This window comes from Acomys russatus, chromosome 32 (genome assembly GCF_903995435.1).
Source record: "Acomys russatus chromosome 32, mAcoRus1.1, whole genome shotgun sequence".
Taxonomy (NCBI): domain Eukaryota; kingdom Metazoa; phylum Chordata; class Mammalia; order Rodentia; family Muridae; genus Acomys; species Acomys russatus.
In genome coordinates, this window is record NC_067168.1 from 12,413,717 (window position 1) to 12,702,074 (window position 288,358).

The window sequence follows — 288,358 nt, forward strand, 5'->3', positions numbered from 1 at the left end:
CCAATGACATCACTCATAAGAAAAGTGTTAAAAGGTGCTTTGAGGGTCAAATGAAGAAACACTTGGCATCTTATGTGTTCGATGAAGGAATCCCAACTTTTTTTTTTTTTTCCAGATGAACAAGAGATGCTTCATTAACTTGTCAAAATGTCAGCAAGGTATTTCTGTGCATGAGGGGAAAGGTGTTCTCACACATCCCTCAGCATTTCTACAGCGGGCAATTTACTGAAATAGCCTACCGGCTAACGCAGTCTCTTAAAAGTGGCATAATGGGGAAATTGATAGATTGAATTGAAACTTGTTAAATTGCAAGAAACAGGGATTGAATCACCACTCATTCAGGAGAAGCGCGACCTCTGGGGACCTTAATGTGGGCAGTTACAGGGATGGCTTTTCATCTTAGACACATCTACGTGAAAGCTCTCCTTTGGCACTGTGCCTTACAACCTCCCATAGATATGATGCTTGTGGAACCTATTTTGAATAAAATGTACGCCAGGCTAGAATGTCAAAACTTATACACTAAGAGGAAGTTAGTCCCATGGGAGACACCGCTCTAACACCACCTTGGCAGACTTTGTACTCCATTCATAGGTGCAACCTTGGGGCAGTCATTCTTGGAATTTCTCTTGAGAATTCTCCCATGGCAGAATATAAAATTGTATTCAACAATAAAAATTTTTCAAACTCAGAGCAAAACTATTTTATTTGGTAAAGACCCAAAGAAATCAAAGCCTTCCCTGGTAAAGACATGGACTGATTAAACTGCTATGAATTAAAAAAAAAAAGAAGTGTTACTATTGAGCAAAGTGATACCCATCTGAGGCTTGCGACCTGGTTTCCACAGTAAGTCCCAAAACAGTTGAGGCGTGCTCTGATCAGTGAGCTGTGTGTGTAATGGGGCAACACTTTCAAGGTGACTAATGAGAAAGACAATTTTAACTGGGTAGCTGGTGTGCTGGCTACTAATTGCACTGTCTTGTGGTACTTATAGTTTTGAGTTATTAAACAGGGCTAGTGAAAGGCTCTTTGGGAGTTTTAGGAAATTGGAGCACTATTTTATAATCTTTATAGAAAAGAAGAGCCTGAAAGTCTTGCTGTAGCCTGATGGTGGGTGGGAAGGTAGCGTGGTCCCTACTAGTCCCAGAGCTGAAGTTCAATAAACATGAGTATTAGTTTAGTCTTGTTTAAAGGCTTCTTTTCAATCTTAAAAACAGAGTGATATTGAATTTTGGAGAATGTGCTAACTTATGATTACCTTTCTGGAAAACCATGCATCTCTGAGAGAAAGGGAGGTTCAAAGTAGATTCAGTGCAAAAGGACTCTGGGACAATGAATGCTTAGCAGGACAGTGGCAAACAGTTTCAGAGAAAATATTATTTTGAGGAAAAATTAGGAACATATGATAATATTGGATTTGGTTCTGCCTCTTGACTTTCTTTCACCATTAGGCTGTTCTTTTATTTTTGCGCAAAGTGGCCAGAACTTTGGTCATCTTTCTATGTGCAAAAAAGAAATATTTACCTTTAGGTTATCACATGAAAATGTAAGGGGAGCATTAGAAGAAACATCTAGAAAGAAAGGACTATTTGAAGCAGGCATGGTGTGCGGTACCTGCCACACAGTCAGTTTACAGTTCATGTTTCTGATTACTTGTGTTCTTAGAGCGCGTGGACAGTGGTTTGCCATTCACCATTGCAGTTCCACATATACACACGCAGAACCCTGGTGTAAGCAGATTTTCTAGTTAAAGCTTGTAGATCTCATTTCCTTAGCATATTAACTGAGGTCCAGGAGAACTTAGAGAGAGGGAAAATAAACTCCCTACTCAGCAGTAGAAAGTCCACCAAGTGAAGGTAATTATAACTTGAATAGTGAATCACCTTGGATACAAAGGGTCCAACAGGAAACCATTGCTTTGTTTTTGGGTTACTGAATCACACATTGAAATTGGGCATGTAGAAACAGAGACTCACAAGAAATGGCATGAACTGACACACACTCTGCATTTGGCATAGAAAAAGTCCTGAGCCCTTTGAAAGAACAGAAGTTTGTGCCTGTTCTTCCTTCTCTGTTACTGAACAGGCTTGGCTTCTGGTACCAGTTGTCCTGGGTGGAAAGCCAGGATAGGACAGTGAGTAGTCTCTATGCAGTTAGCAAACCATCACAGCGCATCCTTTGAGACCAGAAGGTAACTACTCTTTCTGTCTCTCCTGGATTCTCCATGCTCAGCCTGTGACCTGTCTGTTGTATTTGTCCCATGACTATCCAGACTCAAGGTAGTGGCAAAAAGAGAATGACAGGATGTTAGAATTATATAAGGTTGATGCCACAGAATGGCAGTTACTTGAAAGTCCAAATTTTATCTTTATGTAGGATTTAATTCACAAAGGCTGGGTCACTTACTAGTGGCTTACCCTTTATGTATAGAACATTGCCACCGTGTGTCCTGTCTGTTTTCTAAATCGAATGACAGAAGACTGGAACTCTCATTGGTGAGCTGAGGTGGGATCTCATAGATCATCTCATACCTTGCACCCCATTCTTGGTTCAGATAGAGGTGTTTTGAGTTGAAATGTTTAAGAGAAATAATTGCCTAGGTACAGAATTTGGTACAAGGGACTGGGGCAATGGTTTGATGTTTGTCTCTTGTTGGCCAGGCCTAATGACTTGAGTTCAAGGCCCAGATCCCATAGGTAGGGGCAATAATAAATCCCAACAATAATCTTCTGACTTCACTCTCACTCTGGAGCATAAGTGGGCCCACACCTATGCATACATGTGTGCACACACACCACATAGGCACACATACAATAGTAACAACGATACATACAATTAAAATAGAAAAAAAGAATTTTGTCACAAGAACGACAACTGCTATATTCCTCCAAATCTGTTCATTTCTGTTAATATGAATTCTAATCCAGTTACCAGTATGGAAGAATAACAACCAAACCTTGAATTTTTATTAGTTAAGCTTTTTACTCAATATATCAAAATCAAAAGTGAATTCTGACTGTATTAGTTTTATTATAAACTGATTAAAAGCCACAAATATATAGTCTCCATGGACAAATGTTATTACTTAAGATGAGAAATAATGTAGCTGGGGCGGGGAGTTGGGGGGCTGAAGAGACCATTGGCTTAGTTGGAGTTTGTGTTGTCTTTGTGTCCAGTCTTTCCCTGGGGGCCCATGAAAGCTTGCTCTTTTTGGTTCCATGCCTTTGTTGTTATTACAGTCTCTATCCACTGAGTCACATGAACATGTGCTCCACTCCTGTGTGCTCTGCTGAGACCCTGGCTGCTTGATGAGTCCTGTGTGTGTGTGTGTGTGTGTGTGTGTGTGTGTGTGTGTGCGTGTGCGTGTGCGTGCGCACGCGCATGAGCGCGTGTGTATTTAGTTGACCTGCCTGCTATCTGAACGGGCTCTAATCTATAGGTCTATGTCAGTAATACCTTCTGCTGTCTGCTCGCTCTGGTTCACTACATGAAAGGAGTTTATAATACGTTGTCTTTGGTAGGAAAGTGGTTTTGGCTTGAGATCTTGCTGGCAAAGGGCCCAGTCAATCACAGTGACTGTTCTGACCACAGGGAACAGAAAACCAGAGATGTCTTAAACCATTAGGAGGTTTTATTTGACAAATAAAAAGCTCAAAGGTACGCAGCAGGGATTTCTTGACTGGCTGGGTGATACCAGCAAAGAAAGCATCCCTTTCAATCTTTCCTCAGAAAATTGGCTGTGTTCTTGGCTCATATGTCATTAAAGAAAGCTGCTGCGACTGCTCGAGCCAGTCCCAATGTGATCGCATCAAGAGCCCCTCCTCACGTCTCTGTTTAATCTCTGTCTCTATCTCTGAGCCTAAAATACTTTTCCAGAAGCAATTCATTTTTTCCATGTTTTTCAGAATTGTCTCATGTCCACTCAAAATTGCAAACAAGGCAGGAAGAAGGCATGCCTGTCAGTTTCAGACTATGTTACTTGCAAGCGTACATGGGGCACTGAAAGAGTGATCAGGAACCCATAGCAGTCACAATCACTGTGTTTAGTCTCCCAGGTCACATCCACCTTTGAGTCACAACAGAAGGACACTTTTATTGCCTTTTAAGATTACAAGAGTAACTTGCCCTCAAGCCTCTGTCCATTTGCTCCTAACGTGAGAACACTAATGTGTCAGAAAGGAAAATGATAGTCCTTAATTGCAGAGCTGCTCGAACACATACATTTGCTTGTTCCAAAGTGAGTACTTTACTCCATCTTCTATGCATGAAGAGCGCACATGATAAACTTGTATTAAAGAAAACTTAACAGAAACTGATATGGCTCTGGCATTTCTCTCACTATCATGGGATATGTCTCTAATGCAAAAACTTCAGTTGATTAAAATGTTGTTTTAGTAGAAGCTGCCCTTCAAGCCATTTATCTCATGGCTGTGTAGAGCACAGAAGGTGATGTTCAGGGCTGGAAAATGAGTGGGTGTATGAATGTGAAGAAGGTTGAACGCCCTTAAAAACCTATTTGTTTCTTTTCCCAGCCTTATATGGCATGGCCTTTAAGAATTAACAAAGTACTTACATTGCAGAAAATTTAAATTACAGTAGGTCTCATGTGCCAAGGTGAGTACAGACAAATGAACAGGGTGATGTAAGCTGTCCTTGTATTTCCCAGACACCATTAAAGTACAGCTTGCTTACAGGTTCAGTGCCAACCACCCTATGGCCCCCAGCGGTGAGTGGAAGACCTGGTGCCGAACATGGTGATGCCAGAGAACATTACTTACATAGCATGTTTCATTCTTGTGGAGACAAAGAGCAGACAATGCTCCTGGTGAGAAGTTGTAATTTTTACATAAAAGGGTGATGGAAGACACTGTGGATGAATAGCCTTATAGGGAAACTTCAGCAGTAGGTGAAGAAACAAGCAAGGGCACCGCAGAGAAGACACCATAGATGATAAGGATGAGCATGGAATCTTAAATCACCAGACAACTCAGCCTGTGGTAGAACAGAGAACTGTGTGGCAGTTTGCTGAGAACATTGTATACAGAAATGACTGACCACACAAAGCAGGCTGTAGACATTAGGCTTTTACCTGTCAGCTTGATGCAATGCAGACATTGAGGCATTGTCCAGATTAATTGGCCTGGGGGGCTTGCCTGTGAAAGATTATTTTATTAATTGGGTTAATGGGGGATGGGAGGACCCACTCTGAAGGTTGGCGGTACCATCTCATCGGGTGATCCTTGGACTGACCAAGTGGAGAGAGCCACCTGAGCACCGGCAAGGATGCATTTGTTGTTTTCTGCTTCTGGTTATGGTTGTGATGTGACTGGCTCCCATGAGCATGTGCCATGTAACTTCCCCATTGGGATGGACTGAAACATGGAACTGCATGGAGAATTGATCTTTCTTCTCTAAGTTGCTTTTGTTGGAATGTTTTTATTATAGCGACAGGAAGTGAAAATATGACAGAAATGCTTGTCTATTGGTTGGTTGTTAAACTCTAACAAGGAGAATTTCTTAGAGGAAGTTTGGTTTGCATTAGTTCTTTTTCAGCATTTGTAGATCCATTTATTTATATCCTGTATGCTTTCTAACTTAAGAGCTACTGTTTAGTTCCTACTGTACATTGTTTACAGCACTAACTCACTCACATAGAAATATTTTTATGTATGTGGAGGCCAGGGACAACTCAGTTATAAGTCCTCAGGAGGCATCTGCCCTGTTGTGTTGCAATAGGTCTTACATTGGACTGAATCTTATAGATTTGTCAATGAATCTTAAGGACCCACCTATGTCTAGTCCTCAGGGGTAGGATTACATGTGCATGCCACTGGAATGGCTTTTTTACATGGGTGCTAGGAGTGAAAGTCAGGTTTCCATGGTTTCATAGCAAACGTTGTGCTCAGTGTGCTATTTCCCAAGCTCCCCCACTATATCTTAGAAGACTAGGATTTCTTTCTTTCATTCATTCATTCATTCTTTCTTTCTTTTTTACATTTTTTGTTAAATATTTTTACATATACATTTATATTATTACACACATACACAATAAACTACCTACAGCAAGAAGAACCATGAAACAATCAGGAATTTTGCTGTTTGTATTTGACAGTCTTGAAGAAAACATCTTTCCTATCTTGGTGAGTCTAAAATTCTGAATGTAAATAAATATCTACCATATCTCATCATTATCAACTTAAAACATCTATCTAGGCCTAAAAACATCTTAACCCCTAAACAACTAAACTTAATTGTAAAACTAAACTATCTAGTTTTCAACCTCATCAGAGACTTGAGAAGAAATAAAATTAATTACCAGAGTATACAAGAGCAGATGACAGAGATGGTTTGCTGCTTGTTTGACCATTTTCACCAATTTTATTTGGGCCCTACAAAGATATTATTTATCCAAAATCAGCCAGAAGACACCTTAAGAGAATGACACCACATTTCCCTTAAAGGGGTTTGGGTAGGTTTTTAGTTGCTTTCTTGGATGATAGATGCTTATTTTCTTGGGAGTTGGTTATCAGTTATTAATTGTCTTAGAGAGAAAACAAGGTTGGACTCAGATATGTCTCTTCTTTCCCTTATCTTTCAATCTTAGGTTTGGAGATAGGGGTTGAGAAGAAAGAAAGGGGAATATAAAAATATATAGAGATAACAGGACAAAAAGTAGATTAGTGAATCTACTCCTCAGCTTAGTGCCTTAATTGCTACTCACAAGGTTATTTTTAATTCAGAATTTTGTATATAGATGCAAAATAAGTTTAATTTTAGGAACATTGGTATAGAATTTAAATTTAAGATTGTTCTTTATACACATTATATATATTTCTACTCTAATATGTGGTATCATACAATTCAATTATAATACAAAGTTTACTTCCAATAACTTGAAAGTGCTGTTTCAGGCTGTTTAGGATAAGTAGTTACACAAGTTAATTGTTAGTTGATCAAATCATGGGCATATAAATTACTAGTGTATTTTTATCACAAGAAAATACATCCAAGGTGTAACAGATATATACGATTCTATAGAAAGATAAGGTAAAATAGTTAGATAAGGTCTTCAAAAACCTCAGAGACATACAGAATATGGCATTTGAAGATATTTTTATTATTTCAAAGATATATTTACAATGAGAGGTTACCTCCTGGCAACACCCAGCCTACCTGAAAGAATATGATGAGCATCAAAGAACCTCCTTATGGAGATAGCTTCAAATGTGGCAAAGAAGTCACTGGGAAAAATGTCCTCATTTCTACCACAGACAGAATTCTGCCTAAAAAAAGGGCAAGCTTGGATGCAGGCAGAGTCGACGGCCAAACTCTGCCAGGACAGGGCAAACAATTCTTCAATAGTTTCTGCTTCACAAATATGTCTTTTGGATATGCTGGGTCAGAAGTCTGAAGATGATGCTCCAAGACTGGAATTTCTTAAGATTACCTAGCTCAATTTCAAAGTCACTACACAGTGTGCATTATTTCTTTGAAGAGCCAAAAGCATAGCGATGCTGAGATGCTGGTGTACTCTGTAATCGTAGCACCTGGGTTAGGAGCTTGAGGCTAGTCTACATTATACATTGATAGGGTGGCGGGAGTGGACTTCTGGGTTATACAGTACCCGCCTCTTTCCCTCAATTGTCTGCATTGTACAGACTCAGTAGACAAGCTGATAAGGCTGTAAGCATCCTCCTGTTACTCTCTGTCCTTAATCCACAGCAGTGCTAATCCTCACGAACACAACAAATGTAGACACTACCCAGAGGTTGAGGAGTTTATCACTCTCTACCAGATGACTAGGAGGCTGATGTGCTTAGGCAGCTGGTCCCTTTTTCCTTGCTTGGCCTGATGTTGAAGAAACTGGAGAAATGTTATAGAAGTGCAAATAAATTTCCAACACAGGATTAATTTAAGAAATGAAAAGCTGCTAATCTGTCTTTCCAAGGCACACACAAGGGTGTGTTTTGGTATTCCTTAATGTACTGTTAAGTGATCACAACTGGTTTTTGTTAAATTTAGATTGTTAGCAAAGAACTGTATCTATATACACTAAGCTAATTTTTAAATACCTTTAAAAAAAGTTTTATGAAATCTAACAAAAGAGTCCTCTTAAAAAGATCCAGGGCAAAGGGGACATTGCTATAGCAGGGTACTGGGGAATCTTTAGTAAAGTTCTGGCTACTCTGTGTTGCTCTCTTTCAGAATTATAAAACGATACACCGAGGAACTATAACAGATTTGTGTGAAATCAGTTTGTGATTTTTTTACCTTACGTCATTGTAGTAATATTCCAGACAATATATAATGTTAGAGGAGAGGTTTGCTCCCTGACAGAAGGAATCTCCAAGCCAGACTAGACTATTAGCATGTGGGTAGAAGGTCACAGTGGTCCTCTAGATGTTTTATAAGGTGGAATGTGGTCCATTATGTTCATCTGGCACTTATGTAATGAAGTATTCCAAAGGAATCCTGCTGGTCAGATTAGGGCCCATAGGCTCACTTCTTGAATACATTTAACGGTCTGTGGAGCCTTACCCAGCAGACTTAGAAAATAGGAGCATGGGAACTGTGCGTACACAGGCTCATTTCTTTCTCTTTCTCTCCCATTTTAATAAGATAAAATTCATGGGTAAGCATAACCACTCACTCTAGGACATTCAGCCACCTGTAAAAGAAACCCTCGACTCACTTCTCTCATTTCCTCATAACTACAAACAAGCTTTCTGTTTCTTACATGCCTAATTTGTACAGTTCATCTAAGTAGAAACACTTAATTTATGGTGTATGCTTTTGGTTTCTCTCAGTTAACTATTTTCAGAATTTGTTTATGTTGCAGCATGCAGTATAAAAATATTCTGTATCAACATCATACTTTGTTCGTCAGTTTGTCAGGTGATGGACATTTTTGGGTTGTTCCCATTTTTTACTATGATGCTTAATGTTGTCATGAATATTTGTGTGCAATTTTCACAGTTAAAATACATTTCAGTTCTCTTAGGAATATTCCTTGAAACTTAGTTGCTGTGCTGTATGGTGACTCTAATTTTAACTTAAAAGTATTTAATTATTTATTTATTAGTGTATGTGCATGTCAGGCAACAGCATTTTTTGTTTGTTTATTTTTGAGGGAATAATATGCTTACAGCATTTTTATCTTCCCTTTCCACCATTCAAGATTGGCCCTGTTGGTGTTATCATTGTTTGGCTCCTGTTTAGGTGGTCATATCGGGGAGACTATGGGTATACCTTCTGCTGTTACTAGGAGACACAATCTCACAGCAAATTTCTTGATTCTCTGGCTCTTACAATCTTTCCACCTGTCTTTCTACAATGTTCTCTGAGCCTCAGCTTCAGGAGTGTTTTGCAGATGTATTCATTGGAACTGGGCTCTACAACTTTGCATTTCAATTGGTTGTGGTTTTCTGTGGTGGTCTCTGTCTGTTGCAAAGAGAGGTTTCCATGATGATAGGTGAAGACTACACTTAATGTGGGTATAAGGACAGTGTTTACTGTTGCTAGGTATTATGATGGTTTAGTACATTAGGGATTATAGATTATCTTCCGGTAATGATTTCACTGGCACTGAGTAGTTAGGTTTCCCATACCACGCATGGTCTCCTTCTTTTTGAACATGTCTTAAGTCAGATTATAGAGTTGTTGGTTACCACCGAGGTATATGTGCCACTACTGCACTGCAGAGTTACTGTGCCATACTGGTTGTTAATATAACTTACAGGCATTGTGGCTGGTTAGGACTATTGGTTGCCTCTCTCCTTTGAAAACTTACATGGTGCATTCTGGTACTATGAAAACCAGGAGAAAAAATTTTGAGACTGGGTTCCTCCTTTCACAGTTTTATGGATTTTGGAGATTGATCCCTGGTCACCAGGGTGTGTAGTAAGTGCCATCATTGGCTGAGCCACCTGTCTTCTTTTTATCAGAATTTATATTAGTACTTCTTTTCATTGCCATAAAATAAATACCTGAAAAGAACAACTTCAGAGATTAGGGATTTATTATATCGTATAGTTGAAAGAAACATAGTCATTATGATGTTGAGAAGGCATGGTGATAGAGTACCTCAGTCCACAGTGCCAACCAGGATACAGTGAAATGATAATGATGACGTTCATCTGCCCTTATCTCTTTACAGTTTTATTATTTTTCTTCAGTCTAGCTTCCTAACCTATGAAATTATGGCATCCATTTAAAAGGTGGGGAACATGGGGAGAGTTAAAGGAGAGGACATGGGAGAAGCTGGAGGGAGGAAAGGGGAATGGGATTGTGATGCAACTATATTTTAATTAAAATGTATTAAAAATAAACAGAACTATTGTTCTAAATATACTTATATGCCTTTAAAATGAATGATAAAGAATATATGCATTTATAACTATTTTTAGATAGTCGAACAAAGAAGAGATAAAATAAATCTCATTTACAAATAAAGATGATAGAATAAAACTGTTGATTAAAAAACAAAACAAAACAAAGAAACAAGCCCATAAGCAGTGTTTGTCAATGGTGTCTGCTTAAGTTCCTGCCTTAAGTTCCTGTTTTGGCTTTGCCCTGTTGGGTGCTGTGATCTGAAAGTGGAAGCCTTATAAGCCCTGTTCTTCCCAACGGCATTTTTGCATTTTTCTTAAACTGAAAAAATGATACAATATATTCTGATCAGTCCTTTCGCTTCTGCCAAATACTTCCAGATTCTCTCATCTCCCTACTCATCAACTTCTACTGCCTTTCTTAAAAATAAAAAACAAAGAAAGAGTAAGAAATGCGGGCACGCCCACGCGCGCATGCACACACACACACACACACACACACACACACACACACACACACACACATATATATAAAGTGTGGGTGCAATCCCTATAACCACAGAGATTAAATAGCTAGTAAGGGACAAGAGGGAAGACAGGATCTCCCAAGGGATAGAAAATGGAATATATTGTTGTGGGGAGACAAGGGGTGGGGTGGGAGGACTGGAGTGTGAATATTAAATGGGGGAGGGCGTGGAAGAGAGGGGTGAGGCAAGGAAATGTGGAATAGGACAACTAACCCTAAACTTCCACATACATAGATTTCTTACATGTATATGGGGGAGACAATGCTTCAACAGCACATCTTATGCCACCAGTTGGCCAAGTGGCTTTTCAGTCATGGCATTTATCACAGCAATACAAAGCAATGTAGGACGTGTATGTATGTTTATAATAATAATAACAAAAATACTATTGGCTTAGTTTTTGGAGTTCTGAGAGTGGAAGCCAGGGCCCTGTGCAGACTGGCAAGTGCTATGACACTGCACCCGCAGCCCTGAAACAGTTTGATTATGAATCAAGAAGGCTTCTGTAGGGAAACTCAGAGAAGGCAACAGGCACCTGAGGTCTCGGTAGGCATCTGCTGTGCTGCAGAGTGGCTGGCTTCAGCACTGACTTCATGTTTTGTGGGTTTCATGGAGTTAGCTAACTATGAAGATGCTTGCTGATTGTCAGCTCACTCTTCTGCTACCTGTTCTTGCAGAAGCATTTGTAGGCCCTGCCTCACTCTCTTAAATAGAATGTGCACTTGCCAGATCTAATGGAATAGCTATTCTCACCCTTTAACCACCTGACCCCATCTGAGAGGCGATAAGTGCTACTCTGAGAATTTAGAGTGATGTGTTTTCCTAGTTTTGCCTTTACTCATAACTACCATATTAAGTGGAGTATAAACACCTTTGATCTTTTCTGTACTCTTCAATTATGTAAGTACTGCTGCTTTTCCTGGCTGTCTTGTTCAGTGACTTTTTTTTTGTAGGAATTATGGGGTCAATATAATCAGTTCTGAGAGGAGGCAGGCTTGTTCTGAAGAAGAAAGAAGACGCTAAAAAGTCGATTTAATGAAACTATACTTAAACACTTTTGTAGATAATAAAACTAATTGGTTTTATCTTACTGCTGTAAGACTTTTATTTCTCAATGTTCTGCTTTTGTCCCCTGGCCCCCTATCTTCCTCTACTTCATCCTTTCTTTTATTCCTGTTCTTTTATTCTTCTTTATTTATTTTCTTTATTTTTAAAAAATGTTTCTTGAAATAGGGCCTCGTAACCATTCCTTTTCATTAACTTTCTGAGAGCTGGGTTACAGATGTGAGCCACCATGCCTGAGTTGATTTATTAGTTTTTCATTTATTGGATTTAGATACAACTATGATTAACCCAAATAAATCTTATCTTCATAATTTGTAGAGTCACCTCCAAGGGAAATAATGTAAAATAATTTGAGCATATTTAATAGTTGTGGGAGGTGCTGCTATGAGGGAAAGATTGGCCCGTGAAAATTTCATGTTCCCAGGGGTTAGGAGTCCTGCCAGGTTTCAACACACATGTTTTCTCCCCTGTTTTAAATGACTTCATGTGCAGATTGCAAAGTGGATGGTTACTGAGCTATTCTTGATTTGAAAGTTGTTGTGAGACATCATCAACAAAAATGCTTCCAAATTCAACATCTAACAACAAAGAGGGGATGTGGGAGGAACCTGGGAATTAGACAGCCACACAAATATCATAAGTTTGTGACGAAGAAAGGTCTTAGGATAAAGAAGTATTACTACAACACAGCTATTTTTCTCTTCTTTAAATATTGTCTTCATACACATTTAAAAATCATGTCTAGAGCTGAGTATGATGGCACATGCCTTTAATTCCAGCACTTGGGGAGTGAGTCTCTGTGAATTTGAGGCCAGCCTGGTGAACAAAGTGAGTCTAGGACAGCTAATGCTACATAGACAAACGAACAAGATTATTTGTCTTGAAAAAAACAATCAATCAATCTCATGTCTCTTCATAAACTTATGAATAGTTATAAAATAGAACTTTAATAAAAATAAATAATGGAACAAACTTATGTTTATATGTATTATTATTAATAGACATGAATTTAATCTCTTAGTAAAGTCTAAAAATGTGCTCTAATATTAAGAGCTAACATAAACAGATTTACAAGATGGCAAGTGAGATCCTAGCCATTTTTGAAGGTACACCATATGTAGTACTGACTTCTAAGTCTTTTCAAGTTGATTCATGGAGACAGTTCACCAGAGGATTTACCAAAATTTCAGGAAAGCCATGCAGTGTTGTAGCAAATGTGTGTACTTTGGAGTCAGACAGGTGTTGGTATAAAGTCTGGCTGTATCACTTCCTGTCTGTGTAAATGTGGACACAGGATTTCCCCAAAGACCTATTCATTCCTTGTTCGTTAAGTCAATGAATGGAAAGCACACCTCGCTCCTTGGATTGGATATTCCAGTGACTTCGGTTGCCTTTTTCTTCTCCTTTGTTTAAATATAACTATTAGTTCTTCCTAAGCCCCACTTTCTCATTCTCCAACTCTTGACAAGCCTTTCCTCCTAGTCATTTAGATGAAAAATGATTCAGCTATTACAGAAGCATATGAATGAGAAGACCTAAAGCAACTGTCAAATCCACCTTTGTTCCAAAACAGTGAAATGCTGGACAATTCCAGACCAAAAGGCATTTTTCTTGAAGAACATGATAGATGAACTCTCTTGGTAACACTATTTAAAAGATTCCTCATGTATAGTCTTGGTTTCTCATTAATTTTAGTTAAACCACTTAAAAGAGAAAATTTTTACTCCTATAGCGATTCCTGCCAAGGGGGAAATTTTTTCTCAGTCATTTCAAATCTGGGTGGATGGTCCCTAATTCGCACTGTTGGTTCTGATTCTGGTGAGAATGTAGGGACTGACAGAAATTCATTCCTCTTAAAATAACAAGGAGAAAATCCCTGGAGGTTTTGAAAAGCATATGCTTTCTTCCCTGTGTTCAAAAAGCTACAGATCTGGTTGCTGGCTGTGTAGGGTGCCACCATGGATTGGAATCTGGTGGTCAGGCAAATAAGAGTCTCAGAGATATTGCTGGCCCATTTCTGTAGGGAACTTGAGGTAAGAAGGAACCAAGAAGAGACTTGATACCCTATGAGCATACACAGGGGGAGGAAGTCCCCCTCAGTCACAGTCATAGGGGAGTGGAGTAAGGGAAAAATGGGAGAGAGGGAGGAATGGGAGGATACAAGGGATGGGATAACAATTGATATGTAATATGAATAAATTAATAAAATATATGAAAAAAATCTCATCAGGGACTTCGTCGCAAACTTCTATGGAGCACAATTGACCCAGCCTCTTGAGCATGTGAAGGCAAAAGTGAGGTAAAGCTAGGTAAAGTGGAAAACCAGCCTGGAGTCTACTCCACTTTTATTCCACTGAAGTGGTCAGCACTTCCAAGATTTCCAATGGAGAAAACAGGAGCTGTTTTTTGTGGGAAAAAAAATACTCCTGATTGTAATCTTGCTGTTTTTTTTTTTTTTTTTTTTTTTCCAAACACCTTGCCGGTCAATCAACAAAACCAACTTTCATAGAATGCTGATTACACTGGAAAAAATGAGCATAGTCATAGGGACACTGGGATTAGTAAAGAAGGCTCTAGATTAGTGATTACATATTTAGTCTATAATTTAGGGGAAAGTTTTGTGAAATGGAGTGAAAAATAAAGAGTGTTGGCAGAAAAGAAGACTTCGGGAAACAATATAAACTTTACAACAGAAAGCTACAGTACCCCAAACAGGTAAGCATTCAATGGGTTTCACAGCAGACCGGAGACAGCCAAAAAAGAGACACTGAACTAAAAAGAGAGAATCATAGAAACTGAGGGGTAAACTGAGATTAGAAGTAAAGTGTAGCGACTGAACGTTGGACCGGTGAGACAGCGTTAAGCATTGTGTTGCCCATGAGCAAAATAATCTTAGGAAGAAGAGGTAATGATGGGGGGGAGAGGGCATAGAAACACCTCAGAAATAGTGCCATTAACAGTCCAAATTAGAAGTGCTGCTTTTCAAATTCAAGGTGTTATGGAAACCACAAATACAAACAAGGTATCCACAGAGACACAGCAGCACAGTGACCTTGGTGTAGATGAATGGTAAAGGGAAAATTTAGAAACAACCAGAAAAGAAAAAGACTTGAGTCTCCGAGATAAAGAGATACATAGCATCTGTACAGTAGTAAAAAAGCCACACCCTAAACTATTAACCTAGACTTTTATACTTAGGAAAAATAATGAACATTAGTTTAAAATTATTTCACATACACAAAACCTGAAGAATTTATACCCAGCATTCTTTTATTATAAGTAGCACTAAAATAAATTCTTCAGGCTAAAAATTGCAAAAACAATTTCTAAGAAAGAATAAGAGGGAGGGAAGAATGGGAGGATACAAGGGATGGGATAAACATTGAGATGTAACAAGAATAAATTAATAAAAAAAATTAAAAAACAAACAAACAAACAAACAAAACAAACGAACTTGGTCATGCCCGTAGACAAGACTTATTTGAAGAAGAATAAATGTAAAGGTACATTATTATAAGAATAGCTATATATAAAACATCTACATATAGAAGGATAAGGAAGGAGAGAATGTCTTCTGCAAAAATAAGCCTTCAAAAAATGTCTTTAGACTCAGCACCTTCACCTCATTCCCTGCCACCTGTCCTGCACCGCCATCGAGTGCACACAGGTGTCCATGGACACACAGCCCCGGGTATTCACGTTGAGATCCGTACCATCCCACACTACAGACACGGCTCTTGGGATTCAGCACCCCTCTGCTGTTGTGCGACTTAGTGTTGTGCTTAGTTTTAAGACAAAAGCTTAAGGAAACTTTATTACCCACACCAACAGCTAAGGGAGAAGGCATCTAAACTGTGCTTAGTCACATAACAATCTTGCCCATGTCTGTGGTGGAATCAATGGGGGTGGGGGTGTGGAAGGCAGTGTCAGAAGTGAGTGCTTCATCCTGGGAATCCAGTGAAATGGGAATCCAGGGCCTCAAGTCAGCACAGGGTAAAGTGGAAGGAAGACGGCAGGGAGAAAAAAGAAAACAGACATCAGAAGAAGCTGTTGTAGGAAGGGCCTTACTTTGTGGTAAAAAGCAAAATGTACTTTGAGGCATTGGGTACTGAATGAGCCATAAGCACTTATTATATGCTTACTGGATGCTGTAGCTCATATAAAAAGTTTGCATAGAAAATCAGGCTGAAAACTTTACAGGCCAGCAACCATGTGATTTGAATAAACAGAATAAGAATTCTTCTTCTTCTTCTTCTTCTTCTTCTTCTTCTTCTTCTTCTTCTTCTTCTTCTTCTTCTTTTTTTTTTTCAATACAGGTCTCTCTTGTAGTTCTGGCTGTGCTGGACTTGTTTTTGTAGCCCAGGCTGGCCTCGAACTCACAGAGATCTGTCTGCCTCTGCTGGGATTAGAGGGGTGAGCCACCACAATGATCCAGAATAAGAGTTAGTAATAGCTTACAAGCATTTGCATTCAGGGTGTTTTGTAAAGAAGTTGACACATATGTCACCCTCTCTGATGCACTTCTATCCATCTCTTTACTTTTTGATGTCACTGCTTTGGGACCCAGATAAATGTGGACCAGAACTGTGGGCCAACACACAGATGTAAACCAGGACACAGCTGACAAGCGTGCTGGATTGGTCTCTCTCTTCTTCCTGAGGTTTTCCTCAGGAAATGCACACCCAAAATGCACACTGATTTCTTTCAGGATGCTAGGTGAAATTTAAGGCATTAATGCAAGTGATACGCAGATTGTAAGACACCAAATCTCACAAGGCAAGATTTGTTCTTCATTGTTGATGATTGAACAGCCCCAAAGAGTAAGTAGGCTCCCTAAATAAAAAGCTCTGGGAACAACTAAAAAAAAGAAAGAAAGAAAGAAAGAATAAGGCATTCTGGAAAAGATAAATATCTGGCAAAATTACTTAGAATATATGACTATCTCTATATTTTAAAAATAAGCTTTATTATAAAAACTTGCAAATAAAAAAAAAAAAGAAATCACACACTAAAATTAACTGACTCCAAATATATACATCTCAATGAACTTGTGTACAGTTAGAATAGCCATTAGGAACAGAAGCTATGGAGCTATATAAAAGACTACTGATTAATTAAAGCAGTAATAATAGAATAGCATTATAAAGCCTGTACCACATAACACCACAATGCAGGCTCACAGAATCATGAGAAATGGAGTGAGCAAACGGAATACCCTTGTAATACTGTCACACTATTAAGAAATTCATTCAAGCCAAACTGTGGCCACTGTAGAAAGTCACCCGAAGAAGAAAATGTGACTGCAATGGAAAACAAAAAAAATAATTAAAAGGAATTCAAAAAGAGATGACCAAGAAACATTTAATGGGACAAACAGAAAACGGAGAGAAAGTTGTCAAACTCAAGCATTAATTATTAGTGGCGATTACTAAAACTGATGATCAAGAGACTAAATGTTCTACTTAAATGATAGGTCATCAGACTAGATAGGCAGTGCATCAAAATAAGATTCAAATGTACGAGAGGCATTCTATGTACAAGAGATACACATCAAATATGCTACAAGTAAAAGCAAAAAGCACCGATGAATGAACATGGCCTCATAAATCATAAGCAATCTGGCTGGCAGAGTTATCCCCCAGACAATGGATACTTCAAATCAAACAGGTGAAAAGCAAGAGGAACCTAGGTGGAGTGCAGAACACTTTATAACGAAAGGATCAACCTCTCAGGAAAAGCCAACAGCCGTGTCTGAAGTATGTGGCACCAACAGAAGCCGCAGAGTACATGGATTCTGCTCTCCTGCGTTTCACAAGCTGCTTCTTCTAGAAACTTTATTAAGTTGGCCCTTATTGTCCTACAAACACATGCTTCTGTGGGGTACAGTATCATTCCCCAAAGCAGAGGGGCTGAGGTGAAGTGATTAATTCTCTCACTGAAGGCATCTGGTGAAGACAAGCCATGTGCATCTAGAGTCACACTGTGGCACCAAGCAAGTCAGTAGAACCCCTTTTGTACTTGTCTCCCAACAGGGAAGGCAGACAGAATCTTCCTATGCTTAACTTTGGAGCTTCTAAGGAAGTTAGGTGAGGCCACTGGCAGAGCAGGAGAGTTGGGGCACGGCTCCTGGCCTCCTGGAGCCATGCTTTTCAGATGCCTCTGGCTGATTCTTCCCACTGTCTGTTTTCAACCTGAGCCTCCTTTATAGACAGTGCTGAAGGAGCCAGATTAAGCCATTTCTGTGATCAAGACCCAGAGCTCTGCCCTCTCTTGTTGGTGCCTTGTATCCTCCCAGAGGAAAATTGGCAGATTTCAAATATAAGTACTGACTCAGGAGGCAAATCTTACTCTGAGACATAGCTGATTATAAAGAAGTATTAAAGATGAGATGGAAAATTGTTAATGCAAAACTGAAAGTTTTGTACCCAATTGGATTTTAGATGTTATTTTTTTTTCACCCAAGAAGTGGTTTTCTGCCTGGTCTTGTATTTGAAAAGAAACTGCTGTCCATATATAATGGGAATGGAACACAGTGGGTTGTGATAGATTTTCCTGGAATGAAATGTTGCTACCAGAACAGGCTATTTTGTTATATATAAGAATATTGTATAACTATGAGAAGTTATCGAGAAGTTTGAAGTAAGATGAGGGACCTATATTGTTTGTATGTTAGGTACCTGCTTTAAAAATAGTAGAAAATTTAAAAGTTATCCCATATTTTAATTAAAAGTAGATTGTTCTCTTGTTCTGACCACAGTTTAGTCCTGACCTTCTTGTACTCCACCCAGCTCTCCCCAGGTCCACTCCCTCCCTGACTCTTTTCTGGAACAGCCCTCCAGGAGATAACAACCAAACACGACAAAACAAGAAGCAATAACGCTAGGCAAAAGTCTTAATATGGAGACTGGGCACCACAGTCCAATAGGAGGAAAAGAGTCCCAAAAGCAGGCAAAAGAGTTAGAGACACATTGTTGCCACTGTTAGGAGTCCCATAAAAACACCAAGCTAACAACCATAACATATATGAAGAGACCCTGGCATAGACCTATGCAGGCGCCAGTTTTGCTGCTTCAGTCTCTGTGAGTCCATGAGAGCCCTGCTTAGTTGATTTGGTGGGCTATGTTCTCAAGTTGTCCTCCATCTCCTCTGGCTCAGATAATCTTTCCTCTTTCTCTGCAGGGTTCCCTGATATCTGAGCAGAGGTACTCGATGGAGCTGTTCAATTTAGACTCTCTCTTTCTGCATAGTGTCTGGCTGTGGGTCCCTGTATCCATTTCCATCTTCTGTAGGAGGAAACATCCCTCAGGTTCTGCCTGAGGTCTCTGGGCTATCCAGTCCCTGGTTCCTGGTGGTCTAAGTAGTATATAGAGGGAACTCATGCTCTACACTGCCTGGAAAAGTTATTCCTAATCTAACACTTGAACAACAATATATCTAATCCATATCCCCAAGTATTAATGATCTTTATGGTAATATGAAAAAACCTGAAAGTATTTCCAGGAATAGCTGAAAATGGAAATATGGTAATTTATGAACACAATAAAATATAGAATTTTTAGGTATTTGCTATGACCAAAATATTATCTTGTTTCATAAGATTTGTGTATGAGTATATATGTGCACTTCATTTAGAATTTTAAGGGAAAACGTCAGCTTTCCATGTATCTTCTGTATCTCTGTTTGTTTCATGTTCTGTTAGAAACAAGCGTATCAGATGCAAACATTATAGAGGAATTTTTTTTGTTGTTCTCCCTTACAGGTTATAGCCACATTTGGTGCTTGTATTGAGACATACTAGTTTATTATTAATCATGGATGAGCTGAAAATAATGCAGGAAGTGATTATAAGGAAAAGGTAAAAGTACTAGTAGAGATTTGTAGTTGCCAGGCCACGGGCGCAGAGGGGTGGTGTTGGACTGTTCCAGCTCTGGTCTGATTCTGCCATGTATTTCCTTTGTATTTGATTTCAGGAAGTTCCACCTACCTTAGAGCTTCAGGTTCCCAATCTGTGTGATGGGAATTATTATAGGACATGCTTGTTCTGGCTTGTCTTATGTAAACTTGACACAAGTTAGAGTCATCAGAAAGGAGAGACCCTCAATTAAGAAACCACCGCCCATAAGATGGGACTGTAAGCAAGCCCGTAGGACAGCTTCTTAATTAGGGATTAATGTGGGAGAGCCTGGTCCTTTGTGAGTGGTGATACCCCAAGGCTGGTGGTTCTGGGTTCTATAGGAAAGTAGTCTGAGAATGCCTTGAGGGCAAGCCAGTAAGCAACACCCCTCTACAGCAGCTCCTGCCTCCGGGTTCCTGCCTGTTTGAGTCTCTGTCTTGATTTCCTTGTTGATGAACAGTGACCAGTGACCTGGAATTTTGAAGCAAATAAACTCTTTCCTCCCCAGCTTGCTTTTGGTCATAGAGTTTCAGCACAACACTAACCTTATTGGAACAATACTTAGTAGGATTGCTGTGATGGAGGCTTTTATAAGGTGTAGCACTGTGTTTTTGAGTAAAGTGTGAAAATTTGACACTGCTCCATCTTTATTCGCTCAATCTCTATACTGAGCAAATGTCAACAGGGTTTCATGGGGAAAATATCATTAATCCTGCAGCTGAAGCTCTGTGGTTCCCGCCCCCCCCCCAGAAAGGCTTTTGTCAAAGGGGTTGCTGCAATGCTACCCGCTAATGTGTGCTACCCACATTATTTCTACTTATAGTTTCAACAAAATATACTCTGTTTAGAGAATGGAGCTGAGTCATAAGTTTTTTTTTTTTCTTTTAAACAAGAATGAGTTTCTACCTATTGTTTCTCAAACTCAGCCCTCTTACAGCATAATTGCATTATTTGCCTAGAGGAAAATCAATAATTAATTTACCCATTCAAAAGCTGTAGCTAGGATACTTCCCTTGAAGAAGCATGCCAATTGAAAATAAAGAAGACACACACACACACACACACACACACACACACACACACACACACACACACATGCACACGCACATGCACACACACACGCACACACACACAAACAGGAAGATATTGTTAGGCTATCCCAGAAACTCCAACAGTACCATATTTGAAAAGAAACAGTAATTATTATTGTTGATCAGAATGTATAAGTCTTAGCTTTCATTGCTACTTTATAATACATACTCAGGCCATGATACTGAGTCTGTCATAATGTGTAGTGATTAGGAGAAACCAGGCTAGATAATTGATGTATTTGCTGCAGTTGAGTAAGTGGGAAAGAACCTGCCTGAATCTGGTTTGTCCCCTTCAATCCATACACATTTGAGAACCAGTAATGAACTGGTTGCTGTCTAATAGTTGCTAATACAAAATGTTGGCAAGTTGAGTGCACATTTTATTAACAAATCTAATGAGCTCACTGGGTTCCAGTCTCCTTGGACTCCTGTGTGTTGTGCCTCGGCTCTCACAGCAGCTTCTGCCTGGGATGCTCTTCCCTGAGACACTCTCACTGAACACTTCTTCACCTCCTTCTAGCCTTCATTGAATATCCTTTTTTTGGTGGTGCTAATTTGTACCCTGCTTAAATGTACATGCCCCCATGCTACCAATGTGCTTTACATGCTGTGATTTTACGTAGAATACTAATTGCCTTAAAAAAAAAAACACTGTCTATTGTAAAAGATATTGCTTCTCCTTTCTCATCAAACGCAGGTTTCAAGAAAGCTAACCTTTGAGCTATCCAGCAGTATATTTTATGATTTAGAATTTTTGATACCGACAAAAAGTGAATGAATACTAAATGAACACGTAAATGCATCATTAAATACAAAAAGATGATTTAACTTACTAGTTCATTGGAGTTCATTGGAGGTGGTTGTAATGTGTTTAAGTGGTTGTTGAAAGCCTGGAATATACTAAAGGAAATTGACACATTAGAAAGAAAATTGACACTATATTGAAAACTAAACCCCCAAATTATAGAGACACGAGGTCTCCAAAACAATGTTCCTCAAGAGAATGAATATTGGAAATATTGCCTTCATCAGACACCAGAAACCATCACCCAGAGTGGTACAGTGTTTGTCTATAGACTGTAGTTCTTAGGAGTGGTCACTGCCCCAGACTGGCTCAGTTCTACCACACACTGTGGTGTCTTTGTGGACAAGGTCAAACATTCACACTTAATGTACCAGACAACGTGGTGTGGCTCCTAGAACAATCAGCTTTGTCAAGACTAGTAATAATAAATCCCAACATGGAAGCAGGTAGCTGGTCATGGGGGTTCTAGAGCTGAATCCAAAACTGATGAAAACCATTAAGTAGTTCAATGTAGTCATGGGCTCGCAGCATTAATGTGAACATTGAACATTCTGGGCCCTCCCCATCTTGCCTGAGCTGAGTCAGATGGAAGACACAGATCTCCTAACACAAAGGAAAAGGCTTGGATGGGGGAATGGCCATGTTGTAATCACAAAGTGTATTTCTGGAGGTGAGATTTATGGTTTGATGTATAGGAAGCAGGACACCAAAATCAGCTTATGATTAAAACAGGGAGTGCCTGAAATTCTTCAGGGACAGTGGTCATGCCTGAATTACTGCTTCACTTCTGGGGAGGATCACATGTTTTTGTTCTTGTTTTGGAACGTGGATAGTTTCATGATGTCAGGAGTGGGAATGCTTTTGTTGTGTTGCTTCTTTGCAGTCATGCTTGTGGGGAGAGAACTGGATTTAGATGGAGACACTCCGGGAGAAGATAACCAGTGACTCCTGTTGGATCTTGCAATAGCCTCTCTTATTCTTCTCTGTTCTCCACAGTCATTTCTGAGTTTTAGCACTGTTGGTTGTTGATTCCCCACTCTCTGATCTCTAAACATATAGCCAGTCAGTGACATGTAAATTAGTACTAATCACATGTAACCTTGTTCTAAAATTATGATATACACACACATACATATTACATATTATGCTTTTATGTAATGATGCATTCATACATGTATTACTTTTCTTCTTGACTTTATATTGTTTTAGAACCAAGAGGCCACACAGTCCCTCTTATGCCATGTTCAGCAACTCCAAGGACAGGTTATCTAGTGGAGTTTACATATCCATGCTAGCTCTCTATCTGCCATGTCACTCATTTACAGTTAGGACAAGAAAATACTCAACAACACACTATAATAGTAAACCAAAGACACAAATCCTGACTCTCAAGTTCTGAAAGTCTGGGAAAATGCCTGTCTGAGGCTGCTAACATGGAGAGATCAAAGCACCCAATCCATAAAACCAACCAGGAGGGGGCGCAAAAGAGACACAAACCTGCCAGGCTTTTGCTTACTCACAGCCCATAATGGTTGCTATGGATATTAGGCTATATACTTAGTGTATACCCCTTCCCCCACCACTCTCAAGGCAGACATTCTGCTGTGCAGTTGCTATGTGCTTGTGAAGTCAATTCTAGGAGATTCTTCCCACAGCCTTTCTTTTCACAATGATGAGTTCTAGGAAAGCTTTAAAAGCGATGGTAACAGAAGTCCTGCGCTAAAACTCTAGAACTCTCGTTCGCTTAGGAATCAGACAGAGTTGTTTTGAATGAATATAGTGTTTCACAGCTTTTGATTATTATAAGAAATAATAATAATAATATTTATATGTGCTACTAAAATATTTGAAGTTTTTTTTCAGGCCTACCTTAAAAAGGGATTTCTACTAATCTTAGAAATGAAGTTATATTTTCTATGGATCAGGGAGACAGCAGAATCTCTCTGATATAGTCTTTTAAATACCCAGGTATTTAATAGCCAACACATATTCATATAGTTTGTGCAGCATATATAATGTGTGTTTTTATTCCCATACAAGATGTCCTTTAAAATGTTCCAAGTCAAAAAGCATATTATTGCTTTCAGCATTTTGATTTTGACAAACCATTTTATTGAGTGATTATGCAGACAAGGCCTTAAAGTCAGAGATCCATAACATTCATTGCAAAGCTTTAAGATTGGCATTTTTTGCATTTTTTTGGCATGAGTTCAATATGGGATTGCCTTGGGTATATAAAATCTTGTTTTTAAAACTGTCATCTCAATTTGATAAACTTATATTAAGCCACAGCAACAAGGATGTAGGAAAACAAACAAAAAAGGATGAAAGATAGTGTGGATTTGGTATGAATTATTTCACTCCTCTGAGGAGAAGCATATAGAAAAAGAAATGTTACAATCCTGAAAGAAGATGATTATAAATACTAATCATCAAAAACCAAGTAGGTGTGTGTGTGTGTGTGTGTGTGTGTGTGTGTGTGTGTGTGTGTGTGTGTACGTGTGTGTGTGTGTGAGTGTGTGTGTGTGTCTGTTGGGGATATACGAACTCTCATTTCAAGGGAATGTAACAAAATTGTTGGGAATTTCCAGATGTAAGTGTGTTGTGTACCCTTATCCCAGTGATAATTTCTCTCCTGAGGTAGAACTAGATTAATTTATTTGAATTATTCTTTAAAAATCAAGTTATGAGGACTGGAGAGATGATTTTGATGATTAAGAGGGCCTACTGCTTTTGCAAAGGACCAGAGTTCTGCTCCTAGTACCATGTGGGGTGGCTCCCAGACACCTGTAACTGTAGCTCCAGGAGACTTGACCTCCTCTTCTGGTCTCAGTAGACACCTGTTCTTGTAATTCCACATTCCTGCGGAGATACACACATTTGCCCACAAATAAAACTTTAAGAAGCTTTAAAGAAAAACCCTTCAGCTGAGACAGAGGAAATGATTGTGGGGAGATTGGTAGGATATACTTCGTGTGCACACATAGACTGAGTCTGTAGCAGAAATCACTTCAGTATTTGCCTTTTCAAGGAAGAACAGACTTGGTAGCTGCTGTGTTTCCCCATTGTCTGTTCCTCTCCTGCACTGAATTGCTTCTGATTAGAATGTGGTCATTCCTTGAGAACAGACACCCTAACTGCAGGAGGAAGGGGGGGGGTACCTTTTCCTTTCCTCTGGCTGGGTGGCTGGGTTGCGCAATCATGGAAAGAACAGCATTACGGCTTGGAGAGGAACACGCCAATGAATGTTTTGTAGGAACATCCAGATGAGAAACAAATAAACCAATGTTGGCATCCATTTTATTTAAGAAACTAATAAAACAACGTTTGAAAACTCAATCAAAAGCACCCTTTTCTTGAAACTATTTTAAACTTCTAGGGTGATTCAGTTGCCCGGCTCTTCTGGGTAGTGCAGTCCATAAAAGCTCATTAGTGTTGTAGATAATTTGCAGATGGGTACAGATAGCATTTGTTCTTGTTTAAATGGCTTGACGGTTAGGGGGTAGTGTTACCTCTGTATGGTTCAACAAGCTCACTTGAGTCAGAAATTCAGACATGTCTGGTCTAGACCAACTTTATTATGTAATGGCTTGCTTGTTCTTGGCCAGTTTAACAAGATCAGTTTTTCATCCACCAAAGATCTTACATCTTAAAGGATGATGTGATCAAATGGAAGAACTTAGCGGGAAAATCCACCATGCTGTAAAAATACCTTTCATCTTTATTAAATTAAAATCATTTGTTGATATGAGAATAGTCAAGTACACCGTCATTGTATCTATTTTGAATTTTTAGACTATGTACTAGAATGCATGAGTTGGGAATTATAAACCTTAACTCAAAAGGCACTAGAGTGCTCTGATCTTTAGGAACCGGGGGAAAATGCAATATTCATTAGGGTGTTTGTGGTGATTACATAGATAACCTAAACAGGCTATCAAATCCACAGTCCTTCAAAGTTGACCACATGCAAGCCAACTGGACTGAATGAAATTTTCCATTGTTTGTAAGGACTCCCATATCCAGCTAGGACTCTCATCCAACACAAGCAATTCCAATATCATGCAACCTGCTTAAGCAATTCTTGATTCTAAGGCAATACCAGCCCAGGAGAAGAATAGAATATTGGTTGTTTCAATTTGCTTGTTTCTCCTGGCCCACTCTCACTCACGGATAGCTGTCTATCACTCAACATGTCTAAGTAGCTAGAGGATACAGTCAGGAACTTTATCTTTTACAGAACACTATGGCTTTGTGTGCTCTACTTCCCTTTCCTCTTAGCCACTATGTAGTATGTCTCTTGCCTCCCAAGATAAATGTCAGTGCTACCATGTGGGGATGATTCTGAGGTACCCGTGCCCATGCGCAGTCTAACAGTGCCTGTGGCTCTGTTTTGATAATTATTTAGATACCTCCTGCTGTCTTATTTCCAGCATTTGTCTTATTACCTGTACTCCTTCTCTGTGACCAAGATGCTTCTTTTTGATCACCGATGAATGCATTCTCTTTCTAGTTCTCAGCAATGGGCCAGATATGCCAAGGAGGGGACCTAAGTGATTGATAATGTGCTACCATTTAGTTCTCTTTGTTTTGAGTCTGCCATATTATCCTTGGACCAACCACAGGTGCTTTGGTTCCTTTCCTCGGTAGTTTTACCAAGGGGCAGGGGCTTAGTCTCTGTTATATTTCCCAGAAGGCACACTGTTGAGTTCTGTTCTTCAAGTGGATGTAGTTTAGGTTAAGGCTTTATCTTCAAATACCACACCCCAATAGAGAGCTCTTTATTGTAGCAGCTTGCCTTTTTTCTTTAGTTTGAGTCTTAGAGTTTTCACTTTTCTAATAGTGCTTCTTATACACACAGGCCACAGACAAACCTTTCCAAACGTCGCTGCTGCAATAAAACAGAGTCTCAATCTTAAAGTAAGGATGATGTTGTTTCACAGAGCCCTGTCTTGTCTAGTTTGTCAGCCCAGAACCTCTGCTTTACTCTCAAAATGGAGACTGTTATTCTAAAACACAACCTCTCTCTCCCAAAAGGTTTTTTTTTTTTTTTTTTGTTCACCAAGCCTATGCAATGAGACACAGCAGTATTAACAGCATCTAACATGAACCCATTCTCAGTATGGCCAGTGTTTCTGGAACCACACAAGGCACACATACCTTTCAAGTGATACACAGGAAGTGTTATAGCAACTCCTGGGTTACCCTGGCTCGGGGCTTTTGAGAGATGCCAGGATTGGCCAAGGAACTTCTTTTTTAAAAGATGGAAAAAATTCCATGGAAGACAAACATAGATCACTTAAAAAATCATTTTTATTTCATTCCTTTTCAGCTTGTCAGTCCATAAATATCAAAACCCACTTTAAAAAGGTATGTAAGACATATTTGTATTGGAAGATAATAGCAGGAGTTCAAGAACCATTTAGCCATTGGATAAATGTCATTTCAAAAAATGCTTTTTATTCTTAGTTGAATAAAAATTCTAATAATCAAACTTGATTTGTCATATAGATAATATGTAAATTCCTTACTTAATACACGAGAGCAAATGAACATTTTCCCCAATATATTTGTTCCCTGACTTACCTTGGGTAATATGACTCTGTATTGTGGGATATTCTGGGAAATATTCTGGGAAAGAAGGTTTAAGGCTTCTTAAAATATTCTTGGAGGTCCTGTAAGGAGGAAAAAAATCCTCTTCATTTATGTAAGTTGTGTTTTACTAAACTGATTGGCCCATAATAACCGTTCTCACATTTAAAAATTAGTTGGCATGCACTAATACATATATTCATAAGTAGCAGTGTGATATTTTGATACTCATTAAACCTTTTGTGTTTAAAAGAGACACATTTAACAGCTTGTTGAACAGACCTTGTTAGTTCTCATGGTTATCCTGTCTTAAATGCCTTAACTGATACTTTTGAGTAAATCAGTCATTTATCCCAACTTATTGAGTAAACCTTTCAAACATTCTACTGATCACAGTCAGCCAGGCATTTTACTGTGGAATACATGGATAGCCCATTCTCCCATTCTCATATCTATTTCTTATATAAACTTCTTTGGAAAATTAACTCTGAATTAAATTTTTAAGAAGGCTGATCCAGAAAGGATGTAAAAATATTTTCGAACTGCAGTCTAGTTAGTGTCCTGGGACAATAATTTTGAGTCTCTTGTTTAGAAAAACACCGAAGATGTAAGGTCTTCAGTGGATGAGTCAAGCATCTCAGTAGCAATGGCTTTGGTTTTTTCCAACGATGGGGGGTACCTTCTAGCATTAGCTCTTTATTTACTGGTTGCAGGTGTCTTGTGAGGCAGCACTTGATAGAGTTAAACTGGCCCAGAGCTCCCAGTCTCATAAATTTTCCATTTACTTGAGGCTACTCAGACTTTTAGTGGTCAGATCTAATCTGAAATTCATTTATACTATTTTCACCAAAAGCAAAATTCTGCAAGTATTGACTCTGGTTTTGTGAAGCACAGATGTAGAGCTGACAATGCTTACCATGTGGTTAAAGCTTCTTCCAAAATATTAAACTCTACCAAAAATACTTTAAAACAAAAAGTGTGTGTGGTGTCTGTGTGTTGTGTGTGGGATGGCAGTGGAATGGTGGAAATAGAGAATATACACTGTAACATACCCAATAGTCTAGAAAATACTCTTGTCTTGAGCCTCCAGGAAAAATAAAATAAGTAAAACTGTCATCTTCTTCAAGCAATTGTTGAGTATTTTTTTTCTTCTTTTTGGATAGCTGTAAAATAGGCTGTGAAATGGGTTGGTGCTGAAAGATGAGCTGGTAGCAATTATTTCCCCATACCCTTACTGACTTGGATAGTGGTAACTTTTCTTTCTGCGGACAATCTAACTCAAAATGCAGAACCAATGACTAATGCGCTGGGTGTGTCAAAATGGCAGGCAGGCAGTGTTTACAACTCATCTCTCTATTTAGCCTTTCCTGCCGTGTCTAGATTTATGTTGGTTTCCTCCCTACTCATCAAAGTAAATTCTTTCACAGGGAAAGGCAACTTCTCCTGCAATTACCTGCAAGGATCTCCACACTAGAGGATTTAAGAAAGAGATAAATGCTGCAGAATTCTGTCCAGCTGTGTAGTCATATTTATGGGAATAGTCACAATAACAAGATAATTGCTGCAAAGAAAAGAATACCAACCATGACACTGTTTAGAAGAAGCATAATATTCCATTATTCCTTTCTCAATTCCCTATTGTGCCTTTATGCATTAAATCTAAAATAATCAGAAAAAAATCCTGCAATTGGAAAAGGGTTGTGGGGAGCTTGATGAGTCATAATTGCCATTATTTTCAATAATGAGATCCTTTCTTAAAGAAAATATGTCATGGTGCCTGACATTTAATATATATGGAGGTTACTTTTTAAAAATGTCTGTGTAAGGATTTATAATTAATTAATCACCACAGCATCGATACAAGTTGCAAAGTGGTATGTTTATAGTTTTATAGATTTATAAGAGCAGTCTACATGACACATACATGGTATTTTTCTTTCATTTACAAGTATAGGCTGGTGTCCCTGGAGATTGACGTATCTCCATGAGAAATGGGCTTCAGCCTCGGAGCCCAGGGAACACTGGATTTTAGCAACAAAAGCAAAACCACACACACACACCCTGCCAGCTCTGTTAGTCTTACCTCTTCCATAACTCTGCATCTTCTAGAAAGCTGTTTTTCACTCTTGTTTTCCTCCATTTCCCCACATTCCCACCCCTGGCCCTCAGTGCCACCACGTCTTAGATGCACCTCAATTCAGTCTCCTCGGGGTCTGTCAGGTGAGTGGGGAGAAGTCTCATCTCCTAAGGAGATAATCTTTGCATCGACATTCTTGTCAGCTTCCTTTCCTCCATTTTGGGGCTATTCTAGCCCGTACTTGAGACAGCTTTCACAGTAAGATGTCTATAATAGGAAAGTGCACTAAGCACTGCAATAGTCACTTACTATTCACCAGGACACTTAATTCTCAAGACGATATCTTATTCCATTTGTTAGGTAAAGAAATGATGGCTGAGAAAAACTTAGTTGTCCATGGTTCACAATAGGAGTAGGCCAAGGCAAGACTTGAACCTGCAATGGTACAAAGCTCACCTTTTCTTTCTCAGCATTACACTTTGATGGTACATTAACCCAGCCCCATCTTGGTGCTCATTACGCAAATTCTGTTGCTTCTATCATTCTCAGAGTTGTCAGTTTGGGAAGACAACAATTTTGTTTGCATGTTCTAGTTCTGCTGAGGAAAGCACCAAGAAAAATCCATATGACCTAATTTTTATAACTAATTTGGGGCATTGGTTACTAATTAAAACCATCTATAAAGCAAAAGTGTTCAGCCATATAGGAGAGACAGTGAATGGATTGATTTGTAGGTCGGGTGAATGAAAGCATTAGGGCTTTAATTAACTGTGGTTGTTTAATTTGGTTAGTTAAAGCACCCTATGAATGAAGTCACATTTTGAACCCTGTTCCTGTGTGGGCCTGTCTGTTTAATCATGCTTGCACCCTTAACCCCCAGCAGCCCCTTGCTAACACACACTATTAACAGGGAGCCAAGGATTGTGCGAGTGGAAAAGTGCAACCCCCTCCACATAGTTGGAAAGAATTACCCAACATGCACATCCTATTGATGCTGGCAGGGAAATGAGGCACATTAATTAATCTATGTTTTCAGTTCTCCTGAAAAATCATTAGATGACAAAATGGCATGAAGTGTATACATCTGAATCCCTTTTGTAAAATTGCTTTAGCAATATTTTAACATCTTAAACATTGAGATACAACTAGGTTAAGTAAAAATAGAGAAAATCTATTTTGAGATCTTTAGTTTTGAAGAATATATGTTCACTCATCTAGCCAGGAATGATCCATAGTTATTACTTGAACATTTTTCTTTGGGGGTCTCAGCATTTCTTCTATTTAATAAGTGCTTTCCATTGGGGGTTAGTGACAGTCATCGATGATATTTGGCTCAAATGCTTGAAACAGGGCTGCTACAATTAGAGAAAAAGAATCTCACGTTAATTTTCATTAGATTTTTTTCTTCTTTCCTAAGTAAAGTAATGAACAGTACACATAAATGAATGACTACCAGTTTTTAGGTTCTATAATCAAAGAGTATTTAATTCCTGTTCATAATACTGTTCCTATAATATTAAATTCTGTTTAAAGTGTTTAGAAGAACTATTATCTGCATAATAAATTATAGGTTAATACATATATTAATTTATTTAATACATATTTGTTAAACTAGCACATAAACAGATGCTTATAACATATGTACTTATACTAGATATTTACATGATTTAATACAGTGCTTATGAATGCGTTTGTGAGCAAAACCAGGATTTAACCATTTTCTGATGGAGGTTTCAAGTATGGTAGACATGATAGGTATAGATAAAAATAACACTTTTAAAATGTATTTATTCATTAAACTTTATTTTTGTGTATGTATGCATGTATGTATGCTTGTATGTGTTTATATATACACCATGTGCTTGCAAGTGCTTAAGGAGGTCAGAGGGCAATAGATTCTTTGGAACTAGAATTTTCAGTGAGTATGATCCTAGGCCTAGGACTATTCCTGTCCTAGGACCCTAACCTGGGTCCCCTGTAGCAGGAGAAAGGACTGTTACCATCTCAGGCATTTTTTCTAGTCCCAAATAATACTTTTCACACAAATCCTCGTCTAAAACTCTATACTAGGCAGAGAGACAGATAACCAACAAAATTCCTACTTTCACTGAGTTTTAGTCCTAGCATCCACATGCACAATCATCTATGCCAACGATTCCAAGAAATATGATGCCTTCTCCTGGCTCCTGCAGCACGAGGCATGCAGTTGGTACTCAGATACACATGCAGGCAAAACATCTATATACATAAAATCTAAAAAAATAATAAAAATAGGCTGCAGGTGAAAAGGAGAGCAAAGAAACTCATCGCTGGTCCAGGTCAGATGTGATGGAGGGTCGGGCCAGGATGAAAGCGGGGGTTGGGTGGAGATGACTGGTTGGTTTCAATGTATATTCTAGTAAGTATTATCTATAAGTAGAACAAAATGATCTCACATTAAGTCAGAAACATGAAGGTTATTTTTTAACATTATTATTTTCTAACGTTTAAATGTCAAAAATTCTTTAAAATCATCAGTAGACAATTTACAGTTTAACAATACACTGAAAGTCATGCAATGTCTTCTGACTCTATGTGAATTATGAGCCTTACAATGAGTTAAAAGGCACACACAGTGTACTGAAGGCTGTCCAATAAGGCAGCTGCAAGCTATATGTGGCTATTAAGGATTTACTCTACACTAGGCCAATATGAAATGGCAAAAATAAATGAAATGAAAATGTATTATTGATATGGTTTGAATGAGAATGGCCTTCACAGACTCATATGTTTGAATATTTGGTCCCCAGTGGGTGGAAAGAACTGTTTGGGAGGGATTAAGAGGTATAGACTTGGAAGAAGTGTGGTGCAAGGGTGGGCTTTGAGGTTTTTAAAGACTAAAGCCATTCCTGGTTTGCCTCTCTAACTCCTGTTTACCAATCAAGATCTGAGCTCTTGGCTGGTTTTGCTACCATGTCTTTGCTCTGCTCTCATGGGCTATAATCCTCTGAAACAGCCTTCCAGAAAAGATGCTCTGTAGAAACTTGGGTATATTTTTAAATCAGTATATCTCCAACACAATGATCTCACATTAAGTCAGAAGTTTATTCTTAAATATATATATATATATATGTATATACATGTGTATATGTATATAAACATATAGGTAAACATCAGTTGGCTGAGGCTCAACCCAGGCAGTATTGTCATTAATCTTCAAGGAGTTTTGTTGCCTTGCATATTGATGATGAGGCCTCAATTCCTACTGGTTTTGGAACTAATACCACATTGAGTATTACTTGTTGGATTTCCAAGATGAAAAATGTTTAACAGCTCAATGATTTATTTGGCTGCTCCAGTCAATATGTAGACATCCTCCAGCCCGCACACACAATCCCTCTTGTCTATCCAAATGATTTTGCCTCATTTAACATGGTTTGGCTTCCATATGCATATATGATCAAGTGTTGGATTCCTACAAGGCCTATTAAAAACTGAACTGTTTCCCAAAAGAGACTCGTGTGAACTGAAGAGTTCCCTAGATTCATGGAAATTCTGAAGAAGTAAACTACAAAAGTGAACAGAAACAAAATGGACTCCAAGCCAGCCAAGGATGTGAGCATAGGAAGAATATCTCTTCTGCCAAATACTGGAGTTATTCCCAGTGGCCACTGAAAGCCATCCCTCTTCAGTGTTCCTTAGGGAAGCTCACTGTCAAGGCACAGAACATCTACTTATCAGCAGGCATTGTACTCCCACCATAAATCAAGGCTCTGAATCACCAGCAGCAGAACCAACAATTCTTTGGAGCTTAGCAGTCAAGAAAGGCAATGGCTACCTCCTTTGATTTTGTTAATCCTGCTGTAATGACCTCAGAAAGAACAGCTGTAAAACCCAAATGACAAGCATCTGTTGTCGATGTCTTTTCCTTGAGTCAATATTTAAAGAATGGCTACTTAAACCATTGCCCTTTCCTTATATTTTTGTACAACCACAGTGAAAATAAAGTGCCCAAATCTGTAAGTCTATGAATTGAAGATGCATTTTCCCATATTTATATAAGACTGTAAAGTTTGCCTACTCAAAATCAACATCTAAACCTGTATACGTGAAAGACTTGCTATTTTCAGATGAAACTCTCTTTGAGATCTTAATTCAGTATCTCAGAAAAGTTAGAAAAATTACATGTTTAGTTTTCAAAAATATACTAGCTACCTTTAACTAGCAGCTTCACAAAGCTTAAAGTCACCTAACAAAGGAGTATCAATTGAGGGATGGTCCAGATCAGATTGGTCTGTAGGTATGTCTGTTAGGGAGTGTCTTGACTGTTGGTTAAAGTAGGTAGGCTCAGCCCACTGTGGTCAGTATGTTCCCCTGGGCAGGGGGTACTGGACTAGACAAGGCAGCTGTGAATGAGTCAGTAAGCAGCATCATTCTGTTTTTCTGCTGTACTCCCTTGTCTCTGAGTTCTCTGACTAAAGGTAATGCCCTATGGAAGATAAGCTGGCCTTCCGTGGGTTCATGCCTTGACTTCTCACGATGGAGGATGGTAATTTGTAAGCTGACACAAACCTTCTCCTCCTCTAAATTGCTCTTGGTCTTTGTCATTGTCAAAGCCACAGAATAAAACTACAAAAACACTCTAATATTTACATTGATGAATTAAGTCAGCTTTAAAATGTAAGTAGTAATTTATCAATATTTTTCATGATGTTCATATGTCAAAATATAACACAAGGTTTTAATTGAGCTCGTAATTTAAACAATTAGACAAGATGGTGATAATCTAGATTCAGTAAAAAACTACCTTTCACCATGTCTGATAAAGTTTTCATTCCTTAAGCTTTCAAAACTGGTGCTGAGCAATATGAGTGATCTGATTTATTGGATTGTTTTATTGAACCCACTTATATACTGTTCATTATAAGAATTCAGTTAGTTGGACGTGGTGGCACTCACTTTTAATCTCAGCAGAGACAAATGGATCTCTGTGATTTTGAAGCTAGCCTGGTCTACAAATCGAGTTCCAGGACAGTCAGGGCTACACAGAGAATCCCTTTCTCAAAAAAAGCAAGACCAAACCCCAAAATCAAAAACAAAAAATAATTTAGTTGACATTTAATTTGAAGACATGTTTAAGCCCAATATTGTATTTATTTGTGCTTTAACTGTAGTCACATGTGTTTGAATATAAATATAAATATATATATACACATTTATTTTTCTATTATACATTTAGTACACATTCAATCCAGAAATTTAGAAAATAGTGAAAAGCAATGAAAGAGAATCAATCACTTGTCTCTTCAGAAATAGCCACTGCTGACATTTATTGTACTGATGCCCAGTGCAAGTGTCCCAGGAGTTACTGTGCACCTCTTTCTCCCTATCTTCCCCCCCCCCGCTTTCTGTCTTTTTTCTTTCAAATTTATTTAATGATATGGCTATAAGGCAAAAAAGTTGCCTTGGGTTTTGAACATTATATATATTGCACGTGACAATGTTTGAATTTTAGAAAGCAATTTTTGATTGTCCTTCTTTGGTCTAGGAGCGTAGGAGAGAAATGCATCCAGCTGCTTTCTGACAAGACCTACCCTGGTTCACTTAGAGGGTGTGCTCTCTTGGCCATTGGTGTTGGAGGCCAAAGATGTTTCTTTTAATTAGTATGATAATGATGCTTACATTGTTTATTTTTACAATTAAAATACATTCATTTAGTAGGATATGGTGAGTCACACCTGTGATCACAACACTTGGGAGGCTGAGTCATTGCCAATTAATTCTAGGCCAGCTTCAGGAACACAATGGAAATCTGTATCAGAGAGATATAAACAAACAAACAAACAAACCCTCACCTGTTTAAGAAACATATGAAGTGTTTTCTATCTGGTGTTTTATAAGTTCTGCTCTGCTGTCTAAAGGGGCTTGAGAGTCTGACTTCTCCCTCCCTCCCTCCCTCCTTCCCTCCCTCCCTCCCTTACCCCCGCCCTTTTTTTTCCCTCCTTCTACTCTCCACTTGCTAGAGACTTTGGAAGGAAGAAAGTGAGTAGAAATGTATGCATTTAACCTTTGTAACATTTAAAGTTCTGAGGAAACAGTAAAGGTCCAACAAACTTAGGAAAATACTTAATGCTTTAGGCAGTTTTTATATGGGAGAAAACTCCTTTTAAGGAAGGAAAGGGACAACTTATGTCACATTTAAGATGAAATTACAAGTGCCTCTTTCCTCACATGGTTCCCCATCATCCTTTTGTTAATTAATCTGCATCGTCTTCAGAGACCCACTGTTAGAATCATTAGGAGAATAGCACAAAGATCCTAACACGTGCTATCTGGAAGGAAAATATGACGGATATTTTGTTCTTAGTTAAAAAGTGCGTTTTATAAGCTGGGAGATGGTTCAGTAGGGAAAGCACCTGCCAAGCAAACAAGAGGGCTGGGGTTCAGATGCCCAGAACCCGTATAAACATAGGTGGCATGGAGGCACCCCTGTGAGTCCATCCTTGGAAGGGGGATTCTGGAGAGAACTGGCTAGTGAGGTCTATCTGTGCACTTAGATTTGACTGAGAGACCTGTCTCAAAAAGAATGAAGTGGAGAGTGGCTGAGAAAGATCCCCGACACCAAGTGTAGCCTCTTCATGCACATCCACACACGTACTTGTATACTCTTATGTGTATCCACATACATGGCAAAAGAAAAAAATTACTAATTATGGTGACATGAATATTATCAACAAGTTTCTGTCAATCAGGTGGAATAGGGTGTGTATTGCTATATGGAGGGTTTGCAGCTTAGGTAACCTGGGCAGTGTGAAGTAGTCTAGAAATCCTAGGAGGCCAATCAGCTTAGAGAGGAAAAAAGAGGTGGAGACCCCACAGTTGCCACTTCAACCTGACCCTGAACACATTATTGACATCACCTAGGGGGAATTTCCAGAAAAAAAAAATAGCCACTGAGGTAAAGCCAACTATAATGTCTGGTGGGACTCTTGTTTTTGGAAAGAGGTGTGGCTTTTCAGATATGATCAGTAAACCCGCAGAACTTGTCATGACTCATCCTCCTCACTGTTGTGGAACCCCAGAGATGGCGGCCTCATAGTCCTCATGAACATGATCATTGATTGTCGGAATGGGGAACTTCGAATCTTTGAGTGCTCACTTTAAGAATTCCCAGGTTCACTGGCAGAGAAAAGAACGGTTCTTTCACTCAGAGTCAATTGTTTTACTTGTTACTCAGCTGTGCTATTGTAGTCTGCATTGTCAAGGGCAAAGGAGCAATGATCAGTAGTCATGTGGTCAGATGAAAGGATTCTGACTCCTCTAGGTTCTTAAAAGGTTGAGATTTACTACCTTATTCATTTTCCTTTATGGACTTTGGAATTTTGGGGTAAGTTTAGGAAGCTAATACTTATTTTTATAAACACTTATGTGTTATTTATAGAACGTTTATGGAAGCACTTTATATGATGAAAGTTTGCCTAGATTAGGACCCATTATGTTTGCTATGATTCCTGCTTAATGATGGAAAACTATGGCACAGACGCAGGAAGGCAACCTACCTGAGTATGCAGCAGAACCCATGTTAGCCTCTAGAGGGTGCTGTTAATCCAGGGCTCAATGGCCAAATGGTTAGCCACCCAATATTTTGGTATTAAAAGTGCTAAAAGTTTGAAGTCAAATGCTTTCCAGATGAAACCTGTGCTGCTTAGAGTAGGAATGGCCTCATAGACTCATGTGTTTAAATGCTTGGTAATACAGAGAGTCACTATTAGAAGGTGTGGCCTTGCTGGGTGGAGTGGGTCACCCCAGTGGGCTTTGAATTCTTAGAAGTTCAAGTCTGGCTAGTGTGTCTCACTCTTCACTTCCTGCAACATGTCAGTTCAAGTTGACCCTGAACACCTTATTGGCGTCACCTAGGGAGGAATTTCCAGAAAAAAAAAGTGACAACTGAGGTAAAGCCAACTGTAATGTCTGGTGGGACTCTCAGCTGCCTTTCCAGCACTGTCTGCCTGCACACTACCATCCTTCCTGCCATGAGGAAAATGAATGAAACCTGTGAACTGTAAGCCAGCCCTGATTAAGTGTCTTACTTTATAAGAGTTATATGGGTCATGTTGTTGTCGTCACAGTAACAAAACTCTAACTAAGACAAAGCCCAAACAAAATAGATAGCTCAAAATGGAAAACATTTTAAATTACTGAAAAAGAACCTTAAAGTTTTATGTTTGTAAATCAACATAATCTATATTGAGTAGCACTAGGCCTTCAAGTGCAAGTAGAAGATAGCCTCAGTGGTGTTATTTTAAAATCCTATTCATGCCCTGTTGATGCTTGTTTTTACACTCTATTTTATTTGAGGCATTGAAGCCTCTACTTCCTTTCTCCATCCCCTTAACCCCAAGTAAGAGAGAGAAGGTTAGTGGGGAGAGAGGGCACAGACCCCTTTACTTCTCCTTGCTGTTTATGGTCAATGAGTTCTTTTGGAGCAATACCAATATCTGTCAACACTAAATGCAGCAGGCAATCTTCTTCAAGCTGTTGCACTGAAATGTTTCTCTTTGTCTATCTCCAAGCTGCCACACCATCTGTCTCTGGTCTCTCCAAACTGCTACATGCCACATGCCACATGTCACACTTTCTCTCTCCGGTCTCTAATATTTATCACCCTCAAAGAACTAGACCATGCCCTTTTCAGTGCCTCAGGAGGCAGGCTATTACCGTCTCTCAAAGACCATGCCCTGCATGAGGCAATTATCAGCTGTTGTACAAACTAAAGTCCAAACTAAAATCCCACCCTTGAGATTAAAACAAAGATATAACATAATCTATGTTTTTTAAGGAAACCAAAACTTCCATTAAAATGCCCAGCTTTTAATATAGAATGTCTTAGTAGTGCTTATGCTATACCCCTCTTGTTTTCTTTTTGTAGTTTTGCCTGTGAGCCTTAGGCTTTAAAGCCCAAGCTATCTCTCCACCACCAATCTTTTCTTTTTTAAGTTGTAAAGAAGGTAAAAACAAACAAACAGATGCCTAATATCAGAGAACAGCCCAGCTCACACTGAAAGTGAGTGAGTCATCCTATGACATTTCATGATTACTCAGGGCAGCTAGAGAGAGCAGAGACTGCCACAAGAGTCAGGAGTGGGAGTGGGAAACAGGAGTAAGAGTGGGGAAGAAGAAAAGAAAAGGCCCAGAGCCAGGAGGCAGTTGTCAAACACTAGCTGAGCCTTACTCATTTACGTGTCTGAAATACATGGTATTTAAAACATTTCTTCTGGTATTTTCAAAAGAAACAGAGAAAAGCCCTCTCTGTCTTAGCTTTTCTTATTTTATGTACAGACAGATTTGTACGTATTTTATATTTATTAACTTTTTGGTGTGTGTGTGTGTGTGTGTGTGTGTGTGTGTGTGTGTGTGTGTGTGTGTCTGTGTGCGCACATTTGTGTGACTAAAAACCTTTCTGAGAAGGAATGGAATCAGTCCTAAGAACACAGCATTTGCTCCTGAATTCTATAGCTGGCCCATGCAAAACCTACACTTCCTATCCTTGGAAAGCTTTTTTGGGGCAGAGTCCTCACTAAGTTGTTTTTTTTTTTTCCTCGCTGGACATTTACAATGAAAAATTACTTCCTACCAAGTATCCATTAGCTACCAGTATTTGTGCTAATGAGCAAGCTGTAACAAGGAGAGCAAATGGATGAGTCAGGGGACACTTAGTGGATGTTTCCTGCTTGGTCGCTGCAGTGCTGCTGGTTCCTTACTGGCTTGTGTGGAAGTCCCACTCGCTGTAGTACACACTGCTGAGAGAGCTGCTGATGGCATGGAGCACCCTGAAATTCACAGGGGTGAAATTTTCTTCATACATGCATTTAGGTATATGGCTCCATATCCACGTTGAAACACACTTAAATGAATAGTATTAAACTGAGAGTCCTGTTAAAGTGACTGACAACAAACAGAAAGTTAAGTCAGGTTGGGAAAGGTGCTTCATTTTCTGAACATAAACTATAAATAAACATTGCCATGGAGATATTGGTGAAAATAAGGACCAAAGTTGGGGGAAAAGCATCTGTTACCTGTAGGAGCAATGCTCTGTAGGGTTTTGGGTATTGGTTGATTTGTACTTTGTGCCTGTCTTATCACTGGTTTTGCAAATGGGAAACAAGGGAAGCTTATGGCTCCATGGCTTTGGGAGGAATGCTTCTTATTGAATATTGTGCTAGCAGCAGATGGAAGGAGATTTCTGATTAGCCTCTGGGGAGGAGGCGATATACTTTGTGTACATAGAGCACTGATGGGAACAAAGGGTAATTTCCAGTCCATGCAGCTGAATAGAGAGAGTGTGCTGGTGCCTCGGTGTAGGCGAACCTCTCCCTGAGTTGTGTCAGCCAGTCACAGTGAACACACTAAGACGAAACTTTGTTTTACTGGGAATTGAGGTTGTGTTAGAGTCAGCTTATTTTTTTTTCACATTTTACTTGACCCACAATATTACTTTTGCTATTCAAAGCATACACAATCCACAGCTAACTGAGCGAAAGAAAGCTGAGGAACAAAATACAGGATCAAGTTCTTGAAGATATACGGTTGACATGTCCTTTGCAGGAAGTGAGCTGAGCTGTAAACTGGGTTTCAACCTTCTGGATAATGAGAATAGAATATTGTTTTGTTTTATAGGATGGAAACAAACCAGTTCCCCAGGTTAAGCATGCCTACCTGACACCGAGTGTTGATAAAAAGGGTGAGTGAAAAGGTCAGCAATGGCTTACCAGTTGGAGGAGGCAATGGATAGTAAGTATTTGATCCTGATAACATCGCCTTTAATTAATTTTATAAAAGGACATCACATTAAATATGCAACTATGAATATTTTGGCATTAAAACTCCCTGTCAAAATTAAGACCAAGACAAGTAAGAATTAAAATCAAATTCAAACCAAATGAAACAAAACAACAGCAAGAAATTAAGTCAGTCAAAACAGGAAATATTTCAAGTGCGTAGCCAAATGAATAGGAGCCTTATACTAAGTTGGCAATAAAATGACATAATCTAAATGGAGCAGTAGTTAGTATTACTCAATAGATAAAGATGGGTAGGATTAGAACCAGATCTCAGGCACCTGTAACACGAATCAGTTTCCTCTCCATAGGGCACACTTCTTACTTAACCTCATATTTAAATGGAAAGGGGCTGTTTGTGTCATGGTCTTTATTTCCCTCTTTCACTATTGGGTTTGGAACAAGGAACAGAATAAAGGTTTTTTATAAGGTATAGTCCTTACAATGCAGACCACTTATACACTGAAATCAATTTTTGTTACAATTATTATAGACTGTAACTTACCAGACACACTATTAAATAGGTGAATGTTTGTCGTAGAGGCATTATAATTTAGAACACGGCTGCTCTGGCAAGACATGACATGCAAAGATCTTCTAGGTCTGTGTGGTTCTGCTAGAATACAAACACATCTTTTCAAGGCCAGCCTGGCATACAGCAAGTTTCAGGAAAAGAAAAGCTTAGGTCCAGGTGTGGTGGTACATGTCTTTAATCCCAGACAGTGAAGGTAAAGTTAGTTTGTAGAAGGAAGTACCCATGTTTGAAAGTGATGTTTGGGTGGCAGAAAAAGTGATGAAACAGAGAAGTGTTTGACAGAATAGGATATGCCCAACTCTCAGAGAACAGAGGGGGAAGGGGAGCTACTTAAGGAAGCAACACAGAGTATGAGAAGAAAAGGTGGCAGTTTTACAGGGAGAGTTTAACAGAGAGACGTTGAGTGAGAGAACAAGCTGGATATAGGTGAAGACCGAATAATCCAGAGAATGAAAAGGAGCTGGAAGTCTAGAAAAGATTGCTGGAGTTAGTTTGAGGTCATGCGTAGCAATTTAGAGGGTGAGAGAAAGGCCAGACTGAATAAGTCAGCTGGGAGAGGAGTTTGAGTCAGAACAGCTGAGTTGAACCAGCCAGCTGGGAGCTCAGTAAGAACAAGAAAGGGTGAGCTTATTATGCAGTAAGTCTCAGAGGCTGAAAACATCCTAAGCCTAGGTTAGATTGTATGAAGTCTAGAAGCTTCCAGGACTAGGCCTAGGTTAGCAGACAGCGGCAGTAAGCATCTGAGACAACAATTGAAAGAGGCCAATAAACTTCCTTTTATAGTTTGTATTTAAATAGTGATTATTTTCTCAGCTTATTCTCCATCCAATGTCTTGCTTATTACATAATTTACAACAATCTCAAAAAGGAAGTCAACCAAACATTCATGGAAACAAAGATAGGTTACAGTGGTTCCTTACAGGGACTTTGAAGGAAATAGACTGGAGGAGGCAAAAGCCAGGTGGGTATGAATATTGATTGTGAACAGACAGGGGTTAAGGGACACCTAGGCAAAGAGGAAAGATCTAGAGGTTTTGTGGCTGATGGTCTTCACAGGCATATTAAACATGAGTTACCTCACTGGCCTTCAGACCTTGTAAGGCCAAGAGTTTCAAAGGAAACTTGATTTGTGGTGGTTTGGATTGCATGTGATAGATCATCTTAAAGTGGACTTGGCCCTTTTCATAGAGCACATATGACTGTTATTACTAGAAATGTAGATCTGCAGGAGGCATGTCATACCATTGAATGCTTTCTACAGATTGATTATTTAGGTGGAATAAACCTTGTCATGCTGAAATTAAGATATGAAGTCACTGGAACGGAAATTGCTTTTACTCCTAAAAAGAATATATCTTTTTAAAACATGAAGACATAACTTACAGAGAGTGTGGGTTTCCTCTCTAACCACCGAGTCTAATTGGGCTCTCTTACTTTTTCTTTTTTACTTTTAATCCATTTTTGAAAACAAGGATCATATTGCATAAATGGTTTTTTGTCAATTTTTGTTCTTAAGAACGCATTGTCCCATTCAAAGTCTTTCCTCCCTTGTGCTATATGCCTGGTGTACACCATTGAGGCCTTGAAGAGAATAAATGGACCTTAACCTAAAATTTGGTTCAGATGTGCAGCTTGGGAATGAAACATGTGGATCAGAAAGTTAGAAGTGGGGTGGGAATTATTCACTTGTGGAGCTTTATAGGAAAAGCTGGGAGCTCCCAAGCATGTTCAAAATGGCTCTCGAGAGCAGAGAAAGTAAACTGGCCTGTGCTATATGGTGCTTAGGGTTCCTTTGAGGACAGAGCTTTAATTGGCTTGGAGTCCCTGCCAGCACCCAGAGAGCGAGCACCTGGGCTTTCCAACTACTTTGCCAGGTGTAGTAAAGGGAAGGGAGAGCAGGCAGTCTGTCAAGCATCAGAAATGGAGTGTGAGTCTTCATCACAGTCCAACAAACTTCCTTGCCCCCCCCCTTTTTTTTTATTTCTCTTCCTTCATTAAGAAGGTTAGGCAAAAAGAAGAAATGAAATAGAAGAGGAGATTCTAAAAACAAGTGCCCCTTGTGAATAACTGGAACAGAATTGATTATGTTAAAACGTTAAAACTCCTCCTAAGCACTTTCAGCTTTGGACAGTTTCGTCCACAGCTCTGTTTCACAAGGAATGTGACAGCAGGTGAGGAAGGAGACACTGAGTGCTTAAACACCACACTCCCTTTCTGTTCTTGATAGGCCAGGTGTGGTTACACAGCAGAGCATCCAGTTTTCTTGGGGTTTGTGATGAGCAACGCAGGCACCAAGGCTCTGCCTAGACTATAGTCTACATTTTACCAAGCTTCCCCACAATGAAGCTGTTCTTCAGTTCTGCAAAGTAGTTCCATATGGAAAGAGGTTTTCCCCACACATACCTGTTTGATCAAATTCAGCTTCAAAAATAAACCCACCCCTGACTTGGTCCCAAGTTCAAAAATACAACTGGATTTTAATTTTTCCCCTCGGGTGCCAAAACATATTTTTGACTGAAGTTTTCACTTTTCCACTCATTGTTTTAGTGTCATATAAATGTGGCTAGTACATAGCAAGTCATCGATATTCCTAAAGTGAAATATTATTTAAAGGTTCTTTTTCCTTGTCCAGACACTTTGGATATGGTCTTAACAAAACATGCAAAACAGAATCATATGTATGGTGTGTTGGTTTAAGAGGAAAAAAAAAAAAAAACACCCTGTTCTGGTATAGCACCAAAAAAGCAAATAGGATTAGGTGCACATCTGATTCTAAAGAGATGCATTAACTTCTGTGGGGTCGAGAGGAATATTTCAAAGTGGTTATTAATTTTCAAGCTGCCTATGGCTTGTCCAGGTATGCCGAGGGAGTTAGATAACTTTAACAAGGCATGGCCTCAAGAGTTTTAACTATGTCTCTCATCCTTAAATTTAGTATAGTGCTAGCAATTTAGTGTCCAGAAATATGTGACCATTGTTTGAGCTGATAAAGTGAAACTTCAACTTAAAAAGTCACATTTTTCCCCTAAGCATGGTAGCATTAAATCCACTCTTTTAATCTGATGATGATGTAGAGCTGCCGTCCCGCTGTGTTTTAGCATCTTGTGTAATAACATTTTCTTCTAGTCATCCCTCCTTCAAAACTCACTCCAGCTTTGAATTGCATACTCGCTCCTAGCTTCTTTTTCTTTTCTGTTTTTTTGAGACAGGGTTTCTCTGGGTAGCCTTGGCTGTCCTGGACTCACTTTGTAGACCAGGCTGGCCTCGAACTTACAGGGATCCGCCTGCCTCTGCCTCCCGAGTGCTGGGATTAAAGGCATGCACCACCACCTGCCCGGCTGCTTCTAGCTCCTTGAAGCCCTTTACACATTGTGTTCTGGAGTCCACCTCTGTGTCTTCCCCTTCTGCCAACTTAGGCTGTTAAGTTTCTGCTGGGTAGATACGGTGTGCTCACAGTACTATCTTCCCAGAGCTTCCTTGGGCTCAGAACATGCTGGGGGCTTGGGAATAAGTTGTTTAGGGTGATCGACTCCATCGCCTACAGAATGAAGGCCAGGAGAGTCAGGATTTTCCCTGGTACACAGAACCAGAAGGTTCATTAAGGAGCTACAGGGATGATGGAAAATAGAAGTAAAAGATGATGATGGAAAAGGGTTGAAAGCATTTGAAGCTACGAGCTTTGCTGGTTTGCCTAAAGCTACGTTTTAATGCCGACTCTGATCACCCATGCCAAGGTGAAGGTTTGTACGGGGTGGGTCAATGAGGTAACTGAAGCTTAAACCAGGCTTTGGCACTTTTCGTTTGGCTTAGCGACCTGGCAGGAGCTTGCTCTCTGCTGTGGAGGAGATCACAGCACAATCGTTCTGCAGTTTTAAGACTAAAGCTTTAATTGGTCTGCTTTTGACCTGGATCTCTTCAGAGCAGCTGTGGCTCGTTTCACCTAATCCACTCCTGAGTAATAAAGGAGAAAGTGGATGATGATGATTAGAAATATTATACTGCTGTCTCGAACACTTGTTCTACAATCTGAACCCCAGCTGTAATTGTGTCTTTTCATCGATAGGTGTGGTATATCTCAGAACCGTCGTCTGGAATCTTGAGAAATCCCTGACTCTGGGTTCAAACTCAGTTTCTATTCTTCCTGTCTTTTCTCAGCTATGACTACACTTGCAAAGGTCCTGGGAAACCTGTGACCATTGTCACCACAAACATTTGTCTGATACATATTATGCAAGAGAGAGAGATACTTTTGTCGGCTCCTTTGTACGTAAAACTCAGCCAGAAAAATATATACTTTAATTATATTTCATGTTTCCTTTATAAGATTAGGAAGCTGCTAACCATATGTTCTAGTGGATAATATTTATAGTTCCTTCCAAATAATGATTCATTTACTATTATCCATTCTGATGTGTGTGCTAATAATTGCATTAAGTGTTCTTGCTCTGTCTTGTATAAAGGGCACAGACGTCCTTTGTAGCATTTTTAGTTATAATTGAATGAAACATGGATTTTATCATTATAATTTATATATAAGATCTCACACTAAAATAACAGAGTTTGAATGATTACTCTGCTTTAAGGTCACCGAGCAATTACTTAATCGGTCTTGAAATCCATGGTGGCTTAATACAATCTGCAAACACATATGCACCTTGCAGTTACAGAATATTTATTCAAGCAGGGCACTCTTCCTTAATTGATTCTGGAACTGGGTAAATCATTTCAATTGCCAATACTACTAATTCCTCATGTTCTTGGTCTCACTCTTGCATTGCTCTCTTTTCTAGATCTCTCGCTTCCTGGGTTTCACTTCTGTAGCCTAGTTTAAATCACTTTGGACAGTAGAAAAAAATTTAAAGCATATCGATGTAGTGTCCTAAACCTTAATAATCGATGACTAACCGGTAATGTATTGGATAAGCATTGTGATAAATATTTATCAGTTTAGTTGAAGGATTTTTATCAGCCAGGTATTGTACTTGGAAATTATTATACATAATCTTGTTTAATCTCAAGATAGGTGGTATAACTATCTTACCCCTGTTCTCAGGACAAAAAAAAAAAAAAAAAAAAAAAAAAAAACACGTCAGAAGTTAGCGACCATCTCAAGCACCCCTCCGGTAACAATTGGTGTCCATAGTCAGATCTAAAAACACACACGTCCAGCTGTTGGTTCATTGTGAGATTGCATATCCATGATTGAGTATCTGCATAAGATGTATTCAGTGCACATTGCATTCAAAGAATCACATAGTGCCTCAATGTTTGTTTGATGTTCCAGAGTAAACTGATATTTTAAAAATGTTGCCTTTTAGTTCCTAAGGTTTTATGAAAGTATCCCACTTAAATTCTAAGTTTATCATCTCCCCATTGTTTATTGCGGGAAGTGTTTGGCATCTCAGTGGATAAGATCAAGTGCTATAGGTCCGACATCTTTGGCAAAAGTCGCATTACTCTGTCCTATCTACATTCTCCCCAGAAATTAAGAACATCTTAAGAACAAAGCAAGAAGACTAAGTCACAGTTAGTAAGTACAGGCTAAGAGAAGCTTAGCTCCCTTACCTATAGGCAGATTATTTAAATATATTGAGTAGAAATGAAATAAAACAACACCAGTTGGGGCAATTAGCATACGGTAGAGCATTGTCAATATTTGGGAGCTTGGCCTATTTAAGAGAAACATCACATTCTATGATGCACAGTCATTCTGTGGCCCATCAGAATGTCTTCAACTTCTCTCAAGAGGAGTCAGTCTGATATTGTAGAAGCAGGTTTATAATGATTTTTAAAATGGATCCATTAAAAATTTTTATAGTATGATGTACGATCATCGCTTACACTGGAGTTGACTGTACCCTTTACAGGTGAAGGCCTTTATCTTGGATGCTCTTCTATAAGCCATGGTTCATCATCTGCAAATGGCGATGACTAAAATACACACAGGATTGTTGGGAGGACCAAACAAAAAGCATTTAGAAGGGATGGTTAATTGTAACATTTGTTACCATTATATCCACATAAAAGTTCACATATCAGTAAATCCTGATAAAGGTCATAGTGGCTTCAAGATAGAATTTAGGGGAAAAGGAAGGGATATTTAAAATAGATTTAAAACAAAACAAAAAGTCAATTCCATGTGGTCCTGGACTAGTTAGCACCATTCTTAGTGTGAGGACTTGACGAGATGATGAAGCTGCATGATTTGGGAAGGAGGCAGCCTTGGGAGGGGCTGGTGCTGAGAGAGATAAGAAACCTCTTTTCAGTCTGGCTCACCTCCTGTATCCCTCAAGCAACAGCTTCTGCCCTGGTGGTGGGTCAGAAACCTTCCTGCTCCCTCACGGGTCCAGTCAATTCTAATAGCACCCATGTAGTTACTGAGCAAAGCTTAGAAGGTGTGTTCTCCAGTGTTCTCACTGTAGTTTACCTACTCTTCACATGCTGGTTACTATGCCTAATTAAAGGCTGGCTTTCTCTACCAAATATAAAGTCTTGATTGTGGGTTTTTTTTTAATTTTATGGATATCCCAGCTTGCATAAGGGCACACATCTCCCTTTCACATATGACTGATAAGTACCACTTGGAAACCTCAGCTTTGTTCTCCAGGTCGCAGTCTATGTGAGTTGGGAAGGGTGAGCACATAACTGTGAGGATACAGGAACTTGATGGAAAGGTTGGTCCTCAGAGGTTCAATAGCCTTCATTTCGTTGTCAGTGGAAATTGCTCTACAGGGACAGCTATGAATAAGAAATTTGTCAAAAGGTTTTGAAGGGGCAATCACAAATTGCTGATGAAAGTAGATGAAGCTATGAAAAAGATTTATGAAGACTGATTTAGAATTGAATAGCGTTATGAGACACTCTTGGAATTCCACAGCGTGGCTCAGGCCAGGAGGGAAGATATGAGGAGGAGGGAGAGCGGTGCATATTGTTTGCCAGCAGACACATTAGGCCTTACAGCTCGGATCTCAGCTGTAAAATTCCTTGCGCTCTGGGTGTATTGGCTGTGGGAAATGCCTGTGGTTTTCCCAGCTTGCCTCTCTCAGCAGGCTTGAAGGCAAGTAGTCTCAAAGGCTGTAAGAAACCAATAGAAAGGAAACAATGAAACCTAATAATTGAAAGAAAATAGAAACAGCAATGAAGTGTTAATTGAAACAGCTTTTCTTAGTAGACTGAAGCATCCTACAGTGATACTTGTTCATTTCATAAGGGAAGTTGCACAGTAGCTCAGACTTTCCAATACCTACAGCAGGAATAGAGCCCAACTGTCTCCATAGGGATGGGAAAGGTTTGCTGGTAGCTTCCTTATCATTGTAAAGGCCAGATGTTTCTTCCTTTTAAAGCCAAACACCCTTAACCACCTGACACCAAATTTCACTTATGTTTAGAATTTCACATACTCTAATTTGTATTCTAGACATAAATGGTTATTATAATAGATCAGAGTGTTTTTCTATTTCTTTTATTAATAAAGGCTTTAAATGATGATTAAGATCCTGAACATTCAGAGTCCAGAGTGTTAACTATTATACCATGGAACCAGCAAAAGTATTAAATACTGACCAAGAGATGGACTTTGGTCAGGAACACTTCCTGAAATGGATATAGCCAAAGGACAGCTCATTCTCCATGGATGGGGGTTGGGAGGACAGGGACTTGCTCTGACATGAACTCTTGGTGCTTGTGATTTGATCACTTCCCCTTGGATAGGAGGCCCTGTGGGCACACAGAGGAAGGGGATGCAGGCTATCCAGATGAGATCTGATAGGCTGTGGTGAGAAGGTGAGGGAGGAGGGCCCTCCATGCCGGAGGTCTAGGGGAGGGGAGTAGGGTGGAAGAGGGAGGGAAGGTGGGAATGGGAACATATGAGCAAGGGGATAACAATTGGGATGAAATGTGAATAAATTATAATAAATTCAAAAAGGAGAAAAAACGATTCTGAACATTCAATAGGCACAATGGTTTTGAAGACTGCCTGTATTGCTTTGTGTACTATAAAATCTCAGGAATTTAAAAAAATGCAAAAATAATTTTCTTCTCTCCATGTAGTGTAGATGTAAGTTATAGAATGAGCAATCCATGAACACATTTTATTCTTTTATATGGAAAGTACTTAAGTAAGATTTTAGAATAAAGTTAGCAGGAAGAAATACAACAGAAATGTCAGTCACATAGTGATTCATGACATTGTCCATTCATAAATCTGGTATCCAGGCTACCATCTTTTTCTGGCTCTTTCATTAATTTATCTGTAAGAATTAGGATCTGAACATCTTGTTTAGTGCTTCCTGAGGCAAGCTGTGCAGAATGTTAATGATCAAAGCCAAAAATAGAGCGACCTTTAAAACTGATGTTGCCATCACAACATTTAGAATCTAGGACATTGGTACAAAACAATGAAAAAGAGACTTGGCTGTTACAACTCCTCAAAGATAAGGCAAGGGAAATGGATTCCACAGGTTTTGGTTGTTTTCTGTGGTGTCCAGCCGAGCAAGCTTATGCACATACTGCACTTTCCTACTGTTGCCTGTCCACCCACTACTGATCATGTCCACATAGGTCATAGGTGGGCTTCAGATCCATCCAACCATACACAGTGTGCTGTGAGTGCTCCGATGCCTCCTTCCATGCTGTCTATTTTTACAGAAGTGTTTTTCTCTCAATCATAATATGAACATGTTTCTGCACTCCTATGATAGTCACCTGTTCATCTTCTAGGACTTAAGAGTAAAGCTGAGACCCAGAGCAGACTATGATAAACTGTTTTGTGTTATTAAACCCCTATTTTTATTTTTGCCTTTTCAAGAAACAATATACTGCACATGAGTTAAGCAAACACTGATAATCTACAAACAAATTCCACCTTGCCTGTTGATGACTAGTTTAAAGTTTACGGACATATTTACCAAAAGCAGAGTCCTGTTTACAGCTGACAGTAGTAAGATGAATGGAAACAAGACTACCAAAAATTCAGCACTAAAAGCATACTATAGCCTAATGTCTAACCACAGAAGGCTTTTCGTATTAAAGTCATGTTTCTTATTTACAATTAATTTTTATTATTTGCATTTTCCTTATTTATAATTAATTTTTAGGTAAGCCTACAAAATAACAGGTTGCGTCATAGAATCTTTATATGCTATTTGCTAACATTCCTTCCCCTCTCTTACTGCCCTCCTCCTGTCCTCTCACATGAGGCATTAGCACCTGCTTCTCTCCTGTTCGTACCTACTTGTCTTGTTGCTCTAAGACTCTGAGGACTACTAAAGGGTGGAGTCGGCACCTTTGTTTTATAGATGAAGCATTTGCAGTTTTTACTCATTTAATACAATGTCAACTACAGTTAGCTCATTTGTAGTCTTTATCATGTTGAGGCATTTTTCCTTCTATTCCTAGATTCATGAGAGCATTTATCTTCCAGAGGCATTAAATTTTGTCCCAGTTGTTTTCTGTGCTGAGATGGTCATGGGTTTTCATCTATAAGTCTATTTATACTGAATTTCACTTGTTGCTTTTTGTCTGTTGAACCAGTCTTATGTCTGTGAAAGAGAACGGAATTAGTCACGGCTTACGATTTTAATGGATCTTTGAACTTAGAAAAAAATCTCAGTAAAGCTTCACTGAGATTTTTTTTTCATCTGTGTTTTCCATTGAAGTTGAGCTTCGGGTTTCTTTTGTTGTATTCATATCTGCTTTTGTCATCAGGGTAGTGCTGGCTTGTTTTCCTCACCATGTCCTTTAATGGGATAGTTGGAGGAGCAGTGCCAGTTCTTTAAAGGTTTGCTGGAATCAGGAAGTGCTCTCTGCACTTCTTTGAGTTTTTTATTATTATTATTATTATTATTATTATTATTATCAAATTTATTATTGCTACTGCTTCAATCTTGTTAATTTTTAATGGAACATTTTAAGTTCTATTTATCCTTTTTACTTTAGGAGATCATGTGCCTAGCAGTTTTTTCCTTCCCCTAGATTTTCACATTATTTTTCTTTTTCATTGATAATACTTTCCCCATACAATATATTATGATCACAATTTCCACTCTCTTATGTTGCAGATCCTCCCTACCTCCCCATGCACTCATGTCTATGCCATTTTTCTCTCTTTCTTTAGGAAGCAAACATGCAAAGAAAGCAAACAAACCAGAATAAAACAAAACGAAACAAACATTAAAAAGTAGAAAGATCACGAGAAACACACATATGTGTGCATATGTGCATGTATGGACAGACACACACACAAATAACTATTATGTTGGAAAATCAGAAACTGTGATAGATAAGCAAAATACTAGCAAGTTTAAAAATATCCCAAAGTAAGAATTATGAGACAAAATTCTTAAATACTATTGAGCCAATTTTGTGTTGGCCATTTACTGCTGGGCATAAGACCTGCCCTAAATATGGTTCGTGTACCCAGTGAGACTCCATTGGAAAAAAACTCATTTTTCCTTTGTTGGCAGTTGGCACTTGGAGATAGCTTCTGGGTTAAATATTGGGGTCCATGAACACTTCCATCTCAGTACTGAGCCTGTATCTGAGTTGTACCTGTATAGGCCTATGCCATGCTGCCACAAGTCTCTGTGCATTCCTATGGGCATCAGTCCCATTGTGTCTGGAAGGGCTTGTTTCTTTGGTGTCTTCCATCCTCACTGGCTCATAAAGTCTTTCTGACTCCTAGCTGCATAGCTCCTTGAGCTATGAGGGGGTGAGGTTGGTGGTGACATCCCTTTTGAAAATGAGTGTTCTCCATATTGTCTGGCTGTGGGTTTCTGAATTAGTTCCTATCTTCTACAAGATGGAGCTTCTTGGATGATGGCCGAATGGATCACTGATCTGTGGATATAGCAGAATGTCATGAGGAGTCATTATAATGCAATGTTCATTTAGCAGAACAATAGTATTTAGTTTGCCCCTAGATACATGGTCTGTTTAATGCCAGATTTTTGGCCACCTGAGCAATGTCAGACATCGGTTATGTCTTCTGGGGTGGGCCTTCAATCAGATCAGATAGCGACAGGTTACCTCCAAAACGTTGTGCCACTATTACCTCTTATATCTCATGCAGGCAACTCACCACTGTGCATTGAAAGGATTTCTTTTAGTCAGTATTCTGTCTCTGTGAAGAGACACCATGACCGCGACCACTATGATAAAGAAAAGTGCTTAGTTGGGACTGGCGTACAGTTTCAGAGGTTTAGTCCACTGTCAGCATAGGCAGGAAACAATGATGGCATGCAACAGACATGGTGCTGACTCCAGATTGGCAGACAGCAGGAAGCGAGAGAGAAACTGCGTCTGCATTGAGCATTTGGAACCCCAAAGCCCATCCCCAGTGACACACTTCCTCCATCAAGGACTCACACTACTTCAACAAGGCTAATTCCATCAAGCGGCGTCATTCCTTAATGACTACGGGCCACTCTTATACCACAGTAGATTTGTAGCTGGTTAGTGTCTGTCTTTCTCCTCTGGCAGTTTGCAGAATAACTTCCAGTATCATGGACACCAGTATAGAAGGGGAAAAGTCTGTAGTTAGGCACCAGTGCATCTTCTCTGTTAATGAGATATGTAGGTGCTGTCATTAGCAATAGAGCCTTATTATCAGTTTGTGGAGACCAACCAATAACCGTAACAATTCCTTAAGTTGTTTGGAGTTTCCGTGGGGTCCTTTGACCAACAACTCAATTAGGTGCAACTCACTTCTGGCACTGGGGGTTTCACTTGGTGGTAAGAAGTGTCTTGTTGGGACTTATTTCGTGGTTCTATTTAGATTTCTTCCAATGTGTTTATTTAAGAAGCCTCAACTGTTGTAGGTTTCTGTATGAAGCATCAGATGGCCTTTAGTGTTAACTGTCCCTCCTCATATCTCCGTTACTCACCTCTCCACTATTTTTACTATGTATTCAGAGCACTATGTAATGCGTCTCCACCCCCAAGACCCCCACAACATTTGTTTTATTGATACTGTGTGCTGTTCTTTTAGTCTCCATTTCATTATTTCTGCCTAATATTTATTATTTCCTGTCAACTGCTGATTTTGAGTTCGAGTTGTTCTTATTTTCAGGAGCTAGAAGTGTAACATTAGGTTATTTGATTTTTTAAAAAAAATTTAAATTATAATTTTTATTGGATTTTTTCTTTGTCAGTTTCATATGTGTGTATAATGCATTCTGGGTGTGCTCACTCTCCCAAACCCCTTTTTCATTTTCCTCTCACCACTTTCTGACTTTTAAATGTAATCATTAATAGCTAACAAAATGTTCTCTTAGCTATAAACTTTAACATTTGCTGTATCCAAAAAGGTCTGATAAGTTGTTCTTTTACTTTCATTTGATGCCAGAAACTTTTAAACTCTCTCTGATTTGGTTTGTTACCCACTAGTCGGTCAAGAGTTTATTGTTCAATCTCTACGCGTTTGTACATTTTCTGTAGTTTTTCCTGTTCTTCATGTCTAGTTTTGCTGTTCTGTGATCTGACAATGTACAGGAGTATTATTTTGTATTTGTTAGACTTGTGATGTGTGCCTACATGTGGAGGCCAGCAATTAACGTTGACTGTTGTGCCCAGTTACTCTCCATAGTCGATTCTTTTTTAGGCACATCTCACCTTGACTTTGGAGCTTGCCAATTCAGCTAGAATGGTTGTCGCACAAGCATAAGAGATTCCCCTGTCTTTCCCGCAAGTGGTGGGATCATCTATGTAGCATAAAACCCACTGTTTTTTGTAGGCACATGAATGGACTCAAGTCCTCGTGTTTGCATGGTAGGCATTTTTTTTTTGACCAAGCCTGATCCTTATTCCCTCAAAGCATTTTTAAAAAATTTATTATAGTGTCAGGGAACATAAATTCATCAATACTGTTTTCAGACAGAGTAGTTCAGTAAGTTCTTGGGGAGAATTCAAGAAGAGGTGATGAATCGTATTGAGTATTCTATAGGGACACAGTTATTGGTCCTGTCTTTCTACTAACCCCACCCACACATGAATGTCTGTAAAACTTTCTCTGCAAAATTCACACATTACCAGAGAAATGGCTGAAGAATATTTAATGTATAAATAAATGCCTTTTTGACATGTCTTGTTTTTTTTAGAGGGACCAGGGACTCAAACCCAGCGACTTGGGCATATTATGTACGCACTTCATCACTGCAACGCAACCTCAATTCTTCCTAATATGCCTTAAATATTGCTTTTAGTTATCAATAGCTGCCAAGCCAAGAATTTGAAGTTTAACTTGTTCATGGAATCACTCATAGGCTCAATGGGTATTTTTTTTTTCTCATTTCTACATCTATGTGAATTTGAGAGGAGTTCGATGAGGAAAAGTTGTTTTCTCCCCCTGATTATGCAGCTTAGAGGAAGGATGTGCTGACTGATGTCAGGACCCAGGCCTTCTCGATCTTTTCTTTGACTGTCAGGAAGCCTAAAGCATCACAAATTAACCTTGTCCACAGCAGGGTTACCGGTGATCCATATCAGAGTTTAGTGACTCCCCCAGGCTGAGTACTCTTCATTAGATTATGTGGAAACAGTCCTGAAAGAATTTATTAAGCTTATTTTAATTGCCTGGATAGCTAAATTTCCTAGGGAGGGCCTAAGGTAGTTTTTCTCCATCCTGATTTTCTTTGACATGAAATTGTGAGGTGGTTCCATGAGTGTGAGTTATTTGTACTCTTCCAGAGGACTTGAGCTCAGTCCTCAGCACCCACAAAGGGCAGTTCAAGAGGACCTGACACCTCTTCTGGCCCCTTCAGGTCCTGTATGCTCACACCCATCCAAACACCCCACCACCACCCCTGCTTCCCACACACCCAGGCATGGAAAGTTGACTCAATGCTTAAGAGTGTGGGCAGATTTTTCAGAGGATATGGGTTGGATTTCTTAGCACCTACATGGTGCCTCACAACTATCATAAATCCAGTTATGGAGCATATGACACTGATATCCTTTTCTGGCTTTTATGGGTACCAGGTATATAGGTGCAGAGTAGGTGTATATGTGGACAAAACACCTTAACACATGAAGCCAAAAAAGCAACAACAACAACAACAACAACAACAACAACAATAATTTAAAATATTCAAATGAATCTTAAGACTTATGAGTTTTAAAAAAGTGGTCCAACTAAATTTGGGACTGCTGGAACCATTTAACACTCACACTATCCTTTACTGGGGTAAGTAGTGGATGTTGTTGAGGCAAAGAGAGCCAACCTGCTCATCTCAAAACTGAAATAGGAAAATCAAGTGCTCTTGGTGTTACGTGGCAACAAAACTTGAATATATTTTGGAAATAAAGGAGATTAAGTCCGTCTCTAACGTTAGTCATTTCCCGGGTAACGCGGAGTACCATTGCTAATATGTAAATTTCATTAGGCAGAATCACAAGAGTCCCTAAGAGACCTGAGTGTGTTATGATTCACATTCAGTCAAATCCTACATGTAAATCTATTTCTCAGAATGAGTAATTTATTTGTTGGTATTGAACTAATATTAAGGCCTGCTGGAGGCGGCAATGAAACCTGACATGTCATGTTGAATTAGTTACTTTTCTGTTGCTATGATAAGCACTGTGATTAAAAACAACAAAAGGAGAAAGTGGTTTATTTTGGCACATGGTTCCAGAAGAACAGAGCACATTTTTACATGGAAACCTCAATGTCCTCCCTAAGTCACAAACTTCTAGTAAGGCTTTATGTCCTACGGGTTCCATAGCTCCCCAAACAGTGCCATTAAACTGGGGACCAAGCATTCAAATACATAGGCTCATGGGGGCACATTTCTCACTTAAACCATGTGCTTTTACTTCCTAATAGACGCCCATTTTTTTTCCCACTTGAAGGACCAGGAATTGAAACTCAGATAAACACATTGAAGATGGTTTGATGGGAGATCTGGGCACAACTACAGAGGTACCCAGCTTTATCAACAATCTACTCCCAGAGGTTCCCAATGATGCTGGCAGAGTAAAGTGATTCACATGCTGGCCTTGCAAGCCAAGTGCTGTGCAAATATGGGAAATAATCATGTACAATGGTATGAAGACTGTCCCATAGATATTAGGCTGAAAATGACCTGGTCACTCACATTTTTTATTAAGGACTTTGTATTATGGTCACGAGGCCACAGGGAACCATTCACAGACTTTTAAAGAAGCATACAGCATGATTCAATGTTATTAAGAGAATAACTTTAGCATCTGTGAGAAACAAAGACTAGAAGTCCACTTATTTCCCAGTCATCTTGATTACTTGTGAAGTATCATATAAATTTGCTTATAAATTATATTGCTGGCACCACAGTACTGATGGTATACATTTATAATATAGTTACAAAAAAAAAAAAAAGAAATAGAACAACATTCAATGGTACTTCTTCTTAAATTCTATTGTTTATTAATAGCTTTTAATAACAAAGTTATTTAGTATAAAATAACTTTGTATACTAATGTACAGTGAAGATAATAATAACATTTTAGGACTATATGGTTGAACTATGTATGTTTATAGTAAAGACAATGGGATTGAGTATATTTCTTTAATGGAGATTTATTTTTCTATTGATTTTTACATTTCTACAGTAGTGCTGAGGGTGATTTGAACTTGCTCAAGAGGTTTCAGAGGAAAAGAATTTTAGTATATTGACTAGAGATTATTCTTGTGATACTTTGGGGAAGAATGTGGCTGCCTTTTGTTCTTGTCCAAAGAATTTGCCTGAGGCTTAAGGTGAAGAGATTTAGATTAATTGCATTGGCAAAGGAAATCTGAAAACAGCTTAGTATAGACTCTGTCCTATGGAGATCACTCTTATGAAGAGAGTTTTGATCAAACATAGCAAGCTGAGAAATTAAAAATACAAAATATATGGTTCAAGGATTAAGGAAGCATCAGGAAGTGAAATGGAGTTAAATCCTATGTTTGGGGAGATAAATAGATTACAGATATTAAATAGACCCCCTGTTCAGATGTAGCTGATGGACAGCTCATTCTCCACATTGGGTGGGGGGATTGTCTCTGACATGAACTCTGGTGCCCATGACTTGATCACTACCTCTTACTGGAGTGGCCTTTCAGGCACACAGAGCAAAGGAGTGCAGGCTATGCTGGTGAGACTTGATAGGCTATGGTCAGACAGTGGGGAGACGGTCTCCCCCTTCCCCTTCCCCTCCCATCTCCCCTTCTCACCAAAAAAGGGAGGAAGGGTGGAAACAGGAAGATAAGAGTTTGGGAATAACAATTGGGAAGGAATGTGAATAAATTATAATATATAAAATTTACAAAAAGAATTAAGGGAGTGGTGACCTCAAGGCAAGATCCCAACCCAGCTAAGCATCTATCTTTTGAAAAGGATGTTCCCCAAGCGTCAATGTCACCTAGTCTAATATATAATGCATTTGTGGTTGTATGAGTGATAGTTATGTCATTTTGGGCATTATTATGACCTGGTTATTGTTTTCATTTAGACATACGGAGATATGATTATGTGTCAGTTTGACAAGGGGTAGATTGTGATGGCTATTCTTGTTCGTCAACTTGACTATATCTGGAATGAACTACAATCCATATCTTGAGGCAGGAAGAAAATATGTCTTTAATCTGGATCAGGAGACTGGAAGACAAAGGCTTTTGATCTGGATTTTTTAAGGTGGGATGACACATTTTTTGGATCCTGATTGACAGATGCCGTTAATCCAGATCTTGAGGCATAGTGTCTATGCTTATAAAGATCTATAATAAAAAGGAATTAAAAAGAAAAACTTAGTACCAGGCATGGTGGTACATGCACTTAGGAGACAGAGGCATGCAGATTTCTGAGTTCAAGGCCAGGTTGGTCAACAGAGCAAGTTCCAGAACAGGCAAGTTTAGGCAGTGTAGGAACCATTGAAAACAGAAAGCTGGTGAAGATGGAATTGGACAAGGAGACCACATTCCATCCCCAGCAAGAAGCAGAACTTGGCAGCTTTGGCCACATGGTTCTGGCTTTAGAATCAAGGATGGAATTTCCTTCTTCAACTAATTAAAGCTGCTGAAGCCATGAATGGGTTAAGGGTGTCCATGCATAGAGGATTGAAAAGGTTATTGTGTGATGTAGCCAATGTTGTATCTTGTACTGGTAGCCAGAATGGTAATGTGTAAGATATTCCAAGGTGATATTGATTTCGAAGGCATGTAGAGGTCATGGAGAACAACTGAGACCCGCCATTGTGAGAGGCCAGGAGAGGCCATTGATGAAGGTAGAGGCTCAGTGGCACTTGAAGGCCCAGGACATAAAGAGTCATACAGAGAAGTTGAAGTTTGGCATCATGAAGAGAGCTTATGAGAGGCAACCGTTGAAAGTACAGCCTAGTTGTAGCAGAAGATACCATTGTTTTAGAGATGCCAGTATCATAGGATGACTACCAAGAATAGCAGCAGAAAAAGCTATATTCCAGAAGCTGTGATGGTAAAGCCTGGATTGCCTTAGAGACCCCAAGAGGTTAGAGATGCCAGAGCTGTCAGGTACTTGCTGAGGAATGCTGGGAACAGGGAGTGAAACCAGCCCAAGAGAAAGAATTGTCTCGCAGTCAACAACGATAAAAAGAATTGGAGAACTGAAGATCACTTTGACAACCAGGGATAGAGAAGCAAAATTTAGAGTTTGCCTAGCTGGTCTTGTTTGTTCCAGAATTTCCCCTACATTTTGGAAGGGTAATGTTTATCCCATGCCATGAATTTGGAAGTGTGTGATCTGCTTTTTGATTTTGATTTTTATAGGGGATTACAGTTAAGAGGATGCGTGAATCCCAGAAGAGACTTTAAATTTTGGATTCTAAACATTGTTGAGACTATCATAGACTATGGGGACTTTTGAAGTTGGACTAAATGAATTTTGAATTATGTTATGGCTAAAAGCCTGTGGGGCCAGGGAGTGAAGTGTGGTGGTTTAAATAGGTTTGATCCTCATTAGACTCCTGTCTGAATGCTTGGCCCTTAGGGAGTAGCACGATTAGGATGTTGTTGGAGTACATGTGGCCTTGTTGGAGGAAGTGTGTTTGTGGGGTGGGCTTTGAGGTCTCCTAAGCTCAAGCCATGCCCAGTGTGACTGTCTTTCCCTGCTGTCTGTGGATCAAGGTGTAGAACCCTGAGCTCCTCCAGAGCCATGTATGCCTGCATGCTGCCATGCTTCCTGCCATGATGATAAAGGACTGAACCTCTGAAATGGTAAGCCAGCCTCAACTAAATGTAAGAGTTGCCTTGGTCATGGTGTCTCTTCACAGCAATAAAACCCTAAGATAGTTATAAAAACAATATGACCCTGGCACAAAAACAGAATCCCAAACATCAGCACACAAAACTTCTTTAAAATTTGACAACAATACCAAAAACATGCTGGAGAAAAACACTTTCAGCAAATGGTACTTGGAAAACTGGATGTTCACATGTATAAGAATGACATGAGACTCCTTTCTGTTCCCTTCCCCCAAAACTGACTCCAAATCAACCAAATACCTTAATGTAAAACCTGAAACACTGAAACTGCTAGAAGAAAATATAGGAAGTGCCCTATATGATATAGGTGTAGGAAAGGACTTCTTGAACAAGACTGCATTTGCCCAAGAGTTAAGGCCAACAGTTAACAAGTGTGACTTCATAAAACTAAGTTGCTTTTGCACAGATAAAGAAATAATCAACCTACTGAAGAGTAAGCCCATATAACTGGAGAGAATCTTTGCCAGTTATGCATTTGACAGAGCATTAATATCCAGAATATACAAAGAAATCAACAAAGAGTTAAAAAAACCCATCCCATCCAGAGGACATAGAATTCTTGTTTTGTTTTGTTTTTGTTTTTTTCCTTTTTTAAAATTTTTTAATAATTTATTCATATTACATATCGATTGTTAGCCCTTCCCCTGTTTCCTCCCATTCTTCCCTCCCTCCCACTTCCCCCCTTCTCCCCTCCCCTATGTCTGTGATTGAGGGAGACCTCCTCCCCCTATATATGCTCTTAGAATATCGGGTCTCTTCTTGGTAACTTGCTATCCTTCCTCTGAGTGCCGCCAGGCCTTAGAATTCTTAAAAGAAGAAAGGAAATGGTTTAGAAATATCTCAAAAACCGTTTATTTTTTGAAATTTCATCTTAACCCAGTCAGAGTGGCAAAGATCAACAAAATAATCCACAATAAATGCGAGAGAGGACATGAGGAAAAGGGAACTCTCGTTAACTGTTGGTAGTTTTAAAAACTGGCCTAGTTCCTCTGGAACCAATTGTAAAGAATCTTTAAGAGTCTAAAAATCAATCTATTGTATGACCCAGCCATACCACTTCTTGACATATACCCAAAGAACTCACAATCCTATTCTATAGCTATGTTCTCAGCAATATACATTTCTTGACATATGCCCAAAGAACTTAATATCCTATATTATATATACTTGCTCAACAATATTCATTACTGTTCTAGTTACGATAGCTACAACATAAATGTCTTTCAGCTGAAGAATGGATATGAAAAGTGCATTATGGGATACTATTCAGCTACAAAGAAAAATGAAATAATGAAATAATTTGCAGATAAATGGGTAAAACTAGAAAAGGGCATATTGAGTGAGGTAAGCTGGACCCAGAAAGGCAAATGTTGCATGTTTTCTGTGTTCTAAGGTTCCTAGCTCCAAATATTCAGATGTGAGCACATAACCTAGTGTATCTGCAGAAGACGGAATGTAAAACAAACCAAAACCAAAACAACAACAACAACAGCAACAACAACAACAGAAACCATTGTAGGCATGGGGAACAGGAATGGGGTAGCAATTGAGAGTGTAATATTAGGTAAAAGTTATTTGAAGAAGTGGGAAAATGGTGGAGGAGTCTAATTAGGGAGGAAGTATAGAGATAAAATAGAAAAAGGAGGAGGGTAAAATAACAGAAAGAATGTTTAAAGTCATAAGGAATTCTACTATTATCATCTAGTTAAAAAAACAACCTTACAATGCTATAAATTGCTGCATATACTATATATATATAATTTAAATGAAAATTGCATATCTGGATTGACAATCTTTCTCAAAGATCCACAGAGCATCTAAAAACCCCAACATCAGGCATGAGAAGTTGTCTCTTGCATTGTTTGTCAGGGTTGTCCAAGAGACTCCTAAACCCTTATAGGCTATTGCCGTCATCCATTGTTGACTCCCAGAGGTAGAAGGTAAAGTCCCTACTGCTCAAAACATCAATAACTTCAGATACAGGGCCCACAAGCCCCTAAGCTGGAACTGACTCAAATGCCTTCTCTCTGAGGACTAGCTCCCATGGTACCAGACAAGCTTGCAAAGGTGGGAAAACAACAAGGCCTACACAGATATGACACCTTATAAACTATAACAACAACTATCATGGAACAATAACCCTAATGGTGACACACATACCTTGATGGTAACCACCACTTTTTAACTGAACTTAAGATCCATTCAAGAAGAAGGAAATCATACCTGGTACTGGAAACTGAGCTAATTACCCATAGTCAATGAAAAGGTGGGTCTCAGAGGAGAGCCTACAACTGCCACTTTCTAAAACCAGCATAAACTCTAACTACTTTTAAAATATTTGTCATTATACCTACAGATAAGTATAGTTTCTATACCTCATCAAGAAAACTTAGCCTCGACACAGATGGAATTCCTTACAGAAAACTGTGGAGCCTAGTCCTAACTGGTACTTCTGCAATGCAACTCCCACATCTAAGGCACAAGGAACATTATGGAAGAGGTATAGATATTGTAAGAGCCAGAGGGACAAGGAGCTTCATGTGAGATTGTGCCTTCTGGGAATGTCAGAGGCTGCAACTATAAAGTCTTACTATATGACTGCCAGAAGAGGATAGGAGCAAGGGTGGCACCAATAAATATTCTAACACAGAAAATAGAAAACTTGCAAGGCCTAAGCCCTGGAGATAGACTAATAGGCAATTAAGGAATGCTAAGATATGGAGAAACCATCTTCTCCAGGGAAGAGCACACCTTCAGATATCCAAACTCATATGCTCATCCCGAAGAACATATACATGTAAGTAATATACAAACTATGCATATTTATGTATTTAGGAGCATATATATGCTTATGTATGTATGTAACAACAATGAAATAAAATGAAGTCATGAATTTGAAAAAGAACAAAGGCATTATGTGGGAGTGTTTGGAGTGAGAAAAGTCTAATAATATTAGAATCTCAAAAAAGAATTAAAAATCAAACTGTTGTTTATATGCATATCTTCAAAAGCATGTTTTTCCTTACATTTTATACAAATATTTTGTACTTTGCTTGCATTTTAAATAGTTTTTAATTTATCTCTAAACTATAAGCAATGGCAGATCGGGGAAAATTCATTAGTTTTCTCAATTTTCTTCCTAAAACTCATTTAGTAAGCTTTTTCGTTAAGTCTAATAACTTTCAGTGCTGATTGCCTGCAAGTGATACTATTATCAGAACTATCGCAATTTTCCTTCTTGATTTCTAGTACTTCAAATTTAGTTCATCTCATCACAGACAGTAGTGGTAAAATGTTGATGACTTTTAGTTCTAGTATCAAATGCCCAAATCATGATGGAGCCAAGTTGGTTTTTAATTACCATAGATTGGTCTACATTTTATCATTCTCTCGCTGTTATACTGGGATACAGAACAAGGAAGCATGTAAAACATTATTGGTAGTCTAGGCTTGTTTATTTTGAGTGACTATCCTTGGATATTACCCTCCTCCCAAGTACCCTTTACTATATCTGTTCATTTCTTTCTTTTAAAAATATTTTATTATTATTATTATTTATTCACATTATGTTCAGATTGTAATTCTCTTGCTCCTATCTTCCTGCTCCTACCCTCCCTCCCCTGTGACCTGTTCCCCTCCCCTAGACATCTGACCACTCAGTTCCTCCTCCCCCACTTTCTGGCCACAACCTATCAGGTCTCATCTGGTAGTCTGCATCCCTTTCCTCTATGGTCCCACATGACCTCTTCCCTAAGGGGCGGTGATCGAAGAGCTTGTCAGAGGCAGTCTCCTGCTCTCCTCTGCCTTCCCCTTATGGAGAATGAGCTGTCTGTTGGCATATCTGAACAGGGGTTCTAGGTCCTCTGCTTGCATTGTCCTTAGTTGGTGCATCAGTTCATGCAGCCCCCCCCCGCAACCTATCCAGATTCCCCCAGCCTTGACAGTCTCCTTGTGGAGCTCCTGACAATTCCCAACTATCCATTCTTCCATCCCCCATCTCTTCCATATAACTTGCAGCTCTTCACCCAGAGTTTGGCTGCAAGTCCCAGTATATGTCCTGATCTCCCACTGGGTGGAGTCTCTCAGAGGACATCTATGTTGGTCTAATATCCACTTATAAGTGAATATATACCATGCATGTCTTTCTGGGTCTGAATTACTTCATTTCTAGTTTCATCTATTTGCCTGCAATTTTCAAGATTTCCTTGTTTTTGATAGTTGAATAGTATTCCATTGTGCAAATGTACCACAGTTTCTTTATCCATTCTTCAGTTGAGGGACATCTAGATTGTTTCTAGATTCTGTCTACTATGAATAAAGCTGCTATGAACATAATTGAGCAAATGTCCTTGTTGTATGGTGGAACATCTTTCGGGTATATGCCCAGGAATGGAATAGCTGGGTCTTAAGGTAGCTCTATTCCAAGTTTTCTGAGAAAGTGCCAGATTGATTTTCAAAGTGGTTGTACAAGTTTTCCCTCCCATCATCAATGAAGAGTGTTCCCCTTTCTCCATATCCTCACTAGCAAGTGCTGTCTCTTGAGTTTTTGATCTTAGCCATTTTGATAGTTATAAGATGGAATCACAGAGTCATTTTGATTTGCATTTCCTTGATGACTAATCATGTTGAACATTTCTTTAACTGCTTCTTAGCCAATAGATATTCCCTGTTTAGCTCCACACCCCACCTTTTTAATTGGGTTGTTTGGTTTGGTGGTGTTTAATTTCTTGAGCTCTGTATATATTTTAGATATAGGCCCTTTGTCGGATGTAGGGTTGGTGAATATCTTTTCCCAGTCTGTAGGGTGTCTGTTGACAGTGTCCTTTGCCTTACAGAAGCTTTTCAGTTTCATGAGGTCCCATTTATTAGTTGCTGACCTTAGGTTCTGAGTTATTGGTGTTCTGTTCAGGAAGTTATCTCCTCTGCCAATAAATTCAAGGTAGTCCCTCACTTTTTCCTCTAACAGATTTAGTGTGTCTGATTTTATATTGAGTTCTTTCATCCACCCACTTGAATTTTAGTTTTGTGCAGGGTGATAAATATGAGTCTATTTGCATTTTTCTACATATATACATCCAGTTAGATAAGCACCATTTGTTGAAGATGCTATCTTTTTTCCATTGTATGGGTTTGGCTTCTGTTCTCTCTGTTTTCCAACTCTAAGACTGCTTCAGACTGTTTTTTTTTTTTTTTTTTTTTCTTCTTCTTCTAATTCCTTCTTTAGGTCTTGAATCATTTTATTCATTTATTTCATTTCTTTCTCTCATTTGATTGAATTTTCTTGTAATTCTTTATAGGGTTTATTCAATTCCTTCATCTGCTTGAATGTATTTTCCTGTATTTCCTTGAGTGATTAATTTTTCTCCTTTAAAGCTTCTATTATTTTCATTGCCTCAGATTTTAAATTTTCTTCTTGCACTTTGTAGGTGTTCATATATATCTCCAGGGTTTGCTGTGGTAGGATCACTGATTTCCAGTGGTTTCATATCGCTCTGAGATTTGTTGTGCTGGTTTCCAGCCATCTGGTTGTCTCTGGTGTTAGAAAGCCTAGGTGTTCTTCCAATGGGGTCACTGTCTGTGCCTCATGTGGGCCAGGTAGTTTGGGAGCAAGCAAAGAGAGCTCCAAACCAGTGGTTGTTTTCTAGGTCTCCCCAGAGTTCTCCACAGGATGGTGGACAATGGGTGTTGAAGCCTGTACCCAGATCAGCTGTGCTGGATTCCCTGTCTGTATCCCAGCTGGGTCAGGTAGGATAGGATCAAGATGTGAGAGTTCCAAGCCCAAAGCTGCTCAGATGCCCCACCGTCCATCTGGAGATGGCTGGGCTCTGCCTATCTGCTCTGTGTCCCAGATGGCCCACGGTGCTAAGCAGCTGGTAGGTGGAGAGAGATCCCAGCCAAACACTGCTCCGGTACCGCACAGTCTTTCTCAAGATGGCAGCTAATGTGGATTATTGCTCATGCCAGACTCAGCTCTGCCTCTGCCTTTCTGCTCTATGGCCTAGATGGGCCATACCAGTAAGCTGTGTGTGGGCAGAGAGCAGCCCAAGCCCAAAGCTGTTCGGGCATCATGCAGGACTTCTTGAGATGGCAGGGCTCTGCCTTTTTGCTTTGTGTCCCAGATGGTCCAGGCCTTTTAAGCAGCAGGTGGGCAGAGAGAGATCCCAGGCCAAAGCATGGGTATCTCACAGTCCTCAGGATGGCAGCTAATGTGGGTTTCCCCAGGGACTTTTCTGTGGATTAGCTGGGTGGCCCAGGATTGGACCCACTCATGTTCCACACAGTCTGGACCCCTCTCATCTGGGAATCAGCAGCACTGGTGTATTATAGCTCTCAGTTTGGTCTCTAGGACACAGCACAGTGTTGGCTGTCCTGCTAATCAGATGCTGTGTGTGATCAGTGCCATCGTATTGGATCTCCCCCCTCTGTCTGTTCCTTGTGGGTTTTACTCTTTTCATGATTTGATCCGTTCAGAGAAGCACAGTAGGGATCATTCTAGACTGTTTATGATGCATTTTCTTCTTTTAATTAGTTACATTTACATCCTGACCTCAGTTTCCCCTCCCTCCTCTCCTCCCAGTTTCCCCCTACTACTCCTCTGCTCTTATCCACTCCTCTGCTTCCCTTCAGAAAAGAGGAGGACTTCCATGGAGTTCTGTATTAGTATGGTAATGAGCTCACCTCTTTGTTTATCATCTTAAGCAAATTGTGCATACTTCTATCTTAGCACCGGCCGTGTAGCAAGTGGATCAGTTGCTAGTGCAGCAGTTTTCTTATGGCACCATATGTCTTCAAGGATTATACAGAATGATCAAAGGATGAAGGCTCAACCAGGAAGACTGCATGAATGACTATTTTGGTCAATGGTATTTGTGTTGAAATACTATGTACATTTTCCTGATGCATCCTTCAGGAGAAAGCTTGTCTGTCTTTTGAGTCCTGTCTGCTTTTGTGTCGACTTTCAGTGAGGACATCATGAGTCTATCTATCACCACCCTCAATACAAGAAATTCAGACTGCCAGCCTAGGGAGCTACATGGTAGGAGTGCTGGACTTTTCCAGAGAGCAAAGCCCTTCTACCTGAGGGGGAAATGTATTTCTATCTATTTATTTTGTTGTGTATGATACAGTCTGATAAAAGAGTGAAACAGTAAAACAATGTAGCCTGTCCAAAAAAAAAAAAAACCCAACAAATTAGCATAGGGAGAAAAAGCCCACAGTTTTAAGCCATGACATTGTTTGTAGAGGTAATCTCTGAGGCATGCTTTTGCTTCCAAGTTCCTATGTAGTAAAAGAATTAAAATGAAAATCTTATTACATGTTGCTTTCTTCCCTGATATTATGTAAAGCCTTTTATCCTTTAACTCCAAGAAAGCTTTTCAAGTGTTGTCACATACAAGATGTTCATAACTAGTTGTAATAGCCGTGTTGAGAGTTGAATTGTATATTTTCTTGCTGTGCTCCCTAATAGCAATGATAAGGCTCAGTATTGTCCTGGAACCAATGTGCCCTGGCATAATCATGAAGATTTATGGTGCTCAGGATTTATTTAGGTGAAATTTAGCATTATTATAATACTAGTTTTCATAGGGTTTTTTTCCCCTTAGTGTCAGAATCTCTCTTCTTTTCAAATGAAACCTGTGGCAGAATCGCAAGACAAACATGAGTCTCTTGATTTAGGTGGGAAACATAGGCCTGAAATTTGCCAACTTGGCTTTTGCTGGTCTTGAAACCCAACCGCCAGGCTCTAGAACACAAAATGGAAGTCCCTGAATTAAAACAGTGGGAGTCCCACAGGGGCTGCAGAGCACATGCTCTGAGAATCGCTCTCCATTGCTTAGGCTTTGATAAGATTTGGACAGCCGACCATGGTTGTATTCCTTGGCAAAGCTCCATACACTTATATAGATTATGAAGACTGGCAACAGCACATTCCATAAAAGTTATGAAATGTTTAGACAGTCTCTGGTGTATTTTGCTGATCTTTATAGGCATATGAACTCTGCTTGCTTGGTGATTTAATTTAAAGTGATAATTTACTGGCCAGAATAGGTTGGTATAATCCTATCCTTATGAATTAACTCAAGAATTTGAATTTACTCATTAAAAATTTCAAATATCTGCCAAGCTGGGGAAAAAAAGCAAAACAGAGGCATATATGAAAAGAAGTGCTAGAGTGGCAGAAAAGGAAAATGGAAAATTAATTCAGAGGATTTGGAACTGTTCTAAAGTAGAACTCTTTCTTTAGATGGAAACACTTAATGGAGCTAACAAGGCTTTTAGGCAGCGATTTCCTGATTGATCCCAGATTTTGGAGATGGTCTTTCCAAATCTCTGTCTGAGGTATTTTTCAAAGTCATGGAAATAGAGCTGGTAACTTAGTAACTAATACTGCTTTGGAGATTAACATTTTCAAGCGGGCACCTTTGAGTTCACAAGGAGTATAGAATCTATAAAAAATAATGTAGCTTGAAATACAAAACAGGCTTTTTGGCTCACTCTGTTGAGTTAATGAAGAGCCATAGAAAATGAAGATACGCAGGGAATCTAGTGTTTAGGCAGGCATCTGTTTGTCCTGTAATGGGGGTAATAGTATATACAGGACAAGATAAAAGTTATATTAATAGAGCTTGTCTTCAAGGTTCCTAAGTGTTTCATACATAATTATGAAACAGCCTAATTTCTTGGTTTATGAGTCACAGAACCCTGCCCACAAGCTTGTTAATCACAGAAAAAAAAAAATCAATGAATCTAGGTTAATTTTTCTCTTCTCTCCCATTCCTTTCCTCTCTCCCCTTACTCACTTGTCCTACCACAGTGTCTATGGATGTGTTTAAAGCAATCCTGACTTTGAATGTCTTTCTGTATTCATCTATAAGAGCACCCTGGCTCATCACTAGCCTGGGTTTGTAGGTTGATACCCGTATCATTTGTATTTAATGTGAAATTATGCTGCTTCTATAAGTGGTTGTAATTGCGGTAATGAGTTCATGATTTATCACCTATAAGAAAAACACTGGTTTGAGTATGTGCCTGGGCAAGTCAGCTCTTTAAAAAGTAATAATTACTACATTGTTTTGGGAGTAAATAGGTTGTGTGTGTGTTTAACTGAAAGAAAATGTGAATTTCGGCTTTAAGGAATACAAGAATGGAAATGATGAAAGATGATAAATGCTAGAATTAGATTCTAGATTCTAGATTAAGGCTTCCAGGAGTTTACTCCCAGATCTGCTATTTTCTATCTGTCTTTGAGGGCACTGTTTAAATGCAGTAAACTTCATTTTCTCCCTATGTATTAGGAAAAATTAAATAGCTATGTCTCACAGGATTGCTTTAGCATATGTGTGTAAATAGTCAATAATGGTCACTTTTATTGTTTTATGCCATACTAAGTACTTACATTATTACATTATATTATATTATATTATATTATATATTATCTAATTAACTTAGGAAACTGACCATGATGTGGACAATAATGCCATATTACACTCTAGGAAACCAAGGCGCAGGAAGGCAAAACTGAATGCCTAATAATTGCATAAATGTTACATGGAAGATTTAGGCTTTTATAATTTTTAACACTGCACTGTTAGATGTCACCCTATTGGGGTGTCTGACTATCCCAGGAAGCCTGGCATGTCGTCTATTAGGAGAAGTGTCATTGTCAGCAAGCTATGCAAGTTAATGTTTTGTTACAAGTAACTGAAACAAAATAAGTGCATGTATTAATATGCTTTTGCTACATAACAAACCACTCTCCAAAATGAGTGGTATAGATCAGACAAGCACTTAATTTGCTAAATGGGGCAGTCTGAACTAAGACTGAACATCAGTGTGTGACTGGGCTGTTTTTTTGGTTTTTTTTGTTTGTTGTTGTTGTTGTTGTTCCAACTGTAGCTTGTTAAGTGAGTGAGCTTCAAAGCTCTTTCTTTATGGATGGATCTGTGTTATTCATGTTCTCCTTGTGGCTCTAGAGGGTAAAGTAATATGTTCATGTTATATTTCTTTTCTTTCTTTTTTTGTGTTTTTTGAGACAGGGTTTCTCTGTGTACCCTTGGATATCCTGGACTTTCTTTGTAGACCAGGCTGGCCTCAAACTCACAGTAATCAGCCTGCTTCTGCCTCCTGAGTGTTGGGATTAAAGGCATGTGCCACCATGACCAGCTCATGTCATATTTCAAGCACTGGGCTGCATATAGCCTGCTATCATCTATTAGTTTATGCCAATGGCGAGAGATGGGGAAATGTAGTCCTTTTGTGGGATGGACTTGAGAGACACATGGCAGGTAAGATGAAGAAAGGAGAAACTGAGGGTCTATGACATCACCAAATAGAGTCTGGTTTATTTTTACATGTTGGTCCCAAGGCATTCAATCAACTGTTGGTGAATCTGGGGTCCTTCTGTTTTCTATCTTGTTCCATTGCCTGATTTGGCCTCTATTACTAACATTAGGAATTCAACATTTTTGTCAAGGGCTAGATGACAAATATTTTATTTTTTGTGGGCCATATGGTCTCTGTCTCAAATGCTCAGCTTTGCCAGTAAAGCACAAAAGCTGCAGTAAGCAGTTAGTTCATGAATGAACGTGGCTTTCTTCCAATACATGTTTTATGAGCACTGACACTTGAATTCTTTGTGATTTTCATGTGTCATGAAATATTGTTCTTCTCTGGTTTTTTTTTCCAGCATCTAAAATAATATAAACCGATCATTGTCTGCCAGCTATATAAAAATAGTCAGGTGGCTGAACTTATCCTGTAGGCTACAGTTGACTTTTTCCAGAGAGCTTAAAGGAACAAATAATTGAGAAGTCATCACAGCTGTGTCAGTGAGCAAGAAGAAGGCATGTGTAAAGTAACAAGAGATGAAAGTGTATGCAGGCTGGAATGTAAAGAACTGACTTCCAAAGGCAACACTTGGCATGTCTACTTATATCTTACAAGTGGTGTAGTTGCATAGTCATACTTGGTTGCAATGCTGGGATAGGTAGTCTTTATTTTGCCCGGCCAAACATAGTAGATTCTTCTTCTGTGCATGAGAGGTGTGGCAGAACATGGATGGATCAGATAACAATACTTATTTCTAGAGGACAGATATGGGGGAAAAAGGTAGGAGAATTGAGCTTACTGAATGTATAACTGGATATGATTAAATCTGTTACTAAATGATTGTGTTATCATGAAGAAAACCCTAGTTTGAAAACAGTGTACTATATAAGCCTGTTTTTTGAGAAAGGAAAGCATAAACCAGAGATGAAAATCTTCCTTTATAAACTATGAAATTTTTATTAAATTTATTTACTCTTAATGTATTCACTTTACATTCAGATGGTAGGCCCCTCCCTCATCTCCTCCCAATCCTATTCCCTCCCTCTTGCCCACTCCCCATTCCCCTAATCCTAAGAAATGGGGAGCCTTCCTCCCTACCATCTGACCCCAGCTTATCAAGTCTCATCTGGATTGCCTGCACCCTCTTCCTCTGTGCCTTGGCAAGGCCATTCTAACCAGGGAAAGTGATCAATGAGCGGACAACAGAATTCATGTCATATTATGGAACGCACATGGAGACTGTGTTGCCTATTGACTACATAATTAAGTGGGAATGGAACAGATAATTTAGTATGTTTTTGTGCTTCCTTCTGATTCTATATAAAGCCCCTGTTCTGTGTTTTTAAATAAATTGAATTTTGATGGGTTGAAAATATCTCTTTGATTAGTAGATTTATTAATCAAATATTCTAACTATCTGCATTCATGAAACTATCTTTTCAAATCCTGACTTCCATCTAAGTGTGTGAATACCAAGGTTTACATAAAGTCTATAAGGTAAAACATGATTAATATAGAAATTTATTAAGTCTTGATAGAACACCCTTCTCAATCCCTTCATGTATAATTAAAATAAAAATAAAATTACTGTAAGGTTGAAGTACAAAGTGACAGACTCTTACCAATCTTTCCTAGCACTTAAACCTACTGTGTTAAATACTGAACATATTTAATTATACTTTTTGAAAAGACCATTTGTATTCGGTACCCTATGACCTAGCCCCCAGCCTAGTGTAATTTAAACTTAAGTTTGAGAGGCAGTTTCTCCTCCACAAGTGGCTGACCACTTCTCTTTCTCCAGGCTTTCTTCTAAGTCATAGACGTCAGTTCCTTACAGGTATAGACCATAGTGCAAAGACATTTGTAGTCTAGGGACAAACTCACAGACAAGAGAGGGGGAAAAAACCAGCAGATATATGTCCCATCTTCTCAGAGTTGGATGAAACATTATGTAATGTTTTCTGTATTTGCCTGAGAGACCCCGGCAAAGTGGAAGTGTTATGGACAACAACCCACTTTGCTCATCTCTTTCTATCTGCGTACTCTCTACTGCTTCCTGGTATTTCTTCAGAGAAAATGATTTGCATTTGAGTTCATGTCTTGAGCTCTTCTTTGAAGAAAACCAAGACAACACTTCCTTTCTTACCTTCCCTATGAATTGATTTAATACATGATAGTCTAATGGTTTTTAAGCCTGAAGGATAATGACACATTTTTTTTTATTAACTTGGCTTATGTAGTAATGCTTAAAACATAGAGTACTTTGGCCCTTATGAGAATTAAACACAGGACAGTTTAAAACACAGTCTGGGCCTTACCACTGGAATTATGATTCTACTGGGATGGAGCCTAGGCAACCTGCATGTTAACTGGCGTAGGGGCTGTGCTTGTTTCATTGGTCCTGAGACCCCACACTAAGCACCAATATAACAGTGGACTTAGTGAAGGCCCGAGTATCTAAGTGTGAATGACATAGAACACTTGGGGAATATTTTGGGACACAAGTCTCTAGAAACTCTCAGGTGTGAATAATCTATGGAGAAAGGTTAAAAATGGCAGGACAATAATCTCCTAAAGTCAGAATAGAGACCAAAGATACAGAAAATCCATATTCACTGAGTAGCCATGTCAACAACCATTTGTGGAATTTTCTATGGAGCCAAATGGCGTTGTGCAGATGTGAGGGGTCACATTTCCAGCCACAGACATCAAAAGCAAGCTCAGGGAATCAGATGTGCATAAGGCAAGTATGAAGTACAAAGCGTATGACAGATGGAAACTTCACAATCCATGAGAAATGATATTGGGAGCTGGGACCATTGGATGGAGGTTGAAATCAAGTCCTGGGTGACACGGTATCAAAATGTGGCTGCGTTAACAACACAGTGACATCTGTTACGTTTGTTCCCCCTCTACTCCTTTCCTTACATCATTTCTTCTTCCCTTTCTTCAACACATGCTTGGCCTATGGTTTGCTGCTTCTAACTTTTCCTGGACACAAAGAGAATTAATTTGATCAGGCCACATTGTGTACTTCCTCTCTTACCACAACACTTGGCAGCTTCACTTATCCACAAATGGGCATTCAGTGAATGCTTCCCAGGTACCTCCTCGTGTTGATTGCCAGAAACACCAAGCCTTAGAGCTGTGGTAGGAATGAGTCTCAGGAGATTATGTTATCTCTTCAGGTTGGGGTGTGTGTGTGTGTGTGTGTGTGTGTGTGTGTGTGTGTGTGTGTGTGTGAAGTCAGAAAACTCTTCAACTTGTTCATTCCTTATGTATCACATGTCCCCAACATCTTTACCCACTATTGCTTCCTTATGCTTGCTCTTAAGCATTCAGCATTGCCCTAGCTATTGTGAATGGTTTCTTTTCAAACCAAGGAGCCAGAAGAACTAATCTGATAAATCAACATTTGAGTATGAGGCACAGACTCTCCTGTTTGTACAGCTGTGGTTTTGAAAGTAGACTGCTACTGCAACCAAGTACTGGGATGGAACTGAGCCTCCAGAGTCTATTTTGTTAGTCACTGAAATGGGCTGCAGCTGTGTCCTCACAGACTCGCTTGTATTAAGTGATGTATATTCAGCACTCAAAAGAGCACTTACACTTTACATAACATCTAGACAGATACCACTTCAGTGATGGGGATTTTGATGCCTGACTCCAGCAATCTAAATTGGACTCCATGTTCACTCTCACAGTTTCTGGATGCTGTCTGTCATTCTCAGCGTGTTTGCTCCATGTTGTAAGATTACTGCAAGTGCTTGACAATGAGAAGAGAAGGGATGAGGATGCTGAGTGAGAAATATCCTCATCAGGCTTGTGTTTTAAACCAAGGAGAGAAAATTGTCACATAGAGGTTGCTTAGACTCTTCTCACGGCTCCTATACCAGCGTGAAGACAATAGTGCCTACAGCTAGCATCTTCAGAGTATCATGGGGGTGTGGTTGGTAGAGGAAGGAATACGGAAGGCATTACTCAGTGACCTATAGTATCAACCACATATATCGAAATAAAAAATAGATGTTTGAGGAGAAATTTTAAGTTAAGATGTTGAAGGAGCTTCTCTCTCATGCTTCCTTGCTCATGTGAGTTCTCCAACATATGCATCATCTAACCAGTGGAAAAGCCAAACTTGGGTACAACCAATGACAATATATGAAATTAAATATGAACACTTGATTTCTGATGGGGACTATGTTAGCTAGTTTTTATGTCAACTTGAATTAGTCTAGTGTCATCTGAGAGGAGGGAACCTCAGTTGAGAAGCCGCCTCTATGGGATGGTACTGTAGGGAACCCTGAAGAGCATTTTCTTATTTAGTTATTGATGTGGGAAGGCCCAGTCCATTGTGGGTGGTACACTCCTGGTGTGGCGGCCTGAGCAACAACCCAGAGGAACAAGCCAGTAAGCAACACCCCTCTTTGGCCTCTGCATCACCTCCTTTTTCCAAATTCCTGCTCTTTTTGAATTCCTGCTCTGATCTCCTTTAAAGATGAACTATGATATAGAAGGATATATGAAAATAAGCCCTAGTTTCCTGAAGTCCCTTTTGGTCATGGTTTTCCACTGCATCAATAGACTCTAAAACAGGGACATTTTTAAAAAATATTTTATTAATTTATTCATATTACATCTCAATTGTTATCCCATTCCTTTTATCCTCCTATTCCTCCCTCCCTCCTGTTTTCCCCCTACTCTCCTCCCCTATGTCTGTGACTGAGGGGGACCTCCTCCTTCTGTATGTGCTCATAGGGTATCAACTCTCTGCTTGGTAGCCTGCTATCCACCCTTTCTCTGAGTGCCACCAGGCCTCCCCATCAAGGGGACCTGGTCAAAATGGGGCACCAGAGTTCGAATGAAAGTCAGACCCCACTCTGACTCACAGGAATAAGATTTTTCTTATGATTAATCCTTGAAATTCATATGGGATCAATAAATAATGGGAAGTTCACATGAAGTATTGCCAAATTCCAAATATTGACAAAAAAGTGATTTTGCTTTTGACTAACGCAAACACTTAGGTCTGTCTGCATGTAATAAAGTAAACCATAGTACAAAAGTATAATGACTATACTTAGAGATTATATCAATGATTTGTATGTATCTCATAGCTCTTGTTTACATGTCACATGCTCCTCTGTGAAATACGAGTCATATATTTTAAATTTCTTTTTCTCTCATAAATAGTAGGAATGAAATATTTGTTTGTGACATGTCTTATTACCTTGTAATTTTAAAACTGTTTTCAGATGTCAATTTGTGTAATGTGATAGCTTCCCATAAGGACTTCATGAAGTGTTTTTAGTTCTTTCAGAAGGCTAATGAAAATTTGGAAAATCAACAGTTGTTGAGAAAACTACAATTAGAGAGGAAGACAGAGAAATAGACTCTTAGTCAAAACACTGCATATCCAGAAGGTTCTGGAATTCAGTAAATGAAAATAGCCCAGTTGAGAAAAAAAATTATTGTTGATCTATCTCAAATACTGTTCACTGCTAAAACCCATACAAGCATATCTCTAAGGAAATCTTCAAGACTTAAGTGGAGATTCACAGAAATAAACTAGTGCCTTTCCACTAGTGCCTTTACATTACTATAACTTAGTAAAGTTCATTCATATAGTTAGTTGGAACTACTTCTTTGCTTTCTGCCTCTTCTTATATTTGGCTACTGGTTTGTTCACTTAACCATGTACAATGAAGTTGTCATAACTACTTTTCTGTTGCTGTGATAAAATATTTTGACAAAAGCAACTTAAGATAGAGGGTTTACTTTAGTTCACAGTTCCAAGTATAGTCTATCATGATAAGAAGTCAAGGCAGAAAGAGCAACTGCTCAACTTGTAATCCACAATCGTGAAACAGAGGGAGAGGAAGGCAAGTATGTTAGTGTTAAGCTACATTTCTTAGCTCCTTCCTATCTAGGATCCCCTGTGACTTGGAATGGTACCATTCATAGTGCTCACTTCCCATGATAGCTAATGGAATTAAGATACTCTCTCACTGACAGACTCAGAAGCCCATCTCCCAGGTGATTACTTTTCTGTCGCTGACAATTAACACTATTACAAGGGCTTCTGTAATATCTTGATTAGTATGATTTTATGTCTCTACACTTCCCCCATTTTTTGTTTCTCTGCAGTCAGGCTCCCTAGTGCTGAGATTGTTGCCAAGCACTATCATGCTCTGAAATAACTTTCTGTTTTAAAAGCAGTCTCTTTAGAATTGATCATTTTGCCCCTTTCTTCCTTTATCTTCTTTTTCTTCTCTCCATTTCCCATCATTCTATTCCTATAGAATAAATGTGAGGGGTTCCTTTTCCATAAGAAGTGGTGGAAGTCTAGTATTCTAGGGTTCAACAAGTTAGAAAAAGATAGGGACTTCACCAGTGAGTTGTCATGAAGTGGTTGGATTGGGGGGGGGATAAAAGAACATAGCTGTGACAGGAGCTCCACAAGAAGACCAATAGAGTCAACAAATCTGGGCCCAGGGGGGCCTTGAGAAACTGATGCACCAACCAAGGAACATGCAATGACTGGTCCTAGGCCACCTACATCTATGTAGCCGATGGCCAGCTTGGGCTTCATGTGGGTCCTTTAGTAAGAGGAATAGGCACTGTCCCTGACATGGACTCTCTTGCCAGCTTTTTGATCATATGTCCCTGGTGGAACTGCCTTTTTAGGACACAAGGGAAGAGGACGTGCTCAGTCCTGATGCAATTTGATGAGTGGGGTGGATGGGAAGAGGGATTTCCCTTATCTGAGGAATAGGGGAATGGGATGAAGAGAGATGGAAGAGGATGGGAGTGGAAGGAGAGGAGGGAGGGGGCTATGACAGTGATGTAAAGTGAATAAGTAAATAAATAAAACAATTAATTAATAAAAATAGTAAAAACATTCTTCCTTGTTTCACCATCTTCAAGTAGGGAATCATAGCCGTGAGCGTAATCTTGACTGATAATTCACAAGAACCTGATATATGTTTTAGCTAGTTAATAATAATTTATTGAAAACCTGGCAGCTTCTGTTGCTCGCATATTTTTCCTACCTAATTTTCAACCTTTTACTGTACTTATTTAACTGAGGAGTCTATTCACACTTGCTTGATCGGATAGTTCAAATGCTTGGTTGAGTTACTTGCCATTGTTTTGATCTATCCTTTATCATCTTGTAGCATCTATATAAAGGATGAAAAAAATGACAGGTGGACTGACCAGCAGAACTCCTTTTGCTAGCTCTTTTTGAAAATTGGCTTATTTTCTCCACAACCCTTTGGGAATTTACCAAATGTCTCATTGACAAAGCTGTAGTGTCACAAGCACAAGAATGTGAGAGCAAATAGCTCAAGCCCAGCTCAGTGATTCCCCCCATGCTATCTCATCCCTCTGGGCACTGGTACCTTAATCATTTCTGCATCTAGTTTGGCAGTAGCATCATGGTGTGACTCCACTAGACTCCAAATCCCATGATATTCAAGAACCTCTTTTGAGCTCCCCAGTCTCGCCCGTCTAGTGTCTAGTCTTTAGGACCTATAAAACTCCACTGTGCAACTTCAGTGTGTTTCTTATTTTGCTGACCTTTATTTTCTTCCAGTTTAGTTAGGCTCTCTGTCATATTTGCATCTTTGTCTCTGTTTATATTAAATCTTGAGTGCATTAGAAAAAGATATTCTTACTTAAGAGACTAACAGCAAATAGACCAGTGGGTGGACCACCACACCAGTGGGTGGACAAATCAGTAAAACTTGTCATCTGGGAGAAGTCTCCATACATAGAGCTTGACTGGATTTCAGTCTTTACCTACGCTCAAGCTGTGGAACCGCATGTACAACTGCACACGTAGATACATCTCATAAGTGAAACACTTCCATACTAGTGATGGCCACTCACACAAGGCTTGCGTTTATTTCAGTGTTTCCTCAATTAACAAACTATCTTTTAGTAAAAAGATAAACTTCCCATCACATGCTTTTCCCATTAAAAACACAAAGCTATTTTGAGCACACAGCATCCAAGGATAAAAGGTAAGTGAAGCACAGTGCCTTTGAGAGGAGGCCATACTTGGCTAATGTATTACAGTACATCCATCCAGCCAACTTCTTACAGTTGGACTCTTACAGTTGGACTCTTACAGGGGACTCTTACTTGTCCAATTCTTTCCTATGTCCTTCAATAGCTTTTCTCATTCTCACACAGGCTCGTTTTCATACATCTCATTTAATCTCATGCTTTTGTTGGCTGCTGTGTCCAGGTTGTAACATTTCACACGGTAATTGTATACCAAGATGGGATACTCTACACAGGTCACATGGGAGTGTGCTGTGTTTGAACAACAGAATAATTCTTTACACACACACACACACACACACACACACACACACACACACACAGTATTATTTGGCTGTGTTTCCTGAGCTCCTGGAATCTAAAATCTTAGTTAGTAGCCAGGGACAAGTCATCCATATTTATTATGCTACTCTTTAATTTTGAGAATGTTCTGTACACTCTCTTTTGACGTAGCGTACCCCTTCTCATTATAGTGTGTGCAGGTCAGCATTTCTGAGAAGCACTGTGGAAAACCAGGTGCTCTTGCTCTGCTTTGTGCCATCTGTTGTGCAGTTATTTTTAGTTCCTTCCTTCATTAATCACCATGGCTGTGAGGACAAAGGGACTCCAGAAGTTGCCTGCTCTGTTTATCCTACCAAGCACAGCTGAGACAGTTTTTCCTTTCCTCGTTGGAGACATCACGCAGGTCATGGCTGACAACCCTATTTTAGAAGGAGTTATTCAGTATGTTGCCATCAGTTGAGCCAGTTTATCATAAGTGACAAACAGACCCAGACTGAGATGTATGGGCAAAGCACAGAGAGTGAGGATCCTGTACTTAGGTTTCTGCCTGACACTTTTAGGAACACAGAAATGTTCTGACAACTATTGTCTTTTATGAGGATATTAACTAGTAAACTAAGTTGTGGTTTAAAAAAAAACGAACAAATAGAAAGCATGAGATACGTTATAATTACATGTGTATTTTCTGAGTGGAGAGCAAATAACATTCTGAGTTTAAAAGACCATTTTGGTAATATTGAATGAGATACAAAACCAATGAATTTTTACCAATTAATCATTTTAAAGCACCACTCTATAAATTTTACACACACACACACACACACACACACACACACACACACACACACACACACACACACACTCACACTTATAATCAGAAAAAATGTGTTCCTTCACATTTAAATGAAATCAAGCTACTTTCTAGTCATATGATTCTTTCAACACTAAATCCTGGCACCCAATAATCATCTCTTCCTTTCTACCAACTTGAATTATAGCAAAAGAATTTCAGGGTGAGTGCATAAACCATTGAGAAAACCTACTTGAGATTGACCCAAGGAGAGCAATGTAGCCATACTGTCATATTTATGGAACTACAATTCATTAGCTATAAAGATACTTGTGAAGATTTGTCACATTTTGATGTTACCTATGTACCCTGGGAAGATCATGTGGGGTTTCTCCCTTGGTTTTGATTGATTAGGAATAGAATCAGTGTAAATATTCGGTCCCATTTTTCCTATGAACAACATATTTTTCCTCATGATAAATATGTTGAATTGCAATAACTCATCACTCCAGAAATATAATTAGTCTTTAGAGAGCTCTCCAGAGTTGTTTCAAGTTGGCTGTTAGATTTTATATCCTCTTGATTTAGGGCTTCCATAGCTTCCTGATGGGAAGGATGTAGAAGTTAAATCTCTGTTTTTACCCACCTGCACACACCACATATACATTCATATATATATGTATATATATATATATATATATATATATATATACATGTATAAGTTGAGAAGAGATCTATATAATAAACTGTATGTTATACATAGGATAAACCATATGCCATGGATAATAGTATATGCAGAACATTACTTATGTTGCAATACTCTTGTTTGATTCTGGTTATTTAAAAACCTTAAATATCTCAATCTGGAGAGAGTGTAAAGGAAAAAGAGATAATTATTACACTAAACATATCTGTGCTTGTTCTCATGAGCCAGTTATACTATTCTGCCGGGCACACACAGATTTTTTTTAATTTTCACAATACTTGAAACATATTAGCACAATCTTACAGCTGAGGTAAGTGGCTTTCAGAGTAGCTGAGGTTCATGGCAGATTTGTGCAGCTTGATGAAGGGCAGAGGTCACGTGTTTTCAGTTCTCTTGTAGTGTCCTATATAGTCTATGTTATTTTTTCAATCACTCTTCTATAACTATAGAGTAAGATGAATTCTAGTTAGTACCGATAAGCTTCACGAGAAAAAAATATCTAATAACCATGAGCCTTAGATTCTCAGTCCTCTACATTCATAATCAAGATTGAGGCCTGAGGAGCCAGAACATGTATTTAAGAAGTGGACAGGAAGCGAACAAAACTGTCCCAGCCAAGCTGTGATGAAATGGTGAAGTCCATTTCAAAGAAGGCACTATTTGGGCAGAGGAAAGAAAAATATCTCCTCAGGAAGCATTGTGCTGAGTGACAAGAGGAAGGAGATGAAAAGGTTGTTTAAGGGAAGAGGAGCAGAAGAGAGTGGACTTGAGAGTAAGAGCAAGAAGTAGTATAGGGTGGGACTGCATTGAGCATGGATGGAGCTTTGAGGAGGTGGAGGAGACAGCAGAAGAAGGGAGGTGTGAGCTAATCAGATGAAGAAATACTTGGAACTTGTGTTCTGAGTCACTGAGCATTTTGCATAGAAAAATTCATTATTTTGATTATACCTTGATGGGCTCTGTTTATTCTAACACAAAGTCTCGTGAGTACTGACTTTAGCTGTGTTATGTCAGTATCTGGTCTTCATTGATCACAATTGACCACAGTCTACAAAATTCAGAGGGACAGAGAAAGAAAATATTAAAGAGAAATGTCTTGGAATGTTTTGTCTTAAGGCCTAATGACATCTACAGGAATGTGCTAATTAAAATAGTTTGACCATCTCATTAAAGCTCTTTAGTTTGTAATTTCTATTCTTTCTAAAAACTAATAGGCACTTATGTATTATAATACATATAGTCAAGCATTCTGTGTGGCATGGATCACCAGTAGTTTAATTAGAAAATGTTGTCAGACTCTAATGTATAGGTACAATGTATAGCCTCTAATCTATAGAATGAGACTGTGTATTCAGGATATTCTGATAAGACTATCATCTCTGTTTCTCTTTCTGTCTCTGTCTCTCTCTCTTTCAGTAATAAATACAGTTATTAGTCAAGGATTTATTTACATTTGGAAGCAAAAATGTCAAATTTACAAAAAATAATTTATGAAAATAAAATAATCGATCAGCTGTACCAACTTCATCTAGACTAGAAAAAGATAGTATTTTGAAAAATATAATGCCTCTATGTCATTAAATTTTATTTGTAATTATAATAGTGGACATTTCAAGTGCATATTTCAAAATTATATTTGGTAAGATATAATGAAAGCATTGTCCTGTAGTGTAAAATAAATATAGCAATTATCTCAAAATCATTATATTCCACATATATAAATTGTCATTTATCTTTTAAAACATCTCCACAACGAAAAGCTAGGATGTGGAAGTTCTTCTCTGCCTAAGATGTGGAAAGCTACATGAATATACTGCTTCCACAAAGAGGAAGAACCATAGAGTCTGTACACTTTCCACTTCCCTCCAGCCGTTTAAAGAACTGAAATTTCAAGACAATTACACACACTAAGTTATCAAGATGATCTAATACCTTGAGAGAAATGAGAAATAAAACTTTTCCATACTTGGCATTACAAAAGTAGGTAAGAGAAATATAGCTAAAACTTCATTAAGCCCTTAAAAGTGGAGTGTGAACAAACTTCATAGTTTAAAGTAACTGAATGGACACCATTCTTACCTGCAAACAGTTTCCATTAGACTTTAAGAGGTTCTCCCAAGAAAGAGTTGTGGCAATCTGTGGCTCTGTGGGCAGGTCATTTACTGGAATAGTAAATATGCCAATTCATTGCTTCCTAGAGCTTAAAATTCCATAGGTTTTATGGATAAATAGGTGCAAAAACTGCCTGCAGAGGGAGGCAGAAAGACTCTTGCACAGAGGATTCTGAACTACATGGGACCCAAAGCAGAAATCCTCATCAAGAGGACACACTCATACCTCACCCAGCACAGCCACAACATATAGTACAGCCATCATGAGCCAAGGAGGGCAGGGGTAAGACAAACCCTGTAGTTCAATCTCAGGGCCATAAGTATGTCTTTAAAGAAATGAGGCATCAAGATGGCTGACCATACTATCATGAGGAAGCAGTTCTAGTACCAAGTACCAAACCCAGTAGTGTAGTTTTGGGGCGAGTTAGATAAGAGCACAGAAGAGGGATCCATATGAGATGCAGGTATCAAGGAGTCACTGAAAGCTAGGATGCACCTGAGTGCAGCTTATCCCAAGCATAAGATTCAGCAGTCAGTATCCAGCTAAATATGAAGTTTGCAATATGCTGGAGGAGCTCACAGAAACACATAACTATGTAGTAGCTCACCTCCTGGGTAGACTGACTGAACATTGCCACAAAAGAAAGAAATCAGAAAAACTAAACCCATGCGTAAACAGGATATGACTCAGTCTCTCCTGTCTCTAGAAATAATTACATGCATTAAGTAAAAATCTACAATCAATAGGATGCAAAAATTAACATGCTCAGGAGACAACTGGCCCAACTGCTCATAGAGATGACCCAGATGTATATATTTTCAGAGAAAATTAAAGCAATCATACCTTTTTTGTTGAATGATGTAGTAGAAACATCGTTCATGAAGACGTGGAAAATTTTAGTAGTGAAGTGAAAACTGTAAAAGATAAATCGAAAAATTTAAAAACCATAATATCCAAAAGGAAGCGTTCTGAAGACAGATTTACTAATAAAAACCACACATCACCAAAAAAAAGATAAATGAAGTTACATAAGTCAACAGATTTTACTGAAGTCGAAGTACAAAGAGAATACGTAAAACACAAGAGTGGGGAATCCACGGGACTGTGAAATAACAAGCTGTGCATCAGAGTGGAGCCCAAGAGTGGACCAGGAAGAGGACTACAGCACAGTAGAAGAGCTAAAGAGTGCTGCATAAAGATCATAGCTAAGGACTTTCTTATCAGCAGTTATGGGCAGTGGATAGCTGCTCTACACATGTCAGGAAACCTCAAGAGGAAGAATTTTTAAAATTCTGTATATATTCTATTCTAGCTGTTGGATATTAAAGATAATGAGGGACTACAAAAACACATGAAAATTTACTATGAACTGAAAGTTAGGGACTCGAGTTAACATTTTCACCTTGTAAAATGATCAAATAGTAGACTTAAGTGAATGAAAAAAGAGCTTTATTTGGTTATTTAGGTATTAGAAGGGTAAGCTAGTGAGAAATTAAGCATCACAGTCCGATGGAAAGCTATGGCCTGCAAAGATGGAGGCACTTAACGCTGAAGTCTCAGGCAACCTTCTAAACCTAAATCAAGACTCACTCTAGAAATACATTTGTGCTGTCCATGTATTGAGTTATAGCAGAGAAAAGGAGACAGAAGAATAGAGTAGAACATGCTGCTCAGGAGGGCTTTCTCAAGCCTTGCAAAGTTAGCGTATGGAAAGATAAAATAGGGAAAGAGGCCAGCTTAAGTCAGCCCATTGGTAGAGGTGCAATGGTGCTTGATTCTTTAACGATGACCAATATTACGTCACAATACACACACATCCTTAGGTGGAGACACGTGAAGTTAGGATAGGGCCGCACTTAACAGATGGAGGATGTGCAGAAGATCCTACACTGCAAACGAGCCCCAGAGTCTACAACCTAAACTGTACAGTGAGACAGGGATGACAATGGTTTTTTGCCTGTTTCATCTGGTTCTCTCCGTTTCAAAGTATATCCTTTCTGAATCAATTCTCTCACCTTGCTTGCTTCTGTCCCTAGGTCTCTGTTCAAGGTCACCAAGAATCCGACACCCCTCCAATGGGGCTCCTTGAACTCTAATACCAACAGTTGCCAGCTGATGAGACACCCCTAAGGAAAGATTCTTTTTCTTGTTTCTCATTTTACTCATTCTAGTCACTGAGAGGAGGCAGTCAACATTGCAGGGACGGTCTGGCAGGCAGTTCAATGTATTTAGGGTGCTTGCCTTTGAAAACTGTTATGGCAGGGTGGGCTAGTCATGAACTGAAGTTAGAAATTAGTCCTTGACAAACAAGAGGAAGTGCTCTTGCACAAAGGCATAGTGGGAAAGTATGTACTGCCCACACCTCCTGGCAGTTACTAGGTTAGGACTGATGGGTATTTCCCTTCCTCTGCTTCTGCAATGAATGCATCTTCCTCCTCAAATTTGTTTCCCTCCCTGTGCTACTTTCTTCCTCTCCTCCTTTGGCTTTCCTTGACACCAGTGTGGATGGCTAGCTCAGGGTTAAGGTTGTAATGTCCCATTTACTGATGATAGGTACTCTGGGTCACAGGCCCCACATAGCACCATATCAGGAGAGCTATGTGTGGGGACGTTCTGACAGCTGGGTCCTAGTAGTAGTGGTTGTACAACTGTCCTCAGTCTGGGGGCATGTCAGCCTAAAGGCTCTGTCACACATCTCACTTTAATTCTGCATCTTCCTACGCTTTACTTTCGATGTGTCATGCCTGCTGTGTTTCTTCCCAGTAGACAAGGTAGACTATGTTTCCCCCGAGTCTATGGATTTACCTAGTCTGTCTGATTGTATACTTGCTTTTAAGCAGGATGCCAGAAACTCTGTTTTAGAAGCATTATCCATTAAGATCATGCTTATTTTAGAGAACAACATTAAGGTAGAAATTAGATGATTAAATTATGATGATATGAATGTAAATATGAATATAAGTTATAGGTGTAATTGAGGTTTGAATAACTGTTGGGATATGTCATTTGGAGGAAGAGTAAAACTGACCTTCTCAAGTTTGTCAAATGGCAACTGTTCTATTCAGTAGTCCAATTAACTAAGGATCAAAACTGGCCATCTTTAAAATTATCTACTAAATTAGTTATCAGTTTCATCTTTCTTTGATGATTGTGTTTTCTGTCTGTGTATTGTAATAATATCTGGTTCAGTATGCACACTTCTTGATTAAAACAAAACATACAGCCATAGTTTTAGGTTTGTCTTCAACCTAGATTACACTGCCACTTTATATCATCATGAATTTGGAGACAGGTGGAATTCTATTGAGATTTGAAGTCATGGATTCTATTTTTTCTAACAATATTAATTTTATCTATGATTTAAGATCACTTTAAAATAACTGAATTCTGTTGATTCTTCTATTTTTACATATTATAAATCAAATAGATATAATCTACAATAATAATGTTTTGAATATGCTAAGAGATAACTATATGCTTTGATCTCCAGCTGTTATAAAGACGAAAAAATTAAAGGCTATTATTTTATACACAGTAGAAGGGAAAAATGCTTTTCTTCACAGATAAAACTTCTCCAAGTAGCATTAAACTCTGAAATGCATTGTTTAATATTTCAAGTAATATTTCCATTTCTTAATGCATTCAACAAATAAAGAACAATTAATGAATGGTTCCATTGTTTCATGCCTTGCAGAAGAAATCTTTCCAAACTTATAATCTGAATTCATCTAGTTTAACACTTAGACATTTCAGCTATCAATTAGAAGATGACTTTTGTATGCAGAAACATGTAATATTATGTCTCAATTTTAGTTATTTGGCCTTCAGGTATCTCCAATTACTTTGTCTTACTAATTCCACAGTCAAATTGCAATGGTGTAGACTCACATTTTCAGCATCACAATTTCTTGTAATTCCACTGAGAATCTAAACATCATCAAGGTCCATCTTTATAGCTGCATTCACATTCTCTGGGTGAAAAGTTCATGTATATTGAGAAATAGTTCAGACTTGTTCTTACAGATTACTGATATGCCTTTTATGATGGTGTAATCAATTGATTTTTTTTTTATTTTTCAAGAGAGTGAAAATTAGGAATAATATTACAGGCTAAGACCAGAGCTGGCAAAACCAGGCACATTGAACACATTGTTCAGTGTTCTCTGAAGAGGTGCAAATCAGCAACGTGAAGTAATACTTTCCCTAAACCAAAGAGTCACCACCAGGAAACAAACGATGCTAATAATCAGAACCAGAGAGCAGTCATTCAGGATCATTAGTTCAGGAACAAATTTTAATTTAGTATTTTAGTTAGCTTCTTTAATTATTTCTGCAGGATAGCTGATGCTTGTAAGAATTATACAAATTGAGAGAAGGGTATTAAGGTTAAGTTAATTAAATATATGTTAAATGCTTTATAAAATTGAGTAATAAATTGCACTAATGAGTCAAGAGCTACCAGGATCTCTAGCACTGTTCCATATTAAAATAATTAATGAAATAAAACTTGCAGAGGTGAAAATGTGCAATCAATAATGGACAAAAGCTGTCACTAGAACAAAATCTGTTAGACTGATTTAAAACAAAACAAAACAAAACAAAACCTTACCAGGATCAACCATGGAGGCAAAAAGGTGCCACAGGGTTATTTTTTTTAAATGGTGATAAGAAAAGATTAAAAGCAACATTGCGGTTTAACCAGCAAAATTGGACAAATTATATTTTCTGATAAACAATGGCCTTTCCCAGTCAACTGACACCTGGGCGTACTTCTTCTTCCTTTCTTCCCCTCTTCCCTCCCCTTCTCCTCATTCTGTCGTTTTCATCCAGTATCTTCCTGTAGTACCCAGGCTCGTCTCCAGCTCATGATCTTTCTGCTTTATCCTCAGGCATGTGCCTGGCTCTTAGAATTTTAGGAGTCATGTCATTAAAACTTACTTTAGCATGCATGTAAATTATGCAGTGATCTGGTGGAAATGTAGTTTGTCACCTAAGAACTCTGCATTGGGCATCCTTAGTTGTATTTCTTGAGTAAAATGGTGTTTCTAAGAATATGTATTTCTTGAAAGGGTTACCAAGAATTCTAAAACTCGAGAATGCTTCATTTAAAAAATTCTAAGATTTATTTTGTGTCAGGATGCAAAGTGCTTCTGAAATTATGAATTGACACATTTATTTGTTTATGTCATTCTAATAATCATGGACACAGTGCTTTACATACTGCAGTTTCAAATTTCATGTGGGCTAGTAGAAATGACAGAGTACGAGTGGAGATACTGAAAAATAGAGGGACAACATATTGAATGTGAATCAAGTCTGGGAAGATGTGGTACCTCCAATCATTTTTATTTTGTTTATAAAAGAAAACTCGTGGCATAGAAAGGAACTTTTAAAAATACATTATCCTTTTTTTCAGAGACTATCTAGAAAGATATCAAATAAGTATCATAAATTATGTGCTCGGAAAAGGATGAAATCTTTATTTGTACATTGAATTTCCATTAAGCCCCACCTTCTAAAAATCCCACCACACTGCAAGAATGCAAAGGGCTGGTGTCCAAACCTTCAATGCATGGGCATTTGAGGACTACTTAGGTTGCTCTATTTTTGTGACTTCACCATTGTAATTGTTGACCAGCTTGTAGCACAGCTGACACCAATCCCTTCCAATCTTGGGGAATAACTGTATGCTGCACAGCCCAGTTACTTAATATTTCTTTAACAAATGGAGCATGCAAATCCATACACTACAATAGCCTCTTTAAACTGCTTTAGGTCCAGCATTTCTATTGGATGCCATGTCAACTCATTATAAGCATGGCCATCATAGTTAGCAGGCATATGCTGCACAAAGACTGGGAAGGCTGATGGCGCCCGTTTAGCCCTAGCAACTCCTATGGTGGTGCACTTTGTTCAGCACTAATCCACTTTCCCTAAACAACCTCCTTTTCTCCCTGGCCCCTTGCCTCATGGAGGTGCTCTGGGCACCTGGCAGAAAAAGCATGTGGGGCAGGGCTGGGCGGCACTCTGCCTTCCAGCCTAGTTTGCTTCCCTGTCTTATCATGTGGGGACTTTCTAGTCTCAGACACCAAGCCTTAACTCTGTTCTTCTGTTCCCACTGGGTCTTTTTGCTTTCCAAGCACTTCAACCTCTCTAGGTGCATAGCCAACTCTGAAAACCTTTCTTAAACAAGAGAATTGAGTGAACCTTCTGAGTTTCCAGCTTTCCCCACAATCTTTTCCAAAATGGAACATATGAGGACTATGAAGCAAAACCTGAAAACCCCCTCTGGAAGCAAGGCGGGAGAGAAGCCAGCAGCAAAGGCACAATTTAGTTGACCTCTTTAAACAGTATTGCCATCCTATTAAAACCTCCACAGCATTAGACGCAAAGTTACCCATTATGTTCAAGTCATGGCAGGGTGCCACCCGTAGGCTTAGATTTTTTCAAAAAACCTACTTTATTTAGGGTTCTTAAATGCTTCTACCTACCCTCCAAACCACCAACCCAAGGTAGGGGAGAAATACAGTTAGCAGGAAGGGGGTTGTAGACCTCTTTAGATGTAGTTTCTTGGGGGTGATTCTAGTCTTTATCATTATGACATCAGAAGACCAGCAAACAGAAAACAATAGCAGTGGAAGCACAACGTAGGAGAAACAGCAAGACTCTGCCTAATGGGCACGAGTTAGGAGTGGCAAGATTCTGCCAAAGCTGAAGACCAGTGAAGGGATGTGAACCATTGTAAAGAGGAGAGATGTAAAAGTATTGTCTCACTGTGGGCTTCTCTTTATCCTTTCTCAGAGTCCACACAAGTATCTTTTGCAGCTGGCAAAAACCATGCCTCTCACATAAAACAGCTTCCAGCAAACCGTTATGTGGCCTCTCACGAGTCTGCTTTCGGCTAAAAAAGATTACCAGTCCATTTTCAGTGGTGGAATATCATTCCCACATCCCACATTTGGGAACAAAACAAAAAACATAGTCACACAACACAACGGAGTTTTTTTTCATTATTTAGAGAGTACTTTATTAGTTTTTGTAAGAAAACCCACATAGATAAGACCTTACATATTTAATATAGTTCATTACCACTGTACAAATGGAAAAAAATTAAGTCCAACATTTGTAGACCAATATAGAGGTTAATTTCTGTACAATGCCAACTCATCACAGTAAACTGCAAAACCAGTTGCTGCTATTGATGCATAACATACTGCTATTATTGGTCTGTGTGTGTGTGTGTGTGTGTGTGTGTGTGTGTACATATATATATATATATATATATGTATATATATATATACATTTAATTTGAATTTTTGGAAACTTTAGCTGTGATGTTAACTTTGGAAAAAAGTATCCCAGTTTACTGTGTTTATTTGGCATTTCACAACTGAATTTTTAAAGATACCAGAAACTTCCACTTCAATGGCTGGTATGTGATGCACATTAAATGCAGTTTTAACTTATAATTTTAAAAATAATATATTTAAGACATAATAACACATAGCTCTCTTAATAATCAAGGAACATCTGTGCAAAATGATTCTGCTTATTGTGTTGTATATGTTTAACTCTGAAGCAGAAGAAGTACTGATTTTTCTTGTAATGAAGAAAATATTTTAAAGTGACAGTAAAGCTGATAAAAATATATCTAAGGATACCAGTGTCAGTCATTTATAAGGCCGAGCATTTCAGTATTTTCAATTATTGACTAATAAAAACTAAAGCTGACAAGATTCCCAAACTAGACTGATCTTGGGATCAGATTCTGAGGAACTGCATAGTCATCACAGATTAGTATACACTAATTTTCAGAACAATTAAAGCTCATAAAGTGAATTTCATATGGCGAACTTTCAAAGACACACTGTATGGTAAAGCTCCAGATGCTCGTAGCAGAACCGAAGTTATAAATGAAGAGTTTTCTTGAGTGACTGTACATGCGTACACTCATGTGTATACCTGATTTTCCCCCCTCAAAACAATTGTTAATTATGTTTTCAGAACTTTTAATTTATATGTTGACAAATATAAAAGGAAGCCAAGACCAGACTTGAATCTGCCTTGTTAGATGAAAAAACAAGATGAAAGTTTATAGCTGAGGTATAAAGAAGGATTCCAGATACTTTGAATCACACAAAACTGCCCAACATGCAGCAATGCCTTAGGTGGCAGAGGACAGAGTACTTCAGTAGGGTTGTGTATGTTAACTGGAGGATGTGCTTGAGGATCTGTAGCCTCTTGAAACGTGAGAGCTAAGTAACTCAGGTAGAGTATATTGATTAAGAAAACGATTGTTATGTATAAGTTTAAACTAAGTAATGAGTCTGGGGCATGCTATCTAGTAGGTAAGGGGAAAGCACCAAACCACCTTCGAGACTCAGAACAAAACTGAAGAAAAAAGAAAGATGTCCTTCAACTCCCAACACACACTTTTCACATTTGCCCTGGAGCAGGTCTGGAGAGGATTCCCATTTGGTGCCACTTTTTAAGGAAAGCTTAGAAAGCACTTAGTGGAGGGTGGGTAGATGGAAGGGTTTCAGGAATGCTTGGATGAAGGCCTGGTTGGAGCCAGGACTGGGTCCCAGCCTTCCCAAGGAATGAGGAGGCACCTGGGCTTGGAATGGGAAACTAAAGTTTGAGGGTTTATGGGCCTTTTCTACTCTATTCTGTCACATCTGTGATTTTAGGCACTTTATTGTTAAACTGTCTGTGTTTGGGTCTAAGAGTCAGACCATCTGTTACTAGGAACAGTGGTATAGCCAAGAGTAAAGTCAGCATTTTTGTATGTTTGCATGAAAAGGGCTGCATTTGCTACTGTTTGGATATGCTGTATAGACAATCATTGTTATATTTTAATTAGCTCCTGGGCTTAAAAATACTTTGAAGATGAAATTTCAATTTCTTTCTTTCTTTTTCTTTCGAGACAGGGTTTCTCTGTGTAGCCTTGGCGGTCCTAGAGTCGCTTTGTAGACCAGGCTGGTCTTATACTCCCAGTGATCTGCCTGCCTCTGCTTCCCAAGTGCTGGGATTAAATGCGTGTGCCATAAAATTTCAATTTCTTGAAGTACCATTCATCTTACTAAATTTCTGTTCTTTTGTTTGAAATTTGAGTTTCTTAGCAAGTACTACTTAAGGCTGATCTTGATAAGATATTCAACTTGGTTCATTCAGTTAAATTTTGCAATATTTTTGTGTGTCCACTGTGTGCCACTTATGATGGTCCATGACAGTAAGATCATAAAGGCATGGGGCTTTTAGAGAAACTGGAAAAGGAGGAGACATCAAACCAAACAGTGAACCTGGAATGGTTTGCACGAGACAGCCTTCTCTGGAGAGTGTTGGAGGAGGAGGAACAGTAGTAGGAAGGCAGATAGCAGTGAAGAGAAAGGCACTACCCAAAGGGCAGCAGATACGAAGTAGCTGCAGTTCCTGGGAGAAACTTCACACTGTGGGTGTGGTTCACACAGAGTGGGAAGACAAGAATGTGAGCCAGGCAGAGCAACATAATAATGGAAGTGCCCCTTAAAGGAGTGCGATGACAACATTTGAGCTCCAGAGAAATTGCTGTACGAAGTATAAAAGATAAAGTGTAGAAGGGATGGAGTAATAGGCAAGTGGATTTCATTATGTTTAAAAAGCAGACTAACCCAGGAAGTAGCATGACAGATTCTTTTTTGTTATAAGTAGAGATGAAAACGCAGGGCCAGCTGAAAATCGCACTGCAGATTTGGTAACCTGGACAAGAAATCTGTAACTAATCATCCATAAGAAGATTATTTCAATATTATAATTTTATTAATAGCAGCCTTTTCAGTGCTCTTCTGTAAGAATGTGCAGTTATGTATTTTGTAAAATGAGGGAGTGCTCTGTTTGGGTAAGGAAATTGCTGGCAATAAATTTGACTTTCATACACACGTTATTTTAGCTCTTCTATTTGGCAGTACCACATAAATATTTTCCTTCCCTTTCGTATAACTCAAAGTTTTTCTAGACACATGTTCTATAGACCATTTGCAGAGATCAACGGAAGTAATGTAGGGACATATTTAATTCTTTTATTGTCACATATTGTACAGACAACTGTATCAGCTGATTCATGGTTGACTCAATCTTCTGTGCATTATAGTAAAGATAGGCAGGTTATAGAAAGTGGCTATTTGGCACTACAGAAATTTTGAATTTGTCTTCCTTACAAATGGGACTATAATAGCATCGTTTCCATTTTGACCAGATAGTGAGCATTATACTCATTTTGGGGTGCCAGCACCCTGGAGCAGTTGGCTCAAACGTGGAGGACACCTGCACGGTCACCTTGCTATGAGTCACTGCATTCTTCTGGGTCTTCCTCTTTACTATATCGGATGTGTCCAGACCATCTCCATATGCTCTGGAAACTAAACACATTTTTAAAACATTGTGGGTATTTATCTATTAGTCAGTATTAATATTATTTCCTTGCTCTGACCATATACTTCTGGAATAAAAGTAAAATAGAATTATGAAATATAGCATCTTATAAACCTGCTCCTAGCTTCCTTTTCTTGAAAATCATATGCTTACTGGTGTTAATGAAAGAATTTATTTCTATTCACTGTTTTACCATTATTTTAAGTTACTAGTAGTCTAACATTGCATGTATATGCTTCATATTTCAAACAATTCACTAGCTAGATGAGGAGGTAAAATAAGAAATTATTAATATGTGACTTTCCCCCAGTGATGCTTTATACAATTTCCTTAGTGAAAGTTAATCAAAATTATTACAACAATTTTTAAATATCATAGATAATGCCACCTAGCCTTCTGAGACTTCTTTATTATGTTTATTTTTTATTATATATAATGTTACGTGCTTTACTGGAAGAATTAAAAAAGAAGAAAATTTAAAGAGATGAAAATACAATATGGAATAAAAGAAACCCTTAGTAAGTTTGGACACAGATATATCTGAGAAACATATGTCCATCCAGACCTATCAGACTCTATGATTCTCTGTCAGCAGCTGTTTCCTCTAAGGGGAGAATGTCAGGGGAAAATAAGTATTTGTGTAATTATGGATGCTTTGTATATGAGCCTGAGAAATAGGCCTGCAAACTTCTGTGTCTGCGTTTATTATGTTTGAAAGTGTTGTCTGTGATTTAAGTTAACACGGCAATCCGCCATAGGAGAAACCACTCTCTGCAACATGGAAGTGTATAAAGCTGTGAGTAAAACATTGGGATTACAAAGTCTACCTGTCTGCAACATGCTTTCCTTCCGTTGTCCTTGAGACAGAAGTATGTGGCAGCCAAAAAGTTCCTCTAGTGTACACTGGATGTGAGCATTGTGGAGGAGGGATACAAGCCAGTGGTCACTTCTGTCAACTAGAGACAAAGTGTCTCCTGGAATGTGTTTTACTTTCTGTGCAGTAGGTCAGTCATCCCATAAGGCCCCACCCTGCTCTTCTTGTAGCCATAGAATACTGTTGACCCACTCAGTTTTCTATTCCCGCTGTGTCCCAAAGTACTCTTCTTCCATGAACACTGCTATAGTTTCCAGAAGCTTCAACCTCAACTTTCCCAGAGATACCCACACTTAGAAGTTTACCCCATTTGTCAGCGTGAAGTATATACAATAAAATGTTAGCAAACACAACATAAAGGTTAGAAGTGTTAAGGAAGAGAGCTGTAACATTGCATGTTTGGGCTTGGGCTTTGTTGTACAGTATTCCCCCTGTGGAGATCGTCACCATTTCTGTCCTGGCTGAGTGGGCTGTTTTAGATATGCTATGACTGCAGTCAGCACCCTGAAGATCTTCCGTAAGCCACACCTCTGGCTTCTCCACATATTTAACACCACTGCCAGGTTCTGTGACACAAACACAAATCAGACACAGCCTCTCTCATTTGGGTATCTAGCAGTGGATTAATGAAATGATGACATAAATTTATAAAAAGAACCTTAAGTCTGCTATATGACATGAGGGACGGGTTAAGTCTCCACTGACGTGACAGTAACTTCTTCAGGAGAAACATTTCCCATTAAAACAAGGATGTGAATCTGCAAAGGAGTCAGTTTGATACTTTGAAACCCAGGAGGGAAAACCTGTGGTAAATGCTGAGTGAAGATGACTTTGCCTAGGACCCAGCATCTTGTGCACCACACAATAACTTTGAGACTTTCCTTCAGTTTTTGTAAAATACGATTTCTGCCAGAGTGAGTCAAAATGGGCCTCGGGAACCACAGGGCATTTATAGGGTTCTCTCTGTGCTCTCTTCTTAGGTACACTGGGGGAACCTTACATGTCAGCTGAAAAATATCCTACAGCTCATAAAGGAAGGCATTCAGTTATGTTCCAAAGACGGCAACTGAACATTCAGTCATAACCTCATGACCATGGGAAGTCCACAATGGGTTTGCGCATAGTAGAAGCAGTCATTGAACATTTCACATTTGATAAATGTGTGTTCCTTAGGTTCACACTTGTGGTGAAACAACCCAGACATCTAGCCAAACCATACCCTCAAATTATACCCTGGAATTCCCTGAAATTCAATGGTAGCTATTTATGCTTTTTCTGATTCCTTTTAATATTATAAAATATTCTTTAATTCAATGGAGTTATTTCTAGAGATGGGTTGGTCTTCAAGCACTGTGCTAGTTTTGTAAAAAAAAAAAAAAAAGCAGTTATTCACGATAGCACTCTGGGAACCAATTGTTGTTGTTGTTTTCCTTACTCCCATTACTAGATGGTATGTATCAAGTATGCAAGTACATAATCGTTACATTCTAGGGACAGTCAAGAAAGCCATAAAGGACAATTTAAAGGTACAAGATTCATAGTTATATCAGAATTGGGCACAGTTGAATATTTTCATTGGTACCTTTCTGCTGTGCTTTAGTTTAGACTGCCACCTATATTTCCATGGGAGAGCTTTCATTCTCCCTTCCATGCCATAGGGAAATGTTCAGATTAGGCAGTTAGTAACAATTTTGTGTTATTGTCATTCAGTTTAAACCTTGGATTTCTATTACTTCACTCTTGTATAAACCTACTCACACTGAATTTGAAACACTTGCTCTAAAAATAAGGACAATTATATTTTTCACTGAGTGCTTTAAAGGAGTGTGTAGTGAAGATTAAATGAAATGATGCTATGTAGATACCTTTACAGTATTTGAAATACTGTGTAACAAATCTCTTTTCTTAAGCAGAAAGAATACATTGGTAAGAAAACACATGATACATACGGTTAAACTTGTAACCACTGCCTCACAACTTCGGGCTGCGCTTCAAATGAATGCGTGAGAGCCTGGACAGGAAGAGATGGAGCAGATGAAGTCATGAAGTCAGCACAAATCTGCTAGGGACGACAAGCTGCGAAGATGTGTAGGATCTTTTTGCAGGAGTGAAAGCTTTCCCACTTTACAATGTGTCGATTTTTTATTTCTGGGCACCACTATACTCCTTTTTTTTTTTCTCTTTTTAATGACAATGCTTTGTCATATTTCATCACACTAGATTCCTCATTGCTCTACTTTTTCAAAAAAACCTCTTTGCATTGTTAATCAGTTAATTAAGGAGAATATCCTTCTTGTTTCTACATCACTTTTGAGATTTATGAAAATGATATTCATATTTTTATTTCAGATTTTGCAAGTTAACATATGCTAAGCCTTATGCTAAGTCTTAAGGAGAATACAAAGAGTAAAATTTGTAGTATCCAAGTTCCACTGAGTGTTTACATAGTCTACCAATAGAGAGAAAAATATTGTAACAACTTAGGGAAACATGATTTTTGTTATGAAAACAGACTAAAGTTACCTAACAGTCATGTAAGCAAGCAAAGCTCAGGCTTCTGGAAAAAGCTATCTCAATGCAAATGAAATAAGGAAATTGTCCTAAACATTTTTGGAATTCTTTTTCATTTTCTTGTATTGATTCTCTACCATGGAGGTAATAAAGATTATGTCTGGAGTGCAGGAGATCCTTTAGGGCATCTCTTGGTTCTAACATGTCCTGTGATTAAAGTCAATGGGAAACCACAGCAGTCTTATCTAGGAGGGATGACAAAGGGCATAGACCCTTCAGGAATGAAGGTTTGGGTCATCCCTACAGGAAAAGAACCAAGACCTGCTGAAGTGATTGGTGAGGGCAGAAAATATACAGAATGAGTAGTAGAGGAAGATAGTTATAAATATCAGCTAAAGTCATGTGAGCAGTTACAGAAATGAACATTATAGTTGATATGTGTGTCTGTCATATTTTGTTCAGGATGTTTGTATAGATATTTGTGATTTTTCCCCCTCAATTTCTTTCAGTTTTCTTTCTTTTCTCTTCCTCCTCCTCCTCCTCTTCCTCTTCATTCTCCTCCTTTTCCTCCTTGAGACAGAGTTTCTTTGTGGAGCCTTAGCTGTCCTGAACTCACCTTGTAGACCATGCTGGCCTCAAACTCACAGCAATCCACCAGCGTAGGCTCCCTGAGTGCTGGGATTAAAGGCATGTGCCACCACACCCAGCTTCCTCAATTTGTTTATTGTGAAGTGTAACAACAATTAAGAGAATATCAGTTGAGAACCAAAAGTATGTTCCTCAAGTAGCATTGCTACCAATTCTAAACTTTACAATGCACTTGCAGTTTTATGTGGAATAGTTACATCATGTTAAGCATAATTATGATCTGGCAAATATATAATCTGTTTGTGTTTGCACATGGGATATTTATATCATATTTTGACCTAATTGATTTCATTAGTAAATTAAGCATGACATAAGAAGATATGATTTTATATCAGGCTGCCAAGGGATAGACTTGTGGTAACTTTGCGTTATTGTCAACTTGACTACATGCAAACTTAAGTAAAACCCAAGAGGCTAGATATACTTGTGAGAAATTTTTTTCTTAATTAAATAATTTGAAGTGGGAAGACCTACTTTTAATCTGTATATTTGAGGTGGGATGCTATACCTTAATCAGGGCCACATATTCTAGTGGCAGCTTATATAAAGAACATGGAATATGGAAGTTCTTTCTTTGTCTGCTTACTCTTACTGGCAAGTCCATTCCTTCACTGGCATTTGAGACTACTTGTTTGGGACTCCAATGTGTTCTGAAGGCCAGCTGATTCAACTAGCCTCACAGACTCTATTCTTGTACATTCCATTGGTAGACAGCAATTGTTGACCAGCTGGGCCACACCCATACATGCATACATACATACACCCAGAAATTCTGTTCCTCTAGAGAACCATGGCTAATAAACCAAATTCTCAGTGATCATATAGTCCACCAGAAAACAAAACAATACTGTGCCAACTTAGAAAGAATTTTTTTTTTTTTTGGTATGGAACAAGGCTAAAGTGACCCAATGATCATGCAAATCAGCAAAGCCCGCACTTTTAGAGAAGTTATATCAAAGGAAATGAAATTAAAAAATATAATATTTTTGCAATTATCTTCTTTTATCTTGTTAGTTACAATCTAGTTTTTTTTTAATGGGGAAAACATAAACAATTCACTGTAAGGATTACATTTGACATGTCTGAAAGTGCCTAAGAAGTCTCAAGGAATCTTGAATCATAATCTTGAAGAACAAAATTTGAAAAGAGAGAAGAATTAAAGATTAGGGATTTCTATGTGAAAATAAAAAAGAAGAAATTTGTAGAGTGAGGAGATTCAAGGCCCAAGTCCTTTGCATTCATTCTTTTGTGGGAGTAATTGTTGTGTTCAAAGTTTCTGTATATTTCAGTTTTCTTGACAAACCTGTGTGCTGGAAGAATTCTTACTGTTCTTACTAATGAATAAGAAATCTCAGGCACATGGAGGTTAAATATGCTACTCCAAATCTCACAGGTATTTAGGGAGAAAAATGGATGCCAACTGTGAATGTGATGCCAAGGAAAAATATTTTTAAACCAGAGCCTTTTGTGTTTCCTCTCTGTTCTGGTTCTGAAGAAGTTACCTTTCAACCAAGTTAGGAGTTGAAGAGGAAGATGGGTAAGATAAGGGACAACAGAAGGAGGAAGACAGAGGAAGGAAGCAGGAAACATCTGGGAAGAACCCAGCCTTTGCCAGATGGATCTACATCTGAAGAACGGCATCTCTAGCTGTTCAGTTTTACTATGCTTTGTGGATAAAATGACCTTAGAGTTTATACTGAATACTTCAGAGGCACACACAAGAGTGATTTTTTAAAAGCTACCTTTAAAAGTTCTAAACCTAGCAGGTGAAGGAATATAAAGAAGGTGAGGTTTCATCACAGTAAAAGAATAAGAAGGTCTCATGTATCAACTCAGCATTTTTGTAGAGGCCCTCTTATGTCTCAAGTCTCAGAAGGTAGAGTTCGCAGAATAGTCTGTGGGAATGATGCGCCCTGGATTATGAGCATGCATCATGGTACTCATCTTTAGACGTCCCACAGTTGACTTGCAAATGTCCCATAGAGCTGAGGCATCCCAGATGACATCAACATGCAAGATTGGTGTGTGTATTTTTGTGTGCAATATACACGTATATAGTGTGTATCTACAACCATCTATCTGTATGCTCTATTGTAAACTCAAAACATAGAATTTTACCTTTAAAATTTTATATACGGGCATAAGGTAGCACAGTAGAAATTATAGAACTTAATTAAAAATGTGAACTTTCAAAGTTATCAGAAAACACTGTGACATGAAAAATACTACCTATGCTTGCTATTTTGTGTCATCTTGAAACAACCTAGAGTCATCTCAAAATAGGAATCTTCAATTAAGAAAATGCCCCCTTAACATTGGCCTATAGGCAAGCCTGAGGAGTGTATTCTTGATTAATTATTGATGGTGGTGGAGCTAGCCCATTGTGAGTGCTGTCTCCCCTGGACAAGTGGTCCTGAGTGTATAAGAAAGCAGTCTGAGCAATATATGAGGAGCAAGCCAGTAAATAGTGTTCCTCCACTATTTCAGCTTTAGTTTCTGACTCCAGATTCTTGTCTGAGTTCCTATACCAACTTTTCTCAATGGTAGAGTATACCATGAGCATTGTAGGATGAAATAAATAAATTGTCTGCTCCCCTAGTTGCTTTCAGTCATGGTGTTTTACTGCAGAGATAGAAACACTAACAAGACTACTGCTTTAGGTGTCTACACTTTCAGATGTCACATCAAAAACTTCGGATCCCCAAGCAAATCCAATTTGGAAGCAAACACAGCTAGGAAGTCAGCTGCCTCTTTGACACCACGCACATTCTGCTCTAAGAAGAATAAAAATTTCCGTCCTGAGGATTAATTATAAAATAATGAAATAAGTAAAACAGTGCTACTAGGTTTGTGATGAAAATAATCTGTTCAGATTTCAGACATCTGAGCTTTTCAAGGAAGCTAAGGACAATTTTATCCCCCCAGAGTAATAAGAATAGTTGCAAGTTAAATAAATTGTTTAAAGTCATGAATTTTCATTCTAATTTTATAGAATTTTAAAATAATATTAGAACAAGTAGGAAACCCCAACCCTCATCTCACACTCATATCTAGAGCTTTATGACAATTACTGAAGTAATAGAGATTTCTTTAGTCATTTGAGTATATTTTAAAAGCAAATTAAATTTTCTCCATCTGAAACCATTGCTTAAACTACTTAAGGGAATAAATTTAAAGCTATAGAGCAAAGGAATACAAAGACTTATAAATTTAACTTCAAACTCAAGGAAGAAATATCTCTCTGTTAGTCTATCTCTCTATTTTACAACTGAATATTAATGTCCCCAAATTACCAATGGACAATTATTCTGGCTTGCAAATTCATTCTCTAGGGCATAATAAAAACTCAGAGTGACAATGCAGTTATATCTGTAGTCAGGTTCATTTTTGGGTTTTTCAGTTACTTAAACCAATATATTTTTATTTTCCTTTTTTTTTCCCAAATGCAATTATTTTGAGTTGGTTATCTAAGGCTTGGAACAGAAAGTGTTTTGACTAATAGAGGCAAGTTTGAGCGTATTTTGAGTATGGTTTGAAAAGAAACACATTGGGAAATATGTTGGATGGTTTTTAGAGTTTAGGAAAAACAGACTATTTCAAGTGTTATATTATCTGTTCAAATAAACTTCTTTATTGATAGTGGGCAATGCTAGGAATAGACTTTTGGAGGATTGTGCTGAAAAATTAGAAAATTTCAAATGTCTAAAAAATTCAACGATAATCTTACTACCCGGAAATATGCAGAATCAATCATTTTACTTTTTATTAGAGCAGTTATGTATCTGTGTGTAGTTGTGTTCATTTGTATAAAGTATGTATGACAATATTCACCAATATACGTATTGTTATTACAGGTATGGTCCATGTGTTATAAAGAAATAGTGTGTGTGTGTGTGTGTGTGTGTGTGTGTGTGTGTGTGTGTGTGTGTGTGTTTGTGTTCCTCATCCAATGGAAATACATCTGGTTTGTAAAATCTTTCTCTGGTGTCAGCCTGTGTTGTCCTTACAAAATAAAGCCTAATTCTGTTCCATTCCACATAACCAGATGGGATGATCTACATTCTTTCCAAATCCTTCCTAGAGCCTGGTTTCAATGTTTATCAGTATCTCGTGAAATACAACTGATAATACCTGAAAGCTTTCAGAGATCTTGGGCCTTACACTCTAGTCTAATGTTAAAAATTCTTCCCCTGGTATGTGAAACCAGACTCTGGGTCAGACAGCGTATGGGAAACACAAACAAGACAGGCTGAAGTCTTGACTCTGGCAACCAGTGCTACCTGCCTAGCGTCTTCCCAACCACTCAAGGCCACCCAGACTAAAACCTCAGTTTATATTGAATTCTAGTTAAGCAGTGGATAGACTTCTAATAATATAATGTTCCATAGGCTATTTGATATACACTTTTGCTAAAATAATCATTGATTAAGTGATACTAAAATTTGACTGGTATCTTGTATATTCCTTTGCTTAATGTGCTAACCCAATAACTCCACAGATTGCATCAGGCTGAAATGAGAAGAACCATACTGTGTACTATTTGCTCTCCTGTTGCTGCGTCAAGTCCAGTTTCTTTGTCTTTTCTGGGGCCTCATAGGCAGTTTAAAAGCCCATAGTAAAACTGAAGGCAAGAAAGCCACAAGAGCCACCAAGACAGGTATAGAAAGGAAGAAATGTATAAAAGGTACTTAGGGTATGGAACTGAGATAGATAGTAGTTACTAAAGGACAAACCAACAATTTCAGTTAATGCCATATAAGAAGATGGTTTTGCCAGGAGGAAAGAGAATTAGGATTCAGGAGAGCATAATATGGCAGAAGAGCAGTGGGTCTATGATGATCAGAAGGTCTCTTCCTCAATTCTACTCCCACTTCCAAAGTATCATCTTATAAAAATTATTAGTAGTTTTATTGGCACTTTAGAAAAGAATCATTCATTCCCTTTTAAGACTTATGGAACACAGACAAAACATACTGTTGGATATACTCTCCCCTGCTAATTGCAAACTCATGGAGTGCTCTGCATGTTTACCACATCAGAGGAAATAAGCAATGGTTGAAGGTAGGAAGCACCTGAATTCTGAGAATGAGGTGACTTCACTAAAAACATCAAAGACATTCTCTTTGATGCTTAGCAAAAATGATATGCAGCATTAAGAAAAGCAATAATACATTATTGTATTAAATTCCAGAGAGCCTAGGAGGATGGAATGAAAGTGTAACTTGGCAGACTCCTGTAATTAGAAGAGCAGCTATAGTCACTCACAGAAGAACAAAAGTCAGCTCTTACAACAATCTAGCCTTCAATCCTTTCCCCACCAACAATAGCTCACCATGGTGACAGTGTAATTTAATTGTCTGACATAGCTAAAGAAGATGGAGAAAGAACAACTTCATATATATGAATGTTTTCCTGTAGGACTTTTTGATAAATTAAGCAGACTAAATACTGTTTAGTAACCTAGAAATCTTCATTTAAACACATACTTGGGAGCATTACCTGATAAAATATAGAGAGATTTATGCAAAAGTGTTCCTGACAGCATCATTAAACATCAAATATGACCTTCTAATGCTAATTTACATTAGATTAGACATAGTGTATATTTCCATAAAATGGAATATTATTTACCATATAACATAATATTATTTTCCATGTAATGGATTATTATTTTATCATTGACATTGTGCTGTAGAATAGTTAATGACAGGATAATATTTACAATGAATTATTCGGTTCAAAAATAATTATAAAATATTATGCCTGAGGTATTTTTTTCCAATTTCTCAAAAAGAGTAGATGCACAAATATTCATCGAAAAATCAGAAGGATAGAAAATAAGATGTAAATGCTGGTTATCTATGCAGCATTATCACATGTGATTATGTTATCTGACTATACTTGGTGTTCTGACTTACTACAGATATCACATACTACATTTGAATTTCAAAAAATAGTATTGAGTAAAAAAGTATTGGTCTGAAAATATGGAATAATACCATATTAAATCTCAGTTTTGTTTTTTGGAAGAAACTCTCCATACAGTAAATTGTTTATTACCTGAAAACCTGAACATAAACTATAGGAAGTAATTCAGTACCGTAAATATGGAACTCACCTGAAATTTTTGGATTTAGAGGGTTGTATTTACATTCATTTAATCTTGTATCATGACAGTGTTTAGAGTTTAAGAATATATTTTAGAAGTTCTCTAAGGTGTCTCTAAGATTTTTGAGTATAAAAATTATCCCTTAAAAACATTAGATGATTATTATATAACAATCTTCAAGAACACATTTAAAAATCAGAGGCAAACATGCCTGGTAAGATTGCTTGCAGTTGTATCCTGACCACTTGACCATCTTAATGTAAAACTCAGGTGAAAATCACTCTAACTCATAGCTGGATGTAAAGTGTCTACAGCAAAATTGCGGTGTGTTTTATGATTGTCACAGACTATGTAGATTTCCCAGAAGTCTGCTCAGTCCCAGAGCAGATGAAAAATTTTTTCAGCCAAACTATAAGAATTTTTTAAAAATAGAAATGTTCTTGAGGTTATGTGAAACCACAATCTTACAGCCACCCAAAAAGCACTCTGTGAGGAGTATGAGGTGTCTATTTTGGGTGAAAAGCTTTGAGCCCCAGTCTCAGTAACAATGCTGAAGTTGTTTCTTTGGGCATTTGTGGGATGATATTACAAAGAAGGGGCTTTGTGTGTGGCCTGAGTTCCCACGATTGTGACAAGTGACTGGAAAGATGTGAGAAGGCTAGTAGATTAATGCACCCAAATCTCATTTGGATCAACCTTCCCTGGATGAGGAAATCTTCAAGCAGTGACACAATGGAACTTCTTGAGTTCATTTAGTGAGTTTAATGGGCACTGGTGTGGTGCCCTCCTCCTACAGTCTGCTAGGAATGCCCATTACTCATTTTTTCAACACCTGTTCGCAGGAAAGTTACTCTTAAGTTAGTGTGATGCTCACAGCTCCTCGTCTCTTGTTCTATGTTGTGCTTGATACTGCTGATCTGGGGTGTGTGAGACAGTTATTCAGATGTGCAGGCTTGGCTTCCAAAAGCTTCTGGAGGAGACGACTTTGACACATGGCTTCGATCTTCTTTCTTTGGCAGCATGTGAAGTTAGCTAGTTGGCAGATTTCAGGTCCATAGAAGAAGCAATCTGCTCTTCTTGCACTGAGCTTAGGTTCTGCTGTGGCAGCACAAATGAACATCTCGTGCATGTGAAATCAAATGCAGTCTTGTTAAGGCAGGAAAAGACGGGAGGCAAGAGTGGCAGAGATGATGCTCATATAATCATGAAATGTAAAAACGTGATAAACAATAACAACATACCCAGAAGCCTGGTAGATAAGTGCTATTTGGGCTGAGATTAAATGCTTTCCCATTCCAATAGTTCATGTAGGCTAGCTTCTCTCCCCAAACCTATTCTTGTTACTGTAATCAATCCTCTCAGGGTTTTATAAACACTTCCTAAGATCGAGATCACACAGTGCACTATTCTCTTATTTAGAAATTTGGATTTTTAAACCAATTTCATGGCTGCTCAACTATATTCTCATTGGATTTCATTTTAGTTTAATCTGTGTAGTGAAAGATCAGAAACAGATGATTGCTGGGACCTGCACCAATTCTCCATTTGGACTCTTCCTTCACAGTAGAGCCAGTCTCTCTGGGAAGTGGTCCGTGTCCATTGTATCAGTAACTGGGAGAGGAATTGGAAATGCCTGGACTCTAGGTCATTTCCCACAGTCTAATTTAGTCACCTCCAGTTCTAGGCTTGAACCTTGTGGTCTAAAGACATATGGCATGTATAAGTATATATTGGTAAGGAAAAATAATATGATTTCCATAGTTGAGGAAGCATTAGAAGAGGCAGTAAGACAATTATGTCATTGCCTAATTTTTTCACTTAATAACTAAGTAATTTAGAGCAAGACATTATTTTAGCTCTTTAGAAACACATTTAATTTATTAAAAATAGTGTATTTCATATTGTATAAGACATTTTTTTAGAATTGAAAGAGAATATTTGGGTTATAGAAATGTTGAAAATATTAATTTCTATGTGTGTGCATGGTTGCATGATACATTAAGTTTATTAAAATAAAAATATAGTGGGACAAACTCTTGAAAATTAAACTAACGTTTTCATTAAACGAAGTAGTAGAAGTTTTAAAAGGGAAGAATGTAGACTTTGAACTTTTTCAAATCTACATAATTTGAGGTTCATTAATGCTTATGTCTCCCTTCCAACCTACCTACCCTAGATAGAAGAGAAGAGAGGTTAATGGGAACAGAAGTAGACCTATTTAGACTCAGTTCCTTGGAGTGGTTGCACTGGGGCAGTCAGCAAGGTTCCAGCAGACCTGTCAAGCAGCAAACCAACAATTCAGCAAAAATGAATGCAACTGCAGTAGTCAGAATCTGGAGCAGCATCTGGAACCCAGAACCTTGAAGCGTTCTCTGGAGAGGTTCTTTCTTGGATCATCTAGAAGCAAAGCGATGAACAGCCACACTAAAAAGCCAAAAAGCCAAGTGTCTTGTCTCTTGTTTTGGGACAGTATATATATGTTTGGGACAGTACACACACACTCTCTCTCTCTCTCTTTCTCTCTCTCTCTCTCTCTCTCTCTCTCTCTCTCTCTCTCTCTCTCTTTCTCTCTCTCTCAGAGTCTATAGTAGGATATTTATAAGTTGGCAAAGACTATGCCTCCACAAGAGGCTGTTCCTCTTGTAGTGCGCAAACATCACCTGTTCGCTCACAAGTCTATTTCCAGCAGAAAAACACTGCACACCCTCACCCAAGTCTGTTTCACATCCCATACTTGGGATCCAAACAGAAAACATGTTTACATCACTACAAGAGAAGGGAGTTGGTTAGGTATGCTTTGTTCCTTACTTAAACAGAATGTTTATTGTGTCTTGGGAGACTTTGCTTTGAGTATATCACTAAAAATGCAGGCAATGATCTCCAAGCTTATGGTCCTATTAATTTGATTAGCTTTTATTTAACATTTTAACCAGATGTTAAATAGTCAATAGATTGTTGTGTTTGATCATGTAAATGACTGGAACTTTGCCTATTGGTTGTGTTAGGGAGTCATGATGTCATAGGAAGTTCATGGCTGGATGCATTGCAAATACTTTCTTAAAAACAGAATGCCACAGGACAACAGAAATAGAGAAGAAAATAAACACAATAATGAAAAGTAACTTTATTTTGGGAGACTTATGCTTTTGGTAATTGTTCTAACTTATCTAAGTAAAGCATTCAATTTGTCAAGCCTTTGGGTAGAATTTAACAATGAAAGCATTTTAAACTATTTTTTCATTTGATTGGTTATGATAATTATTTTGTATAAACAGAGGTGATTAGTACATAAAATAAAATTTGGTTTGAAGATATATTTTAAATTCACTATAAAACAATTTTAGCTAATATAAAGATAACGACTCATTTTGTTGACTTTGTGAGTTGATGTTTTTCCTTCTGAAATTCTAATATTCATTTATTATAATTCTCATTTATTAGTCTTTTTTAGTAGGAGACAAGTAGTTGTAGATATTTTAAAGTAAAAATGTGGGGTAACTTCTTTTTAAGCTTTTGTGAAAAGTTAGAATTCCCTTAGCAGGAGCTATGCCTCACATTAAAAATGAAATTTGCTGGGTTTTGCATTGGTGATGCTTCTGCTAAGCTGTTTTTATGCATTCCATCCCTGCTTTCTCTAGAGACTATATAAAAACTAGACTTCAATATTGTTCTTGGTACTAATTGCCCTAGACATTAATTTGATGGAGATTTGTTCATAGATTGATGATACAGAGTTAGCTTTGGCGTCTCCAATCTAGTGCTGTTATGAAGTATTGTGAAAATATTTGTAAAAATCCCAGGAGTGTCTTTTGGCCTCAAGAAGAGTTCCATCATACAAGATCAAAAAGGATGTAAAAATCAGGCTGTGGCGGGGCCACCATTGGCCCTACCCTCAAGTATGTGAAAGGAGAATCTGTTTCTCTTTGTCTTATTTCTATTTTTTGGTTCTTTTGCATATGGAAGGTATATATGTGTGCGTGCATGCCACCGTGACCATATGGTGATCAGGGATAAATTTTCCCGAGTCAGTTTTCTCCTTCCATGATGTGAGTTTCTGGGTTCTGAACTCAGGTCCTCATAGTTGACAACAGGCACATTGATCCCCGGAAACATCTCACCAGCCACAAATAGAAAATAATTAACTGCAGGATTTTGTTTTAGTTGTTCTATAACGATAGACTGATCTTTTAATCTTTTTAATGGTTCTAGTCTTATGAATGCTATGTAGGATTCCATTCCCAAACAGCTATTTACAAAGATGCCCTTTCTTGTCTTTACATCTCTCCAAGCCCTAAACTTTACTCTTATAATACAAGCTGGATATCAGAAACATGGTTCAAAGACATCCATTTCACTATTCTGGATGAGAGTAAAACAATTTAGAAGCTTCTATGATGAAAGAATATGAAATTTAAAATAAGTAATAGTGTCTGCTGCAGTTTAGTTTTTTTTAAGAGTATTTTTAGGGCCAGATTGTCTGGCTTAGTTATAGATTCAAAAGCCACTGAGTGTATTCATCATATCAAGTTTCCAATGGATGCTGACTTTGTTAAGAAAGAAAAATAAACAGGAACATCCCTCTCCAAAACACTGAGTGTTGAATTAGAGGTTGTAACTAGCATCCTAGAACAAAAACTTTGCCTTGAAATCTTCTTTGTTTTAGTACTGATGTTTGAATCTTTGTTTGGCCTAAGTGTTGAATATATATATATATGTGTGTGTGTGTGTGTGTGTGTGTGTGTGTGTGTAACATAAAAGATAAATATGTACACATTTTGCCTATTATTCCATGGTCTCTTAATGATTGATTTCTGTGACGTGAGTACTATTCTACAGTTAGATTTGCATGTGGTGTGTATAAACCACAATTAAGAACACACTCATAGTCTGGTGAGGTTGAACATGCCTGTAATCTCAGCATTCAAGGAAGCAGAAGCAGGCAGATCTCTGTGAATTCATAACCAGCTGGTCTAAAAAGAGAGTCCAGGACAGTCAAGGCTACACAGACGAACCCTGTCTCAAAAACAAAATAAACAAACACCAAAACCCAGAAAACCAACAAGAACAACAACAAAAACAAAACCCAAGATAATTAATTTTAGATTATTTGTCCAAAATCAGGGGTCCATACATGTATGGATTTAGATCTGGGTATTTCATTTGACTACATTGATAAATCTGTTTATTTTTATTCCAACACTGTGTGATTTTTTTTATTACTATAGCTATGAGGTAGAGCTTGAAATCAGAGATAGTGATACCTATGTAAGTTCTGTTATTGTACAGTATTGTTTTAGCTATCCTGGGCTTTTTTTTTCCATATGAAGTTAAGTATTGTTCTTTCAAAGTCTGTAAAAAATTGTGTGAGAATTTTGATGGGAATTGTACTGAATCTGTAGATTGCTTTTGGTAAGATGGTCATTTTTACTTTGTTAATCCTAGAGACCTATGAGCATGGGAGATCCTTCCATCTTCTAATATCTTCTCCAATTCTCTCTTCAAAGACTTGTCATACAGGTCTTTCACTTGCTTGGTTAGAGATATACCAAGATATTTTATATTATTCACGGCTGAGACCCGTGCCATGAGAGGGAACCCACCCCTGACACTGCCTGGAGGGCCAGGACTCAGAGTCTCGATAGCCCTGTGACCTAGGATAAAACCAAATATGACTCGCAAAAAAAAAAAAAAAGAGTCAAGAAATAACTTCTAATGATATTATATTATGCTCATAGATTGGAGCCTAACCCAATATCATTGCTAATGATAGTCTGCTATGCTTGCAGAATGGTGCCTAGCTCAATTGTCATTAGAAAGGAGTCATGCAGCATCTCATGGAAGGAGATGCAGAGCCCCCCCCCCCCAGCTAAAGATTAGGCATAGCTTGGGAAATCCTGCAGGAGAGGGGGAGGAAGGACTGGGGGAACCAGAGAGGTCAATGATACCACAAGAAAACCACAGAACCAACTGATATGGTCTCATAGGCGCTCATAGAGCCTGAATTAGGACTAGGAAGCATGTATGGGTCTGACCTAGGCTCTCTGCATACATGTTACAATTGTGTAGCTTGGTCACCTTGTGAGACTCCTTTCAGTGGACAGAGGAGCTGTTTCTGCCTCTTTTGCCTGTTTTTGGGACCCTGTTCTTCCTAGATGGTCGTCTCATCCACCCGTAATGGGAGAGAAGGTGCAAAATTTATATGTTTGGTTGGTATCCATGGGAGGCCTTCCCTTTTCTGAAGAGAAACAGAGGAATTGATCTAAGGGGACAGAGGAGGTGGGGGAGGGGAAACTGTGGTTGCTGTGTAATATATGAGAGATGAATAAATAAATATTTACATAGAAGAGGATACTCATTTATTTCATCCACAGTTAAGACAATTTGTACTACATTCTGTAGTAGAAATATAAATGAAAAATGGTCTTTAAATTTACAGAATTTATATTACAACCAGGAATTAGATTCCTCTAGTACTTAGTGAAGAAAACATATTCACCAAGTGACAGGCTGTAAGCCCTAATGGAAGGAGAGAGTGACATTCTGTCCCTCAGGAGACTCGTCCTCATGAGTCCTCACCGTCTACAGAAGACAGACTAAGCAAGTGAGCAAATCTGCATGCCGTGTTTGGTGTACACAGAGAAGCAGGACAGAATGAGCAATCTGGGGGAGCACTCGGGAAGAGGCGCCTCTGGCAGCAACGCAAGCTAGGCGAGCCCGGGAAAGGATCTAAAATAAATTCTTGATCTGTAAAGACTTCACTTTCAAAAGATTTCTCTAGAAGATGCAAGGAATGTGGTTTGGAAAGGAGTCAAAGTAGAGTGATAGCCAGTGAGGACCAGAATGATGTTGCCTGACTTGACATGAGTAGTGGTGAGGGACACACGTTTTATAAGTAGGACCAGGGGAATCTGCTGATTGAAAGGATACACGTTGCTGTATGCAGTCAAGTATTATATGTGTTAGTACGTTTATGAGCAAAATGAAAAAAAAAAAAAAAAAAAAAAAAAAAAAAGGAATCCACCATAGAGTGTGAACAGTGCTAGAGAAGCCTTGATAGAAGGAAGACGTTCTGAGCTGAGTTTGTGTTCTCAAGCAGTGAGGGGCTGTGCATTTGGGCAGTGCAAGAGGGAAAGAAGGCAAAGGGGGTGGGGTTGAAAGAGAAGGGGCAGGAACAAGTGTACTGAGAAGTCAAGGAGGAGAGGCGGTTTGGCTGGTGTATTAGTCAGGGATCTTGACAGGAAGAGAACTAGTGGGATGAATGTTACTAAAGAGGGTATTTATTAGACTTTCTTGTGCAATATCATTGGAGTAGTCCAACAATGGCTGTCTCGTGCTGGAGAGGCTGAGAACCTGGCAGCAGCTCAGTTCCGGGGGCTGGATGCCTCGGTAGTCCAAGTTTAGTCCTGAAGGCTTGGAGGATTCCTGGAGAGCTGCTGGTCTTCAGTCCACTTTGAATGGTCTAATAAACTGGGCTCAGACATCCATGAAGAATGGTAGCAGCTATGACAACAGGAGCAACAGGGTGAATGCACTCGGTAGCGAGACAGGAAATGAAACACAGAGGCAACCAAGCCAAAAGGAAAAGCATCTTTCCCTTGGACTTCCTTTTATGTGGATGTTAATAGAAAGTGTTGCTCAAGGTTAGAGTGTGTCTTCTCACTTCAAGTAAACAGAAAAAAAGGGCATTCTTGATAGGAGCACAGATTGTCTTTTAGTGGATTCCAGGTCCAGTAAGTCGACCACCAAGATTCTCCATTTTGATACTGAGTGTGAAACTAAGAAGTTCAGGTGTTATCCTGTAGCAGGAAGTTCCCCACTTGGAAGAAGACACCATTATTATAGAGTGGAGAAAGACCAGCAGATTTTTCTCATGGCAAAAATATTTACCAAACTCAACTAGTTGTAACACAATCAGTTTCGAATACTGCTGGCTTCAATAGGTTATTTTAAAAATTGATATAAATATACATTTTAAGTTTTCAAAATCATTGACTATCTCTAAACATATTGTTTGCTAATGAATAATATTAGCCTTAAAAAGAACATAAATTGCATTATTTGTGGCAACAGATATAGTCTAAAACCTCAGATCATGTATATGTAATTTATACAAAAATATCTTTCTTTTGTATTATTCTTAAATGTTCATTTACCAAAACAAAATGCTGATTGAGTTTTAAGAGCACTTGACTCATTATTTATTTCCTTTTAGCTTATTAACTATAAGTATAACAGACATGTCCAGAGTTTTCTGTACTCTTCATGTATTGAATCTCTGATTTTTCTACGGATTATCTTTATTTAGACTTTTTTTTAGATTCAGAAAGTAAGTTTTAAGTCTGCTTCTACAGGGTAAAGTTCTTTCAGTGGAGAATTTTGAAAGCCATTGTAAGTGAAAATGGGTTTATAACATAAGTTGTCTTGAGACCATAATAAGATAAAGGTGTTTTGTACCACATAAGCTATAATCACACTCATTTATGCGTGACCAGCCTGTCAGTGTCCTTCAAGGTAATGAAGGCATTCCGGAAGAACTTCTGTGCTTTTTCCACACTCCAAATGACAGGAAGATGATTGAAACAATTTGCTGTGGCATCAAAGACATCATGGTGGGCATTGCCCTCACAATTCCAAGGCAGAATTTAGCTTTGGCAAAGACTGGGTATTTTAATGAGCACTAGCTTACCGTTTTCTTGGCATTACATTTGTATAGGGTCGTATTTCCTTCTCTTTGGAAAAAAAAAGATATAAGGGTGCAAAGAATGGCTATCATTGTTACTCAAAATGAGATTTCCAGGCTAGTAGGTGTTTTTGCAAACTCCAGGTAGCATTATGAGAGGGCTTTACAGATTTGTTGTTGCACCATGAGTGTTGATTGAAAAAACAATTCTAAAAGTTTAAAAACATAGTTTTCCTGATTTTTCCATATACAATAAAGTAAGGTTCATGAGAATCTGACAAAATTAGTGGGAGTTGTCTGGCACATCTCACTACTGTTCTGATGTGCTATGCTTGAGAACATGAAAGGTTAATGTTGTGTCAACTAACTTACTTCCCCAAACACTGTCAAGGCAGCACTCAATGATTATTAAGGATACAAGGCCAGTATTCAATACCATAGAGATCTGATAAGTTTTAAAAGCACAGACTGTTTTCTTTTATTTTAGTGTCACAGAAAGTGCTTATTGTTACTTTTTTTTTGAGAAACAAATGTCTCTCAAGCCATATGGGATGAGGAAAAAATTCCCTTCGAGTTCATTGATTTAATTGTAGAAAAATCTCCTAACATCTTCAGGAATTTTTATGGCCTTTTGTGAAGTGCTTTGTATGTCAGTCCTACGGTATGCTGACATTTGGTATCAGTTTTAAAATTAGTTTAAGCTGAAATTTAAAAACATGGTTCTAATCATTTTTAATAACATATTTGAGGGACTTTTGTGAACACAAATAACACAAAACAAACTTGGGACAAAAATAAGAATATGATTGTTATATGTTTGTGTTCAAATTTTTTATCACATGGCTTAAGGATGTAAAATAAATAGATATGTGGAGGAGAAAAAACCATTAGCACTAAAATTTAAGATTGTAGGACTTACTGACTATATATAATTTAAAGGGAGAAATATAGTTTGAAATGTAAGCCTTATATTTCACAATGGGTGCAATATATAACTCAACTATATTGGATTACTGTAACATTTATTTTAGGTGCTTTCTCATATACAATGAACAAAGAAATAAGTATTTTCTTGATCACTTTCACATTTAGAGAAGTACCAAGCTATATAGGAAAAGAGAACTTTTGAGCTACTTAGGGTGTGTGAGGGTAATGTGGGCTGACTGTGTTAGAGGGCATCAGGTAAGAGAACTTTCATGACATGTTAGGGGTATAATGAATGACATCTAATTGAGCAAAGCATTTTAAATGGGCTTGAAAGATTGAAAACATTGTGAATTTAGAAGAAAAAATTCCAAGTGGATGAACAAAGATAGAAGATCGAGATGGGTGCGTTTCTTTCTTTCTTTCTTTCTTTTTTTTTTTTTTAACATTTGATGATGATGATAATGATGATGACGGTGATAATGATTTATTCATATTATATCCCAATTGTTATTCCCTCACATTTTTCTTCTAGTTCCTACCCTCCCTCTCTCTTCCACCTTATTCCCCTCCCCTAGACCTCTGATGGGGACCTCCTTCCCCACCATTTGGTCACAGGACTCATCAGGGTAGCTTGCATCCCCTTACTCTGTGTGTCCCCAAGGCTGCACCAGCAAGGGGCAGTGATCAAATTGCAGGCACCAGAGTTGATGTCAGAGGCAGTCCCTTCTCTTCCCCCTCCCCATACACATGGAACATGAGCTGTCAATTAGCTACATCTGAACAGGGGTCTAGGTACTCTGCATGCATTGTCCTTGGTTGGTGCCTCAGTTTGTGCAGGACTCTGGGTCCAGATCCAACGGCCTTGGTGGTCTCTCTGTGGAGTTCCTGACCCCTCTGGGTCCTTCTACGCCCCATACAATTCTCAACTCTCCTCTCCAAGACCTGGCTGCAAGTCTCAGTATTTGTTCCGAACCCGCTGGGTGGAGTTTCTCAGAGGACTACTATGTTGGGCTAATATCCACTTACAATTGAATATATACCATGCATGTCTTTCTGGGTCTAGGTTACCTCACTCACGACGATCTTTTCTAATTCCATCCATTTTCCTGGAAATGTCAAGTTTTCCTTGTCTTTGATAGCTGAGTAGTATTCCATTGTGTAAATGTACTACAGTTTCTTTATCCATTATTTGGCGAGGGACATCTAGGTTGTTTCCAGATTCTGGAACAAAGCTGCTTTGAGCATAGTTGAGCATAGGTCTTTGTTGTATGGTGGAGCATCTTTCAGGTATATGACCAGGAGTAGTATAGCTGGGTCCTGAAGTAGAGCTAGTCCAAATTTTCTGAAAAAAAAAAAAAAGTGCTAGATTGATTTTCAAAGTGGTTATTCAAGTTTGTACTCCCACCAGTAATGGAGGAGACTTCCCTTTTCTCCACATTTTTGCCAGCCTGTGGTGTCACTTGAGTTATTGATCTCAGCCATTCTGATAGGTGTAAGATAGAATCTCAGAGTTGTTTTGATTTGCATTTCCCTGATCACTAAGGATGCTGAGCATTTCTTTAAGTGTTTCTAAGCCATTCAATATTCCTGTTGTGAATTCTCTGTTTAGCTTTGTACCCCATTTTTTAATTAGAATATTTGGTTTGGTGGTGTTTAGTTTCTTGAGTTAAGTGGGAAAGAGCCTTGAACTTATTAGCACAGGAGACAAATTTCTTGAACAGAACCCCAGTAGGTCATGCTTTAAGGTCAACAATTAATAAATGGCACCTCGTGAAACTGAAAAGCTTCTGTAAGACAAAGGACACTGTCAACAAAACAAAATGACAGCCTACAAAGTGGGAAAGGGCCTTCACCAACCCTACATCTGATAAAGTGCTAAGATCCAAAATATATAAAGAGTGGGCTTCCAAGATACTAAACACATAAAGAGTTCTCAAGTGAATATAGAGGTGAGTCAAATTATCTTGTACTAAACACATAGAGATTCCCAAGAGCAGGTAAAACAGGTCCTGTAATTTGCCTTTACCAACAAAGAAATATCAATTCTGGACAAGGAAGTCCTGTTTCTTTAACCTTTGTGAATCAGTAAGATGGAAATGCCACCTGCACTACCCATAAGACACACATTGTTTTCCTTCTAATGTCTTCGTTGAGCTTTGTTTTTGTTTTTTGGCTCACACTCTAAAATGGCAAACTTTAATTTTTAGGAAAGAATATAACTCTCAAAAGCCACACCTTGACATATAGTCTGAAGTACTTACCCTGGGTCAATATAGTTTATGATAGAACCTGGCCAAAGGTTGCCCAAACCACTTGTGATGCTTCTGCAAAGTGCATTACAGTAAAACAAGAACTGTTGATCTAATGATTTTTCAGGTCTCACATGGGAAATAAACTGAATGTAGATTGTAACAGTCTTTATTGAATTTACTGAAAGTTAGCACAGCTTAGTCTTAAGTGAAGCTGTGTAAAGTGGTTCTCCAGGGCAGGTCTTTTGAGTGATGCTGGCTGTCCGGTACATTTTCACCAGCGTTAGTTTGTTCCCATTAGTTTTGAAGGCTATCCTCTACATGTCCTGTCATGTACAGTCTCTGTATTTTAACTCCCCGTGGACATAACTAAATGAGGATCAGAATTTACCTTTAGAATTTAGCAAGTTTCAAGGTGTATTTAGAGTGTATGAAACCAAGCCTTTTCTTCCTACATCTAAAGCACCTAGCTGCCTTAGCCCTTCACAGCTAAATTCTCTAAACTTGATGCCTTTGCTTTAGTGAAGGCTGGAAGGCCTTTCTTTTTCATGTGGACTCCCGTTCTTCCCTGTTGGACAAGCTCAGTCTGATTGTCTGCATGTCCTGGGTGTGACTGAAGAACTCTATGTGCCAACAATGGTGCCATTTCCACATTTTCTGTCTTCACAAAAATCAGTAAGAAAGGTAATGAATTTCCTTGACTCCAAGATGTTTATTTTAAGGTTTAGGAGTTTCTTGCACATAGGATATTTATGTTAAACTTATGTAACTATTTAGTACAGATTTGGCTACTTGATGTTTATCCATTCTAAAGAGGCCTCCCTGCTAGGGTCGCAGTCAGTGTTCAACTTATCTTCTTTTATAACCCATGCCAGTTGAGCCTCTCATTGCTGAGGATTAACAAATTATTTTGAATATTGTTAAAATATTGATTTACATGAATTAATATTTTGAGATGTCATATGATATGTAAGCTTCCTCAAGAACCTTGCTCCAATTCGGTGAGGATCTGAAGGGTCTGTTTGGTCAAGAGAGCTTAGTGGGACTGAAGTTAGCCTTGTTCTCTTTGTCTGGTGCTCATGGTGCTGTTCTACGGGTGATCCACAGGCCCCACCTGAAGGCACTATTGAAGTTGATAGACAGATTGATCTGACCCTTTGTCTAATGCGCTCCATCCGCCTTGCTTGCATCTCAGTGTTTCCAATGACCAGGACGTGGAATCTCTATAATTTGGAAAGTGCCTTTGATTTGAGGTTTTCTGTCTACCTTAACTTCCCTTCCTTCTCTGTGAGCTGTGGTTACTCAGTAAGGAAACATGAGACTTGATAACATTGTCCACTTTGCATTTTATTTTACAAGTATATAATATGAAAAAACACCTTATAGTGTTTTCTGACTTAAACTTTTATAAATTTGACAGTTTTCAGCTATTATCTCTAAACATAGGCCAGTAGTTTATCAAGAAACTTCAAAATCTAGTTCTAAAGCCACAACTTATCCACTGCTTTCCTGCTTTCTTTCTTTCTTTTCTTATTTTCTTCAGTACTATTTTCAGTTTGGATATTATATGTTGTCTGCTACCTCAAAACACCTCTGTCAAAGGCTGCAGAATGAAAAATCTGTTCAGAGAATGAGGAAGAGAAAAATCAGGGATATTTCTTAACTCCAGATGTACACTGCAAAGTTTTTTTTTTTTTTTTTTTTTTTTTTTTTTTGTAATTATACTGCTACATTAAGGGAGTCAGTATAAGTCAGGACTATGCTGTGTTCTCCAGGAAGCACCGGGCCAAACAACCTGATATAGTGAGAAAGAATAAAAAACATCATTGGTAAGATAAGCCAATTCTCCATCCAAGTCATCTGTGATGTGGCTGGCAGTGTACAAATGGTTCATATTATTATTATTATTATTGTTTGTTTGTTTTTAAATATTTACCTCTGACCTCTAGAGATTTGATGGACTCAGAAATAGAATCATAGATGTCTTAAATGAAACCTGATCTAGAAAGATATTCCACTTAGCTTTTCAAATCTAAGACATTAGGCTTTATACAAGCTAAAGAGAGATATTTTGTGAAATGAATTCAAGATTAAATACCATGTTTTATGCATGATTTATTTCTAAAATGGATATCTTTACAAGTACTATATAGAAAGCATAGAAACCATCAGAGTATAAATTGATTAATTGTCACAAAATAAACAATTGTGAATTGTTAGCTTGTAGATTAGAAACAGCATAATCTGTGTCTGGGACCCTTTCTAGTCACCAATACCACCTAAGATATTAAATATCGTCCTTTGTTCTAACACAAGTTAATTGTCCTTACTTTTGATTGCTTTATTAAAAGACTCAAACAAAAATTCATTCCTATGTGCTTGGATTTTGAAAAATCATCATAAAAAGTTTAACATTATCTTCTTTTGTTTTTATCTTTGTTGATACAAAGTATTACTGTGTAGCCCAAGCTTGCCTAATTCACAGTCTTTTCATCTCTGCCTCAGGAGTACCAGGATTACTCATGGCTACTACCATGCCTACTTCATGTGATTTCTTTATGTGTGTTGCATAGGGTAATGGAGCAAACATATGTACTGAAGTTGTGTTAACTATAACACAGATCTTGACTTTGTCATTTCTAATGTCATTGGTTTTTTATTTTTTATGTTTTATTTTTTAATTTTTTTGTCATGGGGTTTTTATAAATTATTTAACAACTCACAGCTTCACGTCTTCACCTGTTAAATGGAATTAGAATACTCAAGTGACTTCTAGGAAGTGCACATATAAAATATCTAGATGATGTTGAAATTCAGTAATTGTTAGTCTCTTGCCTTGAAATCTTTTAGCTTCTACCTTTTTGAGGTGAATAAGCTAGCTAGAAAAAGTTATTCCTGATGCAAGCTAAGTTATTTTATCAATGGAGATCTATGTATTGTTCTAAGGAACAAAATAACTTTGTTATAATATTTAAAGACACACAATTTAATTTTTCCTTACAATATGACAGACTCAACACATTGCAAATCAACTAATGTAATGTTAGGAAGACTGGATTTTATCAAATACGACAAGAATTGTCACGGGATCCCTGACACATATATTGCCAAGAGCTTACTAAGTCAGCAGGCTGGATGTGAAGTCTTGTCACGCCCTAGTGGCTTCTTCACCCCTTTTGTAATAGACTAAAGAGAGATTCTTAGACACTCTTTTAGACAGATTTAATTAAACAGTGGTTACCATTTGGTATATTAATGCTTAAAGAATATAATAATACTCAATGTTGATGTGCTTATTGTTATCTGCCTATGGTAATATTACTATGAAGAAAAAATTTTAATGAATTACTCATTCATTTGTTATAGTTACTTGGGAACCATTTTTTATAGAAAGACACTGAATTCAATTACAAATAGCAAATAAGAGAAATTATCTTTAGCAGAGTACAATGCTACTTTTTCTTACAAATGAAAATGACAAATGTAAGACAGAAAACACCACTGGTGATATAATGTAATTGCCAGTGGTATTTAATTATTTCCATTATTGGATGGAAATTATATTTGTTTTGGTTTATTTTAATGTTAAAATTACAATCTGAGGCAAGATTCTTACTCTGGAGATAAGAGATATCTTTGGTAGTCATTGTTGATATTTTGAGCCTCCACAGAGGATAGGAAGTTTACAAAAGAGGACATGCCAGCCTCCAAGAGGCATATAAAATCACCCTCAGCACACTCAATCATCAGGGAAACGATAACATAAATGACAGTATCAACTGGCACCTGTTAGGTGACAATTAGAAAGGAACACAAGCATTAACAAGTATAGGGAACAGAGGAAGCTCAGATTGTGTGAGGTCCCAGGTGAATGTGTACTGTTGATATGAACTCAGTCATGCCAAGGATGCCTTAGAACAGTGGGGAATGACAAAGCCATCCTAAGGAGACCAAGTGTGAACAGTGTGTATAGAAAATATACACCATAGCTTGCCTCCCAGACATTTGCAGCCTGAAAACAGATGTGTAGAGACTGGTCCTACAAACAACAACAACAACAACAACAACAACAACAAAAACAAAAAAACAAAAAACAAAAACAACAACAACAAAAAAAACTAGCTGAAACTGTCCCTTCAATTCAGCTGTATACCACAACCCTTGCTTCTTTTTGTAATGTACATAGTAACCCCCACCTCCCTGTTCATCTCTCTCTATAAACACAATGACCTTGGTGGGGGTGATGTGGTTTCTCCAATGAAGAGCACAGTCTAACCCATCCCAGCTATTCTGTGTCTGTTCGTAATTTCTTCATTCCTTCATTGTTACCAGTCAGGTCTAAGTCCCTGGGGCTATGCAAAGATATGGCAGTTAAAGATGTGTAAAACCTGGAGCCAGAACACAGAACAATAGACGCAGCCACAAACAGTGGGAGAACGGCCCAGAAACTAAATGTGGAACTTGACATGATCCAATCATCTCATTCATGTGTATTTTCCCAAAGAATTGGAACCAGGATTTGAAAGAGGTAAGGCAGAGAATTGGTATGATCCTCAGCTTCGGTCACAGCAGCCAGTGTGTGGAAATGACCTAACTGCAACACACACACACATACACACACACACACACACACACACACACACACACACAAGCAAAAAGGAATTCTGTAACATGTGTCAATTCGAATGGACTCCAAATACACTACGCTGAACGAAAGTAGCTAAGACACAACAAATGCTCTGAGATTCCACTGATGTGCGGCACCTTAAATATACAAATTTATAGAATCCAAAGGGGGAATAGTGGTTACCAGACGCAGGGTCCAGAGTGTAGGGGTGTAAAGTTTCAGTAAAAGCGGTGGTTAGGCTTCTTGTGCCACCCAGTATATGGTAAAATGTCAGTTAGGGTGTAGTAGGTCTTTCCAACAACTTCTCCCATTTTTCAGTTGGAGTCTCTCTACAAAGAAACCACTGGCTTTATAAACTGAAGGTAGAACCTGACCAGGGTCCCTGCCTGACCATAGTATTCCCACATAGAAACACCTGGAGATGTTAACAAGATGCACACATACTCCTGTCACACATAGATGGCGCTACTGACCTATCATCCTTGACACTTGTGAGTTTTCACTGGCTGTGGATAAAAACTAGTCTGTCCCTGTCTGGTCCCCAGATACTTTCTATTTCTGGATCACTAATTGGGGTTTTGGGTGGGGTGAAGTCTTTAACAAGGATCCGTTATTGTATGTAACTGACTCTGCTAATATTTAGAAACAGAACACATTAGTTGAATAGACCTTTTATATTTTAACTGATTAGTTGGTTGTTATTGTGAGGGAAGACAAAGAAGCTTGATTTGGATGCTTTTGCCTCATTGAATTGTTTGTGGGATGCTGAGTGCTTCTCTGAATCATCTTGGTCCCTGCCTTCCTAATTTGGATGGAAGGGAAGGAACCAACACTTACTGGTAAATGCTAGCATGTGCTAGAAACTGGGCTATTCATAAATGGCACACACCCTCAGTCTCTTCATATCCTATAAGAAAATGGCTGATTTTCTTTTATTTATACATCATAAGAGTGAAAGTTAAATATTTTACCATTAAGCCATGAATACATTGTGATTTTGATTTCAGACCAGATCTATATTATTTAAGATTTGAATCAAATGTCAACATGCGTCCTGCAAATATAATATTAAGCTTAAATACATTTAATACTAGCTTTGTATTAACATGGATGCCATGAGGATAGATGAGACATAGACTTTCAGGGGGATAAACGACAAGAGGAGCTCATTTAAATACCTTCGTTCAATCAAGCACCATCAAAATAACCAATGTTCTCTTAGCTTCTGTATCAAACATACTGTCTGTCTTGCATAAAGGCAAGATTTAGAAATCGACCCTCTCTGTTGCTTTATATTGTTCAGTCTGAAATATGAAATAGGATTATAATATTTAAATTTTATAAATAGATGTGTGTGGTTTTAGTAATGACTCTATGGAAGAGAAGACAGTTTATTAAAAATTATGTATTTTTACAGTTTGATTAAATCGACGTAACAAGAACACACACATTACTCTGTCATATATGGTGATTGCTTCTGAAAATCATCAGAACTGCTTCCTGCAGAGCCAGGAGTTGGGCAATTGGCTGAAAATTATTTTGAATTTTAAAAATATCTGTAAATGTTGGGTTACCTCTCACATGCCCAGCCTAGTGCACATGTACAGGATAAACTTATTTCTCTATTTCAAGACCACGTGGTGGGGTTTTATGACAAAAAAAATCGAATTTTTCTCTATAATTAGGTAACAGAATTACTTTCGTTGCATTCTTCAGTTTGATTATCCTCCTAAATCTGCCTCGTTCAGTGAGTTTGCAAAGTTTTATCAGATTTTTGTACTTATTTGGTTAAGAGAAAGTCCTGTAATATATTCATGGAGAGAGGGGTGTCCAGCAAAGGGTATCCACACAATAGTAGGGCAGTGTTTTCGGTACAGACACTAAGACCAAGGGCTAAGACAGATTCCAAAAACAAAAGACAAAAAATTCAAAGTAAATTAAAGAATTTTGACCTGAATTTTAGTAGAAAAGGCGCTTACAGTTTGTGGATGGCACAAGTCTAAGCATTTGGCATTGACTTTGACAGTGAGATATGGAAAGGTAGATTAAGAAATTGATGAGGCTATACCCACAGAGAGAGGGAGGCACAGGCATGGTGTTCCCCATTCATAGAGCACTGATTCTGGGGGGAGTGATAAATGGGTAGACTATGAAAGAGGATCCCAGACATCACAGAGCAGCAAGGAATTCTTTAACCAGGAGTGAAACGTTCTGCTTATGATCCATTTCTGTTCCTTTTGCTTTACTCATGTCATATATGGTCTTCACATGAAAAATAGATCCTACTAGCTAACTTGTGTAACTTTATCCTGATTCTCTTTTCTCCCTCAGTATGTTCCAGTAAAAGCCATAGGCCTCCTCTGTCAAATTGGCTACTATAGTCTATCATGTTTCAACCTTGTCCTTAGTAAAGCAAAACAAAGAGCAGAGATTCCATTTCCTCTGGATGTCCTTTCCTCCACAGTCTCTGCTTTCCAGCTTCCTCTTTACTTTCCAGAGGTCGGCTGTGCATCCCCGTCCACCTCTAGTAGAGTTCTTGTACAAACACCACTGAGTTTCATGTTGTCAAATCCAAAGCCGCCTCTTGGTCTGTTTCCTTGCACTTCCTGATAAAATCCTACGGAAGCCGTTCACCCTGTCTTGAAAGCATCTTCCCACTGGTCTCTGAAACACAGTTCTCCTTTAGTTACTCATAATAGATGTGATTTGGGTTAAGAATCAGCAAAGACCATGCTGGGCCTTGAGAAAGTTTATGTTTCTATGGGGCCTCTGAGCTTTGCCTTTGGTATTGTCTCATGAATTTTAATTGAGGAGTAGATCTGTGGGGAGAAGGGAAGTGGAGGGACGTAGGAGAAGTAGAGGGAGGGGAAACTGTGCTTGGGATGTTGTATAAGGGAACAATATATATTCAAAAACAATATGTATAAAGTGAAACACTAATAGGAAATGAAGTTTAATTTTATTTATATACTCATGAGAGAGTAGGCCTCGGTATATAGCTCAGGCTTCCTGGGAACTCAGGTTTCTCCTCCCCCATACTCCTTAACATTGGCATTTAGGCCTGTGTCAGTCTCCATAGCCACTTTAAAATGACCCAGTTCAGGAATACATTTGAATGTTTTCAGTGTTTCCTAACCACACTCAGTTAACCCATTGACATATGTTCTCTTATCAACCCCTTGAGCTATCCCTGCTCACAACAATACTACCCATAGCTTCATAGTAAGCATATTTGACAGTCACTCTCTTTGCATTGGTTGGGCCTACTGGATCACTGTGTAGTGGAAAAGCTCCTACCAGTAGGAGCCAATGGATTCACAGAATAAGGGGAGTTAAATTCAAGCAACTATAAAATAAAACTATTATTTTCCTGAAACAGTCCAGTTACAGCTGAGGTCTGACTTAATCGCAATGGAATGATTAGAAGACTAAGTGTGTACCTGCTGACATAGTGTATGCATTATGTTGACTTGAATTTTTGTTTTTAAGATTTACTCTCTTAAAGTTGGGTAATAACTACTCTCCTTTACTTTCACGATAAATTGTTCTGGTGATTAATTTTATCTTGACACACCCAGAAGTATACTTTAGGTGCTGAAATCTATTTTATTTCTGTACATGTGAACAGCTATCAGATTTGGTTAGCATTATATATAAGGCTATTCCACTGCCTTGAGATGTAAGTGAACTTCAAGCTTATCCTTGTAATGCTTATATGAGTTTATGGAAAATGAGTTGAAATGTAAAACTTCAACCATTGCCTGCATTTTATAGTCTTTGCCAGGCCTAAATGCCACTTTACTTAGAGAAATTTCCATGCCTTTAGGTTATTGAGGTTGAACATAAAGTAAACAGGCACATTGTTATTCGATTGCCTATTGGCGACATCATATTTCTATGGGCTTTGCCTGTGGCTTCTTGAACAACAACAGTGAAATATCAGCATCATGGAAACTAGCCACTCTAGATGGTTGGGGCTGGAAAAGAAAAGAAGGGGACGAAAAGGAAAAACAGCACTTATCATCACTGAGCAGCCTCAGATTGATCATGTTATCTGTAGGTGAAAGGCCCAATGTACATGCATGAATGGTTTACTTAGATACTTGTGAAAACCTAGTGGCATGTTCTTGGATCCTAACCCAAGTAGATTAAAAGCAATACCCATCTCAAGAGGAGAACAAAATGGCCCAATGAAGAAAGATGAAGAAGAAGAAGAAGAAGAAGAAGAAGAAGAAGAAGAAGAAGAAGAAGAAGAAGAAGAAGAAGAAGAACAAGAACAAGAAGAAGAACAAGAAGAAGAAGAAGAACAAGAACAAGAAGAAGAACAAGAAGAACAAGAACAAGAAGAACAAGAAGAACAAGAACAAGATGCAACAGCGTAGTTTTAGAGATGGAATTGATCTAGCCTCGGAGTCTATTTTTATCCAAGAGATAGTTTCTCATTCCTTAGGTGATTGGTCTTATGTCTGTGCTTGAAAGGTTGAAGTTTTAATGGTAAACAAGCCAAACTAGAATAAGACTGGAACTGTAGAGTAACTATTTAAAAACTCAGTCAACTGGCTTTACTATTTTTACTTGACTGTGCATATATAACATTGTTCGTTGCTTTCTGTATTCCTTTTACAATGCCCTCCATTAAAAAAAAAACAATTTCACGCATATGTACAAGGTATTAAATCTTATTTACTCCCCATAGACTTGTCCACCCTTACTTCTGACTCCTCCCACTTCTTGCTGTCTCAGGTAGCCCTTGTCCTACTTTCATTCCTCTTTTTGCATAGTCATGTGCAGAGCACCACAGTTACTGTGTTTTCCTGATTTCAATGTCTATGTCATATTCTGAAGATGACATTCCATGGCACTCTTCCTCATCCTCCAGTTACCGCATTTTTTTTTGTCTCTTCTTTCTAGATCTTTCGTTAGTCATGACTTAGGTGTTTCACGAAGGGCTGAACATACAATAGTCATTTATTTTCAGCACTTTGACCACTTGTGGAGTCTCTATATTAGCTGCCACACAATGAGAAAGAAGCTTCTCACCTGAGGGTTGAGAGCTGCACAACTATTTTGTGGTATAAACATAACTATCTAGACACCAGCTTGGTTACATATCCGCATATTATATAACATTTGCCTCAGATGAAATCAAGTATCACCTCAGCTACTATATGAGAGCACACTTGAGCTTCCCACTCCTGCCTAACTGCAACTTAGGACACTGATGGACTGTCCATCAGTCTCCCTCCATGGACACTGGTGACCACTCAGCTGCCATGGGTCAGACTTGTTAGATTCTGTAGATAAGTGAGATAACATGGTACTTGTTTTTCTTGTCTTGCTAATTTGGAACTAATGTATAGGTCATGAATATGCATTTATTTGGTGTGATACAAAATTGCAATGTTAAACACAATATAACAGACGAAAAAGTGGAAACCACCTGTGTCTATTAACTGATAAACACATAATGAAATTTGGTATGCATGTGCAATGGAATGTCTGCGCAATGAAAATGAGTTGCTGTCATTTGCAGCAGCATGAAGATCATTATGGTAAATAAACAAGTCAAAAATTTTAATAAGGCATCAAGTGAACTTAAGTCTTTAATTTTTATATAAGAGACAGCAGAGAATGTTTATTAAAAGCTTACTGTATTTTTTCACCATATGCACTGAATTTTTTCCAACAAGCACATTTTTTAAAAACTTTCATAAAACAGAGTGAGGCTGGACCTCCTTTTTTCATCTCACCTTTGTGAAGAAATCTGCATATTCTTATACAGAACAGGTGAGGTGCATAAATACCATCTTGCTTTGTGAAGGGTGTGAGTTAGGCTTCATTCAACTTATTTTATACTGACATATGGAAGACACAATTTCACATAGTAGTGGACTCCCATGTCATATTTGGATACATGTACACATCCTATATAACCTTTAACACAGTAAACATTTTACCCCTCCTCCCCCTCGTCAGCTTCTCATAGCCTCTGTTTATGCTTATTATACTGCGCAGTGGAATGAATGTTTACCTACAGAAAGTGCTTAACAGCTGACCATAGGGGATATACTAAAATCTTTTGAGGAAATATAAAAGCAAACATTGACTATTTAGCGATCAGATGATGTCCGTGTTTTATTATTTCACTGGCTCGTGCAGAGATGACATTTTCAGGAGTCTGCGTTTTGGAGCTGAGTACCCTTTGCCTTAGGGTCTGCTGCACTCTGGAGCATTTCACATTCCGTTCCTGTGACTGACTGACTGATGTGCATGACTATGACGAACACTTGGCAGCCTCGCTGGGCGGGGCCTGAGTGTGAGGACTCAGACTATCATTAAACTGGGGCCTCGAGCCAAGGACTGAGTGAACGCTCCAAGCTCCACCATCCCACTGGCCAAGGCACAAGTGCAAATTGTACTCGTGAATTTATCATAAATTATTATTTCTTTAATAGAACATTTTAAAGCTAGACAAAGAAAGTGCTTTCCCCCACGAAATGGAATTACGCTGTGTCTTAATCTTAATTTTGCTTGATACATCACTGGGCAGGCTACTGAGCAATTGCAAATTGTATCCCTTGTGGGGTTTTAGGAGAAGAGAGACATCTGTACAGGATGACTTTGAGGTAGGGCTGAGTCTGTGAATCTGAGAGGCAAGTGGTGTTGTGAAAGAAACATTTTAAAACAGAAAAAGAGAACAAATTTTAGCTTTCATCTTTTCAGTAACTATTCTTTGTGTGTGATTTCAGCAGCTTGATTAATGCTCATAGTCTGTTTGTCATGCTGTGATCGGCCAGAGCGGGCCTTCTTCATGGACTTTGAGCGCTTACATACTAAGAAACCAAGGCTACAGCAGGATGAGAGCTAGACTCAGGTTTCTTTTGTGAAAAATAGTTTAATAGGAGGCTCACAACTACTTCATTATTAACTTGGGGAAAGTGAATTAAATGAGTAAAGTTTGGTTTTAAATTTCAAGGAGATGTGAATATGTTTAATATATTAGCTATGAGTAGTTTGGGGGCATCAACAGCTACTCAAAATTTCTCAAGTACAGATGTAGGAGACACTTCATACAATGGATAGTAGATAGGATATAGAGGAAAACATACTCTGCTCACTAGGTTTTGATTATGATTTTCACTTTTAAATATTCAGCATTTCCATTTTATGACAACCATGGTTCCATTATGCTTATTATAGGAAATATGAAAACATAAACATTCATTAACACATCTGGGAAAGATCTATTTGTGCCAATTTGTGCAATATGTGCCAGGGTAGAGGTTAGTACTGAAAAAATGCCAGCAAATAAACAAAATAAAATCCCTGGTCACACAAAAGCTTATATTTTAGGGCAGTAATGCATACAATAAAAATTACATAATAGGAAAATATGTACTTTGGAGGAAAAATAGAAAAAAGTAAAGAATCTGGGTTTTCTTGAGTGACTCATTTACAGCAGTGGAGGTCAGAAGGGGACGGCCTGGTTTCTGCAGCTGGGCTGTCAAAGTAGATTTTTAAAAAAATACAAAACTATCATTTGAGATATTTTGAGGACATGTGCATCTCAAAATTTGGTAATCAATAAAAACACAAAAATATGGTTACTTTGTGTCCTTTCCCACAGGACAGAAGTTCTGATCTATCTACAGCTCTCTCTGCTTCCTAGGCAAAAGCCACTCTGAAAATTGACATGTCTGAATCAGTTGTCTGTACTGCCATCTCTATTGACAGGCTGAAGATATAATTCCATGGTAGAGTGTCTAACTAGCATTCACAAAATAGAGTTTTAATTCATAAAACTACAAATATAAATATAAGAAAGAAGTGAGGTTGGTCAGCATGAATTTGAGAGTTGGCCAATCAATTTAATTGGGTAACTAAGTTAAACTATGATTAGCTATCCATTCTAATAAGAGGCATTTATTCTTTCAGAGGACAGGGCGTTGAGTATAATTATTGATTGAAAAGTACACAGAACTAGGTGAGAGGCAAGAATGTTGTTTCTCTCTCTCTCTCTCTCTCTCTCTCTCTCTCTCTCTCTCTCTCTCTCTCTCTCTCACACACACACACACACACACACATTGTGTTTAAATTGATTTCCAAATTTTGAGATATATATTTCCTCAAAACATCTGAATGGGAACTTTTTCATTATGAAAGAAAACCACCCATATGTTTATGCTGATTTTTACCGAATTAATCTTATATAATTGATTCAATATTCAGATTCATAGTATTGGGGAATCACATTAACTCCCCCTCATTACTGCAAAGCGTGGACTGTCTTTACTTAGGATCTTAAAAGGCTGTAACTCCGCAATCACTGTGAAGTTAATGAACAGAGCATAATTCTAAATAAATATTTGAAAGGGGGCCATTTCCTTTTGTATTAATAATATTAACAGGCATGATGAAGCACAGGCAATTAACAGAACATGAATGTGGTTTATGATATTCTTATAGTTTCACTGCATTTCTATTTGCATAAACCCATTTAAAATTTCTGCTTAATGGCTTTGATGACAATTTATAAAATCCATACTGCCTCCTGATTGGTTCCTATAACTAGTCCAATTAACTTTAAAACACATTTTTAAAAACTTAAATTTTCTTTTAATGATGCTAACATGAAAACTGCCACCATTATATAATTAATTTATGTGTAAGGAGAATTCTTTAGCCCACTTATTCTGAATCTGCATAACTAATTATCATTAACAAGAAAGCATGTGGCCTAAGCAAGACTGAAAAGTCAATAAAGCTTCAATGTATCTATTCCCTACTGGATTCTTTGTATTGGTTATTTTAAATGAGCTATGGTCTGTTTTGGAAGACATCCTCCAGAAAAAAAAATGTTATGTGCAGGAGAGAAAATAGGCACATGGGTTGTGCAATCTTCTAGACGCTCAAAACCCATAGTGAGACTAAGAGACAGTTCTATCAATCACTCTTGTCATATAGGATAATTCTTTATTCAATATGCCTGGTTTTACACTAATTATCCCCTTCCAGTTTGGGGCAGGAGGAGACTCATGACATAGTACAAGAAACTTTTTGATTAGAAATAAATAGGTGTGTGTGTGTGTGTGTGTGTGTGTGTGTGTGTGTGTGTGTGTGTATCTTATTGTTCTTAATGTGTGGTACTTTGAACACAGTGAGATTTACAGAACCATACACAAGCCAGGTGGCTATCAGAAAATAGGTAAGAATAGATTTTGTGAATTCCATACCCATCAAGCTTGCTTTCTTGCTTTGGAATCCGGTGAAATTGAAGTGTTTATCTCAACCTACCTGCAGTCTCCCCGTTTCTTTCAGAAATATTTTATGATGAAGATTCATCAAAGAGACAGAGGACTGTCTCTTCCAGTTCTCTGCTAGCTTTTATCCTTTTTCCAAGAACAGTCAGGAGAGTGGGTTTTACACTGGGACTATTTAGTACCTTGGATAGTTCCCGAGCCCATCTCCCTGACTTAAACTCATGGCCTCTTTGGGTCTTTATTCCAAAGCTTTCCAGTGATCTGTAGGTTGTCTTTCCCCTCTATTCCTATAAAGGAATCTCTGATCTGAAAGTTATTCAGTTAACTTTATTTAGTAACTAATTTTCAATCTTTATTTGATATTGTCCGGACACGGATAGAATGGAATGATACAGAGGAATACGGCCCAGTACAATGATAGAATGTTCTCCTTTATTCTCCTTACTCACCCTCCGGGCTCTGCACAAACACGGTGTTTTGCCCATTAAGGTAATCCAAGGGGATTTAATGACCCCAGGAACTCTCTCTGCTTTGTAATAACATATTTTGAACAGTTAATCAGGAGTTTAGCCAACAAGGATTAAGAGTAGAAATTTAAAGCAATTTCACAGCATGAGGTATAATTGGTTTCTTTTGTACTTTGCTCTGCTGCTCAGCCAAGGATATTGTATAATCATGTATTCACTCTAATATGTATTCCTCTTTACTTTACCTAATCCAGCTAGATACAAACACCAGGTAGTAAATAAATTTAACTTCTTCCAATGTTCACCCATATTTTAGAACAACGAGAAAACATGTAACTCTGCCTTGTTTGTCATTCAGGGAAATATAATCTCCTTTAACTCATGAGTACAGAATAATTACTCTGCCTTATTGACTTTTGTTTCAGTTACTTTGATCTTTCTAGACACAGGAACAATGATGGGCTTGCAGTAATGTCTAGACTCCAGGCCTTCTTTTCATGAATGTCACTGCTGAGCCCGATGTGTGTTGTCCAGCACAGGACTCCTTTCCTTTTATATTTCTACTGACAGTTTTTTGTATTATTGTTTATCTTATTTTGGAAGGAAGTCAATGAAACATCTCCGAAATAGGGGAAAAACAAACAAAACAAAACAAACAAACAAACAAAAAAACAGAACAAGAATCCCATGAGACATTAGAAAAAATAAAGAAAGAAAAATCTCACATATTTTAAGTAATCTAATATATCGTCTTAGTTTGGGAGTAACTACAATTGAGCAAGAATACTAACAAAACAAATCTGCCTTGCTTTATTTCATTCTTGAAATAGAACGAAAACGCTGGTGTAACTGATGTGCTAACAGACACTCAGAGAATACAAATCCTTTCACTCAAATCATGTGACCTTGGGCTGTTACGCTTTCTAAGCTACTTCTCCTTTATAATCTGATTCATAAATGATAGATTTAAGCTGTTAAAACACAGAGTAGTGTATAATAATTTTAATTATGAGGAAAAACATCAACTAAGCAAATATTAAAATGAACTATCTAAGTGTCTGAAGTTAATTCAACTATGACTTTAATAATAATCAGTTTATGAACTTAAAATGTCTATGTAGACCTAAAAACATATTTTTTCTAAAGATTTTCTTTTATTTTTTGTCATATATTTACATTATTACACATAGATAAAAGCTATATACAGCAAGAAGAACCATGAAACAATCAGGAATTATATAAATGTTATTCATGGTGTTTTGACTATTTGTATTTGGCAACCCTGAAGCAGACATCTTTTCCTATCTTGGTGAGTTTATAATTCTGGGTGAAAATCAATATTTATCATATCTCATCTCTATCAACTTAAAATATCTATCTAGAGCTAAAAACATCTTTACCCTTAAACAATTAAGCTTAATTGTAAGACTAAACTATCTCGTCTTCAACCCCATCAGAGACTTAAGAAGAAATAAAACTTAAGTCAATTGAAATGCAGCTTAGCAGCTTCCACAATGGAAAAAAAATGACAGAGATAATTTGCTGCCTGAACAGTCATGCAAAACTCTCTATAACATTGGAGCATCTTCTTCAACTTTCTGGCCCAGTATATCTGACAGACATATTTGTGAGGCAGGAACTAATGAGGATTTGCTTACCCTGTCTTGACTGAGCTTGGCTGTCCTTTCTGCTTGCATCCAAGCTTGCCCTTTTTTAGGCAGCATTCTGTCTGTGGCAGAAATGAGGGCCTTTTGCCCAGTGGCCTATTTGCTGAATTTGAAGCCATCTTCAGAAGGAGGTTCTTTGATACTCATCATGTTCTTGATGTAGACTGGGTGTTGCCAGGAGTTAATCTGTCTTGTTGTCGTATAATCTTTAAACTATTAAAAGCATCTTCAAATGCCATATTCTGTAAGTCTCTGGGGCTTTTGGAGACCTTACTATTTTATCTTATCTATCTATAGGATCATATCTATCTCTTAAACCTAGGATGTATATTCTTGTGATAAAAATATACAGATAGATATTGGTTTACATTCAGAATTTTCGACTCACCAAGATAGGTTAGATGTTTTCTTCAAGGTTGCCAAATACAAATAGCTAAAATATTATGAATGTAGCATTTATATAATTTCTGATTGTTTTGTGGTACTTCTTACTGTAGGCAGTTTATAATATATATGTGTAATAATATAAATGTGTATGTAAACATAAATAAATAATATTTTAAAAAGGAAAACTACTAAGTTTAATGTATTGTGACACAGAGTTGAAAGCCCTTGCAACTTATTCTAATAATGAGTGACAACTATGAAATATATAAAAAAGTGAGATATTGACATAAAAAAGTTAGAACATATTGTAGATTAGAAAATGCATATCTAAGCTGGGCATGGTAATCTCAGCATTTAGAGAGGCAGAGATAGGCAGATTACTGTGATTTCAATGCCAGTCTGCTTTACATAGTGACTCTAGGACAGGCAAAGCTACACAGAGAAACCCTGTCTCATAAAAACTAAAAAGTAAAGTAAATAAATAAATAAGCATACCTATATAAGTGTGATAAAAAAGCATTATTATTCAAATAAGTACATCTTACACTGTTCTTACTTTTGAATAGGGCAAACATTTGTCTGGAGTATTATGGGATGAATATATTTTATTATATGAATCCATATAAAATATGTAAAGGTGTCCATATCTGTGATAAGTTATTAACTGTCTAACTTAAGGTATAAAAATGAACATAACACTATGATATGTTATCACAGTTTCAAATTATGATTGAAAATGATAAGTACTACTAGCCAATAATAGTGAAATGAAAGGAACATCAATGACCATTTAAAAAATAACACAGCATGTATTTCACTCAGTAAATTAGACTCAGCATGAGCAAATCTTTTCAGGTTAAAATTGTTTTGGAAGTTACACACAACAAAATAACTTTTGCAAGATTGCTTCCTAAGTCATCTCTCACCAAACATTTAGAAATAGATATTTGTGTTCTGAATTAATAACTCTATCAAATATCAAAACCACTCAAAAATTTTAGAAGAATCCTCTATCATCTGTTTCTTTGAAAACCTGATGTATTCTGGTTATGAAAAATTCAGGTATGTCACATGAATCCACCACACAGGGATAAGTGTACTAACGAGGAGGAGAACAGGACCAACCCTTCTTTTTGCATAATGAGAGTACAAAGAGAAGCTCATTTTCTGCATTTCAGAAGGACCTCACCAAAGTCTATCATGTTGCTACCCTTGGACTTATAATCTGAAATTGTGGATGGTAACTCTCCGTCTTTCTAAGTTATGAAGTGTTTGGCACTTTGTAATAGTAATCCAAAATAAGATGCCATCCAAATTCAATATACCATACAGAGTTCTTATTTTGTGAATAGATAACTACCATTGACCAATGACAAATATCCTCATAAAATCAACAGCAATAATTTTTCACAGTTAAAGGTAACCCTACATTGAATTGGATATTTTGAAGACTTAACATTATGTTGTTTTATTTTTAAAGTAGTTAGTGTATTATTTGCCTGTAACATTTACAATCAATCTCCCCAAATCTTGTGAGGTTCAGTGTTTTCATACTTTAATATGCTTTTCTTATTCTATAAGAATGTCACATGACTTTCAGAAAATTTGATGTAGAAGTATGGTTTTAATTATGACATGTAAAGTACTATCAATTAGTGTGCTTTCAATTACTGATAGAACTCCACTATGTTTAATGGCCAACATATATAACAATAAAAATCATTCATTTATTTAATCCCAAAAACAATACTAAAATATTTTAAAGTACAGCTGATGTGTCAACATTTAAATTGTTTTTGCTGATCATCTTTTTTTTTTTTTTTCTGGTGAGTAAGAACTGTTTAGCCTTAAGATTTTACTATGATTAACTTTCAGTCTGGTTTTTTTTTTTTTTTTCATTAAAAATAATTGTTGAAGAGTTCAGTTCCCAAATAAGAATGGTGTGACACACCTCTGATTACAACAAAAGTTGGAAGTTTTCTTAATGTGATTCATTTATTTTTTTATACTGTCATATCTAAATATTTCTTTTAGGTGACTGTTTCCTTTTTATTGCTGTGGTAATTTACCTACTTTATTATGTGTGTTAACCACTCTTTAAATACTTTAAATACATTTTAATTTCAATTTTTATAAGTACCACAGAAGTCTATATTCTTATTTGTTTCAATTCTAAAAATATAGAATGCAATAAATAACTTCCCAATATCCTATATTCAAGGCTCTCTTAGGATAAATGTATTTACTCTTTTTCTAGGAAAACATTAGATAGAAAACTTCTGCGATGTTGTAAAGACTACAGATCAATTTAATTCAGAAATAGTAGCTTAAATTTTGTTAATTATAATAAAATATTTGACATCATCATTTATATTTACTAGTTAAAGGAAATAAACTGGTAGAAATGATATAAAGTGCTGGTTCTGGGTTAACATGGAGAAAGGGAAAATGTAGAATGCAACATGTGCACGAATAAGATAATTTTGTCCATGTTTCTTTTAAAAGGCTTTTCAGTGTATTTAGACACTAAAATGAATTCTTATGCATATTATAGTGATTTTTTCTCATTCCTTGTGAGAAAATGAAATCCAGGATTTAACACAGAGTGAAAGATGTGTTTGAGATCAGGCATCAATCTGAAACAGCCCAGATGATTTTATTATGTGTACCCCTTAATGTAGGATCTCACTGTGTATCTCTAGCTTGCCTGGAACTTGTGGTTCTCTTACCTAAGTCCCCCAAATGCTGGGATTACTTTGTGTCTTACCATTGTCTGGTGAATATGACTTTGAATGGTAGCATTTTCATCAGCTGCACAGAGCAACAACAGATAAGCTAAAATGGATAAGGGAGACGCCCATGAGGTCTTAAACACACACAGAGATCTACAAGACACTAAGAACTGCTGAGAGCAGAATAACAGATTAATTGATTATCCAATATCAAATGGTCACTCCTGAAAACATACATACAAGTAACATTATATCGAATAGTTAAATTTTATTTAGATATATATGTAAATACATATGCACACACACACACACACACACACACACACACACACACATATATGTAACAGCAATTAATGAAAAAAAATGGAAGAGCTGGAAGAGAGCAAAAGGAAAAAAGGAGAATGATAATTTCAAAAACAAAAAGGAAATTTAAAAACCTACTCAGCACATCTTTATGTAAAGTACCTTTACCTCTGTATGTAAATAATACTTTTCATATTAACTTAATTGATGTATTTTGCAGGTTATTTTCTAAAGATTTTTGAAGATAGCAAAATGACATGGAAGAACTCAAAAACCTAGGTAAATTATCTTTCAGAAATGAATTTTAATTTCAATATATAGTATTTACTTGTTTTGATTGTGGAGGGATTTAAATTCAGACTTTAACTTTTATGGAATTTTAAAATTCTTCATATGGTAGAGTTTTAATCATTTCTAATTTTTCTAGAAACTCTGTTATTAGAGAAAAGAAAATAATTTGTGAAGTAATGCAATGTGTTATTTGCGCTTATTTTGAAATAGTCACGGAAATTCAAATTGTAAAGGGTGTAGACTTTGTGGCAGGCTAATACACCTTCTCAGCCTTAGCCCTAGTGTTTTTTTTTGTTGTTGTTGTTGTTGTTTGTTTGTTTGTTTGTTTGTTTTGGTTTTTCAAGAGACTGTTTCTCTGTGTAGCCTTGACTGCCCTGGACTTGCTTTGTAGACCAGGCTGGCCTCAAACTCACAGTGATCTGCCTGCCTCTGCCTCCCAAGTGCTGGCATTAAAGACGGTCAAGAAATGGGCTTAGGACTCAGCCTGGGGGCACAGGCCTGTAATCTCAGCTTCTGAAGCAGGTGGGTTGCAAGTTTAAGGCCCGCCTAGGGATTTAGTGAGACCATGTCTCAAAGTGAAAAATGGCTGGGATTATTATTCAGTGTTACATTGCTTTCTGATCATGTGCAACACAACAGGGTCTGCTTCCAGTGTTACAGCAGCAGCAGCAACAACAACAACAACAAAAATAGCACGTCTTCTAATTTATATTTAGATTCCAGTAGTGGATTAAACAGCATTGGGAAGATGAAGAATGCAGACTTAACTGCCCAGATCCTCATGGGCAGCTGGAGGCACCCAGGACACTGAGTAATATTGGTGTCTGCAGAAAGAGTACCCACTCAGACAATCAAGTAGTAAAAGGCTCAGTGACCAAGCAGAAACGAGGCAAGAGTCTCAGGGCTGTCTCCTGTCACCATCCCTCTCCTCCTATTAGTCTGTGTCAGCTGAAGCTCTTTTGTCTCATTTTGCATTATAATTGATTTTGTTCTGGGTGAAAGTAGATCTCATCATTGTAAGCCAAAGGATAATTTGACTTGAATGTGTCATTAGTACATGGCCATTGTAATAGTGGATGTCCACACCTTCCATGTCCATCTTTCACGGATGTGCTGTGGAAAGGATGAAAGACTGGCACATCCTTAGTAGGTCATAATTGGGTAGTATAATTCATTATATTAATTTGTCTCAACATAAGGATTATTCCACATGAACCATAATAGAAAATTCTTATTTCTAGTTATTTAGAGTAAAGCAATAGATTGTCTTCGTAATATTGATATAAAAAATCTTGGAAAACATAAGTAACAAATATGATAGACTATTGTGTACTCTTTGAATGATCATATAATATGCAATACTGACAATATATTACTGAACTATCTTACAATATAGATTTTAGGTTATAAAATCATAATTTAGGTATGTATATTCCCATACTAAGTGGATATTGAAAGGATTATGTGTCCTATTGTGACGGTTTTCTTGGTAACATTTCCTAGCTCTTCTTTAAAAATACTTCAATCTAGGTATCAGCAAAGAAAGAAAACGAGATAAGTGAGCATAGCAAAAAACACATACAACAGCATGTGGTTATTAAAGCCCACTGTAATTTCACTCATGGCTTAAATTGTGATAGCTTGGGAAACACTTATGGAGTAATGGCCCCCTTTACTCATAACAGTTCTACCATTATTTCAATAATTAATGCTAACATCTAGTGCCCTACTTGGCTAAATTACTAGTATGACACCCACTCATACTCTAATGTCTGTCATATTCCCCCTTGGAGTCTATTTGTTGATGCTTCTGATTTATTAGACCCAGTACATTTAGGTCATTGAGTAAGGAATTGATTGTTATGGCGTTACTTTAGTGAACCCTGCTTTCCAATTACTTATCATAGCCCAGCCAAAGAATCCAAAATTGGAGAACCACATCTGCGTCTTAACCCAGCTACATCAGTTCCTGTGCCAAATTCAATCGCACACACGGACAAGAAGGATCCCGCCTGAATTTCCAACGAGTGGCAAATGCTCTTGGTGGGAGCCAGAGCAGATGAGGATAGCAAATATGTTCTGAGTAAAGTTTCTTAATGTCCTACAGGTCTGGCAAGAGTTCACCTCTAGTCACCCCTGGAGAGTGCTTAGGAGCATAAAGTAGGATCTTACGCAATGGACTAAGCTGTATTAGTCATATTTACTTACCTTATAAAACCAAAATTATATCGCTCAATTGTTTTGAAGACAGCTGCAACTAGTGTATCTATCCCTTTGGGTACTCTCAGACTTGGGTTATATTTTCTCAACTGGTTGGAACTGTTCAGACCCTGGCTACCACATTGCTATACTGCAGCAAACAAATTATTCACAGCTTATTATTATTACTATGATTCACCACAGAGGAAACTTCAGGTTTAGAAAATTCCCCATGTTGTAGGGAATGGAAAACTTTGAAACTGTGTCATAACAATTTTCACCAGGAAGCCAAAAATTTAGGATAGAGAGTTGGGTTTGAGACATTGGTGGGAAAGTTGATTCTTAGTCTATTATGTACTGCATGACATGGAAGAATAGAGAAAAGTAGACACTGCAGAATTTAGATCAGAGGACACAAATATCGCTTCTACATTTAATTTATATGGTACAGATGTATTATATTTATAAGATTATATGTCATAGGATGTAATCCTTTCACAATTTCACTTTTGTCATCATTATGCATTCATTTATTTCTTAAGTTGGCTTTATTAGTTAGGCTAGTGGGGTTTTTGTCTGTGGAAGGCCAGGTAGTAAGTATTTTGGAACGTTTGGACCATAAGTCTGTTGCAACAACTTTGTGTGACTGTTTTATCCCAAAGGAACTGAAGACAATAAGGACAAATGGATCTTGCTCTAGATGTAATGGAGGGCATACCCGAAGCAATAGTGAGGCTGAGGCATGCCCAAATCTCAAAAGTCATGAGACTGGCAGGAGTAGGGCCAGTCCCTCCATGTCCTGGGCCTGCATGTCCCAGTGCATGTAGCTGTACAGGAACTTTTCATTCACACTGTATTAAGGTATATATCTCTCTGTATATTTTATTATTAATTGCTTAACCAGCAGTGAGATTAATACTAACAGATTCTGGTGTTGTCATTACTATGACCCATTACTGGCCTCCTCTTTTGCAAACAGGAAAGGGCACCCTCCTCTACCTCTAGGCTGTTTAGGAATTGTATCAGATGCACTACACTGTTGATTGGCTGTTGTAAAGGTCTAACGGCCAATAGGTAGGGCAGGAAGTGAAAGGTGAGACTTCCAGGCAGAGAAAGGGACTCTGGGAAGAAGAAAGAGGAAAAGTCTTTTCATCAGGAGACACAAAAGGAGAAAGATGTGACTCCATGCCTGGAAGGTAGGTATAACTAGTTATGTGGCAAGATGGAGCTAGGAGGTTGGTTTAACTTAGATAAGCTATTTGAGAGTCTGCCCAGCTAAGGCCTAAGCCTTAAGATATTAAAAGCTCTCAGTTTCTTTATTTTTGGCTGGAAGGTCACCAAGGCCTTACAACACATAGCCTTATGGCTTCAAAATGTATTTTCATTGTTACTATATTTTGAGGCAGGGCTCAGAGCATAATCACACCATGTCCTGAATTATTGGCAAAATCTAAGGCCCTGATTCATAATGATAAAAGTTCTTGGACAATATAAAATTGAGCATCTTTATAGGCCAAAAGGGATTCAAAGAGATGACAACAGCTTGGGCCACCCACCTCAAGTCTGTTCTTAAACGTTTTGTGGTTAGGATGCTATTTACAGAGTAAATAAGTCCATTTACTTTGAAGATCATGGACCTTCATGAACCTACTCTGACATTCATAATTATTATGTACTTTGTATTTATATTATGACAGACATCATACTGATTGTCTCCTTATCTTGCCAATTAATGTTACTATATGGAAATTTCATGGAATCTCTGAGCTAACAGGACTTAGAAACCATGTTTTTATCCACAAATTTCGGGAATTCCTTGTTTTTAATAGCTAAGTAGTATTCCATAGTGTATATGTACCGTAGTTTCTTTATTCATTCTTCTACTGATGGACACTTAGGCTATTTCCATGTTCTGGCTATTATGAATAAGGCTGCTATGAACATGGTTGAGCAAATTTTCTTGTCGTGTGCTGGAGCATCTTCTGGGTATATTCCAAGGAGTGAAATAGCTGGGTCTTGAGGAAGCCCTATTCCCATTTTTCTGAGATAGCACCAGATAGATTTCCAAAGTGGTTGTACTAGTTTGCATTCCCACCAGCAATGAAGGAGTGTTCCTCTCTCCCCACATCCTCGCCAGCATGTGGTGTCGCTTGAATTTTTGATCTTAGCTATTCTGTTGGGTGTAAGATGGAATCTCAGAGTTGTTTTGATTTGCATTTCCCTGATGACTGAGGAGGTTGAGCATTTCTTTAAGTGTTTCTCAGCCATTTGATATTCCTCTGTTAAGAATTCTCTGTTTAGTTCCAAGCCCCATTTCTCAATTGGGTTATTTGGTTTGGTGGTGTTTAATTTCTTGAGTTCTTTATATATTTTGGATATTAGACCTTTGTCAGATTTAGGGTTGGTGAAGATCTTTTCCCAGTCTGTAGGCTGTCGCTTTGTTCTCTTGACAGTGTCTCCTGCCTTACAGAAGCTTCTCAGCCTCATGAGGTCCCATTTATTAATGGTTGACATTAAGGCCTGGGCCGTTGGTATTCTGTTCAGGAAGTTGTCTCCTGTGCCAATATGTTCCAGGCCCCCAGGAACAGTCATAGGGGAGGGGAATAATGGGAAAATGGGAGGGAGGGAAGAATGGGAGGATACAAGGGATGGGATAACCATTGAGATGTAACAAGAATAAATTATTTTTTTTCTTTCTTTCTTTCTTTATTAATTTATTCTTGTTACATCTCAATGTTTATCCCATCCCTTGTATCCTCCCATTCTTCCCTCCCTCCCATTTTCCCATTATTCCCCTCCCCTATGACTGTTCCTGAGGGAGATTACCTCCCCCTGTATATTCTCATAGGGTATCAAGTCTCTTTTTGGCTACCTGCTGTCCTTCCTCTGAGTGCCACCAGGTCTCCCCCTCCAGGGGACATGGTCAAATGTGAGGCACCAGAGTACGTGAGAAAGTCATATCACACTCTCCACTCAACTGTGGAGAATATTCTGACCCTTGGCTAGATCTGGGAAGGGGTTTAAAGTTTACCTCCTGTATTGTCCTTGGCTAGTGCCTTCATTTGAGCGGGACCCCTGGGCCCAAATCTGCCTATCATATTGTTCTACTTGTAGATTTCTAGGACCCTCTGTATCCTTTAACCACCCCCCCAAAAAAGAAACCATGTTTTTTTTCACTTCATATCATGTTGTGGATATTTTCCTAATTTACACTAGTTTTTGTTTGCTCTGATGGACATCTCACAGTAAGTAGGCAACTGGCAAGTAAGAAATCTATCACTTTAATTTTGTGGTGAAATATTTTAAAGTAAAGTTTACGTTTTCTTCTGAAAAGACAGAAGGAAAGTTTTTTTCCTGACAAACATTTAGAATTTTGGCTGAGTGGAAAATAAAATTACAGACATAATTGCAAATCTGCCCTTTATAATATGTGGCTTATAATTTATTGTATAGTCATGTAATGAAAACAAAAAACAGTGGCCCACCAATATACAGAGGTGTTGGTGATGCTTGTGCTCTGTGCAGCATGCTTTATCACAGAATACCATATCACCTGATGTATATTCTGTTCATATTCAATGGCAGCCAAATGAGTGTTGAGGTGTTTCTTTTCAAACATAAGGGAGAATGTTTTATTTGTGAATTATATACAATACAAATTAAAGTATATCTATGTTAAAAGAAAATCCATCGTATTGATGATACTAAGCCATGCCAATGATTAAAATAATAATGCCTCTCAAATTCCTCTTTTTTTTTTTCATCTTAACTCCAAATCAGAAAATCTTGCAAAAAGTGGTTGTGGGTTAAACCCCAAATATAATAACATAATGAAAATAAATTTTAATATGGCATTTTATCGTATAAATAACGACTAATTCGATTTTCTGTTAGGGTCATAAAAGTCTAAAATATTTAGTCTCAGTTTCCTTAAAGAAGTAGCTTATTAACCCTGATTATAAACAATTGTTGTGGTTCATGTTTTTGTTTAAATTTATGACATTTATTATATTCTTTCACATCCCTACTTGTATGTATGGATATATATATATATGTGTGTATGTATGTATGCATATATATACATATGTATGTATATATACATACATATATAAAATGTTCATATACATAAATATGTAGACAAATAATATTTAAGTATGAAAGAAGTACATCACTATTATTGATATTGATAGCTTTGGCAGCATTATGACTTGCATAAAAATGGCATAACAGGCTTCCAATGGAAGAGGAATTCACTGCTTGTGGTGGTTGCACACTGAGGTCCAATGCTTTGCAAACTTCTATCTTCAGCTTCTGGCAGTATGCCCAATCTGACAGTGCTGCACATTCTCAGGGATAAATATTTGTAAAAATATGACATGCTGATAATAAACATGAAGAAGGGAAGCTTAATTACTCCTGTCTGACGCCTATTGGTGCTCAAGACAACAGAATTAACCTGGAAGAATGAAAAACAAACTCTAAAATTGCCTCTTGATGATTGGCAGCACACCAACACCATGAAAAATATTCTTCAAATGCAACAGTAAATGCAAAGAAATGGATATTTATGCAGAGTACAGTACATAGTTTGAAGATGCCAAGAAAAATCACAGAGGATGCTCTTGTGTTGCCAAAGAAACAATATTGAGTGCAGCCTTGTTTTCAGTAAAATCGAGTGTATACCTAGTGCAGTGGGTCCATGAAGCCCACATGTGCCACCACTTAGGCTTCTGCTCTGCCTTTTACAGAGGGAAGAAAATTTTGGAAGACTACATTGAAGAATTAGGGATTGTCTGACAAAGGTGTTATAGGAAGTTTTTTTTTTCCTAGTGTGAAGGCATTTTCCAGCTTCTACAATTATCTCAATTGAAAGAGAATGCCTCCAATAATAACACACACCCTAGAATATGGTGGGAAATGGGATTTTTGATGAATTTTCACATAAGTCCCTCATCTCTTTTCTGAAATATTTATGCACCTGTTGCTTCATTGAGACATCACAAGTTATTAGCAATAGAAAAAGGTTTTTCCTTAAGTGGCAAAGTATAAGAGTAGAGGTAGATTAATAGAAGTCTGAATATACAGTGTGTGCAGAAGATGACATAGTTTACACATCATCATACTTTATTCATGACATAGTTTACACAGCAAACAAAATGTTACTCTTAATTGCTGTGGCAGACAGTAGTTATTTGGCTGTGTCCTCTCAAAGTGCTAAGCCTTAATAGCACTGTCTTAGCACACACAGCCTTTATGAGAGGGTGAGCAATTAGAGTCACCCTGGCCAGTGGATAGAAGCCCTTCTAACGGATGCTTCATGGGGTTTGGGTTGCTGCCTTGTCCTTCTGAATTTTAGTTCCCCTCTCTTCCCTTCTGGTCTCTCCTGACTCTTTTCTTTTCCCTTCAGTGAATATGTCTGGTGCCTGTGACGGGCTTTAGATGTCTTGGAAATGGAGTTACAGATGGTTACAGCCACTAACAAATCCTTAGGCTCTGCAAGAGAACAAATGCTCTGAAACACGGAGCTGTCTCTATAGCCCTCGTCCTCAGATATTTTACTGTAGCTAAACACAAGACATGGATCAGTGTGTAGGTGGTAAAATACCTGAACTTAAAAAATTCAGTACGTTTTACTATAAAATTGTACTTCTTATCTAAAATTATCTTCTGTATATGTGCATATTATGGCACATATATTTATGATATAATTTTCTAAGTTAAATTTAACAAAAAAATAGAAAGCCTGTCATATTCTTTCCATTTTTAAATTTTAAGGTCAAGCTTTATTACTGAAAATGTCACTGTATAAAAAGATGCCCATTAAAATATGGATATTCAAGATGTCAATTTTACTCCTGCCAATGTATGTATAACCATTATTCAATGAAAGCTCAATTATCACTTTTCCATTTACATTGCCATTTTCTTGGTTAGACCACAATTAATAACATATCATAATTTCTTATTTTTTTCAGTGTTCAGTTTTTCTTATCTTTTCAGTGTAATTTCTTTATCATTTTCATCTTTATTTTGATGCAGTAAAACTATAAGTTCTGAGGAAAGCTAGAGGTTGAGTTGCTTGTTTTATTCATCTGAACTTCGAATTCCAAAAGTAGGATATATTACAGGGGACTGGAAGGTGTGCTGACCTACAGTGAGCAATTTGCACAGGATTCCACCTTTCTCATCTTCATGCACGCACAGATAGGAGTGAAGGCAGGTAATGGTTGTTGAGTTTCGAAGTCGAAACTTTTTCTCTGGACTTTGCCACAGAGAACATCTTGACTCCTTCATGACTATAACTCTACCTGTTTCTCATTAGTACTTCCAGGAATACAAGGCTGGACGGACTTGATTTTGACAGTCAGTATTAGGAACTACATTTGTCCTTGGGAACACCAGGCACATTTCACTGTGGAGATCTGTGCTTAAGCTACATGCTGTGATTTTTGAGTTGTTGACCTCTGCTGAACTAGGTCGCTGTGCTTAGGATCCACAATGTGAACCTTGAATTGCTGATCTTTGGACCTTCTACCACTTGAAGAAACAAGGGAGTTCTGGCAGAGTATATTCTTCTCATCCTACCTGAGTGGCCAGGGAGGAAGTGAGTCTGTACAGATGCTTGTGGTGTTTCTGCTGTATAAGCCTTGCCTGCTAAAGTAAAGTAGAGCCTTGATCAAGACTTCTTGTCTTGGCTCCATTTCTTCCTGTCTCTGTCCCCCTTTCATCCCCACTCCCTCTTCCAGAGAACCTGTTCGACTTGCCCTGTGGGACTGGACACTTCATGATGGTGATGCGTCAACTTGAGTGTGCTTTTCTAAGTTGTTTTAACTCCTAATCATTCCGAACTTGGATAGGAGTGCAATATACTGGGTCTCCTTGCTGCTCTACAAAATGATACTAATGATGTTCATTTTGTGGGCTCTCTCAGATGCCATGGCTTCTGCTTGTAATTTTATACCAAAGGAATAGTGCTAAAGCTAACAATGCCAGGAAGGTTGCCATGTGACTAGGAAGTTTGAGTTGCTAACGTAAATACATATGAAATAGAATTTTATGAACCTTGAAAAATAAATTCTTAGAGAAACTATTGATAAAGATTTAAATCTATCCACTGAAATATGAAGTATATATCAATTTAATTGAGAAAATATTAGGAATTATGTTATTTCAATAATGGCTTTAATTTAACTTAAAAGCAATGAGCATGGAGATCAAAATATATTATTAAGTTTTGATTTTTACATGCTGGCATATTTGTCTTATATTAGAACCACAGTTGGGAAAATTTAATAAAAATAAAACCCAGGAAATTATTTTTTAGTTTTGTATATATACTATATTAACTTGTCGTTAGTTTTTATTCATTTTTCTAGTTATATAATTTATATAATTTAACATTTATTTGTGATATTATGCAAGTGAAAATATAGAGTATGCACATGAATTATGCTTGCAGACAATATCTATGAAGCACATAGTATATATAATTCCTAAAGACAATTATAACTCCTTCAAAATAACAATAATGTATTATCAAATATATTCCCACAGTCTCCACCATATTGTATATTCACACAATTAAGCTCACACATTAAGCTCATACAACCTTGAAATATATTTGAAAGGCCCTTTCCTATTAATCAATATTTAGAGTACTATTATACTGTACTTCCTGGCCTGATAACGGTGACAATTTCTGAGCAGTGGTTAAACCAAACTATGATTCTTGCCCAAATGAAATGAAACTCTCAAATTGGAATTATAGTGATGGGTGAAATTCTATTCAACAGATATTTATTAAATGTTTCTTTTTTGGTGGTATCATGGTTTTAAAGACATAGCTTTTCATAGAAGCGGATGGGTTTACAGAATACAGGATAGGCTACTAAAATGGAATTTATTATAGAATAGATCCAATGTAAATCTCTAGTGAGAATTACAGAATTTTGGTTTCTTTAAAACACAGAAAATTATAGGAATATAATTTTATTTTAATCCCAGATGTTGGGACATGGGACTGCTTTGCAGAAGCTGACTATGATTTGCCTTGTGCTCTAGAAGAGGCATGATTTTGCAAGCTGCAGATAGTTCCTGCAATTGTGTGATATTTGGAAGTCTTGGAACTTTTCAAAGGGTATATACATGCTAGAGCTCTGATAGGTGGGGTGGGTAGATGTTGGTTCTTAGGGGGATTGGTTGCAATTTGTTCGTATTAATGCACAAAGAAGAAAGAAATTAGAGTCAAGGATCTCTGTCTCTTTCTCTCTCCTCTACCCTTTATCTCCTATCTAGTGATAGGAGGTAAAGTGGGAGAGGGGAGGTGCACCCAGGGTGGGAAAAAGAAGAACCCACAAAGTTATAAGTAAGCAGTTTCAATAGTATAAACTCTGTCTTTATGTGAAAGTGAACTTTCTAAACACTTTTACTACTGCTTAGAAAAGATAACTCAATAGGAAAACCACCATTGCTTTATGAGTACCACATTGTTAATTACGTAATTTATGACACATACTACATTAAAACATACTTAAGATTTTATGTTATATACAGTGACTAAAATAGATATGAGGCTTTTCCAGGCACAATCTAATAATGAGAAAAGCCCATGCTGTGTCCTGTTTCAGAGCAGGAAATGTCCTGCTGGTGCTATTGTCAGGGATGAATGGAGCATGTTGTGTCTCAGCAGGTCATTTCTTAGGGTTTAGTAAGCAAGCAAGGAATGGTGACCCATGCATGTTCGGTGTTTTTGTTGTTGTTGTTTTTTTTTTTTTTTTTTGATTTTTTGGGGGTGGGGGTCCTTCTCAAGCTCTCTCCACGCAAGGAGACAGCCTTTTATACTCACTGTATGATTTTAACAAACCTTTCCATTTCAGTACTCCCACATCTCCCTTTTTATTTTAATCACACCAAGGATTCCATAGTAATCTAGAATTGTAATTATCTTTGACTTTGATTGTGTCTCTCCTTTGCAAAGATTATGGAAGAGAGCAATTATACCATATTCATTTTTATACATTTCATATTTTTTAGCAGCTGTAATCAGCCTCAAATTATTGAGTTGAGTTCTCCATTAATGCCTGCCCACAGGATTTAAATATCCTGAAGTTGGTATTCCCCGATGACTCTTTGCTTTCTCACTGTTGGCTCTGTACTTGGAAGTGTTACCTGAATAATATGAATGTATAAAAATTATATGGGGAAATTTTTAAAAATTTTCTGATAAGTAGAAATTATATTCAGATGATGAGAAAGTCTCTCCTTGATTTTTATTTGATACGGTAATGAGTGGTGACTTAATCTTATATATGGTGGCTCTTCCAAGTTTAAATTATAATTTCAACCAAATGCAAGCAAGGTACTTGATGAAGTTAAAATGATACTAAATTTGTACAATCAAGAATATCAGCATGAGGGAGCCTATGCCTGCATATTGTAAACCAATCATAAAGTCTTCAAAAATAAACAACATGATTCTGGGGTATCAGAAACTGGAATAAAAATCCCATACAATGTAGATATGAAGACTGAAAATCTCTCACTGCGTGATGCTGGACAATTGAGAATCTATTCATAAGAAGAAAAAAATTTAGCCACTCTCATATCGACTCAAAAATATAAATCATGTACAAGAATAAGTCCTACAGTATAAGATGAAAACACTGGGGGAATTTCTCTATACACTATACAAATACTTTCTACATATATCAAGACTGGCATATTAAAAGACTGGCAAATTTGCCTGCATAAAAAACACTGATAAAAGATTCTAAAGATATGACAACCCAGGAGAAAATCTCATTGTAAAACCAAACCAAACCAAAACAATAAATAAATAAATACTGGAAGAGGGCTAGCAAGATACCTCAATGAGTAAGGGTACTTGCTGCCAAGGTCATTCCCTGGGCTCACTTAGGGAAAGAGATAGTTAACTCTGAAAGGCTGTCCTCTGAGCTCCGTAAATGTACCATAGCACATACAAGTGTTTGCACATCAGATTCCCAATAAATAAATGTTTACGAAGTTATTGGATGAATAAAAAATGGAAACACATTCTTCAAAATAATTGTCTACCACTCAAAGTGTTAAGGTCACAAAAAAGGAAAGAAGAAATTGGAGACACATATATTGGAAAAATAATTAAATAAAGATTTATGGTTCAGCATTTATTATTTTACCAATGCTAATGCTTCATATTCTGCTTTGAAATTTTTAGTATTGAGAATGTGGATAAAAGGTATACTTGGATTGTTTTCTTTTTTCCTTTTTAGCCTTTTATGCACACAAAATTTCTTAACATGTTTAGTAAAGGAATTATAAAGTCTTACATAAACAAAAAAGACATTAGTGTGAGAGTTGATGGGAGATAGGAAGGAGATATGATCACATTTCACTATATACATGTATAAAAATTTCAGGAATAAAATAAATATCTAGGATTACAGAAAGTATATGAAGGTTATATGTGTTATTGTAGTTGTATTATAAAATAAACTACTGTATGACCAAAGCAGCTTGTAGGATGGACTTAGAAAACTTTAAATTGATAAACAGTAATGTCTTACATGTATATACACATCTCTGTATTAAAAGGCAAATGCTACCTTTAGATAGTTATTCCTACTGGAAGCATGGAAAGAAAGTAGGAGACAAAGTGCATCCAGAAAACTCCGACTTGGTGCAATGTTTAATTTCCTGAGACACATTAGGGTGGATATGCCAATAATTAGAATTTTATGAATTTGAGCATTGGGTACACATGCTAGGTCCTTCATTCTTGTTGTGCTCTGTATAAAAATATTAAAATAAAAATGTCATAGATTGAATAGACTCCTTTCAATGAAGAATAAAATCCTTTCTAGGTTTTATATGCATGTAGAAAGCACTTGAAAGTAGTAATCCTATTCCTAATGGCTTTATAATAAAAAGTTTAGAGTAGTAATATTGATATAATTTTATATTTTTCCTTTGAATGTTATACCAAAATAATATTGTTTCAAATATTTCTATGTAAATACAGACATAAAATGCTCCACTATTATTCAATGATTTGGAGAAGTCATGCACTCTATGTGTTTTATAAAGCCCACCCAGTATGTTTTATAAAGTTGAGTTAACGCGTGAAGTTGAAGTTATTTGCACATTCAGATTTATTTTTTCTTTTCGTGAAAAGAAAACTAAGAGGCTAACAGTACTAGCACTATATTGTGTACAAGAGCTGAGCAGGCAGCATGCCTAGTCTCTGTGGCCCCTACCATTAGTTCCAAGTACAGTTTGTTCCATCTTGGTTATTTAATGTCTTGGTTTTTACCTATTGGACATTACAACATAGGAACTTAATGTGTCTGTCCTCAAGGGTGAAACATTTGCCCTTCTTTCAGAAAAATCTGAGAGAGAGAGAGAGAGAGAGAGAGAGAGAGAGAGAGGTGATTGCATGTGTGAACAGTTTGTTAAGAACAGTAGAATCTGAAGCTTCATTCAAGTTAACTTTCTTAAGTATTCGAAGTACACGTATTGCCATGAATAAGTTGAACATAGTCATTGTTGAGAAATCAATTTATTGTTATTTTTATTATGTGTATGTGTGTCTCTCTGTATGTACATTCCTATGTGTGCAAGTGCCCTAAGAGTCCAGAAGGCAGTAGAGTTACAGGCACCTAATGTGGGTACTGGGAACTAAATTCAGGTCCTCTGAAAGAGCAGTTAGTGCTTGTAGCCACTAAGCTGTCTCTCAAGCCCCTGTAAGACTAAGTAACCAACACCATTCAAAGCCATTTAAAAAATATGTACAGACAGCAAAGGAAATCTGAGATCGAGAGAAATAGTCTTCTCCAAAGAAGAGCACACGAATGGTAATCCAAATCCTAAAAACATAAACTCAAGTACACTTACAGACTGACCAGATTGTGTTTAAGAACATATATATGTATATGTGTATATATATATATATATATGTGTGTGTGTGTGTGTGTGTGTGTGTGTGTGTGTGTGTATGACCCTATATATGTATACACACACACACACACACACACACACACACACATAAGGAAAAATGGTCATGGATTTATAAGAGAGCCAAGAGGTCATATGAGAAGTTTTGAGAGAGAAAATAGAAGGGAAAAATAAGGCAATTGTACTATAATCTCAAAATAAGTGAAATAATAAAAGTCAGCTAAAATTCTCAAAGAATAAATTAAAACACTATAAACAGTCATCAAATGCCCCGTGCTGGTGTAAGATTATTTAATTACTCAGACAATAGAGCATGCTTTCTCCATTCATCCTCTTTCCTTCTTTTTTTTTTCCTTTTTTCTTCTATAAGCATATTTGACAGTCTAACATACAAATAACAACTCTAGTGGAAACTTGTCTGTAGCTTATTAATTCAACAGTATGCAATTTTAATAACTATGTTTTGGTGAAGGAGCATTTGAGTAGGTTAGGTTAAATTCTGATGTCATTAGTGAGCCACAGCATGAGGGACACATTGCATGTTTGACACATTGTTATTACTTTTAGTAATAATACATTTTAAAAATGCTTCATTATTTTGATATTTCTTTCTTTTTTCTGTAATTTTCTTTTTGCTTTCTTTCTTTTATTTTCATTAATTTTACTACTTAAGACACTCACATAGAGTGGCAGTTATAAGAACTCTGTTGTTTTTAAAACATATTTTAATTTTTTACACATACATTTGTGTTATTATGCATATATAAAATAAGCTATAGACAGCAAGAAGAACTACAAAACAATCAGGAATTATATTAATGTTACATTCGTAGTGTTTTGGCTGTTTGTATTTGGCAACCTTGATGAAAATATATTTTCTATCTTGGTGAGTCTAAAATTTTGAATGTAAATCAATATCCTTCAGATATCATCTCTATCAACTTAAAACATCTATCTAGACCTAAAAACATCTCAACCGAGACAAGGATGAAGATGATACTTCAACGTTATAGAGTTTTGGGAGATTGTTCAGGCAGCAAACCGTCTTTGTCATTTTTTTTTCACTTTGGAAGTTGCTAACCTGCACTTCCTGTATATTCAGGTAATTAATTTTATTCCTTCTCAAGTCTCTGATGGGGTTGAAGATCAGATAGTTTAGTTTTACAATTAAGAATTCAGGTATTAATGTGCCTGTGAACTCCTGAGGTCAGAGCTGCTTGGAGGGTTGAGGTTGTCATTCTGAATTTATTGTGAGACCAGCATCAGCAGATGAGGAGACACCACTGGGAACAGACAGATCCTGGTTCTCATGCTCCTTTTCTGATCTTTGCATCTCTGATAATCTCAAGAGTTTTGTTTTCTTTTTTCCATTCCTCCAAGTCTCATATCTGTCTTCCATGTAAATAAAAAGTATTTCCTGTTTTCTGGTCTTTTTCCTAAGGAGATGTGTGCTCACATACAATGATTGGCACTTAGAAGAACCGAAGTCTTGACATGCCAATAGCTTTTTGTGGACGTTGCCCTTGGGTTCCCACAAGACTGCTCCTAACCTGACCTGGACATTAGACTGAAGCTAATTAATTAATTCCTTCTTTTTTATTTGTACTCTGAGATGGTACTTTTTTTTGATTGTTTGTTTGGGTTGGCAGAAATCATATGTGTTTTCTGGTTTGTAATACTCCCTTCAGTGTAGTGGAACAAACACAGCTTGAGTGCAGTGCAGCTGCCTCAGAGCCTGCCAGCCATGTGACTTAATCAAGCACTACTGTTTTGTGAATATCTATTAAACTAAAATATAGAATATCTGCTATTTTAACTCTTAGGTATTATGAGCCGACTATAACCATGCAGTTTAGAAATACCCTAATAGAGTCCTGCCTTTGCTTTCATGATAAATAGAGTTAGGCAAAGTGTGCTTGGATAATTCCCTATAGGGTGAAACAAACGTTTGAAGAAAAAGCTAAAAAGAGATGAGCAATTTATTCTCACACCCATCTCAATGTCAATCAGAGGAGATAAAGTTGTTCCAAATAATGAAAGGTTTTAGATTAGAACTGTCTGACCTATTGACATTGTTAGCTTGCATTCAGATCTATCCTGTTACACAGGCAGCCCACAGGCCACAAGTTTGTACAATCATCTAATGAAAAAGGACACTAGAGTGGTTTGAATAACTTTTGGCCCCCATAGTATCATGTGTGTCAGTGTTTGGCCCATGGGGAATGTACTAGGAAGTATGGCCTTGTTGGAATAGCTGTGGCCTTGTTGGAAGATGTATAACACTGTAGGCATGAGTTTTGATGTCTCCTATGCTTAGGCTCTTGCCAGTGAAGAATCATAGCCTCCTTCTGGCTGCCTGCAGAAGCCAATCTCAAAATGTACAACTCTTGGCTCCTCCAGCACCCATGTCTGCCTGCGTAATGCCATGATTCCTGCCATGATGATAATGGACTGATCCTCTGAAACTGTAAGTCAGCTCCAACTAGATGTTGTCTTTTCTAAGAGTTGCCTTGGTCATGGGGTGTCTTCATAGCATTAAAACTCTAAGGCAGTGACTTTTCTGCCATTAGTCAGTTTTGAAGCACCAAGGAGATAAAACTTTAGCTTCAAAACCCACAAAGCATTTTGCACAATGACACTGAATTACTGTAGGGTTTTCTCTTTTTCTAGAGTAATGAGTTATATTTACAGCTATATACAATCATATTGGTCTGTCTATCTATCTATCTATCTATCTATCTATCTATCTATCTATCTATCTATCACCTATCTACCTGTCTATCACCTATGTGTGTATCTAAAGGGATTTATTGTTGGAGTTGAGTCATGTCATTATGAAATTTGAGAAAGGCAGTATACATTTTTGTAAGCTGAAAATTAAAGTAGTGGTGATAGATTCTATCTCTAACTTATATCTAAATTGAGTAGATGTAATGGTGTAGTCCTCATTGGGACTGTGCCTTCAGAAGAGATTAATGCAGCTCTCATAACACCTCAGTAGTTCTCAGAAATGTTTGTTTAAAAGGCTGAGGTTGATCCCACTCAGGGGTTTGAGAACTTGTGTCATGTCATTTGGACTTTCCATTTTCAAAATAGTTTGATAAATAGCCTCTTTATGACTTTGCATATCTTGTGAATTTTACATTCTATCACATGATGGATTTCGTTTTCTGTATTTTATCAATTTAAATAATAATCTCTCAGAAAATAGAGTGTTACAAGCTGTCTTTGCATCCTTTAGACTATTAGGTTGACTTATAATATTAAGCATTAAAATATTCCTTTGACAGCAGTGTACCACTTTAAACTCAGTCTCCAAATAAAAATATGAGTTATGATTCTGCTAAACCTGAAACTACTATTTTGTATAGAACTGAAAGCACACCAGTCTCTTTGGCTAAGGAGAAGGGAAAATCAGGCAACATTTACATTTCTGATATCCCATAAATTAAATGTTTTAATGTAAATTAATATTTAGATGCTTATGTAAGGTGAACCTGGTATTTATTTACTATAAACATGTTTATTCAAAAATATATTGAACTAATGAATAGATACATTTGACAGTGAGCTTTCTTACTTCTACAATTAGTTACGTGGTGCTAACTTGCATGGATAACTACTTTTATGCATTTTTGTATTCCTCCTGTCTTCAGTGAACTTCTCATGTGTCCATGGGCCACAATGCTTTGAAGTCCCATCATAGTCACAGGATATGGAGTTTTTAAAAGACACTGCCACAGACAGATATCCTGTATTCCATGCTTTCTCTTCCTTATTGCCATTGAGGTATACTCCGATCTCCCTTGAGTAGTCAGAATCAATCTGAACTTAACACAGTCATTTCCTTGGTGGCCTTTGGCCTCAAAGTAGGTGGCAGGTTGTGCAGATCTTTTGCTAATATTTCACATGAGACACCTATTCATATTTTAATTAATTCATTCATTTGTATAGAGAACTCTGTTCATGTTTCTTGTCTTAGGGTTTCATTGCTCTGAGGAGACACCATGGCCAAGGCAACTCTTAAAAAGGCTAACATTTATTTGGGACTGGCATACAGTTTCAGAAATTAGTCCATTATAATCACATTAGGAAGCATGGCAGTTTGCAGGCAGACTTGGTGCTGGAGGAGCTGGGAGTTCTACATCTTGATCCAAAGCTGGCAGGAAGAGACTAGATTTGTTCATTCCAGATACAGTAAGTTGACAACTGAGAATAGCCATCATATACATCTTCTTTCAATATACTTATTATCAATTCTTGAATCATATTTCTTTCAAAAGTCAAATGCACAACCAAGCACACTGACCAAATTTATGGCAGCTATGGAGATTTTCACTTACCACTGCTTCTCAGAGCTGAACCAGAGGGAGATTGGAGAACTTCAGCTGTCTGTTTCACCAGATATTGCCTTATAAAAGCCAGTTGGCACAAATGTCTTCAAACAGCAAAGTAAGTGGATAATATAGGGCACCCATAATGCCAGCACTAGGGAGACTAAGATAAGGTGGTCTCAAATTACTGTTTTGACTAGTCTATAAGATGGAAAGTTTCTTTTATGGTCCTATCTGTTTCATATTCTGTATGCCACGTGGGCCTTGATAAGTGTGATTTTCCTAGTTTGTGAACATTTTCTTCTTTGATTTTGTCGACCTGTGACCTGTGACCTGTTGCCTGTGACCTTGGCATCTCTCATAGGTTTAGTCTTTTTATAATGTCACAGAGTTCCTGCATGTCTCATCCTTGTGTTTAGAGTTTACATTTTCTTTGAGTCAAGTCCTACATCTTGTCTTTGAGACCTGATATTCTCTCTGTTGTGTAATCGAATCTGTTCATATGTGTCTTTCTTATGAGTCTTTTTAAAGACTAAATTTATGAAATTTTTATTTTGAGTTTTATTTTGGCTTTTGTTCCAAGATTCTATCACTATATTAAATTGTATTTTAATACCTTGAATTGTTTTTACTATTTCATTCAACTGCCCATGTTCTTGTGCTCGTCATTCTGACATTGATTCATGTCCCCTTTGTGCCTCTTGATGATGTTTATTATTGGCATTTCGAAACTATTGTTTTGTACATTTAAGTCTGTTTTTATCAGGGAATATTATCACAGAGTTACTATTTTTTGACATAGATCTATTGTCCTGGTTATTCCTATTTGCATTCTTGCAATGCAACCTAGAAATCTTGAGCTAGGTTATTGATAGTGTTTCTTGGTAAAGAGCCTCATTTATTTTTAGTTGGATGTCTTCTTAGAGTCTAGTTTTAAGATTTATTTGCACACTTGGCATAAATTTATTATCATTAATTATTATTTTGTATTACTACAAAAAGCAATAGATTTCACTATAATTATTTTCAAGTAGCCCTTGTGTTTGTTAATTACTTGCCCTCTGTTCTCCCTGTGGCCTTGCACTAGTTATAGTCACCTTTGAGCACCACTTCTTCCTCCACACTGCCTTCCCATTGTCACTGTCTCCTTATTATTTCATAAACTACACTCCCATTTGCACTCTATTAGAGACATTAAAAGTTAATATCTGCATATGAGAGAGAACATAACTGTTTTGTCTTTATCTTATAGGTCTGTATCACCTCAGTTAATACAAACCATTTACAACATTCATGTGGAGCATTTTCTTTTTTTTTTTTAATTTTTTTATTAATTTATTCTTGTTACATCTCAATGGTTATCCCATCCCTTGTATCCTCCCATTCTTCCCTGCCTCCCATTTTCCCCTTACTCCCTTCCCCTATGACTGTTCCTGAGGGAGATTACCTCCCCCTGTATATGCTCATAGGGTATCAAGTCTCTTCTTGGCAACCTGCTGTCCTTCCTCTGAGTGCCACCAGGTCTCCCCCTCCAGGGGACATGGTCAAATGTGAGGCACCAGAGTACGTGAGAAAGTCATATCCCACTCTCCACTCAACTGTGGAGAATGTTCTGACCATTGGCTAGATCTGGGTAGGGGTTTAAAGTTTACCGCCTGTATTGTCCTTGGCTGGTGCCTTAGTTTGAGCGGGACCCCTGGGCCCAAATGGATTGAGCTAGAAATGATCATAATGAGTGAGTTAACCCAGAAGCAGAAAGACTCAAATGGTATATACTCACTTATATCTGCATACTAGCCCAAGGGGCATGTCCCATGAAAGCCTTCACTTACCAGGAAACTGGGACAGAGGGGAGGACATCCCATTGGGATTCTAGATGAGAGACGCATGGGAGAATAGCAAAGTAGAAGGATCCAGAGGGTCCTAGAAACCTACAAGTAGAACATTATGTGGAGCATTTTCACTCATTCCCTTTTGCATAGAAAATTTTAGTTTTAATAAAGCCAAAAGATCACTTTCCCATGCACCATAAATTTGACATTCATCTACTTTATTCTAAAACTGTACCAGGTCTTCCAGGTAGTGCTGCTACATTCTTTTTGTTTCTTCTGATATATTCCCCTTCCCCCGGAATGTCACGGTTTTTTACTTATAAGAAGGAAGGGGGCAAGTTCTTCCATGTCTTTCATTACCTGTTAATCATTTTGTTGCTGTTGGAGAGAGGCTTCCTGATAGTTTTGATAACAGAATAAGTAATGTGGCTCATCTGACAATATGCATTGTCTATGGCCTGATAGAGTGTGTTTGGTCCTTGATTCCAAACATTTTTCTCTTTTATCCACATGGTTTCTTTCTGTGCGTCCTCAGAGTCTAATCTAGTCATGTCAAGTTCATGCCAGTGTATGACCAGGGACACTGTGTTGGTTCCAGCAGACCACTTTGGCACAGCTCCCGGAGATGCTGACAGCATCGAGTTTCCTTACCTCTCTCTCTCACTGCTTTATGATCCTTCCCTGTGGGAACTGTCCATTGTGCACATGAGTCATTGGGTAAAGTGTGATAAAGTTGTGAAAGAATGCTTAAAAGATGTACTTAGAGACTCTTAAAATAGACAATGGGTTGGCAAAGAGAATGCATTCAAAAAACATCCTTCGTCTTTGTGAATAGATGAAGTCTGGTGTGGAGCAGGATGCTTGCCACTTTGACTGCAGAATGGAAGAGAAAGGTTATTGATGAAGAACATTCATGGACCAGCCCATGATCACTCAGAAGACCTGAGACCATCCTACTGCGTCTCTTAAGGCATTACTTCATTGTTATTGTAGATAAGGGATTGGCTAACTGGAGGAATTCCTTTAATTCTTTTGTGAATAAATATTATTTTAAGGAAATTATACAATTATTCTAATAGTATGAAGTTAATGAAAAAAATATTGAGTTCTAGCTTCTGAATCAATCTTTAGAGATCCCATAACAATTGCCATCACTTGGAAGCTTGTCTCAATAATTTTATTTCTGGCTAAATTACAAAGATTTATATTATCCATGACAAGCAGAGATCTGTTTTTAATAAACTACATTTAAACACGTGCTTTAATAATAATGAAATAAATAACTATATGACAATGATGTGTATTCTCTCTGTCGTACTTACTAAATTTTCACACACACAATTATATGAATAGAAGCAACCTCACAAAGTACTGTTAATATTATGACAATATCTTAGTGATCTGAAGTCCTAGTTACAAATTATTTACTATATTATGAAAGTTTGAATGATAAGATGATGATGGCATTAGTAGACATTGTTTGACTAATTAAGCAAAAGCAAAAGATCTTGTTAAAAATGTAAAGTATCAATGCTTCCCTTACCATTATATTCATAAAATTACATATTTTAATAATGTCTTAGAGAGACAATATCGTACTTTTATCCATGGCAGCTCTAAAAATCATATTCTATGTAACTACGTGCATTGCCTTCATGTTCTTGTACATAGCTGTGAAGAAATTATTACTTAAGATACATTTTATAATTGGACTTAATAAAATAATTTTAATATAAGACATGATTTTTTGTATTCAAATACATAACTGTTTAGGTTATATACAAATATAGACAGAATTTTAGAGGTAACATCACAGTGTGATTTTCTCTTACAGATTCAGAGAAGGAGGTTGCCATAGGCCAAGGTGTCATTGCTGGGTCTCCCTGCTGAGACAGCAATCTGATCATTTTTTTTTTTTTTTTGATTTTTGGTTTTTTTGTTTGTTTGTTTTGTTCTTTTCGTATGTCCGTACGCTTTCAATAAGGCCATGTGTATCACACATGGCACCCAGATTCGGTTGTTTGGAATAAGACCAAGGGCGTTTTCTCTTCTCAGCTTGTATACATAGCGTGGAGTGCTGCCAGGAGAGAGCACAATAGCTAAACACTCCTGAAAGGTCTTGTAGTGATTAATTATGGTGTTTTGGGGTATGTTGTAATGCAAATGACTTAAACTGTATGAAGATCGTGTTTCTAATATTAGTCCAGTTTCATATTGACCCCTCCCCTAAGTTTCGATTTCTTCTTAGAGGAGTGAAGAAGCTCCATTACTCAAGCACATCTTCACATCTTGACTTTTTCATTACCTCTTTTACACAACTGCTATGGATTATAATAAGTAACTCCTCAGGGTGATTAGCATCATTTGATCAAGATGACTATACGTTATTAATGACAAAGATAAGGACACACCTCACTTTGCCATGTTCCACCATCCTATTGGTCTATTGCCCTTTTGCTGGTATTTTATCAGCTTGGCTTCTTCTCGTGGCTAGTCTCCAGGGGTTACTGTTTCAATTTGTATTTACCTTCCTGGTAAACTCATTTGATCCCAAGGATTTTTTTTTCTGAATATATTTATGTATTTCAATAAAGTTCAAAGGTAGAGTCTCAGATTTCTACAACTGTCCTTACATATCTTTTGGGTTAGCTCAGTGTGACCTGAAATGTTAAAGGAGGGTATGGAATCATTTATTATATAAAGAAACAGCTTTCACTGTTAAATTATGAAAATAATGGAAATAGATATTTCAGTTATTATTAATAATATATATTTTATAGGTGTTATTCTAGTTAATCTCCACACATGTACCTGTGTCCACAGGCTTCATAAGGTGAAAACCAGATCCAAGTACTAGGACTTTTTAACTATCTAGCTGCTTTATTCCAATGCATGTAGCTGTCTGTGAGTCTGGTTTGCTTTCTTATTCTCTTTATTGAATTTACCAGCACAACCTCCTAGTTTACATTAGAAAATGTATTCATAGTTTGTCAGTTCCTACCATTTCATTAGTACTGTCTTTGAACAGTATATAGCATATCTTATTTAATTATTATAACTCTATAACTCAGCTATATCCTTTTATAGGTTTCCATTCCAGGATTCACCTAGGGTTTTCCTATTCTCTCTCTCTCTCTCTCTCTCTCTCTCTCTCTCTCTCTCTCTCTCTCTCTCTCTCTCTGTCTCTGCCTCTCTCTCTGTCTCTGTCTCTGTCTCTCTCTCTCTCTCTCTCTCTCACTCTCTTTCATAATTTCTGTCTTTTGAATTCATCTAATTTTGAACCAATCCCTGTTTCTGGATGTAAGAACTCTGTGAGAAATATTAGTACACATTGATTGCCATTTGGAGAGAAGGAGAAAGCAAGGCGTCACCATAAGGCAAGATGGTGTTGAGCACATGGCTGTAGGAACAGACTGATGGAGCAGAAGCCTCCTCAGACGTCATCAGATTGCCAAGTGATTGGCTTTTATGTGGGTTTTAAAAGTACAATGATTAGAGAATCTCAGGCTCTTCCAAGTATAGTTCTTACAGTCTAAGAACTTTAGCTAAACAGCTTACGTCATTGCAGAAGTAGCTGATTAAAAAATACTGCTGTAACAATTTACTGCATTGATTAATAAAGAAAGAATAATTCACCTTTCTCCAAATGGTAACCAATGTGGGGCTTGCACCTAAGTTTACAGTCTGAGAAATCTTGGGTGAAAGATGGTTTCTTAGTCAAAGAGCAGGAAACCAAAGCGGAATGCCTTTCAAAGGCACTGCTCTCTTAAGAGAAGCTGCTGCCTTCCAATGAAGCAGCAGAGGGTAGGTAACTGAGGCTGCTATTGTCTCTCTTGAACCAAAGCCTGAAGGCATAGCTACAGGCTTGAATGCATGCTAGAAAGAGCTGGGCCTAGAACGAGAGCTAAACTGGAAAGTGCTGTGGCAGATAAAGCTTGAATTTTTTTTTTTTTTTTGACCTTGTTTTGGTTGTTGTTGTCATGGGCCTGGTTACAATATGTTCAGTGCTGATCATGGTTTTCTGTACCCTCTCAACAAAAGTTCAAGATGAAGTGAATTTATGTCAGGATGAAATTGAAGGATGTAATACTAAATTGCAAACAATGAAAATGGAGGAGAAAAAAAAGAACTCTTACTGATAGAAATAATAGTTTGATAGCAGCTGGAGCTTAGGGCTCTCTAGCTGAAAGATGTCTGTCAGTTATTCCTGGAAAGGGCCCACTGACACATTCTAGCAACAACTAAATTTCAGAGTAATATGGACATGACTTCAACGTTGCAGTATGAGATGGCACAACTGGCCCACAACTTAGAAATTTCTTGTTTCTTTGTTTGATTTTTGTTTCAAAGCTTTGAGTTACAATGGTATCTAATTGATCTGAAGTATTTGAGATGAGTGGTGGTGATGCATTGCCCTTACTCCCAACACAAAGGAAGCAGAGACAGGCAGATCTCTGTAAATTATAGTCCACCCTGGTTTACACAATAAGTCAGGGCGGGTCCCCATGATAATAAGATATTACTTACAATGACAGTCTTTTACCTAAAATGATATTTTTCTTATAGTTCTTATGTAAGTTTTCTGTTAATATTGAATAATAATGTCTTTACTGAGCTAGGGGAATGATGCACATCAATCTTAGGCTTATGTAAGATGAAGATGATATCACACTGCCCTAAAAGGTCAGCCAGTATCTGTACAAAGTGGTATTCGGCTTAATAGAGATTCTCTGTTAATCACACACACACACACACACACACACACACACACACACACACACACACATACTGGTGTGAGATATTATATCTATACAATTCATTTATAATACAAGGTTTTTAAAGCTGCTATCATAAACTGTTCAGTTTTTAATAATAATTAAATAATGCAAGATAATTGTTAGTTGGTCAACTCATGGTCATATCAGATACTAGTCTAATTTAGCAAAGAAATATACACCCTAGGTTTAACATAGATAGGATTCTATAGACAAATAGATTATATAAAATTGACTAAATAGGTGATCTTCAAAACCTCAGAGACCTACAGAAAATGACATTTAAAGATAATTTTACTAATTTAAGGATTCTTATACAATAAGAACTGGCAGCTCCTGGCAGTACCCCAGTCTACTTCAAAGAAGGTGATGAGCACTGAAGAACTTTCATATGGAGGGGTTTCAAATATGGTAAGCAAGCTACCTGATCAAAGAAATGTCCTTGTTGGTATCACAGACAGAATTGTGCCTGAAATGGGCAAGCTTGGATGGATGCTGAGTTGACTGCCATACTCTGGAAATACAGGGTAAGAGATTCCTTAATAGTTCCTGCTTCAAAAATATGTCTGTCAAATATACTGGGCCAGAAGGCTGAAGATACACAACATTATAGAGAGTTTTGAGTGGCTGTCCAGGCAGTGAACTGTCTCTGTCTTTCCTTTCTTCCTTCCTTCTTTCTTTCTTTCTTTCCTTCCTTCTTTTCTTTTGAGTTTTAGAAGCTGCTAACCTGTACTTCCTGCTTATTCAGGTAATTAATTTTATTTCTTCTCACTTCTCTGATGGAGTTGAAGACTAGACAGTTGTAGTTTTACTGTGCTTAGTTGCTTAGGAGTTAAGAGGATGTTTTAAGGTGTAGATAGCTGTCTTTGGATTGATAGGTATAAGATATGATAGAGGATAATTTATGTGCAAAACTTTAGACTCACCAATATAAGATAAATAATATTTTCTTTAAGGTTGCCAAATACCTTTCAACTAGACATTATGTGTGTAAGTCTTATCTATTTGTTTTTATGATTGTTTCATAATTATTCTTACTGTATGTAGTCTAAAAATGACCCTTTTAATTAGACAGAAAAAGAGAGATGCTGGAGGGAGGTCCAACTGTGTTTTCAAATGCTAATTTCTGTGTCTTGAGATCTGGTTATTGCCTTACCATGAGTATTGTTATGAATGCTGGACTGTCTCCTGTAACCGTGTGATGATAAGTAATGATCCTCAGTTATACCTGATTGGCTAAATAAAGATGCTGAAGCTTATGACTGGATTAAAGACAGGGAGATGGACTTTTACGTTCCTGGGCTTGGGTTTGAGGGAGAAACAAAAAACAGAAAAGGAAGAGGAGGAGAGAAGAACAAAAAAGGAGTCATGATAAGGCAGAGCATGTAGCCTATGAAGAGACTGATGGAGCAGAAGCTGCCTTGAGAGTCATCAGATTGACTAGTGATTGGTTTTTATGTGGGTTTTAAACGTACTAGGATTAGAGTATCTCAGAAGATGCCCAGCATAATGCCTACAGCTTAAAAAGAAATAATAGTCTCTCTGTGTCAATCTTTGGGGAACTAGCTGGTTAAAAACAAACCAAACCAACAACCAACCAAACAAAAGTATTGTTGTAATAATTTATTGCATTTTTAATATAGAAACAATAATTCACATTTCTACAGAAAGGTAAGCCATTTAAAAATAACAATGATTCAGAACCAGAAATAATTCAAATTACATACAAATAAATTTAGATTTTCTAATTGAATAACCCAGGGCGCAATTCCAAGGACTCTTTCCCTGGTATTAGGTCATGTGAGCAAGGCAGAAGCTCTCACCAATCCTTTGCTCTATTTTCTTCTTGTACCCTTTCTTCTCTTCCAACGAGATGGCCTCCAGCAGGCTTGGAAGCTACGCTTTACGTGAATCTGAGCAGAGACTGTCCTTTGTAAAGACTACACAGGAAAACCCTTTCTTCATGAGCTGTCTCTTTCACACTAGCTATGCTTTGGTTACGTGTATATTTTTGAAGCAGCTGCTTAAGCTAAGAACAAGGCAGAAGGATGGGCTATGAAAAGGATTGTCAACCTGTGCATTTGACCCTTTTTGGGGGTCATATCAGAAATCCTGCATACCAGATAGTTACGTTAAGATTCATAACAGCAGCAAAATTGCAGTTATGATGTAGCAATGAAATAATTTTATGGTTGAGGTCACCACAGCAGGAGGAATTGTGCTAAAGGGCCATAGCATTAAGATGGTTACTCTGCCTAAAAGATGTGTAGGGATAAAGAAATTGCAAAGATTGAAGGAATGTTCAATGAATGCTGGACCACACCATTCAAGAGAGCCAACCCTTGATGCCATTAACGACACGCTGCTATGCTTGCAGATGTGGGCCTAGCATAGCTCTCTTCTGATAGGCCCCAGTCAGCAATGGATTGTAACAGATGCTGGGTCTCACAGCCAAACGTTGGGCAGAACACAGCCTTGTGGAAGAGTGGGAGGAAGGATAGAAACACCCGGAGGGAACAGTAGCTCCACAAGAAGACCAACAAAGACAAATAACCTGGGCCCAGGGGTATGTGCAGAGACTGAAATACCAACCAAGGACCATGCATGGACCTGATCTATGCCCACTAAACATATCCATCCTCTGGGCAACTTGGTCTTCATGTGGATCCTCTGGTAAGAGGATTGGGGCTGTCTCTGACACAGAATTTCTTGCACGCTTTTTGATCATTTTCCCCTGGTGGGGCTCCCTTGCCAGGCCACAGTGTTAGAGGATGCTTTCAGTCCTGATGTGACTCAATGCTCTAGGATGGGTAGGTAATGGGGGCTTCCCTTTTCTGAGGGATAGAGGAGGGGAATATATGAAAGAGGAAGGGAGAATGGGACTGGGGGCAGAAGAGAGAGGGGGCTATGGATGGGATATTAACTGAATAAATAAATAAATTAATACAAAAAAGATGATTGAGAACCCCTGGGTTAGTTATAACTTTCCTTGAAGGAACAATAATAACATCTTCTCCAAACCTACAGGAAGAAGGGGAGTTTCTCCCTCTGCAAGTCCTGAGGGCATTCTAACTGTACCAAATTCACTGACGGGTATAGGGTTTGGCACTTGATTGATGTCTGAATGTATTATTTAAATAATTTGGGTGATGTTCATATTTGTGAGTTAATTGGAATAAAGTGATTTTGTTTAAATAATTAATAAAATGTTCTTACCTTGATTAGAATGAGAGAAATTTTATTCTGTAGCTAAATGAGTGGCACAGAAATAACAATTTAACTAGGTGGTCGAAATAACATGTTCCAATATGGAAGCAGTTTGAAAAAGATTTTATAGTTACAGAACAAAAGATTCACCCACACAAGTCACTTTTTAAAAAAATAATTTTATTAATTTACTCATGTGACATCTCAATTGTTATCCCATACTCTGTATCCTCCCATTTCTCCCTCCCTCCCATTTTCCCCTTACTCCCCTCCCCTATGACTGTGACTGAGGGGGACCTCCTCCCCCATATATGCTCATAGGGTATCAAGTCTCTTCTTGGTAGCCTGCTATCCTTCCTTTGAGTTCTGCGAGGCCTCCCATCCAGGTGATGTAGTCAAATATGGGGCACCAGAGTTTGTGTGAAAGTCAGACCCCACTCTCCACTCAACTGTGAAGAATGTCCTGTTCATTGCCTAGATCTGGGTAGAGGTTTGAATAGATGGTTGGGGATGTGAGAAAGAAAATGGGTTAGAGCAAAGTTGAGGAGTCTCTGCTATAGATTTCAGATGTCATCGGATGACATTTTTACATTTTGGGGTTGGTGAAAGCTAATTGCCTGCTAAGTTATTATACCACAAAAGTTTCCTCTTGATAGTGGCAAGGATGCCGATTAAACATGGAGATGGGCAGTGAATGGCTCTTAATGGGCTACAGATGTTTCAAGAAATATTGTCTCTGGATCAGCAACATTCCAAGGATCAACAGATATGAAGTTCTGGAAAATTAATGAGCTTTGTAGAATCTTTAATATTGATATCCCCTTATATTCATTCCCCTAGGCATTTTCCTTCACACTAGGGATGCAGGCCATGAGTGAGTATTGCAATGTGGACCGTGCCAGAAGTAACAACTTCCTCCATTAGTGTACTCCCACATCAATATTTTCTGTGCTAATGTACTCATGTCTCAACGGTTTATCAACACACAGTGTATTAGATGCTAGTTAGTGCTTCGATGAGCTCATGCCTTTGTGACAGGAACCAGAAATTAAAATGTCATGTTAGATGTTCTAATAGGTATTACTAGAGGGGCCATTTGGAGAAAAATTCAGAGTTAGGAATGAATGTGAGGAGTCAACAAGTAATGTTTTCTTGAAAAAGAGCACCAGAGTTGGGAGGTGGTGTCCCATGTCTTTATCCCAGCACTGAGGAGGCAGAGGCAAATGGTGTCTGAGTTTGAGGCCAGCCTGATCTACAATGTGAGTTCCATGGTAGCCAGGGCACACAGAGAAACCCTGACTTGAGAAAGAAAGAAAGAAGGAAAGAAAGAAAGAAAGAAAGAAAGAAAGAAAGAAAGACAAAGAAAGAGAGAAAGAGGAAGGAAAAAAGAAAGGAAGGAATTAAGAAAGAAAAAGAGCAAACACCAGATTTGAGTTGTTTTGAGTTTAAGGTCCCACAAGAATTTGCCAACTGAAAAAAGATATTTCAGATAGAGCTGTCTGCCTAAAGGCACATAGTAATAAATGGTGTCATTCACTTGACAACTAGAAGCAATATTATATAAGAATATTTATTCAAGGGGTTTCGGGATTTTGTAAACTATTATTACAAATATAAGTACAAAAATAGATGACTCTATAATTGGTCCAAGTGAAGTATGGATTACATTGTAAATATTGGTTGCCTTTACTTCTCATGGTTTCTGAGTTTTGAGCCCAGGCACTTAAAGAAAATTAATGGAGTATATGTGGGATGTGATATTTTGAAATGGGATGTGCTCACACAGACAAGAGACTCAGACCCCAATAAGTAGCTTTTATTTATTTTTATTTATTTTTTCTTTTTAAATTTTTATTTTATTTTTGTACATACACATTTATATTATTACACATATATACAATAGATTACCTATGGTAAGAAGACCAGTGACACAATCAGGAATTATATACATGTAACTTTCTTAGTGTTTTGGCTGTTTGTATTTGACAGCCTTGAAAAAGACATCTTTCTTATTTTGAAGGAGCCTACTGCTGGCTTCCTTCCTCTGTTCCCTGGTGAAGCCATTTACCATTCATACTCCAACAAGAAGAGAAGAAACACTGGGTGGGAGAACACAGATTAGTTTCATAGAGAAGCAAAGTGACTCTTCCACCCCAAAGAGTAGTTTGCCTTTGACTTAAAAGTAAACTAAAGTTAAAGAAAAGAAAGAAAACCTAAGAAGTCTTCAAAGAAAAAGTCACTTCTTAATATGCAAATGGGGAACACTTCAAGGTTGTGGAACATTTCCAGGTAAGGCTTAACCATAAATTGCTTTCCTTCCTTTGGTTGTCATTGGGACTGTTTGTTAACAAGTCTGGGATAACAGGCTTGTGCATACATAGCATGGACAAATGTTTTTGTGGTTAAGAAACTAAATATAAAGGCAAGATATATGTTATTCTCTAAGACATCCTGTGTTAGGGACTGCTGCTGCAAGAGTTCTCCCTCTAGGGCAAGTGGCATTCTTTCTTTGGACTGACTGAGAGGCACAGCTTTTGTGTAATACTTTTGTGTAATGTGTAATACTTTTGTGGAAAGCAAGCAAACCAACCAACCAACAAACAAAAACAAATCATGTTTAATCTTGCATTGCTTGGGAGGGGGAGGGAATCCACATGCAGGTTGCCAGTATATTTTATTGTTTCCAGAGTGTCCATTGTTCTCTTAAAATTCATGCTTAAATTGTATCTTAAAATTTATTTGGACAAAAAGGATATTTCCTCTCTGTTTAGGAGTGCTTGCTGTTCTTCCGGAGAGTGAGAGTTCAGTTCTAAGCACCCATGTTGGGCATCTCACAACCACTTGTAACTCTAGCTCCAGTGACTTTGAGGTTGACTTCTCGCTTTCACAGGTACTCACAAACATGTGCTGTATGCACACATATGTGCATGCACGTGTGCGTGCACACACACACACAATAATAAAAATGAAACTTAAAAAATATTGTTCTAGAAAAAACTCTGCTTCATAAAAAGACAATCAAGTTTTGATAGTAGTTTCAATTATATACTTTTATTGAAATCACAATGTTAATTCATCATAAAACAAGATGAAATTTCTAATGAACAAATCTATAATGATACACTCTAGTGAAAATTATGACCCATTTCTTTGTATAGATTATGTTTTTCTTTTAGTAGAATTGACTGAATGAAGAGCGTAAATAAGTGTTAAAATTCAAAGGAGAAAAAAAACGAGGTCATTAAAATACTTGGCAAAATCAGCAAGAATTGCCATAAACTTACTTGAATGACATTTTTTGTCTTTTTTTTTTTATTAATTTAGTCTGTTACAATTCAATGGTTATCCCATCCCTTGTATCCACCAATTCTTCCCTCCCTCCCATTTTCCCCTTATTTCCCTCCCCTATGACTGTGCCTGAGACATGAATGACATTAAAAAAATTTTTTTTATTAGTTTATTCTTGTTACATCTCAATGGTTATTCCATCCCTTGTATCCTCCCATTCTTCCCTCCCTCACATTTCCCCCTTATTCCCCTCCCCTATGACTGTTCCTGGGGGGGATTTCCTCCCCCTGTATATGCTCATAGGGTATCAAGTCTCTTCTTGTTAACCTGCTATCCTTCCTCTGAGTGCCACCAGGTCTCCCCCTCCAGGGGACATGGTCAAATATGAGGCATTTTTACTGATATCATAGGAAGCTTCCAATGTAGCCAAGGATGACTTTGAATGTTGATACAGACTCTGCCTGTATCTACAAAATGCTCAGATTCCAGGCACATGCCATCACACCTGACTTATACAGTGCTGACGCTTGAAGTCAAGGTTTATATATATATATATAAGAGCTGTCTTTTGGAAGTAGGAACTTAGTGAATTTAAATCACTAGAATAATGAGAAGACTGATTTAGCAGATAAGATAAGAATGATGGGATGATAAGATTTGGCATCAAACATATTTATTGGCATGTCTCCAGGAGCTTTTTATGAGACATAGCCTTCCTATGTAGACTAGGCTGGTCTCGGGCTTACAAAGATCCACCTACCTGTGTGTCTGCAGTACTGGGATTAAAGTACTGAACAGTTACTCCTGGCTCTCTATGATGCCATAATAATGTGATATTAAGCATGCTTCTTAAACACTGAATTATCTTTTTCCTAATCTATGAAATGTTATATATTAAAGTCTTGGAATATCAGAGATACAGATATGGGTACTGTGCAGAAAGGGACAGCTGGCATATCATAGTACCTCACTGCTCTTTTAGTTATCACAAAGTGACTCCCCATATAGGTAGAATAAAGTTTATGGATGATATTCTGTGTTTGGGTCCTTGTCCTTAATAGAACAAATCTAGGAGATACTGGCTTCTTGACTTGGACTCAAGATTTTCAGAGTTCATTTATGTGTCAGAGTAAAGTCATATACATGCTTGTACTCTGACTGTGAGAGATGCTGGAAAAATGAGTCTCTCGCATGATCTCAGATTATGGGAAATGCTCCAAACAGAAGAACTGGAAAAAAACACTTTTGAACTTAAAAGTGAGAAGAATGTTCACCAAAGTTTCCTCATGGTTGGCCAATATCAACATTCTCTTCTCTCTTCTAAAAATCAAAAATAAACCCCTACCCAGATCTAGCCAATGGACAGAACATTCTCCACAGTTGAGTGGAGAGTGGGATATGACTTTCACACGAACTATGGTGCCTCATATTTGACCATATCCTCTGGAGGGGGAGACCTGGTAGCACTCAGATGAAGGATAGCAGGTTACCGAGAAGAGACTTGATACCCTATGAGCATATACAGGGGGAGGAAGTCCTCCTCAGTCACAGTCATAGGGGAGGGGAGTAAGGGGAAAATGGGAGGGAGGGAAGAATGGGAGGATACAAGGGATGGCATAACCATTGAGATGTAACAAGAATAAATTTTTAAAAATTTAAAAAAGTGATCAGTTGCATATAAGACAATTATTTCTATACTAAACATTTCAAATATATGATTCATAAGTGTTAAGTATAGTTACATATTTTGTGCCATTTTTCAATGAGTCTAAGATGATCAGTTCCTTAAGTGTGCTTCACTCTTGATACCAATTTTCCTTTACCATGCTTACTTTATTCTTTTGGCTCCAATTGGCTTAAACAAACTCCCACAAACCTTAAAGGTTTAGGGTAAGTGTTGGTCTCGATGCTATCATGGAATTACCACCTTTCTCTGTTTTTCTGTCCTTTACCTCTCTTGTTTTCCTTTGCCAGATTCCCTCTGGCTTAGTTTACCACTCAGGCAAGCCTCTGCAATATCACATTTTCTGGGAGGTCAGCAGGCAATAAGCACATCTCTCTTTTTGTGTTTTTTCTTTTTTATTAACTCATTCATATTACATCTCAGTTGTTATCCCATACCTTGTATCCCCCCATAGCCCCTCCATCCCACTTTCATCCTATTCCCCTGCCTTATGACTGTGACTGAGGGGGACCTCCTCCTGTATATGATCATAGGGTATCAAGTCTTTTCTGGGTAGCCTGCTATCTTTCCCCTGAGTGCCAGCAGGCCTACCCATCAAGGGGAAGTTGTCAAATATAGGGCATTAGAGTTCATGTGAAAGTCAGTCCCCACTCTTCACTCAGCTGTGGAGAATATCTTGTCCATTGGCTAGATTTGGGTAGAGATTCAATGTTTACTGCATGTATTGTGCTTGGTTGGTGCTATAGTTTGAGCAGAACCCCTGGGCCCAGATCTGTCTATCATAATGTTCTTCTCATAGGTTTCTAGGACCCTTTGGATCCTTCTAGTTCCCCATTCTCCCACACTTCTCTCACCTAGAGTCCCAATAGTATGTCCTCACATCTATCCCACTTTCATGGTAAGTGAAGACTTTCATGGGACATGCCCCTTTGGGCTAGTGTCCAGTTATAAGTGAGTATATACCATTTGAGTCTTTCTGCTTCTGGGTTAACTCATTCATTACCATCATTTCTAGTTCAATCCATTTGTCCACAAATTTTGGGAATTCCTTGTTTTTAATAGGTGAGTAGTATTCCGTAGTGTAAATGTACCATAGTTTCTTTATCCATTCTTCTACTGAGGGATACTTAGGCTGTTTCCATATTCTGGCTATTACGAATAAGGCCGCTATGAACATGGTTGAGCATATGTCCTTGTTGTGTGCTGGAGCATCTTCTTGGTATATTCCAAGGAGTGGAATAGCTGGGTCTTGAGGAAGCCCTATTTTCAGTTTTCTGAGATAGTACCAGATAGATTTCCAAAGTGGTTGTACTAGTTTGCATTCACACCAGCAATGAAAGGTGTTCCTCTTTCTCCACATCCTTGCCAGCATGTGGTGTCACTTGAATTTTTGATCTTAGCCATTCTGATGGGTGTAAGATGGAATCTCAGAGTTGTTTTGATTTGCATTTCCCTGATGACTAAGGAGGTTGAGCATTTCTTTAAGTGTTTCTCAGCCATTTGATATTCCTCTGTTGGGAATTCTGTTTAGTTCCAAACCCCATTTCTCAATTGGGTTATTTGGTTTGGTGATGTTTAATTTCTTGAGTTCTTTATATACTTTGGATATTAGACCTTTGTCAGATGTAGAGTTGGTGAAGATCTTTTCCCAGTCTGTAGGCTGTCATTTTGTTCTGTTGACAGTGTTTCCTGCCTTAAAGAAGCTTCTCAGCCTCATGAGGTCCTTAAGGCCTGGGATGTCGATGCTCTTTTCTGTGTCAGTGTGTTACAGGCTCTTCTCCACTTTTTCCTCTAGCTGATTTAGTATCTCTGGTTTTATGTTGAGGTATTTAATCCACTTGGACTTGGGTTTTGTGCATGGTGACAAAAATGAGTCCAACTGCATTTTTCTACATGTAGACATCCAGTTATACCAGCACCATTTGTTGAAGATGCTATCCTTTTTCCATTGAATAGATTTGGCTTCTTTGTCAAAAATCAAGTGACCATATAAAGACCTGGACAGAAGAAAAATGAGAAAGAGAATGCTTAGAGAAGAAAGCAAACAACACAGAGGTGAGCACTTCTCTTTGTTTCAAAACTAAGAAAAGGCTTCTCTGGTTGCTTAGCATAGATTTAGTGCACTGAATGACCTGTGCCTAACTGCATCTGATTGGGCACCTGATTTCACCATATTTATTTCTGAGTGAGGCAGAGCCTTAGGCTTGACAGTTCTTGTATGGTATTTATGTTCTGTAGCTTAAAGGAAGTTTCTGAAATAGTTGCCCACAGCACACACTCACACACTCATACACTCAAGAAGGTCCTAATGCATTTGGTGCATATACTTCTGTCTTGCCTTCACGAAATGAGTCCTTTCTATTGCTTAAATATAAAATATTTTCATTTTGAGATTTGATTTTAAGGTTTTATAGAACTTCTATTGCTGATAACTCTTTGTGGAAATTTCTGATCTCCTCAAAAGGAAATCCTCATTCCATCTAAGAAGGACATGTTTATGGCCAGGAAGCAATAACCTTAAGTAACTGTAATGAAGTCTGACTAAATATACTTCTTAAAGTCAAGGGCAAACAATGTTAATCACTCCATGACTAGGAAACAGCTCCTCAGCCCATATCATCTGCTTTAACTTTCATCTAATTCTTGTTTATGAACCTCTATGAATGTTTTTTTATGATAGCAAAATTGAATGTGGTCTTGGTGCTGATACCTCTGACTAAATGATTACAAGACAATTCACTGAAACAGGAAAATAAAAAGAATACAGTAAGAATAAAAGGATATTATCTGACAAATAAAATTTAATGACATGGACTAATCAATCACTTAAAATGTGTATAAGAAGTAATATCAAACAGAATGCAATTATAAAGAACTAATCAGAAACTCAGAATATGAAAAATAAAAGGGTTGGCAGCTCAAGCAAAGAAATGAAAAGAGAAAATTGTAGGAATAAATTATCTAATGAATGTAAGTTCCCAGCAAAAAGCTGTGAGGATTCTGGAATGTGACTGATCGTTAGTTCATTTAATATCTATTCATTGCCCAGCTCATTGTCCGACATGGCATTCTTGTGACTTTCACGTGAAAACAGTTGGGCTATATTGTTGATCACTAGTTTCTACCAACACCTAAAGTAAGAATGTTATTAGGTAGTGTCTGAAGCTGATAACAAAGACATGCCTGATTTTCTGTCACTTATTTTCCTTATGTCTTCACCTACGATTTTGCAAAATAACTATTATGGCTTAATGTCACCCTGTAGCTATAAAGCTTCATAAAAGCTCTATCATGTTGGAAACTGTTATTTGGCACAACCAGTTTATTCTTGTACCATGGTCACTCATATGTAGCAATAGGATAAACTATACTTTATACCCTTTACAGTGATAGTAATGTTTTATTCTAACACCAAGTAGATATAAGATTGATAAGATTGATGGCTTTTCCTTCTTTCTTTCTTTCTTTTTTTCTTTCTGAAAAACAACAAAGGCTAAGAATAAAATAAAAGCTCAAGAAAGAAAATATGAAAGAAAGATAAGTTGAGATAAGTATATAAGTAGATCTAGCTATTTGGGGCATGGATGGAACTAGAAAAGATCATGACGAATGAGGTAACCCAGACCCAGAAAGACAAACAGGTATATACTCACTTATAAGTGGATAGTATCCATAAAGTATAGGATAACCATGCTATAATTCACAGACCCAAAGAAGCTAAGTAGCCAGGAATTCTCAAGAGGAGATGCTTGCATCTCACTGAGAAGGGGAAATAGAATAGACATCTGGAATTAATGGAGGTAAGGTACTACAGGGGAGGGGATGGGAAGGAGTACCAGCAGGATCAAGTTGGGAGGAAGACTGGAATCAGTGTGGGGAGCATTTCTAGGACAAGCTTGAAACCCAGGACAATGGAAACTTCCAAGATTCTGTGAGAGTGACCCTAGGTAAGACTCCTAGAAATGGGGGATATGGAACCTGAAATGACCATATTTTGTAAACAGAAAAGACTTGCAATGGAGTGACTAGGATCCCAACCCAGCCACAAACCTTTTGACCCACAATTTCTCCTGCCTACAAGATGTGCAGTGATAAAGACAGAGCAGAAATTGAGAGAATGGTTGGCCAACCAGTGACTGTCTGGCCCAGCTTGAGACCCATACTATGAAAAGAAGCCTACCCCTGACACTATGCTTGCAGACAGAGGCCTATTATAACTGTCACCTGAGAGGATTCTCACAACAACTGGCGGGGAAAAAAAAGAGACCCACATTCAAACATTAGGCGAAGCTTGGGGAATCTTGTGGAAGAAGAGGAGAAAGGATTGAAGGAGCCAACGAGACCAAATACACAAGACAACCTACAGAATCAACTAATCTGGGCCTATAAAAGCTCACAGAATCTGAACCACCAACCAGAGAGCATGCATGGGAAGGACCTAGTCCCTTTGCATGCATGTAACTATTATGCAGCTTGATCTTTATATAGGGTCCTCTAACAACAGGAGCCGGGGCTGTATCTTTGGATCTCTTTCCCCTAACTGGGCTGCTTTGTTTAGCCACAGTTGGCAAAGATGCACCTAGTCTTACTGCAACCTCATATGCCAAGGTGGTTGATATTCATGAAAGGCCTCCCCTTTTCTGAGGAGTAAAGAAGGAGTGGGTATGAGTGGGAGAGAAGGTGAAAGGAAGGGGCTGGGAGGAGAGGAGGGAGAGGAAGCTGTGATAGAGATGTAAAGTAAACAAGTTAATTTATGAATGAAAAAGGTATAAGTAATTTCAAATGAAGAGCTAAGAAACTGACAGGAATAGGTTAAATAATGTCAGCATCCCACAACCTAAACAGTTAGTGCTGTAGAAAAGTGTGGCCCATCCCTTTGCCTTTGCTGTGTAATTAACCACCCTAAATGAAATAGATTAAAAAAAATGATTCATTGGTTAAAAGGTCTACATGCTTATTCTGTTTTAGATTTAGATTATTTGATAATTTTACACCATCTCTCACTGCTCACTTCTTTTGTCAGTTGTCAAATATTTTGGACCTATTTGATTTACAATGTCATAACTCCATGGCATTATAGAGTCTAATCCATCCTCTTTGACTGTCTCCGACACATCCATATCTGTAGCCTGCTGTCTGAGAGTTCCAGAAGTAGCAAAAGAGCAGAAGTCCAACTGTCCATTGTAATTCTTACCTCCTCTTTGCTTCTTACCAGTGGCCTAATGACAAACTAAACCATATGCTGAGGCTAGATTAGAGAGTGGAGATGGAAATCCTACTTGCACAAAGCAAAAATGTGACAGTCATGTGTGAAGTGGTCATCAGAGGAGGAGAAATCATGTGTCTGTCTCTACAGTTTAGCACAATGATTAACTCAGATGATATGTAACTAGTGTAGGGAAACATATAAGAACAGTGAAAGACAAAGACAAATGTCTGAAATGCCTTTTTCCTTCTAGAGGGAAAAAGCAGATGGTTGGCAAAGAAGCAAGAATGGAATGGACACTGGATTCTCAGCAGTGAGCCAGGCTGTGACCCTTACATATGTAGAATGACAAAATCTTGGGACTGTACAAGGGATTTAACATAGAATGCAGTGCAAAAGTCCTTTTGAGCAATATCTCTCAAAAAAGGAAAACGGGTCAGCGGATATGTGGATTAGAATGAGATATACTTAAGAGGACAGGGAGAGTGTTCAGTGTTTAGGAACACTCACTGCTTTCCTAGAAGACTCAATTTTGGTTTCCCAGCACATACATAGTGGTTTACAACTGTTAGAACTTCAAGTCCAGAGATTCCTGTTCCCTCTTTTGGCCTAAATAGGCACCAGTAAGCATAACAGTGCTCTTACATACCTGCCGACAAAATATTGATACATATAAATGAAAGCAAATATTTTTAAGTGAAAAGATGAGTTATTCTTAAATATTATAATTAGAAATATAGTGATTTTTAAGGAATGCACATGATGAATTTCAGTATGTATCTATCATTTAAAAATTAATAGTAAAAGACTTCCCAACCAGTTATGAATAAGAGAACAACAGAACAAAAATGGAGAACAGAATGGATCAGAAAATGAAATAACTGTACAGTTAATCAATAAACCCAACATTCTGACTTTTAAAAGATTTTGAATGGCCTCAATGAGTGAAGAATTAAACAATGGAAGGGGCACTTCTGCTTCTAGGTGGGGCAAGTAGCCTTGTGAAATGAGAGCATTAACATGTATGCATCAGATAGATGGCAGACAGCCAGGTATCTTGGATAAGGCTGCCCACAGAAGTGGCTGGTAGTAGTCTAACAGAAGTGTGTGCTATGGGAGTAGAACTGAGGCCTGACCTACCCTTCTATTCTGCATGTAAGAAGATATTAGTCTGCTAGTGATATACCAAGGAAAGCACAGGTCAGATGCAGGGAGAAATAATCCTGGAGCTGTGATCGTGAACAGACACAATTTCATGTGTGATTTTTTTTTTTTTTTGCCAACTTTTAAACTCAGTAACTGGCAATGAGGAAGGGTTTCCATTCTGTATACTGTTTTATTTTACTTGAAGAGCCATTATACCCATCATGGTTGCTTCAGGTACCCAGACTAAAGTTTAGTCATGATAGGTTTTAATTTATTCCCCACAGTCACTATAGCATTGTTTCTGTTTGTTCAATTAAAGTAGACTCTGAAAAGGTTGTTCTTGTTTGTCTGAGTATAGAGCCGTGATTAACAGAGCACGGCATTGAGTAGGAAGCAGATAGAAAGGAGGAAACTTGATCAATATTGTTACGGTTTGAGTAATGTGTTTGGGTGCCAAGCTGACAAGGGGTGGACTTGTGATAGTTAATCTTCATTGTCAACCTGACTAAATTTAGAATGAGCTAGAACATGCGTTTGTAACAGTGCTTCCAGAGAATTGTAAATGAGTAGAAAAACTCCATTCTGATTGTGGTTCATACAATTCCATGCACTAGAGTCATGGGCTGAATAAAAAGGAAAGAAAGAGAAATCATGGACTCCATCACTCAGCTGTGCCTGCATCTTGACTGTGGTACAACATGACCAGCTGCTTCATGCTCTTGCTGCCATGTCTGCCAGTCATGATGGACTATGTCCACAGTCAGCTGCAGTAGATCCTTTCTTCATTCAGGTACTTTTTTTTTTTTGGCATAACTGCAAGAAAAAGTATCCAGTACAGATGAATTCTAAGCTATATTCAAAGGTGAGAAGTTATGAGTGGCCGGTGAACAGTAAAGAAGACTATGCCTAATGACATTACACAATACCTTTTACAAAGTTAGAGGAAAGATTTTAATGGTGAAGAAATGAAAACTGTTTGAAGATGTATCTTTTTAGTCTTATTCAAGCAGTAAACAATGTGTACATACAACATAATGAGACAACTTGTAAATATGTATAACTTTTATGTTTTTGTGTACAAATGAAAACACAGTCCAGTAAAAATAAGGAAGTGAGATGTTATACAATTCTAGTTACTCAAATGTTCATTTCCAATAACAAAGAGTTCTATTAAAAAATAGTCATTCGCTGAATCTTTTTTTTTCCTTTATTCTTTTTTTTTATTAATTTATTCTTGTTACATCTCAATGTTTATCCCATCCCTTGTATCCTCCCATTCCTCCTCCCCCCCATTTTCCCATTATTCCCCTCCCCTATGACTGTTCCTGAGGGGGATTACGTCCCCCTGTGTATTCTCATAGGGTATCAAGTCTCTTCTTGGCTACTTGCTGTCCTTCCTCTGAGTGCCACCAGGTCTCCCCCTCCAGGAGACATGGTTAAATGTGAGGCACCAGAGTACGTGAGAAAGTCGTATCACACTCTCCACTCAACTGTGGAGAATATTCTGACCATTGGCTAGATCTGGGAAGGGGTTTAAAGTTTACCTCCTGTATTGTCCTTGGCTGGTGCCTTAGTTTGAGCTGAATCTTTTTTTAAAAATTGTGTGTGTGTGTGTGTGTGTGTGTGTGTGTGTGCGTGTGTACTTTACATGTGGGTGGTGTATAGTTATGTGTGTGCAGAGCACCCATGTGGACGCCACAGCTTGATGCTGGATGTCCTGACTTTTCATTCTCTGCCTTACTCCCTTGAGCCAAGACCTTTTAGTTTGTTGGTCTAGCCAGAACAGCTGGCTAGCAAGGTCAAGCAATGCTTTTCCCCACCTCAATTTGATGAGTTGCAAGTGCAAATGGCCACTTCTAGCTTTTTCAGTGGGTGCTAAAGGTACAAACTCAATTCCTCATGTGTGAACCACTGTGTATTTTTGTTTAGTAAACTTTGTAAATCTAAGTAACTAGTAGTTTAGGTGCAGAAATTTCTTTCCTGGACTGAGATGTCCCAGCTAGAAGTTTAAGGCATTTCTGAAGGGGTCATTAACTGTATGGGCAATGAAAAAATATTAGGTACATATTGAGTTTCATTTCATTTTAAAATTAAAAAGTTAACTTAGATTTATTCATAAGTCAAACAATTGAAAAAATGTCATTATAAGGAACAGAACAGAGAGAATGTGGACTTGATCAATGTACAATAGATGTGTGTATCAAATGTTGAATTGAAATCTGTGACTTCATAGTTACAGTTTGTTAATTTTAATTTTAAAATTAAAGTGCTATTTAAAAAGAAAAAGGTCTCTAGCTTTATGTGTTAATTTAATTTTAAGTTATTCTATGTGCCTTATTAATGTAGTATTAATATATTGGATGTTAACTCATATTAAATATTAAGCTGTAAAATACATTTCACATTTTTATCAATTTAAGAATAATTAAATTTCTTGTTTCTAATATCTTTCCCATAGCCATTAATTGTTGTCATTGAATGTTAATTTGGAGAGAAAATATTGTAAATTGAAATTAGAGAATATAATTTTCTTTTTTTCTTTTTTTTTTATTAATTTATTCTTGTTACATCTCAATGTTTATCCCATCCCTTGTATCCTCCCATTCCTCCCTCCCCCCCTTTTTCCCATTATTCCCCTCCCCTATGACTGTTCCTGAGGGGGATTACCTCCCCCTGTATATTCTCATAGGGTATCAAGTCTCTTCTTGGCTACCTGCTGTCCTTCCTCTGAGTGCCACCAGGTCTCCCCCTCCAGGGGACATGGTCAAATGTGAGGCACCATAGTATGTGAGAAAGTCATATCACACTCTAGCTCATGATACTCTTTAAAACACTATCAAGAAAAGTTTTATTCTTTTTTTATGAGAGTGTGGAGTAAATAGAAGATACTTTTTGAATTGAGGTCAATGTATTTTTAATCATTAATAGTGCTGTGTGCTGCAGTATGACTATCACAGGAAAGGAAATGATAATTATGAGAAGGACTTAGATATGAGAAATTAAAGAAAAGGGAGTGCACCAGCAATGATTGGATGCATCAACTGTCATGTGCTGTAACATATGACACATATGTAAAATTGTATCTAAGAAGAATTTCCCATTTTTATTTCTTTAGTATTTCTCTTACTAAAAAAAATCTATGTTCAAGAATGATTTAGTAGTTTTAGCTGTCACAGTAGTGCAAATATGACATTCTCTTTTAGAATTTAAAAGACCTATAGAATTATTTTATATTTTAAACATCAGTAAAGTCACCCTTACAGAGTGTGATTACTATATTTGAGGTGTCTTGTTATATGTGTCTTATTCATAGTGAACAAGCAAAATATTGAACAACTGTAGGGCTTATTAAGAGATAAGTGGATAAAAAAAATCTCAAAAGAGCAATGAGTAAGGGGCTTGAACCAATAGTGAATAGTGTCCCACAGAAGAATACATCTGAACCTCTTCAGTTTACTAATGATGTTTACTCTTTCAAATAGTGCAAACAAAGGAAAGTGAAGGAAAGGATTTACTTCCCAATTCTTTTTTTTTTTTTTTTTATGTCATCATGGCATTGACACCAAAACCAGAAAAATACAAGAAAACAGACAGTATTCATGATAATCTTGGATGCAAAAATAATTAAATACCAAATAGATTACATATAATGTTGAAAAGATTGCTCCCAAGGAACAACTCTGACTTTCCTAAGATGCATGAACATATTCAACAAATATAATCTAGTAATGCAGCAATAGTTTAGGAGAAAGGTCAATCAAATAGAGAAACATCATCTTCATCATTACAGCCTCATAGCATCATCATTGTGCCATTGTCACATTGTTATTACATCATCACTACATCAACACATCATCACATCATCATCCCAACATAATCACGCCCTAATCATTACTGTTGTCATCATCATCATTATCATCATTATCAAATCATTTCATGATCTAATAATCACATCAATTTTAAATCATGACAGAATCATCATTATCAGCATCATTACATCATAACAATACCTTCATCATCAAGTCATTACCATATAACCACTATTATCACATCATCATCATCATCATCATCATCATCATCATCATCATTATCATCATTGATGAAGATAAAAGTGTTGGCAAATAATAATTTTTATGTTAACAAACCTCTACACAATGTAAGCACTGCAGTGACCTCAACAGAGTAAAAGCTGCGTGGGGCCAAACCAATTGTCAACAGCAGATTTCAAGAAGCAAAACAAAATCTCTCACATATCCTATTCAGCATGGTATTGAAGTCCCAACTGGAGCAGCAGGGCAAAATAAATAAATAAATAAATAAAGAAAGAAAGAAAGAAAGAAAGAAAGAAGAAAGGATGGAAGAGCTCCCAAATAGGAAAAGATTGAGGTAAATAATCTCTGTTGCTATATGATCTGATTTTATTCAAAGAAAACTATAGTGAGTGCATATAAAAGCTGTAAAAAAGAATAATCAAAGTTGGTAAAGCTTTGGCCTACAAAATCAACAGCCATACTGCCAGTAGTATTTCTCCATCATAGTAAGAGAGAGTTGTTCCAAAAAGAAATCAAGAAACAAACAATTTATTCTCACTACAAAAATACAACACCTAGTAATAACTTTCTGTAAAGAAGTCAAAGGGATGAGCACTTAAAACTATGGAACATGTGGATGAAGAAAACTGGAGGCAATAAAAGCAAACACATTGCCCAAATAACCATACCACCCTAAGTGACAATAGTTTCATGACAATTGTTGGGATAATTGTGTGAAGGTTGTCTTTTTATTGCTCAAATGCTAATATCTGTATGGACAAAGATTTGAGAACAAGTGATGTTTGTTTGTTTTTTTAAGACACATTAAATATCTCAGTGTTTTTTAAACATTCTTTTCCATTGTCTTTGGTTTAATAAAGAGATAAACAGCTATAGCAAAGAGGAAAGGATAGGCAGGGCATCAAGTAGAGATAGGAAATCTGGGAAAGAATCAGGCTTTGGAAATTTGCCATTCAGATACAAAGGAAGAAACAAGTGCTGATACCGAGAAAAGTTAATGAGCCATGTGGTAGAATGTACATAGTATAAATAGTTAATTTAAGGTATACTAGCTAGTTTGGATCAAGGCTAAACTAAGGCCAAGCTTTCACACACATAAATATAAGGTCCCATGTCTTTATTTGGGCAGCTGGCTGGCTGAGACAATCTAGGGATTAATTGGTGCCTAATGTGGAGCGATAATTGGTGCCCAATGTTCACAAAACACTGAGACAGGTAATGTGCCTTAAAAATAGCAAAACCACAGATCAGCCTGTTCTCAAATCTCTGTTGATACAGAAATCAACATTTGAGTAATACAAAGACAACATTTCTTTACACAGGGCACAAGATATTATCCAAATGGTATGCTTCAACAATCTGCCAAAGAGGCTGAAGTCATCCACTGGGGAAGAACAGTATTTCTAATGGTTGCTATTGGGTAATGTTGATTTATATACAAAGAGATTTTAAGGTCATATCTCCTACCATACCTAAAAACCATTCAACAGAACTTAAAAGTATAATAGAGAACATGGAAAATATTAGAAGTAAATTTTATTACATCAATAGAGATGGTAGTGGATTATTTCACTGCATGTAACACCAAAAGCAAAAACAACAAAATTTTGAAAATAAGAATTAGGATTAAATCAAATTGTAAATATTGTTTTACCATAAAGGGGAAAACCAGATGAAAATAGAATCCTCAAAATGCGTAAAAATATTTGTGGATCACATGTGATAAGAAAGTAGTAATGATATTTCTTAAATAAGACATACTAGTGGTACATAAAACAGTGATGCTTACCATGACTAACTATTATAATAATGGAAATTAAAACAACAATATGTCACTTCCTACAGATAAACTGGCTATTACCCATATGATGGAATAAATAAAAGGGTGTTGGGAAATATAGCCTATGCACAGCGTAAACAAGTATAGCCATTATGGCAAAAAATATTGAGGCTCATCAAAACTAAATACAGAACTAGTCACAAAATGATCCAGCAGTCCTGCTATGGGTGTATAGCCAAAAGAACAAAGTGAACTTATAAAGGCATTATGAACACATGCTTTACCTTACTGCAACACATCCAAGGGAAATTTAACTAATCCCAACTGGATGAATAGTGTCACCTGAGCCTCCAAACCTTCAAAGTTATAAGCAGCCACATATCTTTTGTTAACAAGGTATCCAGCATCAGATATTTTGTTATAAAAAACATACACTGGATCAATATATGTGGTAATGAGCTATGTTACAATCTATAAAGACATAGTACACTATGTATAAATAAGAGCATGAATCTATTTTGTTGTGTTGGAACAAGGAAATATAATATTATTTAAAACCTAAAAGCATCTAATTCAAAGGAGAAGAGAGTAATAAAGGGTTAAAGAAATAGATTGTCTTTTAAAACATATACTATGGAGTAAAAAAGTAAAGTTTCAGACAACTTCTTAAAACTTTAAATGGCTATAAAGTACTGTGAGTCAGGCACAGCCCCACAGACGAATCAAACTAAAGATAGAACAGTTATAGGGGATAAATGCTAAGGAGATAATGTTTAAGTCATTTAGGTTGTTTTGAAATTTGAGTAAAATAATTTACTTTTGAATGTCCAGTGCTTTACAAATATTTGATAAATGATATCTTCAATATGTTTAAAAGATTGTAGAAAATTTAAAAATGAACTCTGATCATTCCTGGTATAAAGAAAAATAATTTTTTGTTATAACTTAACCTATAAAGAACATATCAGAGAGGAGGAAGAGGGAGGGAGGGAGACACACACACACACACACACACACACACACACACACACACACACACACAGAGAGAGAGAGAGAGAGAGAACGAGAGAGAGAGAGAGAGAGAGAGAGAGGAGAGAGGAGGGAGAGAGGAGAGACGAGCGGAGAGAGGAGCGAGAGCGAGGAGAGAGAGAGAGAGAGAGAGAGAGAGAGAGAGAGAGAGAGAGAGAGAGATTAATGAGTATTAAAATAAAAATTGGGTATTGTTTATGTGCATAAAAGTCAGCAACAATATAGAAAATAATCTTAATCCTGGTAGAGGAAGTAATTTCCTGAGAACAGAAAATGTTGAGAACATATGCTCTTTGAAAGAATCCATCAAAGGACCCAGGGAGATGGCTCAGTTGGATGAGTGCTTGCTTCTGCTATCCTGAGGTTCTGCGTTTGAATCTCCAGTGCTCTCATAAAAAGTCACAGATGGCTGTGTTCTTCTGTAATCTAAGCATTGGAGGAGGCAGGGGCAAAAGAGTCCCCAGAGCTCAGAACTCACTGGCTACCCAACCAAGCAGAAAAGTAATGAGCTTCTTGTTCAGTGAGAGACCCTGCCTCAAAGCAGTAAGTCAGAGAGTGATAGAGGAAGTTACTTTAGAACCTGCTTTGCGCGCGCGCGCGCACACACACACACACACACACACAAACACACACATTAGCAAAACAATCCATGTTTAAAGCAAAAAAGCAAACAAAAACTTAAGTGAAACAAGTGCTTAAACAGACTTTTTTACTATCATGTATAAAAATTTCCTAAATGATTGAAGCATCTCAACAAAAGGGACATTTCATAAAATTGGACATGTGAGCAAATAATATATAATAAGTGTAAAAAGCCCATTACTATAATCCATGCAAATAAAATCCCAATGAGACTCCAAATTGGAATGGATAAAAACTAAGAAAAAACACACTTGTGACTGTTGGATGAGTAGAAGAACTAGTATTCTTCTGTGTTGTTGGAAGAAATGTGGGATGGTACAGCCCTCTGGGAAAACAATCTGCGAGTCACCTGTTCAGTTAAGTCAGTTATTATAAGACTCAGTAATTCTTACTCTTGTGCATTTATCACTAATTGAAAATATGTGGCTGGACAAATCACTGAATGAGTGGATTGGATAGAAGCTTTAGTTATTTTTGCCCCAAACTTGTCTTGGAAGTCCCTTGTCTTCATCAGAAGGTGAGCTGTTATAACTAATTTTGGGCTATATACACAGGGGGACACTTTTCAGGCAACAGTAGGAAGAAGTCCCAACACAGAGAGCAAGCCCGAACACATGCCAGTAACAGTAGCCAGGCACAAGAGCAGATATATCACTATGCTTTTCCTCAGCAGGCAGAACTAGTCTCCAGTGTTAGAAACTAAACAGTAGTAGGTAGATTGGGGCCAAAGAAAAGGGTGGGGAGACTACAAAGTTTTGGGAAAACATCCTGATGGTGATGGAGGATGTTTTTTAAAAATTGTCAAACTTCATTAGCTTAGAATAGGTTTATATTATTTTATGTAAATTCTACCCAACGAAAATTATTGAGAGTGTTTTTTTAAACATCATTTATGTCTGGCACAGGTATAAAGCTAACTATTTTGCAAGAAGTTCTCCTAATATGTCCATATTCAACAAAATATAGCCCAGGTTGTTTCCGTGAAATAAGTTATCTGATGCAAACCTCTCACTACTGAGAAAAACCTGAAGTTTTGAATTCTCCGAAATGTAAACTACAAGATACAGAGGAGAAATAGCTCAGAGGTTAAGTTCACTAACTGCTCTTCCAGAGGTCCTGAGTTCAATTCCTAGCAACCACATGGTGGCTCACAATCATCTATAATGTGATCTGATGCCCTCTTCTGGCCTGCAGGTGTACATAATAATAAATAAATCTTTAAAAAGTATGCATTTTGTGAGAAAGGATGTTGGATAGCATTAAGCTGTTTCTTTATAAAGTCCTCTCCTGCACATAGAGTTTAAGAGGTTTTACAAAACAAAAAGCAAGATGAATGCATGATCTATCTAGCTTTCATCCCCAATATCATCCATGTACAATCAAGTTTAGAGAATGAGAATAGTGTGTTATATCAAGGCAATGAATAACCCAATAGTTCAGAATTACAACACAGCATGTACATTAGAGGGAGTAAAGGTGAATAAATTGAATGGTATATAAGTGGACTGAACAAAAAGTGCACTGAATGTCAGATCATGTCTCTGAGGATTAAACAAAAATACATTTAAAACAGAAGTAGAAATGGGGTCTAGAGGTCATCCAAAACTGATGAAAAGAATCAAAATTGCAATAACTAGAATAGAAAAGAGACAGGAAACACAGAATCACACAGTAAAGAGAGATAAATTAAGAAGAGACATGAAAGATCAAGCACATGTCTGGCTGGGCACATGGTGCAGTAGTTAAGAACTGAGGAAGCAGCTTCGATTTCCAACACCTACATGCTGGCAGCAGATCCAGGGGATTCAATGCCCTCTTCTGACCTCTGTAGCACAGGGCACTCATATAATGTACATATATACAAGCAGGCAACCTTCTTACATATAAAACAAAACAAATAAATCTATAAAAAGAAAACAACAACAAAGAAACAACACACTAGACGAAACCATGACATCTATTTTTTATTTTTTATTTAAAATTTGTATTGATTCTGTGTGACTATCATATCATGCACCCAATCCCTCTCATCTCCCTGCCCCCTCATATCCACCCTCTGCCTTTATACCCTCCCCCACAAAAGAAAACAAAATATAAAACAAAACCAACCAGCCAAACAAACAAACAATCTCCCTGTGGAAGCTGTGGTGTGTCATACACAGAATATACCCTTTATTTTACTTGCCAATATTCATTGGAATGAGTTACTGATCTGGTTCAAGGACTCTGGCTTCTGGTACACTATCAATACTGGATCCTCCTCATGACCCCACGCAGACATCCATTGTTGTCCCATGTCATTAAGATCTCTCAGCTTTGGATCCGCAAGACTGTACACTTCATGTGCTCTGGCAGTTCTTATACAGTGTGGATGCTGGGGGGGCCAACTCAAGGCCTTGGATCTGGGACAGGGTGGAAGCCTCCCAGCTCTCCTGTGCCCGCACCAGCAGGATCAGCTCTCCAGCTTTGCCCAGGTGACTGGCAGGTTCAGTTCTCACGCTCACTCCCATGCCCATGCCCCCAGGGCCAGCTGTACTATGGTGCCCAGGCGAGGAGCAGCCTGCCCTCCTGAGTGCAGCTGGTGAGATGCTGCTTGGCCAGCTCACATGCCAAAATTCTACTTAGAAATTTTTTTTTTAATTCTTGTATTCTTTTTTTTTTTTTTTTTTACTTTTTTTAAATTAATTTATCCTTGTTACATCTCAATGATTATCCCATCCCTTGTATCCTCCCATTCTTCCCTCCCATTTTCCCCTTATTCCCCTCCCCTATGACTGAAAATTCTTAGTGAGAAAACAGATACTAATTTTTTTACACAGACCCCCAAAACAGTGATGGAGCAGAAGAGGTGGAAGCAAGAAAGAAAGCAATCACAGCCATATTCTTTAAAAAAAAAAAATCCTCCAGTACAGGAATCTTTTCTTATTGAGAGAGTCCAAGTAGAGAGCCATGCACTGTGGAAGACTTCCATTTCCTTCTTTTCATACACAAAATCTTATACTTAGTGTGTGTATAAGAAACAGCCTTTTTACTTGTCTGTGGAGGCAGAGGGTGGAACTTCTACCTACTTTCCTGATAACCATCCTGGATGGTGATAAAAGAATTCTACTTCTCACTACCTAGCCTGTTCTTTCTTCTTGTTCCTTTCATGTTTGTTTGTTTGTTTATTTATTTAGAAATGTAGCCTCTCTTTGTAGCCAAGTCCATTCTCTAGCGTTCAATCCTTGTGTTTTCACTTCATCATTGTCTCCTAATTACAGCAATCTCATGCCAGCTCTCTTCCTACCACTGTAGAGAGGATAGGAAGGAAATATCAGGTGCTTCCCTACCCTTTGGATAGCTCATAGTTATATTGTTGAGACTGGTGCACACTTATATAAAAGAAACAAGGACATGATAAACAAAAGGTAGTAATATAAGTTCCCAAAGGGATTTCTTGGGATGGGCTGGTGTCATTAGAATGTTTTCATGGAGATGGAATGCTTTGAATGTGGTCATGGGGGCCAAATGGTCACATTGTGAGGAAGAATGGTGAGAAATAATTGGAACTGCACTCAAGAAGGAACACACAGGGAAGGGGGATGGAGACCAAGGTGATGATGTCCACAAGGGAAGGCTGTGAACAAGACAAGTGAACGTTATTACATCATCACAAGACACTAGTGCATTTTTATTTATTTTGTGTGCATGTATGTGTGTGTATAAGCACATGCTGTGATGCAAGGAGAGAAGTCAGAGGACAATTTTGTTGGAGTTGGTTCTCTCCTTCCACTGTGCTGGTTCTGGGGACTGAACTCAAGTCATCAGGCTTGAAAGAAAGCACCTTACTGAGCTGTTTCACTGCATAAACCTTAACAAATCTTGGCTGCAGAGTTATATGTTTTTTCTTTCTCTTTCACACACACACACACACAGACACACACACACACATATATATATACATACACACATATATATGTGTGCATGTTTAAAGGATTGATCATGTACACACACACACACACAAATGTATTTTCTGTGAGTCAACTTATTACCCTAGCAATACCTAAGATGATCACCTTATGACGAGATAAGGTTTATTTTGACTCTTGGATTTGGAGGTTTTATTACTAATGGCTCTATTTTGGGACCTGAGATTAGATGGTTCACTTTTGTGAGGAAATGGTAATGGATCAAATCTGCTCACTTTATTTTCAGAAATTACAGAATAGAAGAAGTAGTTCACACACCTCTTTTAATGGCACATCCTTAATGACGAGAGATCTAGGTAGGTCCAACCTCTTAAAATTTATACATCCAAGGAAGTCCAAATGTTTACACTCCTGGCCCTGAGGGGGTGGGTATTTTCAATCTATTGTCTTCATTTTAGCATCACTTAATAGGTTCCTATAAATTCTACTGACAACAGAATCTCTAAAGGAAAGGCTTATGTACAAATGTTAGACTCCCCGGAGCTGAATGATCCTTTTCTTAACAGTAACCAATATGCATCATGTAGAAATTGCATCAAATTTATTTTCTCTTAGAAGTAGGAATTCTCTTTAAATAAAACACTGTGCATGTTGTTAGCTAGTGATTTATGAACAATGGAAGTTATTTTATGAGTGTAATGAACTGTAAGGAGAGAGTTATACACAGATTTGGCTTGGACCATCCAGAAGTAAATGGCTTTAGAATCTATCTCAGCTGCAGCAAATATTCCTTAAATGCCCATTCTTCTTGCATGAGTTTATTCTCTCAGAAGATTGTTACAACTAGGTATCCATAAAAACAAAGGACTACATGTTCCTTTACCATGAGAATTTTGCCTTTAAATGAAATTTAATTTTTCCAAAATACGTCCCCAGATCACTGGGGTTAGCCACATTTTAATACTTCAGTCATCTTAAATTAATTTTATACTATGCTAGGCTAAGAAAAGCCTAGTACATATTTTATACATCTTCATGTATTTTAAAAGATCTTTTATCCATATGGCTTTAATTAATTTGCATTTATATAATCAAATATTAATTTTAGAGCTTTCTGATGGAGAACTAACTTTTATTGCTTTCTCAAAAAAAGTATGTTTCAGTAAATTACCCCCATTAAGAACAGGATGACTTGTTTTGCCAAAAAAAAAAAAAAAAAAAAAAAAAGGATCTGAGGTATGTGAAGCTTCCTATTTGATCTTTGACTCAAAGCTTATGTGATTTGCATTTTTAGATACTTCCCTTTCTTCAGAGTACTGGGTAACTCCAAGCAACCAGACTCTCAAGGTACTTTTCCTACATAGTAAACAACCAGAGGGCTTTGGTAGTGAATAAAAACGTGTAAAGTGCTCTTTGAAGTTGCCTGCAATGCCTTAGCTGCAAGTCAAGTTCTAACATTTACTATGACTCTGTCTGATGATGCCTAGAGAGATTACATTCCCACATTCAAATTTATGTCTGAAATATTAAATGGTTGCCATTAAAAATAGACTTTAGATAATTTGCATTTTCCTGGTGTAGTAAAATGCACATATTGGCTATATAGCTTTACATATTATGTATTACTATCATGTTGTATTTCTCTGAAATATCATGAAGACAAATAGCATGTTTCTCCTATTGCCTGCTGAATCATATCCTACCAGTTTAAAAATGTTATTTTATGCAATGCTAATTCCTCAAATATGATGATGTCTTTTGGGATTAGATGGCCAATTGTAAAAGCATTTGAAGTAACAGAGCATGTAAGGCTATGGGATGGAGATATACCTAGATATTATTAGTTCAGTGATATTGGTAGCACCAGTTCAGGAAAGTGCCACATAAAAGAGCAAGTGATATGTGTGGCCTAAACCTGAGTAGTTAAAGTCCAGAATGAGTCTTTTAAGTCTTCATAGGTACTTTCTTTACATATAGCAATTAGCTATGAACGTGGGATCAGTGTGGAGAATTTGTTCTAAATGCCAGTGATGAAAAAACCAAGCAGCTGATGTCCTGGAGAAAAACATGTAAAGGCTATGAAATTTCAAAATAGAGCAAATTCAGTTGTCCAAGAATTTCAGAATGGAACAAGGTTTAAGTGAAATGGAGGAGGACATCAGAGTTTCCATCCACACACTTGGTATTTCCCCAAACAGCGCTTTCTGTACCGTGGTTCAAGAAAGAACTTTAGTTGTTCTGGGTAAACAGCATCTCATTTGTTCTGTTGGGCTGCTGTTGCTCTGTAGTAAATTAGGTAATTGTTAGAGATAGACAGGAAAAATTAGATTTCTACTTATTGTGCTATGAGTTGTGGGTAGTCAATAATCAACATATCATTTGGATGAGTGAAATTTTCATCCCAAATAGAAAATTATTCTGTTTTGATAAATATATTAAACTTTATGAAACTGAAAGAAGCCTCTATTTTGAATCATATCATATTCAATTTGACAGTCTGATATGTTTGTCTCACTGTTAATTTATCTCAGAGTATATAGAAAAGAGGCTCTGTTTCTTAGTATTTGTTGCGATGTTGCTTGTGGATGTTCCAAAGCTCTAGGTTTCCAGTAGTGGTATAATGATGTGATGAGCCTGAAAGACATTCCTATGCTTTCTTACTTTTCTTTCACTGGAGCAAAACACCATGACCAAGACAATTTATATAAGAAAATTTATTGGGGCTTGCAGTTGCAGAGGGTGATTCCATGACCATCATGGGGGGGGGGGGGGGAGAATGACAGCAGGCAGGCAGAAATGGCTTCAGAGCAGTAGCTGAGAGCTTGCATCTTGGTCCACAATTATGAAGGGGAGATGGAAAGAACTAACTGAGAAAGGAGTAGGCTTTTGGAATCTCAGAGCCCACCCCCAGTGGCACACTTTCTCTAACACAACAAAAAGCCTGTGGCAAAAGAGAATAAGGCTCAGAGGAAATCTTATAACTAAAATTTCAGGGGGAAGATGTGCCCCATGTTTCTGTAATATGGTATCTCTATATTTCAAGGTTGTTACTCAGAATTAATTTTCTCCACTTCCTTTTTCTTTAGGCACCCTTCATTACATTCCAATAGGTAAACCTATTTCAATATTCATTTGCTTTTCTATGCATAAACAGATAACATATGGAAAATATAAACACATAGAGCCTTTTTAATATATATATATACATATATATATATATATATATATATATATCTTACCTTACATAACTTTTTTCTTTTCTAAGTATCTATAGTTATGTAGGTAAATCAAATTGTTTTTGGATATTAGTATTGTAAGCAAATACACTGTTATAGTTTAATTTAGAAATTATAGGCAGTTAAGTGTCATTTCATTATTTAACCAGTATCATTTATAAAATATTTATTTTATGTATGTATTTTATGTGTATGTATGTCTGTGCTCATCCTGTGTGCTTGGTGTCTGTGGATGCTAGAAGGTAGTATTGGATCCTTAGAAACTGTAGTTATGGATGGCTCTCAACTACCATGTGAGTGCTGGGAACCAAATTTGGATTCTCTGCAATAGCAGCAGTGCTTATAAGTGTTTATCCAACTCTCCAGCCCTAAAAATTAATATCTTTACTGATTCAAGACAATGACCTTATATGTTGAATTATGTCTAAAACTAAAACCTTTAAACATTAACACAAGCTATTTCCTGTGCTTCACTGTGTCACTATTGCTTCCAGTGTTTTTATGGATACCAGGAGCCTGAAGAAGAATGGATTGCTTTGTATTCCATAAAGTTTCATGCCTTAATTCTCTTTTGGGGATATTGGGCATTTTCTTGATAAATCAGGTTGAAGATAAAATAATTTAGCATACTATTTTTAATAGTTTTTTTTTTTTTCTGAGTAGGACAATGTATTTGGAGGAAGGCTGGTTTGGTAGAAATGTCAAGATAAGGAGGACTTATGTGTGCATGTTAATTACTTACTTGTGATTTGCATAGTCATTGGTACAGATGGCTTAGAGATGGCTCAGTGGTTAAGAGGACTTGCTGCTCTTGAAGAGGGTCTGGGTTTAATTCTTTGCTCCCACATCACGCAGCTCACCTGCACCCATGTGGTACACACACACACACACACACACACACACACACACACACACACACACACACACACACTTTAAATTCCAGTGGTATGGCAGGTCATTTCCTGAACTAAGGTAATTGAAAAGAAATAAAGCTTTTTTTTCCCCTTATAAAAGAATTATATTGTCAGTAGCAGCCAAATTAAGCTTTCATTCTGAAAACAACACTGAGTTGTTACATCTATGTACAAAATTGAACTGATGTGATAGATAGAAGGTATTAATTGCATGTTTACTGTTTTCACTTTGGACACATGTTGGCAGACGGCATCCGGCACTCTCTCCTCAACCTCAGCCTAACTGGGACCTTTGGAGAAGGAGTCCTATGAGCCGAATCAGAGCTGGGTAGCCTCTTCTTTCTTGCCTTGTTCTTAATTCAGCTTATTTTAAGTTTCCAGTATTTTTTGTTTCATCCTCGCTGAAAATAAATACACCATTTGGCCTAGCCAAAGATATATGGTCCTGGAAAAAAATAGGCTGTGATTTAATCACAACATGTTATGAGCCAGTATTTCACTATTCATGTCCCTGGACAAGAAGCAAGCCCATTCTCAAGTCAGAGGAAGTAGTCCTTAATTTGCGCTCCTGTAGCCACCAAGGAATGGATGTTTATCCATCTACATTGAGTGTAGCCTTGCAAATCTTATACTACACTTTTACCAAGATAACCCTTCAAGTCAAGAGTTTGAGAACGTGAAGTACTCTGTAAAAATAGCAATGAAGAAATGGGTAAAATGGAAGTAGGGGCTTAGACACCACTGATAGAGACAGACACCAATGATTTACTTAGGTTGAAGAAATTATCATATTTCCCAGCCTAATTTTATATGTGGTAAAAGGGAGCTTAAAGAAGTTAAGTAGAGTTCATAAATATCCATATGGTGAAAGATACAGATTCACACTGACCTCAGGCCTGTTGACTTTGCAATAGTCTTCCCTCTTTTCTACTTATGATTTGTTAGTTATCACAACCAAGATAGTGTCTTCTTTACTGGCACCCATTTCTCAACTGTCCCCTGAAACATATCAATTGAATTATGTGATATGAGAACATTTTTTTTTCTTTTCTCTGAGAGAAAAGTCTAACAGGAAGCTAAAGGGGAAAAACATCCATGGAACTATTGACCTTCCAAAACTCTGGCTCACAATAAGGATAAAACAAAAATTTGAAGACAAATTTAACACCGCATGGTAAAAAGTGACTAGCAAAGGTGGGTGGAGCCTGCGAAGACAGCTCAGTGGGCAAAGTGCTTCCTGATCAAATAGGAGAAATTGATTTAGAATCGCCAGCATTATATATTGGATTCTGGGGTTTATCAGAAACAACAATAATGTTGATGGACATAAAGTCATGAAGAAGACCAGTTGGTGCAGGACCAGTTGGGTCTGCAGGTATCCGGAGGTGGATAAGGTCCAAGTACATCTTATATGTGAATATCATTTTCAAAGTCTAATTTAAAGTATTATTTCAAAAAGCAAGCTATAACAATGCAAGCTATATGACCAGTTCTAAGGGGCTGATCTTCATTAGCTAGACACTCTAGCCCTAACAGCAAGATCTAGGTTCAGTAAGAGACCTATCTTAAATAATAAGTGGAGAGTGTTAAGAGAGTTGTATCCTTCATTTTCCAGCACCAAGTGCTGTGACTGCTGTTCCTTATCAGAAAAAGACAGCTCCCAGAACACTTTCAAAGAAAGCGTCCAATCCCAATTGGTCCAGCATATCAGACTGTCCCATATAGGACTCTAATTAAGCCTGAAATTTCTCAACATTTATAAACTGGACCACAAAGCTATCCTATCTTGTTTAACCATTTCCCCAATTTTATCTGGGCTCCTAGAAAGGTATTATTCATCCCAAATCAGCTGGAAGAGATCTTAAGAGACTACCACCCCCATTTCCTTTAAGGGGGTTGGGTAGTTTTTGGTTACTTTCTTGGGCAATAGAGGTTTATTATCAATGGGAGTTGGTTACAAGTTATTATTGGTCTAATTTAGAGGAAAAACAAGGTTAGACTCAGCAATGCCTCTCTTTCCCCTTATCTTACATTCTTAGGTTTGGAGATAGGGCTTGAAAAGAAAGAAAGGGAAATATAAAAATATATAGGGAAGATAGAACAAAAAGTAGATTAGTGAATCTACCCCTCAATTTAATGCCTCAGTTGTCACTCACAAGGTTATTTTTAATTCACTGGTATAGAATTTCATATATAAATGCAAAATAAGTTTATTTCTAGATACAGTGGTATAGAATTCAAATGTAAAATTATTCTTCATACACATTATATATATTTCTACTCTAATATGAGGTATTGTACCCATATAACTCAATTATAATACAAGGTTTGCTTCCAATACTTTGAAAGTGCTATTGCAGGCTGTTTAGGATAAATAAGTTATACAAGTTAACTGTTAGTTGATCAAATCATGGTCATGCCAATTACTAGTCTATTTTCATGACAAGAATATACATCTTAGGTGCGGCAGATAGATGTGATTCTATAGAAAGATAAGGTAGGATAGTTAGATAAGGTCTTCAGAAACCTCAGAGACATACAGAATATGGCATTTAAAATGTTTTTATTATTTTAAAGATTTACTGACAATGAGACAGATTAACTCCTGGCAACATCTAGGCTACCTCAAAGAGGATGATGAGCATCAAAGAACCTCCTTATGGAGATAGCTTCAAGTGTGGCAAAGAAGCCACTGGACAAAATGTCCTCATTTCTACCACAGACACAATTCTGCCCAAAAAAGGGCAAGCTTGGATGCAGACAAAGTGGCTAGCCAAACTCTGCTAGTGAGCAGACAGGGTGAGCAAGTCCTCAATAGTTCCTGCCTCACAAATAGGTCTGTCAGATATATTGTGCCAAAGGGCTAAAGAAGATGATCTAACATTATAGAGAGTTTTGGGTGACTATTCAGGTAGCAAACTGTCTCTATAATCATTTCATTTGGGAAGCTACTAACATGTACTCCAGCAAACTCGGGTAATCAAGTTTATTCCTTCTCAAGTATCTGATGGAGTTGAAGACAAGGTAGCTTAGTTTTACAGTGAAGCTTAGTCGTTTAGGGGTTAACATGTTTTTAGGTCTAGATAGATGTTCTAAGTGGATAATGACAAGCTGTGATGGAGATTGATTTATGTTCAGAATTTTAGTTGCACCAAGATAGGAAAGATGTTTTCTTCAAGGCTGTCAAATACATATAGCCAAAACACTAAGATGTAACATTTATATAATTTCTGATTGTGTCATGGTTCTTCTTGCTATAGGTAGTTTATTGTAAATATGTGTAATAATATAAATGTATATTTAAAAATAAAAAGAGAATAAAATTGAAAATGAAAAAAAAAAGAGAGATTTGACTTTGAGTCTAGCCTGCATGTTAATATACATATATAAAGAACAAGTAGATCGAGGGCTGGAGACTTTCCTCAGCAGCACAGAGCATGTGAGGTCCTTGCAGAGATATCTGCGTTTGATTCCCAGAATCCAAGTTGGGTGGCTCACAATTGACTGGAACTCCCGCTCGTAGGGCATCAGATGGCCTTTTCTGGGTTCTTTGGTACTTGCCCTCACTCCCACATACCTCACCCCATATAAATAAACACGTAACTAAAAAAATATAAATAAATCTTGAAGAAAAACAAGATGGATCTTTTTGTTTATATTCTGGGCTGCATTCTGAGAGCGGGCTGTACATGGGAGGTGAGACTTTAAGAAAGTGGAGGAATTTGCTTTGCTTTCTCAAGTAAGAGTCCCATGATTGATATGCCTGCACTGAGGGCAGGATGTATTTGCGTCAGCAGCAATAAATATCCTGAAAATTAAGTTTTCTATTGCCATCTGTATTGTTCATGTCACACAGAGGATGGCATGGTGAGATAAGCCTCCATTCTCATAAAGACATCATAGACTAACTACACAATTTAGTCAAGTGCTTGTGTCTGCTGCCTGGGGCCTCGATCCCTTTCTTGTCTCATTCATCCCTTCCTCTTGGCTTCCTGGGCTTTGTTTACATTTCCTTCTTGGTTCAAGAGGCCCAACAGCTGTTCTAAGGATCTGCTCATGGTGTCTTCGGATTCTACACGCTTTCTCATCATTCCTCGCATATTTCAGTTTTGGCGTTGGTTCCTACTTTCTAAGGACTGTAAGTGTTAGCAATCTTAGGACAGCACCACTCCCAGGACTGATTCATTGCCCCTGCTTTGTGGATTTCGTGATGTCCTATCCCCGCCAGCTGTCTTCCTGCTTCCCTTTTTGTTTAGTCATTGTTCACATAGCTTTATGCCTTTGAACTTTGGAATTCCAGCTCAGAGATTCTTCTGCCTGCAGTTGAATCACGGGCTCAATTACAGATGGGCTCACTTTCTTTCACTCTCTATTTATCATAGTTTCCTCTGAAGTGTTCATTTCCTCCCAGCTAAGGTTACTGTTCTCTTGTTCTCTCTCACACACACACACACACACACACATTTAAATTTCACTACATTTTTCTTCTTTTTCACATATTCCTAGATAATTAAAAAGAAACAACAGAAGAATATCTTCCTTTGTTGCCTGGAGAAACTCCACATATATACAAGCAATCAGCACACACCATGATGCGCAGCAAGCCAAGGAAGCCTCTGGGCTACAGTACACTGTTACACTGTTGTTTGTTATTGTGGCTGTCTAATAGCCAATTCTCATCAGTAAGGATAACTGTAAGTTCTGTGCTTTAGAAGTTTCTCTCTCTCTCTCTCTCTCTCTCTCTCTCTCTCTCTCTCTCTCTCTCTCTCACACACACACACACACACATGTGTTTATTTATATTTTTTACTTGTGGTGTTTTGTTTGCATATATGGCTATGTATTACATGTGTGCAGAGCCCTCAGAGGCCAGAAGGTCATGTTGGATCCTCTGGTGTTCCAGATTGTCATGGGCTGCCAGGTTTTTGTTGGGAAAGGAACTCTGGTCTTCTTGAAGACCAACAAGTGCTCTTAATTGCTGAGCCATTTCTCTGGACCCATGAAGATTGTCTTTTTACATGAAGTATAGTTTTACAATATGAAATAATTAGATAGAACTTACAGTGAAGAAATGTAGTACTGTTTACACTGTTCTAAAACACAGTTGCACCTGGTCTTGCCTGAAGGGTCTGTTTCCTTTTGTCAGAAGCCAGTTTTGACTAGCTATGTTCTCAAATCTATTCTGTCCTACACTTAGAGTCATAATTCAATTGTTTTCCAATTTTCATTACCTTTAATTCTATAGCCCATTTTATCACTCTAGTACATACAAGTACTCCTGTGTGCAAGTCTTGCTCCTAGCTCCATAACTTATTTTCATATATGTTGATCTGTCCAGTTTCTTTCCTTCTATTCAAACTCCTGTAGTATGAATGCTGCTGCCATTGGCTCTTTCTGAAATTGATTTGCACAAGGTGAGTGAACCTTCTAGTTTCCATGTCACCTGGTACCTTGGCAACACTGCCATGGTCGATCAGTTTCTGGAAGAAAGCAACTCCAGATTTGAATCAGTACTTACCAAGGCATGTGGAGTATATGAGACCCTCAGTATTGGTTGAAGTAGATATTACAATGACAACTTTATAATTTAATTGTGATAATAATTAAATATAACTGTAATTACAGAACAAGAGTTATGCTAACACAGAGATAAGAAGGAAAAGAAAACCCTGCTGGAATCTGGCATGATTTTTAAAAATCTTGGAAAATTATCCTTATTCTTAGTAAAGAAAACATAACTGAGAAAATCTGAGGATCAGATCTCTTATGCTTGTCAGATATTGAGGTCACAAATCAAATCGCCACTCCAAAAACTAACAAAGACAGCGGAAATCAGGAGTTCTGGCTTCTTAGGGGAAATAGTGCCTGCTGGGACCAGTGCGTGGTAGAGGAAAGGCAAGGAGGTGAGAATATTCTTGAGAACTAGCATCGTGTGGCTCAAAAAGTGGTGGACACAATCTCCTGTGACTTTTACATTTAAAGTGCCACCGACCCTTCGTGGTTAATGCTGGAGAAGCATTCCCCTTGTGTTGGCAGCCCTAGGTTAAAAAAAAAGTGACCATGAGAAACAAAACCAGATCATTCTGTGTCTCACTTAGGAAGCTAGCTAACGGCAGATATTCCAAATAGGCTGGTAAGAACAGTAGTTTGGTCCAGCTTAGTTGAATTTGTAGGTTTTCTTGCAATGTCCCTGACTGCTGTAGCTCCACCCATCCTTCCTCTCTCTCTCTTCAACAGGATTCCACAGGTCCACCTAATGTTTGGTTGTGAGTCTGTACATCTGTTTCCTTCACATGTGCCATCAAGCAAAGAGCATGCATGGGATGGGCCTACATGACCTACACTTCTATAACAGATGTTCAGCTTGGTCCCCTAACACCTGGAGCAGTGACTGTCTCTGATTCTGTTGCCTGACTTTGGTTCCCTTTCTCCTAACTGGGATGCTGTTCTAAACTCAATAGAAGATTTACCTAGACCTACTGCCTATTGATATGCCAAGGTGGGTTGATATGATGCAAAGTCTCCCCTTCTCTGAGGAGAAAGGGAAAGGGGACTTGGGGAAAAGGAGGTAAGAGAGAGGGACTGGGAGGAGAAAGGGGAAGCTGCATCCAGGATGTAAATTAAATAGATAAATGTTAGTAAAAATAAAAGAAAGTAAAGGAAAGAAACAGCAGCTGGTAGTCTACTTTAACTAAGGCAGTTTAAACTGGCTTCAGGCACTTCCTTGCCAGAGAAGCATTCAGACCTCTCTGATCCTTTCCAGTGAACCTTTCAACTTTTGCAATATATAACCCCTATACAGAGTCTTTCATCTTATACACCTGACTGTAGCTGACAGGATCCTAAGTAAAATAGGCTCTCTATAAGGAGGTGACATTTTCTGGGAAATGTCTGCCCTAGAGTAAAGCATAAGAGATAGAGAAAGAGAGGAGAAGTGTAAGGCTTAGGCCTGTGCAGATGGGACCCTTGTTGTACAGATTTCCTGTTCTTACCTTAACCATTTATTCTTGCTTGCTTTCTTGTTCTAATAAATTTTCCACATCTTGTTCTACAACTGTTTCCCTTCTGGTTTCTTTTCTCTTTTTCTTTCGTTCTTTTTTTTTTTTTTTTGGAGGTTGGGTGGGCCTAAGAATTAAGTCTGCCTCTGGGGCCAAGACCAGAGGAAGGTAGACACCTTCCCAATGACAACCTCAATAAAATTGTCTTCTCAGAACCCAACCCATTTGGTATTGTTAGAATTAATAAACTGTAATGAAGAAAGATACGCCATAAAAGCCACATAAAGCTTTGGATGTGGGAGAAAGGAGCTTTCTACTACAAGTTCCCTGCAGTATCACCCAGTGAACATGAAACTAAGAATCAAAGGTAGAGACCACAGGCCAGTGTGACAGGCTCACAACACTGACAAGTAAAACCTGTCGCTAGTCTTCTTTCATGACCCATCAAGGTATCAGTAGAGCTCCTGGAAGATAAAAGCAAAGAGTACAAGAGGCTTCAGCTCCCAGATAAGAAAGAATCTTCAGGAAACTCCAAAACAACAGCAAAGGCAAAAATCAGGGAAGTTACACGAAATGTTATCCTCTAATATGATCAACAGCCAACGATAAACACAGGTTTAGCTGGAGATTATCCAGTTTAAAAAAGCAGTTCCAAGATTATGCTTAGTTTGATTAAATTTTGTTCATTATAAAATCAGACCAAATTCCTACTGGATACAAATGTGCATCACAAAACCGAAGGAGTAAAACTTGAGTTCAGACCTTTAATGATCTTGGTCGTCATTGTCATCGTCATCGTCGTCGTCATCATCATCGTCATCATCATCCAGAATACATGCAGGAACAGAGGTGGTGATACCATAAATTGAGTTCAATGCAATGTCGTTCTGTGTAGTTCCTGTGCTACATATGTTTTGAGACATGTATTTCAGAATGGCTTTGAACTTCCTGTGTCAGTGAGGCTCCCCTTGAACTTCTGACCTTTCTGTCTCCACTTCCTGAGTGCTAGGAATATGGGCAAAGGTGACTACACCTAGTTTTTGCCACACTGAAGATAGAATGCGTGCTAGGCAAGCACTCGGGCAACTGTGTTATCTTTATATATTTTATATAAAAAGATACTTGCCCTAGACTTTGCAAATCAACCAATCAAGAGTCACTTAAGCACAGATACAGCATTTATAACAAAATTCAAACCCAATAGGACTGGGAAGAACTTGATGATCAACTGAAAATGGGATGGAGAGGTCCTTCTGTGCCTTATGACCCATTGTATCTGTTTTTCTTCTATAAATAAAAACAACAGAGAAATAAAGATGATTTTCCAGCCTCTGCTTCCTTCTCTGGTCCCCTTGGACTTGACTCTGAGGTTCTCCTCAGAGAGATAGTCACTTGTCACCTACTATGCAACAGTAACCATATAAAAACTCACCCCCCCCCAAGCTTGATGTAATCACCCAGGACCAAAACCACACCTTTGAATTTATTCTTTGACACCCTTACTCTAATGATACCTGTATTCAAATGGTCAGTGAGCACCCAGAAGTACAGAGAGGCTCCATGTTGTGTCTCTATGCAGGACCCTTGTATAACGGACTGTGCTGAGCTTTCTTTTCCCATCTTGCCATCATCGCTAAGTGATTTTCAGGGTCTTTCGTATCCTAAGACATGTGTCTTCTCTTTCTCTCTTTACTTGGAGTCCTGTTCTCAAACCTTAGCCATGTGTGTGTTTATGGTTGTCAGAGATTCATCTGTGATGATCCTGATGACTCCTGAATTTAGATAAGCATTTTGAGGTTTCTTTGCCCTGCTTTTTATCCAGTTGAATGTCATCTCAGCCTAGTGACAAGTGTGACAAAGGCTAAAGATATTTCCCTGGATAATGTGTTTAGGCCCCTTATTGGTTACTTTAGGATTGTCAGATTTTCCTGCTTTTCATGAATAGTTCTTTCTCAGTTATGGTTGCCAGTGACACATGTGCATTTTATTAGTAAACTTTCAGCTAGTATAATATATATTATAATTATATATGATATATATAATATGTTTAATGATTTTTTGGAATTGCTTTTTGTGGCAGTTGAAAAATAATGAGTACTAAGTGTATCTTTTTCAAATTGAATTAAAAAATAGTAAGAACAGAGGTAATGCATTGCTGTTTTGTTTGATTCTCTGCATCTGCCTTACCTCTTACAGGCAGACTCCATTAACAAATTTAATCTGTAGTATAGGAGAATTTCATAAAAAACATTATAGTAACATTAAACATGCATGTGATGTCTAAGATATTAGTTTCTCTGACAATTAGATGTGCTAAGCATTGGCTAGCTTATGTTTGACAGCTTAGTAGATGAAAAAGTGTATTTTATTCCCATGTTGAAACTTCATTTTTGCGAATGATGTTGAATTTTGTAACACTAATAACAGCTTATATCTTTGCCATTTTCTATTAGTAAGCTTTACTGCTATTTTGGCCTTTTAAAATGTCTTTATCTTTTGTTTCTGCTGACATTGTTTATCATTTGTATACAGATAGGTTTTACCAGGTAGTTTTCAGCTTTACTTTTGTAAGTTTTTGATAAGTGAAAACAAACCTCAGTCACTTTTCCTCTTCTTTTATGATTTTGCTTTCTACTTTGAGAAGTCAATTTTTACTTCTTACTCTCAAGTAAACACAAGAAGTAAATATCTTTTACTTTTTTATTTATAAACTTTATTAAAGAAAACTTTAAAAAAAAAACCAACCAACCAACCAACCAACCAAGCAAACAAACAAACAAACAAAAAAATTCCAAAAACCACACAAAGTGTATGCATTTCAGGGAACACAATGAGCTTTGAACACTTAGAATACCCATGTGTAAAGGAATTGTGTGCCTTCACATTGGAATTTAACATTTTAATATCTAATACATCTCTATGTGTTTATCCAGCAGCAAAACAGAAAATATCACATGTATAAATCCCAGTGGTTTGAAGATATGTTAGAGTAAAATTCTGAAGTTACCTGAAATGAGATGGTAGCCTAAGAAGATATTAGTTAGAAAAGAAAATTAAAAATTTCTTTTGCATTAAATTTAATCATACACACACACACACACACACACACACACACACACACACACATTTCTCTGAAGCAGAAACATTCATGATCTCCAAAGAACATGAACCAAGAAGTTTTAATCTGAGGTAACTATTGGATAGACATGCAATGGGATAAAACAAATATGTTTTGAATTTCCTTTTGACCAGATGGACTCAATCATTTGTGTGCATCCCTCCCTTGCCTTCTCCAACTTCTCTGATTCCTGCGCTGCATAATCCTTCGAGTGTTTCTGAGGGCTGGAGCGATGAGGTCATCTGTGTCCAGTCACTTCTATAAGGAGATCCTTGCTTGGTCTTGCCTGTGGTGGGTCCTCCAGACAAAAACGCATTTATAAAGACATGAAGACATCAAGGATGTGTTAAAACAGGCTTCTCAGGGAAAGGGTGGGAGACATCCCTTAAGATGACCATCTTGGACTCTCATAAGAGATGCAGGCTGGAGGGATAACAGTGAGCTTCAGTTGTTCATTAGCTTCAAGCAGCTCTCTAGCTCACTTTTCTAAAAAATTACATTTTTTGGGGGGTGAAGTTTTCCCTGAAGCCTTAGTACATATGCTGTACAGAATGAAACACGGAACAGTATCACCTCGGTGTAGCCAGGGCTGGTGTTTTGCTTGATGGCTCTTCTCCCACACACACTCTTTCTCTCTTTCTTCTTTTCTCTATAGCTGTTATAAAGTCGCGCATGTTAAATTATCCTCTAAATTCAAAGCAAGAACAAATAATTATAAACTGAAACTAATACCTTGTTATCCCAGCCACAGTTACCCACCTTTCTGAGCTGACCCCACGGTCACCTTTCCGTTTGGGGACCTGAATATATCGCAGGTTAAGGCCCCTTAACTGTATGCCTTCCCAGATGAGGGAATATACGCCCCTTCATTTCGTTTTGCATTTCACTCTTGTTATGATTTGACAGTCCCACGCACAATTCATCCTGAATTTTAGTTGCCATTGTGAAATGTTAACAGATAGAACCTTTAAGATGTAGTTGGGTTGTGTGGTCCTGCCCCAACTCTTGGTCTCAGTCTAGTGCCCTTTTCCTGCCTCGCTCTTACACTGTTCATCATTCCTTCCTTTTTTCTTTCCTGTATTTTCTTTTTTTGTATTTTCTTATTTTAGTTAAAAAAATATATATACACATTTATATTATTACACATATATAAAATAAACTACATACAGCAAGAAGCTGCGTATTTAAAAAGACGTTTATGTGTTGTAGGATGAAGGATGATAAGCTTAAAATTTGTGCTTGTTTTCTGAGACACAGAAGCACAGCCACCATCCGTGCAGCCTCCACGTACCATTGCTTCATTTCCATTTCACACTCAGCCTACCCCTCCAGAGACTTGCAGAACCCATTTCAGCTTCTCTTGTAACAACACAGTTCCCTTAATTTCTCAGATTCCCCATTGAACAATTTGTAAAAGGCAGCTGCAACTTTTGCATTCTCTCACTCGATTACAGCTCCCTGGGCCTTTGCATTCATGTGAAATCATTCTTAAAATGTCCACGTGGGTGAAATGATGTCTGCTCATTTACATTTTATTTATATCCTGTCCACTTCAGAGAAGGATTTAAGGAATTGGCACTGCAGCTGCTACCTGCTGAGCACATCAGCACAGAACTGTGTCCTGAGACTTCTTGTGTAATTCCATAGAAAGAGAAGGGAAAAGAGACGCAAGATGAGAGAGGCAGCAGGTAGAAGACATAGAGATCTTTCAAGCTAACAATGCCACTAACTGCGGCCTTGTGGGAGTAATTTTGTTTCCCCCATGTGACACAGTTTTCTCGTAACAAAACAGGGATAATTATATCCAATAATTTAATGTTCCATTTACACCCGACGCCTTTAGTTATTATTGCAACCGGAGCTTTGTATAGCATGAAAGCACGGCATGGAGAAATCAGTCTCCTTAATTATCAAAGCTGTCTAGAAGGCATTAGTGCATTAGAAATGTGGGCATCCATTTTGCTCACTTTGCTTTAGTTTCAGTAGAAGATGGACAAAGGCATGGCCTGTGCTGCTTTTTAAACAACCTACCCACTCTGTTCCCAATCCACCTTGCAGGAAATGTGATTTCTGTTCAGCTCAGGTGATCCGAGCTGCTGTAGGCATTTAGTAGCCTTTACAGCTGAGTCTATGAGCAAACCAGAAAGTGAAACATTGTCTTCCCAAGCCGACAGAGATGATTGTGTCAAACTACTAGTAAGAGACTCACCCTTTCTTTACACATTCCCTCTGACTACTTACTTGAATCTATCCACAGTTTCCACAGTTCTCTATGAATTGAAAATAAACGGGGCATGTCCACTCATTTCTTTTACAAATATTTAATGTCAAAAGCAGGTACAAATTTATATCTTCTCATTTGAGGTTTGACCTTATTTCTCTTGGCTTTGGGTCGTTTTGTATCTTTTGACAAAAAATCTTATCCCCGCAGTCACTCTTTTAATCACAAAATTTAAGGGATAGAGAAAAGTGGAAAGAGAATAAGAATGAGAGGCTTATATCCACCTGTGCCTGAGATGGGCTGCCTAACCACGTTCAGGGGGTAGGAAATGCTTTACCAAGGCAAGTGGCAGGAAGGGAGGTGTCTGTGTGTGCAGAGAGCACTGGAGAAGACCCTCCGACCTGACCATCCTGAGAGGATATACAGATAACTGCAGCGACCCCTGAAGTGCCAGGGTGTCCCAAGGGATCAGAATCTTTCTAGTTGAAGCTACCAACGATTTCTACGACATACTTGCTGGTATATGTACACATGATGAAAACACACATAGTATTCAATTCCTGCTGATCTAAACCATCTCATCTGAAGGAGATGAAGAATATCAGTGCTCTAAGAACTCATCCACAAATGGTCAGGGCTCCTTTTTGAAGGAAAAATACCTGCAACTCCGACAGTAAAATCAACTGAGGCTCTCAATTTATGACTTATTTGTCAGAGTTGTGACTCAGTTTGATGCCAACAGTTAGGCAGCAGCGACCTGTGGAAACCTTTCTGGTGGTTTAGTGATGTTATCTCCTCTGTCATTCTGTTTTGAGTCTTACTAGGTTTTCTGTTGATGCATTTTTCTTTGTTCTCTAGCTAATTCTCAAGTGCAAGCACTGATTGACAAAAACCTCATACACTCAGGGTCTTAATCTGTCCTATCTAATTCCTAGATTGTGTAGGTACTTCAAGTTAAAAACAAATCTAAGGATTGATGCCGGGATCCACATATAAGTAAGGACATGTGACATTTTTGTCTTTCTGGGTCTGGATTAACTCACTCGGTCATGATTCCATCTTTTATTACACTGGAATAAAATTCCAAGGTGTACATGTACCTCATTTATATTTTCCATTGATCAGTTAATGGACATCTAGGCTATGACCATATCCTAGCTACTGTGAATAGAGAAGCCATGAAAATTGATCATGATGTGTCTCCATGGTGGGAGGGGGTAGAAAGAATTTACAGAAAGGGAGATTAAAGGAATGCAGGTGATATGAAGGGAAGGGGGTAATATTGGAGAAGAGGTTTAACAGAGAAGAAGGAAGGGATAGTAAAACAGATAGAGTATTGAGGATAACTAACACTAAGGATTTGGGGAAAAATTACTATTTTATAATATGTATTTTATGTGTATTATTAGTGTATAATATATACTAATGTATAATATAGTATATAATAATTATGTATAGCATATTATATATACTAACATATAATATGTACTATTATATACATATAATATTATATATATATACTATTTTATATATACATATATATATGTATATACTATTTTATATACATATACTATTATATATACTATTTTATATATATGTATATATATATAGTATATACATATACTATTTTATATATTTTATATATATATATATATATATATAAGCAGGGTATAGTACTCCTTGCAGAAGACATAGGTTGAACTATATATCTCACATTTTATATTCCCAAAATAATACAGACTATTGTCATTTCTGTCATATAAACAGGAGAGTTATATGGGAGGACACACTTTGGTCACCACACAGAAAAACAAAGTGATCAAAAGCCAAGAATCCCCCTGCCTCCTGGGTAGCTTTTATAGTACCCAGAGACGCTATGCAGGCTGGTAGAGAAAAATGTCACTCATTCTCTCATCCAGCTGTGAACACTTTGTACTACAACAATGATGGCAAGGTATGCCTATGGGCATAATAATGACATCAATTTGTAGAGTAATCATCTTTTCTCTGATTGGAGTTAAAGCCCACCCCACGAAAGGAAATGCAGGTGTAGTAATATAAATCAGGGAGGCCATATTTGGGAAGCACATAGACCTCAGAGACAAACCTACTGCTATTATTTTGATAAACTGATATATAATCAAATGGCCACCCAAACTTGTATCTCTCTATTCAAGTATTAGTGCAGCTCTCAGATTCCATCAGAGAAGCTTCTTTGTATAACGGACGGTCGTTAACACAGAAACCCACAGCCTGTTTAAGCATCTGTGGAATGTTAAGTCGCAAATGAGACATTTATCTACTATCTATCCATCCATCTATCTCTCTATCTATCTTCTATCTATTTATCTTCTATCTATCTATCTATCTATCTATCTTCTATCTATCTTCTATCTATCTATCTATCTTCTATCTATTTATCTTCTATCTATCTATCTATCTTCTATCTATTTATCTTCTATCTATCTATCTATCTATCTATCTATCTATCTATCTATCTATCTATTCTCACAGATAAATGTAGCTCTTAGCTCCATCAAAGGAGTTTCTTTTGCAGCAGGGACTACTAGAGAAAATTAAAACTATTCAGAATTCAGAGGACAATAGACTTTTTGGTACCAAGCCCTAAATGATAAATATGCAACACAATGCCTATATGAAAAGCTTCGGGAACACTGCAAAACAGGACATCAGAAAAGTTTAAGAACTTAAGAGAGGACCGGAATGTCCTTCATATAGACAGGAAAGCTATTCCCAAAGAATTCTCAGAAATGTGGTTTCCCAAAACACCTGAATAATAATACCACCAGCTGATATCCAGTATAGATGGCAGAAATCTCACAAGGCTCCACCCCTAGATGAAGAGCTACAGGAAGTTAATGGCTACTGGGAGGGACACTCAGTCTTCACCAGGGATGGATTCCTAATTGTTTGTCCAATACCAAGTGGCCAGCCCTGAAAGGATTATGAAAGATGGAGGTGCTGGATATCTCCAAGGAAACAGTGTCTTCCAAACACAGTATGACTCATGCACATGTGAGCTCACAGAGACTGTGGCATCATCCACAAAACCTTCAGCAAGTCAAATCACTAAGGTGATCCCAGCACTGAGAGAGAGAATTGACCATGGGGTTCCACTCCTAACCAAGAAGCTGTATGCAGTTTTCATTAACTGAGAAAGGCAGGCCCTATGGCCAAGAGAAGTTGACCAATAGAAAATAAATTCCATGTGCTTTAAAAGAATTCTTATTTTTTTTGTTTTGTTTTTTTTTGCATTTTTGTTTATTTTGTTTGAATATTTGGGCTTTTTTTTCACATTTTTTACTTACTGGGTTTTTGTTTGTTTTGAATTTTAAAAATTTTAATTTTATTAATTTATTCAGACTACAACTCAATTGTTATTCCATCACTTGTATCCTTCACTTCACCCTCCCTCCTGCTTAGACCTATTCCCATCCCCTAGGTCTAAGACCACAGGGGATCTCCTCCCCCACTATGTGGTCATAGGCTATCAAGTCTCATCTTGATAGCTTGCTTATTCTTTCTATCAGTGTCATCAGGCCTCCCTACCAGGGGGAGGTGGTCAAATATGGGGCACCAGAGTTCATGTCAAAGTCAGTCCCTACTCTCCACATAACTGTGGAGAATGTCCTGTCCATTGGGTAGATCAATACAGTCTACCATATAAACAAACAAAGAGTAAAAAAAAACCAAACAAAACAAAACAAAAAAAAACAAAAAAAAAAAAAAACCCACATGATCATCTCCTTAGATGCAGAAGAAGCATTTGACAAAATCCAACATCCATTCATGTTTAAAGTTCTGGAGAGATTTGGAATAGAAGGCGCATACCTAAACATAATTAAGGTTATATACAGCAAGCCAATAGCCAACATCAAATTAAGTGGAGAGATACTCAAGGAAATTCCTCTAAAATCGGGGACCAGACAAGGCTGCCCATTTTCTCCATATCTTATCAATATAGTTCTTGAAGTTGTTTTGAATTTTTTGAGAAATAAAAAAGAGGGAGAGAGGAGTGAGAATACAGTTGGGTGGAAAGGGAAAAGGAATATGGGATCGTAGAGGAGTTAGGGAATGGTTAATAATAATCAAATTATACTGTATACAATGAACTCAGTAGGATATAATTATATATTAATTAAGTATATGTAAAAATAACAATTAAATAAAAAGAGACTGCATTTTAGAGGCAGTTGTGGGGATGTAGGAAGAGTTGGAGGAAGAAGAAGTGGAATAAAGTGATATAACATAGTCTACAAATCTAAAAATGAATAAATAGGCAGACAGAAAAATAATACAAAGAAAGAAAATTGAATATTTAACAAGATTCACTGGTTCTTCTGTGTCTCAGACTCCACAATCCAAGGAAAAAAATTCTAATGAACCCAATATTAAATTTATATTTAAATTTATCTCTGGAGAATCACACAGAGATTGGGTCTAGAATTTCATTTCACACAGAAATAATGTTTGGACTTTTTCATAGAGTGCTCAGAACCAAGAGTAGTGCCCTAGATAAAATAATACTTAGAACATGTTAAGTAAAACAATAGACATTTCATACCTACCAAAAATGAGACAGTGAGATAGCACATAGCTAGCTAAATTGTTTAAAAACCAATACAATTTAGTGAGTGAGTGGGGTGTGTGTGTGTGTGTGTGTGTGTGTGTGTGTGTGTATAATTATAGTATAGTAAAATATTTCCAAAGGTTAGTAATATTGTAATTATATAAATAATCATTTAATGGTAATATTTGCAAAGTAATGAATTTAAAAATAGCAACAGGAATGTAATAATATTAAAATTGCTTGCTACATTGCTACTTAATACTAGGAAGAAATAAGTGAAAAACAAATCAGATTGTAATTTATTAAACTATTTTAGAAAACCCAGACAGAATATATGTAAACATATTTGTGGAAAATCTATAAGAAAATATAATTCAAAACACATACCATGTATAATTAATTGTACAGATATCTAATTGATAATCATTTTCTTTTCATTACTAGTATAATATTTTTGGAATAATAAACAAAAATGTGTTTCTGCTAAAAATGTTAATTTATATGCTTCTATTAATAATATAAATGTATATGTAAAAACTGCCTCCTTTAGATAGGGTGTTACTAAGACACATTTGCAGGTTCTGCGAGCACTGAGTAAAGACTGTGGGTTAATAAAAAGAAATGATTCATGTCTCAAAAATTTTTGACAAGATGAACTAAAATGTACAATTTTTCTTTTGGCATGAAGTGTTTTTTTTTTTTTTAATATTTCTTTAAGTAGAGATGGACAAGCGATGGGAAAGTACAGCATGAGAAAAAATTAATTAGGGCAGATTTTCTCAAATTATTTAAAATTCAGTAATTCTAATGAGAGCTCCCTGCGCTCATGACAGCTGTCACTCGTTCTTTGGGAGTGACAGCTGGCTTTGATTTTCAGAGGAGTTTGCAGACCTGACTTGTTGAAGAAGACTCCAGCCAAGCCGAGGAGTGAACATTGTCAGACTCACTGACTCAAGAGCACCAAGGCATGACAACTCTATAACTGGAACTCAACTGAAACATTTGAGTTTCATTTGAGACTATTAGAGTGTATATTTTGAGATGTTTCATTCTTACCCATCGACTTTTTTTATCTCATTTTACCAAATATTATTGTTATATAAAATGTTATATTTTATATTAAATAAATATGGTTACATTCATATTGAATAAATCCAAACTGATTTCTTAAGAGATCAGGATAAAAGGAAAAACAGGAACTTCCTGCAGATTTTCTACGTTCTGAGATATTTTATATCAAATTTTACAGATCTGTTCAGATCTTAAAATAGCACACATGACCTATACTTGGTTATATTATTCTAGGAGATTCTAAAGGTTCTGGAGAACAGCATACTCTGTATCTTTAGCAGAGGTCTGGTAGTTTTGCTTCATAAAGTTATATTCTCTGGTTTGAGATTAAAAAGAAATCCAATGTAGGCTGCACTTGGTGGTACCTGCCTTTAACAGGGGCAGTTTGATCGCTGTGAGTTCCAGGTCGGCCTGGCCTACAAAGTGAGTCCAGGACAGCCACGGTCACACAGCGAAACCCTGTCTCAAAAAACCAACCAACTAAACAAACAAACAAACAAACAAACAAACAAAACAAACACAAAAGACAATGCTTAGTTCAGAGAGGAAAAATAAATCAGTAGAAATCAACATTGACAGCAGATTTAATTTCCGATAGTTAATTTGCTTTCCTTCTGATTTCTTCCTTGTTTGATTTCACATGATGTGTTTTTCGACCAGAGCTTGGATTTCAAGGTGCATGAAAATAGGACAGGAGCGAGCACAGAAGGAAGATTTAATTTAACACATACCCCCCCCCCACCTTGCTAAGGACATTGTTTATCAGCGCCTTGAAGGACTAAGCAGTATTTCAAAAATTAAAAAGTGATAACTGCCAATTTTCTAAGCCACTCTGTCATCATGGCTTTGGCTCTGATCACCAGCCCGGGAAACTTTAATGAGAAGATATGAGTGGAAGCCAGTCTGGCTTTCTTTCCATTTGTTGTTCTTACCACGACACGGGGATATAGGCATCTCCCCTCTGATGAAATGGCAGGTGATTGCAAGGGCAGTACACACAGGTCTTCATTATTCTAAGGTTGTACAGGGGTCACCAAAACATGAGATCAAAGAGACGCCACCATGCCTATTGGCCTCGCTCACACACAAAAATTCTTACAATGTAAGTTAATAAAAATCCACTAGACTAAAACATTTTAAAAATTACAAAAAAATTTATCTGACCCTTTAGACTGGATAAAAGGGGAAGCAATCTAGTAATTTAATTGTTAATTTTAAGCTAAAGGATACTTCTCATACCCATGAAGTAAAACAAGGAAAAACAAACAAACAAACAAACCTTAAAGTCTATGAAATAAGTAAAAAACTAAAGATTCAAAGTGTTCCATGAGTATGGGCATTTCTTGGCTAATGTGTGATATTTATATTGTATCCAAAACATGGCCTAAAGACACATGGAGTCTACCATCTATGATTCTAAGTGAGGAGCACTGGAAAACAGACAATCTCTTTATTTTCATTTTTTTTTTATTTTAATGTATTGTCTTTGGCTGCATTTCCAGAGTTGAAAGATGGCAAAAGACAACACATACCTACCATATCCAAAATATATGTTCTCATTCAATTTTGTAACCTTGTCTAGTTTAGCCTTTTTTAATTAAGCTTAGTTGTTTAGGGGATAAGACATTTTTAGGTCTAAATAAATGTTTTAAGTTAATAAAGATGAGGTATGATAGATATTGGTTTACATTCAGAATTTTAGACTCACAAAGATAGGAAAGATCTTTTCTGCAAGGTTGCCAAATACAATTAACCAAATCACCATGAATCTAACATTTATGTAATTCCTGATTGTTTTGTGTTTTTTTCTTGCAGTAGGTACTTTATTTTATTTATGTATAAAAATATAAATGTATATGCCAAAAAACTGTGATAGATTTACCTTTAACATGGCTTTGAAAATTGATGGCTGATGTTTTGTTAAATTAAACTGTTTTCAAAATAAAATAAATCAATCTATCATATTATGTACCCACACCTGCATTTTAGCCATGCCCAAAATAGATACCATCTTAGCTTGTTAGGGGAGAGTAAACTTCATTCTTTATCTTCTCTATAAACGTGTTAATGTAGAAAATAATAATAGAGAATGAGATGCATATATTCAAATAGTCTCCTTGAAATAATAACAAAAGTGACACGAAGTTTACCAGCAAATTGATGCAAAGAAAAATCATCCTGGGTGAGGAAACCTAGACCCAGAAAGACAAATATGGTATATATTCACCCATGAGAGGAGGTTATCTCTTAAGTAAAGTATCAATTTACAATCCACAAACACAGAGAGATTAGGTAATGAGTGGGCTATAGCTGGGAAGCATGGATCTCCCTGGGAATGGGAAATAGAATAGATTCTGTAGGTGAACTGAGGAAAGGTGGGAATGGGAGGGAATGATCAGGTGTGGAGGAGGGATGGAGGGAGAGAGTGTGGGGAGAGACATCTGAAATTTGGGGGGGGACATTTGGGAAGCAAAAATAATAAAAGAATTAAAACATGAAGTACTTCTTTCAAAACAGAGATTAACTTTTATTCTTTAGGATTTTGTCCTTCCTTAATAAAACCTAAAATATATATAATTTTGTACAGTTTGCACAAATAATTATTATGTACATTTGTGTACAAAGTTTCAGTATATGTATCCATTTTTTAATGGCTAAGTTGAGCAAGTCAACATACCTATTACATCATTGCTTTGCTTTGAACAAAAAATGTCCTCTGCAAGCTCAAGTGTTGGGACCCTGGTTCCCCAGTGGGTAACATTGTGTGAGGAAACTATTGAAACAATGGAAGGCTCAGGAACTGTAAGTGGAGGAAGAACTTCATTTGAGGTGTGCTTTGAGAGTTTGTAGCTGAGTGTTTTCCAGGTGGCTTTCTGCTTCATGTTCAGTGGAAGGTGTGGTCTCTCAGCTACTCTGGACACCAACTTTTGTGCCTTCCCCTCCATTACAGACTCTCCTTGTAGAACTTCAAGCCAAAATAAATTTCTTTTGCCAGAAACTGCTTTTGGTGTGCTATTCTGTCACAGCAGCAAGAAAGAACTACAGCATTTGCATGTCTGTCTTTTCCTGATGAGAACACTTAGCATCCAATATTTCAGTGATTTTCAAAAATGCATTACTTTACTCTTAGTTGTGGTCAACAGATAGATGCATTTTTTAATGGATTTCTCCTAAGTTTTTATCCTCTGACCAAACTCTTGCTACAACTAATTTCTCCTAACCTTCCACACACAGTCTCATCTAATCAACATTTTACTCTCTGCTTTTAGCACTTCACTGTTTAGATTGCACATATACATGGGTGCTGTGTTTTGGGTAGGGTGCTGTGCAGAAGGTCAGGTTCTCAGTTACTGGTGCTCCCGAGCATTGGTAGCTCACAGGCCTCCAATCTCACTGATAGAATAACCCATTGCTGACTTCATAGCTGATGACTGGTTGGAAAACCTGAGTGTGACTTTGAAGTATTCTGCTTGACCCACATCCCTTGCACTGTTGCTTTTTGTTTTCTGTCATACTAGGGTGAATGTTTTGCTTTTCAACATGTGTCCTTTCTGGATACCTTTCTGGATCCACAGTTAAATTAAATGAGGCTAATATCATTAAAACTATTAGTCCTAGTAATTTACCTTTGTTAAGCTGATTTGCATAGGTATGTTGTCAGAGTAGTTAAAAGCTAACACCAAATCATGTAGGGTTTGTCTTTTTGTAGTTGGCCTCTGTCATTTGCCATAATGTCCTGCATCCCTTTAGTGCTTATGTTGCAGCAAATAACAAATTTTCTTCCTTTAATAATGTCTGAATAATGTGTGTGTGTGTGTGTGTGTGTGTGTGAGACATTTCATGATTTATCATGCTGTTGATGAAGACTTAGGCTAGCTATATCATCTCACCTACTCTATTATTAACAGTGCTGAACTCCAGTTATTGCTGCAGCTTTTTAATTTTGTATACTTTATAGTCATAGTCATGGTGCTGGTCCATTTGATAATTTCATTTTTTATATTATTGAGGAATCTCTACAGTTTTCATAATTAGCAAGGTAATTTACATTCCTGTAAACATTTTAATATTGTAAAGGGTGATTTTATTTGTTATGTTTTGTGAGACAAGACCTTTCTCCATATTCCAGGCTGTCCCTAAACACATGATCTGCCCCCCTCATCCTTCCTTGTGCTGACACTTACAAGCAGTAAGATGCCATATTTTTTAAATTATATTTAATGTTCATTCCAATCACAACTAGCCCCATCCCTCCTCTCCTCCTACCCTCTTCCCCTATAAACCCATCCCTTCTCAGAAAAAGGGGCATTCCTCCACCAACTTACCGCAGCACATCAAGTCACACCAGGTCTCCTACACTGAGGCCATGTAAGGCAGCCCCATTAGGGAGAAGCAATTGAAAAGTAGGTAACACTTGTATTGTCCTTGGTTAGTGCAATAGTTTGAGCAGACCCCACTGGCCCCCGATCCATCCATCAGAATGCTCTTCTTGTAGGTTTCTAGGACACTCTGGGTCCTTCTATTTCCCCATCTCCTATATTTCTCTTACCTAGAGTCTCAGTAAGATGTCCTCACATCTATCCCAATCTCCTGGTAAGTGAAGACTTTTATGGGACATGCTTTTTGGGCTAGTGCCCAATTATTAGTGCGCATATACCATGTGAATCTTTCTGCTTCTGGGTTAACTCGCTCAGTATGATCATTTCTAGTTCCCTCCATTTGTAAACATTGAACCACTACTCTGATTTACCCAATGGACAGGACATTCTCCACAGTTATGTGGAGAGTGGGGACAGATTCTGACATGAACTCTGGTGCCCCAACCACCTCCTCTGGTGGGGAGGCCTGATGGCAATCAAAGAAAGAATAAACAGGCTGCCAAGATGAGGTTTGATAGCCTATGACCATATAGTGGGAAAGGAGGCCCCCCCTTGGTCTTAGATCGAGGGGAGGGGAATAGGGTAAAAGCAGGAGGGAGTGAGGGAGGAACCGGAGAATACAAGTGATGGGTTAACAATTGAATTGCAATCTGAATAAATTAATAAAATTAAAATAGAAAAGTAGGTAACAGAGTCTATGTTATAGAAAGCACCTGCTCAACTTACTAGGGCACCCATATGAAAACCAAACTGCCCATATGGTACATCTGTGTAGTGGGGGGGGGGGCGCTATGTAGTCCATGCATGCTCTTTGGTTGGTGATTCCATCTCTGTAACCCACGGGCCTAGGTTAGAAGACTGTTGGTCTTCTCATGGCATTCTTGTCCTCTCTGGGTCCTTCTTTCCTTCCCTGCGCTCTTCCACGTGGTGCTGTGCTTTTTTTTTTTTTTTTTTTTTTAACCTGTATTGGTCATGTATATGTTGTTTGTGACAAGTATCCATTCAGGTCTATTGCAAAGGTTCCTGGTATGCTGCGGTTACCAGTCCTTGCCTGTGCTCTCTCTGTAATCCTTGACTGCATCTCCTGCAGCAGATGTTAAGTGGATGCAAACCTACTTGCCCTTTTGTGTTTGTTGGCTATGCACTTGTTGCCACAGCAAACGTCATTTCCTAGACTGACAGCAAAGATCTCTTTATATTTCCTTCTTGCAATTTTTCAATTTCACATTTTATGCTTAGGTGTTTTGGTACTTTTAACTGGTTTTGTAAATCAGTGCTATAGTAGTTCATTTTGTCTAACCTGCACATAGGTGTCCAGTTACCCTACGATTTTGGTCGAAAAGACTATACTTTCCCCATTGTAGGCTATTGTTCCTTTGTCCAAAGAAAAATTAATTATGGATATGTGGGTATAATTAGAAAAAAAGAAAAAAAAGTAAAAAGGATTATTAGAACCAAGAGAGTTGAAAATGCAAGCTATTCCTTGTGTCTGATTAAGCTCTTCGTACCTTATAAGTGATTCTTGTAAAAAAATTCAATGTCTGTCAACTAGCTGTCAACAGCTAAGGTTAATTGTAAGACTAAACTATCTGGTGTTCAACCCTATCAGAGGCTTGAGAAGGAATGAAACTTAATTACTTGAGTGAATCGTAAGTGCAAGCTAACAGCTTCCAAAATGAGAAAAGAAAAAATGACATTGATTCTCATTCAGAATTTTAGAATCACCAAGATAGGAAAAAATGTTTTCTATAAGGTTGCCAAACACAATTAGCCAAAACACCATGAATGTAAGACTCATAAAATCCCTGATTGTTTCATAGTTCTTCTTGCTGTATGTAATTTTTTTTATTTCCATGTAATAATATAAACATGTAGGCCAAAAAATATAATAGAATCTTTAGAGGTGAAAAATATGTAAAATTTGAAAAATGTATTCTGGGGGCTAAGTATAGCCACAGTTCAATAGTGTGGCATGCAATCTTTCACTTAGATAAAGTATATTTTAAAGTACAACCAAACTTTATTGTTTCTTATTATTTTACCATTGTCTTGAGATTATTTACTTTTTTGTATTTATATCTTGGAAATTGTATGCAATGATGAATTACTATACATCTTTCCTCAAAGTTACATTTGCTTCATGTTGAGGGCTTGAAACTGAATGCAAGGGGAAAAGAACACCACAGATGTCACCGTCAGCAAGACCCTCAAGGCAGAGCCCCTCAAACTTCAAGGACCCATAGGCTTCGATTTCAGTTCTCAGTCACTTATCTGATTTGATTCTGAAAAGTCATTGGGATGTTTCAGAGGATTAAGACCAATTTTAGTCACACACACACACACACACACACACACACACACACTCACTCACTTTAGGGGAGAACACCAACATATTTCTCATTATTAAATTGCTTTCACAGTTTTTTCTCCCTTGGATACCAACTGAGGAAAAACATCCTCAATAGAGAAAACACTTCTGGGTAATAGAAAAGCTTAATTTTTCCATAGAAGCTGCCTTTCTTTGCCTGCTCTTGGGAGACACTCAGTCCATGGTACATTGAGGCTTTCTAGAAATAATATTTCATGTCGCTATTCATGGAGTCTACTATCACTAAGGATCAGATGCTTACTTCCCTAAATTGATCAGTAAAATATTTATTAATATATGACAAGAGTATTTATTATTTCTGGATATTTCTTTCTTCATTAATGGATTGGTAAACACTAGGCTGGTGACATACACTGTAAAAAGTAAAGGAATGACCTTGTTAGGGTTAAAAATTGTGTGAGATTCTGAGTAATAGTGTCTTTGCTAACTTCTAGTGTTTTCTTCTTTCATTTCCCCAAACTTTTTAGTACTAATATGAGTGTTCTGACTCCATCATTTTGAAAACCTTTGGCAGGGGAATCCTAGGGACATTGTGTCATGTTTTCTCTGCTCTCTGTGGTTGCCACTTCCAGGAGGGGGGGGATCCATGGTCTTATATACAAATGTTCTAATTACAAATATTCTCCAAGCAATGAAAACAACTGTTGTAACAAGCCACTGAAGAGTCCTAGTTACATCCAAGGAAAAGCCAAAATGCAAAATCAGTAGCTCTGAGTTTGATGCTGGAACTAGGTTTAATCAACGACCATGGATATTTGATGATCCACCCAAAAGTCAACCACATCAGTTTGAATAAATACTCTTCTGTTACACTCAGGTGATCACTCACCTGCATTTAATGACAGATAATAAAGGAATTTTTGAAGAGATTGATGTGAGATGTAAATACAAATTTGAAAGCTCTCTTTAATTGTTTTGACTTTCAAGATGGACAAATAGAAGAGAACCAATTTTATAATGAAATCAATAGTGTAAAAAAAAAAAAAAAAGAGCTAGTTTCCCTAATTTTAATATATTAAGAGTGACTTCAATTTACAATGGGTGTAGGTGAGCTGCATGTAATCTGTGGCTTAGATATCATAATTTCAGAAAAGCAATCAACTCTGAGAGTAGTCTTTTTCTTCTCCTGCTTTTTTAGATTTTGTTATTCTTGTGATAAGAATCCCCCAGGTGGTTCTTATATCACCAGCGAGCGAGGAGTTGTGGGAAACATTTCCACTGGAAACTTCAGAATGTTATTTAGGAAGATAAACCATGGAGCCATTGTTAATCATGTACTAATTAGGTATAGTACAAGGTCTATACTTATCTGAGATATAAGAGTAAGCTGATGGTAAAGACCTTCAAATGCAAGTTGAAACTAATGTAAAAAGTTCACCATCAGTGTGTGGTTTCCAATACATTATTCATGGAGAGTGTAGTTCGGTTCAATTTAACAAATGCTGAAATCTTTCTCTGAGCTGGGAATGCATTGTCTTTTAATAATAGGACTGATTAATCAAGTGTAGTGCCAAATAACTGTGCATGAAAAATAATTAGGAAGAATAAAGGAAAACTTTTATAGTATTGACAAACTGCAAAATATCAAATATTTATTGATTAGCTTGATGAGCAAGTAATCAGAAGAATCTTCTTTAGAGAATATGAACTTGTGGGTTGAAATAAGAGTTTTATTATTTAACTATACAAGTACATAATGTATGAAACACAACAGAAAAAGAGAAATAGCCCAGAAGTCTTCACAGTGTCTCACATTACAACAGAAAAAAAAAAAAAAAAAAAAATGGTGGCTTTGGCATCGGCATTCCCAGGAATGTCAGAAAACCTAATCCCAGAGTGACTTCTGTTTGCTCTGGTTGTTGGTAAATATTTACTGTCTGGAAGTTTCTCCTCATCTGTTTTTGCTGTTCTAGAATGAATCTGCTACTCTTGAAACATTTTGAGACCTACCTGCCAGGTGTCCATCACGTATCTTAGCACTTTTAGTGATTATGTAAAATAACAAATTCTAAAAATACGTTCAGGGACACATAGTGCACACATACACAATTTCAATACTCAGAAAGAGAATGGGTGTGGGCTTACTCTATTAGCCAGCCACCAGGTCTAGGAAGAGGAAGAGCATCACCTATCTTACTTTATATTTAATATATAGCTTATTATACAGGTAGTGTTCAGGTAGAAAAATTGTTATAATTAATCCTAATGTGTTTTAGAGCCTGTCCTCTGCTAATCCTTTAGCCATTCTATTTTGTATGATTTTATACAAATTTTCATATTTTAGCTATGAAAATGTTTAAGACATTGAGCGACTTTCTCATTCCATAATTATTACATTTGTCTATGTCAATGTAGATTAATGTTCCAAAAGTCTAAGTATGATTTATTCATTAGTAATTGGCATTTTTCTTTGAGACTAAAACGATAAGGTCCTTCTTCCAAACTTCACTAACAAAATCCCAGCTCCTTTACAATTTGGGCATAAAGATGCATTTGAAATTCAATAAATGGTTTCCCTTTTGTAATCTACTAAAATTATTAGAACTGTGTTGCCAAGGGGCACTTAAAATACCTGATTGATATTCATTACTTGTTTAAACAGAGTTTAAAGGTGATATGAAACTGAAAGAATCCTTGCCGGAATACATCTGCTAAAATGATTCCATCTTTTATACTTTCCTCAATTAAGGAAAGTCACACTTTGTATTCTATCCTTAAAGGCAGAGTATAAACACCAAACCAGAACTTTTTGATATACAAGTCTCTTGTCTTTGGTTATTTGTATGTATGTGCATTGTGTTGGGTTCCTGCGTGCCATGGAGTGTGTGTGTGTGAAAGTCAGGGGCAACATAGGGGAATTGATTCTTTTTTTTCTGGCATGTAGGTCCCAAGGATTGAACTCAACTTGTCAGCTTGCAGGACACTGACTGAGTCTTCTCACTGGCTCCTTTATGCACAAAATCCTTTTGTTCTCTCACTAACACATCTTTTAAATATGCAATATGGAAATATAATGCTAGATTTAAATGCCTTCTAGCTTGCTCTTGCATTTGTTGCCTTGGTTACCAGATTAACTGATCTGAATTAATAATTGATTCATACAACGCCATAACACTGTGTACCAGTATACGGTTGGCTTTTTTTTTGTTCTTAGTGTGTGTGTGTTTGTGTGTATGTGTATGTGTGTGTCGAAAGTTGAAATAATGTGTCATCCTTGATCTTTACACTAAGCTATGGCCTCTGATTGAATGCAGAGCAAACTGGTTCAGCTAGTTTGATTAGCCTATTTAGCCTCTTATATCATAATTTTAGTTATAAAGTGGCCAAAGTGTGCCTTTGCTGCTTTTTCATTTATTTATTTATCTAAATTTATTCATATTACATTCCGATTGTTATTCCCTCTCTTGTTTCTTCCTGTTCCCACACTCCTCCTCCTTCTGCCCTATTCTGGTCCCTGGTCCTCTGACAGAAGGGAACCTCCTGCTCCATCATCTGACCACAGCCTATGCTGTTTTAAGCCTTGTGAAACTGTGCACAAGGTTTTTTTTTTTTTTCAGACTCACCTCTTGTCTCCAATTCTACCCTCTGGAGAAGAGCTATTTTCCTGCGGAGCTGAGCCAGAAGCTTCACAGTTACTGTTGGAGTCTCTTCCTTCCTCTCCCATCAACAAATTTCCACTCTATTCACCGGAAGAGCTCTTCAGGAATGCAGATTGAGTCAATTTTCTACTCTGTTAGTCATATTCTAAATTAAGCCACCATTACGTCTACTTAAGGAACCTGCTACGTTTGCTCGGCAATCAGTCTCGCATCCGGTTTACAGACTCCAGCGCCTGCAATTTCTCTTCTTGTGGGAAGAGCCCAAACCAAAGGAAACCTAATAAACAAACAAACAAATAAAGCAAAACAATTCTCAACATAAAATTTCTTCATACTGGCAATTAAAAACAACAACCCTTTATATTGATGTTCAGTATTTTTTACATTATCTGGATCCAGTAAACCGGCTTTGTATCACAAGGTTGAACAACATGTGTACTCTCTTTTAGATTTTCTCACAATGACAGGGCTCTTTGGTTACCTGCTAATTGACCTTTCATTTCTAAAGGCCTGGTCTTTTCTCCAAGATTCGTCTTTCTGGTGCCTGGAGTGGGGATCACAGTGCGTTCATTTTTCTTTTTTCCAGAAACTAGTTTTAGGTCATTCATGTAACCCTCCTAGAGGCAACTAGAAATAAAGGAATTATACTTTAATTTCAAAATGATTTTGCTACAAATAGGGTGGTTCTAAGTGTAAGCATACTAGGGTCTACATTTTGCTGTTTGATTTTTTATGAGAAAGTGAGTGGATGCCTGGAGGCTATGGCATTCAATCATGAGGCAACAAGAGATGCAAAGTTCCAGGTTAAGGAGCATGAGGCAGGAAATGAAGATGCTGGCACTGCCCAAACAATAGCAGAATCTTTCACTCACAAGACCTGAAGAAGACCAGTCTCTCTAAAGACCCGGAAAGGTAGGCATGTGGCTCATGAATCTCACCTGTCGCCGTTGGCGATGGATAACTGCTATGATGGGGGGAGGGGGGGAGTAAGCATTCTTTCAGGATTGTGGCCCTTAAGACGCTGCCCACGCTAAGTAAACGGCCACATACCATGCTCACATGGGCAGCACCAAGTGAACTCTTCACACCAACAAAATAGAGTGCATAAAGTGGATAGGGGAATAGCAAAGGATTTGGAAAGGAAGAAATACGGTGCATTTGATTAAAATAAGTGTAACATAGTTTTAAGTATAAACAAATTTAATTTATATTTTAGATAGTTAATCATTTAAACATAAACATATAAAAATTTTAAACATCTTCATACTGAAATGTGTCATGCCTGTCCTTAAATGAGATGATTTAGATGAAACATTAAATTATCTTCTTATTGACTTTTCCAAATCTAGAGTTTTACTCTCCCTTCACAAAATCCTCTCTAGTCATTCATCTGCTTTGACCCAAAATTTCATCTGCTGATGTTTTTCTTCCCTCTACTTTGTTACATCTTATTAACTAAACCTAAAACATTTTTTCCTGCTATATAGCTACATGCTAAGGGGGTTGTATCACTTTTAGATGCCTATTCATTTTCTCTACAGCCTAATGGGTGTGCATTAAATGAAGTGATGAGAGTGGTAGTCCCTGCTTTCTTCCAGATCACAAAAAGGTTTCTTTCCCTTTTTCCTTATTTATTGATTTATTATTAAGAAAGCCTTCCTTATCTTTAAGCTCACTTTTTTTTTTTTTTTTAATTAAGGAGGTAGAGCTCAGAAGCAGAAGCCTTGTTTTCTCTTTGGCAATTGTTTTATTTTATTTCAATATTTTTATTTATTGTTTTGTAATTTTCCATGTCAATCTAGTGTGTTTTGTTCATATTTACTCACTTCCAAGCAAATAACTCTTCTTTAATGTTTGTTTCCTGTTTCTTTCTTTGGCTACAAACTTGACTAGGGGAGCTTGGAAATGCACAAGGGGGCATTCACTTCAGGTCAATGATTCGATAGATAGAATATACTGAAGATGCCACAAAAACATCACATCGAACTCCAAAAATAGTAGAAGCATTGGTGTATTTCAGTAGCGAATTATCTGAAATGAAGGTCAAAGATGAAATCTTTTCACTGAACTATGAAACAGTGACGAGAGGAAGTTTAGAAGAAACAAAAGTAAGAATGAAAGAAAACTTTTTTTTTAAAAAAAGGAGATATATCAAGGTAACTGTAGATTTATGGCAACCCCTGTAAAACTACAATGAACCTCTTGAAATAACTAGAAAAATATTGAAGTTTCTCTTTAATGTAAAATATCCCATATCACAAAGATAACTTGTCAAAACAACAAAATGTAGGTTATGATTATCTGACTTCAAAACATTCTACAAAGCTGTAGCAGTACAGAGTGATACTTGATATGAATGCTGACATATAGATAAAAGAAGAGGAGTAGACGCCTTCAAAGGCTACCTCGGCATGTACAGGCAACTGTGATTGGCCACTGTGCTAAAAACACACAGTTCTGAAAAGATAGGAATGTTGGGAACAATCTACACCCACCCATATGAACGGAACCAAACACCTGTTGCAAAAATCAATCTAAAATGGGTTAAAATCTTAAGTGTAAGATCTAATGTTAAAAATAACCCCCAAAGTATAGGGGAAATTTGAAGGTCATTAAACGGTATTTTTACTTAGAAGACAACAAAAGCACACAAACATACATACTACATCAGATAAATAGTACCATAACAAACCGAAGTGCTCTGTCAAGGTGTGCTGCCATGTGAGTCAGGGACGGCAATAGTCACACCTCTTCTCTCACGTGATAATGTACGTTATAACTGGACTTTCTGCATTCATGGCTTTGAAATGGAAAACTTCAAAGAGGTGGCACCCTTCCCAGGGTCCCTCAGTGACCCTGGAGCTTGTCCTGTCACTTAGGCTGGCTGACCAGTGATCTTAATGGAGACACTTGTCTCTGCCCGACCCAGGCCTGCACTGACACATCTAGATTTTATGTGGTTACCAGGGCTTGGGACTGAGGTCTCCATGCTTACACAGCAAACATGTTACCCACGGTCCCACTTCCCTAGTCCTGTGGAAAGCTTATTATGAGCACTGATCAAACATAAGGAGTCTTACTGAGGAAAAAAAAAAAATAAGTGAATGCCAAGTAAAGCCAAAGCTTTACTAATACTTGGACTAAGTTTGGACTAAGGCCAAAGCATTTCTGTCTAAATATTCCTAGACCTATGTCTGGAAGTTTCTAGCATCCATACAATATAATCTTCTGTATCCCTGGACCTTGAAGCTTCAGGTTCCAGCCTTTGTCTGATAACCTAGGGCTAGAATGTTTCACTGTCCAAGACTTACTGCTGAATGAGCTCACTTTAATCTTTTTCTGAACTCTGGATGGTTGGCTCAAACCCCTCTCCAAGTTGACGGGTTCAAATTGGCTTCTCTCAGCTTCTGACTGAATTGCTCTGCCTTTGAACTTCACCAACTGAACTGCACTAAACTGCTGAACTGTACTGTATTCTCTCTAATGTGCTGTCTGAACTATACTGACTCTCTTTCCCTGTTTCTCTTAAATAGCTTCTCTTTCTTTTCTGTACTTGTGGGAGTTGGGTATATCCTATCTCTGGCTCATTCTGTCAAATCTTTCTCTCATTCATCATTTTGTCTGTCCCTCAGTTGTTTGGGGTTAAAGGTGTGTATTAAAGGATTTTCCGTATTCTGGCCAGAGGTATTAAAGGTGTGTATTCTAGTGCAAAGGATTAAAGGTGTATGCTAAGGGCATGTCTGTATTCCATTGGGACCACACAGACCTAGGTCTTTAGAACAAAGCAGCCAAGTTCCTTGGTTTAAAATCCTCTACACAAAACTATGCCAAATAAAAAATTATATAAAAGCTAAATATTGCAGAACTTAAACAGGTAAATAATCATGCTCAGTGTGAAATAAGAAGCAGAAATAAGAAGCTGATCATAGTCTGAAAATGGTGACTTTTCTCACCCACCAGCTTGTACAATGTGTGCAGATACTATGAAAGGTAGCAAGCAGGGAAAAAGCTTTCAGGTTAGTAGCAGCTTAGTTTTTCCAAGTCGTAAGATAAAACTGGTACCTTCAACAACATGGTTATACCAGTTAGCTCTGTGGGGAAACCAAAAGCAATGACAATAGCCTGTATCATTTAACAGATGACTAAGACACCCATCAACAGAATGAGGGGAGGTATCCCACACTTGGATATTCACTGAGAAGGGTAAATCAAATTAAACTATTCTATTATATATGCATATATATAACATATATATGCAAACAAAAATATATGTATGCACATATTCTCTATACACAAATATACATGTATTGGTATGAATATATATGTATATATATGGGTACATAGGAAATTTATAAGATAGTCAGCCTCCATGTGGCTTTTTCTAGTTAATTACTTCCTTCTCTTCTGCCCTGTGTTCTCATGCCTCTTCCACTTACCTACTTCTACTATTCTGCTTTCCATCATCACATTCTCTCTGTGGCATGACTATATATAGTTCCACTATTCTACAGAAGAATTTTAGTTCTCTATCCTTGAAGAGTTTCCCTTTTTAGTTTCCTTGCCTTTATAAGTACTTGACTATTTAATTCAATTCTAAAAAAAAAAAAAAAAAAAAACCACAAAACCTTTTTTTATGGTTAAAACCACTCCATCAATAAATTTTATTACACTATATGTATTATCTGACTATTATCCTAAAATCATTTAACATGGTAAACAACATAACATCGTTTTTAATTTAATCTTTGTTATAAACATTACAAGTTCAACAATGTGTTCAATTAGTGTTTTATTGTGGACAGATTCCATTGCATCCAGTTTACAATTTACATGCAACCTATTGTAGTCTTTATATTTATTTATAAATATTACATTTATATTTATTTATTTCCTTATTTATAAAATACTAGCTTTCTTTCTATGTATTAGCTTTTAGTGTTGCTGATATCACATAGTGCTTTCCCCCCAAAAAAATCCTAAAACTCTTATTTTGTTTTAACCCTTTAATAAGTTATTTTTACATTTATTTTACACATGTGTCTTATGGCACATGTGTGCTGGTATTTGGAGACCAGAGAAGGAAATGAATCTCCTGGAGACAGAGTACCAAGTGATTGTGGTCACTACAGTGTAGGTCCTGGGAGTTAGGCATGGGTCTGCTGGAATAGCAGCAAAAATTCTTAGCCATTGAGCCACCTTTTTGGCTTCAAACTCCTAATTTGAGAACTAGCTTCTTATATTAGCAAGTTTCCTATTGTATTTATCTCTTGGTGTGACTATAACATGGAGACCAAATGAATATTCATTTATTTGTATTTAATGATTTTTTTTTCTAAGTAGAAATTAAGTAGCTGTAAGTGCTGCCAGACTTTAAGGACCAAAACAAAATTGTGTAGATGTTAATATTTTTCCATATATACTTCTCACATAATCTGAGTAGGATTCTAGGATTTACTTCAGTACAAAGAAAAATGAAGAAGATCATAGCAGGGGATATTGAATAATTACCCCAAACTAAAGATTGCAAGTTCTTACCCAGTTTTCTGTGATCGTGTATATTCCTTTTAGTAGTAGTAATAATTAACAGATCACACCCAATTTTTTTGGTGAAGACAAATGATCTTATTATATGAATACAGTCTTCACTCTAAAAGAAGCAAAAGTAATGTATTTGCCCAAAGTTGCTTCTGCTAAGCAGAGCTCAGGGTTGAATGAAGTGAGGCACAGGTTCCCAAAAGGCAGTTAGTTGATGGCTCAGTTAAAATGTTTCAGCAAATAAAACAACTATGTCCTTTCCAAGGACACTGTCTGACAATTTATAGTTGCTGTAGACGGTTATATAACTAAACACATACCTTTTGAGCAATTGGGTTGGTTCACAGTTTCCTAAGATCAAAATATTTGGGGTGGTTTGTGCAAAATTCTAACATTAAAATAAAATGCCTAATTTGCACAAAGGCCCCAGGAAATTTCCTGTTTTCCCCATTAGTTTTATGCCACTGGACATTGTACTATGGCTAACAATTTGAGCAGGGTGATGAAGTGAATTAGTCCTCCAGACTTTGAAGGCTCGTGGAGTTATGCCCTTTTGGAAGCATTTTTTTTTTTTTTTTTTTTTTTTTTTTTTTTGTCTGAGGAATGTCAAAGCTGGCAATTTTGTTATGGCAATTTATTTCTCCATCTGCCCCATACATTTAGGCTGTTGTGAAGGCCTTTTATTGTCTGTATTACCAATATGATTTTTTTTTCCCAAAGAGACTTCACCTGTATGTTGGGCTTTTACTATTACCCACATGGAACCGTTAAATCTTTTGATGAGTCTGAAAGAAGCTCAAAAGTGACAAATTTGAAGTCTCTATTAGGGAGTATTACATTGTTCTCTGGTGACAAACTCACTTCCTACACACAGTGACTTCATAAATATAAGTGTACCTTTGTCCAGTCACAAAGTTCCACCGAGGGTTCAAAAATAGGAAAGCAAGAGATAATAGGACAGCTGATATGAGCTAACATGTAAGATCTCCACTCTAGTTGCCAACTTGTCTGTGTTTAAAAAGTTGTCCTTTCAGTATCTGGTGCCTTTTGAAATTACACATTGCATAATCTGATTTATCTCTCAGATGAGTAATGTAGATTCTGGTTGTTTCATAATTTACTTTGAAATAGGAACAAGATTTGCAGCTCTTGGGGAATTCATTGTCCAAGTCTTTGCTTGTTATGTTCAGAAAATTTATCTGAAGAATTAAAATTGCATCATTTTCTCAATCAAGAAATAGTTAGAAGGAAGTTTTAGAGAAAATTAGGAGATTTTTGACAAAAGTAGGAAATCATTTCTAGTGTTCTCTAAAACATAATATCTATCATTTGGTAATATTTTAGTTTTATGGACCTCCGATCAAGATGTGTGTGCTTGAATGAGTCATTTAAAACAAGCATTCCATTGCCTCAAATCAGTGAGGAGTGACAGTGTTTGAAGAATGAACTTAAGAGAGAAAATCTATTCAAAGAAGTTATAACAGCTCATGGCCTTTGTACGGAACGCATTGGAGTTATCTAGCACTGTCATGACCGGTGAAAAAGTAGTGATCACATGTGTATCCTATTTAAATTGAGCCCCTTTTCAGAGCTTTCATTATTATTACATATTATTTCTTACAGTCTAGAATGTCATTAAAGGCGTTTATAAGCTAATAGTAATAAACTACTGGAAACCATTAAATGTAAAGTAACATTAAGATACTTTATCTGGGAAGGATTTTTCCCCCAAAGCCTCTTGCTCCCTTTCTATCACGCTAGTATTTAAAATTCTTGCTGTAGATACACAGATATACAAAACTATAAATTATAGTATGCTTTTAGCAAATTATAGCCTATGTTCATTATAAATTACTAAGCATATCCATTAAATACAGTTTATGTATGCCCAAGAATTGGGTAGTAATAGTTGTTACAACATTTTTAATGTTATTTTATTTTATTTTATGCATGTAAGTGTGTATGTGTGCAAGTTTCATGCCTGCAGAGGTCAGAAAAGCTCACTGGATCTATGGAACTGAATTATTACTGGTTATAAACTGTCATATGGGTGCTTGGATTCAAATAAGGATATTCTGCAGAAACAAGTGCTTTTGATCACTAAGTCCTTTCTCCATCCCCATGTAACAATGCTTTAAAGCACTTCTCTGCCTTCTAAACATGCATAACTATGTCTCCCACAGCCTTATGGCAAATCAATACAATGAAGTCCTAAACTCCAGTGTGTCAGACTATAATCTGGAATGGCCATCTCACTGCTGCAGTTAGTTAATAAGTTCTTATTGGAACAATGTGGAATCCTACTCAAACAAAAGTGGAGTTCTCATAAGAAAAGAAAATTTCGGCACAGAAATGTGCAGGCAGGGAGGATGACTTGAAGGCACTGGGAGGTGTCATCTACCAGCAAAGATACATTTTTTGGCTCTATTGAGAAGAGAAAGCCTATGCAGACCCCTTTTTGTGTCTGACCAGCCTTTAGAACTGTAGGGCAATCAAGTTCTATTATGGGAACAAGTCAGTTAGTGGTACTTAAAATAGCACTTATAGTGACTGGATACAGACATTTGCATATTTCAATCTCACAGATATTTAAGCCTCATGAAATTATTATTTCTTTTCCTTTTGAGTAATTTAGGAGAAAATTGCACAGTACCAGGTGTAAAGTGAAGTATTGTATTTTGACCATATAAGAAGCTCCCCAAACAGATAATAGTAAAATGTACAGTAAAGGTATAGTTTTTACAGGAAGAGTTTCTTGTCTCTAGCAACTTAAGACATGTTTGGCAAGCCAGTCTATTTAATACTATCTTTAACATTTTCATGTGGCGATCTATATACCTTTTTGCTCCTAGAATATATGCTAATTGCTTATGCACAAAGGAGTTGGAAATATCATCAGTAACATGAGCTTTGGAAAATGAATAGAGGTTCACACAATTGTATTTGGTAAGTCTGAGAATTAATGCCAAAATTAATCTCAGAAGGGGAAAGGATATTGTGATTGCAAATGTCTTTTCTTGGCTATATAACAATAGCTGAGACTTTTAAAATTCAATGTCTATATGCATGCCATAGAGGAATTATTGCATATTTTTTCAGTAATTACTTATGCGTATGCTAACTAGAAATGACTCAATTTATGCAAATTGTTGGATTTCCACATTAAGTCGTTTAGTTATTCTCTTAACAAAGCCATCAAAATTGTGTTTCAAAAAAGTTAGATACTTAATCTCTACACCTGAACTTTAGGGATAAATAAAATTCTCTTTTTAGTCTGCTCCTTCCTTCTCACATCCGTTTTCTCCCACTTCCATTGCTGCAGTGAATTCTTAATGTCATATAATACCCTCACAGGAGCAATTGAGTAAGCACCCAATGGGAAAGAGAATGTGTGGACTCTAAATCAAGGTCCGTTATTGTACCCAAGAGATGCTACTGAAATGTCTGCAAGGCCAGAGTACACAAAGCAGGGAGAGATCAAGAGTGAGAGCGGACCTTGACGTGTTAGCTTTTCAGTTGCCAGTTTGCATCTCTTGCTTTCTTTTTGAGGTGGGACGTTAGTCCCCCCAGTGTTGTAACCTTAGGTAGAATCCTATGAATATAAAAATTTCTTCTATTTGTACAGCACACAGCTACAAAACAAAAGCTGGATGATAGTTATCGTGCCTGACAGCCAGACCAATAACCTTTGTTCATTTGTTGCCAGTCAGTTAATGCCTTTGGTGCTGTGTCCTAAAAACAGTTACTCATTCATTCTAGCCATTAATTAAAAGTCACATCTTATTTAATTTGTGATATCTTAGTTGACTTTGATATCAAGACTAGAATTGGTCCTATCACGTTTCTTTAATGTAGTGGAGCTTTGAGTGAATTAGCAATGTTCTAAATGAATAGCACCAGGTCTTCTGCTTTTTGCTGCTCAGATGGGAAGAATCACTTACACATGATGTTTGTGTATTGAGGTTGGCCAGGTGCCTATTCAATTTACACAATCAAAATTCTACCTTTTGTTAAAGATTATTAAAGTTTAAGGAAAGATTGGTTTTTATATTTAATTTAAAAATTTTTTAAATTTTATTTTATTAATTTATTCATATTACATCTCAGTGGTTATCTTCTCCCTTGTATCCTCCCATTCCTCCCTCCTTCCCATTTTCCCATTACTCCCCTCCCCTGTGACTGTGACTGAGGGGGACTTCCTCTCCCTGTATATGCTCATAGGGTATCAAGTCTCTTCTTGGTAGCCTGCTATCCTTCCTCTGAGTGCCACCAGGTCTCCCTATTCAGGGGACATGGTCAAATATGAGGCACCAGATTATGTGTGAAAGTCAATCCCCACTCTCCACTCAACTGTGGAGAATGTTTATGTTTAATTTTATAAGCCCTTTCTAGCTCACTATCAGAGAAGTCGTCATAGCCATGAAAGCTACTTTCTATCATTATGCTTTTATTTTAAAATAAAAAAAAAAAATGAAGCCTGGAGAACCACTCATGTTGTCAAAGTTTTAGGCAGTGTAGCCTGACTTCGAACTCTGATCTAGGCTTCTAGCCAGAGCATAACTGAGATATTATTCTGCTCCAGATGGGTACCAGAGGTGTGATTGCTCTGCTAATAAATCTGTTCCATTGTCTGGCTACCACTCTGCTGTGTACACAGACGACATTCTCTGCATCCACTCATGCAGTGATGTTCACCTACACTGACTTTGTCACTTCATCATTTTGAAGAGCACGATGATGAGCATGAGCATGCCGCTGTCCTCCTAGTGAGCTGAGTCTAACTCTTTGTGGTGCATATTAAAGCGTAATGTGGTTATACTGTAAGGACTTGATATTTTTAAGGTTTGCAAAAAATTAATTTCCAGCCAGGCATGGTGGTGCATGCCTTTAATCCCAGCACTTGGGAGGCAGAGGCAGGTGGATCGCTGTGAGTTCGAAGCCAGCCTGGTCTACAAAAGCAAGTCCAGGACAGCCAGGACTATTACAGAGAAACCCTGTCTCGAAAAACCTAAAAAAAAATTTAATTTCCAAAGTGGTTTCACATTTTGTAACCTGACTGATGTTAAATGAAGCTAGCCACATGCTTAAATGTCACCAGTTGTCTGAAATCAGATGTGTAGGTTGCTGTGCCTGAAGAGAGGGAAAAGAAGTAAATGTATTAAAAAGATGGAGATAACACATCAAAGGGCCTTCTATGCTATAGTGATTAGCATAGAAATGTTAAAAATAAAGTAAGATATCCTTATTGAGACAATAAAGTAAATAAATATGTGACAATTCTGAGAAATCAATCATCTTCTGAGTAACTTTTAAAGCAGGATTATTCTTGAACCAGAAGTTTTATAGTTGTGATGATGAGCACATAGCCTAGTATGCAACATGTAAAATCTTAGTGTACTTTAAAGAGCTCAGTTTATGTTTTTTCTCAGAAAACAAAACAAAAGAAAACAAAAGGAAAAAACAAACAAACACAGGACTCACTAGGAAAGTAAAAAAACTGGATTTCCATCATTTGTTTGCATTTATATTATTAATAAAAGGACTGTATCTACAGGTGTTGTCCCTATTTTAACTGCTAATGTATTCTTTTTTTTTTATTAATTTATTTATTCACTTTACATCCCAACCGTACCCTCTCCTCCTGGTCTCATCTTCCTTCTTACTTCCCTTTACCCCACCTCTCCTGCCCCTCAGAAAATGGCAGCTCCCCCTCCTACCACTCCCAGCATCAGGACTGAGTGCATCCTTTCCCACAGTGACCTGGAAATAAACCCCCACCAGAGGAAGTGATCAAAAAGCACGCAACAAAATCCTTGTCAGAGACAGCTCCAGCTCCTCTTACTAGGGGACCCACATGAAGACCAAGTGGCCCATCTGGTATATATCTGTAAGGGGCCTAGATCTAGTCCATATATGGTCCTAGGTTGGTGCTTCAGTAAATACAACCCCACCCTGGGCTCAGGTTAGTTGGCTTTGTTGGTCTTCATGTGGAGCTCCTGTCCCCTCAGGGTCCTTTTATCCTTCAACCCTACTCTTCTACAAGGCTCCCTGTGCTCCACCCAAAGTTTAGCTGGGTATCTCAGCATCTGATTTTATCCATTGCTGGCTGGAACCTTTCAGAGGTCAGCTATGTTAAGCTCATGTCTGTAAGAGTAGCAGAGTGTCCTTAATAGTGTCAGGGGTTGGTGTTACTATAAGTCTTATATTAATAAGAAATAATGAAAGTTTTTCCTTTGCTATTAAGGAAGGAATAGGCCATGGATGTACCTTTTATTTTGACAAAATTTTGAACATGTTTCTGCAGTTCAGCCTAAAGTATATAAGCAATCTTAATTCTAAACTTAAAGGGTTGGAATGCATCCCACAGCACGTATACAGAGATTCTAGCAGTAGATGATTGAATTCAAAGCTGAAAACGGCATTTAACAGCACTGTATCTTAGGAAATTTTGCTTAACTTTCTCAGGCAACCTTATTATCTATAAATCAGAATTATAATTGAGGCACAGTTATGTACATATGTAATCACAGGGCTTGAGAGAAGGAAGTGAGAAGACAGGTCTTTGTAGTAAGAAAATATATGTCATCATTTGCATACAAAAGAAATATAATAACAAGTTTATGGAATTATATTTTTAGAAGTGAATGGCATGACAAAACTTAGGTGTCTTGTACAAGATGATGTCACTTAAAGCAGATACTCAACCAATAACCTATGATAGCAAGAATAATAGTAACAGCAAAAATAGGTTTAAAAATGAGTTTGCTTTGTTTTATTAGTTGGATTAAAAAAGTTCGATTATGTAAGTAAAGAGAATAATGTATGCTTGGTTGATAAGTACAAATGGCATTTCTTTTTGTGCTTTATTTTCTTAGAAATCTAATGTTTATAAAGAAAATATAAACTAATCAGATTATATGCTAAGAAATCTTTCTTTTATATATGTGGAATGATCTTATTTATATTTGACCAAATTATTTTTTTAAGATTTATTTATTTATTATTTTGTATACAGTGCTCTGCCTGCATGTACACCTGCAGGCCAGAAGAGGGCATCAGATCATGTTATAGATGGCCCTGAGCCACCATGGGGTTTCTGAAAATTTAACTCAGGACCTCAGGAAGAGCATTCTCTTAACCTCTTAACCTCTGAGCCATCTTTCCAGCGCTTCTAATAATTACTTAAGGAATAATATTTTAATGTTTTAATTATTTAACTTTTTTGAAAATTTTTATAACGTCTCCTTTTTAACATATACATTTATATTATTACACATGAGTAAAATAAACTACACACAGCAGGAAGAACCACAAGACAACCAGGAATTATATAAATGTTACATCCATAGTGATTTGGCCATTTGTATTTAGCAAACTTGAAGTAACCATTTTTCCTATCTTGTTGGGTCTGAATTTCTGAATGGAGACTAATATCTATCATACCTCATCTTTATAAACACCTAAATTTATCAATTTTTCTTTAAACTGTTGTGAGTATTGATAGGTTACTTATTCTGATCGCTGTTTCCATTGTTTTGCGTTGATTTAAGGCACAGTCTTTGCAAAATATCAAAGCAGACCTTGAACTCTATAGCTCAGGTTGGCCTCAGACTTTTTAATGGCTAGAATATGAACGGTTCCTGACGTATTCCCAATTGTTAACCTGTTTTGGAAGAATGTACGTGCTTTAGGAGGTGGGACCTAGCTAGATAAAGTGAAGTTCTGGCATGCTCTTCTTTTATAGTAAAGCCGTTGTTCCTTCACTCGCTCCTTTTCCTGACTCACAAATTACTATGTCACCTAACATTTTGACTCCGATGGGACAGGAGCTGCTCTCATCCCACGAACATCCTATGACCGTCACCATAGCTTCCTTATCACAAAAACTGTGATACCAAATAAATCATTGCTTATACAACCTCCCTGCCCCTCTTATCAGGCTATTTCGGTGTGAAGAAAAGTAACAGATACAACTGTAATCCCCTTGGCACAGTTTCTCTGATTCTTTAGATAGATAGTTCTGGAAAATGGTGAGTAAATCAGTAAGTTATAAATTCTTTAAAGATTGTAAGTTACCCATAATGTGCTTGAAGTCCCTGAACAAAACTTTTGAAAAAGTAATTTTGATGGAACAAGAATCTTTTCTTATGAATCACACATTGATTGCTATACATAAAGAACTGGCTGGTCTATCGTTGCACAAATTTCTCTGATTCTTTTTTTCCTAGTACTTGCAATGTGACTTTATTTTTGAGATCCATTTTGAGTTAGTTTAGCTTAGAAATTATTTTTCACATGTCAATTTAAGTTTTTTGTGTAATTCATTGATAAGTCTAACCACCCTTCAATGAATTTCTCTGAGTCTTTGTAAAAATTAGCTTTTTCATAAAGGATTGATATATTCTTTACTTCTGTTCTATTCCTATAAACCATTTGTCTTTCTCAGTACTGATATGGTGCTGTAAAAATTGAGTTGCTTTTATAGTATTTTAGATGAGGTAGTTTGGAGTCTTTCTCAAGTTTATTTTAATTACTGTTCCATGTTTCTAGAGTTAGTTTGTTGATTAATACAAAAAGGGTCTTGGGCTTTGATTGATTGTGTTGAATCTGAGAACAATTTGAGTGGAACTGACATCTGGAAAAATACCAACTCTTCTGCGCTGTGATCTTGCTGTCCTTCTACTCGTCATCTGAGTCCTCCAAGCAATGGTTTCTAATTTTCACTTCTTGCATCTTAAGATTTGACCATGTCCCCTGGAGGGGGAGACCTGGTGGCACTCAGAGGAAGGACAGCAGGTAGCCAAGAAGAGATTTGATACCCTATGAGAATATATAGGGGGAGGTGATCCCCCTCAGGAACAGTCATAGGAGAGGGGAATAATGGAAAAAGGGGGGGGGGGGGAGGAACGGGAGGATACAAGGGATGGGATAAACATTGAGATGTAACAAGAATAAATTAATAATAATAAAAAAAAAGATGTGCGTGAGGTGTGTGTTAGGATAGTCCCTTGACATTTCACATTTAATTTTATGTTTATATTTTATTGAAAATAGGTCTTTAACAATATGCTCTGATTTGCTTTCCTTTCTCCAACTCCTTATAATTCCTTCTACATCCCATCCATTTGAATCCACATTCTTTCAGTCTCTCCCTAAAAAAATGGGCACCTAAAGGACAATAATAAAATAAGATAAAATGAAAAAAATAACATGTTGAAATAGTACAAAAAAAGCTAACAGAAAGCAAAACTGCCAGTGAAAATGCATATGTACATATAATATATATTTATATCTCTACCATGTATTTTTCAACAAAAGACATATAGAGGCAGAAACATATACGTTATCACACATAAGAATCTCATCAAAACACAAAACAGACAGCCGTAACATATAGGTAAGAAACCTATAAGCTGAAACAAACAGTCCTGACAGAAGAGTAGAGATGAAGAACCTTCAAAGATACCTCTGATTTTGCTTAGTTTTCCTCATCGACTACTTAATATGGGACCTAACTTTTGAGACTCCATTGTAGAAAAATTGGCAAGTGGCTATCAATCGGAGATTGCTTGCAGGCTAGGGATAAGGACACCCACTTCCTCACTCCGCTCAAGAACTCCATCCGCTGTAGATCCATGCAGGATTTGTGCAGACAGCCTCAGTACTGTGTTTAGAAAGCATTGATTCTCATGGGGCCTCTGCGCTAAGGGGCAGTGATCAAATTGTGGACACCAGATTGCTTTAGAACAGTAGTATTTGCCTTCCCCCTAAGTTCCTGGCCTATCTATTCTCAGGTTATTCTCCACACAGGCAGTAGAGGTATGGGTTCAGTCTCACAGAGTGCCTTTAACTCAAATCAGATCTTGTTTTGTTACTCCTGCAAGCTTGTGCAACGATTGCATCAGTGTTTCTTTCAGGCAGGTTACTATTATAGATTGAATGGTTTGTATCTATCTGGGTTGGTGTTTCCTCTTCTCCTTTGGTAGTGTGAAGAGTACCTTTTAGGACCTTGAACACTAGTCCATATGTGTGAAGGCTCTAGGTAGGCACCAGCTCAACGTATTCAGGATCAGTGTGCTGTGTAGGTGGTTGCTATCTTTAGCAGTAGGGCATTACCATCAGTTTTTTTGGAGAGCTATCAATAGCCTTGGCAACATCCTGAGATTTTTAGACGTTTTCTATGGGACCCTTTGGGAAAATTAGATGTAACCTATTCCCAGAACTGAAAGCTTCATTTCATGGGAAAAGATGTCTGTTTAGCTATGTCTCCCTTGCTATTTCATTTAGATGAACTTTATTTTTTTTTAATTTATTTTCTATAGATTTAATTTTGGCACATATATTTATATTATTAAACATAAATTAAAAAATTACATGCAGCAAGAAGAACCATGAAATAATCAAGGAGTATATGACTGTCACTTTTATGGTGTTTTGGCTAATTATATTTGGCAACCTTGTAGAAAACCTCTTTCCTATCTTGGTAGTTCTAAAATTTTGAATGAGAATAAATATCTATCATATCTCATCTCTGACAACTTAAAACATCTATCTAGACCTAAAATCATCTTAACCCATAAACAACTAAGGTCAATTCTAAGACTAAACTATCTGTTGTTCAACCCCAACAGAGACTTGAGAGGAATGAAATTTAATTACCTTAGTAAACAGGAAGTGTGGGTTAACAGCATCCAAAATGAGAAAAAAAATTGACAGAGACACTTTACTGCCTGAACAGTCACCCAAAATTCTCTAAAGTGCTGAAGCATCATCTTCAGCCTCTGGCCTAAGATCTCTGCAAGACATATTTGCTAGGCAAGAACTATTGAGGACTTGCTTACCCCGTATTGGCAGAGTTCGGTCGTCAACACTGCCTGCATCTAAGCTTGCCAATGGCAGAAATGAGGACATTTTGCCCAGTGGTTGGTTTGCCAAATTTGAAGCCATCTCCATAAGGAGGTTCTTTGATGCTCAACATCTTCTTTGAGGTTGGCTGTGTGTTTCCAGACGTTAACCTGTCTTGTTGCCAAAGAATCGTTAAAATATTAAAAGCATCTTTAAATGCCATATTCTGTAAGTCCCTGAGACTTTGAAGAACTTATCTAACTATTTTACCTTATCTATCTGTAGGATCATATCTATTTGTTAAACCTAGGATATATATTCTTGTGGTAAAAATTGACTGGTAGTTGACATGACCATGATTGATCAGCTAACAATTAGCTTGTATTACTTAATTATCCTAAGCAGCCTGCAATAACACTTTCAAGGTATTAGAAGTAAGCTTTGTATTATAATTAGTTGGATATGTTCAATACCTCATATTAGAGTAGAAGTTTTGATAATGTATGTGGAGAATAATCTTACATTTGAGTTCCTACCAATGTATCAAAATTAAACTTATTTTGTATCAATATACAAAATTCTATACCAATGAATTAAAGATATCTTTATTTGTTAGTAACAAATAAGGCCTTAGGTTGAGGAGTTGAATCAATAATCTACTTTTGGTCCTATCATCCCTATAAATTTCTAAATTCCCCCCTTCTTTCCTTTCAGCCCCTATCTCCACATCTATGAAAGAAAGATAAAGGAAGAGAGAGACATCTTTGAGTCCAACCTCTTTTTCTCAGAAACACTCATATATTTATATATGTATGTGTATATATATATATATATATATATATATATATATATATCCAATATTTAAAATGACTTGAAGAAATATATACATATATTTATATAAGAAAGCTTCTAGTATATCAGATTTATTTGCTCCTGATGTTGGAAAAGCATTCAACCTTTCACCACTGAGTGTAAGATTAGCAACTTCCTCAAATGTACCCTCTATGAAATTAAAAATATCTATTACAACTCTATCTTTTAATAGTAGGAAGTATATTTTGTAGTCTCTGTACACTAATGACTTATCTCATGAGTTTGAGGTGATCTCCTCACTGGTTTGGAAAAGGTTAATTCCAGTGAACCTCTATCGCATTCCTTATCTTCTTCTTTATCGTGTTTATCATCATCATAATCCTCCTCTTCCTTCCTTCCTCTTCCCCTCTCTTCACCTCCTTTTTTTTGTATTTAGTAAATATAAAAATCTATGAATTCATGTATGCGTTTCTTAATATCATAACAGTAGGCATTGGTCATCATTTTTCTAGAAACATAGACCATTTGAAATAGGAAAATACAGAGATTTTCTATTCTCTTTACACAGATGCATTTTTGAGGAGCTTTAAAAATGTAAGTGCCCCAACTTGAGCCCAGAATAATACTATCAAAATTGCTGATGGCTAGATACAGACATTGGTATGGTTTTAATTTTTCTGAGTCATTTAAAATGTTTAGTTATTCATGATCTTAAACTACTTTGTTGTGACTAATAAATTTGTACCAATGTCTGTTGTATGTCATTCTTGACTGCCTTTTTGAACAGATATGTTTTGAGTTCCATAATGATAGAACTGTAGATTTAGCTATGTTTCAAATTTTGATAATTTATCTTATTTTCAATTTCTTTTTCCTTTACCTTTAAATTATTCTAGGACTTAAGTTACAGGCACATGAAATTTATATTTTCTCCATGTTTCACTGATTTTTAGTATTTGTATATAGGTCTCTATTGTAAATAGTTTTATACAGTACTATCTTTAAGGTTTCTAATCTATCTTCTTCAGCCATTGATACTATCATGTTTATTTTTCATTTCATATATTATAGTGTTCAGCTCTAGAAGTTTAATTTGAAAATATGTTTTCAAATTTCTTTAAATTCTTTAAAACCTGTGCATTATGTGTACAATAGCTGTTTTGTTATCCTTATCTATCTGTACTGACTAATTGTTTATACCTTATTATAAATTAATACAGTTCCCTGCTTCTTTAGTTACAGTCATTGTTAGCTGTAAATTGTGAATTTGGCTTGAGTATTTGAATATTTTTATATTTCTATGAATTTTCATGTTATTTTTTCAGAACTGGAAACTGAACCCAGGTCTTGTGCTTGCTAGGTCACTGAGCTAAATCCCCAAGCGCTCCATGAATGAACTTGAGCACTACGGTGTGTGTTATAATATATACTGTATTTCATATGTGTACCTGGTCAAGTTATTTTAGGCAGACCAAAGAAGAGGAAATTCAAGAAGACATTTCATTTGGCAAATCAGTTGAAGTCTATATATTAGTGAACATAATAAATATAAAAATATTAAATCATATACACAGCAAATATAAAACTTTGTATTTACTGAGAAAAGGAGAGAAAATAGATTTTTATTAGAAACCTTAAATATAATTTTAGTTTCATATTCTTGGCATAAAATAAATTAGGGTGGAGCAAATAGGAGTTGAGCAATAGCTGAATGATGAAAATCATAATATATTTAGTCTGTTTTTCCCTTTTGTCTGGTTTTCATGCTAATCTACTTGGTGTAGAGAGGCACTTATGCTCTTTTTAAATTCTCTAGGTGGATGAGATTGAAGGTATGTGAATATACTAAATACTAGTTGATGGGGTGAAATAAACATTTGAAGATGTAATCAGTTTTCAAGGGTGATTTGTGGAATTAGATTAAGACATCTTATATTGCAGAATGCATTACTTGTTAGAAAAAGAACAGTATGCATCAAACAGAATGGTAGGGTGAATGGGTCTATTCAATGTACTTTGGTAGAATTAGGAGTAGTTGGCTGACTACCTGACATTGGGAGAGTATTGTCATGTGATGATAGGATAAATAAGTTGCCATGTAGGAACAATGGAGAAATAAAATTGCCAGCATACTAGGGCCATTGAAGAGCAGTTTAAATTTACATTTTTCTAAACAGCCCCATTGACCCAAAAATAATAATGCTTACTTATATTCTAGAATGCCTACGTTCACTTTTTCTTCTTACAAAATATGTTTTGCCACTTGATTTTTGTTCTGAGTATCTGAGGTCTATAAAACTACATTCATGACTACTTATAATTATTTTTGTTAGTCTCATTATTCACATTTTTTTATGCAGAACATTTGAACTTAGTCATATTTGTGTGCCTAGGTCAAAAGGGACCATTAATCCCAACCCTAACATTCGAGACTTTCAGGAGGGAACATTGTGACATGTCACCTCTGAGGCTGGACTGGACAGGACAGCCTGCTGTGAGTAGTGCTATCCAAGTTTATCCCTCCTGCTGAATCTGTGTTTTGAATTATTTTCCCCTTCGATGTGTTAGTTCTTTTTTCCAAGTTGAACCTTACTTTATTTTCCTTGCTAGGACCCATTTTATTATTCCAGCATTTCCCACTTTAGTATCATCTGCAAAATGCATTAAGACCCTGTTTATTCCCTTGCTGAAGTCTCTGCAACATAAAAACTCAGACTCCGGGTGAGGATATGCATTTGCTTTTCCCTATCGCACCATTTACTGCTCTGGCTTGTATGGAACAGTGCTCAACCTACTACAGTATTTTCCTAGGTAAAGGGGTTTCTTATCCATATTCATAACACAAAACAGAAGTGGAAAATGGAAAATACTGTAGTAATAATAACTTTCCCTTTTCTGATTTTGAGTAAAGCAATAAACATTTATTAGCAATCTATAAACTTTTATTAATTATTCCCCAGTGCAGGTTCAGACATAGGCTAAGCAGAATGCAAGACAGAATGGAAGAAAATCTTTGATGCATCATATAACTTACAGTCTAAATAAAATAGAACATATGTTCATTGTTCATATTCTCATATATATGAGAGAATGTATGTGTAACCATGGAAATCCTGGAAGATATACAATCAGCTGAGGCTCTGTGTGTGCAAGAATAATGTGTGTTAGAAGATCAGATTAAGGGAATCCTGAGGTCATTAACATAACTATTCTGTAGTTTTTCAATGACTACACACACACACACACACACACACACTTTTTATAAATTCACGACAAATGTATAGGACACATAAGATAAAAATATCTACCTTGCATTACACACACATTACACATATACTACACACACATACACATTTTAAAAAGTACAAGTCAAAAGTATACAGGGTCATATAAGAGAAAAATTTCTACCTTGCATTTCATTATTGGCCCATTAATAAAGTAAAGATTACTCTACACATTAAAGATCATTCAGTTTAGGGGCTTAAACAAATCTTGATCTCAGTGTTGCTGGGCAGGTGGTGTAGAATCTAAGACATTTGAATCTGCAAATGTCAATGTTTTATTTTGAGGACACTTTTCTTGGATGTCAGGATTCAGATTTTCTTGGAGGTGAGAAATGAGGGATAATTACTGACAAATACATCACATTCATTGAATTACATAAAACATGAAATGTCTTTTCAAATTAAATTCCAGGGTCAAAATATACTTTTTGCTTAAAACAGTCTTATTTTCATGGAAGTATACATTTTCCTGGCTGAGAGTAAATTTAATATTTTAAAAGATGTCAAGTAATTCATTCTAGTGGACTTCAAGTTTTTACATCTGACACCAATGCTTTTCCTTGACTACTGAAATTGGATCAGGAAGTATTTTTGACCAACTAAATCTGATGACCTTTCTGCTCTCTAAGTTTCATACCACAGATTTCATAAACAGATGAATGAAAACTGCATCCTACAGGCCAGCAGACAAAAGTAGAAAGGAGCTTTTCTTGTGGCTTTCTATTATTATCTGATACACTGAATTTACACTCTTTAAACCTCTGAGTTTTGTCTCTATTTTATTAGAGATCTTTGACAAAGCTTTTTCCTTCTTTAATGAGTTGAGCTGCCTTCTTCCCATTTCTAAGCAAAATGACTGATGGAAAAGAAAGGGGGAAAAAAGCTAAATGAGTAATTTCAAAATTAAAGTTAGAATTTTTGTCAATCATAATACAGTAGCAAAGTAGTAAGAGACCACTACCACTGAATCTCAGTAGGTTGAAAATTAGTGCAAGACTGCTCAGTAACTGGAAATTTTCCATCAAAGAAAGCATAGAGCATTATAAGTGTGTTGAAGACAGCAGCTATACAACTCATTGAACATGGAGAGATTGAGTTTGTGCCAACATAGAGCCTTCACACCTATGTGATATCATTTTTGGTATAGGAAGGTATTCTCTATGATAACAAAGGAAAAACGTGAAACCAAATATTAGTGTTCTAAGAAAAAAGTGTCAATAACAAGCTATCTAATGACAGTTACACTGCTACCTAAATAACATAAATACTCAATAAAAATATAATTAAATATTAATTTTCCTATGAACACAGATACAAATGTCCTCAATAAAATACTTGCAAATTGAATTCAAGAATACATCAAAAATGTCATCCACAATGATTAGGTAGTCATCATTACTGTAACCTACTGTATAAGCAAACTGAAAAACAAATACCATCTGATTGTTTTATTAGATGCAGAAAAGACCTTTGACAAAATCCAACACCCATCCATGATTAAAGTCTTGGAGGAAATAAGGATATAAAGGACATACCTCAACATAATAAAAGCATTTTGCAGCAATCTCATAACCAACCTCACATTAAATTGAGAGAAATTCAAAGAATTCCCACTAAAATCAGAAACAAGATAAGGCTATATGTTCTCTCTCTCTCTTAAGTTCTCTTAAGTTTTAACTTAAGAAAACTAAAGGAGATGAAGAGAATACAATTAGGAATGAAAGATGTCAAAGTGTGTACATTTGCTGATTGTATAATAGTATTTATAAGTGATCATAAAAATTCCACCAGGGAGCTCTGACAGCTGATAAAAATGTTCAGTAAAGTAATAGAACACAAAATTAACATGGACTATGAGTAACATTCATATATAAAAATGACAAATGGAGTGAAAAAGAAATCAGGCAGACACCACTTTTCACAATAGCCTCAAAAATATAAAATACCTTGGGAGTAACTCTAACAAAGCAAGTGAAAGATTTGTATAACAAAACCCATAAGATATTGGATGAAAAAATGAACAGATATCAGAAGGTAGGAAGATTTCCCATGCTCATGAAACTGTAGGACTAATATAGTAAAAGTGATCATCTTACTAAAAGGTATCTATAGATTTCCGTAGGCGGGAAGCTCTGATGCGTCACTGGTTTGGATGGCAAGAGGCTAGCCCTGTCGTTTTGGACTCTCACAGCCAGTGATCCTCAGCTCTCCTGTGCTGTGGGTGCTGCAATCATTCTGGGTCTCTGAATGAGCGTTGGGTCAGGTCAAGGTATCCACAGCCTTCTGGGTCCCCTGCCAAGTCCAGCCAGGGACACTGGGCCTGAACCACGTGCCGAGCTCAGCTAGATTCTCAGGGCCTGAACCATCTGCCGATCTCAGCTAGGGATTCTGGGCCCAAAATGCACACAGGGTCCAGCCAGAATTTTGGGGCTGGGACTGTGCACCAAGCTCAGCTAGGGGCTTTTGGCCCAATGTGCATGCTGTAGTCAGTTATTGACTCAGGGCCTGAACCGTCCACCAAGCTAAGCCAGGAATTCTGGATTTAAACTGCGCATTGTGTCCAACCAGAGTCTTAGAGCCAGGACTGTGCCAAAAGCTCAGCTAGAGTCTCTGGGCCCAAAATGTCTGCCAAGCACAGTTAGGGACTCTTTCCCCACACTGCACGCCAAGCTCCACCCAAGTCTCCAGGGTGGAATTGTGCACCGAGCTCAGCCAGGGACTCTGGACTCACACTGCGCTCTGAGTTCAGCCCGGGACTCTGGGCCTAAACTGCATGGAGAGTCCAGCCAGAGTCTTAGGGCCGCCAAGCCTATGTGCAAAGCTCAGCTAGAGTCTCTGGGACCAAGCTGCCCAGCAAGTCCAGCGAGGGCCTCTGGGCTGAATCTGCGTGCTGACCACAGCCTGCATCAGAGCCCCAGAATTGCCCGCTGAGCTGAGCTAGTGTCTCGGGCAGAACTGTTCGCTCAGCTGAGCTAACGCCTCCAGTGGAACTGAGCGCTCCGCCCAGCCTGCATCACAGCAGGAGAACTGTGGCTGAGCTAAGCTAGCGCTTTGGGTGGAACTGAGTGCTCTGCCCAGCCTGCGTCACAGCAGGGGTGCTGTGGCTGAGCTGAGCTAGTGCCTCGGGCAGAATTGCTTGCGGAGCTGAGCCAGCATCTCCATGGCACTGCGCACTGAGCTGAACCTGGGACTCTGGGGCTGAACTGTCCCCTGAGTTCAGTTTGGGTCTCAAGGCACCACGTGACCCAAATCCTGCCCAGAGTCTTCTCTCCCACAGCAACTCCCACTGGCCACCACACCAATCGCCTCCACTGGAAGGCTATGAGCTGCAAACCTCAGCCACTGCCACTGGTGCTGCTGCTGCTGCCTCTGCCGCTGCTGCTCCGATCCAAGAAAATCTGTGCTCCTCCTGTGTGCAGGGGCACGCATGTCCTCCGCACCTTGGTCCCTCCGAACCATGGAGCACTCCTGCTGCCGTGGTGTGGGGACCTCAGTGTTCCTGGCTCAGAAATCTGCGCAACTCCCTGAATTGTTCACTGGATCTTCCAAACACAGTCCACACTGCCTGCCGCCATCTTGGATCCCCCCCATCAGAATATATTATATGAAAGAATCTACTTTCAACTAAAATAATTTATAAATTGATTAGATTGTCTTACTATATAGCTTTGGTTGGCCTGAAATGCTCTAGACTATGTTAGCCTAGGTCTCACAGAGACCATCTGACTATGTCTCCTCCAAGTGCTGGAATTATAGGCATGAACCATTACTTGATGAGATAAATTTTTATTTTATTTTATTTTTTGAGATGATTTTTTAAAATTAATTCACTTTACATCCTGAATGTAGCCCCTTCTCTAGTATTTTCCCAGTCCAATCCTCTTTCCCTCATGACTCTTAAAGATACTGATTTTTTCTGACCTGTAAAACTCTCTCATGAGATCATGAGAAAACCGTAATTATTTCTAAATGGGCATATGACTTGTGTATGGATAGATACTCGTAATCAGCTTCATAGAAAGATCTATGTTAATTTCAGTGATATGATAACATGGGAAGATCTAGACACACTTGTGATTTGGAAAACTTGAAGCATAAATTGTAGTCAGGCTGGGGAAGAACTGAAGTTGGAATTTTACTTTTCAGATAGTTTTTTTTTTTTTTTTTTTTTTTTTCAGGCTTCAGTGACTCTGTGGCAGAATTCATTAAGCTCTCATTGATTCTTGCATTCCTGAAAACGATCCCAGAGACATGACTCCAGATCCTACTCTAACACCAGCCTTTGCAAAGTTTACAAGAGTTCATGAAACAGTGTTTGGCTATTTCTGTGTTTCTGACCTTTAGTTCACATGGACATGCATCACTAGTAAAGTAATAGAGTGCATCTGGAAAAAGGTCTGGGAGGTTATCTTACGGGAATCCCTCCTCCAGCTGAGATGTTTTTCCAGCCACAGCCTGAGCACTTCCAGGGACTTGGCTTTCTCTATTTTCTCAGGGAATTCTTTGCAAATTGAAGATATTTTCCTTGTATTATTATAAATCATACCCCTCTGCTAATAACATCGACCTGCTGGCCTTGGTAATTCTCACTTACAAAAACTGATGGATCATAAGGCAAACTTTTAAATTTCCACATTAATCTAAATAGCTTTGCGATTAAAACAAGTGATCTGAATACTTGTGACTTTAACGGCTACCTGTTCGGTGTCTTTTTTTCTCTGAAAGATAGCACAATAAAGTATTATGTAATATTTAAAATTTGTTTTCTTATTTATATTCATACCTTCTACTTTCTGTTTTGTTTTATAAGTAGCAGGGCAGGCCCTTTCACATACCAGGCAAGTGCTTTACTGTTGACCTACTACCCCAGTCCCAGAAAGTGTCTTTGAGATAAAACTTTGAAGGAAATGATAAAAAAAAAATAATTTTTTTTTTTAGCAGCAATGGGTATAAGGAGGAATAATAAAGAATGGAACAAGAGCTTGATTTGAGTTGGGAGCTATAGAAAGACTTTGCCATGAAAGTAACATATAGTCTACTCTTTAGATGGTTGAGGTCTAACCTTGTGTGAAGCATCACCACCCTTGGGCATCTGGTGAAAGTGTGATGCATGGGACTGGAGGAGCAGTGAGAGGCAAGGATAGGAAGGTTCTCTTTCTAGCAACAGCATAATACCTGGCGAGTTATCTTTATTTTAGGCTAGCGGTCCTTAGTTCTCAAATGTGCTCCCTTTTGGTAGTCTGTTATGCCCTCTACTATTGCTCTCAAAATTCCCTCTTATTCCTAAGTGTCTGTCCCAAATAGATTTTGAATATTGAACCAAACCCATAGTTCTAAACATAAAGTGGTAATAGCAAAGCGCAGTTTTGAAATTCTCTTGACTTGATATAACTCCATGTCTGCTGGACCTATAGCACCATTTCAGCCGACTTTAGCTTTCATGATGGTACTGGCCTCCGGTTTTAAATACAGGTTCATACACACTACTTTTGATTAACGCTTCCTGTTGCTGTGTAAATATGGCATGTTACTAGATTCATGTATTGAAGGCTTGGTGCCAGGGTTGGGGTTCCATTTTGAAGTGCTAAAACTTTAATGGGGCGCTTAGCTGGAGGAAGTATGTCAGGCAAAGGCAAGATTTATCTTACCCTGGCCCTTTCAAATCTCTCACCTCTTTGCTTTCTACTCCCTGGTTTCTTTTGGTGCTCCTTTTTTCATGCTGTTTATGTCAAGTCATGGGCCTAAAAGTAGTTCAGTGAATCAGACAATCACTGAACAAAACATCTGAAGCTGTAAGCTAAACCTCCCCAGATTTACATGATTTTCAGTCAGTTGTTTGTCACAGAGATGAAATGTGTTCTTCTATTCTGTAAGTAGTTTTCTGAGTCCAAAGGAGAAGTACCAATTATGTTGAGTGTTCTAAATTTTTTGGCTCCAAGTGGCTGGCACAGTTATGAGTTATAACACCATTGTTTGAGCACACATTCAATCTGACTAAAACATAAAAGAGGAGGGACTAGTGTTTTCTCTTGGTCTACAATAGACTGTTTGTAGGAGGTTTTATTTCGAGACAAGATCTCATTTTGATCCCTGCTGGCCTAGAACTTGAGGGGATCTTTCTATCACAGCCCCCAAACTACAGAGATTACAAGTGGAAGCCACCATGGCCAGGAATGACACACTAACCAATCCTCAATGTAATACAAGATTTTAGATGCTAGAATAAACATAGCAATGATTTCATGATTTTTAGCATACTTGCAAATTTATTCAAGAAATTTGCAACAAACTGTCCAAATGCAGCATTTATTGCCTGAATGAAGTACTAATGTGCTCCACTATGGTTTAATTCAATGAACTCCTTTTCCCCTTTCCCTCTAAAGATAACTCACTGTGTAATCCCTTCATATTATACTCTCTTTACCTTTATTGTACACCAGTTTGTGACTACTTACACATTCCTTTATATTATTTTCCTTTATTTTCATATATTGAGTGAGAATCACTTTTGTGGATTCTGTTCTTATGAGTGCTTGACATTCATAATTTTTCATTTACCTCTGGAATTTTTTCATCCATCTATGGTTTACATTGTTTTAAAGGTTTGTTTTGTTTAACTTGATATATTTTTAAATGCCTACATTCCTATACATTATGTAGAAAGCAATATCAGTCTTTAGAAAATAGATACAATCTCAGAACATTATCATTTAAAACATTGATCATGTTAGGTTTTAATGTCTCTTTTATCCTCTTTCAGATTGGCCAAAATGTATAAAAATATCTCTCATTTTTTTCTTTGCTTTAAGGAAGGACCAAACTAGGAATCTGGAACTTTGTCTAATTTACTTACTACCACTGACTCCTGAGCATGAGAGGGAATACTTTACTTCTTAATAGTTTGAACACTTCCAAAGTAAACGAGATGGCTCTGAATTATATTCTCTTAAATGTAAATATCTTAATAAACACCAAAGACATTTTATAAATGTTCAAATATTTCTCATGATTCAGTCATGCGTCTTTTAATTCAAGCTTTAGTTCTTTTCTCTGAAAGTCCTATCCATATAGAAACATGAAAATATCCACTCGCTCACACCATCCATGAAATATCTAATCCTTGTATACAAACATTCCAATTAAGAAAAACAGAGCTATCCATTAGGAAGCAGAAATAAAGTGTAATCAAAAGGAAGCATATTGCTTATGTGTGGGAAGAATGAAAAAACATCATATAATTGTATTGGTGACCCAAATGCTACCCTTGATTTGACAATTTTCATTGAGGTACAGTTTAAGATCTTGGGTTTTAAAACACTCATTTCCTGAATTTCTTAGAATGATTTCTCTAGCTGATCTCACTATTTATCCAGACTTGGTGGCCATCAAATCAAACAAGAACCTTTCCATTTTGCTGGGCATGGTGGTGCATGTCTTTAATTCTAGCACTTGAAAGGCAGAGGCAGGTGGATCTCTGTGAGTTCTGCACAAGCCTAGACTACAAAGTGAGTTCCAGGACAGTCAGGGCAGTTACACAGAATCTCTGTTTCAAACAAAAAACAAAAAGCAAACAAAACAAAACAAAAACAAAAACAAAACCCAAAAAACTGACTAACAAATATCTTTCTAATTCAATATTTGTCATATCACTTTTTCTTTTCTGGAATTCCTGTCTCAACAGATCCATAAATACCAAACAGACAAGACCAGAAAATAAACTCTTCATGACACATTATACAACAAATATTCCTCTAAAAGGATGGTTCATAGAAGTACTACAGTTGCTTTGGACAGTGCTGTCATTCATATTGTAGACTTCTGTATTTGCTATATTGCTTTTCTTGTTATTTTTGTAAACTGGGTTGTGAGAACAGAATCCTGATTGTAATAAGGTCATTACATTAAGGAAGATTTTTCTGGATATAATGGGGAAAACCTTATCTTTTCTAGATCTTTTGGAGTTCCTATGAAATGTATTGATAGGACTATACTTTGAATGGTCTTCCTATGGCTTGAATAGGACATATTTGGTAGTGAGGCAGGTAGAGTACAGAAGGCGCAAGTAATTCCTCCCCCACCCCCCGCAAACATACATGCTTCTCTATGTAATGTAAAGTGGGGACCACAACTTCTCATGTCTTCATGCATTAGGGTAAGATTCTATGACCAATATTCTTAAATGGGATGTGAGTAGAAGTGACTTGGGCTACTTCCCAAACTCACACAATAAATGTCCCTTGTATCCTCCACTGCCTTGATTTTTATTCTTTTATTTTGATTTTCCTTGCTTGATGACTTTTCTTTTTCTTTCTTTTTTCATTAATTTACTTAATCACTTTACAGCCTGACTCTAGCTCCCTCTCTCCTTTCCTCCCAGTCCCCCCTTCATGCCCCTCCCTCTCTTTAGAGAAGGGGAGGACCCCATGGGAACCAACGCACCCTGGCACATCAAGTCACAAGAGAAGTAAATGCATCATCCTCTTCCACTGAGGCCAGACAAGGCAGACCAGCTATGGAAAAGGGACCTAAAGGCAGGTAAAAGAATCAGACAGCGCCAGCTCTGGGAAGAGCAAGCTGCACATCTTTAACATATATGTAAAAGGCCTAGGGTCAGCGTGTACATGTTCTTTGGTTGGCATTTCAGTCTGTGAGCCCCTGTGGGCCCAGGTTACTTGATTATGGTAGGTGTTTCTGTGGTGTCCTTGACCCTTCTGGCTCCCTCAATCTTTTACTCTTCCACAAGACTCCTTGATTTCCGCCTATTGTTTGATTGTGGATCTCTGTGTCTGCTTCCACCAGCGACTAGATAAAGCTCCTCAGAAGACAATTATGCTAAGCTCCAGTCTGCAAATAGCAGAGTATCATTAGTAGTGTCAGGCCCTGGCTTTCTCCCATGGGATGAGTCTCAAGTTGGGCCAGTTAATGGTTTGACATTTCCTTAGTCTCTGTTCCATCTTCCCCTACACTTCTTGTAGTAAGGTCAGATTTTGGGTTGAAGGTTTTATGGGTGGGTTGGTGTCTTCTTCCCTCCACTGGAAGTCCCACTTGGCTACAGGAGGTTGGCCACGTTAGGCTTCATAACTCCTACTGATAGGAGTCTCAGCTAGAGTCACCCCCATAGACTCCTGGGAACCTCCCCCATCCGAGAGATGTCCCCACCAATTTCTGTTCTCTCTATCGGTATTCCTCTCCACCACTGATCTCCACCACAGTCTTTCTCTGTATCTCATCTTCCATCCAGTTTCCTCTCTCCATCTACTTTAGATGTGTATGTATTTCCCCTTCTGAGTAAGATCAAACATCCTCCCTTGGGCCCTTCTTGTTTCTTAACTTCTTTGGGTCTGTGGATTGTAGCCTGGTTATACTGTACAATGGAGACAATGCCAGTATGATTTTAGAAGACACATATTAAAAAATAGGATAGCCTCTCTTAGATTAAATATAAACCATGACATGGGGAATAGCTTGTACTGTCATCAGGCCTCAATTTCTGAGACACACAGGAAAGAAATAAAATTGACTCTTGGAAGTTGTCCACTAAATCCTCCACAATTAACATTGCATATGTAAAACCCTCAAAAATAAATAAACAACTATAAAATATGCTGTAGAATCAATTTATAGATGGGGCATTGAATGTATTACTTGCTTGTTTCTTGGTTTATATGGAACTGGAAAATGATCTTAGAATATTTTGCATACTAAGAAAAAACTCCACAGCTATATATAATATTAATCTACTGTGTTTCTTGACCTTGCACATGACTTTAAAAAGTGTTCTAAGAATTAAATATATGTGCAAGGTCAAGACATATAGTATATTAATTGGATGCAGGCAGAATTGATAGCCAAACTCTGCCAAGACAGGGTAACTATAATTTCTCTCTCTTAGATATGTCTGTCAGATATACTAGGGCAGAAGGCTGAAAATGATTCTCCAAAGTTATAGAGAATTTTGGGTGACTGTTCAGGCAGCAAACTGTCTCTGTCATTTTCTCATTTTTGAAACTGCTAGCCTGCACTTTCAGTTCACTCAGGTAATTAAGTTTTATTCCTTATCAAGTCTCTAATGGGGTTGAAGACCAGATAGTTTAGTCTTACAATTAAGCTTAGTTGTTTAAGGGTTAAGAGGTTTTTAGGTATAGATAGATGTTTTACGTTAATAGAGGTGAGATATGATAGATATTGATTTTCATTCAGAATTTAGGTTCACCAAGATAGGAAAGATGTTTTCTTTTCTTCATGTTTTCCAAATACAAATAGCCAAATCACTATGCCTGTAATATTTATATAGTTCCTGATTGTTTCATGGTTCTTCCTGCTGTGTGTAGTTCATTTTATTTATATGTAATAATGTAAATATATATGTAAAAAAGAAGTATAATAAAAACAGCAGTTCTTCAAAAAATAGAATGGCCATCTACGTCAACTAAATCTTCTCTGTATGCTTATTGCCAGTTTATTATTTTCTCTCAACTCCTAAATTATAATTTTCATTTATGAGTTTTAAATTTGTTTTTCCTTATTCTCAATTGTTTTCAAGGTTCTTGATGTCATAAACATTTATACACAGGACTCAAAAGGAAACATAATTCCTGGAATTAGCAGAAAAAAATATCATCTTGAAACTATCAACTCATTATTTTATTCACTATGGACAATTTACACAATCTTAAGATGCTGCTGATGTGAGGTTCCTTTTCTGGATATGACAATCATTGAGGGTTGTTGACTTAATCAAGACTGTAAAAATGTATTATTTGTTTCATCACAAAAATCTTGATATTTCATATTCAGTTTGCTTGGCTCAAGCTGACAATGAATTGGCCACAGAGAATGGAAAACGGTTTTCCTTTGAGTCTCTAGCACTGAGTTTACTTAAGTGAATTTCTAGAAGTTAACATCCTAACCATATGAGCTTAGAGTCTGCCCAAGAACAAAAAAGTATATATATATATATATAGGAAATGAACAATATAGTGAGTTGTTGCACTAAGAAATAGGCAGTTTCAGCTTGCCAATTTTAGGTGATCTAATTTTTTATTACAACAGAAGTGTCTCCTCTCAACAGATACTTAGGAGAGCATTCAAGCGACTATATCCTGATCACAAAATCCGACATGGTCCAAGTTCATATGGTGCATTCTTGAACTTCAGATTTTTCAGAAGTTAATTTCAAGGCTGTGATTTTACTCAGTGTCTAAGACATTTACATTGAGAAAATGGAACGTGTGCTATAAATGAAAGGCCTCTGTGGGACGGTGGATATGTTCACAACACAGCAGGCATCTCATGGAACTGAGACTCAGTCTTTGAGCAAGCTCTGCAGTAATGTTAAAAACAGCCACTGTATAAGAGACATTAATTTTAGCCTAACAGAGAAAAAAGATCCTCAAAGATTGTGCTTCTACAAAACTATTTCCCAAGAATAGAAATATTACTTGTGACTCTTTTTACCACATCCCACTCATAACTCCAGCTGTGGAGCTTTGAGTGGTTGATGGCTTCAAGCAGAGGAGAGTCAGTTTTGTTTAAGAATATGACACCAGAAAGGCTACCCAGGCTCCAGTAGACAGCCATAGATACAGACCCATAGAAATAGTACTAAGTCACATCAGTGGGTTGAACGAATTTGAAGGAGAACATGGAAGAGTATGTGGGAGGACTAGGAGGGAGGAAAGATAAGGGATAAATTTGTAATTAATTGAGAACCTTAAAATAAACAAAATTATTTGATAATATTGATTACACAATATTATTTTTGAAAATCAATCGCATGAAGTTGGAATGGAATTGTGACGAGGGAGAGAAGAGAGAAGGAAGAAAAGAAAGAGAGGACAATTTAATTTAAACATGTCTATGAATATACCAACAATCAGTTATACATTTTCATGAATATCCATTTGCCTAAGTCATCTCAGATTGATTGAGACTAAACTTGAAGGCCTGACAATCCTCAGTGTAAATTATTTAAGTAGGTTCTTATCATATTATAAAGCCCTCCTGACCTCTGAATTAGGTAAACTTCTTTGGTTTTTTTTTTTTTTCTCATTATACTTTTTTTCCCTCTGTCATTTAAAAATATTGTAAATCTTGTTTTAACCTCCTAACAGTTCTATGAAAAACCAAGAATACTGTTGTCAAAGACCTGTAGCCTTCCCTGACTGAAACATACTGGTCATTATACTTTTTAACATCCTCCATGACTTTCCTACTACCTCATCAAGAACTTAACACACCAGTATGTTTTACTTTCAGTAGGTTTGAAAGAATGAAATCCTGTGGAAGTGGAGTAGGAACAGCTGTAGGAGCCAGAGCAGTAGAGGACACCAGGAGAACACAGCACACTGAATCAACTAATCAGGGCTCATAGGGGCTCACAGATGCTAGAGAAGCAATCATGGAGCCTTCATGGGTCTGGGATGAGTCCTCTATAAATATGTTATGGTTGTTAGATTTTTTTTTTTTGTATGACTCCTAACAGTGATAGTGGGGATATCTCTGATTCTTTTGCCAGCACTTGGGACCATTCCTCCTGCTCAGTTGCCTCACCTAACCCTGATATGAGGGTATGTGCCTACCTTTATACTAACTTGTTAAGCCTTATTAGATTGATATGCCTGTGAGGCTCACTTTTTTTCTGAAGGGGAACAGGAAGACTGGATCTAAGGGAGAGGAGAGGTTGGGTGATGGGATGCTGCAGGGAGCAGAGGGAAGGAAAACTGGGGTCAGGATGTGTTATGTGAAAAAATAATAATAACAACAACAACAACAACAAAGAAACTTGCAAAAGGAAGCCTCTCTTCTTTATTTTAATAGTTGTAAGGTCTTTCTTACTTATTTAGTTCCATCTAACATATTTTCTTCATTGACATATTTTTTAGAGATATCCTTAGATATTTAAGTTCTGAGAGCACTCTTAATCACAAACATGCAGAATTATGTGTATATTTGTATAACACACTTGTAGATAATTTTACACAAGCAAATAAACAGCCAAAAAAGTTATACAATAATATATATTATATAGTAAATTTCCTTTCCTTGTTTACTTGTTGGTATATAATTGTCTGCCTATTAATATGATGGTTCTCCATCCTACTCATCTTTCAGAGGACCAAGCATTAGCAGAGACCATGTCATTATGTATTATGGTTTGTACAGTATTTATTTTTCTGTTAAATGAGGTAGCTTCTAATACTTGTTAAATAAATAGAACAAATCATTAAATAGGGATATGATTAATTAATGATGCTCTAGCAAAATTCTGTGTCCTTGTTAGGTCAATGTATATTGTTTGGTGATTCTAGTTCATTTACTTATTTACTTATGTATTGGGTTGGTTTTTTATTTATTAATTTATACATTCAACAAATAAATATTTTTAATTTTTAATATTTTCCAGAGTAGAAGTAAAAAACAACTATGAATGATAAGAAGCAACATGGCTACTACACATGATCAAGTAAACAATTTGAAGCTGGGAATTCTGGTGTTAAGGTATTTTATCTGATATACAAATTTGATCCTTACTATAATTTTACATTTTTATTCTTTAGAATATTGTAAATGTCATAAAACCTTTAAAATCTTTATTAGTAGTAATATATTATGACTTGCAAAGTGTTATGAACATCATGAGGTGAGTCAACGTATTTTTTTGTTAATATCAAATTGTTGAGAGGAAAGAACATGAGAATTTATGAGGCATTAATTCTGACTACAAGACATTGTAGTATATGTTAAAGACCATGCTTGACAAAATTCAAGAAATAAAACATACTTGATGTCTCAAGCTTTAAATAAATAATTTAGAACCTTCAGTAACAAATTTCTAATTTATTTTATAAAATATGAAACCTTTGGGAGAGGTTATCTTGTGAGATAATGGACCTCACATACCCAAACTGATCAAAATTTTTTTACTGACATAAATGTTTCCTATATTTCTGGGAGACAAATGTGATATTTCTTCAAAATAACATTGGAGAAAGAATTATATGACCATGAGTGTCTGAGATTTATGCAAGAATATTGGTAAAATACAGCCATTTATATGTCATTTCGTGATTGGGATGGCATCACATATATACACACATACGTGGCACATGTGACATATTGTGTGCTGTCTTAACCAAGTACAGAGTCTGAACATATACTTGCTATGATTTTTGACTTAGAATTGAAGATGCTGCTTATTGAATAATGACTCATTTCTGTGCTCTCCTATACTATTGTTAATTTCTCTAGCCTTTAATATCATGGGTTTGTCAGATTAAGTAAGATTTAGACATTGTGACATAACTCATCAGAGATGTTTCTTAACAATAATTTTAAAAATCTCATGCATAAAATATTACCTTTTAAGATTTTTATGTACACACACACACACACACACACACACACACACACACACACACACATACACACACACACACACACACCATACTGGAAACTGGTTCTCAACTACAATATCTGACATGGTTGCAAGGCTGCATGGCTGCAATTATGGAAAATTATAACAGGTCTAAAGGTGTTAGTATTGCTTGTGAATAATCAATTGTTAGGTGAAGGCTAATATGCTGATTTAACAATGCAGGTGCAATTTGATGACTCTATTATTATACAATGTACTTTAGTAGCTTTAAGAAGCCAGGATAAGATAGAGGTACAATGAAAAACATCTATGACATTCACAAAGATTATATGGACAAGCCCAAGAGAGACATTTACTGACTTTTAAAACAGATTAAAGTCCACTATAGACAAGGAAATACCATACTTAGATGGGAGACAGATATTAATTGATATTTGGCTTTTGAAAATGAAAATGCAGTATAAAAATGTTCTCAGATCTTTATTTATTTTTTAATATAATTTATTAATTTATTCTTATTACAACTCAATTCTTATCCCATTCTTTGTATCCTCCCATACCTCCCTCCCTACCATTTTCCCCTTACTCCCTTCTCCTATGACTGTGACTGAGGGGGACCTCTTCCCCCTGTATATGCTAATAGGGTATCAAGTCTCTTCTTGGTAGCCTGCTATCCTTCCTCTGAGTGCCACCAGGCCTCCCCATCCAGGGGATGTGGTCAAATATGGGGCACCAGAGTTAGAAGACCCAGATATGATTCCACACACATATGGTCACTCGATTTTTGACAAAGAAGCCAAATCTATTCGATGGAAAAAAGACAGCATCTTCAACAAATGGTGCTGGTCTAACTGGATGTCTACGTGTAAAAAAAATGCTATTGGACCCATATTTGTCGCCATGCACAAAACTCAAATTCAAATGGATGAAAGACCTCAACATAAAACCAGAGACACTAAGTCAGTTAGAGGAAAAAAGTGGGGAAGAGCCTGGAACACATTGGCACAGGAGACAACTTCCTGAACAGAACACTAACAGCTCAGGCCTTAAGGTCAACAATTAATAAATGGTTCTCAGATCTTTAAAAGCTCAATCAACTACTGCTGATATCGACCCTAATAACTATGTAATTGGAATAGCAATGGCAAAGAATCCTACATATCAAAATGGGCATTGTTTTACCTATGGGACATTCCTAGAGACTTTACATCTTATTCAGCCATTGAAGCCTCATCACATCAATGGATCTTTTTTTTTTTTTTTTTTTTTTCATGGCAAAGTACATTTATTCAGCAACAACGATACATTTTTTTAGGATTGTAACATAGAGTATACAGTTGGAAAAAAACAGGCTTCTCAGGCTTTTTACACCAATGGATCTTTGTAAGGACATTTGGACTGTTAAGTTTATGGGTTTGATAATTGTTTCTGTTGTAATAGTTAAACTGTATCCAATTTTGAGCTTAAACAAAAAGGTGGAAGATGTAGAGGGATTTTAACATAACAACATGCCTGTTTTGGCAAAGGATCACATCCAAAGACCTAGATGCATGCAATCTTGCTGCAATACAGACATGCATTTAGTATGCACCTTTAATACGCCTTTGCTGCAATACAGACAGACATGCATTTAGTATACACCTTTAATACGCCTTTATCTGGTTGAAATACATACGCTTGATCTCTTTACCTGGAATATAGACATGGCAGACCTTTAGTCTCTTAGGCTGGAATAGAGACACCTTTTTCGTGCACCCCCTTTTTAATTTTTTAATTTATTGTCATTTATTCACATTACATCCCAATTGTTATCCCCTCACTCCCATTCCTCTGTTCCCACCCTCCCTCCCACTTCTGTCCCACTTCCCTTCCCTAGACCCCTGACAAGGGGTTCTCCTCCCCCACTGTGTGACCACAGCCTATCAGGGTCTCACCTTTTAATCCCAAACATCAATATCTAATGAGAGACAGACAAAGTGACGAATCAGAGAAGTATTTGACAGAATGAGTCAGAATTAGGATACACTCAACTCTCACAGAACAGAGAAAAGAGAAGCTACTTATGAGCAATGCAGAGAAAGAAGAACTGGTGAAGACAGTAGAGTAGAATAGGAGAGTACAACACAGATCAGGGCAGATTAGTGAAGTTTGGGGCAGTTCAGTTGAGTGCAGGTGAGCATGTGCAGTTCAATTCATAGAAATCAGAGACAGTTTTTCCAAGCAGAGCAATTCAGGGAGAAGAGGAGAGAAACCAATTTCTATCAATCAGCTTGGAGAGGACCTTGATCCAGAACAGCTGAGTTGAACCAGCCAGCCTGAGTTCAGAAAGAACAAGAAACAGTGACCTTATTCAGCAGTAAGTTTTAGAGGTTGAAGCTATTCTAGGCTTAGGTTAACAGACAGGGTCTGGAAGTCTTCAAGATCTGGAGTTAAAGACAATTTATATTGTGTGGATGCTAGAAGCTTCCAGTTCCAGACTTAGAGATATTTAGATAGAAATACTATGGTCTCAGCCCAAGCCAAGTAGTAATAAAGTTTGAGTATGGATCTCATTTCATCCCTTCTTCTAAGGAAATATAAACTTTTACAAGGATGAATATCCTTCTTGAAAATAGATGTAAACATTCACAATAAAATATTTTAAAACTACATTCAAGAGCACATCAAAAAGATTATAAACCATGATTGAGTAGGCTTCATTCCAGATGAGTCCTAAAATATAACCACATACAAAAAAAAACTTAAAAGGAGTCAGCATATACTGGGAAGGCAACAGCCCAACTAAACATCTTATGCCACCAAATAAAACCTCCAGTGCCAAGAATAATTTTCATCTTATTCAGTCATTGGGCAACTGGGTCCCATAGATTTATCTCAACCTCAAATATCACAGGCTATTCCCAAGTCTACTGTTCAATCTCCATAACCTGCTGCACCTATGCTTATCAACCTCACTCTAGGTCAGGTGCCGTTCCCTTGAGTCATTGGGCAACACAAAATGAACTGAATATCATGTTGGGGGCTGGTTTTTCTTTTTTGGCCTTTTTGAATCATGTGATTTTGATTTTCAGTTTTAAGGTTTTTTAAAAATTTAATTTTAATGCACATGAAAAGGAGACAGAGACAGAAGCACGTGCGCACGTGCACACACACACACACACACACACAGAGAGAGAGAGAGAGAGAGAGAGAGAGACAGAGAGAGAGAGAGACAGAGAGACAGAGAGAGAGAGAGAGACAGGGAGAGAGACAAAGAGAGAGACAGAGAGACAGAGAGACAGAGACAGAGACAGACTGAGACAGAGACAGAGGATGTGAAATTGGGTGGCCAGAGATATTGGTAGAAGATCTAGGAGGAATTAGGTGAGATAAAAGAATATGATAAAAATATTGTATTAAAATAATAAAAATAATTAAAATAAAGTAAGACTAGCTCTGGTGCTTGCATTCTTTGTGCCCTGCCCTTTCATTATCTTCTGGACAGGAGAAGTCTTTTTTACTTATGAACTCAAAATAGTTGTGGCTTGAACATTGCTCAAGAGAGACACATAAAAATCTATCCACTTCTTGGGAGCTTTTGACAGTTGATGGCTGCTAGAGAAATGTGAGTTAATTTTCATTAGGAGTGTGGTCGCTCATAAGTTGAGCATGCTTCACTGAATGGCCTTACATGGTAAGAATCTATAAATCTTATACACCTCCAAGCAAAGGGGGAAACAGAGAAAGGAGAGGCTTTCTGAAGCTTTCAGTAAAGCTTCCTGGAATAAACAGCACAGTAGAAAAAAGCAACACCATGTCTCAAACAGCAAGAATTTAAAAGCAAGAATTGATACCTTAAATTCATCTTCTGATCCCTGCATGTATACAATGAAATATATGTGTGTGTATATTCATACATACATAGTAACATATATACATACAAACATACACACACATACATACATACATATACCCACACATGTCACAGAGTACAACTCAAAGGATTAATCAGTTCTGTCCTACCATAACTGACCTGGACTTTGGTCTTATAGGCAAGTGACTCTAGCTGCTGAGCTTTTTCACCAGCACTGGATTCTTTTATGATGACTACAATCTACACCTGGTTTAGTTTTATCAATTTGTCTAGATGAAAAAAACCATACTTCACAGTGGGCCATAAACTTAGCTAACAATGCAATGAAGATAAAGTGAATTGCTTGGAGCCCATCTACTCAAGCTTGCCCACCCAGAACATATACTTCTTATGTGGATGATCACACTCTCTTCAAAGAAAAGAAGACTAGCTTTGTGTTTTCATTGTCCTATTTTCATTTCAATTGACAATTCTCTTTTTATGATTACTGCACGACATGATAGGCTTCACTGTAACATCTTCACATGTGCATCTTTGCTTATGCCTTCCCTTTCACCCTCTTGATTCAATAAGTGAATACTTCACACTCTAAATCTGGGGTAGTCTACCAAAAGACCCTTACCATTCAGGAAAATAAGCAAACATAGAATAATCCTTTCCAATATGGGTGAATAATTTTGAAACAGTATTCTTCTAATTTGCCTTCTTGTTTGTACATTCTTATTGCTTTCTGGAAAGGACTCCAAGATTGTTTTCCTAGGTTTTCCTTCATCCTCATTCATTTTTTTTCTTTAAGTCTATAACCTTTCATTCCCTACCAATTTTTCTGTGCACATAAAAATTCTTTGCCCTTACTGGCTCACACAGTAGTGTTTCATGGTCTGTCAGTGATCTGTCAAAACTGGACACCACATTACTAACTAAGGAAAATGACTTTATTTCATTGTAGACTATCTTAATTGTCTAATCTTTTCTTGCTGGAGGGTAGGAAGATTATTTTCTTCTAGTCCTGGAAAAATGCACTCCTTTGGCACGAGAATGAGCCGAGTTAGTATTTAAAATGATAAAGGTAACCTTAATCTGAATTACACTATTACTAAATCGTAGCTTACTGAGGGGAAGCCCATGGAGCAGAAAGGCTGTGATTTATAAATCCATGCTTACTCTACAGTGTCACTTCCTTATCTTGAGATCAGCCAACCAAGGGGTAAGATGACAGCAATAACACACAACACACAGCATCCACTCTGTGTCAGGGAGTGTCTCAACATATAATGATTCAGTTTACTTCCCACAGCAGCTCTGTGACATAGCTAATATTATTATCCATGTTTTAAAATAACACAACCATATTACAGAGAAGTCAGGAGGTACAACTAAGACATGGCCAATTCGTCTTTGTTACTGAATTTTTACCAAGTTACACTTTTTTTTTATATATATGATATTTTTTTTTATTAATTTATTCTTGTTACATCTCAATGTTTATCCCATCCCTTGTATCCTCCCATTCCTCTCCCCCCCATTTTCCCATTATTCCCCTCCCCTATGACTGTTCCTGAGGGGGATTACGTCCCCATATATATTCTCATAGGGTATCAAGTCTCTTCTTGGCTACTTGCTGTCCTTCCTCTGAGTGCCACCAGGTCTCCCCCTCAGGGGACATGTCAAATGTGAGGCAACCAGAGTACGTGGAGAAAGTCGTATCACACTCTCCACTCAACTGTGGAGAATATTCTGACCATTGGCTAGATCTGGGAAGGGGTTTAAAGTTTACCTCCTGTATTGTCCTTGGCTGGTGCCTTAGTTTGAGCGGGACCCCTGGGCCCAAATCTGCCTATCATATTGTTCTACTTGTAGATTTCTAGGACCCTCTGGATCCTTTTGCTCAACCATGTTCATAGCAGCCTTATTCATAATAGCCAGAACATGGAAACAGCCTAAGTGTCCCTCAGTAGAAGAGTGGATAAAGAAACTGTGGTACATATACACTATGGAATACTACTCAGCTATTAAAAACAAGGAATTCCCGAAATTTGTGGATAAATGGATTGAGCTAGAAATGATCATAATGAGTGAGTTAACCCAGAAGCAGAAAGAATCAAATGGTATATACTCACTTATATCTGCATACTAGCCCAAGGGGCATGTCCCACGAAAGCCTTCACTTACCAGGAAACTGGGACAGAGGGGAAGGCATCCTATTGGGACTCTAAATGAGAGATGCATGGGAGAACAGCAAGTTACACTTTTTACTACCCATGATGATATTTTTAAAATTATGATTGTTCCCTCCATTTAAAAATAGTACTTTTATATTTATTTTTGAAGATTTCATACAAGTATATATTGTATCTTTACTACATACATTCTTGACTCTTCTCTGAAATTTGCCTCTTGAAAATCCTCAAAAGTGTCCTCTTTATTTTTGGTTTTATTATTGTATCCCACTGAATCCAATTACTTCTCCTTGTATGAACACATATGTAGGATCATCTGCTGTGGCATGAACAAACTAGAGAGTCCACTACCCAACAGAAGAAAGTGACTGCCTGCAGCTTCTCTAGCAGCTATAATGTGCCATATGCTCCCACTAGGGGTAGGCCTAGGTGGCTCCTACTCTGTTCATGCTTGTAGTTTTAACCAGCTCGACGTTTTGTGGGTCTTCTGCAGGTAAACACAGTTGCTTTGAGTTCATGTGTGCAACAACTGCCTCATGTCCAGAAGACAGCATTTCACGACTTTCCTCCATTTCTCTGGCTTTTACGTTTACAAGGCCCCTCTTTGGTAATATTCTCTGGGCCTTGGAGGTAGAAGAGGTTTGATATAGCTGCCCCATTTATGTCTGATCTCTTGTTGGCAGCACTTTAAACAGTTGAGTGTTTCTGCATTAACCACCACTGTTCACGGAAATAAAAAGGTTATTTGACAATGTTGATAACAGAACGATTCTATGTATATAATCATAAACATCTAGAAGGAAACTTTACATAAATGCTTAGTAGAGCAATATTAGGCTCCTCCATAGGTCCTCTGTACTCCCCATCCATGGTTTTTGATAAGTCTAGTGTACCAGGCATGAATTCCTTGGGGAGCAAGCCTCAGATCCAACTGAAATCAATTGATTACTCCAATAATTAGTTCTACCACTACTTTCACCAATGGGCTTATCTTATCTGTCAGGCTGATATGATATTACAGCAGTGTCTAGCACTGGGTAAAACAATTACGTCTTCTCCATCAGCAGCATGTGAAGCACTTTATATCCTATGAAAGCTAGCTAAAGGCAAACGTGTGTGTGTGTGTGTGTGTGTGTGTGTGTGTGTGTGTGTGTGTGTTTACAAAGATATTTGAACAGAGATATCTAGCTTGAGTTCTTCACAAGGTACAGTTCCCAGTCATGGATTTGTGTTTGGGGTGGGTGAAGCTGCCTTCAAATCCAATTAGAGAGCAATTTGTTGCTCCCATAGCACTAGTGCCACTATTGAACAAGTAGGGACAAGTAAAGATCATATCTGGCGTGTTGATCACATAGTTTTCAGAATTCATAGCTTCAGCAATGAGGTCTTATTATTTAGTTTTGGTAGTCAACCAAGATAAACTGCAAATGTCTCTATTGTTTTAGAAGACCATAGGGTCTCCTTTAATAATAATAAAAAAATCTTTGGGGAAGCTATACCATCCCTTGGTTGTGGAGTTTTGTTTAACAGCCTACAGCTTCTAGAAGTAGCTCTTTACAGTCAGTCACACTGGACACCTCCTCTCAAACTCCTTTGTTTTAAAGTAAATTATATACTTTTAAATTTGGTTGTAAGATAATACATTTCCATACGACATTTTATAGACTACTCACATTGATCAATCCCGACATCCCATCTTCTTTCATCCTCTATCCCCCCGATGACCCCTTTGCATACAGCTTTCCAACAGGGGCCCTGTTTTTTTTGTTTTTTTGTTTTTTGTTTTTTTTTAATTCTCATAATTCTTGCATTCTACTTCTGCTCCCCTCTTAAGATGTTCTCTTTAAAATACTTCTTTCTCATTTCTTGTATTCTACAGGTAATTCATGCTGATTGAATGCACAGAATTCAAGATTTAAATTTAGGATACACATATTAGGGGGAATATGTAGAATTTGTTTCTCTGTGCCTTGGTTACTTCACTCAATACATCTTTTCAGTGTTTCTACTTACCTAAAGTTTCCAAGACAAAAAAGTGAAGCTGAATAAAATTCCTGCATCTATGGCTCTGGAAACATCTCAAAAGAGAGGGGGCGGGGCGCAGAGAAATATTGTTAAAACCAGAATCCATGGGTGTGGATTCTGTCTTTCACAGAAATGGTTGCATAAACAGGACATAAAAATGGCAATATCAATAAACATGCTGATGAGGGACAAATGACTGAAGAGAGAGGAAAGAATTACCCTCTCCCAAGTATAAGCCTTCTGACTGGTTATCTAATACAAGTGAATTAGTCCAGAAATTATATACCCACAAGCAACAAAAGAAGACTCAACAGGTTTTTTGCTAATATATGTATGCTTGGGAAAGGCTGGAGGACAGAAATGCAGGGGGAAAGTGGTATAATTATATTTATTTTTAATAATTTATTTTAAATAAAAAAGAAAACCATTGGCTATAAATGCATTAGCTTTACTCCACATCTTCCATTCCATTGATATTATTGCCTGTTTGTGCCAATATCATGATGGTTTTATTTACTATGGCTTTGGTATAAGTTGAAATCAGATAAAAAAAATATCTCCAGTAATGCCAGTTTAGCTTCAGGTTGCTTTGAGGTCTTTTGTAGGCAATTATAAGATGCTCTTCCCCCTTATTTCTATAAATAATGTCTTGAAATTTTATTTGTAATTACATTGAATTTATAGATTTATTTTGGTAGGATGGCCATTTCATAGTATTCATTCTTCCAACTTATGGGCATGAAAGTCCTTTTTTTGTCTTGCAGTGTCCTCAGTTTATTTCTTCAGAATTGGAATTATGTTTCATATTCACTAGTAGATGTGAAATGAAGGAGTTTCATAATAGTGCCTCATTATTATGATATTTTGCCTTGTATGCTGAAAGTTCATTCTGTTACTTAATTGCATGACTTAAGTATGGTAAGAATTATACCAGGATATAAGATAATACTAACAGCAATGTTACTGAACTATAAGACACTCAAATGCAATAGAAATATTAAATTATCATGCATATTTAGTGATAAATGAGAAGTAAAAATTTAAACTTTCCATCAGTACTTAGTTCTTTACATAGCCTGATTAGCCTGAATAATTTCTAATACAATATAATACTGAACTGATCATACTCATTTTATGAACAAGATGGGGGTTCACAGAACACATTTCATTAAAATTTTAATAGCAGAAGTTCTAATGATTTTCAGGTTTGATTATTGCAGAAAATGCCTTCTGGAAGCAAACTTAAGTTGACAGGAGTAGAATCGGTGACAGTCTTTCACAGCATAGACTGGAGAAACAGTGTGTAATTTTTATTTTCTCATGTACCTTCCATTAAATAAAGAATATGGTTTCAATTGAGATCTGCATCAGAGATTCAGATAAGTCAAATTTTATTACTGTCCTATTAATGAGTCACAGTGAGCCATTAGGAAAAGCAGTTTTCTACTCTCAGTGTCAGATTTTCCATCTTTAAATTAAAGATGAATTTGATGAGCTGGAAAATAATGTTGGATTTGGTAAACACAGGTATGCTCAATATTCTGGAGGATTTGAGTTTATAAAATCCATGTTGTGCTCATGATTTAAAGAAAAAAATAAAAGTGTATTAGTAGCAATGAGGGTAAGAATAACAAAAGATAATTGCATGAGACCTTATCATATGTATGCACTGTGGTGTGCTGGGCTAAAGGATTTGAAGGAGTGAGGAGCTTAGAGAAAATGATCACCTGTCCAAATTAGTCCTCTCCAGGGAGTCCAGTCTGTGGTGGGTGGCATCATTCAGTGTTACTATGATTCTGTAGGTAGAGTTGCACATAAATATTTTTTAATTGATATGATGATAGATATCTAAAAAGTAACCCCAAGAGACATATACGGAATGAGGCCTGAGAGAGCCCCATTGTAGGTCAAAGAATGAGATGAAACAGACCAAAAAGAGAAATAACCTTCTCTGACAATGGGGTGATTCAAAACCAGCCATTAGCTCCACCAGGGAAGTCTATTGTGAACCACAGAGATGCTTCTTAGGCTATAGGCTTAGGCTGTAACTTAAGGATGGAACACTTCCTTAAGTTTTCACAGGTGCATGATAAAAATCATATGCATAACAGTTCAGTGTATATGAGACCAGAAACGTATTTAACACTTGGATTAGCTCCTCTGACTCTTTAGGGAACAGAGATTTTAATTAGCACTACTTCCTCAGTTTGTATAGGTAAGCAGAGTGAGACCGCAAGAGTCTGAATGTGTTGAGAAGAATAGAAGGGGTCATGAAAATGCTGGTTACTAACAAGTACGATGAGTTTCAAGCATTCCTGTATCCTAAAAAGAAGAATTTGGATTATTTTTATCCATTAGGCAGAGGTATACTTAAGAACATATTTGTTGTTAACTAAGTATATAGCACTAAAAGACATTTATCAAATTCAAATTTAGAGGCAAGCGGCAATGAGTGATCCCCGTTTCAATAGGCTAAAGTTCATGTCGGAAGAGAGAATGACGCTAGAAAATAACTTTTCTTTTTTAGATAAATGTAGAAATAATTGGATAAATTTTCTCAAAATCTAAAAATGTCTCATTTGAATCATGAGTAAAATAAAAAGCACAGAAATTAAGAAAGTAAGGAAGTTGCGCACGACAATGTTAAGCATCCACATAATTTTGCTGAGAATGTGTCCAGATTTTTATACTACCACTGAGATACTGGCTCTTTCATGTTTGTTGCTGCTATATTCATAAAAGCAACACACATAATTAGTGTATATGCCATCAACAGATGAAAGAATAATAAAAATAGTGATACCAGACTAGAAAGAAGGTTCAGTTAGTAAACTATATACAAGCATGATTACCTGAGTTCAATCCACAACGCCCATAAGAAGCCGGACAAAGTGGCAAGCGCCCGAAATGCTGTGTAGGCATAGGTAAACAGAACCCTGGGACTCATTGGTTATTCCGCCTAATGGAATTGATGAGACCCATGTCTCGGGTATTGACCTTGCTTTGTAAAACAAGGTGAATGTGAACTGAGGAATGAACCCTGAAGTTGAACTCTGGGTGTCTCATGGCCACAACCACATGCACCCTCACACACATATAGGGAAAGTGTGATGTGCCAACATTATAGACTTTTATTAAGATGTTACAAAAAATGAAGTTATAAGATCTCCATGACAATGGATAGAATTTGAAAATATTATATTGGACATGCGGGGAAATGGAAAAGAAGAGTGTGCATGTAGAGTGGATTATGCAAAACCAAGATTATGAAAAAAAGCCCTTTCGAAACCTGTTGCTTTATATTCTAGCTGAAAAGAACATAAATAAAGAAGACAGAAACGTATCAAAACCATATAGTAAACATTTGTTATGTTTATCTCTTCTAAAGGATTTCTCGTCACAGTTAAAAAAAATAATAACATAAGATACAAAATGATGGTAATTTTTACTGACTCCATGCAAAAAGATAAAGTAATGGCTATGGGCCCATGGAAATATTTGATTGTGCTATCTTCCAGGAAAGTAGGTAAAATGTAAACTACGCATACTCTATTATACATGCTTTAGAACACATGAAATTGAAAATACTTAGAAGAATGAAAATGAGAAAAAATTCTTGTACTCTGGTGGGACTCTAAAGTAAACATAGCCAGTTCGGAAAAGTAATTTGAGATCTCTCAAAACTTTAAATAAATAACTGACCTAATCTTCCACCCTACTCTTTCATATTTAACTAGAAATAATCAAAGCAAGTATCTGAAAAACTTGTCCATGGATGAGCATGCCGTATTTAATCACAGTAAGCCAGAGAAATAACCGTGATGTCTGTCAGCAGATGCCTGGATTAAAAACAAAACCATTACAACTTGGAATGGAGAATAAGACCAGACATGAAAGAGGATGCACTGCGTAATCTGTTTGCATAGATACACACTGCTTTATGCTGACAGAAAACAGACTAGTAGTTGTCTGGAATGGAAGTAGAGCAAGCGAGTGACTGCAGAGGCATAGCAGGCATCCATTGGAGGTGAAGGACATGTTCTGTCCTTGGTTTATGTTGGTGGTTTCACGGATGTGTGCACTTGTCAAAACTTGTGTAATTGTACACTTCAAATGCATTTACTTTGTTGTACATTAACTATGCTTTAATGAACTCGGTCAAATGGAGTGTAATGATGGTCATCAGGATGAAATTGCTTTAGATCATTTGGTGGGTCTGAATCTAATGAGAAAAGGACATAAGTTAGAATCTAGGTTAATCGTTTTGCTTTCTGATGTATGTATTTTAACTAATTGACACAGACATTATATATCACACATATATATGCATGCAAAATTTCAAGTTTAAGTGAAAATTCCGAATTTTGTGAGTTTTTTTTTTTTAATCAGGCTTTTTCTACTCTTGTCTTTTAAGTTCTGATACTGGCTTATTTTTTGAACACAGGGTGCCTAAACTGTCTGTTTTGTCTTTCATGCTAGAAAAGGAATTGGGTTCTCAGAACATCTTGGTATGCCCAGCTTTTCCAGAAATGATAGGAATTCTTATTCAGATGTATTTCCAAGACCTGGCTATGTTTTCACTAAGCCATCAGGAGTTTTGGCCCAAACTTCTTGCCCTTCACAGAACACTCAATCTACAACATGTGCTAGAAACCTGGACGGAGCTAAAATCAAAAACTTCTGCTATCTGTCATCTTCCTTCTTGCTTTCCCTTTCATTCAGTGGTACTTTCCCACCTGCTGGGGAAAGCAACCCGCTGAGCATCCGAAGAAACGGGAAATGATGCTTAACTTATTGGTATCTCCATGTTGGTGTTCACCACCTTCCTTGTAACCAGTATGCTGCCCTTGGAATTGCCATCTTGTCTTTTGCAACACCACTCAGAAGGAAAAGTGTTTGGATGCTATTTTGCTTGGCACACATCAGCATCCAACTAGTGCGAAGTAAGTTCAATCCAGTTCAAGCGTGCAGTGGAAGGTGCTGAGTACTGGTGAACATTGAAACGAGGGAGGGGGGCAGATGTAGGCCATTGCCGACCATTTCACTGCATGTATCAAGATATTAATACATGTTGAATATCCACAAAGTAGGTTCTTATCTCTCACTGTCACAGTAAATGCAAAATAACAAAGGAATTTTGGCAAAAAAAAAAAAAAAGTTTTAGGATTCATCTTGGAAGGGGTGGGGGAGTACAAAGTATCACTTGTTCGGTTGAGAGTTTCCTAGCTTTTTTGGATAACCCTAGAAACAAAGTGTGGACACCCTTTGCTCACTCAATCAGAAGACGGAAGGAATAGGTCCCCCCTGAAGGTCAGATCTTGAAAATGACTCCATTTTTTAAAAGCCGTACATCCTGTTAGTCTTTTTGAGGTCTCCAGGATGGAACAAGGACACTTGGATCCTCATGCAGATCTTTCTATATTCTTGTGCATGGCAGTATCCCTTCACAAATGTTGAGCTCATCTTGCCAGGTCTACTACAAAGATGCAGATGTTTCTTGCAAGTGGCAGAAAGATCAAAGGGACTGTTTGTGCCTGATGTGCTGGAACAAGCTTGAATTCTGCAAAATCTTATTTGAACATTTTAAATAAATCCAGAAACCAGTGCTTTGCAACAATGCTGCTGGGGAAGCTTCATGGGTCAAACTTTAGCAAAAAATGCTGGATTCAATGACTTAAAAAAAATCTTATCTAGAAAAAAAAAGATTAAATAGGTGCGTCTACACATTATGACTGAACTCTTTTCTCTGCATTTAATTAGCACAGGTGAATGAACAGTTGCTTGCTCTTTCTTAATTTTTAATTTTAAGCATAGACAAATAATCTAGTTATTAAGTATAATGATGGCTCTGAGAAAATGCCATACACAAACACAACGAGGGTATTTGTCTCATTAAATAACATACTCAATAAGAAACAAGGGCACAAACAAATACGATATGTATTAACAAGGTGACACTTGTTAAAGGAGGAAACCAAGCTGCAATATAAGAAAACCTGGCAAATAAATGTGTTCCAACAGTTATGGGCTCTCTAGTAAGAGTTCAAGAACAATTGTTTTTGCTGTGCTTAGACTGTCTCTAGTGACCTCCCACTCCTGGTACCATAAGTTTTTGCTGTGTATTTGGTATCAAGCTCTCAGATTCAGGTAAGCAGAGAAAATTTTACCATGATAATCCATGTACTTGTATATAGATATTTTTGAAGTTGTTTTCACTTTAAAGCCTGTAAAAATAATTGTATAAATAAAAACTCAGTGTGACTGGCAAAGATTGACACACTTGCCACATGGCCATAATGTGGACAGCTCTTTAAATAGACCACAGCAATCAAGATAAGAGTAGTACACTTCTAAGTTAAGTAGCTTTCTGGATGTGTACTGTAGTCCTCTATTTCAAGATCTCCAGAATTATTTGCTACCAGTGATGCAAATATGCAGATACATATCTATTTCTTTGGAGCCATAACTTTTTTCATTTGGGAACTGCAGGCAACTAAGGAGTGCTGAGAGGCAGAGGGAAGGAGAGAGAGAGAGAGAGAGAGAGAGAGAGAGAGAGAGAGAGAGAGAGAGAGAGAGAGAGAGAGAGAGAGAGAGAGAGAGAGAGAGAGAGAATCTTCCTCAGGGTAGATTATTCAACATTACATGAAAACAGACAAAAAAATAATATTAGCCAGACTGAAAGACTAAGTGGATTATATCTATACATTTATGAATATGTATTTATATATAATTAAGATTATATTACATATAAATGTGGGTGGTTACAGAATTTAATAAAGAAAACAAAAAAGGCCAGAAATTTGGAAGAGAGCAATGAGCAATATATGGTAAAGTTTGGAAGAAGGGAATGAAAAGAGGAGAAATTATGTAATTATGTTTACTCTCTAGAAGGAGAAACATGTAGAAAAGTGTCATTCATAAGTCTTGGGCAGGGCTGCTGAGTGCTCACTGTGGTTAGCATAGCTCAGCAAGTACTGTATAATACAAGACTTCTTAGAACATGATGCACTGGGTGGAGAAAGGGCTCAGAGATTAAAAGCACATTTTGCTCTTTCAAAGGACTAAAAATCAGTTCAGAGCATTCATGTTTTGTGTGCCGGATACTTTGTGCACCTTGCATTCATTCTGAATATACCTACGTATACCCACAAATAAATATGCTCATATGAACACCATTATAAAATAAAAATAAGTCCTATAAAAAGTTACAAGTACTCTGGTGCCTCACATTTGACCATGTCCCCTGGAGGGGGAGACCTGGTGGCACTCAGAGGAAGGACAGCAGGTTACCAAGAAGAGACTTGATACCCTATAAGCATATACAGGGGGAGGTAATCTTCCTCAGGTACAGTCATAGGGGAGGGGAATAATGGGAAAATGGGAGGGAGGGAAGAATGGGAGGATACAAGGGATGGGATAACCATTGAGATGTAACAAGAATAAATTAATAAAAAAAGTTTTAAAAAGTTATGAAGCATTTAACACAACCAAATCTAATCCATTTTCTTTGAAATGTGTTATAAGTGCATACGACTTCATTTCACAATGATTTATTTTGTGTGGAAATCTATATCCTATTCTTAGCATTACATTGTTACTTTGCAGTGTGATCGATATTCTTTGAGATAGTAAACTGCTTCATTTCATTATACAGTAAACAATTTCATAAGTGTAGACATGAAATATTCGACAATAAAGAGAAGTGTTAAGAACAGCATCACCAGAGGGCGCGTGGTGGCACACACCTGTAATCCCAGCACTCTGGGAGGCAGAGACAGGCAGATCTCTGGGAGTTTGAAGCAGGCCTTGTCTACAAAGCTTGTTCATGAGAGCAAAGGCTACACAGAGAAACCCTATCTCAAAAACCCAAAGTATATGTAATAAATAAAAACAAACAAACAAAAAGCCAGCATCACCACACCTCTTATCAGGGTAACAGGGTCAGACAGCTAGTAGAAAAACGTTGTATATTAGATGATCCTGAATAGAAATTTCCATTCCTATAGTGTTCATCCTCTCATTAGCCACTCACACATCTCTGACATGGACTCTGGTGCCTACTTTTTTGTTGTTTACCCCTGGAAGGCCCGCCTCACTGGACCACAGGGGAAAGAGATGCCCTCAGCCCTGATGCCACTTGATATGCTGGGGTGGGTGGATGGGGTTCCCCTTCTCTGAGGAGTAAGAGATGGGTGGTGGGGGAAACAGGGTGAGAGGCTGGGACAGGAGAGAGAGGAGGGATGGGGCTATGACACAGATGTAAAGTGAATAAATAATTAATAATAATAATAATAATAATAATAATAATAATGAATGTTTTAATTTTGAGGTTGAAAGGGAGCCTTGAGAAGGGAGGCAAGAGGAGGTAGAGAGAGCACAAATATTATTGAAATACATTATATGTATGTATGAGATTGTCAAAGTATAACTTTTTTTTTGGTTTTTTAAACAATTTTATTTATTTATTTATTTTATTAATTTATTCTTGTTACATCTCAATGGTCATCCCATCCCTTGTATCCTCCCATTCTTCCCTCCCTCCCATTTTCCCCTTATTCTCCTCCCCATGACTGTTCCTGAGGGGGATTACCGCACGTTTGACCATGTCCCCTGGATGGGGAGACCTGGTGGCACTCAGAGGAAGGACAGCAGGTTACCAAGAAGAGACTTGATACCCTATAAGCAAAGTATAACTTTTTAAAAAACATTAATTACCCTTAGCACTTTCTCTCCTATCTTGTTGCCTCTCTTCAACCGCTTCCACTGTCTGTTGTGTTTCCCTTTCTCAGTGAGATTCAAGCATCCTCCCTTGGGTCCTCCTTCCTACTTAGCTTCTTTAGGTCTGTGGATTATAGTGTGGTTATCCTGTACTGTATGGCTAATATCTGCTTATAAGTGAGCACATAACATGTGGGTTTTAATGAAAAAAAAATCTTTGCTTTGCTGAGTAACTGCTGGAGGTGGTTTTGCCTCGATATTGGGTTAAGGAGTTTACATGCCTGGAGGCAAACTCACAGTTAAAGAAAATAAATGTCTGACCCATTACAGGTTTGTTTTTTTTTTTTTTTCAAAATGTCTCCAACGTAGAAGGGGCAAATGTCTCAATATAAAGCTAAAAGGTTTTTTGGTCTTATGTACATCAGGTGACCATATTTTGATTTTAAAAAAAAAGTAAGAAAACACAACCAAATAGGAATTGGTAGGTTTTATAATGAAATAAATCTAATATAACTTACCTATTCTGGCTAAAATAAAGAAAACGATTAAGTCACATTGAATTGCCAAGGCAATCTTAGTTGTATTTTTGTTTTGTTTTTTTGTTTGTTTGTTTGTTTTGCTTGTGTTTTTGATCTTTTGATAGAACTCTAAACAGTTGGTAAAGCTGTTAGGTTAAAATTTTAGGCTGTGAATTTGTCAGCATATTTTTATTTTCTCTACTTACATTCTCTATCAATTAATTTATCTCTGTCCATTGAGATAAATGTATTGCATGCACACTTCATAGGAATCCTAGTGTGAATTTGCATTACGAATCACACAGAAAATAGAGGCATTCTACTCCTTAGAACCATTCTAGTTTAATTTTGTAGAGTAGTTTGCAAAATAGCACTTTGAGAAGGGCACAGGAATGAAAAACAAATTTTCATTCACAGTGCCAGGATTGTCCCACTGAACATAGGATCAGACAAAAAAGTAGCACTGAACAGCAGCTGAGCACTGAACAGCAGCTGAGGATGGTTCATTATGATGGCTTCTGCTCATGAACGTGCTGGCCATGTGCTAGAGTCAAGTGTGCCACCCCCATTTCTCTATCTACCCCCTCTTTTCCTCTTCGTCTCTCTCTGCCTCTCTCTCTGTGTCTCTCATGGGTGCATGTGCACATACGTAAGTGCACGCGTGTGCACGTGTGCATACACACACACACACACACACACACACACACACACAGTGGTATATATCTTAAAAAAAAACATTATCTTTTATTCTAAATTGTGACTATCCCAAATTCAAGTACTGTAACTTTAACTAGAGTCTTAATTTTAAGTCTGTTACTTTTTAAAAAGTGAACTAAATGACTTCATGAATTAAACATATTAATGTTTCAGTTTCAGTCATAGTTCTATTTTTTATCAATAATTGAATTCTTTCACTTTGTCTCAAATTTAAACGTTTTTAAGATTTTATATATTTATATTATTTTTAAATAATTTATGTATTCATTTTACATCCTGATGGTAGACCCCCTCTCCTCCTCGTTACCTCCCCCACTCCTCTAGCCCCCCTACCCACCCAGCCCTGATCATCTGAATGCATGTTTGCGATTTCATGCAGTTATTGGCCACAGGGCCAGAAGAGGGTATTTGCTCTCTTAGGACTATTCACCAACAGTTGTTATGTGCTGAGTGGATGCTGGGAATTGAACTCAAGCCCCCTGGGAGAGCAGCACGTGCTCCTAACTGCTGAGCCATCTCTCCAAGCCCTCTTTCAAAATTTCAAGCACCGCATTTCAATAGCCGAGAACACCACACATATTCTGGTAATCTAGCAGCTCTTACCTTCCAGGGAGAAGGCCGTGCATTAAGTTGTAGTTTCTAATCATTAGGTGGGGATTATGAAAAGATGAGTAAATAACGTCTGGGTAGCTGAACTCCATGGATCTTTAAAATCTTTGATGATAATCAAAGCCAAAGATCGCCAGAGCTTCCTCAGTGTCAATTAGTATTATTAATCCTTCTGATAGACATTTCACATATATTTTTAATGCATATGTGAGATACTTGTGGATTTCTCTTTGCATCACATAGAATGTATGCTTAGCAGTTTTCTCTGCACCACAAAAAGAGCTTTGGTGAGGCAGTGACACCGTAAGTACTCTAGTTTGCCCTGGATCTTTCACACTTCTTTAGAATATAGACACATAGGATATACTGATGTCCATGCAAATCCCTGCCTGCCAGTAGCTACTTTGGGGGTTACCCATGCAATCATATTCAATAAATGTTCACTATCCCAAGTTCTGCTTTAGGCAGCTTCTGCTGACGCCACCTCCCACAGAGCTTGCTGACTGGGCTGTTGAGTGGCATGCCAGGCTTGCTTTAGGGTAGATGAAGAAAGCCTCAACATGCTGATGACTAAATTCTCCTCCCCTCCAGTCAAGCTTTGGACATTACCTCCTCTTCAGTCTGTCTGCTTTTTTAATTAAAGGAAGGAGAAATTAACCAATATACTCATCGAGTCTAGCTTGATTCTATGAGCGTAAGAAAAGCCAAAACCTGTTGTAGCAACTGAAGTCACTGGGATGGCATCACATTTCCCTGTTGTTTGAGCCCATGGATAGAGACCTCTTTGGATGTAATTTGAGCTGATGGGCTGCAGTTATCTATTCTGACCTGTGGTTCATGTAGCTGCACCTGCCTGTCTTTAGAGCCAACAAAAACATTGTATCTGAGTGTAACTAGTTACCATACGCTTCCTATTGCTTTATTTGTTTTGTTAACGAACAACTTGAAGATACAGTCCATGAGACACTTAAAGTACAGCTGTGTCTTCAGTTTGCTTTCACAACACTTCTAAAATAAATGATTATAAATTGTGGTCACTTGGCAAGATCCTATCAATCCCATCAGATGGGTAAAAGAGGATTAGGATTCTCCACAGGAACAGAACTGACAGAGTGATATATGATTTAAAAAGAGATTTGTTAGATGGATTTATACAATACAGCTGGCTCACCTAACAGTCGTTGCCTGCACACTGGAAAATCTGAAAACCCAGGTGTTGGTCACCTCACAAAGGTGGAAATCTTGGCAGTCCAGAGCTGATGGTGAAGGCCTAAAGCATGGCTTAGAAATCAATGTTTAGTACACATTGAAATCCTGATGGAGTTGGTCTCTGATCTCAGCAAGTAGTAAGAGCAGCAGCAACAATGAGTTGATACCTTACCCTTCATCAAGAAGTGAAAGTGAGCAGGGGATCGCATCACAGCTTTTTCCAAAGATATCTTTATATATGGGTTAGCACAGGTACTGCCGATTCTGGTAGAGGTCTTCTCTGCTCTGCTTTGCTCTGCTGATCCTTCCTGGAATTTCCTTCTCAGACTCACCAAGAAGCTAGTCTCTTAGTGTAATCTGGATCCAAACTATCAACATTAGCAGCGCACTAAGAACAGTCAGAAGCACACTAAGCCATCTTTCTAAGCATTTTCAACATTGCCATCTCCCCTCCAAGGTCTGCTTTATGATTTCCTCTTTACAAACCATTGACAACCCAGATGCTGACTATGGGATGAAGTATGTTACAGGCTAAGCACATGTGGGTTGATGGGTGCATAAGATTGACAATGGTGAAGGCTCGAGTTTTCATTCAGTAGGTGGCTATAATCAAAGGTTTTGTCTTGAATGACTGATCTGATTTCTTCAAATGTGTTGTGAACATGACAGTCAGCTAATTTTGAGACTCTTAAATAGTCGGTTAGAATCTAAGAATAAATTCTGTATATTTATGCAAATATCTTGCATCCTTAGAAGTTAAATGGATTTTATTTTCAGATATGTAGCAGCCATGTATTAACACAAATGTCTGTTTTGTGAGAATAATAGCCTGATCCAAAACTATGTAGAATTTCATTCTTCCTTGAAGTCTTTTTGTCTTTCTGTAATTATAGTAGCTTTTCCTTATCTATGCTTTCACTCTCTGCATTTTTAGTTACCCTCATTCAAGCACAGTTAAAAATACTAAATGGAAAATTCCAGGAATACGTAACTCATAAAGTTGACATTGCAGGCTGTGTGAGTAGCTTAATAAAATCTTACGGTGGCCACTCCATCTTGGTCAGAACTTGAATCATCATCCTGCATTGTACTCTTCATGACCACTAATTCCTTAATGCCATTCTGGTCAGAGACAGTAAAAGAAGCCAAAAGTATTTTCTATAAGCAAGATGGTAAATATTTAAAAAAAGAAATAAACTATATCTTGTAACTTTATTACAGAACATTGCTATAATTTTTTTTTCATTTTACTATGTTGTTGCTGTTAATCTCTTCCTGAACCTGCCAGATTTGTACTTGTGCAAGAAAACATAATTAATTTAATGTTTACCCTTACCTGAAGTTCAGAAGTTACTAGGGGTCCTGAATTATATCAGCTTTGGGTAAAGTGAGAGTATTCTCTATTAATATATTCTGCCTAATATTCCAGAACATTACGTTTTTATTCTTTTATTCCCTATTTTATTTTTTATTTACCTTTTCTGAACATTAGGGTAAAATTCTTTCAACGGAGTACAATAATTAGTAATCAACGTAGTAATAGTAGTAATAAGTAATAATAATCATGTTTGATTTATACACATGCACATATATAATTGATGCATTATATATGTATATAATTTGTTTTATTTCTTATTTCATATTTATTTATTTTTAAGTAATTTATTCAGATGACACTCTGATTGTTATCATTGTTATCTCCTCACTTTTGTCTTTCGTTTCTTCCTCCATCTTTGTTTCACCCAATTCCCTCCCCTAGACCTGTGACAGAAGGGGTCCTTCTGTTTTTTATTTATGTCTTTTGCTTTCATGTATGTATATGTACTATATGCATGCCTGTTCTTAATAAAGTCCAGGAGAGGGCACTATATCCCCTGAAATTAGAGACAAATTGATGTGACCTGTGTGAATGCTGAGAATTAAACTCAGGTCCCCTAGAAGACCAGCAGGTGCTCTGAACTGCGGAGCCATGCTTTATAGATTTTTGGAGTTTTATTTATTGTTATCTTAAGACTTTAAGACTCTGATTAGCCATTGGAGCTTGAAAAATTCCCTTTGTAAGAAAATTAAATTTAATACCTATTATTTCTGTTTATTTGGATAGCCATTTACCTTAGTTTTCAAATAGCTCCTGTGTTTCAATTAGGGTATATATTTCTAGTTATAACTTAGTACACTGATTGGATTTTCCACTTCATATAGCTTGTGTTCACATGATTTCATCCAAGCTCATCTGTTACACTTATGGTCTGGCTTAATGTTTCTTTATAAGCAAATAATGTATTACATGTTTCTGTTGGAGATTCAAGAAAAATATACAGAACACACATATTTTAAAATAATTTACTTGCATTTCTAAATTAAGTGATGATGTCTCTTGTTTTATACTTCTAAAGATCATTCTTTGCCACAAATAATTTCAAACCTGTTAGTTAAGACAAAGAGACTTTATCAGATGCTGCTTGTCTGAGCATGTCATTAACTCTGGTTCCTAAAAGAGTGATTCATTTTGCCCCTAAGGATATTATATTTGTTTCTTTATAATTAAATTTTTCTTCTTATGAGGACAATAAAAAATGCACACCAGTCAAAGGAAAGCTGTTACCAATATATGATTTAATTTGAGACTAAATTGAGATTTAGAATTTTCTTTTTTATTAAATTTTTACTCAATATTTTTATCCTGTTTATTAAAAATGTATAAGTTTTATATTATAATCTCATGTGGATTGAAGAAAATTGTAAGGAAGATCTTCATTTACAGAAAACCATCCATGCTTTTCTCCCACAAATTTTATTTCTCAGATATACCTGACTATGAGTCACAAGTTTCCTCGAAAAAGTTACTGTGGGGAGTTCAGGGGTATGAAGGTGTAAATAGCAGAAAATGGTCTGAATGAATGTGTCTTATTTGACGGAGACACAACCACGTCAATGATCCAATGCTTCAGACCCATGGGAATAGCAACGCCTCAACAACTCTAGTGTTAGGCTCAGAGAAATTAAACAAACAAACAAACAAACAAAAAACACCTCCCTCTGATCTTAGTGGAAATGTTGGCAGTGTGACCAAAAACTCTAGCTGGAGCTTCCTCCATTCAGATGTTTAGGGCCAGAAACTGTTCGACTAGAGACACCTACTCCTGAGACTACCTAAATCTTTACTCTGTGCTGTACACAATAAATGCCCTGAGGTTCCATGCCATAGGTGGGGCTCCATCAGAATATTCACAGTGTATGTGATCCTAGCTTTCTGTATATGTGTCTTTGTGTCAGTCCTTCCTTTATTCTCTCATCATCACAGCCAAGTTTCCAGAACCAAGTGGTGCAGCATGGAGGATGCTATAAAGACTTCTTTAGAAGCATATGGCGCATATTGCTGCAGGCATAGACGGCAGAAAGATGAAGGGCTTTGTGGCCAATCCTATTTGTATACCATCTAATTCTCTACTATACAACACAAAGTATGTTGGGGTCAGAATAACATATAAGCATAGTGAGAGTCAGCCAGCGAAAAACAAAACTTCTTTGTCCTGGTGTTTTTGCTACATGAGTAAAAGTTTGATTATGTCTGAAAGGTCAATAAGAAAGTCCTCTCTACTCTCGAATGGTTTAATGCCTGCCAGTTTTCTTCCTGAGCTATGACCTGATTTTCATTTCCACTGAGGCTAGGGAACTGTTTGGCTTACCTGAAAATAACTGTCAGGGAAGATAAGAGCATAAAAAAATGAAACTCAAAATTTATTCATTAATTTCATGAGAGGATGAGTGCTTATGATGTGAAGACGGTGTGTATTCTCTGGGGGGGATTCCAAGGATGTTTATAGACCTTGTTAAATTAAAGATGCTTCTAGTACATGGGTGAAGAAAAGGCAATCCTTGGTATAAATGCATAAATGTTGACTATGTCTTCTAATTCTTTATTAGTAAGTTTTGTAAACAAGAGTGTCCAAGAGAAGTGACTAAATGAATAAGGATTTTAAATTTGTAGTGAAATTACATTAGTTCTTTACCCTTCTCCTTCCCTAGCTGTTATATATTACTAAAAATGAAACTACCAAGTAAATTGAGAAAGAAGGTATTAATTAATTATATTCTACATTTCCTGAAGAGACAACTAACTATGCTACATGGACACTGAGATCACATAGAAACCTATTAATATTTTAATACACTTCATCAAGTATAATGGGAAGTAATGTTTTACCAAGTTCAATTATTTTATTAAAGTCAAGCTTTACCTAAAAGGAATAAAATTTAAAAAAAAAAAGGAAACAAAATAAGAGCAAGTTAAGTTTAACTTAAATCTCCCTGAAAAATGTGGGAAATTGAGCAAAATAGGTGTCTCATGTTTCATCTCCCTAATCTTTCTTGCCTGTAATTAAATGAAATTTCAGTCATCCTGGAAACATAATGAACATCTTCAAGAATTATTTTGAATTCATAAAACAGAGAACTGTATTTTATTCTGTGAACCGTGAAAGCAGTGCTGGAAGAGCACGCGTGCTCTGCGGGATCACATCTGTTTTATTTCAGCATGAGTTGGTCCCTCTCAGTAAAAGTCACAATAGATACTAAGGTTTGATTGTACACATACAGTTTCAAAGACATTTTTTCTCAGTGATAAGTGATCATATAATTCATGTATTAAATGAGAATTTACTTTTCACTGATGCCTTACACAGTGGGCCTGATCTTTCTCCCCTCTTCTCTAACAGCATTTGGTTGAATTACTTTGAAGTCTCTTTAAGTAGAAAGGCGTTTTCATTGTTCGGCAGACATAGCAGACCCTTCCCATAAATGGCCTCATGTAGAAGTGATTCCAATTGCAGGTAACAATTTCTTGTTAAAAACTAGAGCATAATATTTGAAAATAAGAATTAGTTAGCATGCTCCTTCTTGTGTTTATGCAGTGATGATGTGCAAACTCCCTGGTTTGAGACAATCCACATGGGCATCCTGTAATTTCTCTCCTACAGAGCCGATTCTTTCTAAGCTTCAGCTGATAATTTTTTTGAACTATTTATGTCCTTATCAATTTGAAAGGATCGAAATAAATTACTCAGCTCTTGAGTAGTTCCCATAATTGTGGGCTCTAGCTAGTTAATATCTGCCAGTAATTCTTGATAGTAATTAAGAGTTTGGATTTGATCTCTCCTGATTTGTACTCTTTGTGGTTTAATTTTCTGTAGGACTATTTTGTATCCTAGATAATTAGTAGAATCTCCTCTTTGGGAGCAATCTGTAATCCCCAACAAGGCAAAGTTCTATTTATTTCATAAAGACTCTTTTCTAACATGTACACATCTGAATCTGAAAATAAAATATCACCCATATAATGCTAAATTATGGACTGAACAAATTTCTTATGAATTATTTTTAATGGAAATTGCAAAAAATATTGGCAAAATGTAGGACTTTTAACACTCCTTGTGGTAAAACTTTCCAATGGTATCTCTTTATTGGGAAGCTTCTATTAAAGGTAGGTTCTCCACTCAACTGTGGAGAATGTTCTGACCGTTGGCTAGATCTGGGAAGGGGTTTGAAGTTTGCCTCCTGTGTTGTCCTTGGCTGGTGCCTTGGTTTGAGTGGGACCCCTGGGCCCAAATGGAACAGTCATAGGGGAGGGGAATAATGGGAAAATGGGGGGGGGGGAATGGGAGGATACAAGGGATGGGATAAACATTGAGATGTAACAAGAATAAATTAATAAAAAAAAAAGGAAAAAAAAGATTAATAAATAGAGTGTGAAACAAAAAAAAAAAAAAAAAAAAAGGTAGGTTCTGAGAATGCAAACCTCTCCCTATCATTTTCATGTAAAAGATTCATGAAAAAGCAATCTTTCAAATCAATCACTATAATAGACCATTTCTTAGATCACAGGGAAGGTAATGGGATTCCAGATTGTAAAGATCCCACTGGCTGAACAATTTTATTAATTGCTCTGAGATCTGTTAACATCCTCCATTTGCCAGATTTCTTTTTGATGACAAATACAGGAGAATTTCATGGACTGAAAGATTTCTCAATGTGTTGGGCATATAGCCGCTCCTGTACCAGCTGTTCTAGTACCTGTAATTTTCTTTTTTGCACACGTCATCGATCCACCCACACATGCTTGTCTGTTAGCCATTTCTATGGTAGGTACCCTTGAAAGACCAATATCTGTCATATCCTGCTTATTGACAACCTGGACAGTCTGTGACTGTTCTAGATAATACCTTTTGACACTTTTCTCAGAAGCATTTTTATTTTATAGGTTGTTTCTGAGATTGGAGGAATGTGAATCTGCATTTTACATAGCTGTAACAAATCATGTCCCCATAAATTTATGCCGATGTTAGCCACGTATGGATTTAATTTTCCTATTTGTCCTTCTGTCTCTATACACTCAACCCATCTTGCACTTTGTTTTACCTGAGATAACCTTCCAATTCCTAGAAGCTGGATATTTACTTCCTGAAGAGGCCAATTTGGATGCCAAAATTTTGGTGAAATTGTTGTCACATCTGCCTCTATGTCTACTAAACCTTCACTTACAATATTATTTATTTTTAGCTTAGTTTTCTGTTTATAACACTTTGCCAATATATTTGTTTTGTGGTGTTTCTTTTTTAATTATTTTATTAAATATTTCTTACATATGCATTTATAGTATTACCCATATATACAGTAAACTACCTATACCAGGAAAAATCATGAAACAATCAGGAATTATATATATATATGTTACATTCACAGTGTTTTGGCTATTTGTATTTGACAAACTTGAAGAAAACATATTTTCTATCTTGGTGAGGCTAAAATTCTTAATGTAAATTAATATCAATCATATCTCATTTCTATCAACATAAACCATCTATCTAAACCTAAAAATATCTTAACTCCTAAACAATGACGCTTAATAATAAAACTAAACTATCTGGTCTTCAACCCCATCAGAGACTTGAGAAGGAATAAAATTGATTACCTGAATATTCAGTGGGTATAGGTTAGCAACTTTCATAATGAAAAGATAACAGAGACAGTTTGCTGCTTGATGAGTTACCCCAAACTCTCTATAACATTGCATCATTATTTTCAGCCTTCTGGCCCAATATATTTGACAGACATATTTGTGAGGTAGGAACTATTGAGCACTTGCTTACCCTGTCTTGACAGAGTTTGGCCCTCAACTCTGCCTGCATCCAAGCTGGCCCAATTTTAGGCAGAATTCTGTCTATGGTAGAAATGAGGTGCATCCTTCATGTTCTGGCACCAAGTGATCAGTTGCTCTCTGTCATTAGAACAGGACAGCTCCCAGGACAGCTTCAAAGAAAGCTTCCAATCTCAAAGGAGGTCTTTCTTGATTTTTTTTTTTTTTTTTTTTTTGCTTTATGTATCGAAGCTGTTCTGTTCTTGATTACATCCAGAACGGTGCAGTTTTAAACAAGAGGCACTAAATCCTTTAATTGCTCTGTGGATGAGTTTCTTCTATGCTGACAAGGAATGATTGAATTGAATTGGATGTTGGGGCCTGTGGAGATCCCCTTGGGCATTTCCCAAAGGCAGAGGGTCGCTTCACTTTTCCTAGGTCTTGTTGATCTGAACTTGTTGGTCCAGTGCCTGCCCTTGCCACAGCTTTTGCATACTCCAGAAGGCTGGGGTATCTCCAGAAAAAACATTGTTTCTAGGAAAGCCTTGCCTACAATCCTTTTTCAAATGGCCTTGCTTATCAGAATTAAAACATCTGCTATTTTGATCTTTCCTAAATCTTTCAGTAACTACTTCTCCTATCAGATTAGCATCGTAAACGTGAGACAATATCAGTGTCTAACCCATTCCTCTACTGGTGCTAATCTTGCCTTTAAAGATCTAATTACTTTTTTTCATTCTGAACTAGCATTTTCAAAAGACAAAGTTTCAATTAGTACTTTTTTGACTACTGAATCTGGTACTACTCTTTTAAGAGCTGAAGTCAATATTTGCAAAAATTCATAAAGCCTTTTTGCAGGGGGGGTGGTGGCTTGCATAATTTTAGTGAATGACACAAACCTCTTTCCTGATTCTTCAACCTTATCCAAAACACTTAAAGCTGCTTGACAACATAGTTCCAAGGTGTGATGATCAAATTCCAACTGCCTTTGTAAACCAGTATATTGACCTTCACATAGCAACTAACTGATGCGGGGAAATATCAATACCTCTGGCCTGATTTTCTTGTTCTATGGCATTTGCTTGTCTTTCCACCACGATTGCCATTGTAACTAAGGACCAGGTTCCAGTATTGTTGTTGTCAACTCTCTCGAGTCTTGGAGGATAATCCTGTTCTGAGTTGACCATGAATTTAGAATCTTCTTCAAGTAGGATGAATACATACCACAGAAGGCAACTGCTTCCTTGAGTCTCCTTAAATCTAGTGTGTATAGGATTCCAGTCAAAATTTTTATAACCTTGGGGGTGCCTATCATCTCTTAGTATGTCTTGTAGAGTAACTGGATACACCAAGGCTGGTTTTCTACTGACCTTAGACTATCCCATCCAGTTTCATTATGGTGTGGTATGGTAGGCCCTTGTCTAAATTCCTCCCTCTGCATCTGACTATTTTTCTTAGGTATTTTTAAGATTTGTCTAAATTCCTTATCTGTATCTGAGTTTTTCCTTAATCTTGTTTATAAATCTCTCTAATTTTCCTTCTAAAGTTGTATACATTTTTCATGTTTGCCTTTTTCCTGTATCTCAAAAGGTTTTTTTTTTCTCAGAGTGAGTACAAAAAGCCATTATGGATATTAAGAATAAAGTATAAAATAGCAAAATGATAATAGTCATCACAATTAGTATTGAGTCAATTTTATTTAAGTTATTTAGTTTTTCATTTAATCCTTCTATTTTTATGCCATCTGGAATAGCACTAAACAGAGTTCGAAAGTCTTTTATTAAGTTCCATTACTTCTACTGAGGGACACTTAGGCTGTTTCCATGTTCTGGCTATTATGAATAAGGCTGCTATGAACATGGTTGAGCAAATTTTCTTGTTGTGTGCTGGAGCATCTTCTGGGTATATTCCAAGGAGTGGAATAGCTGGGTCTTGAGGAAGCCCTATTCCCAGTTTTCTGAGATAGCACCAGATAGATTTCCAAAGTGGCTGTACTAGTTTGCATTCCCACCAGCAATGAAGGAGTGTTCCTCTCTCCCCACATCCTCGCCAGCATGTGGTGTCGCTTGAATTTTTGATCTTAGCCATTCTGATGGGTGTAAGATGGAATCTCAGAGTTGTTTTGATTTGCATTTCCCTGATGACTAAGGAGGTTGAGCATTTCTTCAAGTGTTTCTCAGCCATTTGATACTCCTCTGTTGAGAATTCTCTGTTTAGTTCCAAGCCCCATTTCTCAATTGGGTTATTCAGTTTGGTGGTGTTTAATTTGGTACACATACACTATGGAATACTACTCAGCTATTAAAAACAAGGAATTCCCGAAATTTGTGGATAAATGGATTGAGCTAGAAATGATCATAATGAGTGAGTTAACCCAGAAGCAGAAAGAATCAAATGGTATATACTCACTTATATCTGCATACTAGCCCAAGGGGCATGTCCCACGAAAGCCTTCACTTACCAGGAAACTGGGACAGAGGGGAAGGCATCCTATTGGGACTCTAAATGAGAGACGCATGGGAGAACAGCAAAATAAAAGGATCCAGAGGGTCCTAGAAATCTACAAGTAGAACAATATGATAGGCAGATTTGGGCCCAGGGGTCCCGCTCAAACTAAGGCACCAGCCAAGGACAATACAGAAGGTAAACTTTAAACCCCTTCCCAGATCTAGCCAATGGTCAGAATATTCTCCACAGTTGAGTGGAGAGTGTGCTACGACTTTCTCACGTACTCTGGTGCCTCACATTTGACCATGTCCCCTGGAGGGGGAGACCTGGTGGCACTCAGAGGAAGGACAGCAAGTAGCCAAGAAGAGACTTGATACCCTATGAGAATATATAGGGGGAAGTAATCCCCCTCAAGAACAGTCATAGGGGAGGGGAATAATGGGAAAATGGGGGGGGGGAGGGATGGGAGGATACAAGGGATGGGATAAACATTGAGATGTAACAAGAATAAATTAATAAAAAAAAATAAATAATAGAATTTCCTTAAGAATTAAAAAAAAAAAAAAAAAAAGTTCCATTACTTCCCATCCTTAACTCTTCCCTTATGTACTTCCTAGATGACTTACCAATTCTGATGGTTTCTCAGATTGTCCACAGCTGGAGTGATCACTTTGTCTGTGGGGTCGTGACACTTGTTGAGTATTGAGATCAATTATCCTGCAATACACTACTCAATTATGAGAGACTCCAGCAGCATACCACAGAAATACACAGATATTAAAGAGTACCAGCTTTTATGAGAGAATGCTCTAGGTGACACTTGGATGTCACTTTTGTGTACTTTAAATATTCACACAGCTTGAGAAGATCATGGGCATAACTTGGGGGATCATACTGTGATTTGAGACAAATCCAAAATAAACTATATATAATTTCAGTTCAATCCTTAAATTTCAACACACACACAGAGAGACAGAGAGACACAGAGAGACACAGAGAGAGCGGAGAGACAGAGAGACAGAGAGAGACAGAGACAGAGAGGCCGAGACAGAGACACAGAGAGATCCTACCTCATACAAGATGAAAATCAACATCTGACATTGTCCTGTGATATCAAACATTCACTGTAGCATTTATGTGTCTCTACACACATATACATATCACACATCTCTTTCTCTCACTCAGTCATACACACACACACACACACACACACACACACACACACACACAGGGAGAGAGAGAGAGAGAGAGAGAGAGAGAGAGAGAGAGAGAGAGAGGAGAGAGAGGAGAGATGAGGAGAGAGAGGAGAGAGAGAGAGAGAGAGAGAGAGAGAGAGAGAGAGAGAGAGAGAGAGAGAGAGAGGGGACTTCACCAGGATCAAGATAAAGAGCAGCATCTTGTAGTGATATAGAAAAGAGAAAACAAGATGCAGGTAGAACCATCAGAAGGTACCTTAGAAGTATTTCTTTTGTGTCTTAGGACATTACATGTTTTCTATAATAAGATCAGTAAAAACTCAAGCAAAATAAAATCCAAATCATAAAAAGAAAAACTATTATCAACAACTATCAAATGCTACGAGTTGAAGATGAATGAGTAGATTTTTTAAAATGTGGTATGTAAACTGAAATTACCAGAAAAAAAAAAAGATGCTGCAGAAGATTTGGCAAAGGGTTAGTCATCTTTACCTGGGGAGAAGTCACCCTGATTTCAAAATCAGTTTTCCCAAGATAAACTGTATCCTTTATACATTGACTGTGCCAACACCTACAACATCCCACAGGTGGAAAACTCAGCTTCAAAATTTATGATAATGAGGGACCAATGGTATTAATGCTTCCTCCTAGAAAGGTCAGAAATTTGTATGGAGGATTCTGCAAGGCTAATTAGCTAACTTCAGGCATATAGAGAGTGGAAATGTTAGAAGCCCATAGTGAAATTATCCTAGACTCTCTTTAACCACTTTAATAGCCATTAATTGCTATTCTGTGAGACATTTCCTGAGGGGAAAAAATGAGCAACTATCTGCTAACGCCTGATAGGAAGCGAATGGCAGAGCAAAGTACAATTTGGCGAACCAATGTGTTTCTTGCAGAGGTATGAATGAGGAGTTACTGGCAGACACAAGGGTAGTTCAAAGGTAGTTGTGTTATCAAAAAGCCCACCCCCAGTCTGGGTGATGACTCACTCAGGGGAGCTGCAACCCTTGGGCTCCCTGAACCATTTCCAGGAACTAAGCTAGTTGGAGCTGCTTCTCTCAGACACTGCTTACAACGTCTGTAGCATAAAGACAGGGCTTGTGAATCTTACTATGTTCAGTGTTCCCAGACTTGACATATTTGTTTCCTTTCAGTCTGCTCCCTCCAGAAGGGAAAGTTTCAATTCAGTGCCCACCCCTGTGTTTCACCTAGCGTGACTTTGACTATCAAATAAACATTTCCAGTGTGTTCTTGGTACAATACTACTTTTATCAGCCCAAAAGCTAAGAACGTGATCGGACAACATTGGAAAACTACGACAGAGATATTTTTGTGTTTGTTTTTCATGTAATCCTCTTGCCTGCTTGATGTTCCTACCAATGTATTTGCAATACATCCTGATTTAACTCTTTCTTTTGTGGTGGAACTACAAAAGTTTGTGCGACCACTTCCAAGTTAGAATGTATTGTTGGGAAGAAAGAAAGTTAATGTTCTTACGTCATGGTCATATATTTGACTCATAATAAAGTATCTCTCTTGCTTTTTGAGGTGAGGGTGTTTTTTTGTGTGTTGATAGTGTTGATGCTTAAATGTGCAGCTCCAAGGAGAAATTTTCAGCAGAGCTTCTCCCCTGACTCCCGAAATAGTGCTAAGTACCAGCCTGGTCTCTTAGTGTACAACATTCTTGATTACTGTTTTGAGCTTATGAGGCCTCACTTCTCTTTGCTTTGTCTCATGGTCTGCTGGTTTATTCTAAACTAGGTTGACATTCTCATGCATGGTCACGGCACAATTAGTTAGAACATGTGTTTAGTTTGTTGTATTTGCCTTTCCAGAACATTCTTTCAGAGAAATGGCTCATTCCTAGCATTCGAGTTTCTTACCACCCTTCCACTATCTAATTCTCCACTTTTATCTTTTCTCTGGTTTGTAGTAGGCTTGCCTTTGTTAAAGGAGCTCCTCACATAGTGATGCTGGGCAGAAGAGGCACTTCTTCCGTCCAACTCAGCAAGGGTTCTACTCTCAGTGGACTATCCTGTGGACTTGCAACGTCCTCACAGGGAATGATTATTGGCTCGATTTTGAAGATCCACAAAGGGATAATCAAGCAGGGTTGGAACCACTTTCTGTGTCTGTAAATGAGAAGAATAAACAAGAGATCATGGAGATGGATCTTGGAGTCAGAGTCAATGGTACTCATTAAGCGTACGCATACATCTCATAAGCAACACATACATCTGATCAAAAGCACAAATCCTTGTATCTCACATGTTAGAACAAGATTGAAATTTTTAAGAAAAATAAAAAGCACTTTGGTTAGTGGGAGGAGCACTGACATTTGGTATAATAGCTAGTTTTAGTTCCAATAATATGGTAATGTAACTTGTTAAAATAGGGCTATTTGATATACCATGTGTTTGCATGCATACTAAAGTAAATGTCCTAAATATAACTATTAAAAGTCATGAAAGAAAGGCCTAATTTAATTGAAGTTTTAAATAGTACAAAAAATAGTACAATGTAGAAGGTGCATCATTTTTAAGAGATGTTAAGAAACAAGAAAATATAAAAACAATTAATGAAAGATGGAAGAGTAAAGATAAAATCTGAGTATTTAAATATCCTAGCACCCTGATATCTTGAAGCATCTTGAGTACTTAAAGAATTGCTGGGCCAGATGGTTCAGTCAGTAGAAGTGCTTGTCTCCAAACCTGATGATCTGAGTTTAATCTCTGAGACCCACACAACAAAACAAAACAAAACAAAGCAAGCAAACAAATAAACAAACAAAAACCTAACTCTTATATAGTTGTGCACTAACTTCTCATAGACACACAGACACATACATGTGTGGTGCATACACATATACATGTGTGCATGCGCACATGCACGTGCGTGCACACACACACACATACTTACTTGCAATAATTTTTAAAAATTTCAAATCAGTTTATTGACTTGAAATCCAGTTTTATAACTCTGGTTTAAATAAATTCAAAATTTTTATTTGTAAGAGAGTCTTCTATGCTGCTTTAAAAATATTTCTTTAAATATTATAATACGAGCTAATTAGAACTTATAGATAGATAGATAGATAGATGCTAAATAAAACATTTTCTCATAAAGTTGCTTTTAGTCCTAGTATTTAGCACAGTAACACAAAGCAAACAAAAATAGTCTCCTTATTCAACATTCATTATGGACCACTGCATCTGACTCAACTTCCTTGTGAATATCAGCTAAAGTCTTTGCAATGTATTTTGCAAGCCACTAGTTTTCTTCAAATTCAAAGTAAGAGTAGCATAGAATATATTCTGAGATACAAGGCAGTGATGCTTGTGTCCTGTTTTAACCTATATTCTTTATGTTCTTTGACAAAAACAAGCAAACAAAAAAACTTGATTCAAAACTTTGTATTGCCTATAGAAGTTTATATACTTATTTCCATGCTACCTAGAACATACTACTAGAGTAACCAAAATCCATGCCCCATGCTGTAGTCACTAAAGTTTGGCTGAGGATAAATGATATGATCCCCTTGGAAGTGAGAGCTCCATTTGTGTTGGTAGACATTGTACACCTTAGAAAGGTGTAAAACAAGGTATGTTACATTGAACGATGGTAAGTGATAAAATAATAAAGATAAAGGCTGAAAGTGGTGAAAACAAAAGCAAGCACTATAGAAAGTTAAACGAGACTATATGGAGACTGTAAAGACCCATCAATTGGAAAAGCCTGTGAGCTGATCAAGAAAGGAACGTTAAACACACAATTCCAGCATCATTTCTAAAAGAGAAGCCATCAGCATGAATTTATCAATCGGCGATGTGAAAATTAATACCACAAATATACTTACATAAGTTGGACAACTTAAATACACTCTTTGAAACACACAGTTATGGAAATAATGTACAATCTCAAACTTGACAAGATTATTTCCAGAAAGAGCATTTCTATGTAAATATCAACATTCAGTTAATGTAAGGCGCGCCCTCACCCAGTAATGGCGACAGCGGCAACCATAACTCCCGGGCAAGCACGGACATAAGCTCTCCCAATATGCCCCTCCTGAACAGGGGTATGCAAATGAAGTATTCTGGAGCTGCCCGTTCAGCCACGGGCATGCTAATGGGGCATGCTAATGAGGCATCCAGATGCGACCTATGAGATATTGACACGACACATACACAGAGCTATTTAAGTGATGCGCTCGCTGGCATTCGGGTTCTTTCGCCTCAGCTTCAAGGGCGCTCCCAATAAAGCGTGATTGAGAAGAATCCTGGTGTCTGCGTCGTTCCTGCCGGCGGAAGGGCGCAACAAGTTAATTTTTGTAGCTCAATAGTCAGAAGTGTTTATGAAAAGGCATGAAGAGGCAGCCAACAAAAGATGCCATAACAAACTCCATACTTACACCACTCTTCAAAACACATGAGAAATGGACCCTTCACTGGCTACTACTATTACTACTACTGCTGTTAGTACTACTGGTACTGCCACACACAAATGAACTATTAAAGCCATTTTAAGGAAGAGAGATGGTTGGGGAGAAAGGGAGGCAACAGAAGGAAAAATAAGAATGACAAACATGTTTCCAACAATGCAGAAAATAGATACTCATATCTGACATGGAGTCACAAGAGGACTATGTAGAAGGCGAAGGAGAAATCAGAAGAGTTGAGTGGGGAAAAAGAAAGGGTGACTGAATATGAGCCACATATAATGCCATACACATACTAAATGTCAGAATGAAACACACGATTTTGTAAGTTAATAAAAGTGAATGAGAACTAAGTGGGAATCGTAAAGACTTGAATTTTGCATTATTATTTCATTCTTTGCCTTGTGTCTTTTGTAAGAATTAACCTGGTTTTTTATTTCATTTTATTTTGATATCTTCAAATCAATACATCCGAAAGCATTTAATAATATAGACAAACTATCATCATTTCCTTCCAGCAGAACACCATATAAATTTCAGTTTCCCCAGCATGACTCTTTCTGCCTACTGACAATGCAGCAAGCAAAGTCTCTACTCTCTGGAGCCCTGGCAGTGACCCTCACACACTCTGCTTCCAGGTCCTCTGCTACTGCAGTACTTATATCTTAATTTTCTGCCCAAATCCTTTTATTCCATAAGATAATATTCTCATCTTGATTTTCAAAATCATCTTTCTGTGATTTGATGTCAGTCTTATTAATTATAGTTAGTTAAGGGAACGTTATTTTCTGATTTGTATTTCCTGTGTCCATAGTATACTTTCACTAGTTCAAAACTGTGGTTGGTATTTCTCTGAATGTACTCCAATCAATGTTGATGATTTTAATACTTGTGTGTGAAGACTAAGTTTGATGTCAGCCAGCTTCATGAGCTCTCTTCTGCTAGTCCCAGATGGTAACGAACCCTTGGGTATTTGAACTTTCGTATCTTTTGTTTTAAGAAGCTTGAGAGCGTTAAGGGCTCCTGGAGTACTTGAGCTAGAGTCATGATCAGAGATTTATTTTTCTTCAGCTTTTAGAACACAGCATTAAAGCATAGCCAAACAGTTTGTTAATTGTGAGTATCGAATACCTGAGTTTACATAACAAGCCATAGAGATTACTAACGTGGCAACACTTAAATACAGTTCCTCATGTTATGGTGAACCCTCACCATAAAATCATTTTCAACGCTACTTCATACCTGTAATTTTGCTATTGTTATGAATTGTAATGTAAATATTTGTGTTTCTGATGGTCTTAGGCAACAGCTATGAAAAGACTATTTGACTCCAACAGGGTTGTGATCCACAGGCTGAGAACCCTGCTTTATATAATAACTATAGTGGGGTTTAAATATTATCATATAGGGTAACCATCTTTACACATTGTGATCACATCGTTCTGGGAGAGCAACCAGCACATTCAACAAGTAGACTAGTAGAAATAATCCTC